The 259,379-nt window shown below is 44.0% G+C and overlaps 2 protein-coding genes across 9 annotated transcripts; one reads left to right on the top strand and one right to left on the bottom strand.

Moving 5' to 3' along the window:
- The first annotated feature begins 19,015 nt into the window (after nt 1–19,015).
- Nucleotides 19,016–146,854, top strand: SMOC1 (SPARC related modular calcium binding 1). Of its 2 annotated transcripts, none has more exons than XM_058806822.1 (13): nt 19,016–19,186; nt 59,314–59,485; nt 67,279–67,391; nt 77,308–77,407; nt 79,832–79,879; nt 98,992–99,048; nt 103,960–104,040; nt 119,434–119,626; nt 120,694–120,776; nt 124,527–124,632; nt 133,774–134,021; nt 141,615–141,665; nt 143,357–146,854. In XM_058806822.1, exons 1-13 carry the CDS (start codon nt 19,082–19,084, stop codon nt 143,368–143,370), a joined length of 1,371 nt encoding a protein of 456 aa, XP_058662805.1. In that variant the 5' UTR covers nt 19,016–19,081; the 3' UTR covers nt 143,371–146,854. The 2 variants fall into 2 exon arrangements, with proteins under 2 accessions (XP_058662805.1, XP_058662804.1); XM_058806821.1 differs by having other exon boundaries at nt 143,354–146,854.
- Nucleotides 146,855–157,382: 10,528 nt separating this feature from the next.
- On the bottom strand, nt 157,383–248,998 carry SLC8A3 (solute carrier family 8 member A3). 7 transcript variants are annotated; one of them, XM_058807103.1, is made up of 7 exons: nt 247,218–248,998; nt 179,612–179,718; nt 168,835–168,852; nt 160,062–160,186; nt 159,433–159,532; nt 158,080–158,355; nt 157,383–157,759 (listed from the first exon to the last, which is right to left on the bottom strand). In XM_058807103.1, exons 1-7 carry the CDS (start codon nt 248,981–248,983, stop codon nt 157,383–157,385), a joined length of 2,769 nt encoding a protein of 922 aa, XP_058663086.1. In that variant the 5' UTR covers nt 248,984–248,998. The 7 variants fall into 7 exon arrangements, with proteins under 7 accessions (XP_058663086.1, XP_058663084.1, XP_058663085.1 ...); XM_058807101.1 differs by lacking the exon at nt 168,835–168,852 and adding an exon at nt 165,120–165,134 and having other exon boundaries at nt 160,062–160,175; nt 179,607–179,718; nt 247,218–248,983; XM_058807102.1 differs by lacking the exons at nt 168,835–168,852; nt 179,612–179,718 and adding exons at nt 165,120–165,137; nt 178,132–178,237 and having other exon boundaries at nt 160,062–160,175; nt 247,218–248,983.
- Nucleotides 248,999–259,379: the final 10,381 nt, after the last annotated feature.

Raw genomic sequence — 259,379 nt, 5'->3', positions numbered from 1 at the left:
AGGATGGGGCAAGGAGCATGGTGCTGGTGTTGTGCTGTACTGCTGTGTTCCCACATCCAGCTGGGGCTGCCAGCTAGACCAGTATCTGTGCCCATGCTGCTTGTAAATCCTGAGCTCTACCCAGCCTGACCCAGGTAACCTGCTGAAGCCAGCCTGCCTCTGCTCTCTCCAGCCCCCGGGGCCTTCTTCAGCTCTGACTTTCTCTGATGCCTGATTTCTCTCTGGCTTCTTCCCTCTCCTGTTAACAGCACAGAGGGACACAAGGTAAATGTAGACTGAAGAGCTCTGTGTCACTCAGCATGGGAGAGTCTGGGACACGCAACACACACTGCCATGCATGCTTGAGAACTAAGACTCACAGTCAGCATGATTTTGGTGTGCGCTGTCGTGCACCTTGGAGACCTGTAGGGCTGGTACACCCCTGGTGTCAGGCCTGATGGTCCTTGTGGGTGAGGCAGGAGGTGAGACACGATAAAGCAATAGAATTCAGGTAGCTGGTGAAAGCTGGTGCTCCCTGCCTGACTCAGCCAGGCTCCTTACCTGAATAAGGACTGCAAGACCATGGCTGCTGTGGTGGAAGATGACTGGGAGGGTCAAAATTCTAGGTGGTGCTCATAGAGGGGCTGTTTTGTCTAGGTGCTTGGTGAAGCTCTGAAGACCTGTGATGCCATGGGATAGGTGTTGATCAGGTGTGTGATGTGTACAGCTCCCTAGTTTTTAAAAGGAAGTACAGAATGACTAAGGAGACTTGCCAAAAGAAACAAATTTGTCCTGAATTCACAATGGTATTTAGGAGGTATTAAAATCTTGTTAATTTTAAGGACTCTTGGACTTCTCAGCCCCTGTGAATCCATCTTCTGTAGAGCAATCACCCCATAAAGTGCCTTTCACATGTGGCAGCTGTCCTTCAGGTTTTTTATGGAGTTTAATTACGGATTGTTGCAGAAAGGTCTCTGCTCCACCTGAAGAAAGCAGTAGCAGCATTAGGTTGTTATTCTGTAGTAGTTCAGCACTAGAGGGGGATGTAGCACGTGCTTTATATCCAGCAGGTTTCCTATGTACATGCAACAGTATTTTATAGTGGTGTTTAGGAGGAGGTTGTTTCTTTAATTACCAACATAAAGATTTTTGTCTTGCAGGGGCAATTTTCTTGCATAGGATAAAAATCAGAGAGGCTGCTATTTGCCAAGCCTTAAAAGACTGTGCTTGTAGTCAATTAATTTTGTTATGTTTCATGTGTGTCTTGGATATTGGGGGCTCAGAACTTTCCTCCAGGTGATTTTCAGGTGTTTTTCTTTTTTTGGGTTTGTTTTTTGTTGTTTGGTGGGGTTTTTTTGGTGTATGGTTGACATGAGCAAACAGAAGCTGCTCTTTAGTTTGGCAATAGCTCTAATGCAGGCTGCTGGCTGGAAGAGTCTGAGCCCTGCCCTTCTTACCAAGGGGACACTTTGTGTGCTATGCTGTGGGACTGCGGTCTGTTATGGTAGCGAGTCCTGCAAGTAGCTGAACAAAGATGTAAAGCCAAATCCACCCAGCTCCACTTGCTTGGAAAGCTGCACATTTCTGTTTTCAGCAAAAATGGCTCTTCAACTTTGAAGAGGTCCCAGTAATAAAAACCAGTTGTCCACTTCATGCATGAGCAAAATACTTGGCAAAAAAAGCTGCTGCCTTGAGGTTTTGCAGAAGCTGGTCAAATTCCTGTCCTCTTGTTTTCCTTCTCCTCTCCAGTGAGCAATTATTATTCCTTGTTTTACGCAACAGTGCAGGAGTGTGCCAGTGTGAGGAGGTGACTTGCTAGCCTGTTAGCCAGGGAATTTCTCCCCGTGCCTTTGGGTATGACACTTTGTGAGAAGAGCAACTGGGCTGGTGTATGCCATGTATATGCACAAATATAGCTGTAGTAGAAGGTGAGAATGTGAATTGCTGAAGAAAACCTATATTCGGGCCAGTGGCTAAAGACACTCACACAACCAAATTTTGGCAGTTTGCTCTATGGGAAATCATCATGTGTGCCCCCATGCCCTCCTCTCCTTTCTCCTGCTTGTATCCTGGAATTGCATGCGGCTGTGGTTCCCACCTCGCGCTGAGAGAAATGTCGGCTAGCCAGAAAAGATGTCCCCATTCACATTTCCACACAGAAACTTTTCTTTCCCTACTTTTAGTGCCTGTAATTACTTCTTTACTCCAGTGCCAGCAATCTTCCATCAGGCATCGTTATTAATGGAGAGAAAAGAGAAGGCAAGGGAGGGAGAGAAAGAGAGAGAGTGCCACAAAACTTAATTTAATCGCAGCACCGCATGCTCAATTTAACAGACACAACAGCTCAGAATGGGGTCCCTGTGCAACGGGAGGGCAGGCAGTGGAGCGTCCCTGGAAAGAATTAATTGTGGATGACAATGTGTAAACAGTGCAGATGAATAGGGCATGCAGGTGTGAGGCACCGGGGCCATCCCAGGGACTTTTTCACACGAATTTCAGCTCCTTCACTGCTGACCTGCTCCCGAAAACGTGATTAGTGTCGGCGTTGGGAAACCATTCAGGGTGTCAGGATTTGGCACATATTAACTAGCCCTGGGGAAGAGGGGAGGGAGCACATGGGGGCTATGAAAGGAGGAAGTCTGGTGGGCAAGGGGATTGTTAAAGGGCCAGAAAATCCTCATTGCTCTGAGGTGCCCTTGCTGCTTGGAGGAAAATGGAAGGGACCCAAAGCAGAATAGAGCTCTAGGGCACTCTAGCCCTTACTGAGCTATGTGGAAAACAAGATAATGCATTGTGGAATACTTTTCTTTGACTGTCCATTATAAGTATTAGTTATGTTTGTATTAATGACTTTTCTTGGCTGTGTCGTTCCCAGTTCTAGACACTTCAGCTTGAGAGACAAACAGTCAAAACAAGCAGGAAAGTTAATGACACGACAGTGCTGAGAATGGGAAATATCTCCTGGGTATCATATGGAGGTTGTTCAGAGGGCAAAAATGCAGCTTCATAATTATGTACTCTGTATGTACAGTGATACAGACAGGGGGTTGTACAATGGGCCCAATTTACCAAGCCTGAGATCAGATGCTCTTAAATTATGTTCCTTGTGCCCAGCCTGGCTTTCTGCATCCAAGCAGGGGAGTTACATGCAGAAAGTAGACAAGGTTACTGGTATCTTTTCCTACTCATAAGAGTGCTGCAAGGGGAAGGATGGAACCTGATGAGGATTACCATAAATACCAATATCCAGCCTCTGCTGCATTCTTTTATGCTCTTTCTTTCTTGCTGGATATCCTTTCCTTGCCTGTCTTGTGACTTGGGCAGCACAGCAGAAGTGCTCTGTAGGTGCCTCCTGAGATTCACAGCTTTGAGCTCCCTAGACCACTGCAGCCCAAAGACTTGGGTCTCACATAATGAAAATAAAAATTACTCTAATTGCAAACATACCTGTGGATGTGAAGGTGAGGTTGGATTCTTGCTGGCCTGGTGATAAAAAAGGGCATAGCCGTTGGTGCTGGTTTGGCAGTGCAGACATCTCTGTGGGTGGCAAAGGGGTATCAGCCCCTTCCTAGGCTGTTTTGGCTTGGAAAGATGGAATAGGGGGTGAGGGGAGACATGAAATATCATTACAGAAACCATGAAGGTGAATGTAGAAATCCCACCGCAAATTCAGAATTGCACTTAGTCACTGTTGGAAAATTACCTGCTTACTTTGCTTAGTAGCTCACAACTATATGACAGACTAGCTCATAATCCTTTTGAGAAAAGGCTGGTGGTGGCCATTGCTGTCTCCAAGGCATATCGTGGGGCTGAGGGAACAGAGAACTTTTGTGCCTAGGTCATGGAAGTTGTGCCTTTAGTCCTGATTGTGGCAGTTGGAGATGATTTCTGTGGTAAATCTATGGAAAATAGTAATGGCTGTGTGGGAAAGACACTCCTTAAGCACTAAAGTAACCTAGCAATGCCTATATGCTCAGTTAAATTGTTAGCGGGCAAGAAAGGGGATGTGACATGGAAAGCTGAATGTGAGAGGGAATTGTGAGAAGCTGGCAAAACTGGATTGCCATTAAGCTCAGTGATATCTAGATTAATAAGAAATAATGGCACAGGCTTTATGCAGTACAAGCCCACAGAAAGGCCAGGTTGAGTTGTGTTACTTCAGGCGTGGAGGAGATGGAGCTAAGGGAAGGTCAGTAATTTGCAAGCAGTGAAAATGGGACAGCTGAAAAAAGTAATGATGTGTGTCCCCAGTCAGTGGTGTTAAACTTAAGATCATAGCTCTAGCTTGAAATTTTACAGAATCCTCACACCAGGTGTTTAATATGGTGCTGCATGTGAAATATGCTCCTGTGGTAAAAAATTGCCCTTTCTTGTGAGGCTGTCCAATTAGTGCAGAGGTTCTCAGGCTTCATGAGAAATCAGAGCAAGAAGGGAAGTTTAGAAGCCATAGAGGGATGGATGTACCCCTTCTCAAGGTAGTTCTGCTGTTGTCAGTGGTACCAAACACAGGGTCTGGGCCTGGCCAGGGTGATGATGAAGGGGCTGGGCTCCAGGGCACTGTGATTTTTGTAAAGGTGCTGGTTGGGTTGTGGTGCAGGTGGGAAGATCTGCTGCCCTTCTAGGCTGCAGAAACTCTTGAATATAAGCTCGTTCTGACTGTGAGTGGAGTGAAGTGGAATTACCCACAAGAATTGGAACTGTTTACATTAGAATTCCTGATGCTAGTCCCAAGTTATTGTTTAGTTCATGTTGCTCTTCTTCTTAGTGCATTTTCCTCACATCAGGTGCCCTTTTTCAGACCTATTAACTTATTGATAAAGGCCCCCAAGCATCCTGGGCCATGACTACTGATCCATCCCACTGGTTAACCAAGATAACAGCTCTGATCTAAAAGCAGATGTAGCTGAAAATCAGCTTGGTTGCCTGACTTTTCTTTTCAATGTGAGAATGTGGCTTGATGTGACAAAAGGAGATATACTCTTCTCCCAAATCAAGGCAACAATATTGAAAAATCCTAATAACCATGGGGAAAAAATCTCTGAGGAGGCAAAAGGGATGTTGCTTAAAATGAAATAAAGACTCAACTGGATAAATAGTTCAAATTGTATAGAATTCTTAATGGTGGCTCATTTGCCCAGCTCTGCTAAAAGTCCCCAGCTTTCTCTTGCTTTCTCACAAACACTTCTACAATTGATACTGGTTATCATAAGTGATGAATTTGACAATATACTAAGTCCAGCTTTGCACATGTTTCTGTGCTGTGACAGAGCAGTCAGCAAAAAAAATTGTCTGCTTTCAGCCCTCTGCCAGTGCCTTGGCAACACTGGAGTTTTCCAAAGTGCTGGTAGAAACAGAATCTAAGTAACTTATTTTCCTTGTAGTGAGGCTGGAGCAAAAGGTGCCTTCAGAAGAGGTTACAGCAGGGGGCAAGGAATCAGGAGCTCTAGAGTGAGATGTCCAGTCTGCCCTAGGAAAGAAGACCTGAAGCTCTGGGTGCAGAGGGCTGGGACCAGGCAAGGACAAACTCTGGATCTGCCAGGGGATGGAGACTTGGGAACATCAAGAAAAGGCTGCAAGGGTGAATCCACTGCTTAATATTTGGGCCATGAGAGATATCTCACCGCTTAATCTCTGTGGGGTCATTCATCACCTTTTCTTAGCTGGTACTTGCAAGTAGTGCTGGTCTGGCTGCAGCACAGAAATACAGTGATATGGCAACACTGATACAGAGAAATTCTGAAAAACACAGCCTCTGCTGATTTGTGGGTGATCTGAGGTACAATTAAATGTTGTAGAGGTTAAAGACAAGATGTATTTCTCTCAAGCTGTAGATGGGTTGACTGATTTCAGTAAAGTAAGTCTGTATGAAGCATTCGGTAAATGTTCAGATGAAGTACATTCTGAGTAACTTGCTTTTTTCTGACAAGTTTTTGAAGTGTGCATTTATAACTTCTGCTGGGAGTGCTTGCAGAACTTTTAAGCATCACTTCACAGAAAGGCTTGTTGCAGATTTTCTATTTCCTAATCAGTGCCTACACTAAGGCAGAGGACATGCAATACTGATTTCTCAGTGCAAATGGTTTTCCTGGAAAATATTTTTTCTTGGGTGTAGACCATGAGTTTGAAGGTAAACAAGGCACCTTATTTAGTTCCAATAGTTTAACTGTATTAATTGGATTGAAAACCAAAATCTCAGCTGTTACACAGTGGTGAATGGCAGCTAATGCCATCTGCTCTGGAACAGGCACCAAACTGGGATGCTCAATCTGTCTGTCCAGCTAGCAAAAGCTAATCCCCTGCCCTGCTAAACCCTGTCCTCTGGCTGGGGTGGTCTGACTCTGGTGGCATAAACAGAAACAAAGGGTTTGGTTCATTGCTGGCTCCAGCTGCAGTGGTCAAGCATAGGGCTGCTTGACAAACTCTCCCAACACATGAATCGTGTGTCTTATTATCCATTTCTGTGTTCCTTGAACTCTTTCTTTACCACCCCTGCATCTCCATTTCTGTTCCTCAATTCAGAGAGACAACCTGCACCTATCTAGTTTTCCCTTGTAGTCCTGGTTTTGCCATATATCCATTTTTGAGTTTGCTACTTCTAATACTGCTAACCAGGCTATCTCAGACTTATATGCTGTTGCAGGTATGGCTACCAGGCATGCAGGCATGCTGGCCTGGCAAGGCCCCATTTCCCAGAATGTCCCTAGTGCTCCACTCCAACTATCTTGTGGTTCGGCTGTTGCTCACACACGTTCCCCGTAACCACACAAGGGATCCAGCCAGCACCACCTGCACCCTTTGCCAGCTCCTCATAATATTCCCTCTCACATTCAGCTTTCCACGTCACATGCACTTTCTTGCTTGTTAGCTTCCAGGCTCTTTCCAGGTAGCAGAACCTCAGGCCATGGCCCAGCTGGCAGTTTGGTTCCTATGGTGTTAGCCCCATCCTCCCACCTGCAGAGTTATTATTTGCTTGTAAATGACCCATACAAAGACTATTAATATATTTATTGGTTGACATAAATCAACTTGTTACTGAAAAGTCTTGCCCTTTTGAGGATATATGACAAGAAAGCCAAGGCAGGGGTCCTGTCTGAGCAGTTGTGCGTTGTGCTTTCCAGCTAATGCCAAAAGCCAGGAGTGTTTAATAACAAAGCAGACTCAAAGAATGTGGTCGTGAAATGTTTGTGGATGTCCTTGCGTTTTCCTTGGCAAGTCTATGGTATCACCTCTAGTACCCTGAGGGTGGTGAAGCGATTCAGCTTGGTTGTTTCTTTCACACCTTCAAGAATGTGTGAGGTGTCATTTTGGATCTGCTAAGCAATGTTGGATACCTGCCCAAACAAAATTGCTGGCCATGGGAACAGTTGAAGTCCTTATGAAGGAGGCTAGGGGGAGAGGGTGAGAAAGCAGCCAATGGCAAAAGCATCCATGAGGTGTTTGCCTGTGTCTCTGCCCTTCCCTCAGCACTCCAATTTTGCACCTCTGCTGAGCCCCAGTGGAACCAGTTCCTTCTGCCCAGCCAAGGGCAGGGAGAAGTGTTCTCCATTCTGGGGTGATGGGTGAGCTGAAGCACCTGCAGCCACACTGCTTGCTCCCAAGAGAGACAATTGCTGCAGCTCTGCTCTCACCCTCCTGCCATCTACCTGCTCACCTCCAGTTGGCAGCCATAGACCTCTGCTGGGCACTGCTGGGCTCTTTATGCCCTGGAGGTTGGCACACCTGGGGAAAGATCCTTTATGAGATAGACTCCCATGTGTCTTGGACACGAGGACTACAAAATTTGTAATAAGGTAAAGAACTTGTTGTGAGCCACAAATGAGTAGGTAACCCACACTAGAGGGGAATGGGTCTACCTTAGTTTTCTGTCTTGAAAACTAAGTGAGATTATCCTAGCTGTGAGTGCCCATTAGATTTGTATCCATCCATAGGCTTCAAATGGATTGCAGCAGCATCACTGCTTAAATCTTCATATTGCAGACTAAATTCCTACTGGATTAAGCCTATCAGTGAATATGAGCTCTTTATGCACAAACAGTCTGTTTGACCTCTGTTTGCATGGCAAGAGTTTGGCCTGTAATTATTTTCCAAATATGTTGGGCAACTGTGTATCCTAGGTAATAATAACATAATTTATATTACCTACTTTGAAAAGCCAGAGAAATTGGATTTTTTTGAAGAGAAGGTAATGTTTAGAGAGAGAGTAATACACTAAAAGATTTGAGAATATCTCATAATAGAAATGCACAGAAAGCTCTTTTAACCACACCAAAGAGTCTCATTCTCTCCATATTTTGAGCACCTTTGTTTTCCTTTGCATGTATAAAAGGTGAAGTATTTGGCTAGTTCCCAGCCAAGACTGCACACCCAGGATTCCACCCAGCTTCTCCACTCCAGTCATGCACACAGTTTTACCTGTTTTGCCAATGAAGGAGCTGGTGGGCTGTGCAGCCTTGGCTGGTGCCAGTGCTCTGCCTCAAAAATTTTAGTGGTTAGGTGTTGGTGGCTGCACTCTGGGATGGCTGCAAAAAGTTTGGCTGAAAATGTTTTCTGAAAAATGTATGAGGATCAGTCCTCTGACAGCATATACATTTCTGCTCTACCAACTAAACTTCCTGAAGAATTAACCTTTTCCTTGATGCTGGTGCCTGGCAATTTATTTCCATCTTTGGGTCACATTCAGGAGACATTATTACTGCAGGCAATGCGACAGGACATTTTACAGCAGGCCTGATGGTTTGCATTGGTATTTAGGGCCAGACCAGAGATCAGTGCCAGTATCTGGCTCAGCTGGTACTGCCAGACCTGAGACAGCCCCATGGGTGCCCCTACCAGGGATGTCCTGTCTGGGCTTTTTGGATCCCAGAAGGGACTTAGAGGTTGATCAGGTATCAGAGGGTCAATCCACCATTAGTAAAAACAGATATTTTGCACATATAAGTGGGGAGTGGCTGTCTCTCTGGGGGAGGGAAGCTCCACCACTGGGGAGCTGGCACATGAACAAACCCTTTCTGTACCTTGAAGGCAAAGCAAGGCCTGTGGTTCTAATATAATGCCTGACCAAAGGCTTATTTTAATAAATGGAGAATACTCTGAAAGCTTTGTTGTAGGCCTGAGGCAAAAATAGCACATGCTTTGGGGAGGACATGCACAGACCAGAAGCAATGGAGGTTCTTCACAAGAGTGGGGCAGGTTCTGTGCTGCCAGCAAGTCCCTGCACCCACATGGGTATTGTCACTAAGTAGGTTTGTGGAAGAGAAGTCTCTTTGGCTATGCTGGAATGACGTAGGAGTGTATTCCTCCTGCAACCTGGGAGCATTTCTGAAGAGTTTCACAGACTGTGTGGATCAGGAAGAGACTCTGTAATGAACACATTAGATATCTACAAGTTCTGAGGAGACCATAGGTATGCCCCCCAGGAGGTCTGTTCTTTCAGTCAAGTGGCACATTCTGTGAGGACTCTGTTTTCTAAGGAGCAGCCTTTGGCAGAGGTGCCATATGCATGGGGCTCTGGCATCCACCTGCTGTGCTGCAAAAGCAGGTGTGTGTATTTGGGAGGCATTTCTACACACACAGAGCAGGGTCTTTGTACACAAATGTATATGTCTGTCTCTTATGTGGCTGTGTTCCTTTGAACTGATCCAGTATCACACTGAAGTGAATGGGAGGTGGGTAAACCCTACAAGCCTACTCATGGGAGTACCAATTTGCATGAGCACATCCTTGATTTGAAGCAGACTACTGTTCTCAGCAAACTGCAGTCTTTTCCCCTTCTCCTTTTGTATTTTTCAGTATGAAAGTACTGAATGTACTTTGCCTTTCTGAGGTGTTCCCTGCGATACAAAAACACATCTTTGTCAGTGCTTTATGCAGCCCTAACACCTGAGGAAGCAAATGACAAGCACTGGAGACTGATGGTGCTCAGTACACTCCTGAGAAGTCTTCTTGATCAGCCCCATAAGCTGTGTTCTCTCTTCCTGCTCTCCACTTTATCCCCAGTGTGTATTACACTTGCCCCAGCTTTGCAGAGATAATTTGCACTCTCCTAGTTCATTAGCTGCTACCCCCTCCTGTCCATGGGCAAAAAAAAGCCCTTACTGTTCAAAAGAACACATGCAGCAATCATTAATGCTGACCCTAATTGTGCCAATTCAAACCACTCAATAGCTCTAATTAAAACCTCTCTGGTGCAGGGCACTGAACAGTAACAAAACTGTCACCCTGAACAATCAAATCATGGAGCTAAGAAATTTTTTTTGCCCCTGTTGTTCAAATGTTGTTGCTGCTGTCGGAAGGGTCATCTGAAGGGATTAAGTATGGGGCTTTTGTAGCCTGCAAAGTTGATGGGAGTAGGCGGGGGAATATCTAAACCCAACCAATATCTTTTGGTCACAGTTTGAAATCAGAAGACGCCAACTTTTTTCCAGGTCTCCTTTCATCCACTTTACCCACCCCCATACAGCAAGCAACACCTGCAAACTAGACAGGCTGTTGGTTATGAGACACATGGACACCACAAGTCAACTTAAACATCTGCAAAGGAGGGGGTGAGGGGGAAACCCAGGCGTTCCTATCCCTACAACCTTGTTTCTCAGGGTCCCTGACTACACTTTCCTGTGCGCCATAAATAACTCTGCAATTACATTAATTGGTTGCATATTTGTTGACACAGGGGTGGACAAGGGTAGGTTATGGTGGGAGGATTTTTTGCTTTCAGTGCAATTTTATACTACTTTCTTCAGATGTGCTTTAATCCCCACTTTCCCTCCCCCCATTATTTAGAGTTCTCATGTCTTTCAGAATAACTTTATAAGCATGTGGGTGGGAAGGGGGAGCAGGAAAAAAAGAGCGTTAAAATTAATTTGATGGCACCCATGCACACACATCTGTTCTGCTGCGTTTCCTAGCAAAGTCTATCAATCAAAAGGAAAAGGTTGATATGTATCACAGTGGGATATTTCAAAAAGCTGGATGCAAGCAATTGTGTGCTGGAAGATTTTATTCTGCACTGAGTTTCTGACAGGAATCAAAAGATCAAAATGGTGTGCACGTATGCCTATATTTTATTTTATATTTCTCATTTTTTAGGAAGGTGGTGAAATGAATGGAGCAATAGAGTTGACTACCAAAATTCCAGTCTTGGTATCTTTCTGTTTATTGTTGTGTGTGTTCTGAAGCCCAAACCTGGGATCACAGGTAGGAGCCTGACAGTGCTGCAAGCACTTTTGTATCTGTGCTTCTATTTTAGATCATTACAGGAACCCATGCTAGCTACGCTGTGCGGTTCTGGGTTCAAACCACCATCTCAGAGTACTTGGTATGGGGTACTTCACTGAGTCTTTCCTTCCAGTGCCTCCTTGGCTTGCTTTCTTTTGCTAGTAGTAATCAGAGCTGCAGTGAGAAAGTTCATGGCATGTTGTGTTTCATCTTTCCTCCTTTTTTCTCTTCTTAGCTGCTGTCCCAGCTGAGAAGTAGGGAGCAGGATGACACCATAGAGCGCTGGCAGTCTGCCTCTTCAAACACGCTGAGCACTTTGTTAGAAACCACCTTGGTTGTTTCTTGTTCTGACTGCTGAGCTGTGCTGTTACAACATTGTCTCATCTCAGCAATGAGGCTGTTTCATTTAGTTATGGATTAAACAGCCCATACTTAGAGTACAGCTTGACTCAGTCGTTAAGCATTTAGCCTTGGTTAGTGACGAGGCACAAAATCTTGATGTATGATGACATATTCTATATGTATAGAAACAACAGGACAAAACCCAAGAATGTTTATAAAACATTTTGAGGTGAACAGTCCCTTCTTGTGCAAAACTCTTTGCAAACTTGGCCATATGAGCAGATAGGTTCAGAATATGGTCTATTTTCACCAGTTTGCCTCAGACCCTGTGAGTACTAGCCTGTAGTCGCTAGGAGAACCACACTCTTCTAGAAAGGGCTGTGTTGAACTGTGATGTGTGATGGTGCTGACCCACTTCTGCCTTTGTGCCACCACTGAGTGGTAATGCAACACTGGAATTTTCAATAGCAATGTGCTCTTACAACGGGGTGAAGAGAAATGGGTGGCACTACTATATGGCATTCAAATGAGTGCATTTCAGAGCAAGGTCCCTTCATCAGCAGCACTGGAGAGAGGAAACCAGAGCTCTTTGACAGTTTTGCTGCATGTTGGGGGGCAACAGAGCATAGCAAACATGTCTTACACTTCTTTACACTTGCTCAAGAAGGGGAAATAAGGCACAGAGAGGGTTTTTGACCAGCTCTATGTGCTTTCAGACAAGCTGAGAACAAATCCTGAGACCCTAGTATCTTGTCTAGCTTCTGGAAAGCAGCAGCTCTTTTTCTGAGCTGATTCTTGCCTGTGTTCATATAGGAAGATCTGTGTGTCCCTGTTATCTGTTGAGCTGAGGATAGGGGATTTCTGCAAATAGACTCCAGTGTAGATTCCCACCGCTTTCTGTACGGATCTCTCACGGTTGTGTCTGCCCTTCTGTCTCATTCCTTGCCCCCATTTTCTAGGCAGCAATGCTGGAGTCTATCCTCTTGACTAAGCTGTTGCACTTTAATTTTCAACAGGCCCCTATTGCTCTTGCACCTTGTGTGTGGTCTTTGAACGTTATGTGGCTCGGCAGCTGGGAATAGTGAGTGGGTGGGCAATTTAAAACAGAAAAGACTCTGTATCAGCACAGGGCTGAGGTTTGAACTCTGCTCAGCTTTGGATATGTGTAGCTGGTTCTCAGGGCTGTGATTTAAGTGCCGTTTTGCTGGTGTCAGTGTGAAACTTAAATCAGTGCTAAGAAACTGGTAGGGAAGAAAAAACAAACTTTGCTTGTCTGATAACAAGCGTTACTCTTGGCCCTGATGAAAAACTGTGGGATCAAGACATCTTAGAATGAACATAATTCTGCTGTTTTGTCACCATTTTGCCTCACCAACTGAGAAGACAAAGAGTGCCTAATTTGATGTCAGGACTTCTTTGCTGGAGTATATTTCCAAGCTGTCTCATGCCATTTAGAACATAAATCTGATTCTGAGGTTCCTGAAGATACGGACTGCTAATGGAGAGAGGCAGATGGGGGGGGTGCTAGCCCGTGAGACAAAATACTTCACTGCATTCATCTGAGCATTTCTGTGAGGAAAGGTAAATGTGCTCAAGCAAAAAAATATAGTCCCAATATCATAAGTTGTTGAACTCACAGGCCCTGGTCCTCAGTTGCTTCCTTCTCCTTTTTGTTGTTGTCTGTGCTGGTGGAGGATCACATGGAAGGGAGGTCAGGCAAGAGACCTTGCCTTCCATGAGCCCTGGCCTGATTCCCACACACACTTCTTTTGCACTTTTGATGGTGAGCCCACTTGGCATGGGCAGAGAGTTCTCATGTATGGGGGATTCACCAGCTGCTCTCCTTTGCATTTGCAGCCCAGAGTACCAAGTCCTCAAAAATTTCAGTGCAGAGGTTGTTTTTTCCCCACCCACTTTCCATCTATCCCACCCAGGTAGACAGGATGAGCAGAAGGAATCCTTGACTTGATAAGATTGATAAATGAAGTTGGAACAGATCTCTTTTCTGGAGTCCATATGGAATCCAACCCAACTTCAAACTCATAGCTGACAAAATAAAAAAAAAATTGGCAGGTTGTTAAGTACTTCTAAAGATTCTAAAGGTTAAAGATATGGTTGATTGGCATTCTGCTTAGAGCCTGGAGTGATGTTATATTTGCTTTACAGAATTCAAAGGAGTGCACAGTTTACGTTAGAAATCTATTAGATAGATATTGGGAAGAGTCATTCAATTTTCCAGTGCCATATATATATATATCCATCATTTACCACCACTGCAGTGGGCCCCATATTGATTTTTAGCATTATATCTTATAATTTGCAAAACATAAGTAAGAGTAAAAAGGCCAAACAATGAGAATATCCTCGTTTTCAAAGAGCTGTCAGATTACAGACTAACTTCAGTTATGTCATTGTAGTGGTTCCACCCTTAAAATTAGGTATGTGCTGAAGTACCATGAAAAAAAATACCGAAGATCAAATGAGCATTACTGCCTCTTTACTACATTTTGGACTTTACAGCATCCCTTTCTTTTTGGTTTCATTTTGTTCTGTTTTCATAGTAATACTGGGCTATGGCCAACAGTCTCTTCCCATGATGGAAAAATATAGGTGCATGAAGGTATGACTGGGTTATTAGGATGGGCACTAGTGAGAGCTGAGGGTCTGGCAGTGGTGGGAACTAATCAGGACTACTGGCAACTCTTTGGGAAACCAAAGTCGTGCAGCCAGGACCAATACAATTTAATATACTTTCTAAAGAAAAAGTCTGAACAGAATTTCTGTATGAAGTACAATGAATGAAGTGGCAGACTCTAAATGGATTTAATGGGAAAAGGTTTGAAATCCTGTAATATTTTTGACAAAGATTTTCATTCAAGTATAAGTGAATGTTCTGCAAAGAACTTCCAGGATGAAAAGCCCAATAAGACGCTTATTTTTTACTAACAGGTTTTCTGTTTCATTCAAGCATATATATACATACATATAATTGGCTTCCATAAAAAGCTGAGCCTCTCTTTTTTTGACATAATCCAGCAAATACACCCCAGAACACACTGAACACCCCAAAGCAATGTATCTCTGCTTCTTAACAAGTGTGAATACTTTGCAGTTAGCAGCAACTGACTGTTATTCCATCATGGGAAGAAGGAGTTTGCCATACACTAGTATTATTATGAAAACAAAAAAGAAAGGAATGCAGTAAAGTGCCAGATGTAGTAAAAAGCTGTGCTGATTGTGGAATGACACTGTAAAATTGTTGTATGCTGTGATTTGAAACTTTTTGAACCCAATGATGTCTGATTTCCACCCTCATAATCAGTGAGTCAAACTTAGCCCCTCCCCACATTCCCCTAACTCTACCTATGTCTGGGAAGCTGGAAAAAGGGTATTTCACCTCATTTTAGGGTGACTGAACAGTGATTGCTATTCTTCATAGGGTCATGAATGTGCTCAGCTGTGGCTTTTCAGTCTTTACTCTGGACTGCCCAAACTTGCCTCTAGATGGAGATTTGCAGGTGTCAGCATAGTAGAAAAGGTTCTGCTGCTGCAGGTTCTCCATAATTAAGACCTGGCAGCAATGGATAATTCTCTGATTAAATGGTCCAAAGTTAAAAAAACAAACAAACAACCCCCAAACAAACAAACAAACAAACAGCTCTAAATTCTGCATTGTTACAAAAAAACGCACAAAAACAAATCTTACAGCAAATTTCTCATGTTCTTCTCTGCCTCTTTTTAAATTGTGACAAGAAGTGACATCTAAACCTCTTGCAGGAGTGATTGTAGCAGCTACTGACTTAAAAAAGAACCTCTAACAGTAAATTAGTCCCTAAAAGCAATTACTTCATATTTGGAGGCTGCAGATTATTTTCTATTGAAAGTTGAATAATCGTTTCTACTAAACATGTCAAGAGGGGATTCGTGCCCTGATGAAAACTGTGGCAGATAAATCCCATGATGGTTCTGAGTGCCAATACTGTTTAAAAGAGGACAGTGATCTTCTGAAACTTGTTTGAGGACAAGGCAAGTAGAAGCAGAGGCAAATAATCAAAGCAATCAAACAGTTCTCCCTGAACAGCTGTCAAGACCACCAATATACACGTCCTGTGCCATGAGTTTGTGGTGATGCACGTGATATGCGAGTGCCATGGCAACAAGATATGAATCATCAACACAGACGGGCACAGGTTGGGGTAAGTCTTCAGAGGTGCAAGTCGTAGGCTGGATCTCATGCACACAGCAAGCCCCAACGGTACCAGTTTCAGTGCTACCTTACCATCACTGCATAGCTGAATTCATTATGGCTCAACTTACATCTTCCTGTGAAGGATCCATGTGTTGGGCCTGGTATACAAATGCCTGGATGTGAAGAACAACTTCCCTCCCAGTTCTGTGTCCCTCTCTCTTTGTGGTTTTCAGTTACAGACTCTGGGCAAGTTTGCTAGGGAGACATCACTGATGGAAGTGGCACTGTGTCAGCGTATTTGGCACTCTGAGTGATGGCAGGGTTTTTCAGAAGAATTCAAGTGACAAGATTAGGTGCCCAATTCCTCTTATGTTTGGTGAGTAGCCTTCTCTTGGCTCCTCAACATCTCTGCGATGCCACTGACGCCCAGTGCAGGCACTTCCTACTTGCCAGCAACTCGAGACAAACAACAGACAATTTAATGGCCCAAAACTTTCTCTTTCTGTAGTTTATTCTATTTACCTAGATTTTTATTTGATGACACACCAATAAAGTGCACCTATACAAACTAGAGTACCAGGCACAGTGTGCCAAAGAGTTAGACACACATTTTCAGCTGTGAAAGTGACCACTGGAAAAGACCCATGTATTTTCTCTCTTAATCGTGTCTTTAAACAGGGCTTGGATATCCCTCCAGCCTCCTGAAGGGTGACTTGCTGAGATTTTTGGGCTTGGAACAGCTCAGTAAAATTTAGTGGTGATACATAAGCCAGGCTATGAACTGTCTTCTGCACTAAGGCAGTTACTATCCACAAGGGAAATATTTCTCACTACAGAGAAATGCCCGGCCATGGCTGGGAGTATGTGTGGCAAGGTTATGAACAGCTTTGACCATGAAGGGGTCAAAGGTTTCTGTAATTGGGAATTTCTGACCCTCTCTGGAACTTTTACTTGGTGTAAAGGTGCTGCTGGTGTCAGAGCCTCATAGGCACTGGTGGAGATGTTTCCAGTGTAGCTGGTATTCTCTCTTAGGGATTAAGAAAACAATTACTTTTTCATGGTGGTAACAAACCTCTAGTATAGAGATCCTGACATCCTTGTGTTTGTATGTGAAAAATACACCAAAGAAAGGCATTAAGGTAAAAGTACAAGTGATAATGAACACATGAAGGCAAAACACGAAATAGGTCAGATGCAAAAATCACCCTACGAAGTTGGAGAGGAGAATGTAGGCAAGTGTAATATTGTTATCTGGACTGGAATTTAATCAAAACTTAAGTATGAGGTGATGTGGTACTTGAGTGGTAGGATCACTGCCTCAACAAAACCATACTAGATTCGGCCTGTCTTTTCAGAGATTCAGGCATGCACAGGTATAACTTGCCCAACCTCAACCAAGCTGATCCTGACATCCACAAGGACACTCATATTCAGATTTCCCAGCTCTTCCCCTCCTCTTCCTTTCAAGGTCTCTCTGGTTGTGTCATGTGGAATGGCATGTGTTCAGGTGTGGATCAGAGAGACTTTGAAATGGAAAATCAGAGGATACCACAGGCCATACTGGCAAAGCTTAGAACTGGCTGGCAGAGTGGTGAGGGTTAGGAGGTAGGCTTGTATGGGGCGCTGTGTTTGGAGTCCCAGAGAAATCTGTAAGCCAAGAATAATGAATACTGGCAGAGCTCCATGTGAGTAACAAACGGCTTATCCTGTCTAGGCTAATGACAAAATGTTATATATTGGCATTTTTTATTTTTTATTTTTTTTATTTTTTATTTTTTATTTTTTTAGGAAAAGAAAGATTAAAGCAACCGCTATACCTACCCACTCTGCTTTGCTCTGATAAGATGCCAGAATTACATGACTTCTACTGTGTAACAAGGTTCTTGGTGTGGGTGTAGCAGCCCCTCCCCATACCTAGCGGATACACTCCAGGGAATTTTTGCAAGTGTGAGTATTGCCTCTTCTAAGGTCACTGAGTAAAGAAAGGTAATACATTGTGTGAAAAAATGTCATGTTTTGTGTGTTTCTATAAAAGCAGCACAAAACAGTCCTACCTAAAGGTTATTATCACTATTACATGCACAGCAATGGCCTCCCATGCATATTACTCTGCAATATGTTGGGCCTCAGCCCTGCCCTACATCAAACTCAAGCTGGTAATTTGAAAATTAAGAATTTGATGTAAATGCGAGCCAGTCTAGTTCACAAGATATCTCCACTGCTCAGTCCCTCTCTCAGGTAGAGGGCTTGGCATTACTTGCTGCCTCCAATGCTCAGGCCAACAGCTTGCTGCCATTGCAGTGCCATGGCACTGCACCCTCTTTAGACATGCCTGTAGATACTGAGCCTTGCCAGCAGATGTATCTCCATTTTCCCCTCTTCTCTTCCTTCTGCTCCACAGCTGCACTAACTTGCCTGTTGTATGACGATGCTCACTTTCTACCCAAACTTCCTATTACTAGGAGTGCCTGGTGCTTGGACGAACTAGGACCCACATGCAGTCTCTATGAGGTTGTCACCTCAAGAGGTACCAAACTTGGACTTGGGATATTTTCCCAGGTGTAAGGCATGTATTACCAAAGATCCCAAACACATCACCTGCATGAGATCTGAAGGATTTGCTGGGCAATACAAAGCAATGGGCTCTGGGGCCACTTGTGCAGCTGGGAACCCAGAGGAAGATCTTCAGGGAGAGGTAGACCCTGTAGCTATGGCTCGGCCATGCCTCAGCTCGGAGGTGACATGAGGATCTGCTCTCGCTGAGACGCGAGCTTGCTCCTATAGCAGCCTTGGCCCCAGGACCAAATGAACACGGTTTGTGACCATGCGGTGGTTTCCTATGCCCAATTTACTTGCTCGCTAGGCCGGCCCGCCTGCAAGGCTCAGCTGTCACTGCCCCCGCCCGGGGCTGGCGCCGGCTATGCCCTGCACGGCTTTGGGGCGGGGGGCGCAGCCCGGCAGCCCCGCGGGGAGTGCTCGTCGCGCTGGCCGGCCGTATCCCGCGGCCCGCCGGGGCTGCCCGGCACCCGCACACACGCCCGGCCGCCGCGGGCTCCAGGTGCCGCCGGGATCTCCAGGTGCCACCGCGGGCACTGGGACGCCGCCCGCCCCGCGCCCTCCGCCGCCCGCCCGGTGGCGAGGGGCCGGGCGAGAGGCGGTGCGGCCCCGCCATTGGCGGCGGCCGCACGGCGATAGGCGCACGGCGCGGTCAGTGCCGGCCGGCCCCGCCCCGCCGCGGCTTTATAACGGGCATCCCCATGGCTGAGGCGGGGAACCTGCTGCTGCGGGACCGGCGCCGCCGCACCGCCCCGGACAGCCGCCTCTGGTGGCCGCAGAGCCGCGCCGCCCCGAGGGACGATGATGCCGCGGGCCTGGCGCAGCGCGGGGGCTCGCCCGTTCCTGCTGGCGCTGCTGCTGGTGCATCTGCCGCCGGCTCGCAGCCACCGAGCCACGGGGCCCCGGGTAAGTGAGCTGGCCCGGGTAAGTGAGCTGGCGCGGCAGGTTGCAGCGCCCTGCCCCGGCCCGCCGCCCCCGCGCCCTGTCAGCGCCGCAGGTGGAGCCCCGGCCGCCGGGCAGCGCCCCCGGCCCCGCGACCCCCGGGCGCAGACCCTCGCCAGGGCCTGCCTCCCTCGCTTATTGAAAGCCGGGTATCGGCTGCATGCGAGAAGTTCATACACCGGTTATTAACTTGTTGGTATTTATTGCAGAAAAACACGGGAGGGGGGAGGTTGGCAGGCTGTGTTTTTATATTGCTTGACTTGCATTTAATATAGCCCCTGTTTCCAGCACATAGCTTTAGGACTTTTCTTTTTTTATGTTCTCAAGCAGGGATTAAATGAATCCTTCCAATAAAGCTAGATCCCTTCAGCCCAGGTTTCTCCCTGTAGGAGTCTAGCTCTGTTTTTTTTTAATCTGACAATGCCTGATTCTTGCTGGGGCTGTTCATTTCACTTACCAAACTATTACATTGCTCTGGGGGAGAACCCAACATTTTTCTAAATATGGTTCTCCCAGTGAGTGAGTGTTGCCACTGCAGCATCACTACGGAGTAGCGTGAGAGTTTTCAGTTATAAAGCTGTAAAACAGTAGCTGTTCTTCAGCCAATGCTGCTGCATAGCTCTGGGTAAGTGTAATAAACTTGCCACTCTGCAGGCTTGTTGGATGCAGTGGCCATGTACATTTTTGCACATCTAAATGCTATCTAAAATGCTTGAAGTGTAGTACCTAATTAACTTAGACCATAGTTAGGCAAGACCAGGAGTCTTTGAAATCCCTACTTGGCCAAAGTATAACAACAAGGGACTTGAGTGAAATGTTATTTTTTTTTACTAATGGGAGTGTTTGACCATGAAGGCTATTAAATGCTTCTCAGAGCTATGGAAAGCACACTACTGGCTGCGCTGATGTTGTTGTGTTCAGCTGTGCAGTCTCTTTTATGGCCAGATGTGTAACAGCAACTGTTGGTTCTGATCTCACTAGTTCTAAGTCAGAACTGGTGTGTGCTGTAAATTACTGAGACCTGCTTTAAAAGATCAGGAAACACAGGGGGGTTATGCATATATCTTTATTACCTGATATCAAGCAGAAACCTCAAGATCAGAGTGATTTCAAATAGAGAGAAATTTAAAGGTGATAAGTAAGAGTCTGGCTGGGTGACTAGGGTCTTCATCAGCACAAGTATCTAACCGCTTTAATGAAGCGCAACTGAAACAAAATAAAAAAATCCTGATGGTAGTGCATGTTGTGCAATGAGTCTGTATACCAAACAGTTTTCATATGTACCATTTTTTGTACTGTACTTTACAAGGCAGTTTAATTGCTCCCTGTGCTATGTTATCTTGGAGTGGGAGCTACTTCAGGGAAGTGGGAAACCAAATACAAAGGACTACTGATTTACTTTTTGCTTGAAGTAAGTACACTGACTTTGAGATTTCTTCCTTCATGACTGGGGAGAATATCAGCTCTGAACACTAACATCTGTACTTCTCTTGGAAGATGTGCCTTAAAGTTTTAACCTAGTGTTTTAATTTACAAGCTCTTAAATGGAAAGCTGTATATTTCCAGGATGTCTTACTCATGAAATCTCTATTTTTGCCCCTCAAAGTGTCATGTGAAGGTGAGGAGTTTGGTTTGCTTGCTTGCAACCAGATTAATTGATATAAGCTCCTGACCTTCATCTCTTGCAGCGATTCGACATTGCCAGTAAAGCTGTCATTAGTATAAATGTGGCATGCTTTAGGTTCCAATAAAACCAAAAATACTTTATTATTAATTTCATAAATAACGACCACCAGGTTACACCAATATGTATTTCTTGTGTGGACTTGCGATCAAGAGTGTATTCTTGTCAGGAAGTCTCCCTGGCCAGGTGTCAGTGCTGCAGGTCTGGGGAACTGCTCTTGTTCAAGTGCTAAGTGTGATACCTGCTCTTTTGCACTCTTTTCTGTATGGTAAGTGCTAGAACTATATTTGCAAGCTGAAACTCTTTTGAAGGTGAACAATAGTTTTTAGTCCTACTCAGTGAATTCAAATGACCAGCAATAATGCTTGAATCAAGTTCTAGATCTTCCTCCTTGCATTTCTCTTGCTACTGTAGTGTTGTAAGATAGGCAGCCAGTACTGTTACTAAATACATAAACAAAAGAGAATGGTTGCTACTATTTGCAGAAAATTTTGAAAAACTTGAGGTATCGAAGAGAAATAGGTATATCTACATCTTTTGTGCCAATAAGGGATGAAACTTTCAGATTAAGTGAGTTCAGGATAATTACTTGAATACCAAGGTAAATTAAAAATGCAGCTAGTACCTACAGGTCTGTTGGGGAACTTCTGGCTCTCAAAAGATGTATGAAGCTTGCTGTTTCTTGTTATAGTGAAACTATGAGCAGTGATGTGAATTCCTTAGGCTTGGTGTCAGTGACTTGTAGGAAACATCTGGCTCTTGCAGGTATGGTGTTGCCCAATGAGAGTTACTGACAATTGTCCCAAGTGAAGCCCCATAGGAAGTCTAATATCATGTCCTAGAAATAGGACAAGGCAGCTATGTGACTTGTTTCCTTACTTGACAGACTCTAGTAAAGCTTCTGCTGTGTTACACAATCACCTGGTCACTTCTACTTTTGTGGCTCAAAAGAGCATTGTGGGACTATACTTGAAAAATGTCTGTTTGAAGGATGCTACCTTCTGGAAAAAGATAATCAGGCTTTATTTGCTATTCATTTTATCTTCCTGTGTGCCTCTTTCTCTCTGCTGGCTTGAGATCTGGGGTGTGGGACAAAGCAGGTCTTGCTTCTTCCCCTCTCCTTGAACCCAAAGTGATAGGATCGGGAGCTTGACCAGGCTGGCTCTTCCATGTGGTGCCTTTAAGCAGTATTTTTTCATAGCAGATTAAATAGATTGTGCCACAAAGCTTTGTTTTCCTCCATCTGGACAATTAAGTGTGACCTTTGTTTTTTCTAGCTCAGGGAAAGATCTGTATTGGCTCTCTGCTTTCTGATTATAACTCCTGACCATTCTGAACTTCATGTATGGCAGAGAACTGTTGGTGGCAGTAATGACAAATACTAGCACAGAGAAATGGTGGATGCTTGCAGAAGGCACACAATGAGACTGCAGCAGTCAAAAGATGTGCTACATCTTGGATGGGCTTGGACTGGGGACCTGCACCCCTCCAGTGACTTCAGAGGACAAAAAGATGAGGGGACAGGGTAGTCACTCTAACGTTCTTCCTATTTCATGCATGGAAATGTGTCATATCCTCCCCTGAAAGGCATGCTGATTGGAGACCAGGGAGGACCTTACAGTTCAGTGCCCGTAAAAAGGAAGGTAGTAAATAGCAAAATTGTGATGCTACCAACAGATTCCAGTGCATAAATTGGAGTGCCACAGACACTGGGAATTTCCTGCTGCAGTTGACTACTAGCTAGAACACCAAATAAGAATCTTGGTAACAGGTGCTGAAAAGGCTCCTGCAGCTTTGTTGTCCCCTCTGGGAGGAGGCAGCAGCATTGCAGCTTATGCGGGAGTGACACAAGGAGCATGTTCTGCTCTCTGTTCACTGCAGCCTCACAGGAAGGATTCCACAAAGCGGGTGTCTTTATGCATACCAAAATTAGGGAGTTTGTGTTCTTTATGGTGGGAAGAAATTATGCAAGCATGTGTAATAAGAATATAAGGCAGAGAGCTTCATACATAGGAGGTCTAGAACAGAAAAATGAATGTTAGGTTTTCAATGACTGAATTTTGTTTCTTGTTTGAGATTAATTGCCATTCTACACTGCAAAGGTCTACACTAGTAACTAGTGACTGAAGCACTTTAATGCTTTTAGATTTCTTTACCATTGGAGAGATTAATTTAATGACAAAACAAGTACCCAAATGCAAGTCTTTAGAAAAGAGATGGAACAGATTTGTTGCTCTATGGCAAACAGCTTGTTTTGGTTGGATGAGGGATGTTTTTTACCCAGGTGAAAACTCTAATTATATATGGAGCTATGTTGCTTATTTCTCCTTCTCCTTGCTCCTTTGAGACCTTTATTGTCAGCTGAATTCATTTATGTGTACTAAAGAAACTGCTCTAACTTGTGTTTTTTAAACAGTATGCAACTCTGTTGAAGAACAGGATTAATTCTTGTGTAGAGAAGTATTAAAACATTATGTTCCTATTGGAACAGAAGGCCCTGTTTTAAACAGAAAAATATTGTAGGATTTTACTTGCTTTTTGTAGTCTTAGAGTTGGTGTTTTAACTGCCTGAGCTTCATAAGCTACAAGAATATTCCCACTCATGTTAATGAGCTGTGCTGTTAATGAAAGATTTCTGGCCAGCAAAAGATTGGGTACAGAAAAAGAAGCTGCTCATGTATTTTTGCTGGTGGTGGCAGCAAGCTCTGTAGCTGGTGGAACACCTACAATGATAACTTCTTAGACTAGTTTTCTAGTTTCTAGCTCTAGTGTGCTAAGGTAATCTTCACAGTGCAGAGCAGATGCTCTCTTGGCTTCTTTCATTTCCAGATGGCCTGAAGCAATTGGTAAGATGACTGTAAACTCATTTCAGTAGTGTAGTAGCTCTAAAATATTAATACTGCTATTTAAATATCTTAGATGTTCTTATCCTGCCATCTCAAACTAATTGTGACATTACTATGTCAAAAAAACCCCAAACAAACAAAACCCCATTTGTCTCTCACTTGGCTGGTGAATCCCAGTTCTTCTGGTGCTGGCACATCTGACAGTGCAGTTAAGTGTTACACAATAAGCTTTATGCTAACGTTAAAAGCTAAACATGGAAGCAATACAGGTGGAACTAAAGCTGATCCCTGAAGGCTGCTGTGCTGACTGTCATACTTAAGCATCCTTTGTGACAGTGTGGTGGCTTCCTGTCAGAGTCCCCTGGCAGCTGCCACGATCTCTCTGGTACTGATACACCGTCCAGGGACTTGGTGGCACAGCAGACCTTAAGCTGAGCTTGGCATGCCGTGAGAGTAGTTTACTGCTTTGGTACTCAGGTGATACTCTGGCAGAGTAGCAGCTGTTCTGACTTGAACTATGAAGCTTACAAACTTCACTGCTGTCATTGCATTGGTGGCACTCTAAGATTCCTGTGCTCAACTGTGAGAAGCTCTTGTTTGTGTAGTTCTTGCTCTAACAGGGAAGGCTGCCATTGATGTGGGTGAATCTATTCCATGCAGGAGCTTTCTGGATAAGGTGGGAGGTCAATTTGATATGTTTGCTTATGCAGAGAAACTACCAGGATGTGATCGAAGTAGTATGTAGCTGGCTGTCTCTTCTGACTGGCTCACATGAGCAGTCACAACTTGTGTTCAGCAGCTTATCTGTGAACCATGTGAAGCTTTCTGTGTGTGATGACTTTACTGCTTGTAGGTATGAGGAAGAAGTATTCTGGCACCAAAACCCTGACTAAGAATGCAACTCTGTGCTCTTTTTTTTTTTTTTTTTTTTTTGTGTTGAGGGGAGGAGGCATTGTAGCTTTAGGAGAGTAACAACAGGAAAGCATAGCTAGTCACACCAGGGTGTAAAGTTTTATTCAGGAGAGTGAAAACCACCCACCATACAAAAGAGTTCTTTGTATATGGCCTCATACAGGCTATCAGCAGCTGTTCAGCCTGAGATTAGCTTTCCCAGGATAAGGCCTTACCTTGAAACCAGCCTCATGCCTCATATCCTGGATGCTTTTTCTCTTTATTAAAGTAGGTTCTTGATGCAACTTGGGCTCCTGTGGGATGCTGCAGTAACAATATTGATAATGTTAGCAATATTCATGGGTTTTAGAAAAGAGTCATCTGCTTGTTTGGTGAGGAAAACATTCCCTCATATAGTGGGCCTGCCCTCTGACCAATGCTATTTCTTAAAAAATTGAGGTGACAAATATGGTTATTATGGTTTTCTACAAGAGCTGCTCCAAGGGAAATCTGTGCTGTCTGAGTAGAAGGCCTTCATGCTGAAAGTGCAGTCCTGCGGTGTCGTGGGTGATGATGGAGCAAAGCCGCTTTGGTTTATGGAGGGATTCACTCTTTAGTCTTTAGTGTGGCACTTCCAGGGTACCCTGGAGACTGGCCTGAGCCTGACTGGATGATGCCAAGGCATCAGAAGCAGCTTAGAACAACACCCTTGGTGGAAGGACCACCCTTGGTGGAAGGATGTCCTGTGTGTCTCACTGGAGATATTCAAGAACCGCGTGGATGCAATCCTGTGTCACGTGCTCTAAGATGACCCTGCTTGAGCAGGGAGGTGGGACCAGATGAGCCACTGTGGTCCTTCCCAACCTGACCCACTCTGTGACTCTCAGATGTTTCTGTTCTGAGTGTGTCCTTAGAGCAGTGGCCTGGAAGGCCTCGTAAGCCTCCAGCTGCCTGGGCTGTCAGACTCTTTACTGGTGGTCTCCCAGCTGTAGCCTGCTCAGAAGGATGTGCCTGCATGTTGGTTTTGTGCATTTTTGCCTCCCACTGGCTTGTGGCTGGGCCAGCTGCTTTTGAGGGCCCGCTGACAGAGGTTTTCATTTGGAGTGGCACGTACCTATGCAGCAGGCAAGTGAGTGGTAGGTGTGAAATGAGAACAAACTTAAGTACTTCCCCCCAAGGTCTGAGCCTAGAGATAGGAGAATAACACCAGTTACTATAGTAACAGAGACTGCATCATTAAGGGTTGGCTCAGGATTTTGGCAAGTATAGTCTGGCAGCAAAGCCTAGACAAGCAACCCACCAGTGCTGCTGGCAGAGTCTTCATGCAGGTGGAGGAAGTCATACAGAAACTGGTGTGTGTAGGCAGATAACTTGCTCTGCCATGGGCACCTGGACTCGCCTCCTGGGCTGGCACTGGAGTTCTGTTACCTCTGGATGAAGTAAACGAATGAATGTGAGCAGGGCTCTGTACCTGAGTAACTGCTGCAGAGGACCATACTGCTCACTGCTTTAGTATAGGCCCAGAGCATGTGCCAGGGCTCTGTAAACTGGGTTGTTTTGCCCCATACACTGGAAGTGGCTAAGGGGAAGGAAGCTAACTGTTTGTGTGCAACATTCTTTCTGTGCAAGGCATAGACTATTGAGATTCTGTTCAATGAATCTGTTGACATTGGCTCTGTAGGCTATGTGGCAGCCCTTGTCAGTCTGAAGTTAAATTTGATTCACTGCTATAAGAGCCTTTGCCTAATAGAGTTTTTCTCTATTCTGAGTCTTGTGACAAACTAAAATAATGTAATTTTGCCTAATAGAATTTTTCTCTATTCGGAGTCTTGTGACAAACTAAAATAATGTAATTTTACCCTATTCAGAGTGGAAGAAGTGTGCTCTTTCTGTGCCACTGAGATATTGATTAAAGATGGGGTTGAGAGACTGAAAAAAGTGAGGGCTTTCTCATGGGAGAGCCTCTGATCGAGTTGTAGTAAGGGGAAGGGAAGGTGTGTTGGGATAAGAAAGGTGGAGAAGTAGGGCAGATGAAATAACTTATTTTTCTAAGGTTTTTCTTGGCCACTGGTCCAGTTAATGATAGTTGGAATCATATCGAGAGGGAACTGCTGATCCTCAAATAGGGAGGAGAGGTTCCAAACACTTAGTGGGCAGATTCTGTTTCAGAGTTTCTCTTGGCCATCAGTCCTCTGTTACCACTGCTTGGGTCACAGACTAGAAGGAATGTGGAAAATGTTGTCCATCGCTTTCTCTTCCCTGTTTCATGACTGAGAATTATCATTTGAATTGCACAGGGATGCCATATTCTGCCTTTTGATGAGCAACTTCCACTAACTTAGCTGCTATATGTAGGCTTGTGATGCATGGAATAGAGCTTGTTCTATTATTCCATGGAGTCCAGAATAGTTGATTAACAACTTTTTCTTTGATTATATAGAGAACCCAAAATATAAGATCACATGATCCTTCAGTTGTAAAGCTAATACTTTAGGGTTTGATGCTCCAACAAATTAAAACAATCCAATACGGCCTTAATGTAAAGGTAACTGTCTCAGATTCTCTGGCTGTTGTGGGTTGCACAAGAAGCAGTGTGACCACATATGGTATGGAGGGGGAATGAACCAGGAATCAAATAGATAAGGAAACATCCTTAGGTGAAAGCACCTGGTAGAGGTAGTGGTATCCTTTAATGTCCAGATGTACATTATCTCTAGATCTTGCTTCTGTGTATACCATATACATGCTAGTAAGAAACATGTAGTATGGTAATCTTTTGTTGCAGCATAGACTACCTTGAGTAGTGTGAAGATTAAAGAACCTACTCCAGCTAGTACATCAAACCACTTCCCTTCCAATTTCTTTGAAGCAGATTTATATGCATTCTACACTTGGGCTTAAACAAATACGTGGTGGAACTAGGTGCAAGTTAAGAACTAAAAAGCCAGAAGCTCTTGGGTGTAATTTCCAAGTGGAGGATATTAAATGAGTTGGAGTTTGTGGATACTAGCCATATAAAGAGGTTTCTGTCTGAGCCAAGAAGCTGCTTCTGATTTGGGTTTAGTTACCATACAGAATGGCGGTAACTGTTGTTGGCTTCTGCCTGGAGTTTTGCATTTGGCTTATTCCTTTGCCCTTAAAAGTAAGCAGACAAGTGTTGCAAAAGTAGATAAGCTGTGCGCAAAAGTAGTTTTAAAAAATGTGTATGCATCCAGAACACTAGAGTATTATCAACTCCAAACTTGTAGGGAAATGTGAGCTTTAATGTGTATGCATCTCAGGCTTAGTAGAAGCAAATTACTTTTAACATAGAAATCTGTGAGACTGGTATGTGTAAAATGATCAGTGGTGTTAATGCAATAGTTTTTTTGCTTGACAGTTCTGGAGATTAGCTTGACTTCTTTCCCTTTCTACGTCTTAACCTCAAAGTATGTAAATCTAGAAGAACTTGATCCACCTTTTAAAATTAAAAACAATACCAGTATCTGCAGCCAAGTCTTTGGAGTCCTGTCAGGTAAGGGATTGAGTGTAAGTGCTGCCATATCTTCCTGCTGTTGTAGTAAACTCTAGCCACTTGGATTCTCAGTGCTTCAGCTGGTGGTGGTACCTGACATGTCTCATGCTTTCCATAAAGCGGGTGAACATGGAAGAATTTTGCAATGATTTTTTTTTCAGGGTTGCTATACTACCATTCCCCTGACTTTGTCAGTGTCTATGGGCTGTATTTCCTTCTTTATTATTGCTTAGGTGCAGAGGGAATTTTTACGAGCAGGGATTGTACCCCTACATTTGGAAGTCAAAGCTATCTGCTGTGGGCTTTATTTTGTTAGGTACTCTGTAGAGCCAGGGATGTTCTGCTTCATGGAGTCAGGGCATTCTTTCAATGGCAGTAGCTGCTCTTGGGCTCCCTTTATTTTCCCAGTTTAAGCTTGAACTGTAGAAGGAGTAGTAGTTTCAATTTCTACAGACTTTTACAAAATTGGACATAATTTGCTGGTGGTAGGGTATTAATGATTGTTCAATCCATTGTCTAGAAGTACAGGGAAGTATGTCAGCCCAAATTTTTTGTTTTGTGTGCTTATCTTCAGGAGTTTGCAGGGAGCTGAGTGTTCTTTTCACAGTGAACTAAGAAGCTGCTTTATTCTCCAACTTAGTGGTGCTTTTCTTTTTCTAAATTAAGGGCTCATACATCGAGGTAGTCTAGTTGTCTTTGAAGTAAGCTGGATGTTACTAGTTGTAGCTGTTGAAGACTTAAGTTTTCCAAGGCTGTCAGGTTTTGTTCTCTCCTCAGTTCCCCCGAAGTAACAAATGTATTAGTACAAAAAAATTGTGCTCTGCTGGATTTGACCTAAGTTACTACCCTTCTTAAAATGTGAAGTTGTTAAAATCTAACTGTTGGAGCTCTCTTGAGCTTCCCAGCTCACCTATTAGTCATGTATATCCTGAAAAATCAGGATTAAATTTAAGGTGGCTGATAGAGCTATAAATAACTGGAAAAGGTAAACTTTTGCCATTTTGTTACTAAAATAGGGTGTCTCTTAAGGGTGAATAGGACAGGGAGTGGAAAGCAATCGGTGTGAAACTTCAGCTTTTCTTCTCTTTCTCTTCAGTTGTCAGTGAGGCTGTATAAATTTCAGGATTTTTGTTGTGAACAATAGATACCTAAAGGAGCTCCAAACTAGCTAGGTTGTGAAGAGAAGTTGATCTTTTCTTTACCACAAAAGTGCTTCTTCACCTGAAGCGGTTTGGCAGCAGTATTGGAGCTGAAACTAGCTGTTGATCATTAGCATACTGCAGTGTATGTTTTGCAGATTTCTAATCTGGATTTGATCACACCCATAGGATGAAGCATCCTAACTCATTTGCACTGTTTTGTAAAATCTCTTGGTGTGTAAACAAATATGATGTGTAGATGTTAGCTTTTATCCTAGGAAGATGAAGCTATCCTGGTTTGTGTGTATGTGGTTCTTGCATGAAAGTAATTAAAAAAAAGTCAGTTCCAACTTCCAAATTGAGTTTTGCCTGTGTAATTAACTTAAGAAGAACACAGCATATCTTCTAGAACACTAGGAGCTTTTTTGGTGCTGAAACTGGAACTGAGTGGGAGGAAAAAATTTACCACACTTGAATAAATTTAAGCATTCCTAAAAACTGTCCCTCAACGTTTCTGGATTTTGCCCAATTGTATGAGAAGTACATTTTGAGCCCAAAGATTTGAGAATCAGATCCAGCTTGAATAGCTGATGTCATAAGCAAACTAAGTTTCTAAGTTTCCTGTTGGAACACTAAGAATTTACCTGAAAGTCCTCAAGTTTTGGTTCTAGTTCTGTTGGCAAACAAAACCAAACTTGTTTCCACAGTTGCTTCACTTAATCGAGGAATTTTTTCCCTGGCCCCTGCTTAAGTCCCAGAACTGGGGAGGAGTTCAGCAGTAGAACCTCATGCAATATGAAGACAAAGATTTGATTAAAAAAAATCAAGCGATAGTGTGCTCTTAAGTGAGTGACAGTCCGAAATAAAAAGCTTAACTTCAACTCTAGGCAAGTTTTTCTCTGTAGCAAAGAATCATGAACTACAGAGGCGTAGCTCTTTCTTCCCCCCATGTTTAAAAAAGGTAGGTATTTTCCCATAGAAACTGTTCTTGCTGTTAAACTTCAAAACCTCAGGTATCCCCTGCAACTCTTAGCTCTTTATTGCTTTTGTTAAGGAAATTTCCACGTCTGACCTTAAGTGGAAAGCTTCTACTGTAACTACTTCCAAGTTAGCCTGCCCATTAATAGTGTTACCTACAGAATAGCTTCTGACTAGCTTTTCCTTTGTCTAGACTCCTGTCAAATCTGCTTCATTCCCTCTTAAGATATGTACTCCCTGGGTGTGCCTCTGTTCAGGCAGGACAACAGGAGTGGGAGAACAATTCTGAACTTGGTAGTTTTTGCTGAATTGTGCCTGAAGCCTTCCTCCTGGTAAAGGTGTGTCCAATTTCAGGAATTCATGCTTTTCTTTGGAATCACTGGGGCAAGTAAATCAAGTTAAACTGCACATATATTCCACTTGACATGTTTTCCTTCAGGTTGTTCAGCATTGATAAACTCACTTATAAAGCTATAACCAACCTTTCAGGGCAATGATTAAGTGTGGCATGTCAGAGCAAAAGCTAAAAATTACTTTCACTTCTTTCTTTGTCTTTACCTTTCATGAAACTGTGGAGAATATAAGCACTTGTATTCAGGAAGTGCCAGAAGGCTGATTATAGACATGATGAGGTCACCTCAGATTAAGAGGACAAAATAGGGTGTTATCTTTGGCTTGTCTCTGGTTAGTATTTATTAGAAAGCAAACCTAGGGGTTACCACAAACAGCCTAAGCCAAGCATGTCAGTTCTTCACTGTATGGCAGACTGATGTTCACGCATATCCATGCATTTCCTAAGGCAACCAATTAGGATCAAATGAGAAGAGATAATCTTGTTAAATCTCATGCCAGTGTTCAGATGGGTAGAATTGTACTTATCTGAAATTGCTTTAGTGGGACTTGCTAGTGGCTTTTGTTTCACTAGCAGATGTTGATTTAAAAATACAAGACTCTCTTGGCATCTGTTTTATTGTGAAGTGATTGACACCAGTGCTAGGCATTGTTTACACAAAACATCTGAATGTAGTCACAACTGGATTCAACAAGATACTAAGTGATGACAGCATTTATAAATGCTGACACTGATGAAGCCTATTTAGTTGATGACCTATTGCACTAAATTGCAATCAAGATTTGATGGATTTGAATAGAGGAAACCTCTTAAAATAGGAAAGGGACAGAGTTTGAGGAAGCGTTTCTTATGCAAAGTGCAGGGAGTACTTCCTCTTACTTTCCCCAGCTCTGACCTTGTTTTTTCTGATGAAGCAGCTGCTGCAGTATCCACTCTTTAACTGAAACTCTTACCAAGCTGCTGCCCTGGCTTCTTGTTCATCTTGAATACTTGGCTTAGAGCTTCACATCCCTGAAGTGAAGGAAAAGCACTATGAAGTTTCCCCTTACTTTAGGGAGTGACATGCCCCTGTCTTAGGTATTCATTGGGGAGGAAGTTGATGGTAGCCTGTGACGTCTTGTTCTCAGCTGGGGATTATTAGAATGTACAGCTGACTCTTGGGAAGTACTTCTAGATGTACTCTAGGGTAACATCTATGTTCTATCTAGTGCTGTATGCAGAGTCTGCTCAGCTTGAACAATTTTAGTTGGGTTTACTGGTTTCAGACAGTGAGCTTGATTTTGTTGGAGGCTTCTCTTCAAATGTGATTCCTGTTTGGGGAAAGTTTTTGTGGAAATTGAGTGAGATTACAAAGTCGCCCCACTTTAAATCTCAAATGGCACTGATTCAACAAATGCTACAAGATACTAAGGAGACAATTGTGAAGGGCTGAATTACTATCTGGCAAATGTCTATCTCAGTTGAAGCTTGTAATCCGCTTTGGTTATTGCAATATAAGCTCTTGGGCTAGAAAAGTTCAACAGTTCCGGAAAGACGGGAGAGCTCAAAATCTGAGTTGGTGTCAGAAAGCGACAAAATGAAACAGAATTGTAATTAATCACTTGCATTCACTTAATTTCCTCTTCTTCACTTGGTTGATTTATTTACTGGTTTATTCACTTACGCCAGGGAAAGCTGCCTTTCTAGATTTCAGACCATCCCTGTATTTCTTAAGCCTCACTGATACTACAGTACCTCTAATGACTAGCAAGCACCAAGTTATCTACAGGACCAAACAGCATGGATTGTTCTTGGCTGGAGTATGAGGAATGTTCCTAGAATCTGCAAACTGGAAATGTTTCTGCTTTTGTCATTGCTTGTGTGGTTGGTTGACCTTGCCCAGCTGCCAGACCCCTCCTCACTTCTTCCTATGCTCCAGCATGAGTTTTACTTAGTGACTTCAATCTTCTAGAAAGCATCTGCTCCATCATGGCCTCTCCATGGGGTGCAGCTTTCTTTCAGAAAATACTGACCTGCTGTGCTGTGGCATCTTTCCCAGGGGCTGCAGGGCAATACCTGCTCCTCCGTGTTTTTTCTGTGGGCTGCAGGGGAATCTCTACTTTGGTATCAAAGACTCCTTCACTGATCTTGGTTGGGCTGTGGCTTCTCACTTCCCGCCTGCTTCCCATGCCATGTGACATTTTGCCCTTTAGGTTTGCTCTCGGAGGCACTGTCAGCCTGGCTAATGGACTGCTCTTTGGCCTGTGGTGGGTGTGGTATGGAACCAGCTCTGTCCAGCACAGGGCACCCCCTGTCTTCTCAGGGAGACCACCTCTGCAGCTGCTACCAAAACTTTGCCATGTAAACCCAATACAGGTGGTCAGACAAGGCTTTACACTGTGAGTCAACATTGCTGCTTCTGCAATGCTGCCTTGGATTGCAAAGCTCCCAGCAGAGTTAGCAATAGTTTTGCTTCTGAAAGTACCACCAACTTGGAGTTCACACATCAGTCAAACTGGTTATGTCTTAAAGTCACCTGCTTCAGTCCTTATCAGGACAGTGTGTCTAGGAGAGGCTCCATGTGGTTTTTCTGTGACAGGTGACAGTACACCTAAGCCATATCAGAGAAGATGTTGTCTAGTCTAAGTTCTAGTCTGTGCTTTTAATTTTTTAGGATGTAGCCTCAAATTGACTGAGTACTTTCAAGTTCTGTTCCCATATGAATGTAGATTTCAGGCTAATTGTGTTAATCTGTGTTTTTCCATATGAATGCCTTTACCTGCAGAGCAGTGCAGTTCTGTACAATTGGTAAACAGCTGCTTTGCAGGCATGGGGGTGACTTTCATAGTAAGGAAAGGGAAAGCCTGATCACCTTGAAGTTCTAGCTTCTACACATTATAGATGTTTCAGATCATGGCATATAGATGCAGGTTCTCTGGCAGTGAGTTGAGTGCTAAATCCTACATGAATTCAAGTACCTGCATGCTATTCATTTCTGGCTCCATGAAGAGCCTCTGAACATTTTGATATGGCAGGGCTGTCACATCCAAAGGTAGGGACTGGCTTTGCATCTTAGCCATTTGAAGGGGGAAGAGATCACACTGTTAATGTAAGTGCTATAACTGGTCCTGGTAGTCAATAATTCTGAAAAAGGACTGCCAAATATTGTATCTCCTGACACACTTTGACCTGGGAAACTTATAGAAGCTAGTAATTTTGGTCACCAACAATCTCCAAACAGGATAGGAATAAATGTTTATAAGTTTCTGGAATCTGACAACTTCTAGCATTTTAATCTGAGGGTTTAAGCCTTTACCAAATAGTTTCTCAAAGTCCCATGAAGACTAAACCACTGTAGTAATTCACAAACACTGACCTTACACTTTAAAGCACTAATGAAACTATTACTTTACTTGCATTATGTGAGTCCTTTTAGCAGGATGTAGTGAAAAGTACAAACTTTAAGTAAAATGTAGTAATAAAAAAAAATTATCCTAGATATTGAGGTGCCACTATTTGAGTTAAGATTGTTAGCATTTAAGTGCAACAGGCAACAAGTTTAGTTGGGTACTCTCAAGCTGTAACAGCCTCCTGCTTCCAAGCTGGTTTTCTGTTCATAAACCATCATTTATGCTGCATCCGTTCTGTGGTCTGTGTTTCCAAGCTCATGTCCAGGCATGTTTTCTGATCCCTGGCCATGTGTTGAATATGTTGCTTTGGCCTGCTGTGAGATACAGTCAGACAACAGCTGTGGCTGGACTGACCAACTTTGTCTTCCGGTTGTGAGGCTGGAGTTTGATTTAGTCACTTGCCTTGGTGGTCAAGTCTGGATGAAGAACAGCTACTGAAGGTGGTCTAGGCAGCTCTGGCCTCCTGGTTGAAGTGTTGACATATTGTGGAAGTGGAGCAGCTTTTAGAGTGCAGCGCTCTCATTATGATACTGCAGTTGCTGACAGGTAGCCTGTGCTGGCTTTAGGGATGGACCATGCTGAAAATGGGCTCTTTGTTTCTGCTGGCTTAGTTAGCACCTCTAGATATCAGGCAATTTAAAACACTTGGAAGGTGCTTCAGGTGTTCCTTCTGTGCCACATACTAGTGAATTAAGTAAAGTTAACCTTTGAAATAGCTTCTAAAAGCACAATAATTAAAAATTCCATGGCTGCTTGCAGCTGTTATCTTTGGGAGACTGGACTCTCAGCTTAGTGACAGTAGGTGCATTTCTCCTGTTTCAGAAACCCAATGTTTCCTCGTTGTTCTCAAAGACTAGCTTATTAACTTATCCCACCATCCATATGCTTGTACATCACTGGATTAGAGGTGTTGGTTCAGTGATAGTACCTGGTATTTGGCTCTAAGCAAGAGGCAGTGGTCACTTAGGAGCTGTTAAGTGCGCCGGCTGAAGCCTGGAAGTGCTATTTATGAACTTTAATGTTGTCCTGTTATATAACTCCTGGGAAAAAAGAATTTACAGCTCTGATGTTCTGCTGCAAGTTAAAGATAAAGCATTGCTTTCCTTTCCTGTGCTCTTAGGGGCTATACTGCTATAGCTATGCTTCTTACCCTCCGTACAGAGTAATGAGTTCCAACTTTTTTTTTTGTTGTTCGTAATACAATGTTCTTCATGCTGGCTCCTTTGAGAAAGAAGAACTTGTGTGCACTCACCATGAGTTGACAGCTAAGGAAAGGAACAAATGTTAATATCTACTAAAATCACAGTAGACCCCTAGTCTGCCTAGGTTTGTTAAAAGTTGCAGTGTTCTGTTATGATGTTCCAGCCAAATGTTACATGCATGAGAAGTAACTTTACCTCCAACGAAGTGTAAGACAAACTATTTATTTAATCTTTTGGAGTAGGCTAAGGCTCTGTGTGGAACTTTTTGAATAGAGAGGATTTATCCCCCCTTCCCCATGAATAGGGTCTATGTCTCAAAGCAAGAGCAGATTTCTTTGCTAACGTGCAGTGATGAAGACCAGTGCAATGTGAGACTAGTTAAGGGTGTCTTGGCTGACTTTAGTTGGAGACTCTACTTTCATCACAGCCACACTTTGCTGGTGTCCTGTGCTGGCAGAACTTCTTATCTGTGCTGCACCTAGTGTAGGTCTAATTGAACACAGGGCTACCTACAAGAGTTTATCTTCTAGAAGAAAACTCTCCATCTCTCCAGCAGAGATCTGGGATGGCTCTTATGTCCCAACCTTGGCATTATAATTAGTTTTATCCTGCCACTTGTTTGGAAGTTTTCCCTGCAAACCTAGTATAGTGGTTGGTGGATAGATCCAGATTGTTTACATGTACTTTTGAACTCTGCAAGGATGCCCACCTTTGCCAGCAGCTGTACAAGACATATCTATGATCTGATAAGGCTATTGCCTGGACTTAATGAAGCTGGTTATGACCTGGAGATGCTTTGAACTGGCATACCTGGTCATATTGTATTTCCACCTAATGAACTGCGCCTGGGATTGTATCACACTGGTTATGAAATGGCTGTGTGCTGCCCTGGGCAAGCTGGTTTCAAATTGAATGTGGAGCAGCACTTGAGGGGATGATGTGGCTCCTCAGAACATGGAAGAATTATCCACAGTGCACTAGGATCTGAATTTTCAAGAGGTGTTGGTGGATGGCTTTGGCCCTATATGTATTCTGAAAAGTCTTTGTCTGAATAGGGAAAGGAAACCAAGCCCTCAGGTGTGATGAACTAGATCTAGCCTAGCTAGGGCATGCTATTAATTTAGGCTCTTAACATCTACATTCTCTCTGCTATTAAGTCCTATGAGCAACCTGTGCAAAGATTTTGACAGCTGCTTTTTATTTTCCATTGTCAAGTATTTAAGTACTTCTGTAAAGTAGAATATTGAGATGATTCTGGTGAGTGCAGGACATCTCTGTTCACCTGTTGCTTGTTAAATATGAATGCCGGATTGTCAATTGCCTTCAGTTCTTCTTGTTTAGGTTTGCAGCATGGGAAAGTGGAAATCTGTCGTGGGTGTCTGTAAACATAGTATGTTAAAATATTGTCTGCAAGCGTGAACAAGGCCCTTGATGGAAACGAGGGAAGTAGATCTGGAATTTGTAGCAAAGTTGAATTTAGCCCGGAAGGAAACAAGAGATTGTTGCTCTCTGCATATGAGGCAGAGAATGCTCAGAAATCCTTTCTGCTGTGTAAATTACCAAGGGACTTGAAATGTGATGGCAAAAACTTGACCAATGTACACAGCAGTGTGTCAGGGTGGGAATAGGTAGGTTGATGTGATTTCTGGCTTGATTAGGTGAATTGGCTGATGTAAGCTAAAGGCTGAAATCTTGCATGGGGGCAGTTATGATAACCATAAGATGTTTTTCATGTGGTTGTAGGCACGAGCATCCAATGATGACGTGATCCCTGCGGAGAGGGAGCTGATAGGGAAGTGTGAGTTCCCTAAGAAGCAAAGGGCCAGGTGTGTCCCTTGCCCAGCATCCTGCCCTCTCGTGGCCCTGGCTGGGCAGGGAATGGCTGCCTTGTGACCCAGCCTCGGGCCTGCTGCTGGGCACCACGAGGGAGCTGGAGGGATGTGCTGAGCACACAGCTGTGCTCCGGTGTGTGAGAGAGATGGGAGGAGGAGCAATGGAAATCATCCAGGAAGCACTTCCCAAGCTGAATTAATAAATATTATGGGATGCCATCCACAAGCAAGATCTGGGGGTACTCACACCTTTTTAGTCTGAGAATAAAGCCTTTCTGAGAGGAGCCCACTGTGGAAGTGTGGCAGCATTCCCTTCTCTAAGAGTCTGGAGGTTTGAGCAAAGAATCAGATGGTAAACTTAGATGGTAAAATGGAAAGCCAGCCAAGACAGAATTCCAGAATCACAGAGTGTGGGACTGCATCAGTGGTGTGGTAAAACCTGTTTTACCTCAAACCATGTAGATAAAATGCACATCACTGTATTTACAGTACCATGGAATACTGTGCAGACTCAGGAACTTGGTCTGTATGTTCAAGTTAGCTACAGGTGTACTCTTCTAACCTTTAGGTTAATCTCCTAAAGGAACTGTTTAGCTTTGAATACTGTTGCCTGTGTGCTCTCTAACACTTTCTTGGTCTTTTGAAGAACAAAACTTAGGATATTCAGTGTTTGTGTGGCTATAGAAGGTTAAAACGTGTTTGGTTGCATAATTGGCTGTCTCTACTTGCTTACTACCAAGAAGAAAAACTGGTATGTGCCATGACTTTCCAAGATCAGAACTGCTTGTGAGACTCTGCTTTTAAATCTAATCTTTAAATTTTCTGTGGCTTCTAGTAATGATGTATTAGTTCAACATTCATTCAGCATGCTGTTGGTGAAAGTTAATTAGATGCTTTAATTCCACTTGAATAGTCCGCCTGACCAATAATATAATTAATTGACCATTTGTGCCATTTAGAGGTGTAGGCATTGGTGTGCATACTGATAGGGTAACTCAGTGATGGCCTTCTTGCATGCTTAGTTATAAAGTGCTTTGAACTGGATATTGAAAAATTACCTCTGGAAGTAACTCAAAAAAGCTAGTGGAAGATAGTACTCAATGAACAAAGATTGGGTTATGCATCTGATTTGAAGACAGTCTCAAGTCCCATCTGAGCGTGCTTTTGGAATTGAGGATCGCTGTTCTGGTAATTTGCTCAGGTTGTTTTAAGTTGGACAACTTGTGAGTAGCTTCAACATGGTCAAAAATGGAGCCTAAAATGCAGTAAGACTTGTATTTTCTCTTTAGGCTGTGTTCTTTGGAGTGGTGCTCCCCCAGTGTGTTAAGAGGCTTTGAACCGTAGGAATTGAAGGATTTAAATTCACTAGGCTTAGGATCTTTACTCTTCAACAAAGTAAATCACGGGCTTTGTAAGGACTTTGTTTTAAAGGTACCTTGTCTTATACTAATACAGTGGGTGTATAATTGCCAAAATACACACCTGATGCTTATTTTTTCTGTTCAGTGATTTGTTTACTTCAAAATGCAGTTGTTGAACAAACTCAGTGTGGTGTCTGTTTTTCCTTCCATGCCTACTGCAGCTTTGCATTTCCTAGTTATTACAAAGTATCTAAACGTAACTTGCTGTGCTGTACTTCTGCACCCACGGGGCTGGACGACTGAGGAGTTATAGCGGATGCTGACTACTGCATCAGTCTCTTCGAGGTGGACTTGTCCAAATAAGAAAGAGGTGAAGATAGAAACTAGGCAGACTTCTGCTCAAGTCTAGTAACTGAATTTAGCAGGTGAGAAAATCCTTTAAGGCTCTCAATCACTCTTTCAGCAGATCTTTGCTCCAGTAATTAAGTGTTGAGTCTGAGCTGTTCAGCTTCTGTTTTTATCATGGATACTGCACTTGATTATTGTTGTGTGGATGCATTTATCCAGCCAGACCTGTTTGATACTGAGCTTGGTGGACATTGCTGTGCTGGATGGGGAAGAGCAACACTGAGGTGGCAAAACAGTTTCTAAAGCAGCATGCAACTTCTGTAGCCTCTTTGAGCAGTTGGCTTGGGTTCATCTGCCAAAGCCTGTAACTGCTGGTCTCCCACAAAGGTGCATGCCTGATGTGATATTTTTAACTCTGAGCCTGTCAGCAGCTGAGTGGATTTCTTTGTGAAAGGGAATGATGTCAACAGTACTCCTACTTGATCTTCTCTTCCTGCATAAGTATACTAAGTTGGATTGCCAAAGGTGTGCATATTGTGCCACAAATTTGTAGAGTGGGAACAATCCAAAGGAATTGCCGTGAAAGTTTTCAGGAAGAAACAATGCAAATTGTAAGCCATCTTGAGAATTGAATGCCACATCAGACTGGGTACTTTCTCTATTCTTGTCTGCCCCTTTTAGATTGAGAATTTGAAGGAGGTCTTTGCCTTTTTGAATGTGCTTCCCCATTGCTTATTTTGGGATGCCTTACTCTGTTTCTGTTACTAGTTAAGTGGATAACTGTTTATTTTTTCTTTTGCAGAGGAGCTACCATGTGTTTCTAGCCTTAGGGCTGAGAGGAAGTGCCATCACTGGAAGCAAAACCAAACTCATCCTTTACTGCCTCTCCCAGTGCTTTCTATCCCACAGGCTAGGTGATAGCAAAGGACAGTGTCTCAATCTTCTGTGTTGTGCTAACCTCAAAGGGTACTCTTTTGAGATCCTAAATGCTACTTGGCCCTGCTGTAGTTGTGTTGGTGCCCTGTTTACACTTAGTTTTCCCCAGAGGTGGGAAAGAGAAGGCAGGAATGTCAAGTATCTTCAACTTGCCAGAGAATGTGATTCAGTAACTTGAGAGGATTTTCAAGTTTTTCAAACAATGAGTAAACATGTCAAGTATGATGGAAAGCTCCAGAGTCTTACATGGATGCTCTAGGTCTCTTTGTCAAACTTGGAGCATCAGGAGAGTGTTAAATTTTTAGTTTTGAGCACTCTCCTTTGATGGGGAAGGTACCAGCTGTTGTCAGAAGGATAAGCAGGCTGTTGCAGCTCAGTAGAGGAATAACTTGCCTCTCTAGTGGGGCAAATGCTAGTGAGGGTTAGCATTTTATGGTTTTTGGGTAAGCTACTAATGAAATTATTAGTTAGTTTTATAACAAAAACTGGCATGTTACTCTTACGTGGAATTTGAGACTTGGATCCATGCAGTTTAATTCTTGTATTTAGATTATTACATGTGTAACCTCTTTAAAAAGCCCAAACAAGTTAAGTAACTCCACAATAAACGTGCCACTTAGCCACTCAACTGGACTGACTCTAGCTTTGGTACCTTTGGTTCCTTTTTGCATATTTCTACCCAACCTTTCCTTGACAGATAAAAAATTGAGGGCAGTACATAGTGGTAATCTGTCTTGTCCACAGTGCAACACTCATGCAGTAGTATAAGAGAACAGTGACAGGTTTTTGGTTAACCCTCCCTCTTGAAAGGTGTTGGCTGTACTGGTTAAGTTAAAGCAATAGCACTGTTTCATTCCCTGCTGTCCAGTGTTATCTTCTTATTTCCTAAGTTAGACACTTGGGCTGAATCAGCAAGTGCTTCCCTGTAGTTCAAACGTTGCATGAAAATGAAGCCACAGCTGTAATTGCTCAGAGGTAGGAGGAAAGAGCTCTGAGGTGTAAGGAGTTAACCAAGTGCTACACCTGACCACAGTGCTGCATTATCTGCTCTTTTCTTGGATGTGCTTTTGGTTGGTAACTACGAACATGACTAGAGGCTGAGGGAGAGTACCTTACCAGGCATTAAATGCCTGAAGAATGGTGGTAGATTGTGCTCTCTTTTATCTTTTCTACTAGCTTGTTTTGTGAATTTGAGCGAGTTACCATCTCTAAAGCTTTTCACCTAGAGTGGGACATTGCCTGCCTTACAGGTATGTGTCAGAGCCCTTTTCCTAGTAAATGTGCTGTAGTCCACAGATAAAAGAAGTCTTAGAAGTGCAAAACCTCTGAAGCTGCATAGCATGGGTATAATATATCCCCATTAAACAGTTATTTGGCAGTGTCTAATGCAATTTCCAGTTAATGAGGGATGTTTTAAACTGTTTTTTTTACCAGTCTTCTTTATTCCATAAGAAGCAGCCAACTATGTATCCTGTTGCATTTGATGGGATCTTAGTCGTTCCTGTTCCTAAGTAGGACCTCAAATTATTCTTGTTCAAGTGATGCACAGCACGTAAGAGAATTCCTGCCTGAAAGCTCATACAAGAGCAAAAATGTTTAGGGTGTTTTTGTATCTGTGTTGGCTTGGGAGCTGCAGAGTTGAAGCTCCTTGCTGTTGTAGGCTTGGGTACCATGTTGGTGCCACATATTATGACCATGTAAAACAGTTCTTAAGTTAGTAAAAAGTTACAGGATTTCTCTGGTGTTTCTGATTTATCAACAGTTTAATTTCATTAAGAATACATAACTTATTTTTCTCAGGCAACACTTCTTCACTCTTCTTGGGAAGAACTTAAGCTTAGCAAGCTGAAGAGGTCAGTGGATTTGAGAATCCCAATTCCATGTGGTTAGGACACAGATATTCTTCCAGCACCTTAAGCCAGTGCAGACAGTTTAGATGGTGGAATTCTAGAGGTTAGTGAATAGTTCTGCTCATGATGACTGTAAAAATAAGTTCTCTGACAAATAAGCTGTAGAAAAAAATCTCAAGCTGATTCCTTTATTAAAAAGACACACAGCAACAAGAAATTTAAGGAATTGTCCCATCCAACTGCCTACTGTTTTCTGACTACTAGTTTAATTCTTTGATATCTGACTCTACAAAAATGAAAGTAACTCCTGCATTTGGAGAAATATCCTTTGCATACATGGACATTGCATAAAGGTAGTAGAAATGCCTAGTGGAGTAGTCAGAACATGTGTGAAGAAAGTTATTGTGGGAGCTTATCAAGTGTTTGTTAGGTGCCTCAAAACAGACCTTAAATGGTATTTCTGCAATGGAAGTGTGGTATATATTTGTGGGGGACAGTTTGCTGTGGCTCTAGCATCCTGTATTCCAGTTAGTGAAACCATGCTGTGTGAATGCAAAAAGCAGTGTGTTCAGGATTGTGGGGCTGCTGCTTTTGATGGGCTGGTGCAGGTCAAAGGGGTGGAAGAAAGCTGATTTTTGGTGCTTGTGCAAAGAAGAATGATTGGTGTGAGCCTGAAAGGGGTAAACTTTATCAGAAAAGACTGTTATGCTGGGGAAATGATTTTAAGTAGAAAGTGGAATGAAGGGACAAGGTGATAAGTCTTAAGTCAACAAGCTAGCTACAGTGAGCCTGCCAGGCAGGTCCCTAATTATAGATTGCCTGAATTAATCCATTATGGCACAAGTCCATTTGAGTAGCCATTGCTATGGATGTTGACTCCCTGTTTTGAGGAATCCTGGCTAAGTACTGAGAAGAAGATGAGCAGTTCCAGTATCTACTTCTGAATCTATCACGTGGCACCACTCTGAAGAATAGTGCTACTCCAAACCAGTAACAATCTTTTTCTGCCTGAACTATTTAATACTAGTGGGAAGAATTTTATTTGAAAATAATGCCTCTGCTGCTAAGGATGGCTTATGCTTGTAGAAAAAAGATGAGGAAAGAATAGGATGGGGTTGTCTTTCCTATGTACTTACCATGTGCCTAATGAATTTGACCAATAATTCAGGATAATTGCTACCCAAATTATGCTAATTGTAAAATTTTGCAAATTCCAGGTGATTTATGCATCCTCCTATAAGAGCAATCTCCTGGTTTTGAGCTAAAAAGGAGTCTTTTTACGCTTTTTCCTTGCAGAGCACTGTTTTGGGGAAAGTACACTTTTTTCCCCTTTGACACTAATGCTGGACAAAAGCTCTTTTCTGTATAAAAATACTAAAATAAGAGCTGCTGCCATTTCACAGAATTGCCAGGTCCTTGAACTTTCCTAGGAAAACAACACTAATCATCTTCTAACAAAAATCTCATCTCTAAATTCTCATTCTACTGAGTTTCTCTGAGGATGCTGTTTTCATTCCTTGGTTTGATCTCTTCCCAGTTCAACCTAAGCCTCTTTTTATTAGTACTTAGTCACCTGAAGCATTACATACCTTCAGAGCATGCCAGTTCAGATAACTGACTTGAAGAAAAATGTTTGGGCAAGTGTTATTATCACAAGGTGACCTGTGTTTTGGGGAGACCAGGCACTCCAGCTTTGCTTTGTGCTCTTTAGCAATTTATTCAGTAACAGGCTTTTAAGGATTCATACTTACATCCTGGCACTTCTGTAAAAGCTTCTTTCTATGCTCAAGGATATATGCAGGTCCTGCTTCAGGCTTTCTCATGCAAGTTAACTCACAGAAACAGTCCATTTGTTGAGTGCAAACCCATGGTTTGTCTATTTTAGAGAACTTTAAGTGATCTCATTTTAAGAAGACTTCTCAGATGTAGGTACCACTGTGATACAGGCCTCACACTTTGTAATGGAATCTACTTCTGGGTATGAGCATGGAGAATGGTGAGAAAAGCAAGGGATATAAATCTGTATTATAGCCAAAAACTGCTGTCAGTCTATTTGCATGTAAACTTCAGACCTTCCTCCCTTGCACCTTGCTTACAGGTATTTAAAATCTGGCTCTGGTTTTACCTCCTAAGTGTTCCCTCCCTTTTACCTCGTGGTTATTTATGACTAAATTTTCTTGCAAATGTTTTTCTAAGAAGTTTGTGTTTCTAAGAAGTTTCTAAGTTTCTAAGAAGTATGTGCTTACTAATGAGGGAATTCCAGTGAGGGAGGGAGAGGGAAGAAGGAAGTTCCTTGGCTGAGCCTTAACAGACAGACTTGGAAATTGCAATAAATCCTAGTCCTGTGTGAGCCCTAATGTACTTGTGCTCTTAGCAGGCTCTGGTGACACTGGATGAAGCTAGCTGAATCCAGAGAGTGGAGTCTCTGCAGGACAGCTAGATATTGCTTTCTGATGGTTTGTATTTTCTTAAGAATAATTCAAGTTTGCATTTTTTTTCATATTCTTTTCCATTCTGCTTTTATTTTGGGTAATACTAATGCTTTCTTGATGCTGTCTTGATATCCAGGTGTAACTGTTGTGGGGTGCTTCTAAAAATCTTTGCAAGAAACTAGGCTACTGATTCACTGCCCTGTGCCAACAAGTCTGTGCTAGGCTACACTTACCTTTCCCTCTTACTGAAAATGAATAGGAATAAAATCTCAGATTTCAAGATGTAAAATTTGTCATCTGGCTTGATGATCAAAACCACACCAACGTTGAACTAACTTATTTCTCTGTAGTCTGGAGTCAGAAGTCCTGGAAAACAAAGGAATATGGTGTTACTTGAGCTGTAACCAGTAGCAGAGGGTTTGGGGATCGAATATGGTGTTACTTGAGCTGTAACCAGTAGCAGAGGGTTTGGGGATCAAAATAATATCCAGTGATAGAGCTGAATTACTGAGTATAATTAAGGTTTTTGAGGAGCTTCCTCAAAAACTTAATGACTTCCTTCTTTACTTGAATTCTAAATGAGAAGCTGGCTAGTGAAATTATTTGGGTTTGTAACTAAGTGGGAGGAGAGAAAGGCCCAGGAAGCTGCAGAAGTTCAGATGAAGGTGGAGGACCTAGAATAGTGAGGAGGGGTAGAAATCAACTGGCAGCCTGGCATGCAGATAAACCTGGGGAGAAGGTGCAGGAGCTGGTAACAATATTTGTATATGTAAGATTGTAATGTAATTGCTAGGGGGACAATGTCTTTCCAGAGTCGGGTACAGAGTGGTATTTCTGTGTGAGAGCTGGTAGACTTGAGGTGGGAGGACCAGAGATGACTCTTCATGATTTTAATAGTTTCCTCGAAGGTTTCAGTGTTTTGCAGTTAGGCACTGAAAGGGGGCAGATTAAATGTGTAAAACCTGTCTGAAACTTAAAAGGAGCAAAGACCAAGTGTCAGCAAGTCAGAGTGAGGAAAGGGGAGTGTCTAGTTGAGTGGAGAAACATATGGAGCAAACAGTCATGGCAACATCAGGATTGACAAGGATAAGCAACTTGATTCAGTCTGGAATCTTTCTGGTACCTATATCTTTAAGGTTCAGGAAACCTTATAGCAAGGCCAGACACACATCCATTTTTCATGCACCCATTAAACCAATTTTAATGAAACTGTCACTCCAAGTTCTTAAACCCAGGTATTTCTTTTCTTGGGTAACAGTTGACCTAAACTGACCTAGTATCTGCCTGGAGTCCTGGCAAACAATATAAATTAATTTTTTCTTAACTCTTCCCTTCCTGTTTTTACAGCTGGATTTCCTTAAATTTCTTCAAGTTGCTTACCCCTCCAGTTATCTCTTGCCTCATGGCCAAAAAGCTTGTAAAAAGTGGAATGATATTTGATTCAGCATGTCAAGATTTTTTTCAGGTGAAACTAGGATTTAGCAATGTTTCGTAAGACAACTAGTGCCTGGGATGACTCTTCATCTTGAAGAGGTTCCCAAGCTCAAGGGAGAGGAGAAGAGAGAGGTCTTTTGCACCAGAACAGGCTCCTCCTCAGCCAGAAGCCTGCTGACAACAGTCTTTCTAACATTTATACACTTCTGAGCTGCTTTTTGGGCAGTGTGTTCCAGTCACCACAATCTAGGCCTTCATTATTGCCATCTATCTACCTGTTTTTAAATGAACCTCAACTGGGGCATGCAGCACTTTGTAGCTATGATGTCTAGTTCTCTCCTGAGGCTTACATCTGAGCAGAGTGAGGGCGTGTAATTTGTTGTTGTTGTGTTATTTGAATGAGGAAAAATACATGGTGTAATTCTTGCATGGGTGGCTGCAGGTGAATGGGGAGAAGTGATTAGTAATATTTCACTTTCCCTGTTCCCTGCCAATGCTTGCCTGCTATCCCCTCAAGCAGTATAGTATTGCATGAGCATTCGGCAGCCTACCCTTCAGTTGTGCTGTTCAGTGATAAAGCAAGTCCTGCTGTTTCCGATCCTTTCTGCTGGTGTCACTTCTTCCTGGGATCATCTTCTGATTGGCCACGGTCCAGGCTGCTGTGAAGGTGGGCAATTTTCTCCAGTCAGAAGAGGAACCTAAATTATTTGGGTCAGAAAAGCACATTTCTTCAGATGAAATTGGCCCAGTAGCCTCTTAAGCTATAGAATGCACAAAGAAAGAAAGCAAGCTGCTTAACCCTTTACAGAAGCTCACTGTATTCTTCTAGATGTGGTGATGGTGTGAGTACTCTCCATAGTCTGAAGCAGTCACAAAGCTGTATGAAGTTGGTATCACAGCCTGCTTTAAGTCTGTCAGCTAAGAATGTCAGTTTGGTCTCTGTCCGCTGTGAGAAGCCTGACCAGTGAGCCTGAGTATGTGTTTGTACTGAGGCCAGGTCTTAGACCAGACAGAAAGAGATCCAGAAAATCTGAGGAATCCAGATAAAACCACAGATGTTTTCCCATAGCTTTTTCAATAACATGCCCTGAAAAGGAAGATGAGAGACTGCAATAATCTTGCCAATTATCTGTGTCAAAGATTTATTGTGCAAAGGTCTCATATTTGCTTATATTAAGACTGATATCCTGCTCCCTTTGGGGAGGCAGACAGCAAAAACAGACTGATATGTATATGAGAATTTTTTTTAGCCTCCACTAGAGAGATGCACAGATTGCAGCACAAAGTTGGTTGAGCACTTCCAAAACCCCAGTGAAGGGCAACTGGAGGAAAATTACCCTGACGAGTGCTGTGTGAATTGCTGTAGAGATGGCTGCTTGTATGGAATGCTGTCAGTCCTAGACAGAACAGCTCATGTATGACAATACTGGAAAAGATACCAAAGATATCCAAGCCCACTGGCTTGGATAGTTTTTGACTGCAAGGGGCTTGGTGACAATGAAAGTTAACTTCATTTGTGTTTAAAATGAAATGCTGTAGAACTGGAAATACTCAAAACTTACTTCCTCAGAAAATAAGGAAAGTATGTCTGCTTTCAGCAATAAGGAAGCAGTATGAGTATTCTGCAGCTCCTCACAAAATCGTGAAAGATTCAGTGTGGCTAGAATTTCCCTTTCTGTAGCTTGAAAGTAAACACACTAAAATAACCAGTTCTATAGTACAAAATGTTGTGAAAAAGCTGTCACCCTGAGAGTGAACAGCCTGTATTAAGATCAGTCACTAACACCTTTCTTCTTGGGAGTGGGGGTTTAAATGTATCTATAAGACAGTGGGAGGAAGGGAAGTACTGTGGTGGAAAATGGATTTTGTATTTTGCTGGGGAAGCTCATGTCAACAGTCTGGGGCAGCATCAAGATACCTGTAAATATTTCGTCTTTTGAAGATACTACTGTCCTTGCTTCCCATTCTGCATAATAAAACTGCAGACCTCATAGCAGCAACCTGACAGCTTAGAGATGTATTCCCCTTTGCTCTAAGAAAGACACTGAAAGGGCCGAAGTGTGCCCAGAGAAGGACAATGAAGCTGGGGAAGGGTCTTGAGCACAAGTCTGAGAAGCAGCTGCGGGAGCTGGGGTTATTCAGTCTGGAGAAAAGGAGGCTCAGGGTGACCCTATTGCTCTCTATAACTGCCTGAAAGGAGGCTGTAGCCAGGTGGTGGTTGGTCTCTTCTTTGAGGTAACAAGTGACAGCACAAAAGGAAATGGCCTAAAGTTGCACCAGGGGAGGCTTAGACTGGATATTAGGAAATGTTTTTTCACTGAAATTGATGCCAACTATTGGAACAGGCTGCCCAGGAAAGTGATTGAGTCACCATCCCTGGAGGCATTTCAAAGATGTGTAGATATGGTGTTTAGGGACATGGTTTAGTGGAGAACTTGGCAGTGCTGGGTTAATGGTTGGACTTGATTATAGAGGTCTTTTCCAAACTAAATGATTCTGTTCTGTGATTCCTTGTAGAGCTCAGCAGGAGAGGTTCTGCTGGGAACATCATACAAACCACATCTGTATGGAAAATATGCCTGACCTGTGTAAACAGATTCTCATGCAAAAGCAGGTTTTCATGCTAGCGTGGAGTAATATTGCTGGGTAGTTCAGCAGTAGTGCTAAAATACAATATCTTACTTCCAAGCTCTATTGGAAGGCATGTGAACTGTGCTTGAACAGTCTGGAAAACTTTGCACACTAACAACTTACTAGTTTGAAATGGTGTTGCCTAGGTTGGCTCTTCAGTGAATGGCAGTGCTGTAGAGATGCTTGACCTGTTTTTCTTTCCTCTCAAAGTTCACAGTCAGCACCTAGGTTACTGCTACAATTTTTAAGAAAGGCACAAGTAATTACTGTAAACAAGTCCTGTCTGCAGGAATCAGGAAGTGTACTTAGTCTTCTGAATGTTGTCTGACAGAAGATGATGGCATTGGAGCTAACCATGGTGCCCCTGACAAGGGTCCTTCCTTCTTGCCTCACTCAAGCACATCATTTAGAAGTGTTTCTCGGTAGCACTTCAAATTCCTGAAGCAACCAGTTTATGCATCTTGTCTGATATGGAAAGGTTTTTATCGTATATTTAGACTGTCATAATAACTGACTATTTTTTTGAGGCAGGAGTGGAGAGCAGAGAATGAGTTTAATGCCAGAAGAATGGAAGTTCCTATCCTGAGGCTTTTCTGCACAGCAGCTTCTTCAATTTGTGATGCAGAAAGATCTTGGTAGTGGGAAAAGCTTTTCTGCTACTGCTTGTGCTGTCCTAAAAGGCTGTTACTGCCTGACAGTCTAAGAAAGCATTGTCCAGCATTTTCTTCCCATGGCAAAACTCTGGATGGTTAAGGCTACAAAACGGAGAGAAGCATTTAATTTAAATATAAGTAGAAGGATGAGAATTACTGGTAAACACTGTAAAATACAATGCAAACAGAACTACAGAATGAAGTAATGAAACAATGAATCTTTCCCTTAGTGAGTTGGAAGGAAAAGTTAATTTTTTCTGACTTTTTACAGAGCTTTCATTTCGCTTTTGTACTTCCTTTCCTGATTCTTTCCCTCTTGTTCTCAATTCCTGGCTGGCACACTTTTTTCTTGGTTATCAGGGTTGGGTTATTTCACTCTGAATTTAAAAGTTGCCTTGTGTTTAATGTGTCTGTCTGGATTGCTGTAGAATACACCAAGGTGGGTTTGGCCCTTGAAGCAGTGAGTATTAAGCCAAGCCTGTGATACTTATGATGTTGACAGCATCCTACTGAAGGGCTATTCAGAAGACTCTCTGCTGGCCTGCTGAAGCAAGAGTTAAGATATCTAAATGGTCTTTTTAAAAGTTGTCATCTGACTTGTGGAAAGCCGAGTCTCTGAAACTACTTGTCTGTAGATCAGATGCATATGATCTTAAAGTTAAATAACTGCATGTGTTGGTAGGTGGACATCACTACTGCAGTGAGATGTAGGGGGAGTCAATAGTACCTCATGGCAATTAACTGAAGAGTTAATTTATCTATTAACCAACCAGTTCTCTTCTGGTAAGGAGAATGTCTTTATTGTTGCCAATTAATCTATAAACCAGAAGTCCAGGGATAACACATCCTCTATGCTGTTAGGAAAAACCCTTTCTTTTTTAACAGTACTGGAATAATGTTAGTAATAAATGTAAGAAAGCTGCTGCTGCTTTCACAAGCTACTCTGTATTTAATAAGAGTACATGTTATTATGTATGAACAAAGTGAAATTCCAGTCTTTTCTTCAGTTCTGCTGTCTCTGACACTTCAGAGGAGTAATACAGCAATGGGGGCAACTTCCTTTATTGCTCTGTACAGCTTTGAGACCTGTGGGTGGTGAAGGCTGTTACTCTGTATAGAAGATCAGGCCAGAACCCAGCTCTGAACAGCTCTCTGGAGATGGTAAGGTCAGCCCATAGAAGGAGATGTGTCAGTTCTGTCCCCAGACAGTCCTTCAGAAGCTTTGGCACTGGAGTGCTGATGATAGCAAATGTAAAGCTGCATGAAGTGGGGAGAAGCTCCTGATGCAACCATCTTCAGTTAAGCATTGTATTTGGACTGTAAAGGGGTAAGAATATAGTTAAGAAAAGTGAACCCTTTAGTGTTCTCAGTATCTCCTTTTTTAATGTTCCTTCTGTGCAATGGAATGTCAGACTTGGCATTCATTTGGTATGCATCTCCTGATGGGCAGCCAGCCCTTGGTAGGTTTTGAACTAATGAGATCAACTATTTCTAGTATCTACTTCTTGGTTCTGCTGTTGGCAGCAGTTGCACCAAACATAATGAAGGCTGGATGCCAGCTTCAATTTCAATGCCTCTTTCAGCATTTTTGAGGAATTGATTTAGGGACCAAAGTTTGTAGAGCTATCAAGTTATAATGGGTGGCATTCTCCATCCTGGAAGATCTACAAGGACAAATAATTTGTGATGGAAGAAGTGCCCTTGTATAGTTTTATTTCCATTGGAGCTCAACCCTGAAGATGTGGCTGCCAAATGAGTTTGTAAACTATGTTCAGTCATCATGTCTCCCTACGAGATTATCTTCTAGCAGAACAGAGCAGTTCCAGAGGTGGTGGTGGTGTTCATACACCTGCTTTGTCTACAGTAATAGTGTCTAATACATGTGGCTGTGACTGAAGGGTGACAGTGGTTGTGGTGTAGACTAGAAAGTGGGGAAAGGGTGTCTGGCTTGAAGTAAACTCAGTTGTATGTCTGGCTGTGAGTACTTACATAATGTGCCTTTTGTGCATGCCGAAGGTATTGGTGCTTATGTAGGAGACTGTTCAGGAGGTTAAGAGGCCATCTTTATTAAGACTTGCTATCTGCTTTTTGCAGTGGGCAATCTCTGGCGTGGCTAGATACTTTTGTTTTATTGGGAAAAAGGGGTTATGGGAGGAGAATATGTAATTTTTATCTTGCTAGTTTGGGGTATTTAGGAAGCTTATCAACCAGCTTGGAGACTCTGCTTAGACTAGGTGCCCACTCTTCAGCAATAACACTGTGCAAGTAAAGGGCAAAGTACTTGGAATTGTTGAGGGAAAGACAGCATGATAAGATGCTTAAGAGAAGGGGATCCAGGTGAATTGATGTCAGGTGATGTTGACAAACTTTAGGGGCTTTGGGTTTAGAAGGAAGCCCTTTATACTTATCAGGATACTGATGAAAAATCAACAGAATTCATAAAACAGCTTATTCATTTAAGAATGCTTCAGCAAAACTTAGTTGTCATCAGACATGCTTGCATTTTATGTGTAACCCCACAGAACATACCAACGACTCACATGGAAGGCTTATATCAAGACTATTCCAGTACTCCAAGCTCTTGCAAATGGGGATTTGGGAAGGATTCCTAGGCTGACTGCATAGCCAGTCCTGCTAAAAGTAGTGCAAGAGGGAAAATAGACTCAAGAAAGTATTATTTCACAGCCACTTTCTGTAAGTGGCTAGACTTCCCACAGAAGTCTACAAATCCTGGAACTGACTTTTAGTGGTTTATACAGTGGAGGGTAAGAAAGTACTTCAGTCTCCATGATTTGAGAGACCTGGGGCTGAGGAGGAAGAGTCTGTGCAATGGTTTGAAGCATTCAGTATGCTAATGTTTGGGAAGCTTGGGGATCACTCTTCATGGAAATCTTGCTTGAATTACTGTCCTTTGTTGAAGTATACACCTGGTATTTCTTCAGTCCTTCTGCTTTTCTGGGAGCTTCTTTTGAGAAAAACATATCCCATTACAATGGAATCACTGACTTCTCACCTAGTGACAGCACAAAGTTGTAATCCTGCTACATTTGCTAGTGGAGATCAACAGCTTCAGCTATGATTTTGACAGACTAAAGTAGGGGATATGGTTTCTGAGAGATTAACTTGGCATAATGTATACAGTACGGTGTTTTGAGTTTGTTTTCTGAGTTATGCTGAATAAGCACAGGACTCCTTAAACTGGAAAGACTGGATTGTGTTATTAAACAATACAATTTAGTGAAGACAAGATTCCACGTTTTATATTAATGGAAGTTTTGCTGTTATTGTCTTGGGACAAGAAGTTCATTGCTTGACTGTTCAAACATTTGGATTTTCTATCTGGTTCAACATGTATAGTAGCAAAGGTAAAGAGAAGAAATAGTCCAAGTTAAACATACCTTTTCTTGTCAATGTGTTTGACAAATTATATTTAATCTCAAATTTGTTCTAGGCTTACATGTTAGCTTGGCTGCAGGAATACTTTGAGTAGGAGAGTGAGTTTTAACAGAAACTGAAGTAATTACTTCAAATAAATTAAATCATTCTCTACCTTAATACTGCCAGACTTACTAGAAAGATTTAAAAGTTGTGTGTTAGAAATGTGAGACTTCAGATGAAGTTTCTGTTTTGTGTTTAAGTTTGGGTTTCCTCCACTGTTCAGATGATTGGTGTACTGAACTTAAGAGATGCTTAAACTTGTGACTTACAAAACTGAAGTTGGATTTTATGAAGGCGATACAGCCATGTGGATATAACAATTGTGTGGGAGAAGGGATTATTTTAAAATATGAAATTATTTCTTGTCCCTGGTGTCTCTGGCATTTTCTTTCCCACAAGTAAATGTAGTTAGGCACTTCCACAAACTTGCATGTCAAAAACAAAAATAGAGAATTTTAAATGTTCACTTTCTGACTGCAATGACTTTTTTTCTTATAAACAATGAAATCACAACAATAAAAATCCCAGAGAGCTGCTCTGAGATGAAGTGCAATTCTAAGGGTTTCTCCCAAACCCTTGGTGGGCTCTTCTACCAAACCTGTGGTGGGCACCTCAAATCCTCCATTAGGCAGCTTCTCTGGATCTAGTACCTTGTCTTCTAAAAACAGAACACAGCTGCTGCATCATGTTTGGGGATCAGATTGCAAAGAAAACCAAAGTATTATTTCCTAGCTAAAAGTAATCTAACAGATGAAGCATAATCCTTAAGTGCTGCCTTTCATTGCTGCCTTTAGCTTACACAAAGCAAAGCTTGAGGAAAGAAAAATCACTGTAGAAAAATGAAGTTTCTAGCCTGTAAGAGCAAAAAACTGTCTTGAATTCAACTCATGCAAATAAATCTAGAGTTTGCTGGCTTTGCAGTGTACTCCCATGCATTTGCTCAGCCTTTACCATCTTCAAGCACAGGCTCTGTGCTTTGAACCCATTCTTGTTTGCACAGCTGGAGGCTTGGGATTGAAACGTAAGTGGTGCTTTAACTTAGGCTAGACTCTTCACTTTTCAGGGGGGGTGACTCAAGGAATAAAAGTATTACAATATCTTTCTTGTAAGTACCTTCTACCTGGGGGAAGTGCCCTTCTGAAATTTGTTGGGAAAGCCTTAAGTCTTAAAAACTGTATAAAACAGTAGGATGCTAAAAATCTCCACCCAAGGAGTGGAACTTCTTAAGATGGAGCACTTTGAGAACCTTTGTCTTAATAAGTTATCCAGGTGCCAGTGAAGTACAAACTTGTGAGTGTTTCCAGAAAGGGTATATTAAAATAAATAAATCTATTCCTTCCCCTGCCCCAAAACACATTACAAACTTCCCAGGAAGTTCACTTCAAAAGCCTTTTTTCACTTGCTAGATTCTGAGGCTGCGTGGGCACTTTCAGGACAGAGGCTGGACAGCCCAGTCAGCTGTTGATAGTTTGGTGGCTCTGGTTGGTTTCTTTCTGCATGTGTAAGACTGCAGACCCTGAGAGAGTTTTTAAGACCTCCTCTTTGTATTCCTAGAAGCGAGGCATTTTGGGTCTCCGGCTCAGAACAGGATCTCTGACCCCTGTGAAACCTGCTAGGATTTTGGTTCCATGGCAGGAAACTTGGCTGAAGTCCAAAACCAGTGGTTGAAATTAAAGTCCTTGTGCCCTGTAGGCAACCTGCCATAGGGCTGAGAGTCTTGCCATGATTAAAACTGTAACTTGGCTCCAGTTCTGCCTCCAGAATGGCTGGTTGCACCAGTTTGGAGCCTGAAACTGAAGCATAAAAATGTGAAATGATTCTTTCCAACAGCAACAAAAATGTCGAGAAGTTTATAGTCTCCCTTAATGTGTAAAATGGTATGGTTTTCCTGAGGAGTTCTCTCTGGGAAGGAGAGAACTCATTGCTCATTTGTACTTAAGTCAGGCCAGTCTGAGTACTTTGACTAATGAGAGGGTGATCTGTGCCATATGAATATACACCTTTGCTAGATGAATCACCTTTCCCAAGACATGTTCAAAGGGTCTTCAAACTTGAAATCTGCCAAAACAGGAGTAAAGTATTGCATGTGCTGTTTTGTCTATCTCAGTTTTGTTAGGCAGCAGCACTCTGCAGTACTAATCTGAACTGAAGCTGCTAAGTAGCAGAGGCACCTCTGTTTTGATCTGTAGTGAACGCTAGATTTGTTTCTCAATAGATTTCCACTTTCTCACGTTCATGTCATTTGTGTCCCTTGCTCTCTCTTTTCCCTGAAGCCTTGCTAAGGCATGTTACTGTGGTACTACAATGCCTTGGCCATTTCTCGTTACCTCCATCACAAAAGGCTCTGCTGTTCTGTTTGTGCTTATAATGTACCCAGATGGTGAATAGAATGAGTGACCACCAAGCTCATTTTCACTTGTGGGGTCAGACCTTTTTCTGCTAAATAACACAAGTGTTCCCAGCTGCTGTGCAGCTGCAGGGAGTCTGCTTTCCTTCACAGGCATTAAAAACCCTTTAATCAGTGTTTGTTGTTTGTCAGCAGTGGTGTTGAGGTGTGGAGAAAAAGAACAGATATGCTTTGTTGGCAAAGTTAACTTATTTCTGACCTCTTATCTTCCCTTTTTCTTTTCAAGTCTGAAGAAGTAGAAAGCAGTTTGGGAAGTGGTTTCTGCAAGCACCTGTGTAAATGTATTTGCTAAAGGAGGAGGTTTGTGTCCTTATACAGATAGAACATTTGACATAAAAAGATGCTCTGAGAGCTGTATTGAACTGGAAACTCTTTTGGGCAGGGACTCAAACTGGCTGGAATAGGCACTGTGCAGACTCCCTAAGTGTAAATAAATGTTACATAAATACAAATACTGTTGCCTAATACTAGTGTTACTTATCTTAGTATTGAGTCTATATTCAATGGATCCCATTTGCAGTCTGGTCAATTTTAACTTTTTCCTGTTAAATAGATTATTCCTTCTAGTTTTGGAAGGGGGTTTGTTAATTTTGTTGTTTTTGTTTTTGGTTTTTTTTTTTTTTTTTTTTTTTTTTTTTTTTTTTTTTTAGCTGAGGTTTTGTGTTTGTGGTGGTTTGTTTGTTTTCCTTTTAGTTGTACTTGTAATAGCTTTCTTCTCATGAAGGAAAAGGGAGGAGTTAAGAGCTGATAAGCTGTCTCCAATCCCATTTGCTTTGGTTGTAGTCTGTTCTGAAACAAATGGGAACACAGAAATCAAGAAGAAGCTTTGAAAAATTTCAGAGCTAAGATAATTATTTTCCTCTTCTTTCTAGATGAAGCTTGGAAACCTGCTGGTGCTGCACATGTTTGCAGGTTTGCTTTTTCCCTGAGTCCAGGTTTGCTCACATTGTGTGTCTGTGTGTAGAGAACCAAGCACTGCTCTGTGAGTAGTGATTTAGTTGTTTGCAAAGTCTGTCTGTGTGTGCATCGTGGAGCTGTTGGGACATCAGGCTTTGATTTGAGCTTTGAAAGTCATCGTAGGACATTTAGCATTAAAGGCAGAATATTTAACTTGCTGCTCTTCCCCTGGAAAGACCAGAAGATCACATTCCTGTCTCCTGTGTTTGGGGAGGATGGGTACCAGGCATTAGGGCACATTGCTCACAGCCCTCAGCCCAGCTCGGCAGTATCTCCAGCAGTGACCAAGCAGCTCTTCTGGAGCAGGGCTGTGTCCTTGGGAAAACAGTGCCTGTAGAATTTTTAAAATAAAAGTAGGATTTATAAAATAAAAATCAAACTGACTGTATATGGATTGTGGTCCTAGCTGTTTAAATTACAGAACCAAGGGATCTCCCCATGGTAGACAAGTTTTAGCATTCATCCATTCTTTTTCTTCATGCAGCTGAAGTTGCTTACAGTAGAGGCCATGCTCTTAGACCAGCAAAATGCTCAAGGAAGACTTTTTCTGCTGGGCAGGAGGAGATGTACACTCAAAGCATTTAGTATATTAAATGTCGGTGTGTGGTCTGTATTGACCATCACTTCTGCAGCCTGAATGCTTACCTGCTAGAAGGGGACAAAGAACCACCATTTTATACCTGACTGCTATCAGGGTTGTTGACCAAAGATAAGGGCTGTGAGTTACAGTGGAGCAGGTACCCTACTCTTAAGGGGAGTTTTTGAAGCCCTTCAGATCTCCTGGAGATATTGCTGGCCTTTCTGGCAGCATGGTTTGCTTGCGTGAGAAGAACTCTGATCAGACAGGTGTGATCCTGGATCCTTCTTGAATTTAATGCAGACTCACAGTTACAATCTACCTGAACAAAACAAGCACCATCTTGTGCAACTACGTAAACCATAAACTTTTTTGGGCAAGGCAGGTGTGGCATCTTCAGTGTCTGGAAAGCACCGAACATGCTGTGTGGGCGCCCTACTGTAATCCAAATTACAAATGCTAAAAAGGCTTTTGATTTTTTAATTTTTTTTTTCTAATAACGTGAATCTTGGCTTAATTTGGGTAGGCAAGAACTTCACAGACTGCATTGGGGTGCTCTGCATGTTTCCTCAGGCCCTCATAATTAATCAATGTCGAGTTGTTTCTCTGTCTGCAAGGAGGCACCTGAGGAAAGCTCTTCCACAGCCTTAGGTTTAACTTGTCAGCCCTCAGAACAACTTTCTGTTCTTTAGAATGACAAAGGGGTGTTCTTGATGTATTAATCCCCTCTATACTAAATATTTTGGTACAGGCTGCAGAAGGCTTGAGTTTTCATGATACAAGAAGACTTTCAAAAAGCTGGTAATAGTGTTTGATGCTGAGAACCAGTATTCCAGATTTTCTTGTTGAACCTCTGGCTAACTCATACCTGTAGAACTCAGCTTCTGCCAAGGAATTTACAAAAAGTTTCATGTCTGTAACTCAAGTCTCCAGTTGTGATAAATAGGAGATCTGTGTGTTCCTTCTAAACCAGAATGGCTCCTGTGTTGAATTGAATACTTAATTGCTGCATGTGCACTATACTGTCCTATCAGGCAGCTCTGCTTTGCGAGTCTGTTTATACAGTGTCTGACATCCCATGCTGAGAGGAGGCTTCAGCATCTTCAGTCTGTTGCTCTTTGCTGAATGTTTACAGTCACTACCAATATTTGCATTTTGGGGGCAACAGAAAGACATTACTGTAGCCAGAGCAGTTCCAAGTTAAGTTGTGATAGTCCAACCATTGAAAAGAAAAAAATCTGGTCCAGCTTTACAGTGTTTTTATAGTCTAGTCCAGGTCTCTATAAACAATTTAAAATTGCTTTCAGGATGAAATTTTCCAATTTCCCATTTGGAGCAGGTGTTGCCAGGTTATAGAATGTGTTGCAGGAAAGGAACAAAAACATTTCAAAAACACCGTACTGTAACAAATATGTCAAGTCTGTGACAGAGGAGATCTTAAAAAATGTTTGCCCCACCAAAAGTAAAATGAATGCAAACCTTGCTTACTTTTCCCAGCTGTCATGTTTAAATAGGGGGTTTAGTAATGTACTGGTCTTTAAAAGATCCTGCAGTACAGTATGAAAATATGAAACTTCTCAATTGTTTTTCATTTAACTGGGGAGAAAAATTTTTTGTAATGAAAAAACCTACCAGCAACTAAATTTCAGAGATGCATGTTCTCGGAGTGGTTAGAAACCAACCCAAACTAGGCTTCAGGCAATGTTTTTTCAACAGTTTTAACCTCAAAGCATAGAGTAGACAGCTTTGTAGGAAACTGTAACACCAAGGTGATTATGGCAGTGACTCACACTTCCCTGTAAGGCATCCAGCTATCAACACACTTGGAGAGCTGTGGCTTTGTGCATGCAGGCAGGGTGTCAGTCAGTGCCCATTTGCCAGCCAGCTCTGAACTGCTGAGCTCAGAACTGCTTTGACAGTGGGCTGGGAAATCAGTGTGTTAGAGAGCAGCTCTGGTGCCCCCAGGCTTGCAAGGGGCTGTAGAAATGGGAGGTAGGGATGGGGAAGTGCAAGGCAGGTTTGACTTGCCTTTTATTTGCTTAATCTGCATGGAACTTGTTTGAAGAATCCTCTGAAATCTTCCTGTGAGTAAGTGATTGGGTTTGGGCAATAATTAAAGGTCTGACAAACCACTAAGTGGGGTAGTATGGAAAGAGAAAAAGGCTGCTACTATCATGACTTGCCAAAAATTTCTGCAAGCAAGTAGTTATGGAAAGATCACTGTCAGTTTGGATCTTCAGGAAAACAATATGAACTTGGGAAAGAGACCTGGGTGTCCCTATAGGCAGTTCAGAGTAGAGTTGAGGGTACAGCAGTAAACTCCTTCCAGATGTTGGGATTTGCAGGGAACAAGTAGACATAAGGTGGGGACTCATGTGCATTGTGGGTTTCCCCATCACCAAAAATAAGGCAGAATGCCAAGGAAAACAGTAGTGATCATGATATGGAGAGAAGTGGTCTGGGTAAGAAGTAGGAAGGTTGGGATTATTCCAACTATGCAAGACTGGCAAAGGATGCCATTTGTACAAAATGGGTTGCATCATGATGAAATGCCCAGGAAGAAGAGGTATGCAGAAAGATGATATAAGTTCAAACTTCTGAAAGGAAATAGATTTTCACATAGTGTGCAATTAGATTGTGGGATGCATGGAGTGCAATTGTCAGCTGTGCTGGGTGTCATCAGGAAGGAACAAAAGGGGACTTAGGGAGTGTGCAGGTATGCTCTGGTAGGTGGTATTCACAGATGATATCAACAATGCTTTCAAAAACATCACTGATATAAAACTGGTTAATGCATGGTTCAACTACCAAGGCCAATCTTGATAGTTTATTTGTATTCCTCTGTCTTTGGTGATAAATTTTTTATGTGTCTGACTAAAATTGTCTAGTACCCGATATTGTTTGTGGCACAGCACTGGACAAGCTAGGCTGTTGTGACTCAGTATTGCCCTTCCCGTGTGGGTTGTGTTTGGCTTTGCACATCTTACTTTTTTAGAGGTGAGGCAGAGTGAGTAATGTTTCCATTTTATTAAAAAGAATGGACTAGACCGTTAATATTTTTTAAAGATGTACGTGTTTCATTTAAAGTTCCCTTCAGGCAAGGTCAGCTTTGTGAGGCAGCTTAAAATGCATTATAGTCGTATTGTTATTGTCATAAAGAAAAAAATACACCATGCTCAGTTTTGGGAAACCAAACAAAACCTCTCTTTTTTCTCTCCCTCCTTTTTCCACGTCCTTCAGTTTTTAATAAGCGACCGTGACAGAGACCCGCAGTGTAACCTGCATTGCTCGCGGTCGCAGTCCAAGCCGCTGTGCGCGTCCGACGGCAGAACGTACGAGTCCATGTGCGACTACCAGAGAGCCAAGTGCCGCGAGCCCGGTCTGAGCGTCGCGCACCGCGGCCGCTGCAAAGGTAGGTGCATTCCAAATGCCTCTGGGAGGAGAAGGGGGCAACCTTGTGAGAAACTGAGTTCTTAGACCTTTGAGTTTAGTGCCATGCTCTGAGAGTAATCTGATCTGGAATTGTGCATTCCTGCAAGCATGGGTGTCTGAGTCTCGGTTTGGGCAATAGAGTATGAGCTGACTGAATTATCAGTGAAAGAAAGCAAAGGAGCCACAGGCATCACTGGAAAAGGGCTGAAATATATTTCTGCAGACAGAAACAGCTGGACCCATGGAAGTACAAAACCAAATCCTGAAAGCAGACTTCTTCCTTGCTACCTGTGCTGATGAGGAATCAAGACACCTTTGACCCTTTGACTGGCAGGAATTTGGAGTGGGGAAGAATCTGATGCACACTAGGTGTCTAGTCCCTTTTCAGACATACACAGCCTTTCTGTGCTGAGCTCTTTAAGAAGGCAGTGCATGCAAGATTTTACATGGATTTTTTTTTTAACATTTGCTGTTACACATCTACTTGGAAGTATGAATACTGCCCCTCAATTCAGCTCTTAGTATAAAGATGAAGTTGACACCAATAACTCTTTATAAAAGTTTCTTGTCACACAAGGGATTTGCATTTACAATGAAGTGAAAAATAAAGTGGAGTCCATTTTCTGAGAGCACGATTGGCTCAGAGGGCAGATGGCACAGGTGTTTTTGGCAGTGGATTAATGTGACAGGAGAGAATCATTAAAATCCATGTGACAGGATAAAAAGAATTCATTTAAGCCTGGAATTTATTTATAAAGGCTTTCTTTACTATTGTAAAAATGTATCTTTGTTAGAATTACTTGATATAAAAGGGAAATCTCTTTTCAATGTATTGACAGACTTTATAGTTCGGGTGAATTATGAGCCTGACTTCAAATATTGCTCTCTTTTAAACAGTTTCTCATTGGAAAAAACTTACTCATATTTTTTTTTTGTTTGTTATTCCACCACTGCTGCATTGGTTTATGGCAGCTTCTCCCATAGTATGGATTGAGGCCTTTGAATCAGGCTTCTTTCTAAATACTAGAAACCCAGAACCTTTCTTCACAGAACTTGAGGAACACTTGGATTGTTCTTGCAAGTGATGCATTTTTGAGTATCACAATAAGAGGCAGTATAGTGAGAGTCCTGTTTTTTCTTTCATTCCTCGAGCAGAGTGTTTTAAATAAGCAGCTCCATAGCTGATATTGGCATATAAACAGGCACTGTTCAATTGCTTAAAACATGACATCTGAAATGCAGTACATCTATATACTAAGGAAGTAGACAAAATTTGCTTCCCAGACTACATGGCCTACTGCATATTGTGATTCCAGAGTCCCAAAGAAGTAACTGAGACTTTTTTTTGTCTTGGGCACAGGTAAGGTATATTTTCTTTCTGCTTTCTGATGCAACTGTAATGTTTAGTTGAAGCTAAATTGCATTCTCCTTTCCTTTTTCCTCTTACCCTATGGTACTATACAGTACCTAACAGCCTGGGAGTGTTTGTAAATTGCAAATCTTGCTTTTAACCCACTGGTGCTCCTGCCAATCTCTGTGAAGCAGGAATATTCTTTCAACTATATCACATGCAAATTTAACCTAGCTGGTAATTTCCGTATGTGCAGCTCTTGAAAGGTATTTTGTTTTTCTAGCTGCATTAGGAACATGACCTCTAGTGCATAAAGATCACAGTTGTTGGCAAATCTGGGCAGTTGTGAGACAGCTGTGCTGAACTACAGGCTGTTGGCCACGTCTGTATTGTGTACTTGCAAAAAGGAAGGTATTTCCAGCAGTGTTTGAGCACCCTATACTGCAGCAGGACATTGGGTATACCCTGAACAGCCTTTGCTCCTCCTGCATGACACATGCTCTACAGGGGTGCTCTCGTGGAAGTGTAAGGGATCCCATGGGCCTTCAAGCTCAGTCATGTACAGTTGTGAGAGATACTGCACCCAAGAGCTTATCCTTATGGAATGAGAAGTTTTAACTTGCACTTCACTCTCTGAAAGGGGAAAAACAGCAGGTGACTAAACTAAGTAGAAGAGAAAGTATCCTGTGGACAGCAAAGCATAGTTCTGCAGCCCAGATTATCATAGGCTTCCAGTGTATATGCTGATGGCTTGAACTGTGCTTGTGCCAAGGAAAACAGAATGGTTTCCATAGTGAGAACAGAACCTTTTTGATTCAAGTTAATGCTCTGTTCTCTCTCAAGAATCTAAGGACCTTTAAAGATGAAATCTTGCCAGCCATTTGGGAGCTATAACCCTTATTCAGCTCTTATTTGTTGCTAGCTTCCTCACGTGCTTTTCAGTGAAATTCCTTCAGTGCTAAATTATCTGAACTCCCTCGAAACCCTTATGCATCACAAAGGGTTAACAGTCAGGAGTAGTTTAAGGTGATCAAATTAGGGCATCCCTGAAAAATGGAGCCTCGCTGATGGGATTCTAGAGAATAATTCTAGATGCTATAGCTGTGTCTAAAATACACAGCCAAGCAATGCTACCTGAATCTTTTCTCAAGAGGCGTTGTAATATCTGGTGTTCAATAAGAGTTACACCTCAAAACTTTGTGGGGGTGAAGGACAAATACTTGTTAATCTTGACAGCTTGCCAAGAGGCATTTATGCAGTGATTGTTTTACTGGTATGTATCTGTGTCTGTGGCTTAGAGTACATTTAAGTTCTGTGTGAACTGGTTGATTTCTAGGAGCTTCTTTGGTTTATTTAATTACTATGCTGGAGTGTTCTAAAAGTTCTCTTTAGATTTATTAATTGGATTAATCAGTCTGCTGGTACAGAGTTTGCTCTTATCACGAGTCACTGTGTAGAATGAACCCATCTGTAAGTTACTGGTGGAGATTGTAGCAGGACCTTCAGCCTTTCTCCTGGGAGACAGTAAATGAACACAGCTTTTGGCTAATGTGCTAGAAAGGCAGGTCTTCTGACTAGTGCATTATTTGAAGATAATCTTTTCTACCTACTATTTTTGTTGGACGGAGATGATGTTTTGAAACCAATTTGTCTGCTCACTAGATCCATGTGTTTTGTCTTCAAATTTGCTTCATTCTCCCTTGATTGTGAGTAAGAATGTCCTTCCTTGGCAGCAGTTAGTAAAATCTAAAATAGCTCTTGTGATCACTTTGCAAATTTAGGCATGTTCTGAATAAATTAGGGAACTCTGGAGTAGGAATGCAATATGGATATCAAAAAAGGAACAAAGTGCATTGATGTGAACGGAAGACAAGAAGGTGACCAGGAGTAGTCAGTGTGGATGGGGAAGTCATGCTTAACCAACCAGATTGCCTTCTATGGTGGGACAGCTGGCTGGATAGATGAGGGAAGAGTAGTGGGTGTTGTCCACCTGGACTTCAGGAAGGCTTTTGACACCCTCTCCTATGATATCCTCACAGGAAAGCTTAAGGAGTGCACACTGGACATGTGGACAGTGAAGTGGTTTGAGAGCTGCATGAACAGCTGCCCAAAGAGGTTGTACAGTCTCTTCCACTGGAGATATCTGTAGCTATCTCTAATCAGTCCTGAGTAGCATGCTCCAAGGGACCCTACGTTAGCAGGAAGTTTGGACAAGATGACCTCCAGTGGTCCCTACCAACATGAACCATTCTCTGTGGGTGACCAAGTTTCAGATTCCTGGTGTAGGACTTGGCCCAAATGAAGTGGAAAACAGTGAGGAGAGTGACTAATGATTGATATCCTGTACAATAGACAGGCATGTTTTTGTAGTTTGCTGAGATCCATTTTTGCCTGTTTTCTGCAAATACACAGACAATTGAGTAGATGGGTATGAACGTGCTGACTTTAGTGTAGCTGAACTGCTTCATGTCTGGTGGAGACCTGGCCTGTATGAGACCGTTACCTAATGGAACTGAAAATAGTTGGATCAATTTTTGCTATTTGAACTTTGGATACAAACATAAGAGAATTAAAAGTAAGTAGCTTTAATAGATTTTAGTGGTTGCATTGTATTGATTTGCTGCTAGTGTTATGTGAATCCTGGAGATGTTTTACTTTGTGTTTTTAGGAGAGCTTGGGTCTTTATCCTGTGATGTTGTATGGTGTCAATACTGCCTCTGCCTGTTGAAGAGAGGTTGCTGGAATTCTTGGAGCCTGTTCAGGAGTGCAGTGTGTATATTATGAGGGACACGGTGGTCTTATTTGAATAAACTATTCATGGATAAGATCAGCCATGGTAACTAGCCAATATCATTGCAAAATCCAAATTATGTGCACCTGCATTGCTGATTAGGCCAGGGATGTCAAAAATATCACTTGTAGTTAACAATCTCCTCGTTGCCAGCTCCCAGCTTGAGAATTAATTTTCTTTAAAAGGCAGCTTTCTGAGCTACAGTGAATGTGTCCCAAGTTTGAAGATATTTAAAGTAAAATTCAGCAGGTCTGCTTTCAAAAGCAGTTATGCTGTTTTGGTTTTTCACCTAATGTAATGGTGGGAAAAGTGTCCAATTTAGTCTGCTTGAACCATGAAACTGGAATGCATTAATGCCATTCTGGTTTATAAACATGGTGTTTGATATTCCAGATAACATTTCTAAAAACAGTCAAGAAAGTGCTGAAACACTTGGGTAAGCAGTCAAAATGCAGAATAGGGTATATGAACCTACAATCATAAGATCAGGCTTTAGTAAAATTTGTAATGCATCTTATTTGGGGTGAGCTATTTGACAGTTACTTTTTAAACACTTGGCACTTATGTAATACTTTACATTTTCTAATTAACAAAGCAAAAATAGCAAGGTGAAGTCATCTCACTGAAATCACATGTTGATGCAAACATTATAAAAATACCAGCCTGTGGAGTGAGGAAGAGAAGGATTGACAGTCCTTTTAAAAACAAACTGGTAAATGTTGATCTTAAAGGCACTGTTTTTACTGGAACTGATCTGTGGAAGACTGACAAAAAAGATAGCAGTATGCATGCACCTCTCCACCCAGCGTGGTATAAAGGTGTTCCAAATCAAGGCTGTAAAAGGACTGGCATGCCCTTTGGAAATCAGTGAAGGAGGATGGGAGAGGTAATCAGTCCTGAGTGTTCATGAACAGGAGAAAAACTCTCTCTTCTCTGTACTTCAGCAGCAATTTGGGAAGAGTCACTGCTTGAGCCAGTGATTGAAGTGCAGAAGGGGCTGCAACAACGATGAGCTCTTCAACACTGTGGTGTGGTGGTAGTGTGCTCTGAAGTATGCTCTGCTGGGTGGGAGTAGAGAGTTCAATCTATAAAGGCCTGTTAAAATTGCCAGGAGAGACATGGTAGCCTTAGCAATGATGTGTTTATATTATCTTCTGAAAGTAAGGGCTTGATCTTGTGCATGTTTCTTTGTTGATTAGACAAATTGGACAAGAAATAGGTTAGCTTCCCTTCTGCCTGGACTTCTAATGTATTTGTACTGTGGGGGATCTCACAAAATGTTTGTTTCTACCAGCTCAGTGCTGATGCATTCAGTTTCAGTGGCGTAGTTGTGAGTGTGCCAACACAAAAGCAGATGGTATATGGAAGTGCTTTATGCTTCTGTTTTATGTTCGGGAGAGGAACCAGAAATGCCTGTCTGCAGTCTTGTATCCTGATATATAGAGACTACAAAACACTTTCATTTGGGAATTTGTGGTTTGATTGTCGTGTAAGAAATTCAGACCTATTTTTTTCCTTGCAAGTGCACATCTCCATAATCTATGCTGATTTTTTTTTTCCGCTACTTGGTTGTCTCCTGTGAAGCAGAAGTTGAAAGTGATTTCAGTCAGGCAGATATGAGACAAAGTGCAGGCACACCATCTGGTTTTGTAGTAATGTCCTCTATCCTGCCAAGCAAGATTAGATTCTTAAGCTTGAACAGGAGATCTGCAGGTGATAGGTGTTCCAGTTAAAAGCATTGCAAGTTCTTCCTTTTCAGCTGAAAGAGTGAGCATATGTTTGGAAGATCAGTTGGCAGGACTATCCTCCACTGGAGATGTGCAAACAAGGTCTGATCATCTGGTCACATTGGCAAGCAGGCAAAAAGGAAATTCCATGTCAAAGCTGATGGATAACCAGAAAAAAAAATACAGTATAAATTTTATTCAAGTATTTTTTATTCTGTAACAATTTCACACTTTATAGAGGTGCATAGTGGGCCCACCTGAGATCAAAGTTCCATATGCTTTGGTATTTTGCAAACACCCAACAAACAAATTAGTCTAAAGATAAGTGACATAGGATCAGAAGTGACATAAGGTCACACAGGGGTGAGGTGAGCAACTTGTAATCACTCAGTGGTCATTGGCAGAATTCTTACAGGTACTGTTGCTTCCTAATGCAGAGCCTAAGCAGCGGCATCTTTACTGTATACTATTGCCCTGAATCATTCTTTTTCCAAAGAGAACAGTTTGATTTTCATAACTTCAGAAGACTTGTGAAATCCTTCTTGGGAAGTAATGTGATCTGTTTAAAATGAAACTGTGTTGACAAAAACTTAATCTCTTGAGTCATCAGATGTATAAATAAAGTGCTCAGCCTGAAAGCTGTGGTCTGTCTTTATCAAAACTGGTTACAGCATTGTCATTGATTTCTGTGTCTAGAGATGCTTGGATGGAAGTTACTTCTGTTGCCACACAATGTGAACTCAGTTGCTCTAAGAACCCAGACTGACTTTCTAATTTTATGCTGGTATTAGTGATTTTGTTGTCAAAGTTCATGTGATTGATGAAACAGAACGGGATCTTCAGAGATCCAGTGGAATTTTTTGTTAACCAATATGATTTCCATGCCTGGTACAAGGAGGATTGAAACTTGTTCACTCTGTATGGTGCTGCTAAAAGATTTTGAAGTTTGCGCACTAAAAATCTTTGGTCAGTGGATTCATGGGAGAAGAAAGAAGGTGCTAGTTCTGGTGTCAGAATGTCATGGAAACAGATGTTCACTGTTTTCCTTCTCTTTCTAGACTGAACAGCAGTATTGTTAGACCTGATGTTTTAAAATGTAAACACTGAGTCAATCTGGTTCTCTGCAGGGCAGAACTTCCCTCTTTTTACCCATCAGTCATTAGAGTTAGACTTATCTGGGTATACCCTGTAACCATGAGCTCCACCTGGAATGGGTTAAGGTCGTGCTACACTTTGCCATCATCTGAAGTAAGAACTGAGATCTTAACCCCTTCAAACTCTGCTTGCAGAGCAATTTTTTTTCTTTTCTCTAAAGTGAGTAACTGATATGAGAAAGTTTTAATGCACACCTGGCTGTAAGCACTGGGACTAGAGGTAAAAGCTGGGTTTCAGGAAAGCACAGAAAATGGTGTATCTGCCTCATCTGGACCATACAGAGGGGGAAGTTCATATGGATGGCTGGCTATTTTAGTATCTTCCTGGGAGAGTTACTCAGAGAAGAGGGGATCATCACTTCTTTTCCACACTGCTTGCTGCTTGGCCTGAATTATTTGGTGATACTCAGCCATCCAGTTTCAGGCTGCTAATGGCATTTCATTGTGTGGGCATTGTGCTCCAGTGCTGGTTGAAAGAAGCTTCTAGGGTCCTTAGATGACCATAAAAACTATTGGCTTGGAAATTAGGCAGTTCTTAATTAACTGAGTTGTAATTTCATTATCTGGGTTCATATTTGTCTTTAGGATTATGAGTGGTAACTCCATATCTACCTTGTGAATGTGCAGGTAATGGTCTTTTATACTTCATATTTATTTGTTTTGGGGTTTTTTCCCTCGCAGCTGCGTGGGTCATCTGGTAGCTTTTGAAGAGGCCAAATTGCAATGTGAGTTTTGCTTTTCTCTTGGTAGATGCTGGCCAAAGCAAGTGTCGATTAGAGAGAGCTCAAGCACTGGAACAGGCAAAGAAGCCTCAGGAAGCAGTCTTCATCCCAGAATGCAATGAGGATGGATCTTTCATGCAGGTAAAATTTCTGTTTGCTTCATTCAGCCAGGCTTTGGGTGTCTGTGGGAGATTCAGTGTTAAGAGGTGAACCAGGTGATGATAGCAGAGTGGGTGCACACTCTGACCCAGTTACTTGGGTAAAAATTGGAAAGCTGGGAACTTTGTTAGGAACAGTTTTGATTCTGTCACAATACCTTAAAAGACATACACATATGCAATAGCACCCAGCTCCAGTGTAGTACAGAAAAATTGGCAATAATTTTCAGCATTGCATAGAAAAAAAAAACAGTTGCAGGGGAGGTCATTTTTTCCATGAAGAGGGGCTGCAAAGAGAGGTGTGGCTTACACACACAGAGCAGGGTGGATGCAGCTGATTCTGCTCTTACCTCTGCTTCATCTATCCCAGGAAAAAAAGCAGTCTGTTCAGCCTCTTCCTTCTGCTGGTTACTTTTTGTGCTATATATCCTGTAGTGATTTGGAGGACTGGCAGAGAGGAGATGAGGCTGTTTTGTTTGGGTTTTTGATTCCTCACTGTTCAGTCGCTGAAGTTTGCCAGAGCAGGGTAGAAATGAGGAGTGATACCTGGTTCTGTTACCTCTTGCATATTGGGCGGTGCCCTAGTGCTGACTGAACTGGCTGTTAAAAATGGCTCATGCACAGTTTCCTGACACAGTTTCATGCTGTCTGCTCAGTTTTGCATGCATCTAAAAAGTTAAAAACCTGCAACCTACAAAACCTGGGACCTCTACTTTGTGGGTTTAGGTAAATCACAGAATGTTTTTTGCCTAACTTTTCATATATCTCATACTGTTCTAGATACCTTCTTTCTTGGAGAAATTTTAGGATATATTGGTTGTTTGCAGGGTCTTCTGAAGTTAAAAGAAAGTCCAAGACAGAATCAATATTTGCTTAAAAAAGATGAGAAAGGCAGAGAACTTTGGATTTGGTTCAAACATTTTGTGATGCCTGGGGGGATAGGAGAGGAAAGATTTTTTTTTTGTGATAACCCACCAAAAATTTTATTCCCCTCCTCAGCCTTACCCTCCCATTATCTGGTGTGTGGGAGTGTTTTTGTTTTGTTTTTGTTTTTTGATGATGATGTGGAAAAAGTTGTATTCATCCTGCAAACTCTGCATGGTTCTTTAGAGCAGCATTCTGTTTCTGTACTGTGTGGACCATCATGGTAAGGTTGGGATAAGAGAAGATGGCTGCAGTTTCTTGCAGTTTAAGTGCACTTTCAACTGTTGCAATTTGATTTTGTGTAGAGCTTCTCATATTCTGTTGGTACTTGAGGCTAATATTTATAAAAGCTATCACAGTGGGCCAACATGGAACAAAGTGTTCCATGTTAAATTTCATAGTTCAAGAAAAAAAGGGTAAGGAAAGCAAATTTTGAAATGTCTATTGTCTGTCCATCAACCTCTTGGAGAGGAAAGTAGGTGAAATTTTTATCTTTATTAAGGCTGGACTGATAGTATAGTTGATAAAGCTTTGTTTCAGACAGGTTTATTTTGAAGGTTGGTACCAGTGTTTGGATTGTGGAGAAGTTGCTGGACTTTTCCTTGGCACATTCCTTAGCCAGTGCTGGTTGCCAGTTGAGGGACAGCATGAAACTGCTTACAAAAATTGTGTGGTGTCAGTTGGCAGCCAAGTGGTATTTCGCATTCTTCCTCCATTCAGTTCTATCTGTGAACACTAAAATGCTTTTGTTTTACCTGGCATGATGAAGAAAAGCCTCTGATCTCTTTGTATCTGGAATTAACTGAATTCATATAATTCCTTGGTTCATAAAAATACCCTGTGTTCCACATACCTTATGAACCAGCTTCATCAGTTATATTGTAGCATTTAAGGTAATTGTCCCTGCATAAGATTTAAATGAAAAATAATGTCCAAGAAAGCTAACTAGTTTCAGCCTGCTTTTGAGACAAATATTTCCTTTAGCTTCTGGTCAAAACAAATCAAATTTTGATTTAAAAAAAGATGTATAAAGACTAGAATTTTAGTGAACAGTCTAAACAGTTTTGCTTCCAGCAACTCATAAATAGATCTCATCTGGTGGAGGTACTTTTTGATACTGCATCTCTTCTGCAGGGAATTGAAGCTCTTGGGTTCTGCTTTACAGGGAGGCTGTGTTCTTGTGAAGTCCCTGAGGCTTTGCTGAAGTCAGCTCTGGACTGTTGTTAGTTTAATACCTGAATGTTGCTCCATCTAGACTCCAAAATCTCAGATAGGAAGTCTACAACAGAACAGCATCTCTTAATGAAGTTTCTAGGAAGAATACCCATTGTGCTCTTCAACATGGAATCCCCATCCCAATAAGAGTCTTAAGCAGATGCACATGTTTCAAGATAAATAAAGTTGGCTAAGGAGACTTCTTCAACAACTTCCCTCTTTCTGTGTAACTGTTATTGAAAGGGAGTTTTATGTAGAAGAAAAATTCTGATCAAACATGCATGCATATATTTAGAATATCAAATGTCTGAAGTGTTACAGCACTCATTCAAGACATAGCTTACTTGCTTTTAGGTCATCTTGCTGAGCCAACTGAACACAGTAGTATTCAGACCCACATCATTGTCCTTGCCACCAGACTTCGAGAGTCTGATTTTTAATTTAACTAATTAATTGTTGGGAATTCTTGAAATTTTTGTAGGACTGAAAAACAAGAGCGGTACAGATGTGGGAGAATTAGGTAGTAGTATCTGTGTTCAGAGAACCTGCTTGGCCTTAACTAGATTGAGCTGTTGCTTTTGTAGTTCATTATAATTATCTTGATTAAAACTAAACTGCAGTCACTCTGGGTAAACACTGAAAGTGGGGCTGTTCCTCTGAAAGCAGCTCAAGTTTGCCCTTTGCAGCTGCTGGAGCTGTAGCCAGTTCAGTGCTGGATTTGGAGCTGGAGGTGCTGCAGACTGGCTGGGGCTGCAGGGGGTGATGAGAACGCAGCTCCTCTGCCAGAGCATGTGCCATGTGGGCAGCAGCTGCGGGAGGAAGACCATGCTCAGCTTACTTCCTCCTACTTCCCCGCAGGGCTGCGTCTACCATAGTTAGATGTGGCAACAAGGGTGAAAGGGAGAAGGGCCTAAAGGCAAAGGCCTTCGTTTGGCTTGCATTTAAACCCTTTTGTAGAGAGACATCACACATGTCTTAAAACACTTGTATGACCTGTCTGGTTTTGATTGCCTGTGAAATTTAGCCTGAAATCAGTGTTGCCACTAATTCTGTTGCTCAGCTGATCAGTTTTCCAGTTTTCGTATGCATGACTAGGTATAATAGGGTTTGTGTACTGCATCAAGAGGAGCTAGCACTTGTCAGTTCACTGGCTGTCGTAACTGTTTCTATGCAACATGTGTGCTGCTTCCCTTGTTGAGTTCGTGTATTGCAAAGATCTTATCAAGTCCCCTTTTAGTGCTATTTAGGCATCTACAGATGTGGCATGCATTTGCAGGATGGAGAAGTGATGCCACTTGCAGGCATGATGGGATGACTGTAAATGGGGAAGCAGATCTGATTAACTCCTCTGGAATTGCTATGTCTTTATATTTCAGTCTGTGTGGGGAATATTGCTTCCTATAACAAAATCTCTACACTTATCCCACAGTAATATAAGCAGGCAGATAAAATTTGAGTTATTCACAACATAAGAATGTTTGTTAGATACGAGTAATTTGATTAATTGTAGAAAACTGAGGTCACTTTTGTGCAGAATTAACCATGACTAAAACCAGTTTGTGTTCCCAAGACTTTTGCCTTTTTTTGCTGGTATGCTGTATTTTCCATAAATGCCATTCCTTTTCTATGCTGCACTTAACCTGCTGTGATCTGTTCTTCATAAACAACAGGCGCTAGTGGGTAATCTGCACACTTTCTTTTGCTGCCTAGTGCCATTGGGCTTGTTGCCATGGGCTGAGGGAGACTTGCATTCTTCATACTTTTTCCCCAAGCAGTTTTTCAGAAAAGGTTGCTGAGATTTTAAATGGGATCTGTTTCAGAGAGATTAATATGAACATGAACAATGTTAATCCTGCCTTGGGGGTGTAGTTTTGTGGGACTTTGTGGTATGTCTTACTGTTTGCTGCCACCTTCCACTGTCTAGTTGTGGTTTCTTTTCCTTACAAGTCTGCATAAAACTGAGGACAAATCTCCTTGGAAAGTTTCTTTGAGTTTAGGGTTCTTAAAATCTCCCTCCTGGTGCAGCTATGATGTAGCACTGAGATTTCTGTTAAAATGAGTGCATCAGTCAAACCTGTGGGTCTTATGACAGGTCTGACAGTCAGCCCCTCTAATGAGGGGCTGGCTATCAGAGCAGTTCTGCATTATTAGATACCACATCTTGTAATATAAGTCTGCTTGGAAAGAGAGATCAGTATTATGGTCCATACCAGTAGTTTCACTCTACACTATGCTAATGCACATAAAAAGTTTTATTTTCTCCCAGGTTCCCCAAACAGCCCTTTCTAAAGATGTGGGGACCCCTTTCAGCTTTCAGTGTGATTTCATGATCCAAGTCTGCTCCTCTGTATTGGCTAGTGTAGTGTGGTGCTGGGCAGAATTACAAACGTCTTAGTGCAGCAAGGTACTGCGTAGACATCCTTCATTGCTGGGATGCTGTCTGTTATTCCATTATTCAGTGCTCAGATTCCAGCAATACTAAGCTCTCAAAGAATTCACCTCTCATTTCAGAAGAACACAGTCTGTCTTGCTAGATTAAAAAAAACTTTTTAAAAAGCATTTGGTTTTTAAATGGTAGGTAGTTTTGGCTTTTTTTTTTATTAAAAGATATCCCTTCTATAAATGATGGTAGCTGTAGCTGTCTGTGAATACTGCTCTGCAGGTTTGCTACTTAAACACTTGCCTTCTTCCTGTGGCTTTCATTGTATCTCTCATTTGTATGTTGTGCTAAAGATAAACCATGAGTGGGTAAGGAGGTAAGAACTTTGGTTATTTATGGTGTTTCTTCAAAGAAGTACCAGTTGAGATAGCAAAGGAACAGGTTCTTAAAGCAAGAGTAGACATACTTAGGGTAAGTGACAATGTAAGGTCATTCTTGGCTTCAAAGTGTCACATTCTGTGTCAGAAGCAGAAAGCCTCTCTTGAGGACCCTTTTCCTGAACTAAAAATAACCTATGTACCAGCATGTGTGATGGGAATGCCCTTGATCACGATTAAGATTGTTTTACTTCAGGTCATTTTTTCCCCTGGTGGTATGAACAGTGAAATTCCCATGGAGGAAGCATTTCTTGAGTGGTGCATAGACTTGAGGGAGGTGGGTGCTGCATAAAGCCCTCGTGGGAACATTTGCACAGCACCATTTGTGAATAATTAAATAGGAGTGGAGAACAGAAAAAGTGACAAGAATTGTTTAAGGGGCTGCAGTCCCAAAGAGGCTTAAATACAAGATGCAGACTAATTCATAGCTCCCCTAAAATTGCCTATAAAGGTAAGGCAGGTTTCAGACAATAATCAGCTGACTCTTAATGTAGCAAAAAGTATTACAAGATGCAGAGTCTAAGCATTATAGCAAGACATGTGCACCAGAACAGAGGATCACCATGCAGATTTAAGATATATAGCCATCAGGCCAGTGTGCAGTTGTGTGCCACTAATGTGGGTTCAGAGGACTTTCTAGCTGAGTCTCAGAGGCTTGACCAAAGGAAAGACTTGATTAAAGAATTGCTGCATCACACTGGCTTCTGCTCCCTGGGTCAGACTGGATGACCTGCTGACTTGGAGCTATTTATTTAGCTGTTTTCACATTGTTTACAAGGAGCACCTGGATGCAGCCAGGGTTTGGAGCCTTGCCTGGTGCTGTGAATGCAGTCAGTAGCTCTGCTTCCTGCCCTTAGCCTCGGCAGTGCCATTCAAAAACTGAATGTGTTTTTTCTTTTCTCAAATAAGTATAGCTTTCAATACAGAATGAATGTTCTTCCTTCTCGTCTCTGCCCTCCATTGTGGAAGGAGCCAGGAAGTGTTTGTTTGATCTGTGATGGGATAGGAATGGGTTGCTAAACATTTCATCTGAACAGCAGTGAGAGGCTAGTCTGAGTGTTCCTGTTGTCAGCCCAGTGCTTGTCCAAGGTTCCTTCAAGCCTATTACAGGCAACTACCTCTTCCTGTAACTCCATGGAAGCTGGTTTCAGCCATCACAGAATTGCTGCTTTGCCTCTGTTCTCTCCATCATATGTGTATATGATTTCTCTCTCACTTCCGATTTCTGTCTGAGCAACATCCCCTTGATCCTTATTTGTTAAATAGTTATAAAGGGATGCTGCTTGCTTGTCTGGAAGCTTTACTTGGGAATCAGATCCTGGCATTGTCAGTGAGATACTGAAGAAACCCAAAGAATGGCTTCTTTTCCCCCTGAGGAACTTAAGAGGCAGAGTTATCACCCACTGACTACTCTTTTAGTGCTTACATATTGTAAGGAATTTCATGAGAGCAGGTATTTGGCCAGTGTATTGGCTACTGTTTGATTTCGCACGTTGTAATGGCAGGGTGGAATAGAGAAACTGCTGCTACACTTTTAATTTGGGGAGTGGTGATCTGGAGCAATTTTTCTTGGGTTTGCCCCTCATGCTTTTCATCCTTTAGTTGAGACACAGGTAAGATGACCTATCTCTCCATGAAAAATGGGAGCAGTGTCCTTCTGCATGATCAGGGATTTGGCTGCTTATAGTGCTTTAAAATGCAATTGGATTTTTTTTTTTAATGTAGATGTTAGTGGGGTATCTGTTGAAGACCTCAAATGATTTACAGGTTTTATTTGTCTGATTTCCTATTATGTAACTTACAATACAGCTGTTGTGTGTTAATCTGAGATACCAAATTCTGTCGTGTGCCTTTCCAGCCCTAACAGGCGCATTCTGTAACTGCAGCTTGGTTAACAATCAAGTCTATTAAGTATATAAGTTTGTATTTAATATATAAGATTGTATTTCCTCTGCCTCAATGCTTAGCTTTAGAAGACTGAGTGCCAAAAAAGTCAAACACGTTTTTTCTAACTTGTATTTTGATAGAGTCAAAATTAACTCATTAGCTGAAGATTAGATCTGTGCAGTAAACATCTGTCATGCTTGCAAACTTACTTACCTGAAGATAAGTGTTTAAAAATCTCACTACTTTGGGAATAGGATGACAATGAGGTTGAATTTTGGGTTGACAGTTGAAATTTTGTTCAGAAATAAAAGCTCAAATGTAAGGTCAGGGGAAAATTTTAAAGTAAACCCCCGAATTTTGGATATTCATTGCTGGAGGTGCTCTGAAATAGTCAACATTTTATGCTTGCTTACACACAGTGCTTAGACAGTGTACTGGATCAGCTGTTGCCTTTACGCTTTTTTCAGTGGCATACCAGTACTATGTAAGTGATGAAGAGTTTACTTTCCCTCCCAGCCTTTAAGATGCAAACTCTAGGCTGTAGGCCACTGTTGTTATCACTCTAAATTGTACTGAGACCTGGTCAGGTATCACGGTGAAAGGTGTCTCAGTGTGAAGACATTCAGGAAAAATTGCACTGGAGATTTCTGCAGTGCCCATTCTTCATGGCTAACTGTCTGGCCTTTAGGATAATGGCTGAACTTTAATTGCAGCTGTTATCTGTAGAAGGGAAACCCTTTGGTACTGCAGTAAAACTTGTGGTTGTGGTGAAAGTGCTGAGTGCTGTCAGTCTCAGATTTTTTTTTTCCCCCTTCCTTTTTCTAATGGCAATTTCTTTCTTTTGTTAATGGCAGCATGGGGAAGAAAAGGTCATGGGATACCAGTCCAAGGAAGACTAGCATTTCTTAGCCTAGTTATTTACAAAATTACTTCACTTTTTTATGGGTGTAATGTGCTTGGCTTCCATAAATGAGTGTATGTAATTTGTAGCTCTCCACTGAGGTGTGTTATGTAACATACTCTTAATGCATCTGTCCTGAATTTGTGTCAATACATTTTTTTTGACTCCTCTGCCGTGTACTTTGTTATTTTTCCGAAAGTTTGGCTAAAGGACTATCAAGTGACTAGTACTTGAGTTTTTTAAATGCTGAGTACGCTGGGTTTTTTTATATAACGTAACATGGAATAATCTTGCCCTACAATTCAAGACCCTATCCTGGCATTTAGCTCTATCCCTTGGTAGGATTTTTACAATTAATGCAGCTTCTTGTGCTGTTGGGAATGCAGTCTTGTGTGTGTGTGTGATCAGCAAAGATAAACTCTAAACATAAACCCAAACAGATCCATCACATTTGTTTTGAGTATTCAATTGATAACATTGAGCAATAACAAATATTTTCTAACTTGATTATTGTTTATTATAGTCAAAGTACTCTTGAGTAATTTGCCATCAGTATTGTGATATATTGAGAGAAGAAAAATGAATCTGCAAATAGCAGTGACAGTGACTGCAGTAACATGGGTACATGAGATAGCTGTTGATTTTGGCTACTAAAAGTAAATGCTTGAGGCAAAATGATTGATTTGCACTTTAGTAAAACCCAAGATAAACACGACGTACTGTGTTATAATTGCTCTTAGATCATGTTTTATGTGGTATTCAAAGCCTTTAAAAAAAACTGTCATTAAGTCTCTGTACAAACTTTGCTACCTTAGGGCATTGAAGCCAGCTGTCAGCGAGGGGGAATGACTGGTTTTGCTCTGAAGGATCCCTAATGAGGGGACCAGCACAAACACCCCATCACTCTTCTCTTCTGTGTGAAGAGGACTGGAATTGGAAATTGGTTTCAGTGAACTTGTTTGGAAAAAGAGAGAATGAACAGAATTAATTTTACAAGTAAAATAAAAAGGCAACTTCTGAAATGGTCTCATTTAATGGCTTTTTTCAGAAATGTATCAAAGGAGCCATCTTGAGTTTATAATAACAGGATGCGCTTCTATACCATTTCAAGGTACTGATGTGCACATTTAACTCCAGCTGAAAGTATGCTTGTTAGAAAGAATTTTGAGACCTGTTAGTGTTTGCACAGATGCCTGTACAATGGCAGTTTACTTTTATCTCAAAGATGTCAAAGGCATCCTGAATTTCATCCAGTTGCTGGCTACTCTGGAAGCTGAGGCAAAGGCTATAATTAGATTTGTTAGGCTGAATGAAATTTTAGTGGTGCTGAATTAATGTCTCCATAGGTGTTACTAAGATCAGTCTGCAAGATTAGAACTTACCGTTATTTGAGAGGTTCTGTATCTGAATTCATAATTCTGGTGTCTTTCTGTGGTGAAGGAAGGAACTGGGCAGTTCTAGATGTTCAGTTCAGAAGTAGAGCTTTAAAGTCAATCAAGATGAATTTTATACTGTGTACCTTTTGACTCACTAGAACATTCATCAAATGTTCTTAAGTCCATGTCAATATATGAGGAGCTGGCATGTTGGATCTTGCTCCTGCTGTGTAGTCTGACATAGTAACACAACAGAGCTTAAATCTGTCTGGAGAAGGTTTGTTAAGCAAGTCGGTATTGCCCTTTTCCAGCCATTACTGAACAAAATGCTTCTAAAATGCCTACAGATTGTGCTCTCAAGCAGTGGCTATGGAATTTGGGATAGGGTGGCCTCTACATAACCCAGTTGGGATGCAGCGGGACAGGTTTTTAATAGTAAACAGTAAGTGGAATGTAGCAGAGGGTGGAACGAGCTGAGATACAACTGCTGCATATCCCAACTAAAGTGTTCTCAGATGATTACTTGTAACTTCTTTTGCCTTCTGAGTTTCAGCTGCAGGAGTTGGAGTAGGAGAAATCACCTTTCTTGGGGTGTAGGGGGGGTGGTGAGGGAAGAAAAGATAATCATATCAAAGGTACTCTTCTGTAAGACCTTCTTGCTCTGAAGCATGTGTTTGTGATACCTCTGGGTTGGGACTTTCAATAAGATGCTGAATGATAATAAAGTGGTTGGTGATAGAGCGAGAAATGAAATGCCTGCTCTTTGTTTTATTAAACAGGTGCAGTGCCATACCTACACTGGATACTGCTGGTGTGTGACACCTGATGGCAAACCTATTAGCGGCTCTTCTGTACAGAACAAAACTCCTGTATGTTCAGGTACTGTGGGACTGGCTTCAGCAAATACTAACTTGATAACCAGAGGGTTGGGGTGAATGCATCCTTCTGAGAGCCCAATCTTGCAGGTGACTTGGCCAGTTTACCCCACTTAATGCTGCACTTTGGACTCTGGCATGTCCACCCTGCAATTAGGATACAGACATTTCTGCAAGGCTCAGTAAGAAAAACCACTAAGGTGACAACCTGTGGCAGCCAAGGCAAGAGTCAGTGTTGCTGTGTACACCAACACCAAAGATTTGCTGAACGGATGGGATAACTTTTTTCCATGAGCTGTATTGTAATGAAATGGTTCTTGGGCTGTATTTTGTGGAATGTGGAGTAATTTTTTGTACAGAGTGATTTCTGTTAATTCATGAAGGTGGTTCTGTGCAAAACTGTCAGTTTCTGGGGTCCTGCTGTTATAATGAATTTGGGTCTTTTGGCCATATTGCTTAGTTTAGGATCCCTGTGTTTGTGTCACGTGGTGGATAACACTGGGCTCGTGCCACAGCTCACAAGAGGGAGGTCCAGACCCAGGCTGTTACTCATGTTTATTAAGTGATGTGTTTCTGGGCACTCAGCCTGACATTACTTTGTTGCTCAGCAGTTTATTGACACCAAATCCACAAGTTTCTTTAAAAAAGAGTAATGTTGTTTTTCATTCTTCTCCACACCATTGGATTTGGTACTCCATGGCTTGAGTGGAATGAGATTGGGCTCCAGATTTTCATATGGCCCTGATCAATAGTGGTCTTGTTTTGTGAGCTGTTGTGAACAGTCCTGCTGTGACAACCACAGTAAACACAGGCAGGGTTGTTCTGTACTCTGGACAGAATTGAAGGGCAACACTGGAATTATGCTGCCTTCTCACTTTCCTGTCTCCTCCCCAAAAAATTAAAGAAGGAAAAGGCAGTAAGCATAGGAGTGTGTTTCTAACATGTTTAGTGATGCCACATGTCTTCATGCTCTACAGTCTGCACCTCAAGGGTTTTTAGTATAGTTCTCTCACACCTTGCAGTGTTTGCCCTTTAAATAGGAGCATGACAGCAGTCAAACCTTTAGGACTTTGATTTTTTCTCAGCTTATACGGTGTCCTCTTGGCTGTAGGGTGTTCTGTGGTAATAAGCAAACTTGCACTTATTACTTGTGGTAATAAGTGACTTGCATAAGGGTTTGAGTTGAGTGGGAGAGCTGTGACCCAATGTACCTTGAGGAGATGCTTGGTTTATCACAGGCATGTGGAAAGAAAAAAAAATAATATCCTATTTTAGTCTAAGGTACAATCCTACAATAATTTGGCTTAAACCTTTAGAATGTGACTTTATGACACCATTTACAGTATATCATTTTGGTAGGGCATGTTTTAGACTTTTACTAATCTATTCAGTTAGTCTTGTGCTGTTTATGAAATCATGTTGCAGAAAAGGAAAGTCATGTTGTACTGTAGGACACAGATGTTAGACATATGATGACTAATACAGAGTTTGTGCTTACCACTTGTAATTCAGCAGTAGATCTGTGATGAACTGATCTGCAAGTGAAAGTGTCCAGGCAATAGTTTACCTTCAGAGGTTGTCTTGATCAGATTCTTGGGGCTGTCAGAGATACCTTCTTTAAAGCTGACTTTTGATCCATGTTTCCTGAATGTTCAGTAATCATTAGAATTGTTCAGTAATGGTACATAGAAGAATCAGTTTCCTGTGAATAAAGCTATTAAAAAAATGCTTGTCAGATTTTTATACACATTGGTAATGGATTTATTTGACTAGCTTTTATTACCTGGTCAAGTTTTTGTAGAAAACTGTGATGAAGCACTAAAGTAGAGTGCAGTACCAAGCAGAGAATCATACATACTATGTAAAGATCCAAGTTAAAGTCAACAACCCGAGATGTGTTCTGTTCAAGTACATGCTGGATCTTATTCAGTGTCCCATTTCAAACAGCTGGGGATGTTCTGGGGTTGGTTGAAATCCATTTTCTGAAAATTGTCCCACTTAATCCCTTTCCTCTGGAATACTGTGCTTGCATTCCCTGCACACTCTCCCCATCTGCTTTTGATTTGTTCTTCCTGACATTTGCAAATGAAAGTGACTCTTACTGATCTTTCATTCTTGCCCTTGGATTTATTCCAGGTTTCTTACTAGCATGATGCTCTGTTGAGGTCTTTCAAATCACTAGATCCAGCTACTAAAGATTTCTTGTTTACCCTTATCCCAATTTAATGTCTTAATGCATAAAACTTCCTTATACTTTTCAATTTGGTTGAAGCCACAGGCTCTCTGAGTCTTAAATAGAACTGTTGACAAGTTAAATAGATGCTTTATGGGTTGAGATATAGACTGTATTATTGAGACGTCATATACTTTGTGTGACCGTACAGCATCTAAATGGGTGTCTTTTCTTCTTTTTCTTTCTCCCCTCTAGGTTCTGTAACTGATAAACCATCAAGCCAGGGTAATTCGGGAAGGAAAGGTGAGTGGAGTCCTGTGCTTCACCAACTTTTGTAACAGCAGCTGCCTAGCCAAGTCCCTTAAGGTAGCTCAGAACATGGGTTCCTAACCAGCTCCAGGGTACAAGGGTGGATGTGCCACTAGAGCTCCCCTTCAGGAGGAGGAGTAAGATGACTGTTCTGCTCCCTGTGGAGTAGAAAAGGGTGTTCTCTGCTCTGTGCTTCTCAGTTGAGTTAAAGTACAAGAAAGCTGAGCTTCCTGAAGGAATGGCTGGTCCAGAATAAGTTCTGCTTGCTCACCTTGAAGTCACATATTGAGCATTGCTCAGTAAAATCCCTAGAGATTAGGAAGGCTGTCAGTATGATCTGTATTCTGGGAAACAGGAGTGCCAATGTCATGGCTGTGGCTTTGTATGCATTGAAAGTTGGGGATTTTTAACAGTGCATAAAACCCTCTGGCCAGCTGGAGCAGTGCTGGTTTAAACCTTAGCAGTGCTTGGACACCTCGCAGGCACTGATTTTTCTTCTTTACACTCCTATCTTCAGCCCTTGCCCTTCCTGAGCAAAGCATTAGATGGGTCATTGTTCTTCCGTTGTGAATATTCAGAGCTCTTCCCTGTGTCCTCTGGTTTGCATTCGCTGCAATAGCTTTGGGAGGGTTCACCACTGAGGTATACATTGAGGAGCATCAAATATGTCTTTAGGCCTTTTTCACACCCTAATTTTCAGCCTTTTTCCCCTCTAGCCCCAGTGGAGAGTCAAGTTTTGAGTTTGTGTCTGTACTCCAGGAAAACTGTGCTGAATGCATCCTCACTTCTGCTGATGAGGATGAATGCTCTGTCCTGGGACAAGTTCCTCTTTTGATAAGCAAAGCAGGATTTTTAGTGCTAACTCTCTAAACCAGTTATTCCTGACACTTCAGAATGAAGGAAAACACTGACAGGGACACCTTCCATGCTGGGAATGTCAATCAGGTCTGAAAGCACTTAATGGGGATTTGATTGCTCTGTTCAGAGTAGAGATGTATTTTGAGCATATCTGCTCTGCAGCCTATTGCTTGTATATAATAGCTTAAGGTAAGGAGAAGAAATATGCAAGGAAAACTACTTAGCTGAGACTGAATACTGAAGCCTGTTTCTTATTTTAGGTAAGGATATGTCTCTTTAAACATGTAATTATGCATTAATGTGTAATTGGCACCTGAACACATGGTTATAATTCTGTTAATGCAATCATTGCCAGTCTAGCCTGAAGTACAAGCAAATCAAATAGCTCTTGAAATCTGCATTATTTTGGAGTTATTTGTAGACTTTTTACCTGGGTAGTCCTGGTCTAGAATTGAAAGCAGCTGACATTGGATTTCATGAGAAACAGGAGCAAAATGGGAAAACATCTGAACTTGTTTTTTTCTTCCACACTCCCTTTATTAACTCAAGGGTTGGAACAAGCAAAAAGAAAACTGTAAATGGTATGAACTAATTTAAAATTTGTAATATAAATTGATTCTCCTTGGTGCTGCCTGTGGCATCCTGTTTCAATGATGGTATGCTTGGTCATGTGGCTGCAGAAACGTGCAGTAGCTGTCAAAGGGGAAACATTTCCCTTTGGGCCAGAATGCTTCAAGCAGTCTTGTAAACTTTCTGTCTCCTGCAGTTCTGAATCTGTTCATATCTGCTAGAAACCCACACATAAGCAAGTCTGGCCCTATTCCATCATGTTAGAAAAATACTTATGAAAAGCTATTTAATGGGCCTTTTAAAATCAAGAGGGCTGTTAGAAGCTGTAATAATTTGGTTTAAAGTTTGATGGACATAGCATTACTTTTTCATCTTGTGGTGAAAATGACTAATCTAAAAATGAATTCGTCCTTCTTATCAGTTTTTTTTTCCTTGCCTTAAGTTACCCTGATTCAAAGTTCCAGTATCGAGTCCTTTTGGAAGGAAGCTGGAATCAAGAACAGCCTGGCTTTCTTGAAGCAAGGTGGTTGCTGCAGGTCTGGCTTCTCTGATGGCAAGCCAGCATGAACATAACCATTTGTTCTAGCTGAGTGTTCAGACACTTGATACAAAGATTGCCTTTTGAAAGGTGACAAAAAGGGCAGGAGGAAGAGAGGTCCAGCAGGAACTGGGTCAGTGATGACTCTTCTATTGTAGAGGCACAGCCTGGAAACTTCTGATACCTCTTTGGGCAACTGCCATCTGATTTGGGAGCTTTTGGAATTTTCCCATTGCACAGCAGACTCCTCCCTCTCTCCATCCCTGAGTGAGGATCTTGTAGTCAAAGAGCATATCTGGCTCAGAATAGGTACTCTGAGGAAGACAAAGAATAGCTAAGACTTTCAAAAGTGATTTCTTTTTTCTCATTCATACAGGAATGTAAAATATGAGCTAATAAACTTCGTGCCTTTCAAGTCTTCAGGGCAAAAGGGTGGAGGCTGCTCTGCCTTAGAAACAGTGTGGATGGGTAGGCTTATGCTGCTGGGTAATAAATGAAGACTTTACTAGCATACTAGCTCGCCTTTAGAAGAAGCAAATTAATGTTGGAAGGAGAAAAAGGCTGGTTACTGGTAATAAATCTTTCTCCAGATCTTTTCCCCTCTTTTCCTTCGTGTTAAGCTCCAATTTCTGGGGCTCAGTAGGTATGTTCGAGTACCAGAAGATACGAGGTAACACATGATTCCACTCACAGGCTCTCTCATTACTGATGAGAAGAAAACAAAATGGCTTCATGTTCATGTGACTTGGCATGTAGTTCCAGAAAGTGGTTCTGTGGAGCTTTCTGCAGAGAACAAGCAAGCATGCTGGCAAGAGATACTTCTTCTTTCAAAATTCCGTGCTCTGGTTATCCATATTTACATTGCTGCTATTGCTGTGTGATGCAATGCCAGTTAGTCATACAATTTGCCCCATAAGGTAATTTAAATAAAATTAAATTGGCACCAAACCTAAAACTTTAAAATAGGCCATATTGATTTGTTCTGAGAAGTGTTCAGTTGCTGGAAGGCAGAGCAGACCTGGGCCTGGGGAGATGGAGGTATGTTTGCATGAGGTGGAATGGAAACCCAGGCCCTCCAGGGCATGCTTGCTGTGTGACTTTGCGGCTCAGACACTTACCCATATCCTTTTAGTGCTGAATTTTTCCCATAAGCAAAGAACAAGTTCCCAAGAAATGTAATTGCTCTTCAGTGAGATTAGGATATCCAGAACCTGCTTTTGCTCTTTGTACTGTCCTTTCCCATAAGGAACTTCTTGCATTAATTTGCTCCAGTTGCTGCTTAGTTTGATGGTCCTGAGACACTAGGAAAATGCATGCTGTCCTCTAGAGGTCTGGATCTCCCCAGTCTCTCCCTCTAGGATGTTGTTAATGTTTTAAAAAGCAGTGAAATGCATCCTTGGAGCCAACCTTACTGGATTTCTTCCTGCCTAAAGAATGCAGAGCATTCCTTTCCAGCCACAGGGACATTGTGCCATACTTTGAGACAAAAGAAGTAAACATGGAACAAAATAAAGTTTTCTTTTCTTTATCTGGAAAGTGTTGGGGCTTTAGCTCGGATTCAGCATGTTGCAATCAGGAGTAGTGCCTTTACAGTCACCAAGAAGGTTTTAAACGTAGTCTGGTTAGGAATCAGAGGGATGTAAAAAACAGCCATGTAACTGCTTATCTCTGTAAATTCACCTGGTCTTCCTTCTAAAACTGGAAACAGTGAATTAAAAGTGAGTGAAGAGGAAATATATTGAAGTGGGGATACTGGTTCATTAATGGTAGTTTACAGTTCTGGACCCTGTATGATACCATTTTCAAACCAACTAAATGAAGGAAGTGGGAAAGGATGGATCCCAGTAATCTGGGATTTAAAAGTGATGCAACTGCAGGGTAAATTTGGGCAGGCGTACCTTTCAGTGTCAGTCATGAAGAGTCTTGAGTAGTATGAACTCCCTTTTTTTTTTTTATAAAGTCTTTTGCAGTGCAAAACGTTCCAGGCCTGTTTTGACTTGTCTTGTTTCCCTATTGCAAAAGCTGACAATAGCATCTGCAATTGCCTGAACAGTTGTTGGTGAGATGTAAGCTCTGATGGACCTGCAGAAAGCAAAGCCCAGGCTGAGCTTGTTGTACACTTACTATCTTATGTGTAGACATGACTCTTGTATGGAGCTGCAAAAAGTTATTTCTCAGTGAGTTTTGCAGCGTACAAGATAACACTGAAATGGTTTGAGAAACTTAAGATGAGCAACTTGAAATTCCTGCTGAGAAACCTAAGATGAGCAACTTGAAATTCCTGCCAATTAAACATGTAGAATTGGGTTCCTTTTTGTGTGTTTAACTGTCAGAAATTAGTTTAAAGGCAGGCTTTGTTGGCAGGAAAATCCTGGGCTGCAATTGTGGGCAAGTTGGCCCATTCTGTGGCTTTTTTCGTGCTTTTTTCCAAGAGTCTTACCTCTAGAAAATGCTAATGGCCCAGTTATGCAGCCAAGAGACTGAACAATTTGAATCAGTAATGAGCCATTAGTGTGAGTCAGTAATTAGGCTGAGCGGTAAAGGGCGAACACTCTCCTCAGGCAAACCCAAGCAAAGGAGGCTTGTGCTGATGAAAATAAATGGAGCTGCTTGTAGCTGGGGTCCTGGAAGCTTTATCTGCTGGTGGTAAGAAGTCAGGTGCAGCTGGCCCTAATTCACCTGCCCTCAGCTTGGAGGTAGAAGAGCACATGGCCTCCACAGGGGCTTGAATGGCTCACAGAAGACAGACAATACCTTGACATAAACCATCAAATTGAAATGTGACTAAAACATCAGACTGGGTCTTTGGTCTTCACCTTCTCCAGATCTTTCTGGATTCAACCCAGTGCTGTGTATTGAAACACAACTGTGCTGTTACACAAATCGAGCTTCAACTGCGTCTCCAGCCTCATGAACACAGAAAATGCTTTGGTGTCTTTAGCAGTTAGTGGAGAATACAGCAGAAGAATATTGTGTGGCTTTCATTAGTAAGATGAAGTAAATACAAGTTTATCGAGGCAATATGAAGTCAAGTGATGATTCTAGTTGGTGAACACCATCTTATGTTTAATTTCTTGCAGAACGTTAGCAAGCAGCAAGTCTGCAGAGCTACCGAAACAATTCATCTGGATCCCTTATGTTTAATGCATATATTTAAATAAAAAATATATACTAATTTAGAAATCCAGATGGAGAATTTTAATGCAATTATCATTTTCTGAACTGTTTAACTTCATCGTGTAATGTTCCTAGACCAGGACTGATGTGTTTTTCAGGTATTTTATAGGTAAAAGATACACATGTGGTGAAAATGTGCACAAACAATTTGATGCTTGTCAATATAGCTGGGTGTGTAGTGTAGCTCAGTGGAAAGTCAGATTGTACTATACGTATGTATTAAGTCTGCTTCCTGAAAGCAACCAATTTGCTATATGTGTGTGCTACAAGAGTACTGCAAGTCCTTCAGATGAGCAAAAGCTTGATTTGTTCTACCACACATTGATGGTGACAGTTTCTCAGTCTACCCTGTTAAAATCAGGGAGTTAAGAAAGAATCTATGGGAGAAACATGAATATGTGCTGCTTTTTCTGAAACTAGGATAAAAGCTCAGTTGACTGAGGAGTTATGGGGTTAGTGTAAAAAAAAAGCAGTCCTGCAATAGCTCAAGTGAGCTGTGAGCAAAATTTCTGTAGATGGAATTTGTAGCACATAAGATTTTGCTTAGCTCATATTTATATTTCCAAGCAAGCTTAGCAATGGAATTGAAGTTTGCTTCCCTATTATAAGAATAGTTCTGTAAAAAATGCTCTTAACTTAATCAGTAGGTTTGCCAGCTTGTAAATAGTCAGAATTCTCCCTGGTTCCTATTGCTGTCTCTATACTGTGTATCATCTACAAAATTATTTATTAAGTTCCAGTTAAATGTAACTGTAGAAAGCAAGTCAATTTCACAGGTATGGTAGAGTATAGTTTGCCAACATAACAGATTTTATTAAATAGCAAGAACCCAGCCTTTAAATGGGAATTGTGATCAATTTTTTGAGAACAGAGGAATGTAATTTTACAATACTGTGTATATTGGATAACTTTTCCAGAGCAGAGCAATGTTCTAAAAAGCACTTAGATATATCACATGAAGCAAACAGATTTTTGAAATACTAAAGTCTAGAAGTAAAACTTCAAATTTGTTACATAAACAGTAGAACTGAAAACAATTCTTTCGGTTCCCCACATTGCTGCCTTGTCTGAAATTGTTTATTTTCATCAAGACTTTTTTTGTGGGCCTCAGAACATATGTATCAAATTTGAGACTGAAGAAAGTTTCATTGGCAAGTATAAAAGAAGGCAAATTCTGTTTTAAAGTGTATTTTGTTTGATACAATGCAAGAATTCTGCTTTCATCTAAAAAGTAGCAGTTCCAATCAGTAGCTTAGTCTATATAATATGACTTAATAAAATTGTAGTTTACAAGTGTTATTATAGCAATCTACAGACAAGTCCTGTCTGTAATGTCTTAAGAACAGCTGTAAATGTTTTTAAATTATGAAGTCATAGTATTGAGCAGCCTGGTGAGTAGATCTAACAAGTAGACTAGCAATTGATTAAACAACATCTGTTAAGGTATTATTAACTGTTTATGTGCTATACATGGATTTCTGGTGTCTGATCATTGCAGCTTGCAGAGAAATGGAATAAATTTGGCATCTGTCACTTGGTTTTGTTGTTAAAATACTTTATGTAGGCTCAAAACCTTTTCTCTTTTTAAAGAGTTGACATTATTCTTCTCATGCTTTATACAGTCTAGACATCTGAATGTTAGTGTTGTTTTCTTTCAAATCAGAGTAATGCACCAGGAAATGTGTTTTGTCGTGGTGCAGGTGTTTGGTCAAGGGGCTGGAAATACTTTTCTTTCAACTCCTTTGCCCCCTGAGCTCTGTCAAAGTTTCTCTATAAGAGAAATAAACTATGAAATTGTGATGGGTAATCTTGAATGCATGCAGACCATGTGTGCCCTTAAATAAGGTAGGGAGAAGCTGGAGAGACAACCCCAATGTTTGTTTAAGTTCCTGGGATGGCACCTAGGGAAATTAAAGCTTCTTTACAACAGATCTATCTGGAATAATAGCTTTCCTCTGTGTGCTCATCTGGACTTTTCTTCTATGTTGACTGCAAGGGAGCTGTACTGCAAAATGCTTTGATAAAGGCTAAGGATGGGAGAAGTCTTCCCCACAGACTGAATTTTCTAGGCAGTGTCCGTGTCTTTTATTACATGTTCCTGTGCTCAGCTCAGTGCTCAAGTTTCTGATGGGACCTTCGGGTGCTGCAGCAAAGCAATTTGTGTAAGGACTTGACAGGTTTCATCTGAACTGTTCAGCTTCTCACAAATATGCCATTAAATTAGATGATTCTTAAAATCAGCTGTCTCTGGTTCATTTTGAACAATGCATCTGTAGATGTCTGGCAGTCTGTAACTTGAGGATTGACCTTCACCTTTAAAATAAAAATATTTCAGTGTTGAGAAGGTGTTGTCACTTATACCCTGTGTACACTGAGATGCTTTATTCTGTACATACACATTTCCTTCTGAAGCAGGAACCTCCTTTGGAGGTCCTTCCAGCAGTATTGTTACTGTATCTGATTCCCTCTGTTCTCCATTCCTTCCCTCACAGAGAACAACTGTTCCTTTGGTGTCATAATCAAATAGAAAACCTCCTTTAGACAATACTCAGATTCTGGGGTGAAAAAACTGGGGCTGTGTAGTTAGAGAACAAAGTTGTACTCACTCACTAAAGCTCTGACACTCCTCTTTAATGATTCAGGGAGGAAAAAAACCTGTGGAAACGAGCAGTGGAAAAACATATATTCCCCCTCCCCTCCTTTTTCTTCATTTTCACACATGCAATACAGATATAACAGTGAGGTATCCATTCTTTTTGCCTGCAAGGAAATGAAAAGGCGTATTGTAAGCCCAAGGCTAGTCTGGTTGTCAGCCAGGAATGAGTCCTCTAAAGGAGAAAGGGAGAGGGGCTGGCGAGAGAAGAGGCTGGAAATGAGGAGCTGGAAGGGGGAAAGCACACTCTGAGATAGGTTGGCTGCACATGGCTAGAGGTGGCAGGGGTCTTGTGCTTCCTCAGTATGCAGGTGTTGGGAGAAAGGAAGGCAGCATATACACAGGCATGTGTCTGGGGGAGCAGGGTCAAAATTTAGACTATTTACTTAATCCCTTGGAAAGGCTTTTTTTCTCTTCTGTTTTCTTTTTGTGTTTAACAGACTGCTTTACAGGGGACACGTGTGGTAATTAACACATGCAGCTGTAGGGCTTCAGCCATATGTCTGAATTTCAAATGGCCATTGATCTGGCAAATTTGCTGCTGCTGTCTCCAACCCCCCACTTACAGGCCTTGAAGATGTGGGAGAATTTATAGAGTCTTTACCTTGAAGAGACCAGAGCTAGAAGGAGAGCAGTAAAGGGGAATGTGAGTGATAGTGGGGAGAGAAAGAAGAAAGAGTGGTACTGCAACCACACCATTCTATGCCCCTTGCCCCAGCTCACTGTATATTACCAGGTAGCTTCAGAAATGTTTCCAAAGCTAGGGATCTTGTTTTTAGTATATAAAGCTTGCATAACAATTGTTAATTTTTTTGACTTGATCAGAATCACAGTTCCTTTAGGCATTTCAGATGTGCTCCCTTTTCCACAGCTGCAGCTATCTGGGCTCGTGCACAGCCTAGAAATGAAAGGGTGGAAGTTGATTGTGGATTTTGAGCAGCCTTTCAGGGGAGGTAGTTGAGGAGGGGAGTGTCTGTTGGGCTGTATGGAAACAGAGAATACTTCACATCAGAGCAGTGGCTCCTGGAAAAAAAGGGAAAAAAAATGATATATTGTAGGTAGAATAAAACCAGAGAGGCTAAACTAAACAATCATAAGGTGGTTGTTGCTTTTGCCAGCAGTGATCAGGCAGCTGTTGACAGTGCTATAGAGCTTTTTGCAAACTTTGCTCAAAGTTTGGGGCAATGTCAAGTGCTAAAAATCTTGCTATGAGATATGGTGCCTTAAGCAAAATATTTCTTTGTGTGGAAACTTTTTTGCTCACTGTTTTATTTCAAATGGCACTCAAGGCAGTGAGCCAAATGGAAGATGGTTCAAAATTAAGATACTGCAGCTTAAAATTCTGCAGTATCTATAATACTTCTAGTGTTTACAGGGTGAGATATAAAAGAGTTCTTCTACCAAGTACGAAGCTATAAAAATGTTAAGCATCTCTTCCTCTACTTCCTGTCCTTCAATCTAGTTGTAAACATTCTCAGTGCTAGCTATTGCTGATTTCTTGATCTCATCACTCACTCTACAGTGTAAGTAATGCTGGCACTTTAGAGGTGTTTCTGCTTTGGATTTAAAAAAAAAAAAGCCACCAACAAACACTCCAAACTAGTCCAGCTCTTGCTGACTGTGATTTACGCAGCCTGTATAATATTGGTAGTCTGTTTCTCTGTGTTTTGCCTATTCTCTCCAGTTTCCCTGTGAAGCTTAGTGCCAGGACTGTGGAGCAGCCATGTATTACGTTGCCTGCTCTAACTCACCTCTCTCTTCTCAGTTCATTAATACAGACAGTACTCCTTCTTGGAACAAGATGGCCTAGCATCCCTTCTATGGATTGGCAATAGCTTTTCCAAGTAGTTTTGTTGTAGCCTATATTGATATGCATTTGGATGCCGTTTTTATTACACAGATATAGAGCCGAATTCTTCTTTATTCAGTGTTTATTACAGCTTATTTCCCTTCAATTGTTAATCTTCCTGAAGAATAAGGTTATTTCAGTTCTTCCTCTCATCTTCATTACCTTGATCCTTTTCTGTAGGAAAAAAAAAAAAAGGAAGTGCTGGATTTACAGCTGTGTAATTGCTGGGTTGTATTTACCACACAAAGCTTTTCTGTGCCATTTGACTTATGAAGGTGTCTCCTGGTCAAAATGAGCTTTGGAGACTCTGCTTTGAAACTGCCTGCCATCCCTACAGCCAGCTGCTATTGGTACTTGGTAAAAATGTGATCATTCTTCAGCAAATGTATTAAGTAGTCATGTTTTTTGGTAATAGGTAGTTTTTGGTGCTATGTGTTATGACCATACCAAGAAACCATGTATTTCCCCTGATTCTTTTAGGTGTGTCTCCATTTCCCCTCAGGTATGTGTCTCAGTAGGGGACGGCATTAGACTCTTGAAGGACAGCTTAAGTACACAGCTGAATGAAAAATATTCTTTGCTCCCATTGGGAGCCTCTTTCTGCAGGCTGTATGTGGTTTCTAGTTTTGAAGGCATTCCAATAGCCTTCCCAGGTGTTGTCCTAGCTGATTTTTTACATACTGAAATTGCTGCTGGTTCATAAGGAGAAGAGCCACTTTCCATGGTGGTCGAGATTCATTTCTTTAGCAGTGCAGAACATTGCTAGCAGCTGTGAAACATCAGTCTGCAATGACAGGCAGGCTGAGATCCTGTTTGAAAACTTACCAGATGACAGAAGCAGAGCCTGGAAGCTGAGCTGGGACTCTGAGCTTTGTTCTCCTTCTCCTTTCTCAACAAGCAGTTGATCCAGAGTGTTTTAAACATTCTTAGATTGCTGGTGGGGATGGGCTCATAGCTTGTCTGCTGCTAGATGCTATGTCCTGAAATCTTCTTATTCATTTTTCTTTATTATTGTGAAATAAACATACAAGTCAATATGTGGCACTTACATGTAGCATTTCTAGGTAAGCTGTTCAGTAGGGCTAATGGACTCTAGTCCAAGGAGGGATTTTAGTGTTGTCCCTGCTGCTGCATAGCTTATTTCAGAAGATATATGAATGAAATAAAAGAATGAATTTTGAAATCATGGGATTGGGAATATGGTTATCTTTCAAGGTAAAAGTGTTGTATAGCTTATACAGTAATTGAAAAAAAAAAAGAGAACATTTTGGTTTTTAACTCAGTAAAGTAGCCAGAATAGCAGTTGGGTAGAAAAATGCAGCAATACCAGGGAAATAGTCCCTTCTTCCAAAGAATTGCAGTACTTTAACTATGATGGAAGGGAGGGACTAAGCTCAAAGGAAGAAGGGCTTGAATCTGATAGAGTGGAAATGGTAGATTAAGAAAATTACTTGTATCTTAGCAGCTCCCTCAAGAGCCTTTGAATGGATATGCAGGTCCTTTTTTTTCCTTTGGTTTTTTTTCTGCTTTTCCTGGCAATTTGAGCCACTCTGGAAGTGAACTTAAGGTTTTTTACTTAAATCAAGACAATTAAAATCACTGACAACCTACCTGTCACTCTTTGAGACAGTGACATAACTGGAGGCTTGGTTCTGTAGGTCAGAGCTGATGACAAGAGCATGTATTTCTAAGTCACAGGATGATTTCTGTTTGCTTAAGGAATAAAACTGCTGCTGGGATTGTTACAGAAGAGTGAGAATAATAAGCCTCTGAAAAGTGGGGGAGGGCACAGTGGGGACAATGTCTTCACAGCTTGACACTGATTCCACATTGGTCAAAAAGAAAGCTTTTTGTGCAGATCTAAACTGAAGATGGTCTCAGAAGTAACCTGACCTTTATTACGTATTTCACCTTTTTAACAGATAAGGTTCAAATCTGGCCTTGGGCATTTATTTTTCCTATTACTTCCAAATTTTTGAAGAGACCTCTTTTGCCTTTTGGGAAGGAGTTTGGCTGTGAATTCTGAAAACTGCAGTAAGGTAAATCTATGCACACTGACAGGTCTTCTCCATTTAAGCTTCCTTGCATTTGACCTCAGAAATGCTCTGATAACCAAACTAAAATCCGATCATATGCTTCTTTATCCCATATCTTATGTGTAAATTGCTTTTATAGAGAAGATCATCTCTGTGTTGGAGTTTGGCCCAGAAATGAACTGAGAGTTCTGGCTCTAAATAACAGGACTATGTACAGGTTCCTTATTCTGAGTTACATCTGTACTCAGACTACCTGTGGAGTACTGCTGCTTCTTGTCCAAAAGTCCAAGCCTGCAAAATTGGTTAAGACTGTGGTTTACTGTTTACAATTTGGAGAGAAACTGGTGGCTAGCCAAGAAATCTTATTTCACAGGTTTTGAGGTTTTGAATCCCTCACTTATTACTCAGTAGAACAAAAGAGAGATCACACAAACTTTTGGCTCCCTCCTGTCCTCCTAAATTAGTTGATTGCACTATATTGGGGATTTTAGCTTGAGAAAGGGGAGAGCAGAGGGTGAGTCTCAAGTTTGAATTAGGTGAATGCTCTTAAATAATGGCTTCAATAATCTTCAGATAGTTTGTCTTCTGCTTGGAAGCATGCCCATACACTTGAGAAAAATGTTCTTTGGAATGCTACATTTCTGTAAGTGTGTTAAAACAACAACTTTTCACGAGTAGTGAAGCAAATGTACATGACAAGAAAGTTCACTAACAGCTCAGCTTAATTCTCTGATCGTTATATCTTTATTTGCTGGTTCAAATAACATGTAGTATCTCTGCATTGACACCAAAATCCCTAGGAGTTTTGCCATCAAAATGGTGAAGTGTAATGGCTCAATTTTCAACTGCCTTGTCTTCCATGCTGCAGTACTAGGAAGATGTTTTTCTCCCCAGAAAGGTTTGCACAGCTTACAGAAGGGAGTTGGGTGTTTTAAGTGGTAATTACCTTAAGGGTTTGGTTCAACCTGCAAAGTTCAAATCTGAATCTGGATCTGAACTTTCCCAGAGGCAGAGGGTGGTTTTGGACATTGTATTGATTTGACCTATTATAGTGCAAGCTCTGAAATGCAGGTTCAAATGTGGGCTGGGACTTTGTATCTTTCCAAGTATGAGACATTAAGGGTCACTTTTATGTGACACATAATTGAAATAATATAAAACTGGATCTCATGTTGGGGAAGGTGTCTACAGCATTATGTTTGAAGGGTAATACCTTAATTTTTCAAAAGATGCTGTTTAAAGACTGTAAAGAATGAGAGGTTAGAGGGGAGGTTTCTTTTGGCTAATTACTGTAGAACTGCCTTTAGAACTTAGACAGTAAATAAGGACTTTGGATTTTAGGGAGATTCTGTCTGAATCTCAAGATTCAATAGTTTTAAGGCCACTGAACCCCAGAGACTAGAGCATTGCTATTAATGAGTGCTCCTCCAGACTGCTTTTGACACGTTTGCTTTTGAAGGACCAGACCCAGGAAGAGGGAGCTCTTTGTTTGTGGTCAGAATAAACTCATTGTACACCCAGACAATTAACTCTTCAGTCGACTTGCCAGCCTCTGTAAAGCACTCCGCTCCCCTCTCTGTCTACCTCCAGTTCTATTCAGACACTTAAGCACACCAGTGTTTTTTGTTTATTATTCTGAAAAAGTCCTTCACAAGAATAGTCAAGCAGATCAACATTGTCCTCCCAGCAGCATTTATCTCCGCCTGGCAGTGAGTGTGTCAATCAGGAATCAAAAAGCCAAACAGAGGAGGCTTTGAATTGTGTCACAGGGGTCAGAGTTACTTCCAGCTGTCTGTGCATGGGATAGGCTTTCTTGCAGGGCAAAGAATTGTGCTGCCAAACAAACACTGAGTACATTGGACCACAAAGTCCTTGGGGCTTCAGTGGCTTTTTTCATGTTGATGCACCTGCAAGGGAGATGTGAGAAGGAAGTGGGGGGAACTAATGCCTTCCAGAAGGCACAGGGAAAGGCTCCTTATCCTATCTGGTTGATATCTGGAATGCAGTGCTGAAGTAAAGGCTGCCCACATCCATATGGCATACAGAATAGTTGATGTAGGAAGAGAAAAATTACTGCAGTGACAGTGCAAGTCAACCTTTGCACTCAGGAGCCCATTAAGCCCCACAGAGCCCTTGAATGTTTGGCACTTAGGCATATTTTCCCCTTTCTAAGCAAAATTTTGCTTCAGTTGTCCATGTTCAAGTGTTTGGAGGTTGTTATATCCAAAGGCAGCTCATTGCTGCTGTTTCTTAAAATTAAAGCAATAAAGAGTGAGAATGTGGCTTTTGCTGATTTGGTTTAAAAAGCTGTTTTTTTTTTTTTTTAACAGCTGTGGGATCTCCATGCATAGAAGTGGTTGGACTTGATGATCTTAGAGGTCTTTTTCAACTTAAATAATTCCATGGACAGGAGTGTGAAAACTTGGCAGGGAGGTCTATCTGCACTGGTGTGTTTCTATTTCAGCTGCTTGCAAAAACTTACCTTGATTGGCCAGATTGAAAGAATTTTCTTTGCATGAATGCTAACTTTCTGCACTTATGTTGGCAATATATGTCTACACAGAAGTTGCATAGACTATTAAATTAATTATGACTTGCTGAAATTGTTTCATTTAATGTAGGGAAGGATTGTGGTTAAGGCAACAATTTGCACCTCCCCTGCAATACTAGAAAGGACATGTATTTTTGTCTAAGACCCCATGCAGTGCAAACACAGCACACAAGTTTTGTTGTATTTTTTCTTTTTTTTTTTTTAATACTTTAAAATACTCTGGATCTGGGGGTAATACATAAAAATGTCAGAGTCAAAACTGCATCTTCAAGATTCAGGAACTGCATGGATACATGGAACCTAATTGACCTGGCAGCTCTTTGTTTGTCTGCCCGGAGTTACTAAAGCTGCAGGAATGAGTATGTATGACTTGAGTCCCTCAGGAGTACTGGAGCCTGGGAAAGAGCTTCTCTCTTGCTGTAGACTTGACAGGTTTGCTGAAGGTGGACTTTGCTGCATCGAACAGGACCTGCTAAGAGTTCACTCATTGTCCTGGCTCTCTGTGCTCTAAGTTGCCTATTTAGCTCCAGCTGTGCTCTCTAATGACTCAGCCAAAACCAGATGATGGTAAGTGAAGGAGCCACTTGACACTAGAAGAAGGCTGCCTCCTCCCAGAGCAGAGCTATACACTTAAAATTGTCATCTGCTTATTCTGTCAGTCTGACTCAAGTCTGGAAACCATTGATGTTCAAGCTATAGACTTTAAAAAAAGATTAGACTTTGTATACAGCTTAGATGATTGACTCCATAAACACCTGTGCTCTTCAAAATGGAAGTAATGTTTACAGATTGCCTCATGGATTCCAGTCAGAACATAGCATTAGCCTCCCACATCACATCTCCTACCCAGGAAAAATATACTCACTGGGCAAGTCATCTGAGTACCTGCATCATCACATTAGCAGACCAAGACCTATGTGCTTCCCCAGCAACATCAACCTTCAGTACATCACTTTTATCTCCTAACTTTTCTCCTTTCTACAGCTTCTATTAGGTAGCTTGAGTTGAGAATGGTGATTCACAGCAGCAGGCAGTTATTTCACATTTTTCCATAGTAATAATGCTTTTTTATGTCAAGGAGTTTACTTTTCTCCTGATGTAATCTAAGTTGCTCATGGCCTTAGTGCTTGTCACTCAGAGTAAAATGGTCACTTTAACAGGTGTCGTCCTTCTCCCTCAACCCCAGTGTACGCTACAGTCATTGCAGATGTGGATGCTTGCTGGATGTTTTGCAAGGATAAGACATGGGGAAAGGTCTTCTAGTGAGAGCATAAAGACTTCTTGCCCAGCACTAGCAGTAGATCAGGATGTGCAGTAATTGTCCCTGTTTCAAGTCAATGTCAGTCAAGCGCAATAAAAACTGTTCTTGCTTATGAGCTTCTGACAGTAGTAGAGGAAGTGGAATTCTGGTTTGTATCCGAGACACCTTAATGTGAAAATGCCTTAGGGAATCTTATTTAGACCTGCCTGTTTCACTCTTGTCCTGTGGAAAGATAAAAATACCATTTTAAAGTTGACAGCAATTGAGCAAGAAAAATCTGCTTAACTTTTGCAAGTGTACCCTAGGAAAAGGACACTTACTGGAGGAGTTTTATAGCTTTAAAATATCCCATGAGGAGGTATTCCGGTGAGTGATACTGTCTGTAGACAGTGGTCTTGGAAAAAGAAAGTGGGTATTCATGCTGGGTTGTAAAACTTGGAAGAGAAGTATGCAGTGAACTCCTCCTCAAGGCTCGGAAAATATTCTGCAACCAAGGGATGTGGTTCTGAATTACATGAGTTCTGATTTGGAGCATTGCTATCTAGAGGGATTAGGAAGTAACACTTGATCTCTTTAATCTCTGTGACATGCTGTGCATAAGGAACTATTGCAGTGGCATGCCTGTTTTGAAAGTGTGGAATTTAACAGCTCTTTGAAGAAAGGAAGATACTGTACCCAGTGAACATACTTCATTGCCTTTGTACCCAAAGTAACAGTATTATGTACTTCTCACATAGTATCACAGGAGACCTTATGCCTCTGGAATAGTGAGGGGGTTTGTTCTTTGTTGAAATTTTTATTTAAGGAATACAAAATGTTTTTTCAGAACTTTCAGCTATGTAAAATAGAACTTATGCCTTGTTTGTGAGGAGCAAACAGGCCAGTGGAACAAATGTTGTGTGACAAATGGAGTATTGAGCGAGAGGAAAAATCAGATAAGAGCAGGCAAGTATTAGGGTGGTTTTTCTGCCGAGAGGGAACAGCATTGGAACTTGGTGTAAGCTAATTTGGAACACTGAGAGTTACTGAGAATTCTCCAGTTTAAGAAAAAAAATTGGTAGTTTCAGAGTAAGAAACTGGCAGCTGGGAAGTGAGCATGGTGTTTTTAATGAAGTGCAATTTTTGTCTTTTATGTGACTATTTCATGACCTTTAAAAAACAATCAGAAATATCTCTGGCTTTTGATTTTTGAAATATGGTGAATGTAATTACAGGGCTCTTGTCTATTGCATTTTTTTCTTCTATGTGTGATGAAAGAACTGTACTTCATTGAACAACAGGGGAGTAATTATACTTCTCTCTATTTGCAAAGCCCTTAATACTGTGCTGGGTGCTGCTACAATGAGGACTTAGTGACAATTTGGCTTTAGTAATCCAGTAAGGAAATGATTGTGTAATCCATTGAGCCATTTTACTGAGATTATCTTAAACAATAGCTTTTAACTGAAGGGTTTGTTTAGTACTCTCCAGTAGCTTAATGGCTAACTTCATACAAAAGCTGCTGCAGAATTCTCTTTAAGAAAAATGTATTTGACAAATTGTAATTGCTGCTGTGTTCCTTGCACATACATGAATGTGAAAGAATCCCCCTGAACCTGAAACAACCCGTGTTCTGCCAAATTTCAAGTAATGATTTGGATCAAATGCTGTGGCTCAGATCCACTTCTAATTTTCCCCCATTGTTGGCTTTTAGGTTGCTGCTTTAAATCTGAAAAGCAATTCTGTAATTACTTGGTGCAGAAGCATTCATGAGAGCAATAAGAAACTTATTATTGCACTGGTCTTTTTTAAAAACCAGGTCTCTTCCTGTTTTGTATAACTTGAGAATTATTCACCTTTCTATGAGTGTCTTCAGCAGTTTGGGGTTGGTTTCTCAATCTTTAAAGCCAGTCATGCTAATTACATTCTGTTGACTGCTTCATTTCAGTGTAAAGTGCCATCCTAAATAAATAGCAAGCCATAGCTGTGGCTCCTGGAGTCTTGCAAAAGCAGAGCAACCTATTCTAACATAAAAAGGGAAGATCAGCTATTTACTTTTATCCAAAGAGCCTTTAAAGGGCAAAACCTTCCTCCTTGTAATTTAAGAAGTATTCAGGATTTTTTTTCAAATCAGTTGCTCAAACTTTAAAAAAAATAAGTACTGCTTATCCAGGTTACTGGTAAAGCCCAATAACAGAAAAGCTCAGAACAAGAGCTGACTGAAGAATGGTGAGTATTTTATCTTCCACGTATTTTTTGTTACACTTGTAGTTTAGCATAAAACCAAATGCAGTGATGAAGAGGAACATGACAACGAGGTGTCTCTCTCATTTCTCTCAATGTCCTTTACTTAAGTGGATCTCTGAGGTTGAAATGGAATTATCAGCATGTTTTTGCTTTCTGTGAACTAGACTACTTTGTGTGGAAATGCATAAAATAAATTAACTGTGGAAGAGGTATTTGAGCTTTTCCTAAAAAAACTGCAAATACAGGTATGGGTGGAAAAAGTCTACAGGCTTCTGTTTTCCATCTCTGCCCTTCCCTTCCTCTTCCAATGGTCTCTTACTTTTGTGAATGGAGCTGATATAAGAGAAGGCTAAGGGCAGTTACTGCTTCCTCTAGGAAGGACTGTCCCATATACGTTTCCTCCAAAGAGTGTTTGCCCTGTGCATCTGATGGTCATGGAGATAGAAAGCCTGGCTTTCCTGGCGTGGACTCCTCCCTCCAACAGATTTTCACTGTGCTACTTTGCATTTGAGGGTACTGCCCACTTTGCTGCTTAGTGTCATTCTTGCCAATAACATATGCAAAGAATAGTTACTAGAAACTGAAGGTTTTAAGCCACTGTATTTCCAACAGGAAAAAAGCCCAATTCTAGATGTAGTAGGCTGACCCTGGCTAGGCACCCGCCAGAGCTGCTCTGACACTCTGCTCTGCAACTGGATAGGGGAGAAAATGTATCAAAATTTGTGAGTTAAGGTCCAGGAGAGATCACTAACCAAATACTGTCATGGGCAAAACAGACTCAACTAAACCTGAACCTAATGTAAGAGAAATTATTGTTCCACAATTTTCCATTGGAAGACACTGCCACCACATTGCAATTAGAGAACATCTTGATGCAGAGATTGTGAATAAAAAAGATTTGCTATTGACCATCCCATTCTAACACCTCTGCAGTAAATACTGGTGCCAGTTCTACACAGGTAAGTTTCAGAAGAATTTTTCTTTTGAGTAAAAGGAGTGAGGAAAAAGACACAATAGGACAGCAATCTCCAGAACCTTTGCTGTCTCGGGAAGTGGCCTGAGTAGCGTAAAGCTTAGTGTAAAACTAAACTGACCTGAAACTAAAAAGGCAATTAATTGCTTTCTGGGGACACTCCCAGGTGATAAACACCAGTGGTTTGAGGAGGGAGGGGGGAGGCTTTTTAAGTGTACCTAAAGGGCTTGGTGCATATTTAATGTAAAATGTTATTGCTTTCAGCAAAAATGATTTTGTTCTGTCTGTCTTCTCTCTTTTCCGGACTTGGCCGGGCCATGTACAAATCCCAATCATTCAACAGTACTGGAGAGTAGATAGTATTTACCTCAATAATGGTAGTTTCTTTTCGATTCTTTCTAACCCTCAATTCAGATGATGGTTCGAAGCCAACGCCTACGATGGAAACCCAGCCTATTTTCGATGGAGAAGGTAAGAACATCCCTTAAATTAACAACAAAAAAAGCTACTCCCCTCTCCCTTTTCTCTAGGATTTATGGTTCAAATGCTTTCTATATCCTGCAAAGCAGACAAGCCAGTGAATCTCATAAATTATCAAAATTTTAGAGTGCCCTTGGGACCTCAGGCATTTTCTCTAATCCTTTTACATTCTCCCCAGTTTTCTGGAATCTAGCAATACACTAGTTGATCAGACTCCAGGTGTAATTTTGGAGGAAAAAGTGTGTCCCAGCAAGTAAAAAAAAGGTGCATCCAATCAGAAGTGGCCACTTCCTTTAGGCTGTCCTTACCCCCTTGCTATCTCCATTCAGATGATGCTAATACTGGGAGTTTCATAACCTCTGCAGTGTGTTAGAGCTTCACAAAAGGAAGGATAATGCTAAACCACAGCTTGTGAATGTTGACTTGGAAGAAAATTGCTGGGAGGTTTCTTTATTTAGCAAATGCTTTCATTGACGCACATACTATTTAAGCAAATGAAGTCATTGTCTTGAGCCCACTTTAATTCATGGCCCACCCAGGCAGTTTCCTTCTCAAATAGGCAATCTTGCAATTGTATTATTTTGGAGAGGGAATATCAGACCTTAGTCTATTGGAAGCCTTTAAACAAGGATAAAATGGCTGTCATCACAGAGGGTTCAAGCCTTTTATACATACAAACATAAATACCAGTGGGAATAGTGCTCCTTTGGTAGTGAATAGGCCTTACAGAAGCTGCTTTTATCTTGAATATTGCTTGGAAGCAGTGCCTGTTTTCTACAGGTTTAAACCCACAACCATTATAGTGAAGCTATGGGCTAAAGTACGGAGCACTCTGTGACCCATCTGAAACTGTAGACCATAAGGCAGTGAGGGAAAGCCTATACATTTTCATAGGGCACTGCTGTACTTTATTCCTTTTTTCAACTGGATCAAAGGCAGAAATGGAGACTACTGAGCAAGAGCTACTTTTCTATTGATATTTCCTGCTTTCTTGTAGAAATGGGTGCTGTGGTGGGGTTTTATTGTTGCTAAAATAAACATTTAATGGCAAGATGCTGTAGTCCTATCACTTTGCATTTAGTGATCATACATTTGTAGCAATCTTCTTGTGAGCTTTAAGAAACAGTAAAGCTCTCAGAGAAAAAACACTCTCAAATAAACAAAGGAGACTGAAGCCATGCTGGCTCTCTCTTGTTTATATCAAAAGAGGGTTCCTTCTGGCAGTAAGCTGATATTGTATTAAATTACTGTTGGCAATCACAAACTTCTGACCTTAGAAGTTTTCCCCTGAGAGGGTACCCATAGATATTTAAAGGAAGGAATGTGCTAGTAGAATGCAGGAGTGAGGTGATGTGGTTAATACAGCCTGGTCAGAAGCTCCTTCTAGGACAGTTTAAACATTTTGGTCATTCAAATAGAAGTGGACAAAGTTCTTGAAGTGGTGTAGTGAACACACCTTTTCTGGTTCTTCTGGTGATGGCAGAATCTGAAAAAAAGTGTTATTCTACTTTCCATGAAAAACATTTTCAATCAAAACCCTTCACATTGATTTATAGGTGAACTCCAGTCTGGTAAATGGGCTTGGACTGAATGATGAAAGATTGGCTCTCAAAAACATTGCAATATATTTTTCAAGACCTTATCTCCTAGACTTTCAGAGAGTATGACTAGTGCCATGGCCTCCTATTGTATTAGCAGTGTCCCTTATGACTCTGGAGAACAGATGGACAGGCAGGTAATCAGACTATGCATTGATGAATAATCTCTTCTAAATTTGTCATTCTATATTTTGTCATCTCTATTAGTAAAATAGGACTGAGTAGATTTTGGTGGTGGCTGTAAGAATAAACAATTAATGGTGTTATTCTTGGGGTGTCTTGTGCAACACTAGGAGTTGGACTCTAATGGTTCTTGTGGGTCCCTTCCAGCTCAGGATATTTTAATGGTTTTAAAGTCCTGAGCAACCTGCTCTGTTCTTGGAGCTGACCCTGTCTGGAGCAGAAGGTTGGACCAGACACCTCAGGATGTCATCCTGAACAATCCCTTGATCCTGTCTGAGCAAACATGTTGTGATACTTCACTAGAAGACTCTCCCAGTGGCTTGGGTAGGTCTTCCTGAGGAATGGCTTGTACTTGACGTCTGACACAAATGACAGAAAAGAGCGAAACAGTTATCCATTCATTCACCTGTCAGGTCTGAAATCTTCATAGATGTTCAAAGGCATTAAAGTTCAGATCCCATTCCACTTCAGTGAATTTGAGAACTGATGGGTTCCTGTAAACCTATATATTCAAGGCCAGGCAGCCAGGGTGGAGCTGGTACCAACATGAATGAACAATAACCATGTTGGGTTTTTTTCATGTTTTGCCTTTGGTACCTTCCATACACAAGGGGCTGACTTTTTTCAAAGGGCATTACATCCACTGACCTGCCCCTGAAATGTGTGATAACTCTTGGACTTCAGCAACTCTAAGATGAAGATTCACCTTTCCCATGTTTTCATCTACATTACAGGATAATGAAAATTCGCATTTCATGCATAAGTTCCCCGCCCACTCCCTACCATCTGCCCTGAGGGCATAACAGAGCAGTGCCAGAGATAATGTCAATCAGATAACTTAAACTCTCCCATCCAAAGTTGGAATCATAACACGGCCATCTCTCTAAAAATTATTTCATATTATTATAATGCAGATCTTAGAGATGTTTATAGTGAATCTTTTTTTAGGACAAGATTCTCCTCTGCTGAAGAGTGTTTTATTAATGTCCTTGGTATAGTTTTAAAATGTAATATTCTGTCCTGCACTTCTAGGCTATCTTATTTTGTTTTCACCATCTCTTTAGTTTCCATGTGCAAGGAGTAGTAATTTCCTTAAGATATATTCTTTACACATCTCTTCTTTTTGGTAAACTTTGCCTCTTAATTCAAAGTGGGAATCTACTCTTTCCGCAGATCTGTTGCTCAGAGGTGCCTGTAATCCAAAAAGATAGCCAGGTTACTTGGTTTAAAAATACATATTTATGGTAGATTCCAAGGAATTAATTTTCTTTTCTTTATATTTCTCTTTTTTCACAGAATTGCTTTTTGTAGACCTTTCAGCCTCACTGAAAGATGTACACCATTGTATTTCTAAAGGCCTTCATCATTCTTCAGCATCTATTAACTTTGATTGTCCCTCATTTTTCAGCTGTAAACATACCTGCTCCATATAATGCAGAGTCAGAGCTAAATTTCATCCCAGATATGGGAGTTTAGGCCCCTTTTGGGGAGAACTACCTCAAGTTAAACATTGGGTAAGAGCTAGGAAGGGGAGAAGCACACAAGTAGAAATAGTCATTAAACCAAAGCATGTAGGTGTATGTATTTATAGAAGCATATGATGGCTGAATGTTGATAAAATAGTGTAGTGAAACTAGCAGATAAGGCAGTTTTTTGTATTCCAGCAGCAGTAAAACTTTGTTTAACAGTGTTCAATCGATACGTCCTTGTGAAAAAAATGCCCTAAACACAATTACTATGATGGCTTCAATCAATGTGGCTGAAAATATTTAGGAAGGAGAAATTAATTTTCTTTTTTTTTTCCATGCTCTTTTAATTTGTAATCAGTTTTTCTTTACTCAGCCAGCTTCTCCCTTTGCTGAGCAGATCCCTGTATATGTGAAAAAGGAAGCAAGAAAACTCCTGTGAAAAGTTCTTAGAGGAACTTAAGAAGAACCTCAGGAACTTGAATTTTGTGGAAATTGAATTTTTTTTCAGAAAGTATCAGTCCTGAAAATGTCACATGAGGTGCTCTAGCCCATGATAGCAAGTGCTGCTTTGCTCAGTTCTAATCAAATGCTGAGGTTATGTCATTTCTGTGGCTTAAGGCAGGTTCAGATATGTTTTGAAGTTGATTATAACACCTCAGAGGAGGTGCTCTAAGCACTTTTTTCCCACAAATTTATGTTTGGATGTCTTGGTTAATGCATCAGACATGCTTTTCTAACCAAAACCTATTTCTTTAACAGACTTCCTTTCAAGTCTTTCCAGAAATATCTTCATGTCTCTGCCTATTTATTTCAGATTTTGTTGTTGCTTGTTTTAGGGAACTGACTGGGGCCAGACCTTCTTGGGCTGTTAAAACAATATTTAAGGTCTGGATTGACTGTTTAAAATCTAGATTTCTGGGGGAAATAGCATATACTATAGCACCCAATGCAATGTTTGTGATCTCTGAGTCTTGAGGAAAAAGGCTTTTTGAGAATTTAGGAAGTGGGGATTAGAGGGAGGAAAGAAAGAGTTTTGCCAGCAGAGATATACTTTCTGAAACAGGAAGATAATGAGAGAACCTTGTGGAAGATTTACAAATGATGGTTCACAGAGTTGGAAGACCTCACCAGGGGATCAACCTGTCTGTACAAAGATGATAGATTAGTTATGGCATGATTGTGGCTGACATCTTGTTTTCTATGAAGAGAGACTGAGAGAGTTGGGGTTGTTCAGAAGACACCTTCTAGCGCCTTGCGGTCCCTGAAGCCAGCCTACAAGAGAGCTGGAGGGGACTGCTACTACAAGAGCATGTAGTGACAGGATAAGGGGGAACAGCTTTGAACTGAAAGAGAGTTGGTTTGGATTAGGTATGAGGGAAAAAACTCTTTACTGTGGGGTGGTGGGGCACTGGAACAGGTTGCCCTGAGAAGCTGTGGCTGCCTCATCATTGGAAGTATTCAAGACCCAGTTGGATGGGGCTTGGAGCAACCTGGTCTAGTGGAAGCTGTCCCTACCCATGGCAGGGGGGTTAGAATAAGATGTTCTTTAAGGTCCCTTCCAGCCCAAACCATTCAGTGATTCTGAGTAACTAGCATATGTAATTTTAATAGTTGCTGCAGTTTACTTAAGGCTGTTATTTTTATTCTTTCAGAAATCACAGCACCCACCCTTTGGATTAAGCACTTGGTCATCAAAGATTCCAAAATGAACAGCTCTAATGTAAGGAATTCAGGTAAGGTTACATCTAAAAAAATTATTATTTTAACTAGTCTGCAGCTCCTCACATCTGTTCTTGTTTCATTCTTTCTTCATGGAGCTATCAAGCTTCTAGGGTTACTTGCAGCCCAGGCTACAAAGTAATTTCAGATAAGGTCATTTTTTTGTGGCCAAAGGGCCATAATCAATGTGTGATGAAGGATGTTTATTTCCACAACACATAACTGGGGAATCTCTTAATTTCTTAATCTGTTAATTCATTTCAGTCATCTGTCATCTTTATTCTGTTTGCTGTTCAGCATGGGTATATGAACTGAGGCATTTGGCTAAAAGATCGGGGCAGTTGTTTTGGTCTAAGCAGTTGCAAAAAATACAAAAAGGGGCTTCTTTGCTAGTAAATTCAAGATTCTTCTCTGCAGGGGATATTTTTTGATAGAGAAATGAGCAGATTATTTCACAGCTAAAGGTGGTTTAATTGTGTGTGAGCCTACAAAAATGTTGAGATTGTTTTGTGGGTAGTGGAGTGGATGGAGGAAGACCAAAGCCTAAAAAACAGCAAAGAAGAGATCATGAACATGAGTGGGAAAAGGAGAAGCAGGAAGACATGAAGTCAGAGCGTAAAATTTGAGATTGGAGATTATTGTGTGAGTATCAGCATCCTTCTTTAAGGATGTCTTTCAGGGGAGAGCAAACACAGCTTCTGGTTTTTGTCAGCTGCTGGGACAACCAGCAACTGGCAGTATAATTTAAGGTGACAGTGTAATATTAAAATCCTTTATAATGGGTCCTGCCTATCTTGAAGACCAACTTTCCTTCTAATACGGAAAACCTCGTAGCTGTAATGGAAAGAAAAGTGAATGCTAAGGGGTTGCAAAGGGACTTGGGAGCAGGAGGGTCTGTCTTCCACCCTTTCTTGGCCTGACAGAGAAAAGTAGGCTGGCTTTCGTGTTGTAAAGGCAATCACTTTGATTGTTTAGTCAAGAAGCTGCCTGATGTGAACTGGAATTTTGTCCACAGAAGGGTTCCTTGCGTGACTTTGCTTTTGCTCACTTTTTTCAGTTGTTTCTGATGTCAGTTCTGTTACTTAAACAAAATTATTGTGAGTGCATGCTACAAATGAAAAATAAATGATCATGTGGAAAATTCAAGAGCTGTGTAAAAGGTGGTTTATACAGCAAGCTAAAAAAAGACGTGGTTCATCTGACTCAGCCTTACTGATTGCTCTGATGCTCACTTACTGTAGGGTCTCATTAAAAGACTGGGTTGCCAACTTTTATCCCCAAATTTCCCCACTGGGCCATACAGATACACATCCATTTCAGTTTCTTACAAATTATTAAGAAATACTGCCTAGAGCTATGGTTTAGGTGTTATAAAGTGTGGGCTACTTCAGCCTTTTTCTTTCAAAAAGTGAAGCCTAGTCACCTTGTTTGGTATCTTTCATTCTTTCATCCCTTGTAATATATGTTAAAGGCAATGTACAGTAGGTAGATCAAACTGCAGAGAACTGGGGGGGATAATTATCATTTAGAATCATGTTTCTTCAAGTGTCTTTGAGTCTGTCTTGGCTGTAGATGATGAAACAGCTGTCATGAAATGGGCATGCAAAACTGGGGGATGTTTTTAATTGCCTTTGGCCCAACTTGAAATGCTAATGCTTAGCACATTTCCATTTTTAAAATTTATTTTAAAGGGTTAGGATAACTTTTGCTAGCACAAGATTTAGATTCTTCAGTTTGTTGTTTCCTCAGCTGTATTGTCTATCCAAGCTTACACTTACAGTCTTGGAGCAGATGCTTTTGTATGCTTTTGCAGTAGTTTAATCACTGAAATTGGAAGTGAGAAAAGAGTAAAGACCTGGTAGGTTATCTAATCTACTGCCTTAGGGCTAGTGAATGTTTATACTGTAAGGAGAGCAGCATTTTCTACTGTACCATAAATGCCTTAGATAATAAAGATTTTCTTTCTCCCCTGCGGAAATTGCTCTGCTCTCTGAATTCAATCTCAGACTTTTTTCTTTTGTAATATCCAGCCTAACTCTTTACTTCCTATTCCTTGGAGCTCGTATAGTGAAACACAGCTCTGATCTCTCTTCTCCCTGTGGTGATTATATGGCCCTGTCCTTTTCAGATACTGCTGTCAGAGGATGTGTGCTGTTCTCTAATCAGCACTGACACTGGACATCTTGGAAAGCAAAGCACCATTGCTATGTCAACCATGAGGAGAATTTCAGAATTGCTATATGGAGTCAAATAGACTCTTTAACTTGCTGTCATTGTCTCTGGTCAGTGTTAGGTGAGCCACCCACTAGGCAGCTGAGCATTGCAGAGCTGGTTGCACCCCATGTAATACATGCTGCCTGTATCCTGTGAGGGCTGCATTTGAAATCTGAGAATTCCGTCTTCTGTTTAGTGATTACAAACAGAAGAGGTTCTTCTGAAACTGACCTCTTTTTTTGGAGCACTTACATTTTGTTTGGCATGTGTAAATCCTAATTAAGCTAGGCATCAGGAAAAGCAGAGTGACTCCAGCCTGGTGATTAGAGCACTTGACTGAGAATCTATATGTCTCTAGGCATTTTGCCAGTGAGTTTTTCTATGCTCAGTAAAAGAGCATTGCTAGGAGGGATTGCTAGTGCTGTTACCCCAGCCCACCTTAAAGAATTAAATGGCACCCTTTTCTCAAGAGTGTGAGATGCAGGTTCAAGCCTTCTCAGTCAGAGGCAGGAACCAAAATATGAACATCTGTACTGTTGCACAGCAGAAAAGTTGGTTTTTCTGCACTTAAAAACTACATTTTCTATTTGTATGAATCCTGCAAGTACCAAATTTTTCTTTCTGGGGCAAGTGAAAAGTCTAGATCAACACAATATTGTTGTGGCAAGATGACAAAAATATTTTTTGCTGCTTCTCCCCTTTCCCAAACACGCACATCCACATATGCATGCACATGGATACCTTAAGCTAACCAAGACAGTTACCTGGCACTGCTCTCTGTAATGTGTATTTTTTAACACTGCCAGGGCAGGAGGTGATTCAGGTGGGGTTCTTGCAATGGCTGTTCTCTAATCAGCGTGGCGGGCAACTTTTTCATTCTACTTTTACTGTTTCAGCCTCTTCCCCTTACCCCTAACCTATTTCACCCTGAAACAATCCAAGTGATTATTTTTTCTTAAGTTCTTAATCTAGGGAAGCATTTGATAATGTTATCCACTTCCAGGAAATCTAATGGCTGCTTGGTTAGGAGCACCCCATCTCCACTGAGGAATCCAGGGATTTTCCTCACTTCCAGAGTTGGGTTATCTCCAAATTCATTTGTGCTACTTAGTGATTTGGTTTTAGTTAGCAAGAGTTTCCAGCCTGTATCCAGCTTACCGTGACAACCTTTAAGAAAACCACAGAATGATGTAATGAGCCCCTGCATGGAAAAATAAACAGCTCTGGAGAAACCAGCAGTAGCAGCCTCAAGTAAATATTCTTCAGTCACTGGGGTTTTGAAAATGACGTTATTTGAAAGGAAGAATGAGTAATATATTAAGGTTAGCAGCTGAAGACAGGTTTCTCTGTGCTGTGCCTAGTTCAAAAAAAAAAAAAAAAAAAGAAAAAAAAAAAACAAAAAAGCCCATAGCTGTTTGTTTCAAGATCTTGCTTGGTGAATGGGGACCAATTCCATGTGGCCTGTTCTGTTCAGCTCTGGCACCCAGGCATTGTGCTGGCACGTCCTGATAGCCTTCCAGTGATAGATCTTTCTCCTGTCAGGAGCTCTTAGTGGACAGAGTATAACTGAATGAGCTTTGAAAACAAGAATGGTGGCATTCACATTTCTTTCTCTTAATTGAGTCAACTTGAAGCCCAAACTTTAGGGCTTTTCAAAGGGGGAAACAACTTGAAAACTTCACATCTATATATATTCTTCCCTCCACCTGAAACGGAGTCTCTTAAATCTTAGGTGCAGTTTGTCTCCAGAGATCTGCACAGTGAAGTGGAATGTGATTATATCAAGTGTTATTACCAGGCCCTGAGTTCTTTGGTTTGTCTGTGGTCCTTAAGGGGTCTTTTTTCCCACTTGCAGGAAAAAAAACATAAGAAAACATCCATGGCACCCCCAAAAACATTCTCTCTAGTGCTCAGTTAGGAAGTTACACCATTTTCCTGCATGCCTTTCTTATTAACCAGGGGTAGTAACTGCCCCAGGGGCTAATGTACTCATGGGGCAGTTGTCTTATCCATATGGAGGCTTTCTGCAATCACATACATGAAAAAGGAGTCTGCTTGAGACCATATTGCAAATCCGTGTAGTTCCTCTTGATCAGGAGAGATGAACACGTAAAGAGACAGAGCTTGAGAAGGAAGCTCTTTTCAAGTTTTAGTGGGATACACCAAAAATAGCTAAGGTTAGACAAGAGTTTAATTTGTTATTAGAACTTTCCTTTTCAGAAGTGAGGATAAAGAGAAAAAGCTTGAGTGCCTATATTATTTTCTAGAGTGGGGAGACCTTGAACCTATCTGTTGAATGTACAGTTATCTGGAGTTGGAGCAAATTGCTTCATGCCTTGGAAATGTGGAATACTGCAGAGAACAGAGAGCCAGGTAGATTCAGATGAGGTTCTGGAAAAACAAAACAATGTTATTAATGGGGGTAATTCCACACTTGTCTTTATCGTGGCTTCTCAGCCTTATTCCTTAGGTGTCTTGTCCTACTCTTGGTGCACAGCACTTTCCACCTTGTTATTTAACAACATGAGACCATGGACTTCTGCTGCTTTTTTCCTATTTTCCACTATTACTAAACTAGTTGTGTTAGTTTGAGACTGGCTGTCTCTCTCTCAATGCCAGTTCTGTTAATGTTACTGTCCAAATGTGTAATACAGGACTGTAGGCTCTTCCCCAAAATCTGTGGCTGGTTAGTGTTAGTCAGGATACTGAGCAAAGGAGATAGCTATTTGTGAGGAGAGTAGGTTGGTTTTAAAGGGGCTGTAGTCAGGAATAATTGTGCTTTAGAGACATCTGAATAAGATGTTTTGGTGGCATTTGAATTGGAAAATTTTGTTGTCTATGGATGACATTCTAATGCTGACTGCAGTCCTCCTTGTTAGATGTTTTTGTGCTTCTGTCTCCTCTGGGAATCACACCTGGGAATAGGTAAAGACTTTTGAATTTCTCCCTAGCTGAAAAGGAAAAAAGTGTCATTGATGGTGTCAGGAACAAGAGTTCATGGGAGGGAACCAGTGTGTCAGAAAGCTTTTGTCTTTTCTACTGTCCTCTTTTAATGTATCCTTCTTGGTTCTTTTCTTGCATCTTGAGCCAATGTCTCCCAACAAAGTGCTCCTCTAACCTGTCAAAACTATTGGGCTAAAACTCTGTGACTGTTGTCCCATCTGCCACAACTATTTATTTTCAGACTTTTGCATTAGTCCTCCCAGCCCTTCTTTTGGTGAGGATTTGTTTTGGTTTTGTTTTGAATTAATTTTAGTTTAGATTCCAAATAAAGTAATTTCAAGAGAAGCTCCTGTTGAGTATGAAATAAAAGCTTACTAATTCAATTACATTTTTGCAACACATATATATGCTTTTATTTGCTGAGTTCCTGTTTCTTTGCAAGCTAAAATGTGATGTTTCTTCCTTACTTATTATCCCTCCCTTCCCTCTGACTCCATCTGTGGTGCAGGCATCCTTCCCTGTCTTGGCTGCTGCTTGGGAGGCCTCTGTCTCTTGTTCCCTTCTGGAAGTTCTGAGAAGGATGGTATGTGTGATGCCCAAGGGTGATTCTCCTGCAGTCTCAGTGTGACAGGTGTGTGTGGTGAAGAAGGGAGTATGTAGGAGAGAGCAGAAGCAGGGGGATTGGAAGAATCTAGGATCAGGACCCTTCCCAGACAGCCAGCAAACAAAGTCATAAATAACATGCCATTGGGGACCAGTTAATCTGCTCTATGAAAAGGTGCAAAGTATACAAGTGGGAAAAATAACATTGTATAATAATCAGCATGCAACCATAGGTGTTAAACCATATGCAGCTAGGCAAATAAATGAAGCTCCCCCTGAGAGCTGTGCGATAAATCATTCCTAAAGAATTCAGTCACTCCCCCCTCCTTATCCCCCAAAGAAAGAAAATAAATTACTTTAGATGTGGAGTCATAACTACTACTCTGCAGCTGCCAGTTTAAGGCAAGTGGACAAGGAGCAGTAGGAGAAGGGGCAAAGATATAAGAAGCTGGGGTAAAAGGGGAAATAGAAAACAGCGCCGCTTTTAAAACCACTGGGGATTTGGTGGGGAAGGGAAAGGAAATCAGCTCCAGCAGCAGGCATTACCTGAACATACAGACACAAACTGAGATTGGTCAACTTTTGTGGAGTTTGTTTTGTTTTTTAGCAGAAGCTGGTTCAGATTGAAGGGTCTACACTGATTTGCTGAAGTAATTCCTTAGCAGCACAGTCTCCTTGCTGCTTGTAATAGCAGCATTCAGCACAGGCTCCTTTGTGCATCTGCACTTCAGACAGCCATTTCAATGTATGCTGATGCCTGCGGAAAGGCTGCACATAGTGACTCACCTTCCCACCTTCTTGACATGTTCCTGTCAAATTCACCACATTTCTGAGGTACCACAATTAAGGAGGAGCTGTTTCAAGGTAACTGTCATTGCTAGTTCCTAGATAACCTCTGGAAAATGTTTAGGCCTAGGTAGGCTTATCCTGAAACCAAAAACCCTAGTGGGGTTTGCAAGTGACAAGTGAAGAAAAAGAGGCAAGTGAAGAAAAAAAAGGGTTCAAAGCACAGGTCAGTGTGTCCCTATGAGCATCTACTGCCCACAGAGTTGTCCAAGAAGGCCATGAATATTGCCTAGTACAGCATAAGGCTGTGAAGGAGAAGACCTGCATTCCAAAACTCTGGAAAAGCCTACCCCTCTATGGGGATGTCTGTTGGACATCCATCTCATGACACTGATGAAGTGGGAGCAGTTTCTCTATGCCATGGCTGATGTCTGAATCCTGTGTTACATCACTGAACTTCCAAAGCCTGGATATTCTATGCAGAGAGTTCTACAGCTGACTCTAGGTAAATATCCAAAAGTGACTGCTAGCTTCCTGTCAGAGGCAATTCCCTCTGCCTCCTTGTAAAGTGCAAAATACTACAGGAAAAAGCTGCTCTGTCACTGCATGAAAAGGCTCATCACACTATAAACCTGTCTTTCTTGCCTTTTGTTCCTCACCAGCAGTGGCATTAAATATAATGTTGCTGTAGGTAGGAAGACCAGTCTGAACCACTTTTTACCTGCCTGTGACAGTTTTCAAAGACCTTCTGTTTGGTGTCCTATAATTGCAGAGTAACAATACTGTAAAAATAGTGTGCTTGTATACTCTAGCTAGAAGAGTTAGGCAAGTTTTTCAATAATTGCTGTACTAGTTGTTCCAAGGACTATTAAAAACAGGTGTGGAAGTGAAAAAAGTTTCCCAGTAATGCTAAGGCTCCAGTGGAAACATCTACTTTTTTTGTTTTATTGAACAGAATTCCTCAGTGTGGAAAGAGTGCAGTGAAAAAGGAGTATAGGGAAAACGAATGTGTTCAGAGACAGGTGGCTTGTGTCAAAGCTAGGTACTCCACAAGCTCACAGTGCTTAGAAACTACATGAAATGGAAAAGAGGCATTAGGGAAGAAAAAACACAGACCGTGTCGCTTTGTCTCAAAATGACAAGGGCAGTGTCTAAGGTTGAGTTTTTTCTACTGCTGAGGAACCATTCTGATGTCAAGAAGTGAAGAGGCTGCATTTTGATGCCAAACTTTCTCTGCTCGGATTATGGAAGCTGCTGTCATTGTGAAGGTACTGCACAAATACAGCTGTCATAAAGGATATGGAGGCCAGGTGCATTAGAGGGGATCAGACCCCAAAATCTGGAAATTTAAACTAGATCAAATATCTTCAGGATTTTAGTCTGTGTTAGTAAAAAGGTTGCCTCAACCATTGAGGATCTGCTGGAGCTTCTCAGCCTGTAAGAGGAGAGAAAAAAAGGACCTGAGGACTTTGTGTGCTTTTCTTTCCCTGTTTTAACCCAGGGTCATATCCAAATAATAGCAGCTCTGACGCATGTAACCTTTTCCTAATCTGGCAACAGAGATCCCACTGCCTCTTCCAATGAATGAACAGTTAATCATCAGGGCTTTTTTATATCAAACCTAAATAGTCTTTCTCCAAGTAAGCTCTCTGCTACTTGAACTACCCATGGGGAATGAAAAAAAAATATCAATGGTATCCTTTTTTTTCCTTATAGAACAGCTTTTATGTCTCAGAAGACTGAATGTCATCCCTAGACTAAACAAATTGAATTCTTTTAGCCTTTTCTCATAGATCAAGTTTTGTAGACCTTTGCCTGTTCCCCTTGCTCTCCCATGCCCTCTTGCCAAACAGTCCTCCTGTCCCTCAGAGTGCCCAGGGCTTGTACACAGAGCTGATATAAGGATCACCAGTACTTAGAGCCCATTCCTTATGTGAAGCCCCCATCATTACATTCCATGGCTGGACTTACCTGTTTTGATTCTTTTTGTTGTTGTTTGCAATGTCATGACTTTTTTTGTGGTCTAAGCTGCTGACCATTTTTTCCAAGTCTGACTGTCTCGCCAGTAATTTCCTCCCCATGTGCTGGATTTCTTCTTGCTGGTTGTTATGATTTGTACTAGTAAGTTGTGATCACACTGATTTAAAACCATTTATCAATGTGACTTTGAATTCCTTCCTGAAGTTCAATCTGTTGCATTGGAGTGGTCATTTAATTTGATACAAGTCTCATTGTAGCTTTCAGAACTTCTGAGACCTCTTGTCTTGAAGAGCATCTTTTTCTTAACCTGCTGTGTTAGGTAGCTATCTCGTAGTAATTGTATGTAGCTTACATTTTCCTCATTTGGTTATGAGAATGATGCAACTTAAAACATGCTCTAATGAACCAGAATTTAGTCAGACCTCTAATGCATTGTATATGAACATGATTAATTCTCAGGTCTTTTTGCAGGATGTATTGTTCTTTTTCTGCCATCCTTCAGCCAGTCTGGCTATAGCTCTGGGAGGGCTAGGACTGTGTGACTGATTGCTTGTGAGATGGGATGGTATAAAGAGTAAAAGGCCTGCTTGAAAAGCAGTTCAGTTAGAATTGCAAGGACAGGTAGCTTTCAACTGACAGGCTTCAAGATGTGCAAGTGTGTATCTTTATTCCTGTGTGAGTTGGGAACCCTGTGGAGTGCCCACTTTTCTTTGCTGGGCAGGGCACAATGTCCACAGGTTCTGAAAAAGGAGCATAAGTTGTGCATGAGAAAGTCCCTCACTAAGTTTCCTCTAATCTGTGAGATGGTGCTTCCTTCAGCCAGTCCCCCTTTTTGCAAGCTAGAGGGTAGATACTGAATAGACTTCTCATATAACACTGGTGGGACTGCAGTGCAGCCTTATCTCCTAGAGCAGAAGGAAAATGGCAGGGGAAGCATGTCAGCCTGGATAGCTGAAGTTTAATGAGCCACTTGGAATAATGCATTTTTGAAAATTATAACCCACCTGTTAAACCTTTGCATTGTTCAGCACTGGAACATGAACCTCTGTAGCCTGTGCCTTGAGAAATGAAATTGAGTGAGTACCAAGGTAAAGCAAAGGCTGCTCAACTGGTACAGTATGGGAACACCTGCAAGGTTTGTTTTCTTTTTACCTTCATGTTAGCCAGAAAACTCTGGAGGGACCATGATCCCAGACAGAACAGGGTGGAGTGGCTATCAGTACTGATGACTAACAGAGGTGTGGAGAGATTTATGCTATCCCCATGGGCCGTATTTGCTCAGCTGTTATTGTGCTCCCAGTAAACACAGAAGGGGTTGTTTCTCTCCCTCCACCCACAGCCCTGCTCAGGGGACAGGCAATAAGGGCCTATTTACTGCATTGCTTTGCTACTCCTGCCAGCACTTGTGCATGTCTGTACTTAAGGCTTTTCAATTGCTCTTTCCCCTCTGAGGAGGGAAGGATGCAGGTTTGGGCTGCTGAGGTAACCTGTGCTGAACTTGCTTTCTGCCCACAGCTTTTGTAAGCTTCCTACTGGCGTGAGGTACCTGTTCTCCTGGAGTGGACCTGGGTCCTGTTCACATTAGAGCTTCCTTAAACAATGTAAAAGCAACTTTAAGCTGATGTACATGCTATGGTAAAATAACCGGTTCAAAGCTCTTGCTCTCTGCCACAGCAGTGTAAAGACACATAAGAATTTGACCCTGTCTGAATTAAGCTCTTCTGGGAGACAGGCAAACACTTTTCCTCACTGAAAGGAAAACTGAGGCACAAAGACACTTAGACCTCGTGTTGGGGTTGGCACAGGAGGTCAATAGAAACTTGGCACTAGATATCCATGCTGCTTCCCTTTGTTCTATGCTGCACTAATGTCTCACTGAGAGGAAAGTTGGGAGTTGAACAAAAAAATTTGGGAGAGATGTGTTTGAGAGTTTTTTTTTAATAGTTTTTTGAAATGAGGTCCCTAAATGAGGTTGCAGCACTAACAATGGGGATTGGTCAAGAATTCTTCTTCTAAAAGACCTTTTCCTCGCCTTGTGATGAATGCTTGTTCATTAAAACTAAAGCTTTTTGTGGGAATTCCATGGGAAAAGTTTTGCTGGTCCAGACAGAATTTCTGGTCAAAAGAAATGAGGGAGAGAGAGAGAAAGAGAAGGAAATCTGCCCTGCCTGGTACAGCCTGTAGCTCTGGGGTTAGGCTGTTCACATGGCTTCACTGGGGCCAGGCAGAAGCATAGAGGGAGGTTAGACCCTCTCTTTTGCCTGATTTGGAAGACAGAATCCTGTCTCTTAAGGGTGTAGGAATCTCTCCAAGGTGGTTGGTTTTGGTGCCACAGTCTCCCTCTTCTTTTAAGGAGAAAAGGTTTGGGTGCAGAAGACCAAAGTCCAAAAAATAATCTTTTGTGGTTGGATGGCAAATGGTCACTATGTCCCACCATAGTTATCCACAGCATCTTCACAGCCATGGTGAATGATGCTTGGTGCCTTGGCTTTGGTGGCAGTGAGGGTTGTTCCATGTCAGGAGAGCAGCTGGGGGGGGGCTGCCTCATCCCAAGTGGCTGCACCCAGCCCTGCAAGGTGAGCATGAGAACTGTTAAGCACAAGCCTTTGGCTAGGTGCCACCACACACCCTCTCTTCTCAGTTTTGTGAGGTAAACAAGCACCCCATCTCTTTAATAACCATACAGTTTATTACACAGTCAGATAAGTCCCTTACTTTGTCCATAATTTTTATTTTTATTGTGCAGACATTAAATGCATGTGTGAATGTGTGTACTTAAGAGACCAGGAATGAGAGACCTTTTAATGAATTTGACCAGATATTCCTCAGAAGGCCATTACTAGGGCAAAATTGTTGCATAAATAATGTGCAACTGCAGATGTCCAAGCCTTGTTTTCCTGCCATAGCTCATGGCTTCAGAAACAGTACTTTAAAAATATGTTTTAATTAGTGGTAGAAGCAGTCAAGAATAAGACGAAACAGTTAGCATTTTAGAGCTGAACAGTTGAGGTAAAATGGATATTTCTGCCAATGACTCTTCTCTTTGTGTATGAATACACTCCCTATTGGGTTTTTTTCTGTAATTTGGATTTGTAATCTAGATTTGCTGTCTCACAAAGGTTTCACTCCCCAGCAGCAGCAAGCTGGCAAGTGTTACTTCGTTTCTTTGCGGATGGTCAAGTCAAAGCAAGGATGGCAGCAAATGGCAGTGGAATGTGACAGTGCCTTTAAAATAAATAAATAAATGGGCATAATATTATTATTTGCTTTAGGAAGACTCTGTTCCACTTACTTGCTGTCTTAAATGTTCTTTCTCTAAGAAAAGTTTAGTTTAGGCAACGAAGGAAAAGCTTTCTTACTCTGCCTGCAACTCCCATTAACAGGAATAGGCTTTTAAGTACCCTGCATGTATAATAAATATATTTCTGGTTTCTAAGATGACAGCTTAATTTCATAACTGGCATTAAACTTTCTAGCTTTGCCATAGGTTTTCTCTATTCTCCATTAACCTGGCCTTGGCAACAACAGCAAAGTTTCCAGTAAGCAGTTTGACTGGAACAGGAGAACTTCAGTGTCTTGGAGCTGGGATAGCATTTGATGATCCCTTTGTTACCCATCAGCCAGTCTTTCAGGGTGACGCTGCATGCAGTTCATGCCAAGTCCCACACTAGGGAAGCTGATGGTGCGGATTTCCCAGCTGATTTTGCTGGCTTTTGAATACCCAAATGTTAATATGAATGTTTATTTTTTGAGGGAATTAAGTGCTGTTGGAGTGGTAGCCTGGAGGAGTCTCTTCGGGAACTAGTGCTAGTTAATACATTCTGCTTAGCAGACAGATGTCACTGAAGGAAATTTCCACAGGGCTGTTGTCAGAGTCAATGTGTTTGCTATTCTGATCTCCTCCAGCTCAGGGAAGGCTTGGTGGATCTGGAAGGGGTTCAGAGAAGAATTGTGCCATGTGGGACTCTCCATCATGTAAATGAGATGAAGTAGAAATCTGTAAAGCAGGGAGGAACTTCCATAGCAGCTACTTCTAGATGTACATTAGAACTGAGTAAAGTATGATCTCCTTGACACTTCAGCTGTGCCACTGTCATTGCTAATGGGGGGCTACTCAATGCTGGTGACAGACTTTGCATCATTACATCTGTCTGATATCAACTGAGCAAAGCCTCTAAGATTTGTTTCACTCAGCCTTTAAACAGCCTGCAAACAGAAACAACTACCAGTTACTTATGTATTCTGGTAGTAAATGTGACCGTTCAATTCCCACAAATTTCTGTTAATATGTGCAGAGAATTTTTCTGATTTTTTATGCCATAGCACAAATGTGTAAATATGTAGATTTATTCTGTGTAATTTGCATACCTAACTGCAAATGCATGTAAAATAACATACTAATTTATTAAAGGAATTTATTATTTTTTTCTCTTGATTTCAACAACAATAGCTTATTTCTTTGTTCTAGCACATACTGTATTTTTTTCAGAGTAATTTTACTGAGAGTTTTGCAAGACTCAAAGGACTTGAGAAATCTTGGTTTGACATTGTGCACTCAGGAAGCTTTTGGGATTTAGATAGAAAAATTCCTGGAATGTAGTTCTCTTTAGCAGAAGTTTTTCTTCCTTTTGCTTGCAATATAACGATGACAGAAAATTTTGCCCCTGCTTTTTTGCTTCCCCCAAGCTGCCTGAGTGATTTGCCTCACCTGATGGCCGAGGTGAATTGCTGTCAGCAGACTGTGGGTCAGTGGGGCCTTTGATGTCAGTGGTTTGTTAGTGAACCAGCAGGCCTCTGGCTCAGTGACTTCTCTGTCCATGAACATCTTGGGAACAGTCTTCTTTTTATTTTTTCTTTTTTTTTTCTTTTTTTCTTTTTTCCTGTTTTCTTGCTCCTTTTCAGCCTTCTTCTTCCTCTTCTTCTTCCTCTTCTTCTTTGTCTTCTCAGATGTGAAATCTGTCAGCAAAGTGAAGTGAGCTTAAATATCAGCTGTGGCTTGAGTTCCCTTTCAGTTTTTGTTGACTTTATCCCCTCCTGCTCCTTCCCAGTAAAGTTTCTCTTTGCTTGAGTCAGACTTACTGACACTTAATTCTGTGTTTCTGTTATATGGGTTTGTATGTGGCAAAATTCAGGTGCCTTCACATTCCCAGCCTTGGCAGTGGTCTGAAATGCTGAGGAGAGTGAGACCTTTTGGGGTCTCTGAGACTCTTTCAGCTGCTACAGTTCAATTAGAAACCAGTAAAAATGCTTCTGGTACCCAGGCATGCTTAACTCAGGTGATGATGTGCAGAACTGCTGGAGTTTCTTGTTGTATCTGCTGCTACCAAGCTGTAAATTGGCAACCCTTCTGTTCCCCAAATATGGAACAAAACTTACTCTCTCTACAGCATAATTTATCACCAAAATACAAGGTGTACCAACAGGCAGGCAAAATAGAGGGAACCTGAGCCTTGTGTGTGCTGAGTTGTGTGCAGTCCAGTCCCGGGAGCAGGATGCTGAGGTTATGCTGTGTCCACTGGCTGATGATGCAAACATCTTCAGATTTGGGATGAACCTAGGGTGTCATTGCTGGTCAGTGGAAGAGTTTTATGTATTGAAGTCTTGAGGTAGCTCTTGGCTGTCGCAAGGAATTACAGGTCTTGTGGCCTATTTATAAAAATAAAATTAAAACCACAGTAAACTGCAGGGGAGAGGAAGGCTAGGGAAGAAGAGGACAGCTGTTTTTCCTACTTCTGTTTTTCATCACTCTCCTAAGGATAAAAGTTAGGAGTTAGATTGTTGTCTTTTGTTACCCTAGACTTAGATGTGTTTTCAGCTGTCTTGATTGCTTTCTTTTCTTCACTGTCATACTTTCAGTAGTTTACAAAGTTGAAATCATTTTTCTGCTTGTCAAAAGGCCAGAATACCCGAAGAATTATAATTGAAAATTTCTGGCTGTTGAGCCAAATAAGTCTTATCATCGTGCAGGTACTCTGTGCTTCTCTTGCCCCTTGATGGCTGGTCCATGTGAGAGGCAGCAGCCTGGCAGTGTCCATGCACCCTACACCCCTTTGTGGGCAGTGCTTGGGCTCTGTGTGCCAGGCTGGCTGCAGAAGCCACTTCTGGGCTTCTTCCTGTTCTTTGGTGCATGCACAGAACTACTGTTCTCTTTGACAATACCTTTGGAAACTGCCTTTCCTGTATTCCTAAGGCACAAGGCCTGACCTGCCGCTCAGTAGAAAGCAGTGTTGGGTGCCCTTTGTTTTCTAGGTGAGGACAACAGTGGAGAGTTGATGGCAATGGGGATTGAGTGAGATATCCCCTTCTGTTCCCTGCTGAGGTGTGTGCAGATGCTGTCTGCACTGGGTAAATCTGTGTTAAAACACAACCTGCTTCTCTTGGTATCATGTTGGAGAGGTGATATTACGAGGGGGGAGTGTTTTGCAGTCTGGAGAAAGAGACAGAGGGGCAGGGCAGGGTGTTTGCATCCTTTGTTTAACTGGAAAATACAAGTCACAGTTTAGAATCTCTCAGCTTGCAAAAACAATCTGGGAAATGCTTACCTTATGGCTGCATTAATAGTGAATTATTTTTACTGACAGTTCATTTCCAAAACCTAAGTGATCAAGAAGAGTTTTTTCTGCTGTTTCTGGCATCCTGAGCACCCAGCCATCAATGTCTTCAGTCCATAATCTTGTTGTGTCACAGCTAAATGTAGGAGAAAGTTCTCAACGCAGCAGTTCCTCAGTCCCTGAAGATGTAGACATACTGATGTTTGATGAGAAGGAAACAGACACAAAGGGCTCCTGATGTGAAGGATACCCATATCCCACTGACCTGAGCAAAGTGATCTTGATTTGATTCCTTTTTCTACCCCTTCCAACCTCCCTTCTGTCTTCCAGAAAAAGTTCACTCCTGTGACCAGGAGAGGCAGAGCGCCTTGGAGGAGGCCAGGCAGAATCCCCGGGAGGGCATCGTCATCCCCGAGTGCGCCCCTGGAGGACTTTACAAGCCAGTGCAGTGCCACCAGTCCACTGGGTACTGCTGGTGTGTCCTGGTGGACACGGGACGTCCCCTGCCTGGTACTTCCACACGGTGAGAGCTGTAGGCAGGCCTGGGCAGGTGCCTGGCTGAAGAAGATGAGATATAAAAAATACTGCTGCAATATGAAACTGGTTCCTCACCCTAGAGCAGTCAGCTCTACACTGCTTTCCCTAGAGCAAGCAATGCTGTATGTGGTGTTCCCTGTTGAGTGTTACTGTGTAGCTCCCTCTCTATCCTCTCCATAGGAGTTGGTGAATGTTAACTTCTGTCCTTACTTTTCTCTGTGTTAAAGTATTCATACAAAGCAGCCTTTTTTATTCTTCTGGCTTGCTTTTGTGAGGTAGAAGGAATGGGGGCTTTGCTTAAGAGTATAGATTATGGGCATGAGCAGTGAAAAGACAAGTGTCTTTGTTGCATTATCATCTGCTTTATACTTCCATGTTGCAGCCACTTGAATCCTGATCAGTAGGGAATTAGAAGACTGCTTTTTGTGCATGCCTAGATTTTAAAACAGAGAGAGAGATTTTTTTTTTTCAGTCACTCCCTGTCTTGAAACTACCTGAAACTACATTTTCTCACTTGGAGTTTGGAAACAAATTGCAGGGGTGTCAAGTTGCAAAAACAGGCCAGTAAGAGCTGGGACTTAAATTTGGCTAGATGTAGTGATTCTGCAAAGTATGGACAGCTTTGAAAAGAAATTTCAGCCTAAACCTACAAGAATTGGAAGAGGGTCCTGTGCTGTTTGTGGGTTTCAGTTGACAGCTGGTACTGGACTTCAAAGTATGTTCTTCTTTCTCTTTCCACTTCTGCTGCTGTTGCTGACTGTCCATAAACAGTCAGATGCTTGAGAGTGGTATTTCTTCTGGAGGTTTATTGGTTTTCCCTGCAATGAGCAGACAAGGCAAAAGCCATTGATCCTGAGATTAGTTCAGCTGATCAAAGCATAGTGCTAATAATGGCTTGGTTGTGGATTTGATCCCTGTATGGGCCACTCACTTCAGAGTTGGACTCGATGATCCTCGCTGGTCCCTTCCAGCTCAGAATAGTCTGTGATTAGTGACTATGTGATGACTAAAGCTATGTTACATAGCTTAGCTTCTGCTTTTCTCCTTTTTCAGGTATGAGACCCCAGTGTGTGAAAGCGATGCCAGATCGAAGAGCACAGAGATTGATGATCCCTTCAAGGACAGAGAACTTCCAGGTTAGAGGAACAAGAGCCTTTCTCTGCCTTCTTACCTTGTCCCACCTTGGGACTCTTAAGAGGCCAAGAATATTGTTGAGGAGACAGGGGATTTTCCTCACAGTGCATGCTTTACCGTGGGATTTATTCTGTGGGGGTTTTTTAAGATCACCTTCAGTTTCAGCAGTGAACTGGAAAAGGCTGGGTCTGTCCTGGGTGTGTTTATTGCCTGTCTGCCCTTTGAAAACATTTCTGGGATTAGAATTTTCTGGAGAGAAACCAGGATGCCTGGAGATACCCTGGGGGAAGAATGGGCTCAACACTGAATGTTCCTTAAAGCCTGACCAGGACAAGATCCTTTCTGTTTAGCAGGGCTTTTCAGCAGCTTGATGCTCCCTGAGTCACAGAAGAGGATGCAACTACCAATTAGTGCTCTTATTTGCTCCCTTTCACTGACTGCATGGAGCAGGCAGAACAACCCTCACAGTGTACTGAGGTTCCTTATCTAATGGTGGCTTCTCATTTAGCTGGACTTTATTCCTCCTTTTCTGCCTGGAATATGTTTTATTTCCCACTGCTCCTTGTTTTATATTCTGTTTTTCCCTCTTAACAGAGTGGCAAGCATAATTTGCTGTTTGCCTACCTCTTTTCTGCTAGGAACACGTGCTGGGCATTGGTGTCAGTGCAGCTCTTAAAAATGCTATCCCACCTGCCTGTGCTGTTTTTTCCTTCTGGCTCCCTTCTAAGGAGCAGAGTGAAGGGCCTTCACTGACAGGTCAACCCCCAGCACTCTCCTGGATGAGAACTGCTTGAAAACACAAGCTACAGTGGATCCCTCTGCACCATGAGGGGGTGATGGACACCACTAATCCTGCAGAAGTAGCTGGTGACTCTGGATCAACTTAATGTTCTAAGGGTACCATAAAGTGAGTTGTTCCTGAGCAGGTTAGCAAAGGAAATGAGATTTGTTCCAGATCTGCCTCATGTGTCTCCTAATTGTTGTCCTGCTGGCTCCTGGCTTCAGACCCCAGACCCTTCTGCTTAGAAACTCTGCCCTCAGCAGGGTTGTCTTCTGTGCAGCTCCTCATTTCACAAGTCGTGTAAAAATTTCCTATTGCCTCCCTTTCACATTCAAAGGAAATCAACCAATTGGTTCAAATAGTATGTTGTGGGGTATGGGGGGAGCCAGCTAAATGGATTACATTAAAGCTCATTTCCCTAGGAAATCACAGTAAAATGGAATAACCTTACATCCTTGATTCCCCATCCCCCACTCCCATTGCTTTACCACCTATCCTTGCACTTCTTCCCCGCCTCTTCAGAAATCCTCTGCAAAAATTCTTTGTACTTTGGCTTTTTCTTTGAGACTCTATTTCTGATCTCAAGAAGACAGACTGGTTTTGTTTCCCTTCTCCTTTTCCTTCTCCACTGAAGCCAGAGAAGGGGACAGGAGCTGCTTGGTGCAGAAGAGTACATGGGATGCTCTGTAGCTTAGCAGTCTGGTCCCAATAACAAACTCCAGGAGAGCTGCCCTCTCAGCTCAAGCCAGTTTTCTGTGCCTTTGTAAACTTCAAGCTCTGTTTGGCTGCACTAGTTGGTATGATTGTTGCCCAGAGAAGTTTTGAATGCCCCATCCCTGGAAGTGCTCAAGGGCAGGCTGGATGGGATCCTGAGCAACCTGATCTAGTGAATGGCAACCCTGCCCCTAGCAGGAGGGTTGAAACTAGATGATCTTTAAGGTCCCTTTTAACCCTAGCCATATTCTGTGATTCTGTGATTCCTATTACTGAAAATATCCCTGTCTATGGAGAGATGGGGAGACAGAGGATCTGATCCTGGTTTGTCTGCCTGAGAAATGCTGTGCTGCATGAACTTCTTATGCAATCTTGAGGTTTGTTTGATTAGCTGCTCTTGTATGCAAAAATTTACTGATGAGCCAGAACTCAGGGGATGAGAGAGAATGTTTCTTTTTTTTTTCCCTGCTCTCATTTCTTAGCAGAACTGAATGTCAAGAAAAATTCTTGCTTTAATTTGAGACTGATTGCATCATTTGCACTCGGTTCTGTCAGGGAGACCCCTTACTTTATTCCTCTTGTAGAGGTTTGCCCATTTTTTAGACTCCCAGTGTTGCAGCAGTGCACTTCTTGGCCTGTATGAAGAGACCCTGCAGAGGCCCAGGTGGGAAAGACATAAGTTCAGATCCTTGCACACCTACACATACTCTCTTCACAACCTGTCATGACTGTGGCCAAAAGTAAAAAAGAAAGAAGGAAGGAAAATGTTGCTTATACATAGCAAATGGCAAACTGCTAATTCCTGCAGATGGTGAGATGCTGGGAGCCCAGGGAGATGACTTGTAGCAAATAGTTCTTCAGCCTTTTCATTACCTCAACAAAAAGCTCCTTTAAGTGAGTGGTCTACTCTGGCTGCAATAGCAGCTTACCCATTACAATGCTGACATTTTCTGGATCATATGCCAAGTGACTGCTGAGGGGTGTGCATGTGTGTAGTGTACAGAATATGGAGACAGGCTAGGGACTGTTGGTTAGCTATTGCAGTGGACAGAGCCTGTACTACTGCAAAGGAGGGATTTTGTCAGATCAGTCTGCAAGCTGCTTTCAGCTGTCAAGGGATTACAGTAAGTTTCCGGTGCTCTGTTTGTGGTACATGTTCTTCTTTGCTTGTTCAAGAAGAGCACAAAGTGTTGGCGTTGCTCTGTGTTGCTGTGGGAGGCTGTGTGCTGACATCTACTGCCGTAATCAACTGAATAATTGGTAGTGCATGGTGGTTTGGGGAAAGAGGTGAGGGATGTGGTGATGGCTTCTCTGTCACATCAAGAGGAGACAGTTGGATGGCAGGTGATGGGTTTTGGACAAGTTTTGACAATAGTGTGTTGAAATTAGGCACGCCTGTTCTTGGTTCCTTGTTGCTTAGTCTGTTCCAGGCTAGAACAGTTGTCACAGTGTTCATGGGGTAGTAAATAAAGCTTACTTTAAGTAGCAAGTAAACAGCATAGATTGCCTTTTAAAGGTGAGGAGATGGAGAGTTTAATTGTAACAGGCTGGCACTGTTGAGGATAGAAGGTTCTGTCAGTCCATGGTTATGATAGTGGGGAACTAGACAGCCTCAGCACTAAGTAATGGAAATGGTTACCAAGCTCATCTTCAACCCACTTTGTCCTGCTTAAGCCAGCAGTGACTGGAGGTGACAACCACATACCAACTCAGTTTGACATATTTCCTATGTAGAGTGATCATGTGAAGAATGAGTTATTGTGGTAGGCGCTGGCAGGCAATGCTTTCTGTGCCTGAAGAGGAGAGCAGCAGCAGACCTTGCCTTGTGCTCTGGGATTCTTTAATCTGTCAATTAGGGCTTCAGAACAGCCACATTTGCCTCAGAAGGTGATCCAGGAGGTAATGAATTGTTTTGTAAACTTCTCTGCAAGTGTCACCATGGGAACTCCCGTCTGCCAGGCACTTCCTGCGCATCCCTGCGGTTTTGCTGGTGGAGAGCTGGGTGAGACCATAAAGCTAACCACACAGTCTTCCTGCCAGATATTGTTGATTACCCTGCATGTGCCTGGACAAAAGCGGCAGGACAAATTGCCACACAGAGAAACCCACTGAGGGATTCTTCTGCCTTTCCTTAGGGACTGTGTTGATGGTTGTTGCTGTCTTAAAAACAAAAGAGGTTCTGACTGATCCTTGCTGATTTGGGGTAGGGGACTAGTCTGTGTGTTCTTGCATTAAACCTTCTCTTTTCTTTCTGCAGGCTGCCCAGAAGGGAAGAAAGTTGAATTTATTACCAGCTTACTTGACGCTCTGACTACGGACATGGTACAGGCTATTAACTCAGCAGCACCTACTGGGGGTGGGAGGTGAGTCCAGAAAGCACGGCTGAATGCGACCCAGGTGACTGCAGAGCTCTGGGTGCCCCTGAGGTGGAGGCAGGTGAGAAAGGTGTTGCTCTGACTGATTTGGGTTCCTCTGGGTTGCTGAGAGACGATCTGAGGTGCTGAGAGAGGATCTGAGGCTGCTTTGTCCTGTCATCCTAGCTCTGCTTGCCTCCTCCCGCTCCTCCTCCCTGGCAGCTGCTCCACCATAAAGGTTAGTATAGCCCATTTGAAGTGTGAAATGAGAGCACAGTGGGAGGAAATGGCTTGTTCTTTTGTCCCTTGGTGCATGAAAAGACCTAATAAAATGCAAATGGATTGAAGTGTGGCCTAGTGGCTACCACAGGGAGTGAAGAATGTGAACCCAATTCTTGGCAGGACCAGCGCTGTGGCTTTGCTGTGAGGCTGCAGCCAGCCTGCCGATGAGGAGAGGAGCTGTTTTTCATGGCCCTCCCCTCTGACCAGCTGCGTGTCCACCCCTTTTGGAAGGAGCAACAGGTCAAGCCTGTTGCAAGAGGTGGGCAGCAGTCTGTGTTCCTGGGGAACTGGAGGAGAGTTGAGGCTGTGTCTCCCCCTCCTGCCTGGTAACAGCAGATCCCCGCAGCGCTGCCTCGGGCCAGGCCATTGCGAACGAACCGGGATGGATTTAAAAAGTGCTGTTCTGCCTCAGCTAGGCAAGGCTCCCCTGGATTTGCCTGACTATAAAAGGAGTCGGTGCTGGGGCAGCTTGCAGGGATGGCACAATGACTGATGTGCCCGGGTCTGGAGATGGAAGTGCCTCTGCACAAATGTTACTTGTATGGGTATTCCTCCAATGTGTTGACAGTAATGTTGATCCCCTGCTTTCCTCTTTCATAATGGAGAAGGAATCAGTGCCATCTTTTAACTGCTCAAGACTATTCAAGGTCCTGGGTGGCATGGCTGTGTCCCTTGGCTTCAGTATGGACTACTAGTGAACTCATATGGTTTTAACTTCACATTTAGACCTTACAAATCAGTCCAGTGACTTGTGTGTGTGCTTACATGCTGAATATTCTGTAACCCGTTGAATTAGTGCTATGTGCCTAACATGTCTGTATTCATATAAACAGGATGAAAAATGCCCCAAGGATGGGAAATACATCCTTCTCTCCCAGACTTAAGCATTCCAATGTCAATTCTGTCGAATTTGCATGGTTCAAATGCAGCGGGTAGGGGTGGTGGGAAGCCCTGGAGAGTATTTGATATTTATTTGGCATCTTTGGCACTGGGATTGAAACACAGCCAATGTAATCATCACTCTTAAAATAAAGCTTAATATAAACCAATGTTGCAGAGACCGGGGATGTATGCCCCCACTGCGCTTCTATAAACCAGCAGGCTCGCTTCCTAATGTTCCCCAAGCTTTGTGTATTTCCCAGCTTTCAATAGAGGCCTTTCTGGTGGAATTTTTCACTGCCCAGCTCTTCACACAGTCATCACATTGATTTATTTTCCACTCCAATGTCAGCAGCCCAGTTGTAAGGGGGGAAAATTAAATCTTTTAGCAGGCTGTCCTTGGTAAGGCAAAAGACTGCTACCACCCAAATACTCTGCCGGCCCACAGCCATGATTAAATTCAGATAACTGCTCTGGTTTAATTTTCCATGTGCCTCAGCTAGACTAATCATGTACCCCAAATAACGTGTCAAGCTTTTCCAACCCAACAGGCCATGATGAGACCTTTTTTATTTTTTAAAAAAAGTAATTTCAGGGAATTTTTGATATTTATATAAAAATTTTATCAGTATATATTTCATACGTGTTTGTGGAGTTGGGAAGCTGTCTCTGTGCAGTGAGTCTGGCTTCCCAAGAGTCCCAAGGTGAGGAATATCCTGAGTTCTCTCTTTAAGAATTGGCTTCTGATGGTGTGAACAGGTGTATTCTTTGCTGGGTAAAAAATGGCTGGACCCAGAGAGTGGCTGGTGGCCAGTCACAAGTGGTGTTCCCCAGGGCTCAGTATTGGAGCCAGCCCTGTTTAATATCACCTTCAACAACCTGGACAAGGGGATTGAGTGTCCCCTTATCCCACCATGTTGTGTGGGAGTGTTGACCTGTGGAAGGGTGAGAGGGATCTGGACAGGTTGGATCAATGGGGCAAGGCCATTGTATGAGGTTCTGCAAAGGGAAGTGCCAGATCCTGCACTTGGCTCACAACAGCCCCAGGCAGTGCTACAGGCTGGGGGATGAGTGACTGCAAAGCTGCCCAGCAGAAAAGGACCTGAGAGCTGGTCTGCAGCAGCTGAACATGAGCCAGAGTGTGCCCAGGTAGCCAGTACATACAGACATACAGAATGCATCTTTAGTATCAATATTAAAATTAAGGACCAAAGGAAGAGAAGAGCCTTTCCAAAGTGTCCAGTACTAAAAAAGCTTAACAGTGAGAGTCTTAAGGAGCTCAGACATCCTTAGGGTATTGAAAGAAAAAAAAAGGTTGGAAGTTGATTTTGTAAAATCTGAGTATCCCTATAGGGACAAAGGCTCTGCAGGCTCCTAAGTCTAGCAGGGAAGAACGTGATTAACCGAATATAAACAAACTTGTGATCAAAATTTCTTTAAAGCGAGGGCAGTTCCGAGCCAGAGTGAAGCCATGAGGGACGGGACTGATTCCCTCTGTCTAATGCTTACATCTTAGGCCTGATATGTTTCAGAAGGACTTGCTTTAGTCAAACCTGAGTTGTGGTCCCAAGAATAATTTGACTCACATTCTGTGACTGTGATACAAAGGAAATCAGATTAGATTACCCTGCTACCTTTGGTCTGAATCCGGATATGTGAGTGAAAACTTCTGTGTTTGCTGAGTGTCTGTGCAATTAATATCCATATTAGCTTTTTATTTTTTTGTGAGGGGGGTGGGGGGAGGAAGAGAGAGTGGGATGATGAGGGAGAAGCATGGGAAAAAATTAGAGATTGGCATTTGAAATACTACATGGAGCTGTGCTAAGTTGCCCTCAAAAACAATGTAGTAGCAGGAAAGTGAGGCAGTAGCTTGGATTCTTTCAGGCCATGTAAACAAAACCTGATAACACTCTTTTTTTTAAACTGGGCATGCTTAAAACAACCTTGTATTCCCTTATAGGTCTTGTCTTGTTTAAGGAAGTTCAAAGCTATTGACTTTAATTGAGTTACTCTTGCTTTACAATAATGTAAATAATGTAAATGAGATGAGAACTTCCCTTCCTCATGGCCCTGGTTTATATTACAGCATAATAGCCAAATAGACTTCATTTATAGTTTTGAAGCAGAAAATCTCTGGTAAAATTCATTCTTAATTTTAAGTTTATGTTATAACTCCAAGACACATCTTGTTACTGTATGTTTTCAAAGTAATTAAGGGAGCAATTGTAGAGAATTGGTTTATTAGCCAGTACATTGTATCCTTACTGAAAAAAAAAATTGTTGAAATTTTTCACAAGTGAGTACTATATAATAAGAACAGCACTTAAAAATTTAGACTTAGCTTTAGTACATTTTAGTCTCTTTTCTAATTCTGATATAGTCATATTACAGAGGACCTAAATTAAACTAGATCATAGGGAATCTCAGCTTGGGTTTCCATTATCTGAGAAATTCTCTTTGGTCCCTGCCAATTCAGAAATGAGTTTTAGTTGCCAAAATGTGTGCATTATGGGTTGCTACATTATCAGCAAACATATTACTGCCTGTGGAATTTGAGGTAAATGGACAGCTTACAACAGCCACCCTTACTTATCATGTAACACAGAAGCTATCAGTCCCTTAATTTACAGTTGCCACTTACTCCCATGTAATAGCCCCCAAAAGTACTCCAGAAAATGCCTCTGAGGTTCCATTTCATGCTCTAGTTGAGCAGTTTGAAGCAGGCAAGCACAGCTCAGCACATCTCTAGGGTGTTCTGAAGCCAATCCATGTTTTAATAAAGATGGACACTTCTAAACAGTGCAGGGAAGTTGATGCTCAACTCCTATTGCATTTCAATTGAAGTTGGATACCAACTTCCCTTTGTCCTCTTATGGAAATTCTAGCCTAATTAAAGATACAGGAGAGTTCATATAAGAGGAGGGTCTTTGAACAGTCAGTGAGGAATGAAAGGATGCGATTTTTTAACCCTCTAAATTATTTATCCTGCAATCTTCAGAAAAATGGTGTTCAGAATAATGTTTCATATACAACTTAGCCTGAAGAGAGAAAGAAACTGGCCTGTAATAGGGGAGATAACTTTTAACTGTAAAGGAACTATGCATTTCCCATAATTAATTTGGACTGGGTAATACCCTTTTGTTTAATCTGAACACAGTTTAGTTTTTTGTTGGCTTCTTGATTCCTTGGCTACAGGAAAGGAGGAATAATGAAACAAATACAGGATCCTTTTGCAATTCCGTTGTAGTAATCCTCTCTGATTCAAACCATGTTCCACTGTTACAGACTAACTTTAGGCAACTGCAAAGGACAAAAAAATGGGAGTAAGAAATGGAAGCAGAGCAAAAACAATTTTGAATTTTACCTCAGTTTATTAAACTCATTGCTTTCCATGCGTAGTGCTGGCACTTTGGTGGTCATCATCAATGCTGTCATGGGCTTTGACTGGAGGGGTCAGTCACACTCCATCCATTGTTCATTCAGCAACAGCACCAAGCAGGGTGTATATATCCTTGCAAAATGCTTACAAGTCATGCAAACTTACAGCTCTAACTCCTTTAGACATCCTGACCACAAACATACCTTGTGTGTGTTGGGAATGAAAGCTGGACTAATTAATTTTCTCTTTACTCTGTAGCATTTGATACCAGCTTCTTGTCCATCAGTGTTCTTTCATCCTGGAATAGGTCCCTCTGGTTTATAGGCTCTGCAGTCCAGCTAGATGATGGGCTGATCTTACTGCCCTTATGTCCTTCTGCCTCAGCTGCTAATGTTGCTACATAAAGTTTGCAGTACAAAAGAACAGATTTTCTAAGTCTTCAAAACAGGTGCCTGATGGATACTTCAGAGATTGCAGCCTGTGCAGTGGGGCTGAAAGTGTTCAGGGAGCAAAAGACAGCTTTGGTAGGAATGGACTTCAGTTTATTTAGTAAAATGTAGTGGCACATAGTATACTTTGCACAGTTCTGTGGAGCATAATGTGATGGCACACTGTACATGGCTCTTTAGGGCAGTCATGTCTCACATTAGCTGCTCTTGTATACTTTAGCCTCTATTCCTCCCCTGCTTCCCTGCTCCTTCACACTGAGCTAACTGCTCCTTTTGCAAGGGGTCTTGAGGGCTGAAAAGCATTACAGATTGCATGCACAGTGCAGATTCAAGCTGCCTGTTTGATATTTTGGCAGTCATTCTCCAGCATTCAGTGCAGCTTAAAAAGTGTATGTCCATGGTTTTGCACAGCCTCTTTGTGTTCTTCAGTGACACCAGATGATGTGAAGGCATTCTGTGGAGGTGTGCCTCATCTGGAAGATAGCATTGTTAGAAGTTGCTGTACCTTAACACACATATCTCTGAGTGACCTAAGAAATAAATATTCTGCTATAAGGGAGCTCTTAGAATATTATACAGAAGGAGGAGCAAGAGCCTACTTGGAGAAGACTTTATACTTGATGCCAACAAACTTTTTAGAAAGCTGTTTTGCTGTCTTAAGTCTGTTAATGACAGACCATGCTTTTCTTCACTGTTGGAATATTGGTGGGCTTATGCTGCACAACTGAGCTAAACTTCCTGGCTTTTGTACAAAAGCAGTCCAGCAACAGCAGGTTACATTTGGAAAATCAGTTTACACAGACCTCCTTTCTTCATTAGTGCTCATTCTTTAGGACTGACTGTTTTGCCACAGAGTGCTAAAGAGGAACAATTAGGCAGAAAAGTAAGTACAGCTGTAATGCAGTCAACATGAGAAGGCTGTCTTCATTTTGGTAGTTCCTACTGTGTTTTACAAAGCTGCTACAGCACTGAAGCAAGGTGCTGGAATTCAGTGACTTTTAGTGTGATTGGAGTTAGAGCAAGAGATGTTGGAAATTGAGAATGTACAGGACAGCTTTGTTCTGTCTTGATTTTTCTGATTCCTTTATGGTCTGAATGAGAGGTGGACCAATAAATGAAGTTTATATCTGAGGGCTGATTTTCTTCCCTTGGAATAGTATGGGGAGGAAGTGGAGGGACAGTCCCCTGGAATACTGCCAAGTGTGTGCTCACAGGGCAGTCAGAGCCCCGACTTGTCTGCGCGGAGCCGGCAGGCATGGCTGGTGTCATGGCACATCAGCAAAGCTAGGTGGCCCAGCAGTGCTGTGTAGCTGCATTAATTCATGTTTCATGGGTGGTGTCTGAGTGCCTTGCACGGGCAGTGGTCTAAGTCAAGGTAGTTAAATACAGTACTGCAACTTCATCCTTCTGTAGTGTATCATGGAATTTCATGAGCCAGGGATATATGGCCACCCTGAGATGATGGGGATGCTTCCTGTGCTGGCAGTCTGGGTGATAACTAGAGATGGCAGGCAACCAGCCATCTCAGGAACTGCAGTTCTGTTAACCAGCCAACAGAAAGTGGTAAAAACACAGAAATGGCTGTATCTTCCTTTTTCCTAAAGTCATAGCCATTAAACTAATTCCTTTTAGCTTTATAAACATGCTGCAGTTTTCAGCTTGAGCTCTCAGCATGTTTGTAATGGCAAAGATTGATTTAGTGTCACCTCATGAGTCAATGTATTTGTGTTAGCCTGTGAATGTCCCTCATTTTCTTTGTGAAAGTGCTGAAGAGAGCCATGTTGCCTTTCTTGATAACTCATAAAAGCTCCTCCTTGGTGTGCCCCTGGAAAAGAGGCACTTTAAAATCCTGCTTCTGAGTGCCTCTTCAGTAGTGAAAAGCTCTTGTCTGTTGTCTTTCTGCTGTTGGTTCTAAGATGCTCTGCTATTTTCTCCATTTCTGCCTCTCCAGTTGTGGGCCTTCAGTAAATGAGGGCAAGCCAAGGTGTGAACAAGGGCAGTCTCACATGCAAGAGCTCAGGTTTTATCCTTCTGTTTCAGCAAAGGCAGAGTATTGCCCCTGGCAATATAGAACTCCTCTGAGCCTGTTGGAAACATGCTCGTCTTCAAATGATAGCCAGCTTCTTTCCGAAAGGGAGAGAGACCAATAGCTATGGCAATAAATGTCATAAATACAAGACACAAGATGTGTTTCTGTTCTCTCCTGTCATCCTGGTCAATGCATGCAGTTTAGAAAATCAGGACAATTCCTTAACTTTGGGTGGACGGGGGGAATTTTGCAATTTTTGCTTGTCTATAGGTGATTCCTGGTGCTTGCCTGGTATTTTGGTTCCTCAACTAAGGCAGGCTTATTCCTAACCCCTTCTTCCTCCTGCACAGTGTTTATCCCATTGTACATTCACCAGATGCTGTGACTGAATGCCAGCCTGCCTCTCAGTTAAGAATTAAATGAAGAAAACAGTTTTAAGTAAAACCCTGGGAAAAAATGTTATACAGTTTATCTGCCTCTCTGTACTGTGTGTTTACTTGTTACAAGGATCTCTGGATAGGGGCTACCTTTCTGATTTCTATCCTTATTTGTAAAAGCCAGAAAAGGTTAATGAAGATCTCAGTTCTTCACTTAAACTCCATTTCTTGCTTTCTGCATGCTGCAGAGTCCTCCTCACAAATGATTTAATTTACCATAGGGGTACCATGTGTGAGGGGGTATTTTTCAGCTGTGTAGCTGCATTTTAAAGGCAAAACTCATCACACCAACAAGTCAAAAGAATTTTCTCTCGCCTAGTTGCCAACAAAAAAAACCCCAAACTTCAGTGACTCTATAAGTATAGATTCTACTAGTTTCTGAAACAAGGTCAACAGCAGTCTTGGAGAACATTTTATAGGGTATTTGGGTTCATGTTTCTCCATCAGCTAGAATGCTCCAAACTCACACCAGAATCTGGCTGCCTGCAGTAGGCAACTGTTCCTCTCTCCTTCCTGGGGAAGGAATTTATGCCGCAGCTGGATATGTTTACTGGAGTAAGTCAGAGCAAACAGTGCCAGTGTAGCATGTCTGACTACCTATCCACTAATTTCCATGCACTAAAATGCCTTATTCTTGGAGGAAAAAAAGGTTCAGGCCTCAGCCTCATTTCAGCATCTTTTCACCTTTCTCTGTTGGCATGCTCATCATACGGAGAAAAGACAGACTGGCTTAGAAAGAGTTTCTTCCCTGGTTCTCAGTATCCCTGAGGAATAACCCCCTTTCCCACTGCTGCTGCAGAGCACCAAACACTGCTTAAATGGTATGACATAACAGTACCTGTTCAGTGATGGCATGAGGTTGACATGCAGCATTCTGTATTTGTGTCTATAGCTGTTGCTCTTCCTTGTTTTTTTCTCCTTTTTTTCTCCTTTTTTTCTCCTTTTCCTCTCTGATATTACTGTTGTCTACAGAAGGAAAATATGAGTCAAATAGCATCAAACTTGTAACACCACAATGATTAAGAAATGAAACAAACTGAAGTTGCCAGCTCTGTAGTACTGCTTTTAATGGATTTATGGTTTTTATCTTCTGTGGAACTCTTATGTGTATATCAGGTATGTGAAAAGCATGAAAAATGCAGAAAATACAGTAGATGAGTTCAGATTATGTAAACAGATCCAGGGAGAAGAATATTGTATCTTGCCAAGGACATTTTCAAATAATGAGTGTGTCTTGCATGAAATTAATTTGTTCCCTTTCTGAAGCTAGATGTTACTGTCACAGAAACTACCACAACAGCTGACACTCATGGGTCTCTTGCTGGTAATTTGAATGGAAGCCCAAAGGCCAAAAGGACCAAGGAAATTGTCTCTTGCCCTCTAATGAGGATCATTCTGGGATTAGACAGAGTTTCAGCAACTGGTATGAGGAGAACCACAGCTACTGATGGTATCAGACTCCAAGATTTTCTTGGCAATTCACTTGTTAATGCTAAAGGACATTTTTAGAAAAAATTCATCTATCTCAAAAGAGTCCAGCTAAAAGGAGGAGATTGGAAGGCCTGTGTTTTTTGCTTACTTTGAACACAGCATAGCACTTGCCTGATTCACTGAGCAGCTCTTGCTCCTCAGCATGTGCTTGACAGTGTTGGTGTGAGCACCCCTTGTTGGGGGCCTGTGCTTCCTCTGTTCCAGGTTCTCTGAGCCAGACCCCAGCCACACGCTAGAGGAGCGAGTGGTGCACTGGTATTTCAGCCAGCTGGACAACAACAGCAGCAATGACATCAACAAGCGGGAGCTAAAGCCTTTCAAACGTTATGTGAAGAAGAAAGCCAAGCCCAAGAAATGTGCCCGGCGTTTCACTGACTACTGTGACCTCAACAAGGACAAGTCCATCTCGCTTCAGGAGCTGAAAGGGTGTTTGGGAGTCAGCAAGGAAGGAGGTGAGTACCTTTTCTTCCTCATTGCATGGCAGTAAAAACTGAAAAACTTGACAAATAAAAACTGAGTTACAGCAAATTCAGAACTACATTTTCTCCCAGCTATTTCAGAAGTGCCACAGTTTGTGTGAGCAAATGAGTGGGATTAAAATACTGCCATGCAAATGTAGTTTGTTACTTGTGTTATGGCTCCATCTTCTATGTCCTATCGCAGACCTCTGTGCTAAGCACTATACAGAAACAAGGCAATAGATAAGAGTTCTTGGCCAGACTTATTCCGAACTTTTTCTGTTTGTACTGTTGATGTCCTTGGAAACTGTAGTTAAGATCAGGTCCCTTCTGAGTAATACCATGCTAACAAGATTCTGTTGTCTCAGCCATGCAGGTTGGATGATGTATGAGCCAGCAGACCCAGGCCTTCTCTGGAGACCCTGTTTACTAACAGAAAATAATATTTATTTTCATTGCTAAATTCAGCATGCAGGAGAGTGGATGATGCAAAGAGAACAACTCAGAAAACAAGCACAGGGCTGTACTATTGCCCTTTTTCAAACTTAAATTGTACTTTGAGATTGGTAGAGAAATAAGGCATGTGAATAACCTATTTTCCTTCTGTTTAGTGTCTGAGCAATCAACCCACCCTCCTGCCTTTTCTTCCTTTTTTCATCTTCACCTCATCATCTGTTGAGACCCAAACCAAACTGATATTTTTGGAAATTTTAGGAATTGAAACAGTTCAACCCAAATTCAATAATTATCAGTCATTCTTGACTGTGGGCAGACTTGCTTGGCAGGAGAAGGCAAACAGGGAGATTCCAGGGGACTAATTTCCTGTGCAGGTGTTTTGGCTTTGCAGCTGTTGTTATATGTGTCACGGTAGTTGGGAAGGGTGGATAGCTTTTTTTTCTGCCATCTTAAGCTTTCCTTAGTCCTTTTCTCAGATTTAGCACGAGTGGGAAGGGAGTCAGTACATTTGGGTGTTAGGAAGCTGCATTTTCTAGGTGCTTTGCAAACATCTTAGTTACCATAATAAGCATATAGCATTACTTGTCCGCTGTGAGAAGCATTCAGCTTCCCTAGCCCTGTGGAGGTGTTTTTTAGTCATCAGCACCTTACTGAGGAATGACATACCAAAATAGCAATCCTTAATTTTATTACCTTCCCAATAAGACGAATATGCCAAATGAGTTTTATTGCTATTTGGCCTGCAATAAGACTCTCTGGAATCTGCTGCCCTGGCCAACTGGATGTTCAAAATTTAGTTTATGGAAGGGGAAAATAATCAAAGAGAGAGAAGAAAGAAAATGTGAAACTTTGAGCCCATATGAAGGGGAGAGAAGGCAGTGTGACATTGTTGTGTGTGCCTGATTGTCCAGCTGTTTGCTGAAACACATCCTTGACCTTTCATGGTTTCTTCTGTTGTATGAGGACAGGACTGTGGTCAAAAAGGGGCTCTGATCTTATTCTGTCATGCAGCTCCACGTACCTACTACAAACCTGATGAGCCTTGAGGATCAAAGATAAAAGGATAAGTTAAAGGATGGTGAGGACTAAAAAGCAGGGCAGGGGGCAGTGCAGACAGAAGGTACTAACATTGAAGAAAGAAGTGAGTGAGAGTGCTCCAGAGGTGCAGTAAACAAGTTTGTAATGCATCTTTTTTAAGAAGTTGTGAAGTTGTGAGGTGGTAGATGATATATTTTCTATGCTTCCTATTCATAAGAACTGCTAAATTTAGAAACAGTGAGTATCTTTGCCTTTGACATGGTCCTCCACAAATCCTCTCTAGACTGGAGAGAGATGGTTGGTTTATTAGGTGGATAAGGAATTGGTTGAATGGTCACATCCAGAGGGTGGAGGTCAACAGCTCAGAGTCCTGATGGACATCAGGAACAAGTGGTGCCCCTTGGGATTTATACTGGACCAGTGTTATTTAATATCTTCATTAATGACACAGTGGCATTGAGTGCATCCTCAGCAAATTAGCAGATGACACCAAGCTGAGTGGTGCAGTTGCCATGCCTGAATAATGGGATCCAGAGGGACATGGACAAGCTCAAGAAGTGGCCCCATGGGAATCTCATATGGTTTAAGACAACCAAGGGCAAGGTCCTGCATATGGTTAAGGGCAATCCCCAATATCAACACAGGCTATGGATGAACAGATCCAAGCAGCTCTGCCCAGAGGGACTTGGGGGTGCTGCTGGCTGAGAGGCTGCACATGCCCCAGCCATGGGCACTGCCAGCCCAGAGAGCCAAACGTGTCCTGGGCTGCATCCAGAGCAGCGTGGGCAGCAGGGCCAGGGAGGGGATTCTGCCCCTCTGCTCTGCTCTGCTGAGAGCCACTGCAGGGCTGCACCAGCTCTGCGTGCCAGCACAGGAGGGACAAGGGCCTGTTGGAATGAGTCCAGAGGAGGCCACCAAGATGATTAGAGGGACAGAGCATCTCTACTGTGAGGAAAGGCCGAGAGTACTGGGATTGTTCACCCTGTAAGAGAAGGCTTGGGTGACCTGATTGTGGCCTTCCAGTACCTGAAGGGAGCCTGTAAGAAAGAGGGAGAGGGACTTTTTACAAGAGCACAGAGTGACAGGAAAAGGGGAAATAACTAAAAACTGAAAGAGAGCAGGTTTAGAGTAGGTATTGAGAGGATGTTCTTTGCTGTGAGGGTAGTGAGAGCTGGAACAGGTTGCCCAGAGAAGCTGTGGATGCCTCATTACTGAAGTATTCAAGGCCAGGTTAGATGGGACTCTGAGTAGCCTGGTTTAGTGAAAAGTGTCCTTGCCCATGTCAGGGAGGTTGGAACAAGATTAACTTTAAGATGCCTTCCAACCCAAACCATTCTATGATTCTGCCATCTTACCCGTTCTCTAACTTTCCTTTTCTGGATCATAGGTGCATGTAGTCAGTCCCTGTATTTTGCTGTTTGTTTCTTCCTCTGTCCCGTGGCCTCCAAAGATCTGCTGGGGCTGAGGACACTGTGGATTCAAGCCAAGAGCTAGATGGAAATCTTTTTCATTATGTACTTTCAGTTGTAAACTGCTAGTCAGATGAAGACAGGACTTTTCATGGAAGTGTTTCTGTTTCAACAAAAGCTTTGTTTGAAAGGTTCTTCTGGTCTAGCTTGGATGAGGAGGGGTTGGAGGGAGGCAAGGAAGGTTATAATTTCCCCTTGATATACTATTGGAATTAAATACCAATATAGCTGGATGGAACGTGCCTGGGCTCGTCCGGCCTTGCTGCTTGACCAGAGGCGGCAGCTGTGGTGGTTTCACCTCAGAGACACCTTTGGCTGGCTGGATGCTGCAGCTGGCTGCTTGGGATAAGTCCAGGCATGCAGGAGCTCAGGTTTACCTCTGGTGGAGAAACTTTAAGGCAAGGTGAAGGAAAAGGAGTCGGGTTCTGCTGGAGGGTTTTGATCCAGAGCTTTATTCCTGGCACACAGGCCTCTGAATGCAGCAACAGCTCCAACAGAATTACGGAACCGCGTGGTTGCAGTGGCTTTTAACCCCAGAGAGAGAGGGAGGGAAGGGGTAGGGATCCCACCAACCAGGTAAGGGGGGGAGAAGTCTCAGGGGACAAATTACACTGGATGGCCCACTGTCCCCAGGGCTGAGAGGCATCTTTTGAACTTCACCAATCACACAATGCCCTTTCTGGAATGCCAAGACTGACTGGACAGCAGTCAGCAGGGAGCAAGGGAGGGGAAGGGAGAGGTTATTGGCACACCTGACTGAGACAGGCTATTACATCACACCACAACATCATACTTCATTACAATTGAACGTAGCTCAGATGTTCCAAATCCTGTTTGGGTGTCCAATAGCAAAAGGACTAAACTGAAGTGGGTCATCATTCCAGGTGAGTATGCCTCTTGCCAGGCAAATTAAACATTTATAATAGTTTTGAAAATAAAACATAATACAAATTTATAGTATTTGGGATTCTGAAGAAAACAGATATTAAGCATTCTGCATTTTTGTCAGTGTTTTGCTCTTTTTTTGGTGGCCAGTTCCATCCAAACTTGGAAATAGAGCTGTTTTAAAGAAGCATAGAGCATAGATAACACACTACTGTTATGTGCTTCTCAGGACCTTGAGAGTCCAAATAAGATTTATATGTGAGGATTCAGCTAGGATATTTGTAAGGACAAACCTGAATCTGACCCCTTTCCAGCTTAGAATTAAATCTGCTCGAGATGCATAGTTGTGTCTGTCTTCCCTTCCTCAGCAATCTCTTCATGCCTGTGGCTACCTAATATGTGGGTACTGCCAACAAGTGGTTTTCCAGTGAAGAAGTGAGCTGCCCAGTCTATCAGAAACCCTTTCCTTTTCCATCCTTATGGTGACTCAAAAAGTTGCTGGCAAGTCTGCTAGGTCTGGTGGCCGCTTTGCACAGCTCTTGTCCCTCTCTTTAAACCAGACTTGTTTTTATCAGGGGCTATGTACATGGAAAAATGCCATTTTTGGATCTTAGAATGGTGTGGCCACATGAAAGAGTCAGCCTTTGAGGGTTTGCAGAAGCCTGCAATGGCTTCTTCAACTGGGGCAGAACAAGCAGGCAGGGCTTTTATCTCGGAGTATGCCAGAAACAGTCTTTGCCATCACTTGATCTAAGATTGTCCGTTTGAGGAATTGTGGAAGGAAAGCAGACTGATTTACAGCCTGTTAAAAGTTAGCATTCCTCAGCATAGTCTGCACAGCCTGAGTTAAGGGGGGAACCATCTGTGATCAAAAAACAAATGTGTCTCTCTGCATTAGTCAAAAGGCAGGATCCTTGAGCGGAGATTGACACATATTATAAAGCTTTGCTGGAATGTTACTGGACTCAAGATTAATTGGAGTTCAATTAATCAGGGCTGTAGATCCGAGTGAGGCTTATGCTGGTTGTGCTGGCTGCAAAATGTTGGAGTTGAGTTTTACCTCTATATTCTTCCAAGTTCAGGAGACAAAGTCAGCATTTTGTGCCTGCCCAAAGAGGAGCTAAGGGAATAAGCAGCAAAGAAATGTCCCTCTGCCAGCTGACGGGAAGTTCCCTTCTGCCAGCTCAGATCCTGTGATTGCTTTGCTGTCCAAGAGCTTGTCAGATGGTAGGTGTTGGGCATGCTTCACAGGACATGAGGACATCTGAGGTGGAACCCAGCCACCAAGAGCCAGTCCAGAAGCAGGATTGAAATGTCTTAATTAAAAAGTGTATGTGTGTGTAATTAAACAGAATGTCACTTTCTACTGAATCTGAGGAAATGTTACAGAAAGAAGGAAAAGTAGACAGACAATCTGAACAGCAGATTTCATTCAGTGATGTTTTGGACCTTTCTTATTGCTGTCTTGAGAAGTGACTGCATGCCTGGGAGGCTGGGAATGAGTTGCTCTATATCATTACTGTACAAGTGGTTGTGTGAGAGAAGGTAGCAAAGAGCAATCACCTGGGAAAGGCCTCTGGACCAGTGATGATAGAAAATAACAATTGTGAGTGGCCATGAGAAAACTTTAACCAGGTAATGACTGAATTAAAAAGGAATTTTGAAGTACATTTATGTGCTATTAGATTAGAATCAAAGGAGCTGTACTCGTTCAGTGCTTGGTTTTGTTTGTCTTGTTAAGATACTCCCCTCTGGAGCTTTGTAGAGGTGCTATAATTTGCCTTTAATCTTGACAAAAGTAAGTGATAGTAGAATCAGGACATCAGTATTGTGTTGAGAACACAAGATAAGGCTGTTTCTCTCCCCAGAAGGTGAAAGGTTTGCTCAGTATGTCTGAAGAATAATAATTTCCTATGAAAAGCTGCTGGGGTTTCCTTGGGGCTTTTTCTTTGAAAGACACCTAGCCTAATCCAGTGTGACTAGAACTGTTATCCAAGAGAGCGTACTTGTGAGGATGAGCAAATACTCAGCTTTATGAAACTTGCCACATGATGGGATGTTACCCCATAATGCCCAAGGCCTTCCCAGGTATATGTTAGTAACCCACGGTCACCACCTGCCATATTCCTCCCTCTCCTGTGTGTCAGCAGTGCAGAGTTACTGAGGCAGGGTTCTGCCTTCGACAGTACACGTGGCTGGCGTGGTTGGTGTGGCAGGCAGGCAGCCGAGGGCCGTGCTCTCTGCCCCCAGCGCAGCGGGGAATGAGCCCCAGCGCGGTTTCCCACGTGGCTGCACGGGGCCATGTGCAGCACTGGCTCAGTTCTTACCAGCCATGGCAGGGAGGGATGCTCCTGCCTTCTGTGTACACCGGCCTGGAGATCCCCACCTCTTTCCAAAGACAAGGCAGTGCTCCCTCAGCTCTTTCCAAAGATGGGTTGTGCTCCTGCATAGCACTGTGCTGCAGGCTTACCTGCACTGTGCAGTAAAGGTGAGAGGGTTCTCTTGGATGCCCTCTGGCTTCCCCAGGCTGCCAGCCAGGGCAGTGATGCACAGCCTGGCAGTGCCCTCCGGGGCCCTGGCAGCCACCCATGAAGGGCCCAGGCTGTGAGTGCCAGTCAGCCCAGGCAGATGCTCTGGCCCTGGCAGTGGAGCCTCTGCCCACGGCAGCAGAGCCGCGTTTGACACCGGCCATCAGCGAGCCGCGGTTCTGCTGATCCCAGCAGGATGGGTGGCTGTGCCGGGCCGGTGCTCAGGGTCTTGGAATAACTTCCTGTGCTTACACAGTTTCTTATTAATGTTCTCTAAAGCCAACAGGCTGTGCTTTGTGACCTATTTCAGCCTTGGCCACTGACACCTTTTCTCCCTCTGGCTTTTTCTTCTCCGCAGCTCCATTCCTATCTTACAGTCCAGCCTCCTGGCCCTTGGGGCTTCCTGCACCTCACCCCTGCCCTCTGAGCTTCTGCCCATCTTGTTCCTGCACAGAGCAGCATGTGCAGAGCGAGCTGTGCAGTCAGGTCATGTGCATGCACAAATCAAAGTCACCAAGTGGAGGGTGGCAACAGGCTTACTGCTGCTGGCTGGGAGCAGGAGCTCCCATTTTCAGCTTGCCCCTCCTCTGACATCAGACGAAGCAGCTCACAGGAAGTGTGACATGCTTTCAACAGTTCCTGTAATCCCTGAGCTGTCTGTACCCAGTGCAGAGGCCCTTGCCATGAGCTCCATCTGGTGTAGGGCACGTGTACCTGTTATAACACAGTCACAGCTCTGCCCTTCTGCCAGGTATAAGTTCAGGTCTTTGATTTTAGGCACTTGTTGGTTTGATTCAAGTGAAAGATTTAATAAACCTGGGCTGTCTGTATTGCCTGTACCTTCACTCTCTTCTGTTTGCCCCCTTTCTACATGGCATTATTTTGCTTGCTTGGGGAAAGTTCAGGATACTACTTGCATCCTTCTTTTCTTCTTTCTCCTTCTACTGCTCAGTTTAACCTTGTAATTTTTGTTTCTTGCCCACCCAAAACCTTTGGATTTCACTATACTCAGCTACTGCAAAACCAGATATTTAACATCTCTCATCTCAGGCACACTGGTTAGGCTCTTGCATGGACTCCTGTTGGCAGGACTTGCTGTGAGCATGCTCAGAGTAGGTGCTTTGAACCTGCTCTCTGGCAACAGACAAGGGAAGGCTCCTTTGTCATGCCATGGCATTTGCTTCCTTTAATGTGGTTCTTGGATTTTACAGGTAGCCTGAGCAGTTTGCCCAATGGAAAAAGACAAGGCCTTAACCCTTTCAGTGAGTATCTTGTTAACGTGTCTCTTTTTTCCTGTGAGCATGTATTGCAGAATTCATTCTCCCCTGTTCTCCTATGTTCATGAACAGCAATATAGAAACAGCTGGAAGCCAAAGTTGTTCTTAAGAGGTATAAATACACCAATGTGCAGCTCCATTGCATCATTTCAAAGTCCAGCTCTGTGTCTTTTGCTGAAACAGACTATATGTTGCCAAGGAATTAGAATAGGATAAAGCAGCTATGGGATTACTCCTATCCTACTCTTCCTTCTTCTGTCAAGCAGTAATTTAGGTGATTTGTTGTGTTTACATTCCATCACTCCATGGACAAGTTCCCATGAAGACTGTTCTCTATCATGGTAAAGGTCTGCTCTCCCAGTATTTTGGGCACTGAATCACATAGACCAGCCCTTTCATCAGCCATGAACAATAACATCATTTGCTTTGCTTTTAGACTTGCAGCCTCATGGTTTTGCTGGGTACTTCTCATTTTGGATTGTAAGAAGCAGTGAGAAGTTCTCCCCTGCCTGTATCTTCTGCTACTTGTTCTATAGCTGTCCTACAAATGTCCGGCTAGACTCCTTTTTGTGTTGAGGAGACCTAGGCAGTGTATCTGTTTAGTGCCAGAAGCCTTCCTATACCTCTTGCTGTCCTCCTTGTCTTCCTGGGGAATGTATCTGGTCCTGGTGAGATGGGCTGAACAGAGAGCTGAAGATAAAGATCAACTACACCTTGTGCATTGATGATGTGATGTTTCCTGGTGTGTCCTTCATTCTGAGTGGTTTTCACCTGCTGCTAAAAGCTGAGCAGAGGCATTTGAACAATTGCTGTAGCTTCAGGCCCCTCCTTGTCACTCAAAGCGTAGGACAGGTCATCTGCACTCCCACACTACACTGCACTTACACACATGGAAAACAATCTGTTGTTTTTATGAGCTGGTCATTGAGCACTGCAGGCACCTTTTGCAGAGCTGTGCAATTGATTGCAAATATGGCTGCCTGAAATAGTTTTGCATTTGACAATATTTGCCCCCCTGTGACAGGGCATGTTGATCAGCACTGATCTCACTGAGGCCTTTCCTTCCTTTTTCCCTCAAATCCCTACTTTTGCTGTCTCTTTAGCATGTTTTCATCTGTAATTAATCCACAGAGCTCTAGCTCTGATCCCATAAGAGCTTTGGTTCTTTAAGAACCTTTGGTGAGGGGCTTAATAGAAGCTTTCTTTTGAAGAGAGGCCTCCAAGACCTGCTTGTCTGCTAGAGAAGGAGGCAGCTGGCTGTGGCTGATGGGGAGATGGTGGCAGGGCAGCCTGGCAGCAGTGGGTTTCTGCATCAGCTGTGCCAGGCACAGAGCAGAGCAAGAGATGTTGGACCAGTTGTTTCCCTAGACTGCATGCCCATTGCCAAGGAGGGGGAGGAAAGTGGTGTTTTGTGTTTAAAAATATGCCAGTCCCTAAGGCTCCATGTGACTCATTCAGTGCTTTTTCCAGCAAGGCTGTCTCATTAGCCCCTGGTTGTTTTCAGCCTCACAGCTTATTCTGGGATCTCAGCTTTCTGAGGCCATGGATTCAGCAGAGGCTGTACTGGATCTTTGTCAGTCAGGTTTCTTTTTGTTTTAATTTGCCTTTTTCTCTTACCTGTTCTGCTTCTGTTCTGTTTTTCCCTCCTTGCTCACCCCACCCCACTCTTTCAGTAGGTCGCCTGGTGTAGCAGTAGAAGACAAGAAGGGAAGGCAGGAGCTGACCCAAAGGAAGAAAACATCCAGTGACAGACGGACAGACACCTTGCTGCTTGTGAACAAGCACGCAGCATCAGCAACATCCAGCATAGCAAAAGTGGCACCCAGAACATTTGCACTTTTAAAAAATTGGTTTGGATTTTTTTTTAAATTGCTTTTCAATGCCATTATCTAATACTTTGGAAAGTGGAGGGAAGCAGGATCATGACTTTTTAAAATTGGAACAGCTACTGATGATGTAAAATTGAGTTCACTGGGAAAGAATTTTATATACTGTATATAAATATATATGTAAATTGTACAGTTGTCTTGTACAGGGGTTGGAGTCACTCTTCTGTTGCTCCCTTTGCTTTTGAAGGCTGTTAGGGTTAGAGGGACACTTTGCATATAATGGATTATAGTAATGCATTCATTTCTACCACCAAACCATCATTCAGTGGTGAACCTTAACAGCACCTCCATGCAGAAAGGAGCCAGTGTGTCAGCATGAATTGTTCTTGTAGATGTGCACACAGTGCCCCAGATACCAAATGCTTCTTGAGAGCAGCTGAACCCCTTTTTTTTTACCATAAAGCTCTCTGCAACTCAGGCAATTGGGCTTTTGAGAGCACAGATTTCATGTAAGTATTGGTGCACTGCAAAGCTGCTTGAAGTAGGAATAGAAAAGGGTTCTAATAGGGATGTACAACAGTAGTGTGTGCACCTGTTGCAAGTTGGGCAGAAATTAAATACAAAGACATTGCTATTCATGCTCAGATAACATGCTTAGCAAAGCTGCTCTGTGCCTCTGGAATCTAAAGCTGTAAGAAGGATGTGGGAGCCGTAGGCCTAGCAGAGTCAGTGGAGTGAAGTCTTGCATCTTCTGCTCTGACAGAGTATTCATCTATATGTTGTACAGCAATAAACATTTTGAGAAGCCTGCTAAAAGCAGCATTAGCCTGCCTTGTGCTTTGCTGAAGAGCAAAGGACATACTTGTCAGTGCAGACAGACACAGTTGCTGCTGTCCCCCAAAGTCTGCTTTCCTTATGTTGCAGCAGTACAGCTTGGGCCATGCTCACTGCTGAAGGTCTGTCAGCAGTGACTTTCTTGTCCTTGGTGGTTGTGAATCCAAGCTCTCCTCCAGCACACTGATGTGCCTGCCCACTTTGCCTGATTTGCTGTTGCCAGTACCTCCTGGGTACTGTGACACTGGGGTGTCATCAGCAGTAACAGTGAAGGCTTGGAGAGAGGAGTCTGGTGTTCTTGGAGGCCACAGGGGCTGTGTCAACCACTAGCAGTTTTGGTAGAGTTGTTTCTTTGGCAGGGGTGCCCATATCAACAGTCCTAGATTTGGGCAGAGTGTGATGGGACATGCAGTTTTGCTTTGTGTATTTCCAACCACTGGCAGCACTCGCCTGTTCTGAGCAGCCTCCCACTTCTGACCTGGGGATCCTTCTGCCACTTATCTCTGGACCAAGAACCTGTTAGAAGAAACTGTTGTGAAGATGATGAAATTACATGCTAATATGAGATCACACCAACAATTACTTGTAACAGCAATAGATAATAATAGTGGAGACTGGACTCATCTTTCAAGGCTCTGTTGCTTTGGTAAAAGATAATACAGCACAGCATCTTCTCTCTGTCATGTCATTGTGACAATAGCATGAGAGAAATACATCACCAAAATGAAGTGTCCTGATGCAGAAAGTTAGTGCTTGTTGACAAAATGGAAAGTAAAATAAAATAAAAACTAACAAGCTTTTGTATAAATACCTGATTAAGAGTAGTAATAACTCTTCCTCTGGGAAGTATATTGGAGCTAATTAAAATGTACAGCATGGTTAAAAACACTTCTGGTAGTATCTGAAATGTACATCATACCATCATAATATAAAGAAGTCATCTCTTTAGCAAGAGCAGATCCTGCAGCTGGATCTTCATGGTTTCTCACATACAATGTATGTGCTTTTTTTGGCCTGCAAGCTCCCACCTTCTTGATTGCTTCTTCTCCTGTTGTTCTTTGGGGTTGGGGTTTTTTTTTTGTTTGCTTGGTTGGGTTTTTTGGGGTTGTGGTTTTTGTTTTGGTTGTTTGTTTTGGTTTTTTTTAATGCCCTGGGCGCATCTTTTGTGTGTTGAAATAATTTGGTTTAGTGTATAGTTAGAAATGTCCATGCCACACTCACTAATCCTATTGTAGGGAGTAAAGAATGAAACCAACTGTATAAAAAAATTCCTCTCCATTTTAATATTCTAGTTTTAGGAATTAAAAGTTCTGACTGCTGTGTTGGATGGTGTTTGGTGGTTTGGAGTTTTTGGGGTTTTTTGGAGGTAGGGTTTTTCTTTGTTTGGTCAGGGTTTTTTTTTAATGTATAGTTCTATCCAGCAGAAACAGACAATTGGATGTCTCTAGGAATTCTATCAGCCAAACACTGGGGCTGGGAAATGCCCCACAAGATTGTGGGGGGACTGCAGAGCTGCTAAAACTCACAGCATCTTCTGGAAATAAAGCAGCCAGTCACCACTCCTGCTTGTTATATAACTCCTTCTGCTGACCTCCTTTTTCTCATCCTTGCGCCCTTCCCCTCCAAGAGGCCTGCACTCACATGTTGTTTGCAACTGAAATTGGGTCAGTTCTGCAAGGAAGGCAAACAAGGGGTGGCTGTTGGTTAACTTTGATATTTGTGGATATTCCTGTTGCTAGGCCAGGGCTGACTTTATGAATGGATTGGGGACCAGGCATAACATTGCTTTCCTTTGTCACAAGAGAATCCCAAGTCCCTGCATCCTGACTTGCTGAAATTGCATGGGTCTCTGAGCAGCTTCTGGCAACACTTGTACACTGCCATGGAAGGCCCAACCAGCATGATTGTGTAATGTCCAGGTAGAGATCAGGTTACTTGTTCTGGGTTTGTGTTGGAGGATTGTGCAGACCATTCTGGTCCTGACTGACATAGCCCATGCTATGAACTGTCCGAGAACCTGTACTCACAGATGAGAGCAGTGCCTCAGCTGCCCGTTTTCCCTCTTGGTTTTATTGCCAGTCCACCTGGCTGCTGGGCCAGATCATCCTTATCCAGAGCTTGTAAGCAATCTTTTGCTCTGCCTTCCATCAGTAGCATCTTCCTGAAGCTGGGACACAGGGAGTGTCAGTGTTGTGTCTGAAAGCAGACCCTGGGCATGTGTCTCCTCATTCCTCAAGTCCTGCTGGGCCTCTCCAGCTCTGCTTTGAATGATGGCCGAAAACGGCTGGGACAGAGAAGAGAAGCAGGACTCGACAGTGCAAGTCATCTATTTGTCCTGCCAGAAGTAAAAAATCTTTCTTTTTTGCTGATCTTCCAAGGGCATAGTGTGTTGTAGGAAATTGCATTACAGTGGGATTCATTTGTGGGAAGGCACTGCTTTCCATGGCCTGACTTTATATTGAACTTACCTGCCCCAGCACATTTCTGCCTATGGTAAATTTGTTAAACTGAAAGGCATCTGTTTGGTTTTGGTTTTGTAATAAAATAGATAACTTTTGCACCAGTGTCTTGTGGTGGTTACTTGTTGAATCTTGATTTCCAGTTATTCCTACAGTGCTGTAGGAGAGGGAAGGGGACTTTGCTCCTTGCAGAGTCAAGTGTCAGTCAGTGGTTGGGTTTGGAGGTCTGTGATGTTTCTGCCGTGTGTGTAAGCCTCGAGGCTGAGTTAAAAGAAGCTCCAGAGTGCATCTCTGGGGTTTGATGACAGCTGTCTGAATCTGCCCAGCCTGCTTAGAAAGGCTGTGAAGCTTCAGCAGGAGCGTAGAGATGATTGTAGAAGGTGGGATGTGGGATCTTGTAGCACAGTCTCCCCACACCACAGGTAGGAGACAGGCTCTGAACCTTGCATGTTCTCACAGCTCCCTTTCACATGGGAGCCTCATACTTTACTTTGCAGGTCATGCCTTGCTACATGGGAGCCTGAAATAGTATCTTCTAGCTGTTGTCCAAAACCTTTTAATCCTCAAAGATGGCAAGTAACATGCCATGCTGGAAAGCTGCTGCTATTGTAAAACATAGGTTTTTCTAGGCTACAAGGGAGTGCAGTTCATCAGAGGCTGCAGCACCAGGTCCATGGCAGAGGAGGCCACACACTGATCCTTTCAAGTGCATTTGACCAGCTTTGTCATCACTGTCATTTCACTTGATCACATGTAAATCTTTGCAATGAATAAGGAGCCAACTCATTTATTGCACATGGAAGGCAAGGCAGTTGCAGTCCCAGGGGAGGATTTCTGCTTGTATGGTAGTCACAGGCTGGATTGCTTGTAGGTCGTCAGAGCTCTGCTAAGTCTTTCAGTGCAGATTCAACAATAAAAGAAGTAAATGCAGAGGTGTGACAGCTAGTGTGCCTCTGTCAAGAATGGACTGGCCAGCCCACTTAATTTCCTTGTATTACCAAGGGTAACAAATTCTGGGGCAAAGGGAAGAGCAGTAGATGTTATTATCTGGGTTCCTTCAGGACTTAACTAAAAGGAAAAGGATATTTTGGAAAAGACCAATTCCTTAGCCATGCTTCCTGCTTCTGGAGTTGATGTAAGGTACCTCAAGAGGCCTTCACCCTTTCCCTGGCAGTGCTGCCATTCTGTGGGCAGGCCAAAAGGACTGAAAATGGCTTGCTTCTGCCTCTGCTTCCAACAGTGATACTGCCATTCTCTTCCTTCTCCCCCAGCCTTTTTTTCTCTTATCTGTAACAGTATAACTAACATAACCAACATGCAGAATGTTGACCTTGTAAATTCTCAGTAGCCTGCCCTTACAAGCCATTTCAGGCAAAATAAATGGAAACTTTTCAAAAGCTGATATTAAATTGGATAGAACATCTGCAAAATTATGCTCCTTAGTTTGGAAAACACCTTGAATAGGAAATGGGTTAAAAAAATGCCAGCTTAGGAACCAGGAGTCTTAACAGCGAGTGTTTTGTATGGAGTGTTTGCCAGAAAATCAAAGACTGGCTTTGGGAAGCAATTGTGCTTTTTGTAGTTCTGCTGAGGGCTTTTTTTACTGATGTTAATGGTGGGTTTTGTTTTTCAAAGGGACCTTCCCTGTGCACTCCAGGAGTTGTCTAGCTTTGGTTCAGAAAACACCACAAATTCTATGCTGTGTGTTGTAGCACAAACCTATATGCCCATCTCCTGCAAAAGTATAAATGAAGATTTATTCCACATTATGTTTTCTTTCAGCACATTGGCACTGGGCCAGGGAGAGGGGCCATGGCCCCACTGTGCTCATTCAGCCCACACCAGCCCAGGCAGTGGTGGTGGGTGGTTCTCTGCCCCAGCTGAGCCAGACCGGTGCTGTGCTGCAGGCACAGGTGCGCCCTGGGCAATGAGGGAGGCAGCTGCTTGTGGTTCCAGTGGAGATTGAGGTTTCCACACCTTGTCTCCTCTCTGGTGCCAGCAGGAATAGCTCAGGTCGCCTGCATACGATTCACAACTAGGCCCTAATTTGGACCTCAGAGAAGTTTCTTGGTGCAAGATCTGGGAGTCTGAAGTACAGATGAATACAGCTCACCCTATTAAAATAAAGAAATTCAATCCCATTATAAAACAGATCCTTAACTCATTGCTTTATGGTGTGTTAACAAAGGACTCTGGTGGAACAAATTCTGTTTGTAGCATCTCTGTGCCATGCTTCAAGCACTTAAAAACTGCAGTTTGAGTGTCCAGTGTCCCATTGCACAGCACAGCCCTGGCCTTGCATAGCACTAAATGCCACTGCTATCTCCCTCGGTCATGATTTTGGCTGGGACCACTGAAGGGATTCCTGCTGGCTTCACCATGTCAGAAAAGAGCTGACACAGCATCTGGCTGAATAGAGAGCTATTTCTGAAGTGACTTGGATGCTCCCACTCTGAGCTGGCAGGTTGTCTCAGAGAAAGCTGCATGAAGGTGGCTGAGGCTGGATTTGTTCATCTGCAGCCCAACATGAAAGTGAATTTTTGCATCTCTGGAGCTGTTAAAATTGTTTCAAGTTAATGGCTTAAACACTGCAAAAATTATCAGAGGACTTTTGCCCGCTCTGGGAGACTGCAAAGAAACCTTGTCCATCTGCAATCACAGAAGTCCCTCCCCCCCCAAATATGCCTGCTAACTGGAATTTGGACAATGACAGGAACTTAAGATAAAGGGGATACTGCTGTCCAGTCATCCCAGGTCTGGGGAGAAAATGTATTCACTAGTGACACTGGAAGAGAGACTGGAATGCTGATGGCTCCAACAATCATGGGGCAGGCTGCAGGTGAACAATCCAGCCTCAGCCACCTTCATGCAGCTCCCTCTGAGACAACCTGCCAGCTCGGAGTGGGAGCATCCAAGTCACTTCAGAAATAGCTCTCTCTTCAGGCAGATGCTGTGTCAGCTCTTTTCTGATAAGGAAAGAGGCAAACTGTGAGGAGAGTACTGTCTATTTTTCCTTACTCAAGTGAACTCAGCTGAGATAACTCCCCAGCTGGGGAAGCACTGGGACATTCATACATAGCCTGAAGGTTTTCATCTCTGCTGATGGGCCCTAATGGACTCAACTTCCTGATGCTATGGGTGGGTGTATTGTCTTAGAAGGTGTCAAAGACTCCTGAACTGATCCACAACATTACATCATCCAGTTGAAACTCCCTGCCCCAGGGGAGGTACCTGGGTGTTCCAACCTGAACTGGAGTGAATATAAACCCAGCAGATGTTGTGTTTTAGGGATTTCTCCCCACCACTTGTTTGGGAGTTCCCCCCACCACACGATGGAGCCAGTCTGCAGCTACCACTTTGACCAAGAAACATGAAAATTGCAACAACCAAGTCTCATTGTGAGGTCTACAGGTGACATTTCAACTCTTATCCTTCCCTTCTCTTTCTTACCCATTTTCTTAAGCAGTATTATTGCCATATTACTATACATAACAATAACAAAAATGGCTGTTTTGCAATGCAACCAAATGGTTCTACAATAAACTCTACATGTGTATATTAACAAACACCACTCATTCAGTGTCATTTCACTCCAGTTTGCCCCAAGAGATCTATTAGCAAGAACCTGGGCTACCCTTGCCTTCTGTAGTGGGTTCTAACACAAGTGTTGAGATGTCTGCTGCAAGCTTTTTCTCCTCAAAATGCACTTAGATTCCAGACCCTGGTAATCTAAAGTACTTAGACTCCAAAAAAACCAAAACATCAAATACAAATTAATTCAGAAAACTCATAGGCAGGATCTGTGAAGAGATGTCCTAAATGATAAAAGAGATCTGGGGACTGATAAAAAGAGTCATAGTCCAAATAAGAAACTATCTTGCTGCAAGAGAAATGAAGGAAGTGTAAGTAGAGATCAATAAAGTGGATCAAGAGCTCTTCAACATCCTGAAGCATAAGAAGAAAAAATATGAAATGTGGGATGGCTGCTGGAGCATTGCAGACTACACGTGAGCTGCCAGGGGACTTGAAGAGAGCATGGCAACATCACCTAACTGGTGACAAAGAAAATCCTCGAGAATTACAGACCTGATACCTCTCTGTGAAAACCTTAAGGACCAAGCTACCAACCACTTACTCTCTAATCCTCTAAAGATTAATAAATTTGTAAATAGATGGCAGGAATGGGTTTGTTGAGGTTTCACTAAGGACAAATCATTTCAAACTGATTTGATTCCATTCTCTGACAGGATAACTCGCCTCGTGGCTAGGGGGGAACAGCACTGGACGTGATATGTCTTGACTTTGGAGAGGCTTCTGGCACTGTCCCAGAAGACATTCTCATAAGTGAACCAAGGAACTGCAGCCTATTTAGATTCACAATACATTGAATTCAGTGTCAAAGTCAGAGAGCTTTCTGAGGAGATCTTCCCAGTTGTGGTCCAGAGTCCAGATCTATTCTGTATTTTCAGCAGTAACTTTTAGAAATTGCTTTGCTATAAATTTTCCTGGTGATAGCCAGTGTGGGGTGGGGTCCTGGGGGGCCTGGGGGAGGTGTCTGTCACCACCTATGGAGGGTAGAATATGAGTGGTTGATAATTTGAAGAAACAATCCCAGTCAACAGGATGAGTTTCAGCAGAGGCATGGGATAACCCTGCCATGAGGCAGCTGTGAGAATGTGCAAACAAAGTGAAACCCACTGGGCAGCAATCCTGTAGAAGTGACTTCTCAGAGGCTGGGAAAAGAAAAAGTGGAGAACCTGAAGGACTGTGACACATACAAAATCCTGTTACCATAAGGATAATAGTGAGCTGTTTTCTACGCCCTTGTTAATGAAACAAGAAAAAAAAAATTAGCAATGCCAACAGAACCCTGCATTTGGCTTTGCTTTTAGTTTCTGCCCAAGATGTTCCATAAGAAGACGAGGCAATCAAATCTCTTTTGGTAGCTTGAAGAGCTTATTTGGACACCCCTTGTGTTAATAGAGACACAAAGGTGCTCTCTACAATATGAACATCCTTAGTGCCAAGGATGTGCCATTAGGACTTTCTGAGAATATCTTTGAAGCTTTTGTCTTGAGATTTTATTCCCCCTACAGCTTTTTCATGCATACAGGTTGTACTCATAATTCCCACAGGATGGAACCAGTGTTTTTGTAATGGAAGCTTATTTTCTTCAATATCAGAGGCATCTTCCTGAGAAGGTATTCATAACTTCACAACTTATACCCTAAAAAAATCTGTTTGAAGGGTTTATTTCTTTAATTCACCCAAATTTCACATGTGTTTCAAAGTACTTCCTAGACCTGTGAAGTTTTTTATTGTGTTCTTGAAACTGGCCCAGTTTCTGAGTGCATGCCCAGCACTGAGTACTAGGTAGGTCACGATTACTGTTTTAGCCACAGCTCCCACTGAGCTTGCCACGTACATGGCAACAGCAATGGTGCAACCTGGGGCATGGGTGAGTGCTTACATTTAAGTGCAGTGGGAGCATCTGCTGAGCTCATCCATCTCACATCATGCCTTTAGACTCCATGTCTGAGCCCAAACAACACCCCAGGGCACATGTAGGTAAGTGCAGTGTGGAAAAGGCACCAAGGGCATCTGCTGTTGGCAGTGGGGCAAAAATATGAGCAAACCCCACCAGCCACCTGCAGGGATGCCCTGAGGCCCTTGGGTCTGCTCTGCCCCTGCCACCTACTTTTGGGCAAAGTCCAGACCTCCTGGGTGAAGGAAAGGCAGGGAGGAGGGATAAATTCACTCATGGTGTTAATTATCTATGTATTTTAAATTACTCATTTAAATACCAGGAGGAGCTTAATCCCCTCCTGTGACAGAGGCAGTTTGGGAGCACAGTGTGCTCTGCTGGGCGCCGGCACACACAGCTCTGTCATTAGCAAGCTGGCTGCTGCTGGCACATGCACACGGATGACAATGTCATTAAAAACATTTTTTCTATCTAACGCTCCAAAGGTTATTCTTGGTGACAAGTGCTTTCCAGCTTGTGGCCGGGGCTGAGCAACTGCTGCTCCCATTTGTGCAGACCGGCTCCCGCACTGAATCCATATTCAAGCATGACCAGGTCTCTTGGATGCCTTTCTGTTATCTCATCTACATCTACACCTATGTCCTATTGTGCTGTCAGGTGGATGAGACCAACTGAGGTCTTGCTGACTCTATTTATCTCACCAGTGTCCAGGTACAACAGAACTGGGTGTCCTCCGAAATGTTTTCCCAAAGCAAAGGGCTGTGCTGGTGGAGACAGGCAGGTGGGCACCATCCCACACCAGCAGCTGAAGCCTGAGGAGGCACATGCAGCTGATGGGGACTTCTCCTGGCAGATGGGGCTGTGAAGAGGCATCCTGTTGGTACTTAGGGATGGAGAGAAGCGGAGGGGTCCTTCCATGCCAGGGACCACAAGTGACCTGCAAAGCAGTCCAGCAGCCCCAGACATGGAATCAGAAGATACATGCATCATGATTTGTCTGAGCTTGTCCAGAAGAGTCCTGATCACACCAACACCACAGTAATTGCCAGAAAGGTAACAAAGTCCAATTCACATGCTGCAAATGCCTCCTTCCTAACTTAAAACTTTTGGTCAGTGTGTCTAACAAACACTTCCATTTCTCACTGTACTGTACCATAACAGATTCCTGATGCTTGCACACACTCCTCTTACTAATTCCAGCTTTCTTTGGCTTGGCCCCCTTTGGTCCTGGATCTAAACCTCCGAAGCTGTGGGAACCAGGATACTTCTGTGCAGCAGTGGCAGCAAACCAGCCCCAATGAGCCTCAACACCCTCAAAAAATCCTCTTGGTCCCATCACTGGAGTCAAACATGAGCCAGAGACAGAGTTGGAACTTGTGTGTTTGCCCTTAGGTCAGGAGCAGGTGTGCTCTCTTTGGGCAGGAGCTGTCCAGCAGGGCAAGAGGTGGGAAGTGACCCCACAGGCCTGTGGAAGGGGGTGGGAGTGTGCAGGACACAATAGGGCAGTGGTCTCTTCTGCTTTGCCAAGTTCTGGTTGCCGAAGAAAGTGACATCCAGGGCTGCCTTTCCTATGGGTGCCCAACTGGGAATTCTTCCACCCCACTCAGTTATTTTGCATTGCACTGTGAGGTGCCCAAGCCCCAGTCTCCCCTGGAACCCCAGAAGTGGAGTTAACATAGCACCCATGCTGTCAGGCAAAGCCGGAGGATTGGGGTTATGGGCTGCAGCAGCTGCCCCTATGCTTCAGAGGGCAGGCAGGAACAGTTCTAGCTCAAGGGCCACTGTAAAGGGCATTTCAGGGTCCAAATGCAAGTGGAAAAATCAGTCAGTGATGACACTGGATGAGGAGGCAGCATGGTACTGGCCAAAACGGGGACACAGTTCCTAGAGAATTTTTGGGGGACAGGTGTGAATATCTCTTTGCCAAACTCTTCTTTATCCAAAGGCTGATTTTTGACCAGCACCCATGTAGGACAGCAAAGCCTTTGGGGTGCTGTGGGTGCCCTTTGTGGCAACAGTGATGGGAAGCAGCCAGAGGTACCACTGGCCCCACACCATCCATGGCCCTTGGACTACGTCCCCATACCATAGTAGGCCCCAGGGACAAAGCAGCTCCTTCAATCCCCTTGGCTTTTCCCTCCTGACGTCAGGACGTGTTATTTACTCTCAATCACAGCAGTGATGCAGGGGAAGAGGCAGAAAGGGAAGATGTGCAGCACAAGGGCTGTTGGGAGGGACCAGCAGCTGTTATTGCAGGCTGCCATGGGAAGCTGATGGGAGAAACAAAGGGGAAAGATCAGCAGCAACCAAAACAGCAGCAGAACCTCCTCTCTGCCAGCTAGACAGGGCCAAGGCTGCAGGGTCCTCCCAGCAGCACCAAACCAGAGGGCTGGGGTGGTGGGGTGGGGGGACAACCAGCCAAAGCCATTGCAACCAAGTCCAGGCAGCTGCCCCAAGGAAAAGAGAAGCGAGCAGAGAGCAAGACCTGAAATGAAACAACAGCTTCAGAAAAAAAAAAAAAATCCCCAAAGGCACCAAACCTGTTGTCTTTTTTTTAGCTTGCATATTTTTTAATGGAGTAAAAAAAAAATAAAATAAAAGGAACATGCCACAGATGTCAGCCTGGTGCAGACCACCCTTCTGCATGGAGGGCACCAGGGGCCCCATACAGTTTCCTCATGGCAAGCCAGTCCTACCCCACACCCCTTCCCTGCAGTCAGCTGGAGAAGGAAGTGGATAAAAAGCACACGGTGGATACACCACAAGCACAGAAGAAGAGCACAGCAGCACCCCAGGCTGGGCTTTAGCCAGGGATGGCTACGCTGGCACGGGCAAAACAAAAGTTCAACAGACTCTATATGTCCCAGTTAAAAACAGCAACAACACCAATCTCCCCTTGAGAGCTGCACGTTGAACCCCCACAAAAAACATTTGGGGACTCTTGTAATTTTCCTTTAGTGTCACACATATGAGCTCTGGGGCTGATGGGCCACGTGGCAGTGGCAGCAGCTGCTCTTGGTGGCTGCTGGCACTACTGGAGCCAGAAGGACCAGTGAGCTCAATGGGAGCCTGGCCTTGGGGTCTCTTGCCCATCTTTTTTAGGTCCTTTCCCAGAGGCATGGCAAAGGGAGGGTAAGGAGGCAGGGTTGGATACTTGGTAGCTTCAAACCCAGTGGCTTTCACTCATTGTGGGCTCCCACCAACAAAGCTCAGGCTGCTCATCTGAGAAGGATCCCTCTTCTCTGCCTCATGTATACACATTTATACATAGATATCTGATCAACATTTTGTATGAAAATAAATACTTCATCTGCGTTTTAAGAACCATCATTGCCTCCATCTAGTGACCTGCTATAATGTTACATCTTTTTGTCCATGACAACTTGTTCCCATTGCTTTTTCCCTAATCCATGGGCACCTCCTCCCTGCCTCCTGGGGCAGCCAAAAGCACAGCAGCAGGCAGAACTTTACCCTTTGGCAGCCCCTCTCTTACTTGCTGCCTCCCAAAGTTTGGCTTATTTTAGGGAACTTGATGAAAATGGTTCCCTTTTACAGCACCTGTTTCATGACAGAAGAAATTATCTTCATCTCAAAAACACTTTACAAAGAGTAGGATTTTAACATTCTATTACAGCGCTCTCAATTAAGAAATATGTTTCTAGATAGCACTGTTTATATAGATATAGGTATAGTTTTTATTTATTTTATTACCAACCCAACATTTCAATTTGCAGCTGTTGATGTAACTCATGACATACTCTCATGGTGGTGGGTTTTTTTCTTCTTTATCCTTAAAAAGAAATGCATTTCAAATTAAAATGATACTTTTTTGTCTGTCTGGTGTTCCTAAAAGGTATTTGAGATGATGTAGGAGTCCTGATGTGGGTGGCAGTTTTTGAGCCTGTACCTGTCAATGGCCTGGAGACCACCACCGAGGTGCAGGTGCTGTGAAAAATGGAGTAGCAACAGAATGGAAGGGCAGCCACGGCACAGCTCTGGGTGGGATGGTGCTGGGAACATATGGGCACACTATCCAGGTTCTCCTGAATTCATTTCCACCTCTGAGCAGGAGGCCCACGCAGCCAACCTGCCACCACCACCATCCCAAGGAGCCGCTGCTGTTTTCCCTGTCCCACTTGCTCCCCCCAGGGCAGGATGTTTTATTTCTTTAACAGTTGTAAATTAACATAATTTTCTCTCCCTGCAGAGCCACGAGCTCAAAGTTAATTATACAAAGAGAAATGCCATAGTCAAAATATACATGACATATATTGTATTAGAGGGTTGGGGTTTTTTCTCCTTCCTTTTTTCTTAGCCCAGGCAGGTGATTGAGATGCTACATGCTCCAGCTTTTGTCACTAAATGTGTGTGACTGTGTGTCTGTGTTTGTATTAAAAATATATCAGTCTTGTGATGTTCTTAAAAAAGAAAGAAATGGAAGGCGGCAGGGGAGGAAACGGGTATCAGTGAAAAAGTTTTTTGACTGTGTCACAGTCTTTTGTGGCTTCAGAAATACACATGTTCAGTTCCAGCACTGACGGCAGCTTGAAGCTTTAACTTTTTAACATTTTTCGGATTAAGTAGTAAAAAAGAAAAGAAAAAAAGAATCAGCGTGCTCCCCCAGAACCAAAAAGCAACGAGCAAACAGAAAATAAAAAGAAAAAAACCCCCACAAATTCCTGAACCAGACTTCTGCAATTCTCAACTAGTAAAAATGAGGAAACATCTCCTTACAGTGGAGGGGTACTCAGCAGGAAAGGAGATGACCCCCTGTGGGAGAGGTGGCCTTTGGAGATAGTTGAAACTTCATAATTTCATTGAATAGGGTCAGTGCCTGGGTTTATTGTGTTTTATTTCAACACTTGCCATTGTTGCTTTCTTTTGTACCATTTTTGGATGGGTTTTGTCTCTTTGTTTTTGTCACTCTGTGATGGTTTTGCCCTTCTTGGCACGCAGCTGTCCGACGGTGTGGGCAGCGGCAGCCCTGACAGACGGCCGTCCGTCCCTCCAGTGAAACCGCGCTCCCAGGACTGGTGTGCGGTGAGTTAACAGAGCAGGGGTCCCTCCCCCGGCAGCACCGTCCCTCCGCCGCCGCCTAAAACCCCTTGATGTAGCAGTAGGCCTCCAGGGTGGCGAAGAGGATGTAGAGCAGCCAGAGGCTGACAAAGAGCAATGTCGTGGCCACTTTGCACCCCCGGGGGCCGCCCAGCTCCCCCCCAAGGTGGGGCCGCCGGCGGTAGAGGAGGACGCTGATGCAGATGAAGGCGAAGATGGTGAAGAGGGTGACGGAGAAGGCCAGGGTGCCTGCTGACACCTGGAACTCCTGCCCCTGCGACGCCCAGTAGATCGCTGCCACTGACCACGCCAGCCCGATGCCCAGGAAGACGTTGACAGCGTTGCTGCCCGTGACATTGGTGATGGAGGCATCAGCGTACATGTCCTGGACGGCTGCGGCTTTGCTGGCAAAGGTGTCTGGGGTTGAGGGAGGAGGGAAGGAGAAATCACTGGGGGTCCAATAGCAGAAACAGACAACCCTTCATGCCTGGGGGACAAGGGAGGCTCAGGTGTGTCACCAACCAGGTTAGGACACAGACCAAGGGGCGCACAGTCCCCTCCTAAGTTCAGAGATCCCATGTTGCCAAAAAGCAAGGTGCACACCTTGCCTGGAGACAGGGCTTTGAGGAAACCCTTCCCAGACTAATCCCATCCCATGACAGAGCTTCTCTCCTGAAATCAGGAGCATCTCCAGAGGATTTACCTCCCACCCCATCCCCTCCCCACAGCCACCCTACCTGGTACAGAGGTGCCGAAGGCGACGAAGACGACAGCAGTCACCGAGTCCTTGAGGCCAATGGTGCAGCCAAAGTGGGAGGCGAGGTCGCCGATGACGGCCGTGAGCATGCCAATGATGAGGATGGAGACGATGAAGCAGGCCCAGCCATTGCAGTACTCAGTGGGGGGCACGCAGGCAAACAGCACCTTCCAGAAGACTGTCAGAAAGTGCATCACGTAGTCAAAGCAGGATGGCAGGCGCTCCTCACCAGACTCATCCTCGTCCTCATCACCTGCTGCAAACAACATGGAAGGAGAGGTCCAGCATTCATTCCACTGGGGCAGCTTATGCTTGTCTCCTCCACCCCAAGGCTCCAGGGATTCTGCTCTACTGGGACAAGGTGGAGTGGTGCTGGCCATGACAGTGAATTCAAGGCACACCAGGTCCTTCAGTGATGGGTGAGGCTTGGCAAAAAGTCTCTCCCAGGAATCCCAGAGCCCTCAGGGATGGGGAACAGTGTAATGGGATGTTGTACCCACAGAGGAGCAGACCTGTCCCTGTCCATAGGCAGTCACACAGGAGGTAGTCAACCTGTGGTGATCACTATTGAGTGGCATGAAGAAATTACACAGGCAAGTGATGTTTTGGACCAAAACTAGTGGAAAGTAATAAAATTGGGAAACTGGAGAGATCTTTTGATCCTCCTGCTCCAGAGCACAGGCTGGGCTATCCACTGCCTCCTATACAGCTGGGTGAAAAACACCCCTTTGAGGCAGATGTGAAACCAACCATCAAGGAAAGGTTCAAAAAGATGCCAAACTGCCATTAATGGCACAGATGTGCCTAAAACACCTTCCCCACAGCTGCCTGGCTCTGAAAGCAGTGAGCTCTCTCATCAGACAACAGCTGGCAAGTCTCTGGGCCTCTTCCTTTACCAGCAAGCTGCCTCATGAGGCAACATCTCCAGTCTTCATGTGGTAACTCTCCCTACTCCCAGGAACTCTACTGGCTATGACAGGACATCTCAGGACATCTCCCAGTAGGAGCTATCTGCACTGGCCAGGATCCCAGCCAGTATGGGATTTTGCTGCCTGCACACTGCTCATCAGATCATTGAAGCAGCAGGAGCACCACCATCTCACACAGCCTTTGAAAACTGGCCTTCTGGAGGGCTCTGCACCAGAAGATGGATCTCCTTGCCTCCTCACTAACGTACCTGCAAAAGCCCACTATATTTGGAGCAGAGGAGCTCTTTGGACTGGCTTTGCTGATGGGTGACCACAGCTGAGCATCAGTGACCAGGGAGATGCTGTCATTCCAGGATGCATGAATCCTGTGGATGTTTGTATGGATTTTCTGATGTCCCACTCACCTGCGCTCACAGTAATGGCCTCCATGAACTGGTCCCTCCAGGAATGTGTCCCTACAACCAAAGCCAGGTTTGTCTTCCTAATCAGCTTGTCCACGGTGCTCTGTTGTGGGAATAAAGATGCACAGCAGTTAAACCAGCTGCTAGTGGGCAAGGATGATCTTGCAGTACACTGTGGTCTCACAGACCCTTTCCAAAGTACAGAAGTGTCACAAGCACTCTCCTACCAGCTAGATTAGGCCATGACTAGGGTTGAGCCCACCTTCTCACTGGACTGGCTGATCCAGACCTCACCAGAGCCTGCTTGTTTGCCACATCTCAATCCTGATTAGGTTCCTTCTTCCCTCAACCCTGCCTCACCAGAGACAGCTTTGCTCCTGCATCCTCCTGCCCACTGGCTTCTTCTGCACCCATCAGGGCCTTCTTGCCTTTCTCTGTCCACCCCCACCAACCAGCAGCTGCTACTTTTGACATTTCTTGTAGACTTCATCCATCCTTAGCTGCATTACATACTTCTTTCCTCTCTCAACAACCTTTTCCAGCACATGCTGCCTCCTCAGTCCTGCTCTCTAAGGCTGCGACAGTGCCACATGGCTTTCCCCTGCTGGAGGACCCCTGGGACACCTACTGACCTTGAACTCATAGGACTCCTCAATGATGACTTCCAGTTTGGGGTGCTCGCCGAGTATTGGTTTGCCCATCTCTGCTATTCTCTTGGCTTCCTCCTCTTCTACTGTCATCTTCCTCTCAGCCACCTCTGTGAAAGCAAGGCCAACACCAAGCTGTGGGCAGCAGCCCTCCAGGGCACCATGGGGGCTTGTCTGCAGGGCCTGAGCATGGGCTGCTGCAGCCCCCTCACAGCAGTTTGGGGGGCAGTGGTGGGGTGTTGGACCACAGAAACAAAGGACCGAGATTTCTGAATACCAGTCACCAAGAGCATAAGCAACGTGGTTTTAATTTATTAACAAAAAAAAACCTTAAATGTTTCTTTAGTCTGCACTGATGCTCTCAGTTGACATCCACTCTCCCATCATCCCTGCAGCAGCCACAGTTTTGGGGAGAGCAAGGTAAAAAATCATTCTGCCCTTTAAGACCCTTGTAACACCCTGACATGCTCCCTCATTTGAATTAACAAGAGACAGAGCCTTTTTTCCCCCTTTGAGTAAAAAATCATGGTTGGCTCCTTGTGCCACTCAGTGCTTGATCTAACACTCACACAGTCACAACCACATGTAAACCACACATGAATTGGAAAAATGAACAAGTAATGAAACAAGTAGTTTTTTCCATTCATAATATGCAAAGGTGCTGAGGCACTGGAACAGGTTGTCCAGAGAAGGCATGAATACCCTGTCCCTGGAATTCCAAGACCAGGTTGGATGTGGTGTTTGAGCAGCCTAGGGAAAGGTGTCCCATGGGGAGTGGGGTTGAAACCAGATGATCTTTAAGATTTCTTCCAACATATTCCATTCTGTAATTCCATATTCAGTTTCTGCCGAAGGAAACTAAACCAGGACGCTGGGTCAGCAGCATGCTGAGATGACCCTGTGTCAGGCTCAATCTTGCTGATGACCCAGCTAACCCAGCGAGGTGCCTCAAGAGGGTTCTGCTTGCCCAGATGGGAAGGAGCATCCCAACCAGCTGAAAGGGTGCCTAGGCCTGGCCCAGGTCTTGTCTTCCACCCACATGCCTTAGTGCAGGAAGATGCTGATGGGCTCTCTGTAAAACTGACACCTCAAGAAAGGGGCTGGCTCTCCCCTGGCTTTCCCATGCCTGAGCAGTCAGGGTGTACAAGCTGCAATACAGGGCCCAGCTGAGCTTGTCAGTGCAAGCTGGAGCTCTTTAGAACCTGGGAGGGCATATCACCAAGGCAGAGCATCTTGTTCTGGCTAAGCAGTGGGTCAGATGTTACCTGAGGTTTCCTGCAGAGCTTACAAATGCCCAGGTAATGCCTCGGATGTGACTGATCCCATGTGGACTCCAGCAGATCTCATACTACACACTAAAAGTCACATAGAAATTATGGAGTCACAGGGAAATCTATTTATAAACTCTGACTTCTCTCTTCATCTGCCTGGCTAGATTGACTGCAAAGGCTGTAAGCCTTGCCAGACCTCCTGTGGCAGGTGACATTATTATAATCCATCACAGAAACAGAAAAGTTGCATCCATCATTTAAGATCAATGATGTGCATCAAAACCATCACTGCCTAGCTCCAAGACAGCATCATCTGGATTTAGGAATCCCCGTAAGTTTAGAAAAAAATTGCACAGACAGAGGAGCACAGCACCTGGAGAAGAAGAAAGGGGGATGCAGGGGGCACACCTTTTCACTGAAAAGGTAGTTAAGCATCAGAATGGGCTGCCCAGGAAAGTGGTGGAGTCACCATCCCTGGAAGAGATCAAGAAAGAACTTGATGTGGTACTTAGTGCTATGGTTTAGTTGACATGGTGCTGTTTGGTCAAAAGTTAGACAATGATCTTGGAGGTCTTTTCCAACCTTAATGATTCTATAATTCTATGATTCTTTGAAAATGTTCTGCTTTACACTACACTTGGAGGCATGAACTGATGATTATCAAGAACAAGATGCAAGATACTTGTATTCAGTGGAACAAGGAGTCTCATATCATGTACATCTCTTTTTCTAAGACACAGAACAAGAAAGTCCAGTGTCTTGCTCTACCTGGGAGTGGGAGTGTGTGAAGATAAGCTGTGTCCATCAATGAAAATGCAGGTGCTCACACATCATTTGCCATAGCACTTATGACATGGATTTGCTTCCGTCTGAGCTCCTCATAACCTGAAGGTCGGGGCAAAGGCACCCTCAGCTCCACAAAACCCAGCTTGGCAGATGAGCTTGAGCACGTGCTGACATGTGCTGACAATAAAGAACTGAGCAAAAGCACTACGGCCATCCCAGAAGGGTTGCAAAGCCCAGACTTGGTTGACAGTGTGACTCAGTACAACCTTCCCTGGAACAAACACATCTGAAAAGCTGCAGTCACAGTTGGCGGCACAGTCCCTTAGGCTCCTGCCCGCTAGCTGCAGTTGCAGAGCGCAGAAAGCAAATGCCTGGAATCTGAGGAAATGCTCTGAAAATAGGGAATATCAGGCAGCATTTCCTTAGCTTAACAACTTCCAGAGAAATGATGCAATGAAACCTCAATCCCCAATCTAACTGATTACAAAAGCCTTTGGCATGGTAAGAGAACACAGAGTCTCACGCAAACGTTATGCCTCTAGGCAAGGCTGAACTGCAGGCAGGTCTGGAGGCACATGCAATGCAGCAAGTTTTCTTATCTCCATAGGAAATGGTATCCAACACAGCTTTATCCCAGAACCTGGCATCTTGCTTATGCTAGTTTATGTACTTGCACCAGGCAGGACAGTGGAAGATGTGAATCCCTCCCTGAGGAGGAAGATCTCCTGCATCTTCTCCCTGTGTATGCCACGTCCCGGGCGGGTGGGCAGGCTGCATGGGAATGCCTGTGTTCACAAGACCTTCCCCTTCTAACATGTGGCTTTGATGTCTCTGCAAGCCACCTGTGGATCACCTACTAATGCCACAACCAAGGCAATCACTTGCTAGGCAGCTCTTAGAGTAAATCAAGCAACACAAGCATGTCCAAGAGTGTCTGTCAGCCTAGGGGCTAGATGCTATCATGAGCACAGGACCAGAGACTCCACAAAGTGAAGGTGGTAGGAGTCCTGCTATTCCAGAAGGCACCTGGCCAGCAGACTAAGTGCTACCAGAGGCACCTTCAAGCCCTCAGTAAGCCACTTGGAGTGAAGAGACAAGCTGACTGGCAAAGGAGACCTTCAGCCTATTGACAGCACACCCAGAGAAACATGAATAAGTGAGGCACTGATGTCACCTCCTCTTCCATGTGTACAGTGAATAGGGAGCAGACAAAAGAACATGGGCACCCAAGATGGCACATCAAAGGGCATCTTGTGGGGACAAGTGATTGAACATGACTGCCCAGCTAGGTCTTTCAATGTCAGCTGCAAGCAAACCACAGGAGACCAGGCACAGGGAGCATGTCCAAATGGATACCTCATAGAAATGTTAATAGTGGAAGCTTTTGGATAAGGAAGAAAAAAGGTAATTCCTTAATGTCTCATTAAAATTCAGTCAATTTGCGAACGTGCAACAGGAAAGCAAAGCACAGAAACCTGACCTAAACCTAAATTTCAAAGCTGCATTTGAAAATATTTAAGCTGCCATTGTATTTTCACTGAGGCTCCATCCTAATGCAGGAGAAAAACACAAGACTCCCATGTCAGTACTGTACTGGATCTTGCTCAATGTACTTGTGCAAGTGACCCATAGGTGCTAAATACGAGGCTGCTGATGTTCTCTAAATTAAGGCAGTGGCAGGAAGGACAAATTTAGGAGCCCAGCTGGTATTTTTTCTCCAGAACCTATAGTTGCCGTACAGTTAAGGTGGGCTGAGCACCTTCAAAGAGCAATATGAAGCACCTACATGATTCCACCAATTCTGCCCACCTATTGTTTAGGACGCACAAGCATCTTGGGGTGGGAATCAGTGCCAACCTCTGCAAAACACCATATCCCATCCTAAGCCTGCTCCAGGCCTGTTGGGTCTGCCTGTTTCAATGGGATGCTGAGGGCTGAGTTGAGCCTGTGTGTACTGACCCAACAGCTGAGAAGGAATAAACTCTTGCACAAAACCCAGTGGCAGAGGACAATACCAACACTCTGGCATTTCAGGGAGGCACTTCACCCAGCACAGGGTGCACCAGCCTGCCTACAGAGCCACAGGAGGTTGCTATCCTCGCTTGCTTCCAACAATCCTTGCAATCCATCAGGCTGCTCACTTGCTGCAAGTGTGGAATACGCTCCCACACTGTCTGGTGTAGGGCTGGGGTCTTGGAGGGCTCCTGAAGGAAGCGGAGACAGGACATCTGTGATGTGTGTCACACATCACCCCAGTATGGCAGCCTGCAAAGAAGACTACCAAGGGCTGAGATAAATAGAACACAAGGTAGGGGGAGCGAGGATGGGGGGGATTGTATATTGGGAGAGAGATTTTAATTTGGAAGGTCAAGTCTGTCAAGGTGAATGCTGCCAAGCTGCAGCTTAATTATTAACTAGCCTGATTTCTGTTTATATCTGCATCAGTACCTACTTTTCAATGCGGATTGCACCCTGGACTCCCTGCTGTCAAGTCCAATTAAGCCTGATAAGGTCTGGCTGTGCCTGTCGAGAACAGAGCTTGCCAGGACCTTCTGGGTTGCCTCTACCTCCTCCCTGGGAAGGAGAAGGTTGCCAGAGAGGGGTCCCCTAGACCCTGTCTGCTCTGGCACCTAGGTATGTGCTACCATTGAGTGTTAGGAACCTCTCTGGGCAGCAGGAACACACACAGGCTGCTGAGGCCAGGCAAGCTGGGGCTGCTGTGCCAGCTGCTGCACCAAGGTACCCTGCTCCTGGTGCCAGGGAGCCAGTGAGGTAGAGAGAATAAGCTACAAGCAAGTGAGACAACAGGTGCAGTAAAATCAAAGGCTGGGTGGGAGGAATGAGGATCAAGTACGCTTTTGCTTGGGGTGTAGCAACAGCCACAGCTGATACCCACTAGGTGCTGCTGGACTGTGCGGGAAGCAAGAGGATAAACCACTCCATGCTCTCATTCTGCCTTGTTCAGACCCTTAAAGCTATGACAGACAAGGGGGCTGAGCAGCTCCTGGTTATGGTCCTGCCACTGCTGTGCTCTATAGCCCTGGGCATGTCTCTGCCATGCTCACTGCCCAGCTTTCACCCCACATCCCTCTCAGTCTGTCTCTCTCAACTTATGTCTGCAGGGCCATCCCAGGACTTGAGCTGCAGTGATCTGCAAAGCATTTCAGACCTGCATATGACAGGCCAATTCTTGGGGTCAAAATACTGTAAGCATATCCCCATCTCATTGTATTTCTTCCAGGGAAAAGGGAGCACTGAGCTATGTTCCCATATCATGCACTGCTTGCCCACTCAACCTCCTTCAGAGTTGGGAGGGAATCAAACAGGAACTAGACATTGCCTGTGGCCTCCTGGCCACATTATAAATCAAAGTTTGACAAAATCCATTTCTATGGTGTAATCTGCCCACTGCATCTTTTGAGCTGAAGCAGGCAATGGGAAGGCCCTGTAACACCATCAGAGAGGTAGATACCCATCACCTAGGCAATGCTGCAAAACTACCAAACCATGGACAAGTTTGGGTTCCCTGATGCTTGCTGAATAAATTGGACTAAAACCAGCAATGTATTCATGAAAGATTGCTTTGAAGGCCATTTCACACTCTTCAAGCTATCTTGTCTCCATCCATTTCTGGAGTGGGCATGTATCTGCATGAAGGTCACCCCTTTTGGACACTAGGCTGCTAAGAAAAAATTAAAACAATTAAAATGGGATCTTTTTTGTTCTGGCTTAATAAGATATAACCCTGGCTAAACAGAGTAAATAGAGAGCATGAATGAGTTCCTCTCTCCAGTGCACTGTCAAGCTGTCAGTCACAAGTGGAGAAGACTTCTGGCTAAAAGACACTCTGGCTTTGGAGATTAGCATATGGATATGCCCTTTACAGAAGCACATGTCCACATACAAGCACTGGCAGCCCAGGCTGCCTTCTAAAATGTAAGGAATCTGCTGACTTAGCCCTGAAAGCTATTCTTGAGACATGATACATCCCATGTACATGCCCAGCATTCCTTAATGGTAACTGGGAAATGATGCACATTCATGAGAGGGAGGCAAAGGCACAGGGCTGGGAACTGAGCATTATTCCACTCCTGGCTCTGCCTTGAGATTGCTGCTGACATGACCATCCCTGACTGGCCAGACAACTGGCATCTCTGCTCCTCAGTCTTGCCCACTGCTAAGTGGACATGGGAGTTTTAATGCATAAACAAAGAAATATATTTAGACATATTTTCTTGGAACTGGATGAGTATATATAAATAATGATATAGAACTATATACCATAAAGATAATTCCATAGCCCTTTAAAGATCTAGATCTTTAGAGCCCAAGAACTTCCAAGCAAAGGCTGTGCCCAGGCTTTCAGTGACTTTTGCAAAGGCTGGAAAGACCTTGAGAGCAGCTCTTCTACTGCTGGCAAAGGCAGGGACAACTGGAGTACCTTTGCACTTTGGTATCAAGTATTTCCCTGTATAAGCAATATACAGAGAGATCATTGCCAGTGTCAAAAGAGAAGGTTAAGAAACCCCCAGACTCTCAAGTCTCTCCACAGCTATGCCACGCTACTCTGAAGCCTGAACAGTTGGTGTTGGACACATGACCAAGTGCTGCATGGACTTGCAAGTCAGGCTCAGAGAGAGAAGAAATTTGGAAGAAATAAATGCTGAGCAGAACCAGTGCCCTGCCCAATTACTTCACCTTGTGTAAAATTCACATCCCTGTTTTCCTTGGGAGAGCCCTGCCAGGCCGGGGGGGCCAAAGGCAGGATCCCTCATTTCTTCCCAGGTAAGGGCTCTTGGGACAAGAGAGGCATTGTCACTTGGGCTCATCCATCAGGGTACCCACACTTTCTGTGAAGAGAAGGGATCCCTCTTGTGAGCAGGGGCTGCGAGCTGCTGGCCCTGCAGGGGCTGCCAAAGTGGTGCCATGGGAAGAGGAATGCCCCAGGGCTGCAGAGGAGAGCCAGGGCACCCAGCAGTCCAGGGACACATCCCCAGGAATGGGATGCTGCCCAGGAAGAGCTGTGCAAGCTGCTCCAGGAGGCAAGGGACGAGGTGTGGGACTGACAGATTCCACTGGAACATTCAATAATGCAGTTTTTAAACAAAGATTCCCGTGCGCCAGTGTAACCTAAATCTAACATGACATGGACTAAATGAGGACGTCGCTTCTCTCCCCACTGATTAGCCCTGATTGCTGCTGAGTGACACTCCAGCACGTGCCTGCTTGCTGGCCTGCTGCTGGATTGAAGCACATGTGGGGGCCAAGCACCACGAGACAAACACGTCACATGCACAGAGAGCACCCTGAGGCAGCTCGGCAAGGGGGGCACCCCAGGGACCCCTCACCAGACAGAGAGGAGGCTCTCCCTTACAAAAAGTAACTTTTCATAGCTGGTGACCAAGTTCTCCAGTAACAGCTGCCAAAAGCAATCAGGCTGGATCAAAACAGAGGGAGGAAAGTTATGTTATTTTAATAGGAATTATTTAGTTCCCAGGGTTCTGATCAAATTAGGCAGCTACTGAATTAAAGCAATGAAATTACTGGGAAGGAGGCTGCGCTCAACTTATTTCCAGTCCTCCCCGATCTGAAGAGGTAACAAAGGAAACTGTCCAAACCATTCCAAGGAGTTTTCCATAAGCACCCTTAGCTGGTATTTGGGGAACTGGGGATTTCTGCCTGCCACTAGCAATTTTCTAATTAGTCCAATAGAGGGCTCAGGACATCCCCTGTGCAGCAGATTTGGCATCCTCTGAAAAGGGGCCAGACTGAAGCTTGCGTGGCAGATGCTGCTCCTTGGATTTGCAGCACAGCTCAGGCATCATGAATGCTTTGGTTTTCAGGCCTGCTCGCAAGCCTGTGGGATTTCAAGCTCCTCTCTTCACCCTCCACGCCCACCCTTATCCTTCAAGAAGTGCTTCTTTAGTGGAAATTGAACAGTAATCACATCTGGAATTGAAGGAATAACCACAATACAGGAGGCACACGCTGCATCACAGTGGGATAAAGACAGACCAGTGTAATGGGGATTTCAGGCAAGGAAAAGGGGCTCTGTATTAATACACATGAAATCCTGAAACAGGGACAGGAGATGCAGAGTGCAGAACCAGAGCTGAGGGTGAGGAGGAAAATGGTGCTGATCGTATCCTGGTAGTACTGCTCTGGTGCTGGGCACACCCTGGGGAACCCCATAGGATGGGAGGTGGAGAGCACAGGGGTGAAGGGACTGAGGGGTGACATGTGACTCTCCATGGGAAGGGGACACCTGCACAACCTTGTACCCTTACCCACCCCAGGCAACACTGTCCCACACTGCAGAAATGCCACCTCCCTGCACAAATCCCTGTCTTCCCCTGTGCATCAGCACAACCCAAGCACCAGAGCTGCCTAAAAAGAGTCTCGAGTCACAGCTTCAGACCAGGTATAGCTGCCTGTGTTGCTTTGCAACTCTGTCTGGATCATTTCCCCCAAACTGCCAGGAAAAATCTGGAATATGGGAAATGCTCTTAGATGTCAGTCAATCAATCAATCAATCAATCAATCACTATTATTTTCTTAATTGTACTGCTCTTAACTAGACTAGACACAAACATCACGAGCTGAGGTTGTCTACAACACAGCAAACACAAGCAGGGAGGCTCTGACCAAAAGGGACAAAAAGAGAGCCAGAGCAGCCAGAGGAAAGGAGAAAAAGCACTTACCTTGTGTGAGCAGTAGGGCTGTGGTGAAAGAACATGAGAAAGACAGAGAGAGAAAAGAAAAAGAGGGAAGAAGTTATTATCCACCGGGAAAAGCAGTTTTGCAGATGAAGGCTGTCAGTGAGCAATGGACATGGTGCAAGGCAGCGTGCAAGCTCACCAGGGCTGCATGTTGGGCACAGGCTGGGGAGCAGACACCACAGCAGCAAGATGGAGAGGAAACTGGGGTGCTTCAGTGAGCACCACGGCACTGGCTCCCCAAAGTCACCCCTTCCCCCCAACAAAGGCAAAGGGATGGGATGCAGCAGGGGGAAGTGGCAAGGAAGGAAAGGGGGGAAGGAGGGCAGCTACACTTGCCACTGGGGCCTGACACAAGCCAAACTGACCCAAAGGCGTGGGAGGTGCCCCTGCCTAAGCTGGGTATGTGTGGTTGTGGCAGGGCTTGGCACAACTGAGGAGCCCCAATAAACCTGTAGGTACTGAGAAGTGAAGGTGATGGGCAGCTCATTGAGAAGAGCAGCATCAGAGAGAGGCATTGATTAAACAGATGGCCTCCAATGTCAAAAGGGGCAGGGGTAACACAGCCATGCATCATCCCTCAGGATGATGTCCTGGATCACCTACACCTATCCCACACCCCACAGGTACCACTTTCAGAGGCTCAGGGTACCTAGAGGAGCTTAGCCACATGTAGAGCATCACTGTTTGTGTCCTCCTGGATCTCTTTGTTCCAAATTGCTGATCTGCCTGACAGTGCTGCATGGACACAGGCCATGCAACATCACCATAGTGGGATGCAACTGCCTGTCATGAAATGTGACTTCATGGTCTCAGGAAATGTGACTGCATGGTCCTCTGAGATTTGAGGTGGGAGGAAAAGAGGAGAAAGGAGAGAAGGTCCTTGCAAGGGATGACCTTACCCTGGCTCTCCATAAAGACACAGTCCAGCCCCTTTGGAAGTGACCCCCTGACCCTCTCCTCTCTTGATTTCTCCACTCCCCAGAGCTGTCACAAAGAAACATCTGGCTGGATCCCTCTGAAGTATAACCCACAGACAGCCACAGCTTACATCCAGGTATCAAACCAGCTGCAGCTGAATCCATATAGCTAAAAATCTCAAACACTCTTTGAGAGGGGCCAAGCACCAAGTCTGTGCCATAGCTTTAACTTCTACTTGTTTTTCAAACAGCAAACCAATCCCTGAAGACTTGGTTGCATGTGATGACAGTATTGTAATTACTAACACTTATTATCAGGCACTTTTAGTCTCAGAAGCTTAAAACTCTGTACAGAGTCAGTATTAACAGCCCTATTTGACAGATGGTGAAGCAAGCAAAAAGAAGCTAAAGGGAACATTTTGCAAACTCAGAAGTGGGCTGGAGTCCAAAAGTGCTAATTTTCCCAGCCTTGCCGGTTCAGACTTCTGAAAAGCAGGCACTTTTATATAGATGCACCCAATTGTATCTGTGCCATTTGAAAGTGATTTCCTAAGCAATTTATCAAAGGTCACACAGCACATCCATGGCAGAGCCAGGGAAACTAATCCTGAGTCCTGACACCCAGTAACTTCCTTGCTCTGTCGAGCAGCAACCATGGGCACAGCTTTCCCAACACAGAAATTGGAGAGTCTGCAGAGAGACACTGACCCAGCCAAGATCTTCATCCACTGATCCATCTCCTCAGCTGGAAGGACTGTGGCCAACCCAAGACATCTCCCTTGTCCATGTGGGCAGGTAGAGGCACAGTGAAAGGTGAAATGAAGAGGCTCCTTGCTGAGCAACCCTTCCGTTTCAGGGTCAATTCCTTTTGAGAGTCAAAAACTTTTGGGAAACTATTCGTGAGTACGTTCTGCATTATGTTCCACTGAGCCACAAGATGCAAAGGGATGTTTGCTCTGCCTGCACCTCCTGACCTCTCCTTGACGTCTTCAACAGGCTCACCAGTACCCCTGGTAGCATGACTCTGGAGATTCCTTATAGCTCTGTCCTGCTGCAGTTCATGCTGTCATGGGACCTTCTTACTGTTCCACGGTCTTTTGGCTCTCCAGACAATGTACAGAAATTTAATTTGCCTTTTGCAATTACAAGCATTAGTACAATGGGTCAGTGTGGTGTTCAAATGTAATATAATGAAATATTACTGGGACCCTAAGCTACTGTGGCTATTAAAAAAACCATTGGTTCCTCATGTTTGTTAAAACTGTTATTATACTGCTCTGGGATTTGAGTTTATTTTTTTCCCCATTTCCTTGTGAGCCTGAAAAAGAACAATTTTTCTCCCTTTCACTTATGATATAATACATGAATATTTGAAGAAGCCTATAAAGCTATGAATGAAACATCAAGAATACAGTATGCAGAAAGCCAAGGGATTCTTCTGTCTTTATATTTCTGAGTGAATGCTGTGCATGCAAGCAAGAAAATGATTTCACGGACTAAAGCTTTCTTCCTGCACACACATCTGCTAATGTGCCCTTAGCCCTGACCTGTAATGTTTCCTGACAGCCCATCTGGGGATGCTGTACCTGTACCAGCTTCACTGATGGCCTCCGTGCTGCTCCCATCCCACAAGCCTCCCTCCACTCTCCCCAGCCTGGGCTGCATCCCTCCAGCCCTCCCCAGGGCACCTCTCCCTCTGCTGCACTGCTGCTCTGCACATCACGCTCCTTATGGGGCCAAGCCAGGCCACCTCACTGCTCCTGGCATTTCAGGTAGTCTCAGAGGCTTAACATGTGTACTCTTATGGGGAACTGCTAAAATTAGCTCCGCAGCCAACTCCAAAATAGCAGTCCCAAGTATCCCTTACCTAACCCTTGCATGATGTGCTGTGGACAAACACGTGTGCCTGCAGATAAGGGGGCTGTAACGCTGACTCACCCAGGAGGACCCACAGCCTTTAGCTGTGGATCCCTGCTCCTCCTTCACTGGGGTTTCTCTTCCCTGAAGGCTTGGTTTTGACTAGGTGAAGTCAAAATTGCATGCATGAACTCTGCTTCCCTTGCCACCCCTGAAAATGGACAATTTTAACCTGAATTTTAAAAAGCTGCTAAAAATCTGTGTACTAATGAGCCATTTATTCTGCATGTTTTTGGCATACTTTAAGGTCAAATTCTGCTGTGACATGCATGTTGGTGTGGGTTACAGATCAGGAATTTCATCACCTCCTGTGTTAACTCCAAAAAGCTTATAGCAAGAGGAACCAGGCTTGGGATTGAAGCAGACCAGCAATCCAGCAATCCTGTGTTTACAGCAACCTGATGTGCCAAATGTGTATCCCAGCCCTTTTCTAAACACTTTTCTCTGCTGTTTACTTCACTGAGAGATTTGACTATGCTGCATGCTTTATTCTGGACTCATTCTTCATTAACATAAATTTCTTCAAATCAGTATCCCTAAAGACTCAGAGAAGGCACTGTGTAGATAAGAGGATCGTTGTTAAAGGCCTGGGATTTAGAGAGGGAGTTGCAATGAGAGAGAGGAGGATGAATTTTGAGGAAATTCTCAGTCCTACAGCAGGGCAGTCAGAGGATGCCACAGGCAAAGAGAACACACTGCCTCCACCCCCTGCACACTCAAAGGTGGCCAAGAAGTGCCCATGTGAAACACAGGCTTCCTTCCCAAGGAGATAATGGTCCCCCATCTCCCAGATGTAACTGTCCGCAGGCTCTGCCTCCAGATTTGCTCACTGAAGTGAGTAAAATGTTTCCCTAACAGATTGTGAAGAGACGTAACAGGTTTTTTACAGGCAAAACAAGGCAGAGATTTTGCAGCATTAGCCTGAATGCTATTATTATTGAAGTCAATAGCAAAGCTCTTGCAGACTCCAAGAAACTCCTCTCCATCAGGAGAATCAGCAGCATTCAGCCTAATTACAGAGCTGTGAGCAAATTATTAAACCTTGAGGGAATGAGGTAACAACAATCTAACATTTTTTTGCTACTCTCATCAGCAGCTGATGGAGTTGATAAAGGAGTTTCTTAGCATCTGTTCACACTTCAGAAAACTGCAGCACACGTATCAATACAGCTTACCTTAAACAGGTATGGATCTTGGTAACAAGTCAAATAATTTCATCAATATTTTGATATAGATAACTTGATGGATCAATCCAATCTGGGAATCCTTCCTTCTTTGCAATTCAATCCTTTCTCTGTGACTCCCAGTCACATCCTCCCTCTGGGCACAAAGCTTCCCCATCAGAGGTGCTGACACTTGATTAGAAGGAGATGTGCTATGAGATTTGTCTGCACCAGTTGATTCTGTGCTGGGAGGGCTGAGAAGACAAAATCCTCCCAAGCCAGGGCATGCCACCCAGCTGATAACAGTGTTTGCCAGCCATCTGCACAGCCATTTCCAGCAAAGTCATATCTTGTGGGAAACATGCTTTCTGAAGCAAAACTTCACATGAAGGTTGTCAGTCCCTTTCACAAAACATAACCCTCAGAGTCAGCCTTCAGGTATCAGCCCTGAGGTTGAATCTTCCACCACTGTGCCATGAATTCTCACAAGCTGATTCCCAGTAATCCTCATGTAACATATTTTTCCAAATGCCATTTGCACCATTATCTGCAATCAAGTGAAATCTTCCAAAGTAGCCTCACTTGCCATTCAGGCTGTATCAACACTAAGATTAGCCACAATTTAAGCAGACGAGCAACTTCATCCAGGGAATGCAAAGCAAGTTCTTCCCCTGTAATCCAGGGCTGAGGAAAAACTGTAAAAGCTGATGTGTGAAGAAAGTATTACACCAAAATCTTGCTGGGACAGCAGCAAAATCTGCATTCTGAGTTGTGAGCTGACACGATAGCAGAGATGCTATGAGAGCAAGAGTCAAACCAACAGACAGCATCTCTTCATAGAGGAAGACACTCATTTCCCTGCAGGAACCCTTTAAAAAGGTGCTGACAAAAGGATGCCCAGAAATATGGTGCAGGGAAGTTTCAAAACCCTTCAGCATTCAGTAAACAGGGATTCAGGTTACATGACTTTGCATATGGAGGAAAGGTGAGATAAGAAGGATTTGAAGATTAATTTCTTAGAAATGGAAAAGACAAAAAAAGTCAGGAAACCTGGAAAATGGCCAGGAGGATAGAGAAAAGCAACATTTACCATCCTGGCCAAGCAAAGAATATGAGTCTCTCTGATTTCTTTTTACTCATTCACTTAGATGCAACAAGCTTGCAGCAAGCACCATCTTTGCCAGTGCTCTGTGCATCTGATATGCCACTACTGAGTCAGCACTGGTCGTCACCACAGGCCAGGCTGGCAAGATACCAATCTCAGATCTGTTCTTACCTCTTTGAATTATTAGAGCACATCAACAAAAAGAGCTGCTATAGTAAAACTACTTGATATGATTTGTTTGGATGATCAGAAAGACTTTGAAAAACTCCAGCTGCAGAAAGTGATTGATGAAAAAGAACAGATGACCTGTGAGACAAAGTAGATGTAGCATTTATGTAGCAGAAGTAAGTGGTCAGCTCTCCTTACAGCAAGGGTTAACAGCTGAGTGTCCCAAGGCTCAAAGCAGCATGACTCATGTAACTGGGGATGAACAGTGAGGAGCAGCATCCGCAGATGATGCAAAATGTTCCAGTTCAAAGGCTGTATCAGTGGCTGGTCTGCATTCTGCAAGCCCTGGTCAACCTGAAGACAGGCATTTGTGTTTGCATCACCACAGGAACACTTCTACGTAGAGATAATTTTTCCTCCAGTAAGGTGCTAGCAGATGCAGAGAGCAAGAGCAATAGGATGAATGTCATGCTGAGTTCTGGCCCTCACAGAGACTATCCTGGAGACCCCTGTGGCCCACAGCTCTGATCAGGGCCAAGAAGAAGTTCCCTTGACTGGAGGTGACTGCTTTGTATTTGCAGGTGTACAGGACAGCACAGACAGTAATGCAAATCAACCGTGTGGTAGTAAGCTCTGCTCCCACCTGCCATCCTCCTCCACTGCATGTCTGTCAGGAGCCACTGCCACCAGAGCCTGCAGCAGTGTGGGTATCCTCAGGGACAGCACACTGGGTCTGAATAGCACCAGGCTCTGGACCAAGTTCTGCATCCCAAAATAAACCACTCAAACTCTGCCCCAGGCTGCTTTGAAAAGCACATACTACTTCTCCCTGTCATCAGCTCTGCCATCACTTCAGGGAACATTTCACCCCTGATTTCATCACTGCCACCTTGTTCGTATCCCCGAGGTAAGCTTGGAGCTGCCCTCTGCATGGAGAAGTCCTGAGCAGGCCCTCAGCACAAAGCTGTGGTAGTGCAGGCACAACTAGCTGTGTCTGCGTGACCTGGACTGCAGATTACTTCCAAACACGACTGCCATTCATCTGAGGTGCCCAACACCACCCTGCTTTCAGAGGAGCCAGGAGAGGTTTTGAAATGCTGCAAATAGCTGAGAGCATCAATCCTCCTACAGCACCAAGGCACAGGTTCAGTGTGACAGAGCTAAATGCGGAGTAACAACAAAATAAGGACACACTGTCAAAAACACCACATCTTTTGCAGCACTGGGAACAAATGCATGAGTAGCCAAAACCCAGGGAGAGTCTACCTCAAAAGCTACCGGGCCTGGGTCCCCAAGGAGAGGCAACAGCTGTGCTTTGCACTTGCTGTGTGAGTCACGTGGGGGTACATCCATCACCACAACAAAACCCAGCAAAGCCCCCGCCAGGGGACTGTGGTGTGGGATTTTCCCCGTCTGTGGGCACAAGGCAATGGCAGCACCCACACGATGCCAGCAGGAACGCGTGTGCTGGAGCCAGCACGAGCACCCCCTCCCAACGCTGCACGGCACATGATGCCCCAGCACATGCGAGCCCGAGCGTGGCCCGGGCTGCCTCCTCTCTGCCGGGAGCCAGCTGGTCATGCATGAATTCTGTGAAGCTGCTGGCCACAGCATCTGCTCTGGATCACTCACAATGCTCTCTATGGGAAAGCCTCTCGTAGCTCCTTATTCTTCATGCCAGGCGCAAGGTAGGCTCATCGGAGGTGCCGCAAAGTGCACAAAGATCCCCAGTACAGAGCTGGGGATCTTTCCAGATGCCCTGGATTTAGTGTAGCGACTGTGCCACCTTGTGCCAGCAACATTTACAAATGCAGTTTAATCTCCTGCCTCTCATATTTTAAAACCATGGTGCTCTCACTCTCTGACTTTTCTCTAATGAGGCCATGTGGGGCCCTGCATCTCCTCCCTGGCATGGTCCTTTACTTACTCCAGGCAAAAGAGGGTCTGTCCAAGGGTGTGCCCTCACCTCCTGGCCTGCAGGCTCTGCGCTGCACATCAATTTAGTCCAGCTCTGACCTCTTCTCTGCCTCTTGCAAATCAGACAATCACACTGACTAGAGCTGATATAGATGTAAATAAGAGATATATGATACATCAAACTGGCTCTGTAGTCCTAGCAATAATGAGGACGTTTTACAACTGGTCCACTTCTGGGGCCACTTGGGTTCTTTCCAAACACTTGTTCTTATTCAACCAGGTGCAATGTGACCTGTGTAGGAAAAAGAAATATGGGACTTCATAAAAACAGCCCATTTATGACTCTGTATTCTGATTCTGCTCATTGTTTAGAAAAGGCTGCAGGATTAATGGAGAACAGACAGCTGAGGAAAAAATTAATTGTGTTGCTCCAAGCTACCAAGCAGGAGAAAGCCAGGGGCCTGTGATTTTCCTCCTGGACCTGCTGAGATGGAGGTGGGAGACCCATGGATAGGAAGACATCTCCACACATGTGGAGAGGAGACCCCAGTGTGATTCTAGGACTGAAGACTTTGATCCAGGATTTGGCCTTCACAATGCCCAAGAAGAAATCTGAGCATACTGTGGGTGTAGAGAACAGACAGCTACATGGAAGCTGTGGCATTATATAGTTCTTTTATATGATGGAAAAAAAGTAGTAAAATAACTAGTGGCTACAAGCTGATGCCAGACAACTCCTACCTAGAAGCCATGTTCACATCTTTACCCTGGCAGGCAACTGATTGCTGGGACATACTCCCACGGGATATGGCAAGGTTGATCACTGCTTCTGCTCAAGGGCAGTTGGACTTCAGAGAAAACTGAGGGCTTGTGCTTGACAAAGTGAAACCTGATATCCCTCATTGCCTGTGGGCTGCAGGAGGCCATCTAACAGTATTAAAATATGGGTTTACATTTCACAAGTCCATGGATGCTATATGATACTGAAATGCTAATGTAACCGTGTCTATCCTGAACATCCTATGGAGCAGTCTATGGGCGCTTGGACTGGCCAGAGGGCAGCTGCTGTGCTGATGAGGTAAGAAACAGAAGACATTTCAGCAAGGGAGAGCTGGGCTGTGCAGTGCATGGGCAGCAGCCAGGTGTCCCACCACCAAGAGCAGCACCTGAGAACAGAAATAAGCCTGTGAGCACACATATTTGGCTCTACACTGTAACAGGCATCCAGAAGGATTTGAATTCCTTTATGTAAAGTGCTTCTGTTTAAATCTTGGCCCTCCTAGGCCACCCCAAAGCTAGTGAAGCCAGTGGCAAGACTCAGTGAGAAAGGAGTCAAACACATGTAGGACAAGAACAAAGGGAGATGTAGGCAAGACACAGCTGTAAATCTGGGTTTATTCCAGCAATGAATCCTGGCCTCCTGGGAGATCCTGGGTCTCACTTCAGATGAAGCAGGACCTCAGTAGAGCTTCACACCCTTCACCCTCACAGACTGTGATTGTTTGTGAAACATTTAAAGGGGTTTTCAAATGAAAGACATGAAGAACCATTTCAAAAAAAAGTAAGCCAAGTTACTTCACACCTTCTCTCTTCTCCTATGGACTTTTCATCACACTTCATAGGGACCCAAGAGCACCAAAGCAGTGCCACTGGAGGCAACAACAGAGGGAAGGACGGGGGAGTACAGGAGGAGTTGAAGGGGGCAGCCATGCATTACACCCTTCTCTTGCCTTTTGCATTCCCCAAGGTCCTGGCAAAGAAGCAGGAGCAGGGAGAACAGCAAAGGTGTGCTCAGAACAAAAAACAGATCAAGACAAGGAAACCCAATCAAAATAACACAGCCTCCGAGACTCAAGCATTGCACAAAAGGAGGATCAGAAGTAAGCTAGGCTCTTAAAGGCACAGAGATGACACTGAAACAGAGTAAGAGCAGAATACAGGAGGGCAAAGAGTAAAAGTCGATCCCTCTACAGGAGGAGGAGAAAAGGAGGAAGGGTAAGGAGGAGAAAGAAGGTTATATTTTCTGGATTTGGGGTTTGGATACTTGATTCTGATTTTTTCTTTTTTGCATTTTTTTCATAAAGGATCTCACACCTGATATTCCTCGTTCCATCCATTGCGGTTCACCAAGGGCAATGAAGAAATTCTCCTGCCTTTCGTATTCCTCCTCATCTACTATCTTAACCCTTATGGTCTTCCTGTAGGGACAACAAGAGAGACAACCGTGTACAGCGGGTCAGCTGGCTGGAGCGCGGCAGCGGCGGCGGTGGCAGCGGGGGCTCCTGGCACACAGCCCGTCCCGCTGGGGTGGCGTGCGCTGGCCTGCCTTCGGACACAGCATCCTCGCAGCGGCTCCTTGGGAGCGGGCTGTTAGGGGCGGGGGGGGCTGGCAAGGGAGTGAGGAGGCAGGGAAAAGTGGAAGGAGGACCTTGCTGATGGTTAGTGGAAGGTGACATCTGCAGCGCATTTTTTTTCAGTGTCAGATGGTAATGGAAAGGGTATAAGTTGCCTGAAAAGCATCAGGGACCACCACCCTGAGCTACCCACTGCATTTTAGCTGGAAGACCAATTTCTTCTTACCATTAATAATAAATACAGTAATAATACCCTCATGATTAATAATAAGTCTGCAAGGACTCTGGGCCGGGAACCTGAGGAGAAGAGAGAGACACATTCCCCAGTGTGGTGAGGCAGGTCTCTGCCAGTGGCTACAGCTCCACCAGCTGCTAAGGAGGCTGATGGTTCTAACTGCCATTTTTAAAATGGTACATCTTACTGCTTTCTCTTCTTGATAGTATCTACCCATCCTCCTGTCCTGTTCCTCAAATGAGGATGCAGTCTTCCCAGGGGATGGACAGCTTTGCTCACAGGAGACACAATGGGACAATGCCTCCAAGGCTCAAAAACAAATGCCCTGGGCATGGAGCAGGTCTAGCCTCTTTCCCTTGAGGCCAGCTTATCTGGCCCCCTCCACTACCCCTGCAATGTACACAGCTGCTGTGAGACCCCAGGCAAAGCAAAGCAGGCCCTGGCTCTTCCTTGCCCTCAGCTCCTGCTCCCAGAGTTGCTCTGTGACAACCAGACCAGGGGTTGCACAGCCTTTGCCCACTGCTTCTCAGAAGTCACAGAGCTGCTTCTCTGCCAGGCCTCAATTCCTGTGTTTTTCTAACAGGGTCTGACTGGAACAACCCATAGGACCAGGGCTGGGGAATGATCTCCTGAGATGCTGGATGTGTTTCTAGCCAACATCTTCCTACTGACACTACAAAATTTTCTTGGGCCCTCCAGTGGGGGTGGCAGAAGGTTCCTCTCAAGTCACCACAGAAATATGGACAAGCAGGACTGCTCTCCATCCTTCTCTCTCTCCTCCCCTTGCCACTTTGCCTCTCAGCAGCCCCAGCACCACTCCCCATGCCACCCCATGGGTACCATGTGACACAGTGTGCGTGCACAGCAGTGTTTAGGGCAGAGCAGTCAGAGACAGAGAGACATCAGAGGAAGAGAAGAGGAGGAAGGAGATGGAAGAGAGGAGGAAAGAACGTTAATGTTAGTCTGCAGGGCCAGTACTACACCTTTCTGTAAACTCATATCCACCATGCGGGGGCTCATCAGCTCAATGAAGAAATTCTTGGTTTTTTCATACTCCTCATCATCAATTACCTTGATGTGAACTGTTTTGCTGTGGATGGAAAAATAATAAGGGTCAAAAGGGGAGAGGGGAACAGAGAAGCAAAAGTCAAGGAAGGACAGAGTTAAATGGGTACATTAGAGAGTCAAAGTTTTCTCACCCACTGAACAAACTCAACATGGCCCTTTGAGAAAGGCTAAAGCCCCCCTTCTGCAAGCAACACGGGCCAATTTTCTGTTTAACCCAAAGGCAGAATGGTAGGCTAAACTATAAAGTGAAGTTAAACAAAAACAATCCCCCAGCAAACTGACTCAGGGCTCAGCCTGTGGGCAGTGAGGTCTGATGGCCAGCAGAGAAGCAGGCTTCCCTCACCCTGTTACCCCTGTGCGCACACACACATACACACACACAAACACACACACCCTGCTGGCACCCTGCTGCTGCCTCAGCTTCATTGGCCTGCTCTGAGAAGTGCTAGCTGCTGGAGCTGCTGAGCAGCTGGGCAGCAGATCCCATGTTTCTCCTTCAGAAAATTTCTTGCAAGTTCTTGTACCATTTTGTAGGAAAAGAAGAGCTCACTCTGTCATGGCTTCCTTCACAGCAAATACATGCCTTATGCAGAGTACTGTCCCACAACTTTCGCACCCAAAGAGAACAAGAGAAACAACTCAAAGACTGCCAAGCCACTGTCTCCTTACAGACAGGCTGCACTGACTGTTGCAAGCTCAAAACGACCCCTGCACTCCCCTTATTCTGCCAGTGGCTGCAAACGTTCGTGCAGTCACGTCCCTCACTTGTGACTGAAGACATCGATGCTTTCATTCCAAGCTGGCATAAGCCCCTCTTAAATACAACACTGTTTGCACATGTAACTCCTCTGAATGGGTACTTACTTGCCATCTTGGGGCTCCTGGAACCCTACTCCAAGCTGGAACTGCATTTTTTAAACCAGAAGTCAGTTCCACATAAAAAGTATTTTCCTTACCTCAAAACAATTGCCCTCCTGCAAGTGAAAGATCCCCTGCTTCCTACTGCTCTGGTCCCACACACGGCCCTGACACAACAAGCTCCTCCTCTTCTTCCTGCCCATCCTTAGCAATCAGATCAGGCCCAGGTGCATGTTGTGCACAATCAGTCTTGACTGGCAATGGGAAGGAAGAAAAAAGCAGGACTGGCAATCACAATCACTGGCAATCTGGACAGATGTGACCAAATTCACATCTCTATGTGCCTCAGACTGTAGCCTTTGCAATTAAATCCTGTATCTCTGATCTCACAGTGCCTCAGAGAACAAGCAGTCCAGCCCTGCATCCTGGGGGTGCTGTGATCCCCACCCTGGGGATGCTGCCACAGCCATCAGCCTCTGGAAAATCATCACTTCAGCACAGAACAGGAGAATCTTCACTGCAGCTTGCATTCCTACTGATATCAATAATGACCATAAAATTATTTGGTCATCCTACAATTTGACCCTCAAGTCAATTCCTCCTGCATTCCAGCTGTGGAAATCCTGTTCCCTGTGCTGACTCTGGTCTTGATCTTGGTCCCAACCCTTCTCTTTCAAATGATGGCACAGGGGTGGGAGCAGAATTTGGACAATGTTGGCCTATCCATCAGTGCAGGAATATGCAGGAAAAATCACCTCCAATTCTTCTTTCTGAACTAAATCAGCTTTATTTTTGCCAGTGCTTGCTCTACCCATACCCTGCACCAATGCCAGCAAGCCTCCTTTCCCTTCTCTAGGCTCCTTCAATCTCTGCTAATCCAGCCTGAAAGATTTTAAAAGGTATTTCTCTGGTGTAAATGTTGCTGCTCTGCCAAGACTTCATCATGATGATTTTTTGTTTCATTTTTGTTGGAGATGTTGAATTTGGCTTTTGAACCAGATTTTATCTGGGCCCCTGATACTTTGCAAAGCTTGTTCAATTTGCTGAGTTAAACCTACAGCTGATTCATAGCTCTGATCTTTTCCTTGCTCGTTACTACAAAACAGAAGGTGGGATTTTCCAAAGCAGCCAGTGCTTCCTGGACGTGGGTTGCTTTTAATAATCCCTTTCATAAGTACCATTGCTTATGGTTTTTCTATTCTAGGAGCTTTGAAATAATCAGTATTGCTTGTCTGCAAAAATTTGGAAAAAACACCACAGACCCTGTTTCCTGGGGTCAGTTTATGTACTGCAACAAAGCTATTCTAAGGCTTTGTACAGTTAATATTCTGCATGCAAACCCTTCCTTCCTTCCTTCCCTCCTTCCTTCCTTCCTTCCTTCCTTCCTTCCTTCCTTCCTTCCTTCCTTCCTTCCTTCCTTCCTTCCTTCCTTCCTTCCTTCCTTCCTTCCTTCCTTCCTTCCTTCCTTCCTTCCTTCCTTCCTTCCTTCCTTCCTTCCTTCCTTCCTTCCTTCCTTCCTTCCTTCCTCCCTTCCTCCCTTCCTCCCTTCCTCCCTCCCTCCCTCCACCCCACCAAGTAGTTCCACAGTGCTGACTGACACTTCCTTAGAATAGCCTTTGTTTTAATGTTAAAAAAAAACAGTTATAAAGAAAGAGAAAGAAGGGTTGCTGGGGATCCCTAGAAGCTAGCATGGCAAAGTGCTGGCTTTGCAAAAGCAGGTCCCCTTAAGTCTGGAACACAAACCTTCTAGGTTCCAAAACCAACTCAGCTCTGCTGCAAACTGGACCACTACCACACACTCAAACATCAGGTGGCTTTTCCAAAACGAGAGTCTGAATTTGGTTACCAAGCCAGCAACTTCCTGGTTTCCTCCTTTATTACAAGCTTTTAAGGAGAAAAGAACCTTTTACCCAGCTCTGAAACAACAGGTGAACGACAGATCAAAGCAACAGGCCAAAGCCACAGGTGCCCTGCATGGACACAGGCTGAGCCTTGCACCCCCTCTCCCCATCTGACTGAATCCCAAAGGAGGTGGTGCCTGACCTCTCCAGCTTTGCTGAGAGGTGGTGAGTGCTGAGAAGGTCCTCCACCCCATGAAAGCCTTGGGGATACAGCAGGAGCCTGGAGGTGATGCTTGGGGCCAGGTGTGGTAGGATGAGGGTGATGGCAGCCAAACTGCAGCCACTGCCAGCTCTTGCTCCAGAGTCAGGGTGTTGACAGACCTCCCTGTGCAAGGGGGAAAGGAGCAGGGAAGAACTTGGCAAGGACTGTGCAGTTAGATGGGGAGGTGGGCCAGGGCTCACAGACCCAAGTGCCACACAGTGGGGAGCAGTTAACCTTTCCCTGGGATTTTGTGGCAGAGGGAAGAGCAGCATCCCTGCTCCCAGGCCGCTCTGCACCCTGCACAGATGGGGGCACAGTGCTGGGTTTGCTCCCTTAAGGGGAAGTGCCCTTCTTTAGGCTGGCTGCTCCCGCGACTGTCACCACAGAAAGGTGTCAGTGCTGACAGAGGGGGGTGTGGTGGCCCATCAAGCCACCCCTCCCAGCCTACTGTGGCTGGTGAGGGCTGCCCTTTCCCCTGCTGTGCAGCTTCCCTACCTCTGTGAGCATCTCACTCATCTCCAGGCCTATGAAAGCAACCATAAATACAGCTGCGTCCTGAGCTGTCATAAATTGTCTGGAGGCCAAAACACAGATTGCTCCCACACAATCTCATCTCTCACCTACAGCCACACTGAGGGCTGAGTCCTCGGAAGGCAGGAAGAGTGGAGGAGATGGATGGAGAGGGGCTGGAGTGTAACGCTGCCCTGGGAGGACATCACGTTAATGTGAGAGATGTGACAGAAGGACACCGAGAGGCAGAGAGCGTGTGGGAGCGGGAGGCTTGGGAACATTTTGCTGCAAGAACATCATGACAGCTTCTTGAAATTAATGGAGGCAGAGGCGGGCACGAGAGGGGCTGGCCGTGCAGCAGCCCTGATGGGCATGCTAACCACCATGGGAAGCAAGGAACCTTGCTCAGCTGAGCAGCTTTCATTCTCCAGCCTCCGGCCACTTCACATGGGCAAAGGAGGACACTTTCCAGCTTTCCCCATTCTCTCTGACAGTTTGACTGGGGCCAAGACACACCTCAGACAGCTCAAAAGCAGAGAACAACAGAGACCATCCAAAAGCCTCTCCTGGCAGCAAGGAGCCACTCTGCAAAACACAAAGCCCCACTGCCAGCACCAAGCCACAGCATAGTCCAATCTCAGCACCTGCATGACTACAGTGATGGGAAGGGCTCTTTAATTCAGGGCTTGGTGCAGCTTTCAGCAGACTGAGCAATGCTTTCAATCTGGCCTGTGACACAGCAGGGCAAACCAAAAGCCAGCACTCTCAGGGAACACCTGGTCATATAGAAGTGAGGATAGCTGCTCACTTGCTTCTTTTTCTCTGAGGTCATTGCAAGCTGCCACCCAACAGCCTTCAGATGAGGTTCTGCTTAGAACATACACTTAGAAACAACCACTGGTTTTAAATGTCAGGGATGGAAAAGCTCCTCTGGGGAGCAACATTAAGAATGAGATTTCCCTGAGTAAGCAACAGAAGATGAAATGAATAGACATCGATCTTCTCCTAAAGGACTTTGTGCACATGATGTTGCTAAATTCCCCATCTGGGAAGTACAGAGGATAATCTATAAAATCATTTTATTTGACAACACGTCCACTTCCAACACATAAGGCAACAACTGAATGGTTATTTGATTAATGTGCTAGAAAATACTGAGTATCACTTTGTGTGGACACTCTCATTTTCAGGAATTATTGCTGAGAAGGTTAGAAGGATGTGTCTGTGTGGGTCTGTGTGATTTTGGAATGTGAAGCAACTCTAAAAAGAATGCAAGTCAGGAGATGTCACATAGTGTATGCCACTGAAACAGGCAGGGCTGTGCAAGGGCACAGTTTAGAGTCCCTGGTGGGACGCTATTAGCCAGGATGAAAAGCAGCCAAGACAGCAAGGTAAACGTCCCTCTTTAGCAGTGAGATGTACCAGGAGATGTTCAGTAACTCATTAATGCAAATCATTAGCACAAACACTTTGGGTCAAGCCATTCTGTTCTTGACACATATCCTGATGAACCCAAATCTTCATCTGATTTGCTGTGGGTGGAAGTTCCTGCAGCGTGAAGTTCAAAGCCTGTGGTACCAGACTGACTCTTCCCCAGAGCTCTGAGCTGGTTTGGGATTTCACTGTGAAACTGCAGATAGGGCCCAGTTACTATGCTAGAAGACTTCATAGAGCAGCCACAGTATCATAAAATATGCTGAGTTGGAAGGGACCCATCAGGCTCATAGAGTCCAATTCCTGGCCCTGGGCAGGATACCCCAACAATCATACCATGTGCCTGAGAGCACTGTCCAAATGCTTGAATTCTGTCAGGCTTAGTGCTGTGACCACTTCCCTGGGGAGCCTTTCCAGTGCTCAATCACCCTCTGAGTGAAAAACTTTTTCCTGATATCCAACCTAAACCTTCCCTGACTCAACTTCATGTTTTTTCCTCAAGTCCTGCCACTGGTCACAAGAGTGAAGAGATCAGTACCTGACACTTCTCCTCATGAGGATGCTAAAGACCACAATGAGGTCTCCCCTCAGCCTCCTCCAGGCTGAACAGACCAAGTGATCTCAGCTACTCCTCACATGGCTTCCCCTCCAGACCCTTCACCATCCTCATGGCCCTTCTTCAGACACTGTAATTCCTCAATGCTTTTTTTATATTGTGGTGCCCAGAACTGCACACAAGACTCGAGGTGATGCCACCCAGTGAGGAGCAGAGCAGGAAAATCACCTGCTTTGACTGGCTGGCAATGCTGTGTGCTTGAGGCAAACCAGAAGGGATTAAATAAGGTTATAAATAGTGGCGATCTGTCTTTGCCCAGTTCACTGGGAGGTGGATATCAAACACAATAATGTGACACTGCTCACAGGAAAGGTGAAGAAGACAGCAAAAGAAGCCTGATTTGATGCCCATTCATATGAAGTTGTGCATCAATAACCCAGAGTAACAAACTGAGCAATTCTGAAGCAAAGAATTATGCTGTCACATGGCACAGAAAAAGAAAAAAGTGTTTGAAGGGCAGAATCATTAGATCCAAAACCAGATTCACTAAACTCACCAAGGAGATGCTGAGTGATCTTAATTTCAAGAGAAAATCATCGTAACTTAAGAATCAATCCAGATTATCACCAAGACAGGCAAGTTGCACTTTGGTCTTAAGATCATGTTTATGAAAGAAGATTTTTTGATTACCATGGAGATTATGGAGTGGGGGGACAAGCCGTCAAGCATTCAGCTGCAGCCACTGGCAATGGTCACCGTTTATTCTAGCAGAAAGGTAAGAACTGAAGGTGCCTCTAAGGTCAGATTAGATGTTGATACCAATTGACTAAACAGGTGCCAACAGGATAGATGAACTGTCAGAACACAGTTTCAAGCAGATCACTGATTTGCACTGATGTGCACGTTGCTGATGTTTGAGTTGCAGAAAAACTGGTGCTGGTGCAGAAGTTGGAGACAAGCCATGGCAGGCCAGTTTCCAAGAACTGGCTGCATTGTTCATGAGGACCTTGGAAGAGCAGCTGTGCAAGAGTTATCATACTTCGTGTAGCAAGCACATGGGGGAAAGCCCCAACAGCTTCACTACCAGCCAGCCGGCTATAAAGTAACATAGTCAGAAGCCATCCCCAGAAAATGAGATTTTTCCCTTCTGTGTTTTCTCTTTTGTTGTCAAATTGTTTTATGGGATAACCAGATGGTAACTAATTGTCTTTTAATCAAAATCACCTGATAAATTATTGTAAGAAACTACCATCTTATCATTAAAACAAGGTTCTTTGCAGTGCTAATCACTATATGACCTATGTATTTCTGCTGTCAAGCCTGAAGCCTTACAAGTAAGTCAGTTGATACCTCCATACTTTAGTTTCTATATCCATGCAGGGTCCATGGTCCTTATTTTTCACAGGGACTTGATAGGGGACAGTCCCTACTTGCTTTGAACTCCCAATGTGGAAGGTGCTACAGTGATGCAACCAGAAAGAAAGTGAGGGAAGAGAGCAGAGACAGCTTGAAGTGGTGGTGGAAGTATCATTTAGAGTATCAACTTATTCTGGCTTCATCTGACATGGTTCCCATTTGAACGAGCTGTGCACTTCTGTAGGGCACCTCCTCTTCCTTGCTAAAGTCTAGTGACATCATGGGGGAACTAAAAGGCCTCAGAAAATATGTCTGCAAACAACTATCATCCTGCCTCTGGGCAGAGGCATTTCCACCAAGCCATTCCTGACTAGTAGGTGTTGCCCAACTGCTTTCTAATAGCCTCATTACAAAGATGGTTCTCTGGATGATCTTTCCCTGTATTTCAACTCTTTACCCCTAGAAAGTCCTTTGTAATGTCCACCCAGACTGACAAGGCAGGAGGGAGAAGTGCCTTTGGCACTGCCCCCTGGAGCGGCTCCCTGCATCCCTGCTGTTCCTCCCACACAGGCAGATCTGAGACTGGCCCAGGAGACCCAGAGCCCTTCTGCAAGCCTCTACTCCTGCCATACATGCAGCACACGAGAGACCTCTGCTCCACTCCCACAAGAGCCAGGGCCAGAAACATCCAGCTCTGCTATGGCAGCTCACAGGCAGGGGGAAAAGGTTCACTGGAGATGACACCACGCAAGAAGTGGCTGTACCCCGAGGTTGGGACAGTGACCCCAGTCCAAAGCCTTGGGTGATCCCTCATGCCTACCCCTGTGTGGGACTGTGTGGGACAAATGTGCAGGAACACCAGGAGCCCAGGGGCTCTGCCTGGCAGACTGTTAGCAGTGTAGCTTGTTCACATCACACCAGATCTCCTAAGGCATAAAGGAGGAAATATTGACACAGAAAGGCATCTTCCCTTTGTGTATTCCTCATGTAATCTTGGCTAATTAGTAAATTGGCTCATGCTTCAATTAGAACTATTGAAAATGCTTTAGTAGCTGACACATGATAATTAAAAGGACATAGCCAAGACTAAGAGCTGTATTTTTTAGTCTTTATGTGTATAAGAAAACTTTAAAGCATTACAAGTAAAACATTTATAGTGATAGCCATTAAAAAAAATAAATCCAAAGTAAAAAAGAAATTTAAAATTGCTTGTTATGGTTGCTCTATCCTAGATGACAACATCGAAGGGGTTTTTTTGTCTTTCTGGTCATCTTCATTTTTCAATTTGTGCCTGTTTTGTGCACAGCAGCCCAGCCGTCGATTCCCACTGCCATCCAAGACTGCCAAGAGACAAGAAATGCTACCAAATTCACATGACAATGTTTCACACCTTTGTACCAGTACAAATAACTGTACCAGCAATGAGAAATCAGAGATGCTAAGTTGCAAGTAAGTCCATTAAGCACATCCATGCCATAAAAAAAAAAATCCATAAGTGCCTAATAAATTCAGAGCAACTCAACAGATGTGGTATATCCATGTATAAGCCATGGGAATCACCACTGGAGCTAGTAAATGGCAAATTCACTCCACTCTCAAGTCTCACACTCAACTTGGAAACCCTGAAGCAGCAAAAAATGCTCCATGAACGTCCATAATGCAGTCAGTCCTGCCAGACAAGATATCCAAAGCACTCTGTATTTCACTTTGTTCAAACATTACAAAATGCTAGAGCATATACAGGGTTCTTCAAGAAAAGATGTCACACTTTGTTTTTAAGAATTTCTGCAAAAAAAGGGAAAATCAGAGTTTGTTAAACCCCCTTCTCTCAGCTGAGTCCATGCTGCTGACCAGCTAAGCTATTTAAGTTAGGCTGTACAAGCATAGCAGCCCAGCTCCACAGGTTTTCTTTTCCTTATTCAGTTTCATGAAGCTACTTGGGTTCGAATATTGAAGCTGTGTGTACAGAAACAAGCGGGCCCTTGTCTGGCCTGCTCCAAGTCAGCTTCTTCTTGCTTACCCTATGAGACTTGATGCTTCAGGGCCAGGGGAGAACAGACAAAATTTCAGCAGCCTGTGGAGCTATTTGTTGAGGTCTGTACAGTAAGTACATGTCTTGTACAAGCAATAATTCAACCTGGCAGCCCATGAAACCAGACAGCTGAGATGGGTATCAGCCTGGTGTAGGCGCAAAGCAGAGCCAGGGCCCTGGGCATAGACATTTTACCCCTCCCTACCTTGGGCAGATTCCCAGGGGAGCAGCTTCACTGAGACTCTGTGCCTTTTTTTCTCTTAGAAGGGAATTTCAGAGGGAGCAAGACTTCAACAACAGCCATATTGTGGGCAGGGAGGAAGGGAGGAATGGAGGGACGGACGGAGGGAATGATAGAAGGAGGAAGGGAGGAAGAGCAGGAAGGAAGGACATTTATTCCTTACTAAAGGTCTTTGAATTTTACTGCTTCCATCTGAGTCTGATGTACCAAAATAAACACTTATGATATCAAAATGCATCATGGGTATCAATGGCCAAAAAAAAAAAGTACTAGAGATCTTTTGTTTGCTCTAGAGAACGGCTCCAAAGCTTGACAGGGTGCAGGATGGGGAGTGCCCTGGACAGGACCAGGTAGGCTGGACTACCTCAAAGCCTCTTGAGATATTCTGAGCAAACACAAAATGGGGATTCAGCTGGAAGTGACCCCCTGTCCCACCACAGTGTTCCTGAATTCCACCTGCAAGACAGATGCTCGTCATTGGCTGGTACTGGCAGATCAGTGCTTCAAGCTGTCGCCCCTAGTTTTAGACTTTTTGCTGAAGGCATGTAGATTTGGAAGCTATATTTAGATGTCTTTCCTATTCTTCAGCAACAGGGTTGCCATGGCGATGCTGGTGAGGATGAGAAGGTGGGGACGGAAGGGGGAGGAAGTTGAGGAATGAGACATACTAGATTCAAAACAATCCTCACCAGCCTGGGAAGGCTTTAAATTCCTCCTAGGGCAAAAACTGCTGGAGCTTGTAAGCCAAAAGGAGCCCCTGGCATTGCCTGACGGTGTGACCCTGCCATGCTTTGCTCAATGCTTTGTCATGGCAGGTTTGAAGAGACACAAGGGGCTGGCCTTCAACACTGCTCCTTTGGAAGAGTGCGGCCCCCTTGACCTGAGCTTGCCAAAAACAGAATTCTGGGAACTTCATGAATGTCTTGCTGCTGCCATGCTGCTTCACAAGTTCATACTGACCCCATACTTGGTCAGCTCCTGCCATAGCTGGGGTGGCTTTGTCTCTGCTGTCAACAGTAGAGGTAGACAGGGTGCTGCAGCTGAGGGCAGAACTGCTCAAGTCTACCCAGAAGCATGGGCAGGGACATGCTAGCACACTAGGGACAAACAACCCAGCACAGGAGCCAGGCTGCGGTGAGAGTAAAGTGGACCACAGGCAGGAATTACAGGTCCTTGATCTCTGTCTGCCATCCACATTCCCTGGGATCACACTAGCTGCAGGCACAGATAGATGTGCAGATTCATACCTACAACATTGCTCTTCCCAGTAGAGACAACATAGGTGAGACTACGGGCTCCTCCCAACATGGCTGTTCAAGACTCACTGTACTATGATTACTACACTGCTTTTGTACAGGCATTAGAAAGATAAATTACTTGTTGATAGAATTTCCTTGCTAAAAGTTTAGGGCTTGACATGCTTCAGTGATCTCAGACCAAGGGGGAGGTTGACAACGCTTGGGGAGAAGCATGTACTACTGATAGTGGACACAAAGAATGCAGGATTTCCTGGCCACAAGGACATTTGGCAGAAATCCCAAGATAAGGAAGAAACTAATAAAGCCAACTCAGCAACTGTGTTGAAATCAGCTCTGACTGGGTAAAAGGTCATTTCGACAGGAGGAGATTGCGACCATCACTCATGAAGTACCGACTCAGGAAACTGATGGACTCAAAAGAAGAGAAAGACTGAGCATGTGGACTAATTATCATGAGAAGGAATGAAAAGCTGGTAGAGCAGAGAACTGAAATAATTTAACCAAAAGATGACAGAAAACTAATTAATAAGAGCACTAATATACAATTAATTAATTAGTTAATAAGAGCATTAATAGGGAACTTGTAGCCAATGAACATCAATGCCTTTGCTTGCTAAAATGTATAAATAGTGAAAAGTTTTGATAGTCCTTGTGCTAACTTTGTGGATTTGTCACCCAGCACGCCTTTCTGCCCAGAACTGTAAATCAGACAAACACCTCGATTCTCTGTGTGTACCAGCCTCTTGCTTACCAAATGAAAGAACCTGTTTTGGGACAATAATGACAATGAAATTTGGCTTTTCAAGAAAGGTCAGGACAGTCCCCCCCGTTCCCAGCATGGAAGCTGGAATATCTCAACACCCCACTCTTTTCTGGCACCTGCATGTGACAGCATCCACAGATTTCAGTGCTCAAAGCGCATCAAAAAGGGTAGAGAGCAAAGCCAATTTTCCTATCACAAATGTCTCTGGATACCAGGCCCGCAGGTCCCTCTGTCCCCTCCCTCATCCTGCTCTTGCCACACACCCACGCAGACGGTGCTTTCAGCTCTGCAGGACAGCACTCAGCCCAGCCACTGGAGTTGCACTACATCCAAAGCAGCAAGGCAGCAATCTGTAGGAAATTAATGAGCTGCAAACAACACTGTGCAGCTGCCAGCCTGAAACAAGCCCGCTCTGCACACTGCAGATACAATTATTGTATATGAACAAAAGGAGCTGGAGACGGAGTTGAGGTGCTTTGGCTCCGGTCACAGGCTTCTTGTGACCAAGATAAGGGGCAGCACAATGAATTGACACAGCCAAATCTAAGTTGCATATCCAATCACTTACACAGAGCCAAGATACTGCATCTTTATCCAAGGCTCTGTGCATTTGATGGGACTCACAGTTCTCTTCTGTAACACTGAAAATAGGGCAAAGGATGCTCAATTACACCATTTCATTTTGCTCTTTGGGGCTGTTTTATTTCTGTTTCTTACAGAATAAAAACACACTGGGAAAACCAAACAGGGCGCCATTTTCTGAATTTCCAGGAACTCATGCCTTGGGAGAAGCTGCAGTTCCCAGAAGGAGGCCAGCCCTGCTGGGCTTTTACTTTCAGAATCCAGAGCTTTGCACCATTAAAAAACCACCTCCTTATTCATAAACTGAACAGAAATCACGTCATCAGCCAGCTTTGCAGTGAACCTGAATGATTCAGAAGGGGTAAATCTAGGAGCAGTGCAACCCTCAAGCCTCAATTGATGACCCAGCTTCAGTTCACAGAGAGATGGGCTGCTGCACTGCCTCTCTGCCTTGCCACAGCCCAGCCCTGTGCAGGACAGCCTGGCTCAGCCAGACAGAGGAGTGCTGCACACTGGCAGGACCCCATCACACAGACCAGGCACACCACAGCCTGCACAGCATTCTCCCATCCACGCAGGTCTCCTATAGATTCATGGAATCACATCCATGGCTTGGAAGGGACCTTAAGGATCATCTAGTTCCAACCTTCCTGCCATGGACAGGGATGCCTTTCACTAGACTTGGTTGCTCAGAGCTCCAGTCTGGCCTTGAACACCTCCAGGGATGGGGCACCCACAACTTCTCTGGGAAACCTGTTCCAGTGCCTCATAACGAAGAACTTCCTCCTAATATCTAATCTGAACCTACTTTCTCTCACTTTGAATCCTTTTACCCTTGTCCTGACTCTACATGCTCTTGTAAAAAGTCTCCCATCTTTCTCATAGGTTCCCTTCAGGTACTGGTAGGCCACCATTAGGTCACCTCAAAGCCTTTTCCAGGATGAACAATCTCAGTTCTCTCAGCCTTTACTCACACCAAAGGTGTTCAATTCCTCTAGGCATCTTGGTGGCCTCCTCTGGACTCACTCCAACAGGTCCTTGTCCTTCCTGTGCTGAGACCTCAGAGCTGGATGCAGCTCTGCAGGTGGGGTCTCAGCAGAGCAGAGCAGAGCAGAGCAGAGCAGAGCAGAGCAGAGCAGAGGGGCAGAATCCCCTCCCTGGCCCTGCTGCCCACGCTGCTCTGGATGCAGCCCAGGATACAATAGGCTCTCTGGGCTGGGAGTGCCCATTGCCTCTCATGCAGTCCTCAGCAGGGCTTCTCTCAATCTGGTTTTGGCTAAGCTGCTAAATGACCCATATGAGAGACAGCTTAAGCTCCTCCTGGGGTCCCTGGCTGACAAACAAGAATCTTCTCCTATCTTCTCTACCTTGTGGCAAAAGGCCCTTTACCGATCCTAAAAATTTAGCCTACTCTCATTCCAACATGTCCCTCAGCTCTTGTTCCCGTTCTTGCTGTCTAAACCCTCCTACTACAACCATTTAAACATCTCAGACCTTAACAGATGATGCTCTGTCTTCTCCCTTGCAAGTTTTGATTACACCACTGAACAACTGTATGTCTTGACTGGCCCTGTCAAAGACCAGCCACAATCCTGATGGCCTCTGGCATATATCAAACACAACTAAATGCTGGGTTTGTAGGCTGGTGTCACATACTTGTCTCCATCTGCAGTTGGAACTGCAACTAATAAGAAAAAATCACTATCAGCCCTGGTCTGATCCCTAGATTGGTGGCAGGTGCAGCACCCTTCACCCCAGAATCAGTAAACGTCCTCAGGGGTTTAGCAACGTGACATAACTGCTGCAAAGGTTAAAACCTCACAAGGAACTCCAGGATGAACCCCTTGTGGTGTCAGAGAAAGGGCTGTTGTATAATGGGCTCCCTCTTTGCCCTCCCAGCCTGTTTATTTAAAAAAAGTAATGCCATGTCTCAATCAGAAGTTTTGCCCATTATGGGACAAAACTATTTAGGACTTGAAATCCTAAGATAAAGATCTTCTGAAGAGAAAGGAAAAGGTGCACCTGAGGTTTTTTGAGCTGATTTTAATTTTTTTCTGAAAGGAAGTCCCATCCCAGCTCTCTGCCCAGCCAGAACATAATTGAGTTGCAATGCCATTGGTGCCTGAGCATCGTTTCCTCCCTGCTCCAGCCTCTGCTTTCTTCCAGCTCATTTCACATGTGCTCTGCAGTGAGTGTCAGTGCTCTTACAAGGAAACTGCTACATGCCAGGGAGACTGTCAGGAGCAGGAGCCTTCTGCTCTGTCTGTCTGTTTACCAGGGTGTCTGTCTGTGTTTATCAATGGCTTATTCTATTTTTCAGAGGCTGTCCCTTGCTCCTTTCCATCACATTGCTCCATGCTTCCTTTGCCACCCTAGAAAGGCAGTGGAGTAAAATATATGCTGAGAAATAAATTGTTAAAAGCCCTTCAAACTGATGCCAATCAGCCACAAACCAGACCTGGATGTGCACCTCATTCATCTGAGATTCTCCCCTGGCTTCTCACCTGTGGACACACTGCACTTATCTTTGCTCTCCAGAAGCAGAGCTGAAGCAGAGAGGATATCAAAGACTTGCTTGGCTTCGCAGGCAGCAATCAGCTGGACCAGATGGGAATGAACACACAAAAGAGATTCCCCCCCCCTGCTGGCTCCCCAGGCACTTGCCTGGCCTTCCTGCCACCAGGGAACACCCAGGGCCGCTGCTGGAGTGGCACTGGCTCCGGGCTGCAGCACAGCAGCTCAGTCTGCCCATCTGCAGAATCACTGCTGCCAGGGCCCAGCAAGGAGTGCCCTGGGCTCTCCCAGTACCCATGTGTGCCCTCCTGGGTTGGTGGGTGCTGCCAAGCAGGAGCTTATGCCAGGCTGGGTCTTTGCAACCAGAGCCAGGCTCTGAGCAAGGGCAAAGGAAATAATTTAGGGCTTTCTGAAGTAGTCTGAAAAGTCCACTTTCACTAGAGCTGTGCAAGACTCACAATCATGATACTGACTCAGGAGGAATGAGGCTGCCTGGGCAAAACAACACTTGGCCTAATCTCATGGCAAGACTGAAGGTGAGCTGCATCTCCTGCAACTGTAAAGGAGTCCCTGCAAACCCGTGCAAACCTTTTTCAGGTCCTAATGTTGAGAAAGGTCTATGGAGCCAGCCTTGAAGCTGGAAATATCTCCCCATGAAGGACTCAGAGATGGTCTACAGCCAGAGACAGCTTGCAGCAGCAAAAGCTGGCTCTGTCAGGCACACTTGCCTACAGATAACCAGGTCACATTCCACTTCCAGCAAATTAGAAATAATGCTGGGTTTGGTGGTTTGGTTTTTTGGAGGTTGTTGTTGTTTTCTTTTTTGGTTTTGTTATTAAACATTTATTTACTGGTTGGTGCCTCCTGCAAAGACAAGCGTTTGGAGACCTGCAACTAGAAAAAGGACAAAAAAAGGCTACTAATGATATTGGCATTTATTTAAAAAGCAATGATAGTAACAGTCCCTACTAGCCCTTGGAGCTTCACATATGACTCCGCTCTGACAGAGTGTGACTGTACAGGATAGCAGCACTGGGCTCTGTTTAATTTTAGCCCAACTGCTCCAGATCAAATTTTCACAGCCTCCAACGAAAGACATAGCTTTTATTAGAGGCAAGAGTCATTAGTTTACAGTCAAACTGGACTCCTTCCTTCTCATGCCTCAGCACAAATAATAACAGTTTTGCAGGCTAAACAAGGCTCTCCTGGCCATCTGTGAGACCCACTGAAGACTGAAAGATTGCCCAGGTGTAATTCAGGATAAAAAAACTGATTTTTGGAACATTCAGCACTGCTGGGATTCAGTGCTGAGAGAGAGAGGGAGAGGGGGCCTAGCTCCATGCTTTGAGCCAAGAAAGTCTGATAGTGCAGAGATGCTAAAACCTCTTTTTTTGTCTTCTACTTCCAGCAACTCTGATTTGAAATTATGAAGAATGAACATGTGGGGCAGTTGGGAGGTTTTCTTTGATTTTTTTTGTAGTGGGTTTTTTTGGTTTGGTTTGTTTTTTTGGTGTAAGAGTCTTACAGTAAGAGCAGATTTCAGATTGTTCAGTGTCATCTATTTGTCAAACAGGGAGATGGGTTCAAATCCCATCCTTCCAAAAACGGATTTAGGGAACACTGCACCCAAGATTAGATTCACCCTGAGCATCTCTGACACCATCTAGCTCTATTTTCTTCTTTTGGGGCAATGTGCTTAGATGTGGCATTGTTTTCCCCAAAATGTACATGGCTAGGAGTGCAGTGTGTTCGGCAGCTGTGCTCTGATGAGTTTCTTCCTACCCCTCCAGGTGTTAAGGTTTTGCTCAAGTCAAGAGAGATTTATTATCTTTAGTCTAATCTAAAGAGAGCCTCATTCTCTGGAGCCCCTGGCAGAGCTATGCCACCACCCTAGAGCTTGCTTGGCCATTAAGCCAAACTCTGCATGCTGCATCTTCCCGGTGCTCACCTCTAGCAACACTGGGGGCTGCCAGAGGCTGCCTGGCCTGAGAGAGCTTTCCTGAGCAGGACATGTCTTTTGGCTGGCGGTGCTTCCTGGCAGACTTCCATCAAGGCAAGATACAAGGCACATCCCAGCCCCATCCCGCCCCCCTTATGCAACCACCGCCGGCTAAAAATACAGCCGCAGCCCCTGCAGCCCCGGCCAGGCGAGATGCACATTTAATGAGGCTTCCATGGCAACGGGCTCCACTTCAGCAGGGACAGGGATGCAGGGGACAGGGATGCTTGGGGGGAGAGGTGCTCCTTGGCTGGGGGAAAGCTGCACAGTTAGAAGCTTGTGGTGGTGGGATTTGAGGGTTTTTTTCCTTGCTGATATTAATAAAACTGTGGAGTGTTTGGTTCAGTTAACTGCAGTCAAAGAGGCAAGCTGTGTAGTATTTTTAACAGACAAACCTGGACCTATTTCTGCCAAGAGAATAAATATTTACTAGTCAGCCTTAATTAAACTCCATCACCCACAGGCAAAAATGTTAAAACAGGGATAAATCAAGGAGGCTGTTTGAGTCTACCTATATGGTAAACAACATTCTCAGTAAAAAGGGGGTTTCTCACAGAGTTGACAAAATGTAGCTGGATAACTGGCTGGCAGAGACAGGAGACCTGGAGACAGCTAAGGTCACTGAGGAAGTGGTACTAGTTTATGTTTCATGGGTGGCATCTTCTGTGCCAGTGCAGGGAGAGGGGTGGGAAAACCCAGTAAAAAAATCAACACTTGATGAAAAATATGGGATAAAAAACCATTGCAAGCATAGCTTTTCAAAGAAGAATAAAACAAAGATTATTGCCTCCTGTCCTCCATACTGATCCTCCTACACTGTGTGCAAGAGTAAGAATGTATGCCAGCCAAAAAAACCCACTTTGATGTGCATAGCTCTAAGTAATAGACTAGCAGCTGGTGTCCTGTGGCTCACAGGTGTTTATGGACCCATAGATTATTTTTGTGAAATGTGGAAAATACCTTGGACAAGCTAGCCTATTACTAGTCAGATTAAATTTGCTATTCAGAAGGTGACACCTTTGCTGGAGTGTCACAGACCAAAGTCTCTATTCCCATTATAAAGACACAATATTTTTCCAAAATGAAGAATTTTTTCCCCAGGTATTTCCTTCACACAGTGATATTCTTCCTTGTCCTGTGACACAACTTTCTATCTAAGGACTAATAAGAATAAAAGCAATTCAAAAAAATAAAGGTAAATAGTAACATCTTTACTTCAGTCATGAGAAACTGAAGCCTGATAAAATATCTGGGGAAAAAAGAATGCCCAACCTCTGCTCAAATCTACATATTTGTCACAAGGAACTCATAAATCAAGGACCTCAGAATTGCTCCATATTAATGACAATTCTGGCAAAACCAGGTGCCTTTAAACAAAGGCAGCCCTAAATCAAACAACCCAGCCAGGCACTGAAACATGGTTTGAACCCAGTATATCTGGATGTTAAAATCAAAGATCCCTGTTTTCCACTTCTTTCTGCTCAGGTCCTTGTATTCAGGCATCCTTCAACTCAAAGCAATCTACCCAGTACCCTTCTCTTTAGAATGAGCCATTCCTGTTGACATGAAAAGTCATCACTTGGAGGCACTGAACCCTTATATAAGCTGATTTTGTATACATTAGCTCCCATCTGTTATGTCTCTCCTGCTAAACCAGGTTCATGTCCTGCTATAAGCCCACCAAAACTCAACAAGAGGCATTTCCCAAATGTAATAGAAAATCATCTCTCTGCCCCATGGAAAGGGTTTGCTGCTAGGATGAAACATGGTTCATGTTAAACTACACACAGCACTAAAACTGTTGCCCACAAATTAAGATGTCAACAGCACCAGGAAAATTTAAGGGACCCACGCAGAAAACTGTCCACAGCTGCTTGCTTAGGCAGAGACACCTCCAGCACTGCAGCAGCCCCAGCTCTGACCACATGTGGTCATAAAAGCTGGAACAAAAGTACTGCCTGTTCAGGTATCCTCCTTTCTTCCTTCCTGCTCCTCATGACACAAGGCTGCTAGGCTGACACCTCTGCCTCAGTCTCCCCCCAGGCTGCACACAGAGGGTTTGGCAAGATCTCTCCTGTGTGGCACCACGGCTCATGCCAATTCAGTACAGCTGGTCACTGGAGCTCATTCTGATCTCTGTGACATCTCCTCTTTGCAAAGATGATGGATGCACAGCTTAGACCATACAAACCTGCTTTCTCAGGATATTGTAGCCTGAACCTTAGTGGTCGCATGTCAAAATTTTCTCCTTTTCCTTGAGACCTCTATTTAAAATAACTTTTGACATTAAATAGGCCTGGACAGTCATTTTGCCTCGTGCAGCGATGCAGTTCAAAACCCAATCTCATTACCCCACTGAGTTCTGAAATAAATGAGCAGATATCAAAGCTGTACACTCCCTTGCATTGACAGATGCAAAGAAGGAGCTAGTACAGCATCTTCTTGATCAAAGGAGGTGCCTGCAATGCAGGAGCGCAGCACTAGTGGGGCAAAAGGAAGTCAGCCATATCCGTACCTTTACTTACACAAACGCCAATTTTCATTTAAAATTACAGCATGATCCACTGTCATGCCCCATAACATGGAGTTAAATTATAAATGGTACATAGGGAGAGCAGAGGCCTTTTCCTTAGCTAATCTAGATTTCCTAACCAAAAGAACCAGAGAACTGGGGATGCCACCATATAGTCCTTGCTCTGCTTCTGACAGTGTTCTCTGTTGTGACTCTAAGAAAGCCACTTCTGTCCCCACTTGTAAAATGGAAAGAAGTGCTTCTTTGTCTCTGAAGCCTGCCATAAGCATGAGCGCATTAATATTTCAGAACACTTCAATATATAGAGAAGAGAATACTTGAAATGCCTAAATAAATAGAAGCAAAGTTTTTAAGGAGAGGTGCTGTGCTTTACTAGCTCAGCTGATGTTGCTCTCTGAGCTTCTTAAAACACAGGATTTGGGCTCAAAATGTACTCAGTTTCAAAACTGGGGCTTCTGTTTGAGCCTGTATAAAAAGGTTTGTATTGCCTTAAATTGTCTCTTCTGTGGAACTCATACAAATCAGCTGGGCTCAAGTTTCCTCTCCCTGGAGACTTATATCCTTAGGCCATCACAGTTTGCAACAGCATCAATAGCTAATTAAGGTCTTACTTAAAAGTAAGAAAGCAATAAGAAGGCATCCTCAATTTCTTCTGGAAATACTTGAGCTCTCCACCACAGCTCTGGTTTCAGACAACCTAAGACGAAACCTACAGTATTTGCTGCAACAATATATTCCACCATTATCACACTGTATTTGCTGCTCCAGTCATGGGGAAGGCGGCACACATAGACATGATTTGTCCTATAACCACCCACCTTGCTAAACAAGATCACACAACCTGGTGAAACAAATGCTAACTCTCATAAATGGCAAGACATGGAACTTAACAGGCCAAGCCCTTAGGAAGGCTCTTGAATGTCTGTTCAGTCCCCACCAGGACTGAGAAGAGCCTGCCTGAGACAAGCTCCTGTAAGACTGACCTCAGTCTCACAGCAAGGGCAGCTACGAGCTTTTAAGAAATACAAAGGTGCTCCTGGTCTCTTGTAAAGAGTAAGAGCTCTACCAAGGACATCTGAAAAGCACAGTATGTTTGGAGATAAGCAGTCATGCTGCAGGAACTGGAACCATGTAAGCTGTCCCAGAGACTCCCCTTCAGAGCCCGGGGCCCTGCCTTGGAGCATGGGAGCAGAGAAGATAACCCAGAGGGGACATCCGAAAGCACCACCTCTCCTGCCTGCCTTCCTCCAGTCATGCTGTCATTCCCAGACAGACTGGAAATCTTGCTGTACTACACATACAAAATGAGATAACACCTTTTTTGGCCCCAAATCAACTCTCACAGGCTTTGCACATGGGTTGTTTTCACACCTCACTGTGAGGCAGAGAACTCTGGCAGGTTTCCACCTCACCAGGCAGCTCAGCCACCTGGCCTCAGATATCCTCCATGCTTTTTGCGTTCTCTCCCTTTCCAGGATTTTTCTTTATGGATACTCTTAGCAGAGCAGTCTTCCTGGACTGGCCCCATTTTTCTTCTCTTCTCACCCTTTTTGGCTCCACTCCCAGGAGTTCCTGTGCAAGATTCTCTGGATCCCCAGGAGGACCAGCATGGGACTAGGCAATGGTGCAGAGAGAGTCAGGGAGCTGCCTGTAAGGGAGATGAAGCTGTCAAGATGGGACAAGCTTGGCTTCCATGGACCTCCTGTCTGCTGGTAGGAGGGTGTCCAGCAGCATGACACTGAGACAGGGACATGTGGCACATGACCCGAATGAAGGCTGCGGCCGGCTCAGCTCCTTAGTCCATTTCAGGAGCCCTGCTGTGTCCTCGGCTCTCACAAACCAAGAAGTCAGCAGATCTGTCAAGAATTATAAAACCTAGCCATGGACCCTTAGACCTCTGCTTGTTATCAATTATGAGGCTTGCTGGCAGCACTTAAGGGCTTGCTGTGAATAGGAAGGCCACAGTCATTTCTAGCAATCTGGTCTCTCACAGGACCCCTCACATCTTAATGTCTCACACACTTTCACGCATTTACCCCTGCAGCATGCCAATGAGATGGGAACCAAAGGAAGAATTAAGGTAGGAGTTGTGACTCCCATCTAGTGTCCAGCTGGCACCACAGAACTCCTGGCTACTGGCTCCTGTCTGGGGAAAAGACCCTTCGTTAGAAAAGGGTTGCTATAGATGGCAGCTAGGGATCGGAAAAGATGCCTGAACACTGGTAGGGTCTTCAACCAGATGCCCAGAGGGATTCTGGTGCCTGAAGCTATCACCCCGTAAATCAGAAGCATGTGTAGCTCCCCATGGCTGCTCCAGGAATGAACTCCTCTCAGCCAGGCCAAGCTGGCTCCTGGGCAGAAACCTGGTATAGCCAGGACCACCTGAGTTAGAGCTGAACTTATTGAACATCTTTTTACACCTAGCAGCTGAGAACTGGGCAGCTTGGTTCTTGTGTGGAACACTCAGACCTGGACCCAAGGCTTGGAGAATGTGCTACAGTTTTGAACCCCTTGCAAAAGCATCTCTTCTACTTCACTGCTTTTCAAACATTAGCAACATATGGGCAAGGAGGAGTTAAAGTTTGCCTTTTACTTTGCTTGTTTGCAAGAGCTACTAAGACAAGACTCCACGCAAATAAAGGGGGTTTTTGGGTTTTTTGATTTTTTTTTTTTTTGTATTTTGTCTTAAGAATAGGTACACAATCTGGTATGCTGGCTGTAAAGGGAAGTCTGTAGTAGATTATACCCTCCTTGCAGGCTGTTGTTGCATTTGGGTCAGGCAACAGGAGAAGAAAGAGAATAAAATCATCACGCTTCTTTTTTCCCCTTTCCCATACTCTCAATTTTAGGCAACGAGCTAGAGATGAAGCTCCTGTTAAAGCACGTTTAACAAGCAGCTCTGGTCTGCAGCTCATGCATAAGTGATTCTCTGAATCTGAGTCTTGATCACCTCTGGGGAACAGCCTGCCAGAAGCACCAAAGGTGACAGATGTGCAGTGTGTGTTTTGGATAAAAGCCTATCGTCTGCATAAGGTAGCTAAGAGATGATGCCTAAACTGAGCCATGCCTTATTACCCAAAATGAAGACATTTATAGGCAGCTATTGTTTTGTGATAGGGAAGGAAAAATAACCTCTGCAATGGAAGAGGAAGGACTATAAGACAAAGACTAAAGCAGCAACAGCAAAAAAACCTACAGTCTGAGTGAGAAACAGGATTTAGTCTATGCAAATATCTGGTTCTCACCATGCTCTCTTAGCCAGCTTAGTCCTGGGGCTAGGGACCAGGGGAGGGTTTGCTTTTGTCCTTTTGGGTTTTGTTATTCAATATAACTGCTCAAGTTAAAAGGGGCTCCATGAATCTATATTGTCAAAAGGAAAATCATTAGCTTGAAGCCCTAAAGAAGACACGTCTGAGGGCTTCTACCAGCTCCCATGACTGCCAGCACGCCACACTTACTTCTCACCTCTTAAGCTCAATGGGAGGGAAGAAAACACCACATAAAATGCAGTGAAGATGAGTCAACTCCTCCATACACACAAGGAGCCTGCCATGCTGCCACCTTGTTTGATGCAAGGTGGATCTGCAGTCTCTTTACTCCTAAGACCCAACAAAACAGGCTGCAAGGCTGAGTTTATTGCTCTATCTAGTATCTTCTCATTTGGCTCTAATCCTCACCAATATATATGCAGTATTTCAAACGCTGTTCTGAAGATGGGGCTTTTCTGAAGACCTGACATGTTTATAGCCCTGGCAAACCATCCATTTCCATTTAATTTAGTTCTTGACAGAAATAAATATATGCACTGAGATTTACATAGGGGTAGACAGGCCAATATTTTCAGGCTTACATGCTGAGGGCTGCATCTGTACTGCAATCACTGCTGTAGCTATAGGTGGTGTCAAGCTCCTTGTGTTGGCGATCACCAGCTGCTAGCGACATAGCCACAGCAGTGCAGGGCTCCTCACACGCTAAAGCTACCTGCAACTCTGGGGGAAAATTAATTTACACTATTGATCTCCAGGTTACTGCAACTGTTTAAAACTGTTTAAGAACACTTAGGTCTCCTTCTAAAAACTGCAGTCACTGTACAAATGTCACCAGAATCAGAGGGCTAAAAGAGAGGTTTTATCCTTTCTGCACCACAACCACTCCCCAAGATGCTATATGGACACAGGTCCCACTTCCTCTTCACACTCAGAGCAGTCTTGTTACCTCTGCTTGAGAGCCTTGACTTTAGCTTCTCCAGACTGCTCACTAGAGTATACAAAGCTCCTGCCAACCCTAGACAGAGGACCTCTGTGATGTCAGGACATAGCTGCTGCCTACACCACGATGGCTGCCTCTGCTACCCTCGTGGCAGGGGAAGTGAGGGCGAAAGCAGGCAGCACTTGATCTTGTCCTGCTAAGGGACTGGAGCATCTCTCCTTATGTGGAAAAGCTAAGTGAGCCAGGACCATTCAGCCTAGAGAAGAAAAGGCTTTTATCAATGTATATAAATACCTAGAGTGAAGTTGCAAAGAGGACGAAGCCAGGCTCTTACTGACACCCAGTAAGTGCATCTGAAGCGATGAGCACAAACCAAAACAGAGAAGATTCCCTGCAAATATCAGGAAACACTTTTTACAAGGGTAGCAGGGAAAGTTGTGTACTTTACATTCTTAGAGACATTCAAAATACACCTGGACAAGTTCCTGTGTAACAAGCTCTAGATAGCCCTGCTTGAGCAGGGGGATTGGAACAGATGACCTCTGTGGGTCTCTTCCAGCCTCAGCACTCTGTGATTCTGTGAAAACTGAATAACCAGGATGACAAAATGCAAAATGATCCATGTGAGATCCTCCCTCCAATGGAATAAACATTCTTCAAAAAGCACAACAAACCAGAAATGCCCCAAATATGCTACCTTGTGCTGGGAGTAGTGTGAGAAAACTATTACAGGCAGAGTAGGCTCAAGCTGGTGTTCTGTCTGGGACTTGTGCAAGGGCTGGTAAGACTCAAGCTGATGGTAGCAATAATTTCTGCTGCTCCACTGCACTGGTCTGCATGTTTTAATTAACACACTGGTACCTAGTTCTTTCCATCCTGAAAATGCTTGCTATCCCACTGGATTAACACAGGGAACAATTTCCTCTCTGCTCCCCTGATTCAGTGACATGTCCACAGAGAAAAGAGGATTGGTGACTCTTGTTCTGAGACGGATTAAACCACTGGCTGGACTTCCACAAGCAGATTAAGGGAAATGACTGCCTATCCCTCTGTTCTGAATGGAAAATTCACCCTGATCATTAAGAAGGCTGAAAATTGTTGAGAAAAAAGTCAAACCTTGCACTCTTGGGATCTTGAACTAGAGCAGCCAACACAAAGTGGTAAAAGGATGTTAAATGTTTCAGTGACTGAAAGACACTGACTGAAAGACAGAAGCCAACTTATTAAAAACCTATGTGGTAGCCAGTGGTGCTTAGACCACGGTCTGTGGGGCACCAGTGGCCTGGAGAGTGTCCCTACATGGTCACCAGGCCTGCTGCTCTTGCAATTAGAAAGTATTTGTCACTTTTTAAACAGGGACCTGCCCTGCTCTTTCTACTCCTGTCCAAGATTCACAGACCTTCTGAAGACTATTTTTGACCAGCTGGGCTAAAAGAGAACCTTAGCCTGTCTCTGCACCAGGCTGTCCTGAGGCTCCTTTTGATGGCAGATTTGAATGTAGAGGGAGCCACAAATATGCCAGGGTGAGAACTACAAACCATCTCAGGAGCACTGCTATGTGTTCATCAAAGGGTCTTTTAAGAAAGCAAGCAAACAGTGTGTCATGTTGGGCAGGGTACACTAACCAGCCAGCTGGGCTCACTTCTCTGAGATTTTCAGCTTATACTCCACCTATGATTTTCACTAATGTTTCCCTTTTGGATAATTAGCTGGGGCATTGTGCTTACCTCAGGGAAGAATTGGGGTCAAGAACTGAGATTCTGGAAGAGGAGAGAAAGATGATGGGGAAGCTAAAAATGTCAAGAGGATCAACAAAAGGAAATCCTCAGTTGCCATCCTAGTAGATGATTTTCAAAAGCCAAAGAGGAGGAATTCCCAAACTCCCTTCATTTTCAGCTCACTCTAAGAGTTCTCTTACAGGGTTATCTTGCATAGATGCAACTCTGATAGAAAAAGCTGACCTGAAATCCTGTAAAAACAAGGTCTCTTATGTTTAACTTCAGGGCCAGAAAATCCACACAGCAGTCATCATCTATTCAGGGTCTGCAGTGCCTTCTACCCTTCATTAAGCAACGTGACTAATGCTTGTCACGTGTGCTTTATTAACACTCCCTTCCTCCCCGCAGGCTCTGGGTGCAGAAGGCTCTGAGTACAGCACAGAGTTTTGGGTACAGCACAGAGATTTGCCTTTATGGGGTTTAGTGGTTTTCGTTTTTCAGGGTACTTGCTGCTGTGTGGTCCTGTTGGCCACAGGAGGGTGCCCCACAAATAAAGAGGGAGGGGGCAATGTCTGGGGAGGTCCCTTGCTCCAGTGAAAAGTGACTCTACTGCCTGGCATGGCATATGCCTGGCAGAGCAAGCCGCCCAATACCATGGCAGGTACAGCTCCAGCCTGAATTTAACCACAAACATCACAATTATTGATCCTGAGCATGGGATTAGAGGGGGATATACCTCTTGCTGGAGGAGAGGACACCTACACCTGACAACATTGCAGATGCTGTGCAAAACACCTCACACACCTGAGCAAAAGCAGCAGGGGGCTGATCTCACCTGGCACACCAAAACAGGCCAGATCAACACTAATCAATTCTTGAATCTCCTTCATGACTCAAGTAGTTTTAAATCAGGCATCTGAATGAAGTTAGGGCTGTTACAAAGGGAATCTTTCCGTTCTTTCCTCTCGGTGTGGGCAAACAACATCATGAAAATCCCAGCTATTCCTCTTGGGTGACCTGAGGCAGTAGGTGACCTTATCTCCCAACCAATCTTTGCAGTGCCTCCATCTCCCTCCCCCTCCATTCTGGGGAAGGCAGAGCAGTGCCGCTGGCACGCTCAGTGAGTCAGCAGCCCTGCAACTCCCCGATCATGGAAATGTTCCCATTCCCATGGCTTGCTCACAGCTTTGAAACAAAGATGGGACACCCAGTTTGTGACCAAAAATTGTCTTTGAAAGAAGGCAGGTCCTCCAGTGCAGTCAACACACCCATCAAAAATGCTCTGTCTGGGCCAGAGTATATGCAGAGAGTTGATCCTGACCACAAGCAGCCAGTAGAGCCTTGCTGCGCACTCTACTTTACAGAGAGAGGAGCCACCTCCTCCTGTTCTCAGGGCTTGCGGGGCATTCCAGCTGACAGTGGGATGGGATGGTCATGATGCATTTCTGAGAAGTCAAAACAACCAGTGAATGAATGGTGTGTTTTGAGTTTCTCAGCCAATGGTCTTGTGAGTAAAATGTTATTATAGTTAGGAAAAAAATACTCTCTGAATTTTTGTTGCTAGCATCTGACCTGAAGCCCACCCCTGAGACTTCAAAGGAGTTTCTTTAGCTTTTTAACTTTCCTCTGCTCTTCGCATTTCCATGCCTGGACAGTGAAAAGGCCAAGTAGATTAATGCTGTTTTCACAGTGTGTGGATTGTGTTCAGCATCATACTGGCAATGCCAGGCCTCTTGAAGTTCTAGCATCAGCTTCTGTGAAGAGGCCTGAACTCATTTAAACACTCTAACTCTGCCTGTGCTTTTAATCAAATCCTTTGAGATCACCTTTCGGGCTCACTGTCTTTGTTCTGCAGCCAAGTCCACGTCCCACACCTTTATGCTGGTCTGACTTCAGCCAGAGTCAGTGGCTCTTTTCAGACTGAGCAGCCCTAGCCAGTAAGGACCAAACCCAAGGCTTCTGTGTTTGCTTTGTATGGTACAGCCTGTCCTGCAATAATGAGGTCCACCGCATTTCCATCACAGCTCAGTCACTGGACATCACGGGTCCTCTAATGAGGATATTTCATAGGTAAGAGGGGCTGAACTCTGAACCAGTGATGACAAAGGTGGTCTGCCTTTTTGCCTGCCTCTCAGGAGGTCTGGATGTCCTCTATGAGGTCTGCATGTCTCCTAAAAGGTTAACTCCTCCCACTGAACTTCTATCATGGGGTGCCACTCTATGGGCTGGCACCCAGACAGTGTCCTTTACTGGCCACTCACCTTCTCACCAACAGAGATATCAGATATCAGCAGGAAAGCACACTCCTTTGTATCTTGCATAGGAAGTTTTGACAGCCTTGTAATGTTGATTTAAGGAAATATTCACCACAGAATTCCACTTACTAAGTCCAAGTAGTTTGAACTCATTCTTACTGACTTTGACCACATAAGAAATTGTAGTGGTTTCATTAAAATCTGGTGCAAACCACAGTAGAGACATCAAGTAGGTCTCTAGCTTACATATATTTTTAAAGAAATAACATGATTTGTTCCTTGGTTTTCAAGCTACAAGGTTCATCTAGTATTAGCATTCAGATTTGCAAAAAGCAATAACCTGTTAAAGGGTTATCTGTGCTAGATCTGAGTGTTGATCACCCTTTCACATTTAAACAACAGCATATTATGATAGGCTGTGAAAGCTGGGGTTGTTCAGTCTGGAGAAGAGAAGGCTCTGGGGAGACCTTATTGCTGCCTTGCAGTACTTAGATGAGGCTTTGAAAAAAGAGGAAGAGTGACTTTTTACACAGGCAGATAGCAATAGCACAATGGGGAATGGTTTTGAACTAAAAGAGAAGAGATTTATATTAGATGTTAGGAAGAAATTCTGTTGTGATGGTGGCAAGACACTGGAACAGGTTGCCCAGAGAAGCAGTGGATGTCCCATCCCTAGAAGTGTTCAAGGCCACACTGCATGGGGCTTTGAGCATCAGGAATGATACTTAAGGACCTTTCCAACCCAAATCATTCTACAATTTGATGATCACTATTACTGGAAAAGGCAATGTAAAACTTAAAAATATTAAAATATTCCCACCAGTCTTTAAATATCACAATTATATTTTTGAAATTCATCTTGGTCTTAGAATTTGGCTTGACATATCCAGCCCCTGCTGCAAATTCACCCCTGAAATCAAATCTGTCAGCGGCATGGAGTTTAATTTGATCTTGTGACTTTCTCCTGTACTTGCTACTAAGCTAACCCATTACATTCTGGACAACATATTAAGCTGTGACATAACAGCAGGGTCACAGAGACATGAGTAAGAAGCAATATGAGAGCCCATAAGCACCCTGATCCTTCACTGCTGCCTGTGCTCTTAGTTACTCATATTCTGCAAGGGCAGAAAGATGATATGGATTTCTGCTCAGAAGCCTGAATCACGGTGCAATAATCAGAAGCCAAAGGTCAGCTTTAGTCCATCACAGAGGTGACTGTTAAAAATCACCAAGAAAACTCTGACCCTGAGGGTTAGGATGGAAAAGAGAGAGAGTCACACTTGGTTTTCAACTACAAGTGGCTCAGCAGGTTGCACGTACAAACCTTTGGCAGCTCATAAAAAGCAGTCATCTACACACACGCCTACTCGTCCCTGTAGTGCAGACATTCAGACAAGAGGTAGTGCTTCTCTACAGTACAAATGATAGGTGTGGAGATACACACAGTAATGCACGCTAGCAGAGTGTACCAACACTGATACCTACATGCTTAAACATCATCCTCACCGGCAGACACGGGATCTCCTGCCTGCCCACACTGTTTCCTCCAGGAGAGGATGTGCTGCTGTGCCAGATTGCAGTGCCTTTGGCAGCAGCATCACCTACTGATGGGTGAAGGATAGCAACCATCCTGGAGTGGGGAAATGCACATTAGGCAGAGCATCTTCCTTCCTCCTTCTTGTTGCCCATGAGGCGAGAGTGAGGAGGAAAGAGGGAGGAGGAGGCAGAAGGACCATGGATCCATCAAACCAAGTAGTCTCCAGAGACCTGGCCTTGGACAGGGTAACAGGAAACCTGCATATTCAGAAAACTATCCATTTGGCTAAATCCTATGAAAAGAATCAACAGCAGGAGAGAGAACTTAAGGACTCTGAGGTCTTTATGGTTTAGACCCATCCATGATAGAGTTACACTCAGATGGAAAGGCTGAGAGACAACAGCATGGTACCACCACACAGATGAAGCTTCACTGCCACTTCACCCTTCTGACTATGAAGGAGATGGATAGGTCTGAGTGACAGAAAAGGAACTCTACTTCTTTGCTGGTTTGGAGGTAAGAGTTCACTTTCTTCACAGTAGCTAGGATGGGGCTGTTTTGGATTTGTGCTGAAAAGAAGGCCTTTTCTATGTCTTGTATCACTTCATCGGCCAGTAGGCTGGGGAGAGGCCCAAAAGCTTGTGAGGGGACACAGCTGGGACAGGCATAAGTGACCACAGGCATATCGCACCTTGGTCAGCAAGTAAAACTGGGGGAAGAAGGAAGGAAGGAAGGAAGGGGGTACATTCATGGGCATGGTGTTTGTCCTCCCAAGTAACCCTAATGTGTGATGGAGCCCTGCCCTGATGGCCAAACACCTGCCTGCCCACTGGAAGTGGTGAATTAATTGTTTGTTCTGCTTTGTTTGTACACACGGCTTTCACATTTCCTATTAAACTGTCTTTATCTCAACCCATCAGTTTTCTAATTTTTACCCTTCTGATTCTCTCCCAAGTCTCACTGAGGGGAAAGAGAACAGTTGGGTGATGCTTAGTTGCTGGCTAGGGCTTAAACATGACAACATTACAAGGGGAACACCATTCAATTTCCACAAATAAGAAAGAGAGGAGGAAGCTGTCCCCTCAGAATCTACAGCAGGAAAGAGTTTGGGCAAAAACAGATTATTAACTCAAATAAAAGCCATACAGAGGGCTCTTTCCACCAACTTCTATATTGGATGCCTGTCCAGGAACAGACAGCACTCATGCCGGTTCTTCTCTCCTACAGTCATGTATTTCAGACTCCTCTTTGAACAACAAAGAGTAGTGATCTCATAGAGGTCACCACAATGCATCTTCCAGATGCAGAGCCAAACCTACTGGAGTCTCAGAGACTACAGATCTCAAGTTTTGATTCCTGATTTCAGAGCAAGGATACTCAGATCTATATCTAGAGTAGGCAGAAATGTAGGGCTGTTGCTCTGGACCAGCATGTGACAATACTGGGCATTCACCACAATGAAGCAACCAATGCTTCTGTCGCACTGGACAAAGCAACTGCTGGAAATCTGGCCAGGCACTAAGGGACAGACCTGAGAACACTCTTTGGAGCATTTGGCACCTGGAAGTCTGAGAAAAAGACCTCTTAACAAGCTTCTTGTTAGCTTCTTCCTCATGGACATTTTTGGCTCTCATGAATGTAAAATAAGCCTTTTCTATAAAGATGCTGATGACACAGCTAGCAAAATCCTTCCTTGAACATGGTCAGGGAAAACTAAAGAAAGGCAAGAAAAGACATTTCTGTGGATTGCTTTGGTTCTCTTTGCTTCTCCCACAGCAGGATCTGGAGTGAGCTGCCCCACTTCCCCCAGCTCCAGCCAAGGAGACCTGCTGAGCAGAAGCAAACCAGAAGAAGCCTCAGAAGACTGCTCAAACCAGTTCTCCCCCACAGCATCACCCAGGACCTTCATGCTCTCCTTCAGAGGGGAGCTACTTTTCAGCTCTTGCCCACAGTCCCTGCCCGAGCTGCGCCTGTCATGGCTGTGCCTGGCTGCACGCACCCTGCCAACGCCGTTCAGACCCTGACCCACTCATCATCCCTGTCCCATCACCACAGACCTCTCCTCCTGCACATCCCAGCTTTTCCAACACCAGGCTGTGCTCAACCCATGCAGCTGCTCTTTACCGCTGACACCCCATACCTCTGAGCCCTCTGGCTCCAGGCACATGCAGGCAGCTTGTTCTGTCTTCTGGGCACCAGAAAGCAGGACACTAAAGCACATACAGACACATGTGCTTTCTGCTGCATTCTCCCACATGCCCTGCCAGATGACCACCTGCAGCGGTGAGGGAGTCCTTGCAACTCAGACTTGATATACTCATCCCTTATTTCCAAAGGTGATGTCCAGTCGGGGAGTGGGAGAGTCTAACAGGTCAGTAAGGTATCCCAAGGTGCCTTACAGAAAACAGGAAACTTGTAAAACAGAACTGTGTGGAATATCAGCTGTATTGAACATCATTGCACTAACTGCTACTTGCTCACACCTAGGTAAACAAAGAAGCCAAGAGTGTGCAGCCATTTCATTTTATTAATTAAAGTGACTGGCATTTATACAGCACCAAAGCACTTTGCAAATCTTAATTATGCTTCACAGCAGCTCTGTGAGGTGAAACGTGTTCCCATTTACAAACAGCAAAAACGAGACATAGTGAACTAAGAGACTTGCCAGTGCACTCAGGAGCTCAGTGGAAAAATTAGGACAGAATTCTAGATCCCAGTGCCTCCCAATCAGATTCCCTAGCTACTGCTCTGCATGCTATCCCACAGCTCTAACCTTGATCAGATACTACCACAGGGACCTCTAAGATCAAGCAGCTACGTGTGGGTGTGAGTAACATTGGCACAGAAAGCTGAAATGCTCTATTCTGCCTAAGAGATGCCTCAGGAATCTATAAAACTTTTTTTTATTTTTCATATATTGAAACAGGTGGAGAATCTACAGCCAAGGCTTCAGAAAGCCTCCAAAGCTCATTTCATACCACTCAAGGCCACTGATTTTTATTGTGCTCACATTGGAGAAGACTAATACTGGGCGTCTTGGCACAGAGTTATTCCTACTGAGAAACATCCCCAGCAGCCAGAGGGGAAGAAGGGAGATCCAGCCTGGTCTCCCCAGCCTGTCTGCCCTGTCCCCAGAAGAGCTCCCACACGTGCTCCCCATGGTCCTGCCGGTGCAAGGGTGGCACCAGACCTGGGGAGGCTGTTGGCAGTGACCCTGCCCAGCCATCAGGATTGAGGAACAGACAGCAAGGGGATGGCTGAGGGGCAGAGGGGAAAGGGGGAAGGCCACTGCTTGACACAGCATCAGGGGCAGAGTCTGGTTTGTGGGGAGGAGGAGGAGAGGGGAACAAGCAGCTTGAGACTCCACAGCCGTGGCAGGGATCTGCTCCCATCTCTCTTCGGGTGGGACCTTGCTCTGCAAGAGCACGGCTCTGGAAGCGAGTGCCTGCCTGAGGGAAACAAGCCTGACAGATATTTTGCACAAATAATTGAATTATTTTTAGATGCTCAACACATCCACTTGCAAGACATCTAGCCACACAGAGATGAACAGATCTCACAGCCCCTTGCTAATCCACTGAAATAGCTAATCTCCTTAACCCTTGTAGCTCATGAATAGTGGCAGGCACATGACTTCCCTAGAAAAGGCACTGCACCTTGTTACTTCTACCCCAGACACTGGGCCCAAATGAAGGAGATCTGCACAAAAAAAAGATGGGCTTTTTTTTTTTTTAAGCTTTATTTTACCAGGAGAAAGGTGCATCCAGATAGAATGCCAGCAGAAAGGGACCAGGACAATATCAGTGGGGAAGTGCCCTACAGCAGACAAGACCTGTCCTCTCTTCCTTCATTCCCTCCTTTGCTGTTTCTTGCAGCTGGACATATGCACAGGCATGATTCATCCCTGCCAAAGTGAAACAGGGTCATCAGCAACCATCCCAAAAGCATGATAGCTGGGTCAAGGGAGAAGAGGTTATATAGCCCCAAGCTTAAAAGTCAAAGGCCTGGTTTGGTTGAGCATGGAAAAGAAACCCCTGGAGTGATCTTCTGTTTTTCTTTGACTTTTCATTACTTTCACTAGAACAATCTGAAGCATCTTATTTTGAAAGGCAGCTCAGCCTCAGTGCTCTGTGGATAGCATTGTGCTCAGTTCTGCCCTCACACCTCACAAGATCAAGGGTAGAGTCTGATCCCCATAGGCTGTATCATCACCTTTTTGTCTACAATGAATGCTGTAAACAGCAGGTCTGTAAAATCTTATCAGCTGAAGTAAACCTGTGAGATAAACAGCATACAGAAAAAAGATCCCTAAATCCACGCATACATTCAGACAAGGCTCAGGGGAGCCAAGGGCTGCATCTCCAGATTTGTTTTCTCCACATAGCCAGGACATAAAGATAATACCCTGATATTTCAATGCTGCTCAGGAAATATCCCAACAAATATGAGATTGCTTGTATTTCAACTATATCAGCAAATCTGCAAAATTCATGGAATTGGGACAAAAAGGCTCACACAATATATTCACAGTGCCAAGCAGATATTTCTGCACCCAGGAGAGAAGCGGGAACTGCCCAGTCACGCATGCTGGTATGGCTGTATCAGTTCTGCTTGCTGCTAACTGCTCTCAAGAAACTCTCAACAGCTACAAGACAGAGAGGGGTGCTGTTCTAAAGCCAAGGCTGCATAACACTGTGACATAATACTTACCTGGATGAATTTCCAGCACAGTTAGGATGCAGAGGAAAGGGGTTGGGGAGAGTGGTATTTCTGCATCTCATGAAATTTACCTAATGGAGCCACAAAGGGTAATGATTTCTTTTAACAGCATGCTCCAACCTGAGCAGATCCTTGCTCTGCTGCTGGGAGAACCTGTGATGGGTTCGGTCAACCAGCTCTGCAGTGTCTCAGCAAAACCAGTAATGAGTGTTGTATAGTGTGTATGAGTGCAGAGGAAAAGGCCTGGTGCTTCCCAAGATCTGGCCACAGCACTGCAATCCTGCTTTATCAACCAACATCCACCAAAAAGTCCCAAAGTTATCAGAGTCCAAGCTCAGCCCAAGGTGCACTGAAAGGAATGCTGAAGTTAGCCCAAAGTTCTGCAGACACAGCACAAGTCCCATCATTGGCAGTGGGTTTGCAGCAACAAATCTAATTTACAGACCACTTTTCCAAATTCAGCAATATTTTCAACATAATTACAGCAGTACAAGACTCATTGTTCACATCTTAGAAGATCTTTAGGCATCCTAGTATCCATTTATATCTCCTGTTATCTGTGCTGCTGTGCAAACAACTATTTATGGAGACCCTGTGTGCCAACAAGTGGTTTTGCCTACTCTGGAAACATAAACCTGCAAAAAACCCCCTGAGATGCTGTAGCAACAAATTAAACTATTACCTCTTGAATGATTACACCTTTTTTTCCTAGACTGAAAAAAAATAAAAAAAGCCACCACTAGAAGAAAGTGGTGGGTGGGGTTTCTTTCAAAAGCTTTTCTATTAGCTATTCAAAGAATCACCAAAGTAGATGAATAGTCAACTGAACAGCAGATTTTCCATGAGTTTGCAGAAGAGCACAGCAAAGCTGCATTCTGTCCTTCCCCTCACAGTTTTGTAACTAAGAAGATTTTGTTTTGTTAGGAGTGTCACAGCAGTACCTCCCACCAGTAACAAAGTCAAAATTAATGTTAGATTAGCATTAGTATTTAAAGTAAGTTATTCTATTCCATGCCTCAGTGTTTATGAGGAGATCACGATAATCTCTCTGAGGATTTCCAGTGGGCTTCCCTGCCAGGGCATCTGCTAGATGACAACTGATGCTTGCCAGTATTTGATCTTGTTCAATACTACCCCATCAGGAACATGGCTGAGATGCATGGCTTCTTCAAACAAGTCCTTGCCTCAGATTTCTGAGTGGGGAACATAGTTGGATTACAGGTAAAAAATTACAGATTTTTGAGCAAAGAAAGGCTCTCTTCCTGCTTGTCCTATCCAGCAGCATGCTTGGGGTATTCCAATGTGAATCCTGCTTTCCCATCTGACAGCACACCCTGGCTTTCCTATCCTCTCTCTCCCATTCCTCCCAAGCTATGTGACAAAAACAAAGTCTCCCCCTGCACTGCCCTGCTCCCTGTACAGGGCTGCTTCTTCCCACAGCTCCCACTGACCAGGGCACCACTCACATTTTCTGACCTTGCCCACAGCCAAAAGAAATTGAAATTTAGAAGTAGCAACTCAAGGGGAGAGCAACCTGTGATGCTGTCTGCAGCTCACTGCTGCTCTGGCCTTGATGCACAGCTGGGATCACTGGGAACCAACAAGCTGGATGGATGTTTCCATCCAGAAACCCTACCTCTTCCATAGCCATATGTCTCCCCTGTGAGACCCCCATGTTTCCCACTGGACATATTGCCCCTTGCAATGTAAGTGCCGCTGCAGCAAGGGGAAATAGTGCCAGGACACATCAGCCATTCTAAAAAAATACTCTGAGGATTGCCTGGCAAAGGGACAAACAGTCCCAGGCAAAACTGATGACTGGCTGCAACCATGCAAACACCCATTTAGTATAACTGCTCAGCAGGATATCTAAAATCAAACCTCCAGTGCATATCAGGCCCCCTCAGAGGGTGTCCCAAAGACAAGCTCACATCCTCTCCACCCCAGTCTTGTTAGCATCCTATAGACACCATGCATGCTTGGCCTCTTTCCGGAAGGACTTCTGCCAGTGTCAGGTGAAGACCCCCTGCCTGGGACAGATGGATCCTACATCTCCAGGCACCAGAGTGGGGCACCATGTGTCCCCTTGTGAAAAACTCCAACATGTGAAGTCCTCAGGGTTAAACAGCACCAGGCTAGCAAAGAGTAAAGCCAGAGAGGCTACTGCAAAGGCAATGAGAAGGAACACAGCTCAGCTTTAATATATTGGAGGGCAAAGGCCTCAGGGGGGCTTTTGCTGATAATCTTAATAGGATCAGCCTACAGGATTCATTCCCACAGAAAGGTCAGTGCCTGTGTGTCAGCTAGCAAACAGGCAGGATGCCCTCCCTGCACCAAGCTGTCCCCTCTCATCCTTGGGCAGTGCTGCTCCTTCTCAGCAGCACTCAGGTAGCTGCTCCCAGGCTCCTGGTTTTGCCTGCTCCACAGGCTGGCTGAACCCAGATCTTGCCTTCACACTGCCCAGCCTACCAGCTGGCCCTAGGATGGGGCACAAGTGAAATTTCCTTCATTGCAATGGCTGTTAAACAAAATCCAACAAAGAAGCTGCACTCAAACTTCTTTCTTTCTCATATTCAGCCTTATTTTGCTTCATGGAAATAAGCCTGCAGGGATAATTTCATTTATGCTGCTCACTACTACCAACTCCAATAATGTGTTTCCTCATTTGCATCACCAAGGGATGTAAATTTGCCCCAAAGAGCCCATGATCCACCCACAAAACTCTCCCCTGAGCCAGACAGAAGAGGAGCACAGGGAAGAAAATAATGGCCAGGACAAGCTAGAGAAAAAGGGGGAAATCCATGAGGAGAAAAATCGTGAAGAAAGGAAGCAGGAAAAATCTTCCATGCTGTCTTATGGATTCTTCAAGTAAAACTGAAAAATAATGTATTTCAAAAATGCCCCCTGTACTGGGCAGACCTCTAGTCACTGCATTTTGCCCTCAGACGCTTGCTGCATTCACAGTGAAACATTAACAAAAGCATAGAGAAGGGGCCTGTGGAGCTGGGATACAGGAGTGTCACAGCTCATCACAGGGTGGAGAGAAAAACACCCCCAAGCTCTGACAGCTCAGCTCTGCATGTCACATCAGTGTCCATTGAGGAAAGCAGGCACAGGAGATGTCTCAGAACAAAAAACACTCTACACGACAAAAGCCATGTCTATGGAAAGAGGAAGGAGCTCAAGGGGCCAGTGGAGATATGGCAGAATGAAGAGGAATGAAAGGTTCAATTTCAAGCTACCTAGAAAATTAAAGTTAAAAAAACCACATCTAGATGTATAGCTTCTTACCAAGGACTAAAATTTCTTTTCCGTCACGTTTTCCATAGTGTTGATAGCTGAAGTATCATGCATTATATTTGTGTTGTGGTTAACACCCTTCCAGGAGGCGAGGAAGCACACAGATTTGGAGCAGCAGGCTCAGGTCAATGAGTACATCTGGATGGTAACATGAAATTTTTGTGACCCAATTCTGCCTTCCTGAGGGAGAAGAGGAAACCCTCTGGGCTCAAGATCACATAGAGCTTGCTCCTGGCTAGGAGGCACTAAGGTGGATGGGATCAGCATTCCTCTTTTGCACAAACAGCTGAAAGTGGATCAACCCAAAACACAGAAATATATGGTCCAAGCAGGATCTGTTGAGGGAATGAATGACAGAAAAGCTGAGATAATTATCCACCATTTGCAATTTGGGGATCAAATAGTTAGAGTTCCATTAAAGCATCTCTCCTCCTATGTGCAGTTCCTGGTCTGACCAGAGCCATCATGACCTCATGACATGACCCACACAACATTGTCTCCTCTGGACTTCAGGCACAGACCACGTGAGAACCCACCATGAGAACTGAGACAAGAATGTTTTCAGGACAGTTTCCAGGGCCTGAGTAATTTAGGGCATTGCCAGCAGATCTGCAGGACTTTAATCTTGAAGTGGCTGGTTCCTACACAGCCTCCCTAGGAAGGCAGATTAATAGCAACCTGGGGTTCATCTCACATAAAATAAACAACTGTGACATCCCAGAAAAAAGAGCAAACTTCAAACCCACTGAGTGTTTCAAAGATATGCAGTTAAAAATAACTAATGCTAGAAATGCTGTGTAAAGCAAACATTTCACCAAAATACAAGAGTTACGTTTTAGAAGATAATCAAGGAAGAAATCTTGTATATACAGCCACAGTGAAGTTTTGTGCAGTGCCTTGTGTCTCAGAGGGGTAGGAACAACACTGAGTTCTCTGCCTGGTATTTGCTGTTCAGGCAGTCTCCTAGAAGCACCTCCTGAGATCTTCAAAAAGGCAGAAAGTAAAGGCATCCCAGGCAATCCCTCTACCTCTTCATCTGCAGTTGTCACCAACAGCTGTGCCTGCTTTTCCAAGAGCAAAAGCCAGCTGGAATTCCTTACTTCCCAGAGAGTGCTAGACAGATCCTGTCCTTACCCTACCTCCCATAACAGAATAGCAGACGTCTGTCACATCAAGCAAGTGACCTGTTTGATCCACCTCAACATCCTGGCAGTGCCCAGCTCCAGCTGGTTTGGGCATGGTGCCTGCGGCACACCAACCTGTGTCAGAAGTCTCTAAACAGTCTTTGCTTTCTCCTGGCCCCAGCAAGCATTCAGTTCCTGTCTCAAAGCTTGAGGACTCCTTTCATCCTAATTTGTACAACTGGTGATGCTATTCTTACTCAGAGAAATGTCTAATTCATAGCAACATTGTTCACAAATGGGAGCAAAAAGCCTTGTGCACTGGAGGAAGAGCTCTTACCAAATACAGGTTGTAGCAGAGCTCGTGCTGTCTCTTCCTGCTGCAGTCCCATCTGTCACAGCTTTGCTACCCTGACAGCAATGTCTGACAGACCATATCCACCTATTCCTTCCTCCCCGTCCTTTTTCACTAGTCTTTTTCCTTGGGCTACCTCCAGTCCTCAACCAGACCAGATCCACCAGATCCACAGACAAATCTTAGATGTTTGGTTTGTGAAAGAAATATCTTCTCCCTACCCTCCTCTCCCCCCAAGGCCCCAGTGCTCTCTTCAGTCTCTTTCCAGTTGCCTCAGTGGCTCTTCAACTGACTGCTTACTGGTGTTGTACAATACTGAATTCAGATCTGGCAACAAAAGGCTCCTCCAAGAAATACCCAGTGCCACCACCTCACTCAGGTGACCACAGGAGAAAACAAGAGACTCTTGCTCCTTTCTTAGTAAGATTTTGGCAGCTCTTGACAGTGGAGAGGATTTTTGGAACAGATCAGTCATATCTGCTGCTCCACCTATTCTTCCTGCACACAGCTTTTTGGGGATGGAGGATGTTGCTAAGGGACGGCATCCCTGTCTGAATTATCAGAAAGTCTACACATCTAAGTCCAAGCTGTGTCAGTAGCTCAGCTAATTCAGAGGTGAGAATTCAGCTGTCTTCTCTAAGCTTCGTCTTCTCCAAAACCTTCAAGGACACAAACATGGACAAGCAAGGGTGAGACATAATGAAAGGAAAAGTAGTAGGAGGCAGCAATAATGAGGGATGAGAGCCAGGAGAATGTAGGGATTTGCCTTGTGCTGTTCACTGAAGGAACATTTGTCCAGGCCTATGTTACACTGGGAGGAAAGACACAGAAAAAGAAGAGAAGAGATGCTGGCCTGGCCTCACAGACACTCACCTCCAAGGAGCAGTGCTGGCATGGGAACAAACTCCTCTGATTCCATGAGCTGTGGGCTCAGGCATGAACCTGTCTTACATGAATGGACAAGATCCCGCAGCAAAGGGAGGCACTAGGAAGGGATGGACTCTGCCAACCCCTGTGAGCAGGGCTGAGTGATGTACCAGCATTACCCCTGCGTGGGAAGACACCAACAGCTCTGCAAACACACAGGGCACCACAGTGCCTCCCATCCCCCTGCCATTTGCAGCTTGGGAGAAGCTCATTGTGAATGTGCAAATCCCACTCTGAGGTCTCCTGGGTCTGTAAGAAGTGCCAAGACAGTACATGTGACAGCAATGGAGGGCACATCCTGTCTGATAACCTCCCACTTGTCCTCTGTCCAGGGAAGAGCATACCTCCATCCCTGCTTCATCTTCAAACTAAGGCTTGGAAGGAGTGTCACCTCATACACACCAGGAGGGTTCCTAATTAGCCAAATGACCTTCAAAAAATAGGATCAAGATGTCTGCCCCAGACCAGTAGAATATTTCAAATATTATCTAGGTATGAAAAAGGATATTTTTAGAATGCACAGTGTTGATAACACAGGAATGTCTTCATTACTTCCAAGCAGAGCTTGCATAGCATCAAGGCCTTTTCTCCTTCTCACCCCACCCCACATGGACAGAGGTTTATAAAAATAGATGGGACTCCAGCAGCTTCATAATAGATCATGGATTATAAAGTATGACAAACAGCCACCATCTCATAGGCAAGGTGTGAAGTGAATAGCCCCTAGGCTCAATGGTTTGTGCTTGGCAGCCAGTGCAACTCAGCAGAGTCAGGAAAGCAGATATCCTGGAGGGCATTAAAAGAGGAAGAGGAGGAATTACAGTGGCACAAAGCTGAGAGGGAGTGATGAGAGCAGGAGGAGCAGCCACAGCAGGTATGCCTTCAGCCTCATCAAACAGGGCAAGTTTTGCTGACCACAGAACTAATTACAGAAACAGATGAGACCCACTTTTAATTGCCAAGGACAGGAGACAAAAATAAGGGTTGGAAAGAATGATTTACCAGCATGAGCTGGCAGGACCTACAGAAGGCAGCAGAGATAGACATGGACCAGCTTTCCTGGGACTAAATCCATCTCTCCATGCTACCTAGAACTTAAAAGCCTCCACTGGAGTACAGATCCAGTCCAGGGTGCTGTACTTCCAGAGAAATGTGGACCAAGTCCATGGAAAAACAAGGAGAACAATTGGATGGTAAGTGGTTTACTTGAAGAAAGGTTAAGGGAACTGGGATTATCATACTGAGGAGAAAAACATGAGAGGAAATGCAACTTTCAAAGATGTGAAAGACTTATCCAGGAAGAAATAAAGAAAGGAAGGATCTGGCAAAAATGTATTTTCCATGTCCCTGATGGAGAGAATGAACAATAAGAGGCTGGATTTGGAGCAAGGCCAACTTAGCTCAAAAATCAGAAACCTCTTTCTAATGTGTTAGGATAGTGAGGGTGTCTTTCTTAGAGGGTATTGTACATGCCTCTGCATCAAAGATTTTCAAGAACAGACTGAGAAAATATCTGTCAGAAAATACAAAGGTGCAAGTGGCTCTGCCCTAAGCTGAGATGATGTTGCACCTTTTTTAGTTGGCTGTTTTATGCCCATGCTTCTCAGCTGACCAACCAACCAACAGTCATTGTGCTTAACTGGGACAGCAAAGGAGGGATAACCCTCTCCTCAGAGGGATCATCCCTTGAATTCTGTAAACTGCTGGCCATCCTTGTAACACTCCGCAAACTGAGCTGCTTTGTCCAGAGGGATTTCACCAAGAGCTGTCTCCTTGCCTGTCCACTCCCTCCATAAGACAGGCACTGCATTGACTGCCATTTCTGGGAAGGGGACTGGCAGCAGGGAAGCCAGAATTCTCTTCCAAGTTAAAGCAGGCATTAATGGTGACTGTTGATGGCCAACTACAAGAGCAGAGTAGTGGCATTTTCTACAAATACAGAGCCAATAAAGGATGAGCAACAAGGCTAATTTGAGAGCTGGCTAGCTGGGAGACAAAAAACCCCTTTGCTTACCCAGTTTGACCTCAGAATGCCAGAGCACTACACTGCATGCACTGTGGTAGAGATGTTATCCATCATCTGTCCTGCCAAGACATTTGGCTCCACTGTTCAGGTGAGACAGACTATGAATTAAGGATGTGAGAATTGGTTTTACAGAGTTAAGATTCACATCCATTTTTGTAGCATCACCGGTTTTAGAAACATCATTAAGAATATGGCATTTTTTAAACTTTCCCCCTATTTCTTTCCATGTTCTCTTGCCAACAAAATGACAGATCCTGGCTAGAAATTCAGTCAGTGTGCTGAAATTTAATTTGAAAAGATAGTCTTGCTTCTAGCTGAATTGCTATAAGAAGTATCCAAATTTCACAAGAAAGACAGGAACATCCCTTCTAGGTGTGGAGCCTGCGTACAGGCTTCGTAGTCCAGCATTTATCTGTAGGGGAGAAGAAATGAGAGCAGCATAGGGAGGACACAGACCTCTGTGTGCATCTTCCCTGTCCAGGGATGGAGATGCCAGAGTGGATGCTTCCTAATGGGTGCAGAGCCACATTCTGAAGAGCTCCTTAGGGTGGTAATTAAAGGACATAAAGCCAGAAGGATGAGCTACAAGCCACATCAATACCTTTCATGTCATGACTTATAAAAGCTGGGTTTTCTAGCTTTACAGTCCCTTTGCTAGAGTAACATTTTGCCTCTAATGCTCATTTGAATGACATCAGAGGAAGAAGTGATTGTCATTGCTAGAGGGGCCACAATCACTTCTGTCATCACACTGAGCTGTGATTCTTCTGCCTTTGAAAGAGAGCAGCAAAGAGATCACAGAAGGAGAGATGGAAATTCTCATCTAACCTGCTGGAATTAACGGGGGGTGGTGTGGGTGGAAAATGACATCCATTGAGAAATCCAAGCAAAGGATCTCTTACAGGCAGGCCTCTCTATTACTTGTCTGACCTGGACTGCAGACTAGAGGTTTTGTGATTTACCAGCAACCAAGGACATCACTCTAGCCCTACCCAAACAGCAGTATGTTGCTAGCTGTAGGAATCTCTGGACCTGCAGGGACCTGCTTGACACAGTTCTAATGGGCCATGGCAAAAATGAGAGATGAGACACTGTCATTCTTCCCAGCCTAGAGGAATCCAGGTGACACACATCCTCCATTCTGTCCTTATCAACCTGACAAAGTGGGAAGATCTACACAGAGAACCCTGCTAGATTTAGCTTAATAGCTTCTTCTCAAAAAAGCTATCCATGATTATTTAAAATACTAGTTACAATATTTTGGTGGGTATTAAAGAATTATTTACTACAGAATAGTTTTCTCTCTGCAGCCTGCTGGGAAGGACTGTTGACACCTACACATGGAGCTCACATCCATGTGATGACCCCAAGGTTTGACTGCATTAATAGTTTCTGAAAATGTATCTGGGGCCTTTGCTCCAGGCATAGTGCAGGAGGAGACGCAGGGTGCAGACCTACACATAACTCAACATTCCCTATTTCCCATCCCTCCAACTGCCCAGCCTGGAATCCTGCCATGCTCTCAGAGTTACAGCTTGCACCCTTCCAGGACACACGACCACTGATGCTGCTAACTTTGCTCCAGCCAAAACAATCCCCTCTCCATGTTGCAAGAAGTCCTGGTTCCTAATGGCAGGAATCTCACTGGGGAAATTTGGAAGACCCCCTTAGCAGTGCTGGCAGACACCTCCCAAAGGCAACACAAATTTTACCAGTGCCAGTCCTTCACACTGCTTTTGAGAAATACATAGAAAAAAAATAACAGGAAAAAAGTCAGTAATCCTAAAAACAAAGATATCTGGGCTTTGGGGCTATAGGTTTTAGAAAAAATATGACTGGCTAAAATGACACAGCTAGCTGCTAACCTTCTGGAAGCCAGGTGGCCAAGTATTTTACCAGTACCAGTCAGGACACTTCAGGGTAGGGGGTTTTTGATCAGATTTGTATCGCACCCAGATTGCTGAAGACATGCAAAGACACGCTGACCCGAGCCCTGGAGAAGTGGATGACCTGTCTCACCCAGCTGCACCACAGCTGTGAGCCCAGCTCCATCCTGAAGCTGAGCTCTGTCTGCTGGTGGGGACTGTGGAGCAGCAGTGATCCCATGGGGACTGGGCTGGATCCCCACTGGGGACTCAGTGCTCAGCTCATCGATGCCATACCACCTCCCACTTCAGATTTACTGCTACTTCTGGCAGTCAATAAAAGCTTGCAATGCACTAAGCAGGAAACCTCCCCTCTTCAACCCTCCCACCCTTCCAGCTAGAGAAATCTGGGAAGATTTATTACTGCAATAAAAACAAAAGAGACGGAAAGCTCTGGGGGAGTCTCCAAGTCAGGCAGTGCTTCATTAAAGCCCAAGCAGGCTCTTGGGGGGATGTTGATCTCTGGGAGAGACCACACCAAACGGCAGTAAGCAATTCATCCACTGGAAAGGGAAATGTCAGCCCACGCTCATGTGATACCCCAGCAGAAGGCTAAGAGAGATAATTCAAACAGAAGGGAATATTGGGCTCTGGCTTTTCAAGTCCCTGAGTGGAAGAGAAACCAGATGGAAAGGGAGATGCTCATGCAGGGGAGCCAAGAAGCAGCCACATGAGAGCACTCCCATCCTCCTACTCCCATCACTGCATCTCAGGCTCAGGACATGATGACAATCATTATTCTGGTCCCAAAACTTCACACACTCCTACCAAGGCACTGCACCCATGGCATGGCACTGTCTGCCCTCCTGGTGCAGGGTGGCTCAGAGGGTCTGAATGGTTCCCGCACCACCACGTGCCTTGTACTACTGCAGACAGATATGTGAAGCAGATCCTCTGCAGGAGCCTTTTGCTCACCTCTGCTCCTACAAAGTGTAGTCCCTCCTTCCCAGCTCCCAGGTTTCCTTACTAAGGCCTCCAGATACATAGAGCATGAGATTATGTCTCCCTGGATTGTGGCAGGCAACATGCAGGGCTTGCAACTCATTGCCTTCCTTCACACTGTCCCTACAGGTCCACATGCTCCCACACAGGAACCTACACACTGGCAGTCTGAAATTCCCTGAGAAACACTCCCCACACATCTCCATCACCCTCAACACTCAGACTGACTCCTTATAGCCAGTCTGGCACCCACCAATCTTTTCCCTGGACAGATGTCATGCATGGTGTAATGCACGTTAAGCACTGTGCTTTTACATCTAAGAAGGGAGAGAGAAACTGTTTAGGCCTGAGAAGAAGGAAAGAGAAAATGCATTCCTTTAGGAGGAAGAAGGGAAAGCAGTGTAGCAGAGAAAAGCCCTTGTGGTCCTAGAGACTATAGTCCTATTCTTCCCCTCTGCAGAGCTTTATGGTTTAACTTCACAAAACTGCCTTTCTGCCTTAGTTTTGTCTGCAAAACAGGATGCAAGATCTGTAAGAAATGCTAGAAGGTGCCACTGAAGAGCAAAGTTGTTGCTCTTATGGAGGCTGTAAGGCAGATTCCTTCCCTTCCTTCAGATCTTCCTGTCTGCAGCAGGGTCCCTGCCCTGTTGCCTCCTGACCCAGGGCAGGTAGCTCCACAGTGGGGCATCACACTGGGACTGGGATAATTCAAGAATCCTTTTACTTTTTGAGATTTTCACGTTCACAGAAACAGATGTTCCCTGAGGTTAACCACTCTTAACTCAAGCCTGGATTTCCACACAGTAAGGCGACACACAAGTCTTGGTTAAAAGCACTTCTGCACCCCAAATCCTGTCTCAGGTGCAGATATGCATTCAAATCTGCATTTTCTGACAACACAGAAACATGTAACCAACATGTACACCCTGAAGGACTCTAGATGAAATGTATCTAAGAGTACACACTGAGGTTGTGCTGATCCGCCACCCCATCCCATCTCACAGATTTCAAGATACAAGAGCAACTTCATTCCAGGAGCACTGCATTTCAAGAGAACAAGAGGGAACAGGCAGTACCTTGGAAAGTCCATCACAGTTATACCCTAACCTCTTCCAACACTGACTTACTTGGTGGTATTAACTAGACAAAAGCAACAACCAAAAAGCAAAGAATAAATAAAGGAGAAGGTGATTTTCAGTCCTTATTTTCAATAAGTAAGTGCTCTTAAAACTTTCTGTGCTCTCTTTCCATGCTCTCTGGCTCTAGTTGGCTAGCTCTTTCCTCCATGCAAAACTCTTCACCTTTAAAAAAGGAGATGGATGACTTAGAGTCCAACATTCCAAAAGCAAATCTCTCCTCCCCACACGATAGGCAATAATTCAGCACAGCTATGCTGCCACCAGTAATGCTTCTCATCTTCCCAGTGCACCTTCCCTGTCACTCTCTGTCAGGGGGAAATGGATGGTAGATGCTCCCTGCTATGTCAGGTTTCAGGGTGGCAAAGATAGGAAATGGGGGACCTTGCAAGCAGTGCCAGCAAGTCACAGGCGTCAGGCTCAGAGATGACTGGTGGTCTCCTTCGTAATTGCATGGCTTTGCTAATTTGATGCTTTAAATACCAGAGTGTTAGAGGGGGACACATTAAGCTACCCAGAGCATGGTCAGTGTTAGAGGGACTCTGTAATTTTTTTGTTGCTGCTGCTGTTGCTGGTATTATTTGCACGTTTGGGTTTCCCCCTGCAATGGCTCCCATATGAAACAAGACTGAATGAATTGTAAAAATATTTCAATTTTTATTTATTTATTTTTAACTGTCTCTTCTGCAAATCCAGCCTAGGATCTGAGAGTCAGACATGACCTTGTCTGCTTCCCCTGGTAATAAAGACATTGTAATTACAGAGCAAAGTCTGGTGCTGACAGACAAGCCAGAAGCCATCGCAGTCTGTTTTTCCACAGCTATCCTGTTTGTGGAGGACCATGAATAGTTTACCCATGCTGCCCGCACAAACAGAAGCAATTCACACAGAGAAGACCAGGCCTTGGAAAACTTCAAAGCTGAGAAATTGGTAAAAGAAGGGAACAGATACTATTAAGTCTGGTATCCATCATGTTGCCTGTTTCCCTGTGTGCAGCACAGCTCAGGAAGCACACCACAGCATGCAGTCAACATCAATGCCACCCATTCTGCCACAGGAAGGGAGCCCATGTCCAGTGGGAAAAGCCCACTGCCACAGCATGAGTGTAGCTACCAAGCCTGGAGGAGCCAGTGTACCATTCTCCAGCAGTTTCCCAGCATCTTATGGGGAAGGGGCAGATCTCAGGAACCATCCTTTCTCCAGCAGGCTGGAGCAGAACACCTCTCTACCACAAGGGAATTCATATCAAACCTTTCAGGGTCTTTCCCAAGGCTTCAAGTTGCCACCCTGCTGCCATTCAACCCAAAGTCAGGTGAATAGTTTTCTCTCCATTACCAATAAAAGATGCTAAGCTGTAAGCTAATGTGCAGTTCAAGGAACTTACTTGAAAACCTTATTAGTTCCTCAGAAAGAAGAGATGCTCAGTCCAGTGGGGGCCATGACACTGAAGATGCGCTGTCTGACACTAATTTAGTTCTGCATTCCCCTGACTGCAGTCCATGCCACTGGATAGATGTAAGGACTTAACCCTACACAGAGCTCTGCTGAATCCAGCATCCTGCCATACCAGCACCCAGTGCAGGACAGATGCCTTTAGCTTTATCCCTACCCATGGGTCTTCTGAGTCAGTTCCAGTCTTCCTCAAAATCACTCTGACGGTTCTTACATGTCCGCTCTTAGGGCAGAGATGCTCAGTCCCAGGCATCCCTGAACAGAGCAGAGAAGGAAGCACTGACCAGGGACAAGAGACCTTCCATGATACGGCAGCATTAGAAAATGTAATGTCTGCTACACTATCCCCATTTTTCATGTGGGGGAAGTGAGGCACAGAGCAGTTATGCAGCTTGCCCACAGCTGCACAGCAAATCACAGGCATGTCCAGGAGACCACAGTTTCCTCCATCTTATGTTACACAGCAGTAGCTGAAAGAGGGAATCAGCCATACAGACCTAAAGTAGCCACAGGCATTTTAGCAACAGATTGAAACAGACTTTCCTGCTTGCAGCTGCCTTAGCTGCCCTGCAAGAGCTCCCAGCTCCCCAAGTCTGGTCAGTCAAACCACCACTGCAGTCTTTAAGTTAATTGCAAACCTTATTCTTGGGCTGGACTGGATACACCCCTTTACCATTCTGCTGCTAGGGCTTACTAGTAAGTGAGAAGAGATTCTTCCTCAATTACTCTCCTTGGAGGTGTATCATATAAGACTATTAAACATGGCAAGAATGAGAAAAGATGCTCAGCTGCATCACCACTGGGAAAAAATCCCAACAGAAATTAGGTCTAATCTAATCCTAGTCTACTCAGTTATGGTAAATGAAGCCATAACAAAGGTGATTTCTTTTTGGCCGCAAGGGATGGGTGTTGGGAGTACAGTGCAACAGACCTGGGTCAGCCTGAAATCCAAAATCCAAGCTGTACTTGTGCTGGCTGCTCCACAGCCAGCACAGTCATGCAGCTCCACTGTTGCCAGAGCCTGGGGGTGCTACTGTGTGCTCCAGCATAATGGAACAGTCCTAGACAGCAGTTCCAAGTGGTCTTTGCTGCTTTCTTTGAGAAATCGGGACCTACCACAGCCTGTCTTCTATCCCCATCTTCTATGTTTAGCATGAGGAGATACACATGCTTCCAACACCATGTAAGAAAAATATAATCTAGCAACATTGGGAAGGCCTCATCCATCTGGGGATGCTTAGTAAAATTAAGCTGAATTAATTAGGAATGGGAAGTTAAGGCATTAGAAAACCTTTTGTTGATGCTCATGCTCTGAAGTAGCATGACCTCAGTTTAGTTTAACTTAATCTTCTTGTAAAGGCAATTAAGCTAGAGTAAGGTCCTGGGAATGAGCTCACCCACACATGGAGTTAACAGACTTCAACTAATGTCTTCAGACAAAGCCTCAGTCGATAAAACTAGAACTGGTTCAGCCTGATTTTGGCAGACTTGAGTCTGATCGTGCTCATGGTACAGCCACCAGTCCAGACAACAGAACCATCACACTCTGGTTTCATTCCTTTTTAAAATTTTCCACCATTTCTGGTCATATCACCACCTCTACAGAGCTACCACATGCTTCCTGAAGAGCAGCATCACCATAGCCTGTGGTCTACCATTCCAAATACACAGTTGGTACCAACACAGCTAGAGGGTGTTTAAATAGCTATTAACCACTACTGTGATGCTCTACCTCACCAGCTCTGGTCAGCACAGAATGTTTCTAAATGCCAGCCTATTGCTATCATTTGAATGTTATTTTATTATTTTGTAGTGACAGGATAAGCACTTGTTTCTTGATTGCAACAGTAAATCAAGAGAAAGATGTCTGTACTCAACCATTTGGAAAAAAAATCTCCATTTAGAGGTATGATTTGGTTTTGCCATGGAAAATGAAGCTTGAGCCTGCGGCCTTAGCACAGCAGCGTTCTGGCACACCTAAGTACATCAACAAAATTAAGGGGCAATATCAAGAAGAACACTGTGATGGCAGAATTATTTTTTTTGTCCCATGGCATGAGAGTTACTTTCCCAAAAGCAATTCTTACTCTACACACACAGTACAGACATCAACAATGCAGCCACGTCTCATTATTTAAATCCCATGAAGCCATAATCTATCAGTCAGTGCAATACTGCTCAGTACAGCACATCTCTATGTTCTACAGAACAAACTTCCCAGAGTCCCTAATGAGAAAAGAGCTTAGTACACTCCTCTTACACAACATACAAGAAATTAAATATAACAGCACATAATGAGAGAACTGCTGCAGGCTTATTTAGGCCACCAAAGTTTTGCAGCTAAAATAGCTCTGAAGTTAACTGTTTCACCCTCCACAGTGAAGTGCTAATGGACAGTGAATGGTATAATACACAGCCATTGACTTGGAAGGGAATTTTTGCCTAAAAGGCTTCGAGCAGTGGCTTTCAGCCTGCCATTTTGATGGCAGACTGTGGACTGCTCCTGAGGGATTCACAAAAGGTTACTGGATAAAACAAGATTGCTGTACTCTATAAGACAAAGTAAGATGTTTCTGAAGGGGCTCGTATATTCCCCTAGAATATTTTGAAGGCAGCGAAAATGGAGAGAGGCTGACAACCCCTATATGAGGGAAAAACTCCTTATTTTATTTTGCCTGATTTACACCGGTGTAACTCTCTTAATGTGAAAGGAGCCTCTTTTGATGTACACACATTGGCTCAGTAAAAATTAAGAGATAATTAGGCACAGGTCAATTCAGCTGCACATGGCAGAATCAGGATAATTAATTTAGTGAGAGTACAGCAGATTGCAAAAATCCTGCAAGATGTTTCACATATAAACCTCTGCGCGTAGAAGACACAGAGTACATTTCATTATCAGAAAAACAGTTTATAATTGTGTCATTAAATATCATTTTATAATGACACACACTGGGGGCAGTATTAATGTTCTGCTTGGCATTATTGACTTCTAGGACTTACTAAAGCAAATGGGATACTCTCTTAACTAGATTTTTTTTAAACCGCCCCTCTTGAGTTTAAATCGAGACTGAGCAAGACAAAGGGTACTCCTTTCCATCCCAGGGAATGCTTTCACACAAAAGCACTTTTCTTTGGACATACCACATCCTCCTACCTGGACAACTGCACTCAGGAGGCCATCGGACTGCAGATCGCCTTAGCAAGCCTCCTGCTCCAGCTCCCACTTAAGGCAGCCTGCCAAGGTGGGTCACTGAGGCACAGCATAGCCATGCTCAGCTCCATGCTGTTTACTACAGAACAAGTCATGCTAACAGTGCAGAGGCAGACTGAGGAGAAGCAAAGCAGGAGTGGCTGCAACAACAGCGCGTTCATGAACATCTGTGTCAGAAATAAGCTGTGTCCAAAGTCTGTGTTTCACGCTGAACTAAGTTACAATCCCTGTGTGATTCCAGAAGTTCCATCGAATGTCCATCCTGCTTACATGAACATTAAAAACCATTGATCTGGGCCTGGCAATGTCCCTGTTTGCAGCGGTCCTGTGTCAGGGCGCAGCACTCCATGGTCTGTACAGATAATAGCAATTGCATGAGGTACCTTGGCCCTGTCCAGCATCAAGTCTAATTCAGGAATGAGCAGAAGGGAATGAGATGGTTTCCCCTCTGTATTTTGGCTCACAGTCATCAGGAGCTAGGACCACCTGCGGCCCAGTCTGTATCCACCACAGCGTGCTGAACACACGGGGCTCAGTCATAGTCTGTCCTTTGTAAAACCTTAAAGCGCGCTTATTGGAGGTGACACCACCATTACGTAGGATGTTCCTCACCTTTTCTAATATTTGCATTACTTGCCAATCCAGACTTCTTTCTCCAAGGACATTTAAAAACATATGAAGCAGAGGTGCACTTGAAGGTAAAACACACACAGGTTGAGAAATAGAGGTTTAGAGAGGAAGAGATAAAAGATGGATATAGATGCATACACAGAGAAAAAGAAAGAGGAAAAGGATTATGAAACTTCATCTGGCTTCTATCAAGAAAAATGGAGGCTTGGTCCTATTCCCAACAGCAAAAGCCCCCTATTGTTTAATGAAGAATCAGTATTCAAGCAATAATCACAGTCAGCCCCATTGTACAATATCCAGTTGTTCTGCATCCTCTCGGGGCATGTTTGATGAATTCAGTCAATACTCCTAACCTTAGGCTGAAGCGTGGGTGGCTCTGTCACTGGATGGCACAGCTTACACAGGCACGGTGCCAAAAAGTACTGATTTCAAGACTGATCCCTTAAAGCATTGGTCTGGTAGTACAACATGCTGCAATGCCATGCCAGAGCACGCCCCCTGGGATTTGCAGGCTGCAATTAGTAGGTGAATGTGCCACCTTCCCTGGGACTGATGAAAGCACCTCAGTTCCTATTGATTGCCAATCAATAGCCACTTCCCCTTTCTCCTTCTCAGTTTCTGCAGTAGCAAGTGTTAGTAATCAAATAAGAGTGGCAAGCTGATAAGATCCTGTTATCAGTGCACCAGCAAAATGGGATTCTAGATCTAATCTCTTATGTCACATTTTCAACACAAATCACTGAGATTTAACCCTCTCAATAACAAGTGTGTAACCACAGCTGCTTGACAGAAAATTTCCCAACCTTCATACAGGTCAAGAAAGCCAATGGAAAAGCCAAATTCCTGTTCTGACTTAAATCCAGAGAGAACAGGAACAATTGTAGAAAAACCCCTTATAGTAGGAATTACTGCATTTTCTCATGGTTTCCTATTGTGCTTCCAAGTCACCAAAAGGAATAAAAATGCTATGCAGCCAAAAGAATATGAACTGCCCTTTTATTCCATTTTTCACAAAGAAACACTTCTAAAAACTGAGGTTCTCAAAGAATATTTCACAGACTGGTCTTCTAGGCCTGTGAAATTTCCATACCCTTTCAGCTAGGAAAATAAAGTCCTTCCACTCCATAGGGGACTTAAATATTTCAGTTCCTACTTGCACTCCAGTCCTGGCAGACCTTGGTTAAAATCTCATGTAAATAGTCCAATTTCATGGCTATTTACTGACATGTCCTCATGGCACACAGCCATCCAGAGACACCTGGACTGCCTGAGAAAGGAAGATTTAAATAAGCTGTCATGACTGCATGGTTTGTGCTCTTCCAACCGATCAAGTCCAAATGACATGGAAGTAACTTGCCAACAAAACAGCAAATACCAGCAAAGAGATGGTTAATGCAACTCCTTCCACCTGCTCTAACTGTGGGAGTCTTTCTGCTACATTTGAGATGCTTGAGCTTGGGCCCTCAGAGGACTACTCTATTTAAAATTGAATGTTAACAGGAAAAAAAAAATCTACCAGACATCAGGGTTCAAAGACAGCCAGGCTGGCTGTTGTGTACTTCACATGAAATACATATTATCTGAGATACCAAGAAGATGTGCTTCTTACCTCCTTGTCTTTAGCCCTTTTTTCGTCTATTATTTCTGGAAAGCTTCTCCTGCTTTTTATCCCTTTCTGCCAAATCTGCTACTCCACCAGTGTCAGGAAGAGAAACTCGCTCTGGGGTTGCTGCTACTGGTCTCCACCCAGTATCACACAGGACATGGACCAGGGGAACTAATTTCTGCCCCACAATTTCAATGTGTGATAGACACTCGAAATTTAGACCTGGAGGTCAAAGCAACAGATGACCTGGAGAGGATGTTGCTGCATGTCCTCAGCTAGTTCCAGCAGCCAACAATGGCTGTGTACAGCTGGGCAGATGGAAAATGAATACCGCATGATGAGTACATAATACATGTATATCATGCAAAAGGACATTATCCAACACTTCCCAGAGGTTCAGCAAGAAGCACACTTGCCAGACTGGGATAGTAGCTCTACTGCAGAGGTGTGCTCTCCCCAGCTCTGCTACATGTCTAGTAAGCAGCACTTCAGCTGGTCAACATTGAAGAGCACTCACCTACTTCAGATGGGAGAAAAATCACAGAATAGGCATTGGGTGGGAAATTCAAGTTCACCAGCTTTGCCTGAACATTCCCTAGACAAGGGGAGAAGGTGGGCAGCCCAGGGAGACCTTCCCTTGACATCCCAATGAGGGCCAGAGCTGCTTCCATCTTTTACAGGGAATAAACCTCTGCCACTGCCTGCAAAATCCCAAGTCAGTAGCAGTGACAACTCTGGCTAATATTTAAGACATACTGTGGTGCTGACTGATGTCCACAGGGACCACCAGCGTCTCACAGAGCTCACCCCAGGCACCAACTGCCATTGAGACAGGAAAGCCAGGGAGGCACATAACTGTGTGTGAGCCCAACTTCTGGAAGTCAGTTACAGAAGGACTCTTGGAAATTTGTAGCTGAACATCAGCACAGCATAGGTGACTGGCACTGTGGTTTCTTCCCTGAGTTGCTGGTATTGATCCTTATATAGTTCACTGATTGCTGGTTAATTATATGTTGCTGATAAATCAATGTGCTGCTTCAATCTTGATTTGTTTTAAACTGCATGAACCAAGCAGTTTCTCCCTGCAGCACAGCTCCTTCCCTGCAGAGCCATTCCCAGCCAGCCAGCCCACAGCCTGCACCAGGGCAATGGCTGACCCCATCCCAGGTACAAGATCTGCATTTCTCTCTCCTGACTTCCCAAGGCCCATTGGTCCCTTTCTGCTGCACACCAAGGTCCCTTTGGCCAGCAACCCACACTCCAGCATACCAACCTTCCCCCTGGACCACAGTGCATATGGGCACACCAGGACAGGGCTGCATGTTACCCTATCATCCCTGGCACGGATTACGATGCTGAACTGTCCAGTTCTTACATTGGCTTCTTAAGGCTGTGATTAGGAACTGGCTACCCATTCAGCCTCAGAGCACTGACCACTACCTTTTCAGTCTGATAGACCAGACAGCTTGTAAATTCATCTTGTATCACCTATCAAGGCTGTATCTTCCCAGTCTGGCTAAACGATGCTGTAGAACACATCAAAAACCAGAAGCCAAGATAAATGTCACCCACTGCTCCCTCCATAACCACCATCTCTGGCATATCACCACAGAAAGTCATCAGGTTAGTCAGGCATGATCTGCTATAGTAAACTCATGCTGACCGTTCCCAGTCACCTTCTGCAGCTAGAAAGAGCCCAATCTAGCATATATCCACTCCCAGCTGGTTTTCACTGTAAAAAAGCTTTTCCTTGTAGGTTCTCAGTTTAGTCAAGGCTAAAGGCAATTTAAAGTTGCCAAAGTACCCAAGCAGTCTCTGGTGAAAGGACTGAGTGAATAAGGGCTTATAGCACAAGCTGAGATGGGCACGTACCCACATCACACACCCTGACATCAGCTAACAAATAGGCTGGCAGACCCTGCCACCTTTATGGATGGGACTTCAGTCTTCACACTTCTCAGAGGTGCTCACCAGAGTCTGGCAACAGGTTCCTATTGGGTCAGTACAGGCAGCATGAGCAGAGGAAACAGTGGCATCACGTTCTGTGCACAAAAACCGTGACGTGCATGTGAGAGGAGGGAACGGTGTACCCAGATGCTGCAAAAAGGCAGAAACAGATCAACAGTTCCACAGCTGCTAAGGGGTTAGCAAGAGGTTGGTGCTTTAAATGGCAGGGCTCTGGTGAGACACTACATCCCTGCAGGAGCCTTGCAGCAATAGCTGACATTCAGACCTATGCGGGCTGCTTGGAGAGGGCTGTGGGAGCCAAGGTCAGCAATACCACAGCATGCCACAAAGCCCACCAACCCATCACTGTTCCCAAAGAGGATCAATGTGCCCCATCTGGGCATGGCAACAGAAGCATCTCAGGGGCGACCCTAGGCAGGCTTCTCCAGGGAGGCCTTTGCCCCAGCACCTGGTGCCCATGTAGAAATGAAGCCTGTGATTTTTGTTGCAGATCTGTATTCCTTATGAAGAAACTGTCTGGTTTCTAGTCCCTGCATCCCAGCTGTGTCAACCACTCTGCTCTCCAGAGCCTGTGTTTTCAAGTGAGCACCACACAAACACTCCAGTCACCCATCCAGCACTGAAGGGTGCTCGGGACCCAGGCACTCACTCCTGGCTCACTGCATGCTCCCCAAGAGCAGCACACCCCTCCTCGTGGAACAGACACCCTACTGCTGACTGTGCCAGCCCCCAAACCTGTCCAGCACAGGCCCCTCCTGGTCATGACAACCCTTTGCCCTATGCTACCTCACAGGACCACTGGCCACCAAACACAGCATGCCTATGGGCACTCACTTTTTCTCAGTACATAAAATGATTCTGCTGCTCAATTTGTTGAGTAATTTTGGATTCCCTCCATACAAAAAGAGAAATAAAACCACAAAATAGCTTTAATTGTTATGAGAAACTGCCCAGGGTAACCAAATAATGTTTCCTCAATATTCCTCAGGGTCTTTCAGTACTCTGCCTACAGGAGGTCAGATAACCTTGACTGTGCCACTGTCCCACCTCCTTGTTACAGAAAAAGCATGCAACTGCTCCTAGGGCCAAGTGAAGCATGAGCCAGCTGGTAAAAGGAGCTTCCCCAGGAACAGAAAGCCAACAAATGCACATGAGCAGTGAGCATTACTCCAGAGCTGTGGTGAAAACACAAGTCAAATGCAGCCAGTGGGAGCCTGTCTCAAGTGTTTGTCTAAGTCTCCTGTTCTGGATAAGGATATGGTGCTCAAGAGCCACCAGGATTTACACAATGATTCAGCATTTTCTTTCATACCAAAACTCTTGCTTTGCTGCACTGCTTGGAGTTGGGGATCATCATTACAGATACCTAGATGCCAAGAAGAAGGTAAATATGGGGAAGAATCTTGGTTTTCCCTTCACTTCAAGCCATGCTCAAGACCAGTGCTGCCTGAAGAACAGACGCCCTCCCAGTTTGCTGAAGCATTCACTGGCAGTAGGTAGTGGAAGTAGGTAGGCTCCACAGTGCTAGATTTTTTTCTGGGGTGGGGGAATAGAGACAGCAGAAAGAGCAGAGATCAGTTCCTCCTTCCCTTCTCTTGCCTCAGCAAGACTGAAATTTCCTTTCCTACCAGTTAGTGGAGAAGAAAATAGGAGATGAATTCCTCTCCAAGCCATTCCCACTGACCGAGGAGCCCTTGCAGAAGGAAACCCAGCCCCACACTAGAGGAGAAGACCAAGGCCCCATGGTTCTTAGCAAGGAACTCTCATCCATTTCGCATTCCAACCATGATGCTCTCTATCTGCCTTTTACCAGATTACTCAGCAATTCTCAGCAGAACTCAGCTGAGCCCTGGACACACCCCCACCAGGGCCCTGATGGCCAGTGATTCCTCATGGAACTGTCCCCAAGGAGAGAATCACAGAGATCACAGAATCAGTTAGGTTGGAAGTGACCTCTGTGATGCACTGAGTTCATCCTATGACCAAACATCGCCTTGTCACCCAGACCAGACACTAAGCTCCACTGGCCTTTCCTTAAACACCTCCAGGGATGGTGACTACACCAACACCTCCTTGCCCTTTCCACTATCCAATCACCATTTCTGTGAAGAATTCCTTCCTAAAAAAGATGTTGCACCCTAGTGCCATCTAAAAAAACTCAGCTCCCCCTGTGGAGATTCACCCCCAAAATGGCAGTCAAGGACACACGTTGGGACTCAGATCCATTGTCTTCAAGTTCAGCATGATGTTCTTCTTCCTAATGCGAGGAAACCTCGCTCATCCACTGTCTCTATCATCTCTCAAAGGTCCTTGTCTCATATTCCAGAGGTGTCCAACTCCCTTAGAGCTCTGGGATCTGAGGGCAAAAAGACACTTGGAGGCTGACAGACAGCAACTCAACAGTACCTACAGCAACTACAATCCTGTGACAGGTAGATGAGTTTACTCATGCGGGTGGATGAGCTTTCTGTGAGAGCCATCTGAGGCTGCTGAACTTACTACAGCAGGATTGGGGCAGCCCAATCTTGGCAGAGCATCGTCAGTCCTCTCTGGACTAGGGCTACTCTTCAATCACAAGGCAGACAATGCTGTTTCCCAGCTGACTTCTACTGTGGGTCAGGAAATTCCCCCACAGGATTTCCTTGGGTACTTGAAAGTCACACCAACACCCCACCCTGTTCTCCCTCTACAGTCTTCTGCAGATTGACTGAAGCTGATGCCTCTTGTGAGAATTAATTGGAAATACAGTATCCCACAGAAGTCCTCTACGTGGTGGTCAGTGTTCCTCACTTCTAGTCTAAAACCTTTTGAGATGCTGCAATGCTGTGGTTCACACCAGGGAAACTCATTTCAACTGGTGGTACAATTGCTCTTCCTCCCACAACATCCTAACTTGTACTGAAATCTTACAAACTACCAGCAGAATGGTAGCACATTGCCTATTATGGACCTCAATCCCTGCAGCGCACACTGTATCACTGGCTATAACTACACAATAAGGGGCAAAAAGACAAGTTTAAAGGCATAAAGAAAACCTCCCAGTCTTTAAAATTCCCAAGCAGCTTTAGAGAAGATGACAAAGGTGCAGGTGAACTGCCCTGGTTGGAATGGCCTGAAGGCTGGGGAGAGAAATGCGGGTGCAGTGATGCTCACATGCTGCTAACAGGTTTATTCTGCTGGCAGGGATTCCCTTCAGAAGCATTTGGGTAAGCACTGTACACCACCGAGTTCAATCTGTGCTAAGCAGATTAGTTCCTTACCGGTGAAAGGTTCTGGGCAGCAGCAGACAGTTGCTCACCATGTGATATGAGGGGGCTGTCATTATGTTTCATAGATATGATATAATTATATGCTCCCTGGAGGGTACTTCTAATTGAATTATAGGGTGTCTCACAAGTATTCTGGGCAGCAGTTCGAGGAAGCTCTCACCGCCCAAAACAAGACAGAGATACCCTTTCATTCCATTAGATGTTCTCTCCAGGGAGCAGGCCATTACCTTATACAGCAATTCATTTTAAAAAATCATCTCCCCCCATCAAATTGAAAGAAAGGTACCCTTAGCAGAAGTTTGTTGATGCTGCATACTTGTTCCTCTCCTCCACAACCTCACAGCCCTGAGAAACTCCTTTGCTTGCCACCAGGACAGCCCTACACCACAAGGGAGAAATCCCTTGCCAACAGCAGTCACCATTCCCTGCCCAGGCAACTGCCGGGCTCCATTCTCAGAGTGGGGACAGGAAACACGGCGCCACATGAGGTATGACACGTCAGGCTACGTGCACGAGGGAATCTCAGTCTTCTTTAGAAAGACTCCAAGAAGCTGTCTCCAAAGGCATTTGGAGGGCATTGAATGCCCTTGTCTCAGGCTAGGGCATTCATGGACTCCAGTCAATACAGCATATGCTGGGAAAGGTCTTCCCTCAGCCTGCTCCTCCATTTGTCCTGCCTTCAAATGCCCCAGAGCTGTGAAAGACCACCCTGGCCCCTCAGAGCCAGACAGAGTGACCCCAGCACAAAGCAGCTTCTTCCCCTGAGGCTGGCCATGCTTCCATTGCCTGGGCACCCAAAGCCAGTGGCCTATTTCATCCTTGGACTTTGCTCTTCATTTTAGTCTGGACTCACTGAGTTTTTCTGTCATCAACCAGATCTTCCCAGGAGAGCTGCAGCACCAGGCTAGCAAAGACAGCTGCCCTGCTGCCTCTGCACCATGGCACCTCACCTCCTTCAGGTGATGCTTTTGGCCTTCTGGATGGCCAAAAGCACTGCACAGGAACACAGAGGGGTTCTACTACTCCACACAGAGCTTAGAGAAGAAAAAACCCACCTGTCACTTACTGATGTTCTCCCAGCACTTCAAGCAGCAGATCCTTTGCTCTTTACCCTCTCTCCTGGGCACTGTGCTCCAAGAAAACCACTCTGCACTTCTCTCCTGCTCGGCCTCTGCTGTCTACAGCTTACTGTCAAGCCAGGGGGGATGTCACACTGTTATGCTGGTTTTTGCTGCCCCATACCATATAAAGGATGGGTTAATGAGGCCTCTGACTTTTTTTTTTGTCAGTACCTCAAGGGAAAGCCAGCACCAGCTGCCCACCACAAAGTCTAATGACCTACTGAAGCTGCCATCAGCCCTGACTCCCACAGACCATGTCTAGCACTGCTCCACTTCTCAGGCCACAAAAAGAGCAAGAAAGACAATTATGTCAAGAATTTGCTAATCACAGAAAATTAGGACTTTGCAATAGGACAGGCACCATGCCACTGAGACAGTGTGCTCAACTCCTCATGCTTTCCCAGTGCTACAGCCTCTCACACCAGCAGTAGCCAGGCTCCTCCCTGGCTTTCAGGACCCTGTCACAGCTTTCAGGTACGGGTCTGAAGGATCCAGCTGATGAAACCCTGGGAGCCCAGCTACTAGGCAAGCAGTTATTGCTCATACATGGTCAGCTTACCGTGCTCCTGCATTATTCAGAGTTCTGCCCACCTCTGGTGGTGTTAGCTAACAGGACACATCTGGGAAAAACTGCCAATTCACATGTTCCCTCTTCCCAGTTACAACACAGAATGAGAAAACTACTGTGAGCTACCAAAGCCCGCCACAACACACCCCAAAAGTAACCATTTCTGATGTCTTAGAAAACAGAGCATTTGATATCTTGCAAAGCCAATGCACTGGTCCCAGCACATCCTTTCTAAACAGCATTGTGATCTAGTTGTCTTTACTGAGGGAAACGGGAATAGCAGTATTAAACCAAAACTCTCAAGCAGATGACGCAAAGGAGAGACCAACCCAGGAGGGAAAACAGATAAAGCACAGGTAAGTGGAGCAAAATTTCTATGTTAAACATTGATCATTTTATCACCCTTTTCTCTTTAAATGATAAAAATCAAGCAGCACAGTGCTCAGGTAGGTAATTTTCTGAGAGCAGGACACATTTGGCTTGCTGATCTCATGGAAAGAAAAATAGATGCACAAAAGGTAATTCCTAACCCATTTCACTTTAACAACATACTTTTACATATATCACTAAAGAGGTGCAGCAGGAGATAAAACATCAACGACACACTCAGCCAAACAGCCACAGCACAGGCAGGAGCAACCACTCCTGGAATCTCTTTAGAGAGGTGAACAGGGAAGAAAGAAGAAGTCTCTTTCTTGCCCAGCACAGGAAACACCAAAGGAGATTTTCCACCATCTAACAAAAGGAGCAGGAGAACAGAGCCATGGCTTTTGCTCACATGGAGTAGAGCATCAAGTCCTGGTCTGCTTTTAACACCCAGAAGGTCTCCACATGAGGATGTGGAAGGAGAGAGGCAGGATAAGCAGGAGCTGTTAGGAATGTGCTGTTCAGAGGAATGTTTCCAGTTACTGCAGTCCACATCTGGGGCTGCACCATGCTCCACATGAAGCTGCTCAGGCTTTGCGGCACCTCAGCAGATGTCTCCACCGGCCTCCTAAGGACAGTTCCTGTAAAGCCTGGCAGGAAGAACTGGTGCTATCTGACATTCAGACTTCTATCTCACTGCCCTTCCAGCACAATTCACCTAAAGGGTCCGATCCAGGAAGCAGCCAGTGCCTGCTCAACGCCAGGACTGACTTCAGCTACAATGCTCTCAGCAATACATGCTGGCACCCAGCACCCAGGCAGAGACTTGAGGGGCCTCATCTGTCAACAGCCCATCTGCTAAGACAGCTGTAAATATGTATGAGTCCACATTCCTCCCAGCTTTAATCTCCTGTTTTCACTGAAGCTAAATGGAAGATGAACTTGGTCCCTGGTGCTTCAATCAGCCAGCATAGCAAATTCTTTTATCACCTTTTTTCCTGACATGAAGTAAATAAAAACCAAATCACACTGCTAGCAACAGGTAAATCAGCTCTTATTTGAAACCACTGCCATCTTGCACCACGAGCAGCTCCTCTTTAATCACATCAAAAACATGCTGAAGGACCTCTGGGTGGGGATACTTTAGACACTGTTGTTCTCTTCATCTCATTTACAGAAGGATAAGCCCATACTTAACACAAATTCTACTGACACTCTGATTTGTTAGAAGTCAGAGTCACAGACACTTTATAATGATGCCATAAATAGCATTCCCACTGTTGGCTTTCCAAAAAACTCCCAGCACATATGATGGGATGTCCATCAAGCTTGCCACCAGCATCTCTTCTTAATCCCCTGAAGCTTCATCATTCAAACTGTGCTTTCTCCTTCTTCTTTACATGTGGGAAACAAATACTGCCTGTGCCTCTAACCCTCTGTGTAGACAGCATGACCTCTAAGTTACTCGTTTTGCAAAGGTGCTCCACTCAGTAAGGCATGAGTCAGTGTGAGTTAAGCAGGCAAAACCACAGTAAACTTGTTTTATCTTGGACCAGTTCTGGTCCTTTGTTTGTTTTTAAATCCAAAACTTGGTTGTGTCATTTGTCAAGGTGAATTTCCCTGTGTTTGCCCTAAACTAGGAATTTCACTGCCCTCTCCTATACATTGCAGAATGTCCATTTGAAGGGCCTTCTTGAAGAATCCATAAGCTTCCCAGGAGCTGCTGAAGAGCTGATCTCTGCCACGTGCCTCAGTTTTGAGCTGGAGTCCCAGGCCTCCCCCATTTAACACTGTCACATAATGCCTCTGGGCAAGAAGTCACAGTCCCTGAGACAGGATGTTGCTTGTCCTTCATGGACAGAGGGCAAGTATATCCCCTGACACCTGCCAACAGGACTATCTGGGAAGGTAAAGGTCAGCTCAGGGCTTCTCTTCCCAGTGCGGTGTCAAGGTCTCACATTTCTGCAGGCTGGTTTTACAGACATTCCAGAAACAGTCCCCTGACACCTTACACTAATCCCCTGCAGGTCACATCACCTAGACTTCACAGTGGGACAGACTGTAGCAGAAATTAAAGCATCTGTGCATGTATGTAAAGGAATTCAGTTAAATTAAATACTGCTGAGATACTGCTAAGAAAACTGACAGGAGAATTTCACAGCAAAAAGCAAATACAACAGCCTTTATCAATGGCAAAATAGTGGGGCGCAAGTTTGCTTAACTTGAGGGCGTCTGCTACTGTTTTGCTTTAATGTGAATTAAAATAGAGATCAAGAACTTCTAATTTAACTGTAGAAGCAGGAAAAGAAAGCCAGAGGGTGCCTACCTACTAATAGAGACAAACTAGAGAAAAGTTTAGAGGATTCAATCTCAGTAGGCTGTAATGGGAAGGAAGCATTCCCTCCTGAGAGAAGGAAACCATCAGCCTCACACAACAAATTCTCATTGCCTGGAGTCCCACTAATAAGTCTTATTTTTTTGAAGGCTGTCTTCTCAGAACCAGAGCCTTAGGGTCAATGTATGGTGTATGACAGCTATTGAATAAGATTTCAGATTCAAGTACCAAAATAATTTTGTTATTACCTTGGTCATTAATTGGCGTAATCACAGCTGATATAAATAAAGCAAAGTCTGCTGATGCAGCAGACCTCCATGTCATGTAGCCAAAATTTAATTTAGGAAAATGAACATCCAAAACTGCAGCTCCTGTTGTCAGCTTGGGGGAATAGTGAGATATTCCAGTTACTGCCTACACCTGTACCATCCTGACTCTCAACAGCTGAAGAGAGGTCAGTGAATCTGCAAAAATTCAATGTGGTCCTGAGTAATGCAAAACTATAAGCTTGATGCACACAGACCTTCTCTGGATAGAGCACAGGTCAGCAGTTCAGGGAGATCAGTTTTTATTCGTGTCTTTGCTTTTCATCTGGTCGGTAATCCAGAAGGAAGACAAGTCACTTTCTCTGTATTTTTTCCACATCTGCAAAATGGGAATACTGTCTCTCAATCTCCTTTGCAAAGTGCTAGGAGATCTACTGAAGAAATACCAAACAAAAGAGCTAAGTATCAATAATAGCATTCCCCTCAAAATGACACAACCATAACTGTGTAGGTGATCAAATTAAAAAATTAGGTTGACGGTTTCCTCAAGTGCTGCATGGCAAAAAGGAAGGCCAACTAAGGGTGCTAAACCTCAGCGTGACATCCTTCAAGCAGAAAACCAACACTCCCTTTTCTCCCCCATCACCATGACCAGATCTGCTGGAAGAAGCCAAGAGCCATCATGGCAGGCAAGAGAGCAAGGGGTTAAGGCCCAGGGTCTCTGTGTCCAACCCCTGTTAGACAGGAGGGGGAAAGGAGGGGAAAGGGATACTGACCTTCCTACCAAACAAGGGTGGCACAACACACAGGAGAGAGGGCAGCAGCACCAGCATGTGCTGTCTGCCCTGGGGCAACTGTTAACCAACAGCCTTGGGGCACAGCACCAAGGTGACCTTGATGCAGACAGGACCACCTCCAGCCACCACATGCACACAAAGACATGCATTTCATGAGCCCCCTGCCAGAAAGTGCCTGAAGCCCCCAACATGAGGATGATTTTTCACTGCACAGTGCCATGGCAGCCCTTTGGAAGACCAGCATTACCAAACTAAGCACATCCTGGGAGACAGCCCAAGGCTCACAGTGATTCATGGTGCAGACACAGCCATGCACACAGCAGCCTGTGGGATTCTCTGGGGAGAAGCAGACAAGGAGAGGCAACATGCAACTTGCACGACATCCTACCCAAATCCTGAAGGGAAGGAACAGTATCTCACTGCCTATCAAGGCAGTGTCCCCATATGTTTGTCTCCAGCAGTCTCTGTATAAAAGGAGTAGACAGCCCTTCTGATACCAAGCACTCTGCCGAACACACACATAGATAAGGGACTCTAGGTTCCCATATGCTACCAAAGTTTAGCCAAGCTGACTTGGAAAGAGGCTGTGCAGCCCATTGAATACCAGTTCAACACCACAGCATCTCTCAATAGCCTTCCTGAGCCACAGGCAACACTCTGCAAAGGCTACAGGCAAATAGCTGTAATTCTAGTAGCCTGCAAGTCCTGCAAGCAACTTAGCAAGCAACAAAGGCATCTAGTAAGCCTTAAGTCAGTACAGCTGCTGCAAGTGACAGGGCCACAGCAGATCCTCATTATTGTCTAACATATCAGCTAGCCATTGGTAACTTGTGTATCTTTCCAAACATTCTAAAACAAGACACAGACAAATTTCCATATGAATTTCAACAGTTTTAAACAGACGAAACAATTTAAACAGAGAAAATTTAAATTAAATTTAATGACTTGATAGGAGCTCTCTTTCTAATGTAAAAAAAAAAACATCCTTTAAAACTCAATGCATTTTTTTGCTTCTGGCTCTTAATGATTTCTTTATTGCTGAGACATGATAAAGCAGCAGGGTCAATCATTCTTCTACATTTTCATACCTTCAAGAACCTAACATTTATTTCCATACAAAATAATTTAAAATAAAACTATTCAGTAATTTTGCCAAAAAAAAAAAAAGAAGCTTTTGGGTTGATTGATCCTTTTGGTCAACAAGAGAGCTAGGATTCCACTTTAGCTGCTTAGTTTATATCTGGCCCTCATTGGAACAGGAATTCAGAAATAAAAAATGTATTGAAAAGGAGGCAGCATAATCAAATATTTGAGATTTGAACAACTCCCTTCTCAACAGACAACAGCATTCAAGATTATATGGCTTGATTCACAGCTATCCAACACTCAAACACACCCATGCATACATACAAACACACACACTCTGCATAGAACCATATTTCAGTAATAGTGGCATTGTTTCAATACCCCTCGTCTCAGCCTGCATTCTCAGCATCTTCTCTTGTGCTCCCACCCAAAAGTGAGTAAGGAAACTTTGACTGCGTTAGTCTAGAAAGAATCACAGAGGCAATAAGCAAGACCCGCTGGCAGGACCCATTTCCCTCTTGTTCTGTAAAGCTCAAATCAACTCAGCTTTTTTTTGGTCCCATATATTTTAGGGAAAGCCTCTCAAAACCACTCGCGAGACTGTTTGTTTTGTCCTGTTATATCTAAGTGAAGGCCTGTTCCCCCTTTAGTTTAGTTTCCAGAGAAAGTCCTTATCCTTGGCCCTCGGGATCTGGTAGGTGGCAGCACTTCTCCTACAGTTTGATATCAGGGGTGCTGTGTAATCCAATCCCCCCCCCCAAATTAATTTAGCCATTGCTACACTTCAGGAGGCCGACCTACAAACTGCTTACAGATTGCCTGCTGCTGCACAATGTGAGTTTTTAAGTTCATGTGATAGAGAACAAGCTGAGAGCATGAACTGAAGCTTTGCTCTCCTTTAGTTTACACAGATCAGTGCTTCTCTGTGCCTGCAGTTCTGCAGATCCTTAGCATATGTGCATAGCCACGGCAAAGCTCAGCACTGTCTTACGTGTTTGCAAGATGCTGTTAAATAATTTGTCTCCTCCACAAGTCAAAAAATCTTATCAAAGTGACTCCATGAGAAGACTGTGAAGGTTAAGGCAGTGAGGTGGACATGCTGGTGTAGGAGTTTTACACCAGCATGGAAACTAGAGCCCAAATTCCATTTTTCTTAGGCAAGGATCTAAACAGTAGGCTGAAGTGGGGAGCACGTTAACTTCTCGCTGCTTTCTGCCTCCCACTGTATTGCCTGCTGACTGTCTTAGTCTCCCTGCTGTCCTCTCTGTTCTGTACTGAGCTTGGTGGACTCCTGGTTCCCCCTTCAGTGTGCAGGGGATGTCAATACCTCGTGGTGAATCCCCTCAGTGGCAAGGCATCTAAGAGGCAGACTCAAATATTTAGCCAGGCATAGCTCTGGCTATTTGGTGACCCAGTGTCTTCAGACAGCCTTGTACCAAGCAATTCTGTGACTCATGCACTGCCCTCTGGGTCAGTGAAACTGTACCAAACACCCTATCCACCCATCTTCCCAAACTGGGCTAAGCAAACTGTTTGTTGGAATAGCAGCATTATGGGTCTGAAGTCCAAAATTCAGATTTAAATCACTTCAAATTTATTTGTAGCCTAAATAATAGGTATAATATCAAAATTATTTTTCTGCATTCAGATTTAGAAAGCAGAGAAGGAAGAAAATATTAAACCCACCTACTACTGCTTCCAGGTTTCCACAGCTGCTACAACCTGGACTTCAAAGAGGAGCTGGCAAAATGCAGCAACTGACCTGTGTTCGCTGAATTTAAAGGCCAAAGACTGATTACTGAAAATTACCTCCATGCTTCCAGACTAAAATTCCATTCCTATAATTCCTGGAGGTATGAATAAAGGAGTAAATAGGGAGTGAATAAAGATATGCGCTGGCTGATATCATCTCCCTCCCTGTTAGGCATATTAGCTTGATTAAATGCAATGTTGAGCCACTACACTAATTCCAGCTTCAAAATAAATTAAAATCTGCTAGCCACATGATCTTCACGGCCACTGAGGCTAGTGGGCTTTGTTCTCAGTAGGCTTCTGATGCAGAAGTGAAAGTCTCATTAATGCATCAGGTGTGGCCACCATTTTAAATACACTACAAATGTCCTGTCTATGCTCTACGCCACTGCTGGGTCAAAAACTACAGTGTTAAGCAACTTACACATACTTGTTTTCTGGACTGCCTTTTTTTTATTGGAGTCTGTGCCACAAGGTTCTGCTGAAAACAATTTGTTTTAACCCAAGTGAAGCAACTCTGTAGGTATGCTCTGACCTTCTGTCACACTTTTCAAAGACAAAAAGAAGTCTTCCATTAGCCAGCACATGAGAGAAAGGGAGTACAGCTCTGAGTACTCTCTGTTACCCCAGATCTGCTGGCCTTTCAGTGATGGTCTTCTTCAAGCAAGGAAAGTCTCTGCTTCAAGACCTGGCTAAAGCAAAGTAGTACCCATCATATTTTAGGTAGCCTGCTCACAAGAGACTGTAACCACAAACCTAACATTCTTCTTTGCTTTCTCCACAGAAATTAGCTTGTGGTTCAGCTAAGCAGACTGACCTGCATGGTCCATCTTCTCAAAAAGGCCAGATTAGGACAGCTGACCCCCTTCCAGCTCTGACACTGGCTGAATCCAGCCAACAGGAGCTTCTCTTCCTCTAACAGGAAGAACATATACTTATAATCAAGCATCAAGACTGTGGATATTAGCTGGATTAAACGGTTTAGTGGGCTAAAACAGAAGGGCCTATCAAATTAGGACATACCTACTTTGCAGAATTTAATATATTAACATCCTTCTGGGCACATCCTTGGGAGGTTTGGTACAAATATTTCCTTTCTCTGATGTCAGATGCAAGCCACACAATTCTTCCTGTGATAGATCAAGTGATTAGATTTTAACAAAAGGAACTAGGCACTTAGGACTTTTAGCATCAGGCTCACACCTTTGTCCTTCTCCCTGCTCAACTAAGGGACTTTTCTCATTCCTCACTTTTGTTAACAACAGGTACTTAGAGCAATTAGACATTATCGCCTCTCTGATCTTTATTACTTCCTAGCTTAGCATCAGCTACTTAGTATGCAATAAAAAAAGCTGAATTAATAGGATGGGTGCTGCTTCCCTTCTTTATTCTGTATGAAAACACTGGGTCATGGAGCCACATGGGCAGGCTGTGATCTGTAATGCTTTAGACCATACTTGCCATTTGCCACAGTATTTTATAAGGGGGAAAAAACCACAGGTAGCAAATGAACAGACATACAGCGATCATAGAGAAGGTGATGTAGGAAATATAGGTAGACTATAGAGTCATAAAAGCTGCAGGGATTTCAGGTTCAGCAGAATAGCTTTGCAGCTGTGCCTGTGCTGGGAATTAGCTGCCACAAAGACCTGCCAGTTGCACAGGCAAGCCTAGGGACACAGGTATGAAGTATCGCTCATGTGAAAATAAAATCCAAGGACTACTGAGCAGCTCTTGCATGCCTGGGAATAATTGTTATGAACCTTTAATCTAGGGATTGCAACAAAGTTCTGTGTTCCCTATGTTTGGTGCTCAAAAAGAGGCTTTCCCGTATTTGCCCAGCCAAGTAAAACCTCATCTTTTTCCTTCTCTCTCTACCTTAACTCTCCATTAACCCTTAGCTTTATTACAGGATCTCAGAGAATTATATATTTCCTTCCTATCCCTGATCCCCAGTATTTCTAAGCCTCAGTTTGTCATTCCCAAGAGGGAAGGGACAAGAGCTTTGAGCTCTTAAATCCTGCTGTCGGCTCTTGCCTGATAGAGGTAAGTAGGGAAACTGATAGAAAGCTGAAGAAAAGGAGCCTGTCCCTTGTCAGCATTCACCTGTAATGGACTCAAAATGTGGGGTTAAATACCATAACTAGACCCGAGAACAGAAATGAATGGGGTACTTACACAGTTTCATCATTCTTGAACTCCAACTCCCCATAAGTGTCTTCAAAGTCTTCGCCACCTCCTTTTGCTGTCCCTTCTACTGTCCTAAATGGCACTATGACTGTACCCCGCGCACCTGATGTCCTTAGGACTTTGACTTCCATCACACCAATGCTCTCACTGACGTGTATAATGTCACACTCAAATGTGAAGATGCCAGCGTGGTCATCATCCAGGATAGTCACTGTGGCCACACAAGGAGAAGCCAACATGGCCTTTGGGTATGGGGAGTTACTGAGCTCTGGAGGCTCCTCACTCTCCACCACACGGAGATTACTGAGCCGCACAAAGAAATGCTCATCTTCCTCAAAGATGTCATCATCAATAATTCCCACAGAGAACTCCTTCTGGGTCTCCCCGGATTTCAAGACAACAGTTCCCTCTGTGAACTCATAGTCAGCACCAGCATTGGCAGAGCCATCCTCTGTTTTATAGTCCACATAGATGGTCTTGGACATGTCCCCTCCTTTCCGCACCACTGTCAGGAGAACAGCACCACAGTTCTCAAGACACTGGTAGGAGCATGGGTCAAAATAAATTTTGGAGATGAATTCCTCGGGTTCTTCTGGCCGTACCTCATGCAAGCTAGTGGTTCTCTTGGCTTGCTCAGCTGCATGCTTTTTCAGAATATTGCCAGCTCCTGTCATCATCCTGGTTGCTTGAATGCGATAAAAGGCTCTGCTCTTCTGCTGATGAGACAAGGCATAGTAGTTGGCCATCTCCACCAGCTGGTCCAAGTCCTTTTCTGGGTGCTTTTGCTTCAGGTCCTTTAGGATCCGGATCATCTCTTTGCGAGATTCATCTACCTCCTTCCCCTCCACAGTCACTAAGTTCCCATCTAGAAAGTGAGAGTTCATCATCTTGCCATCCATCTCAATTCCCTTAGGGTGATCACCTTCTGATTCTATGATAATGCCCCTGTGCTTATCAGTACGGTACTTTTTGTGCATATACTTGTAGAAAAGCAGACGTCTATCTGCTATCCAAGCCAGAACGACACAAAGTGGAAAGAAAAACAGCGTGAGCAGGCCTTCCCAAACCTGAACCACACCTGGAGAGAAGACAGCAAGGATCATGTATAACCAGATGTAAGCAAAGATGCTCCATGCAGCTGTGACAAAGAAAACCCTCAGGTGTTTTATCTTCCTGGTTTCCCCATCAGGGATCACATAGACACAGATGGCAATGATGATAAACATATTGAAAGCAGCGCTGCCAACAATTGTAGATGGCCCCAGGTCTCCAGCCATGAATCCATGCCCACACACTTCTATCAGAGACAAGAGGATCTCGGGAGCAGAGGAGCCCAGAGCCATGAGGGTCAAGTTCGAAACAGTTTCATTCCAAATCCGAATCGTGGTTGTTGTGGTCTCTCCATTGGGTTTCTTAATTGTTATTTCTTTCTCCTGTGATGTAATGACCTCTATAGATGCCATGAAACGATCTGCAATGATGGAGACTCCAAGGAACATGTAGATCAGCGCTACAAAGTATACAATAACACGGGCAATTTTGTCCCCAAGGGATGGGTTTTCTGGGTACCATATTGGCAGGATAACACCCTCCTTGCAGTCAAAAGATCCTGAACACGAGCTGTTTTGTACTGTACTGGTTGAGTCTCCCGTCAGGCCAGCATCCACCTGCAAACCATGCAAAAACAGCACAAAAGTAACCAGCCCAAAATGGAGGAAGGCCGAGGTGACAGGCTGCAAGCTTAACCACGCCATACACAAGATGCAACTTCCACTGTGTAGATCCAAAAAGGCCGAGAACCTGAAACAAACAAAACAGAGAGGGGGGAGGGAAGCATGAGAGAGAAGGAAGATGCAACATTTACCCAAACGCACTTCAGTATCTCACCACTGAAGAGTACTGGTAGAGATGTATGGGCTGTCTCTCTGCCACTTTGAAGAAGGTATTTAGCAGGGACTCTAACAAACTGCAGCATTTACATGCTCTGCAGATCAACTGCTAGAAAAGTAATTCAGAGGAAAAGTATGTGTGTGTGTATATATATATATAAGCTCATTCCTGACCTACATCATGTGCAACAGAACCTAACGCTCAGCTACCACTCACCTAGTGATGCCATGGTGATCCTCAGTGCACAGCACTTCAACTCAGCACAAGCTGTCAAACCTAAGGACCCCCTGACTCAAAACGCAGAGAATAAAACAATTCAAGCAGTCTCTAGCAACACAAAAAGTACCACTTAAGACCAGTGACCAATCTTCAAATGAAGTCCATTTGTATGATGTGATTCAGTCATAAATCATGGAGTACCTTTGTGACCAAATCATCCCCACAAACAGCCCCTCCTAACAGTCTGCAGAAGAGTCCTACAGCTCCCCCAAGCTCTGATGCACAGGTGGTCCATGTTAGAAGGTAAAGGTATCAACTCAGGGCAGAAGACTCATGCTCGGCAAAGTGCCAAAGGCCATTTATCACTAGCCTCTCCTTTGCCATCTGGACAGTCACATTTTACATCAATAATCATGCTTTTAAATGGTCACAGAAGCCTACAAAAATACCACATTTCAGCAAAGTTGTGCTCATAAAACTCAGAAGACAGAGCAAAATGCATATTCCCACTAACATTCCCTCTGCATCCCTAAGAAATTGATGTATTTTCAAATATCTTCTAAAATGAAAGTAATCTCTAACCTAAAATACCATACAAAAACAATGGAGCTGATCGATGTAGCACACAGATTTGGCATATCACTGCCCAACAATACCTTCTATTACTTACAGACTACATTGCTGTAGGGCTTGCACCATTTAAAATTGGATTCTGAACCCTTCACATTATCATGGATCACACTATTCTCCTTCCTTCATAACGGGCCTCTGGAAGAATTTGATCTCAAGCTTAACTGACGAATCACATTTGTGAATCCAGACACAGGCAAGTATCTCACAGGAAACATCAACCTTAATAGTGGCATTATCTACAGCATTTGGAAAGTTCAAAAGCCTTAACTCCCACTAACTTTCATTGAGGTTTGTACTGCCAAATGAGCAGGCCTGGGATTCATTTCCCCTACTGTAACTACCAAATCTTGGGCAGCAAGTCAAACCAAGTCTCTCAGGCTCCCTTTGTAGTCAGAGGAGAGACTCATTTCCAGGGAGCGATCCTTCCCGTCCCACCCCGTGCTGACACAAAAGATGTATTTAAGATCTACATCTCCAGAACGGATTATGTCCCTTCACACCTTTCTCTGCTGTCTCATGAGAGTGCCCAGTCAGGCAGTTTAGAGCAAGATGCCTGAACTTCAGATGACAGTAGTTCAAAGAGATTAACTAACTCCTGAACACTTGAGGAGATCCACCCTCCTCTCTGAACTGTGAATATTCCAGACAACATTATTGTGTTATCAGCAGTAATAAATGCATCTCAAATGGCTATTTCATCATCATATTGTGTTGCTTGCCTATTTCCAAAAGCGGGTGCAATCTTCCCAATATCAACAAAAAAACATTTTCGACTTTCAGATAAAAATCTATAAAGACAGCAAAGCAGGAGGGAAAGCGTGAACACAGACTGCAAATGAACAAAACTGTTCCTGACAAAGCACAGCAGAGGGAAGAGAATTGATTATGCAGTATTAGGATCACAAATCCATATCTGACACCCTTGATATTAAAAAACAATACAGTTCTTCATGCTGGGCCGACTAATTCAAATGAGTGAAATTCTCCCATGTTCGCCTACATACCTTCCCACTCCAATGCCTACTTACCTATCCCCCTGTATCCCACAGCCCTGGTGCCTGATTGAGCTCCCAGGGATGCGAAGGACCTCAGTCCCAGTGAGGACTGCTAGACAGCCTTGAAATCTCACTAAAACACCCCACTGCCTGCATATCTCAGGGTCACAGCGAGGACTGAACTGCCCAGCAAATACAACTCAGATTCAGTTTGATGCTCCATTTTCTCCTCCTTCGCTCTCTGCACAGTATTTGCCTAGATTTCGGGGTGCAGGGTGTTAGGAAACTCCTGAGAAAGGGCCAGTGAACATGTGCAGGCCAGTGACTGGGAGCAAGCCCAAGATCTCTGGGCTGTCAGGTAGATGTGTGCACACAACAGCAAAGATGACGCATTCCAGGTGCCTCTGACGCAAGGTGCACACAGAGACCAGCTGCACGAGCACAGCAGCTCCAGAAACACCCCAGGCACATCAGATCATCCTTTTCCATACTGCAGCTGCTGGCAGGTATCCACCAACCTCTTGAGACTTTCAGCTCCCAGCTCCTATTTAACTGTACCACATCCAGTAGGTGCTGTGTCTTCCAAGATCAGCCATGTAGAAATGGCTGACAGAAAGACAGGAGTACTTTCAAAAACATATACATGACTCAACCACCTAAATTTGGTTTTAAACATTATTTAGGAGTCTAAGCATCACTTAAATTCAGAGCCTCGTCTAGGAATAGTGCAATGACTAAATGCCCTCTGAAATAAATCACTGCTACCACCAACCTCCTTCTCTGTGGGACAAACAACTTCTGTAATTAACACTGTCTACCTTCTGTAATACCATGATGGTTTCTATTGCTTGGCACTCAACGACACACTCCAGGACCTTGCCAGTTCCACTTAAATTTTTTATTTGATTTTAAGCAGAGGCTAATTTTACTATTATTTATCAAACTAATAGTATGTTATCTCAAAGACAATCTCTGCCATGGTAGCCTCTGTTTATGTGTTAGGATCTCCAAACTCAGGCTATGTGTTGCAGACTAAAATCTCAGAAATTGGGAACATTTTTCTTCACTGATTTTCATTTGCTTTGACATCGAGTAGAGGTCACAATCATTTTTCTAAAATGAAACGATAATGACCTGATCCTGCAATTCTTTGCCACAGATGAAACTTCCCAGTGGGACCAACAGGAACTTTGCTTACAGCCATGCTGTCTAATAAGATCTTAATATATGTTCATTAACATGAAAAACAGCAACCTAACCAAACTGAAAAATACAGTGAAGCATTCTTATGGTCATCCCCCTATTGAGAACTGCTACAAAAATTCTTTATAACAGAATAAAAGCATTAAATTTTAAAACTGGTCTTAAGAAAACATTGAGGTAATGCTTTGACATTCAGGTGACAGAGGACAGAAGAGTTAAAATTCACTCTCTAGCTCCAGGTCAACAAGGTTGCTTACACAAGGTGCAAGTTCTCCCTAATGTATAGCTACTAAACTCAGTCTAAAAACCAGAGGAGGGAATTCCTGGCCTGCCTGGAGCGAAGCAGACACTCCCCACTCCTCCTCTAAGCAGCGGCATTGATCTCAGCAGGGCTGACTATGACAGGAGCCAACCTTTAGCATGAGACTTGCTCTGAGCACCAGGCCTCCAGGTGGCCTTACAGCACAATCCTGAGACACTCCTAGGCACTCAGGAGGCGACATGGTGTCACCCCTCTGACACCAGTGCAACAAAACACATCCACGTCTGGCACAGAGAGGTGTCATTCCAGCACTGTCACTGCCCTGGCCCTACAAGATGCGAACAGCAGGAGGCTGCAGCAACAGTACAAAGTTAGTTGGTACTGGGTGATCACAAGGATCATAATTTCCACCATCTCTTTGCTATCAGACATAATTTTCTCCCACAAGTCTCCGCCCTGCTCCTGCTTCCAAACTGAATACACGCAAATGAGGGCACCGGCAGTGAAGGGACCAGAAAGTGCCCCCTGTATGGCAGGGTAAGTTCAAAGCAATCAATCAATGCAAAAGAGAGACAAAGTGCTGTGAGCATCACTGCACCAGGATGAGCAAGCGTTCAACAGGAAGGCTCTGGGAAGACACATAATAGTTATTTTAGTGGAAGGAACTCCTTCTACAAGGGTTGACAATGGCCACATCATCTATAAATGCATAAATAGAACCCATAAGTAAAAAGATGAGTCTTGAAATCCTTCTGAAGACAGTCTAGAGGGTAGTATGGACCACGCTTGTCACAATTAAGGTATCTTCCAACCCAAACCACTTTATGGTTCTATGAGATAAATTTTATGATATTTTATAATAGCTGAGTTTCAGAAGACTAATGGTTTGTCTCCTGTGGATTTGTATTTGGCATAAAGCTGGCAAGGCTATACTGATACCTTATAATTTAGCTTTTTGTGTACAACTTCTTTCATTAATCTAAAGGTAAGGATATTTTCAAAAGGAAGCATTTACAAGAAATAAAATCAAGAGGCAATGTAACACAGTGATGGTTGATACATAACCTCTACATACCAAGTTCCTATATCACTGCTCATTAAATACAAAACCAAAGGCAACCCCCTAAGTCCCTATTCATTTCTTATTTAGGCAAAATACCCCTTAAACCATCAAAAAAGCCTTTGGATTTGACCTGGAAATAAGATTAAGTCTTCTGGCACCTCCCTCTCCTTCCCCTCTTCCTCCCACCTCCCAGATAAATGAGACATGGGAGTACATCTGTGACTAGCCAGGAAAGGCAGCTGATTAGATCTCAGCATGGGGTGAGCCCCACTCAGGCGTGGGTGCTGCACCGGAGCCAGGCAGAGATGGCTCAAGGTGCACTTAGCAGATACAGCACTGCTATCAGCATCATCTCACAGCCCCGCTCCAAAGCTGAGTGAGACAGAAATAAGGCTCAGCTTAATAACATGACTTCACATTCCTCAGTTCCAAAGCACATAAAAGCTTTTTGATTGAACACACAGGGGTTTTCACAACCATGAACTAAAATTGAAATTATAGCCTTTTTGCCAAAGAACACAAATGACTGACTTTTTGCAGAGGAGGTATTATACCTCCTGCACAGTCCTCCCTCCCTCAGCATAAAAGCATGGCAAAATATTTAATACGAAACAAAGCCTATTTTTCAATTTTCTCCATTGAAATGCTATTGAGCTCCTTGCTCATCACTACAAGAATAGTATCCAGAATGCAAGTTAAGATTTACCTGCAAGCCAAAGGCCACAGCAGTGTAATCAGATTCATTTTGCCTGACAAGTACAAATTTCCAACACAGACCAGGCCTTAAACTGTCAGACTAATGGCACATGCCTGCCTACCTGAAATAAGCACAACCAAGGAGCCCAAGCTGACTTTACACAGATTATGATACAGCAAAGAGCTAGTTTACCTCTGTACTACTGCACCAGCTAGGTTTTATGAGGGAAACAGCACAATAACTCATGTCTAGACCATGACAGATCCCCACAGTTCAGCTCCATGGAAAAGTTACGGCAGAGAGCTGTAGGTGCTTGTTACTTTGCACTTCACAGTAAACATGCCAAAGCCCAGAATTAGCTGCCTAAGGATTAATCCCCTTGGTATGTGTCAAAAGCAGCCTTTCTTTTTGCTCAAGATGGTGCAAAAAAAAAGCTACCATAAAAAAAAACTACCACATCTCTTAGCAAGTCTTTAATATTTGCAAGCTGGCGTCTCTATTAATTTGAGCAATACCCACCATTCTAGCATGGTAAATGGGTGTTAATTGACATAACAACTCAAGTCTACTAATTCCTTATAGAAATGCTGCAGTGATGAGATCCAGTTCATTTGGTGATCCCAGGGGCTGGTCCAAGCAGAGCACAATTCTGTGTACAGCTAGGAGCAACCTCCAAACACTCAACTTGCCCTGGGGAACCAGTCCACACTGTTTTTTCTGTATTTTAGTATCCATGATGCTCCTGGAAAAGCAGGGGCATAAATAGCTAACCCATAAAGATGCCTTTACTTAATTGTCCCTTTCCAATACCCCACTGACTGCACTTGACTGGCCAGGCATTTTATTTCCTTGCTCACACCTGACCTAAAGAATATCTGTATAGGACAGACAGATAATGGGTAGCAGAGCTGCAGCACAGCTCTGTACACAGACATGCACAGGAGGTGGCAGACACTGCAGAAAGCCTCCAGTGGGCAGCCAAAGCCACACTTTAAAAGCCATCCTTATTGATGGTGCGTGGTACTGCAGCCTCCTTTGAGGCCACGGTGGGTTCGCTCTTCTGCTCCCCGTCCACATCCACGTCTGAGACTCCTCAGCCTGGGAAACAGCAAGAGTTGCTCTTTTTTCCCCCAGAACCATAGCCTCTTTTACATTCAAACCCCAAAACCTAGTATTTAGGCTGACATACAGATTAGTAGTGGGCATGCTCCTGCTTAAAAGGCAGTATTATCTGCTCAGATATAGATGAGGGCTTTTTCTTTTCATGAACATTACACAAATTTCACTGTTGTTTTTCCAGGACTTTCAAGCAGGCAGTTCTCACAGGAGGTGGCAGGGATCTCTGGAGACCATCTACTTCAACTCCCTGGCTCAAACAGGGCCACCTAGACCAATTGCCCAGGACCACATACAGATAGCTTTTGAATACATTCAAAACATACTAAAAAATACATTTGAGGATATTCAAACACAACCTCTCTGGTCAGCCTGTGCCCATGCTCAGTCACCCACATAGTAAGAGACTAAGAAGCACAGCTATGGGGTCCAGGCCTGCTTGTGACCACCAATCCTGCTGTTAGTGCACAGTGACCCAGAGCAAACTGCACCTGGAACTCACTGCAGTGCCTTGGTGACAACCACATGTGCACTTGGCAAAAAGTCAGTGCTGTGGCTCTTCAGAAGTCACTGGGAAGCCTCCATTGCACATTTAGAGGCTGACCCTCAAGGATCAGTCTTTTCAACATTTCTAAATGCAGTTGAAGTCTTTAGGTGCTTGTATCCCCTTATAGGTGAACTCCCTGTTCTTCCCAGTGACTGAATGGCCCCAAAATGAGAGGGAAGGTTCAGCCACATTCTCCAGACTCTTATGCTCATGATGTGAAAGGCCCAGTGAAGATGCTGAAAATCTTCCCTTTTAAGTTTGGGAGGCTGAGGGAAATAAAGAAGTGGAGTTACTTGGTCACCCACTTGGTGGTCCCCCTGCCTCTTCCATGGACTGCAGCTTAAGGAGACAAAACATGGAGCACCTGACAACACATGGGGTTGCACCAGGCACTGGTTCCTCTGCTGCAGCCTTCAAGGCACTGGTTTCCATCACACTGTCTTGCTGGTTTATAAAGAGTAGTGAAGACCATTTGGGGAGCAGTAGGGGAAGGGGAAAAACATTTCAGCAGTGTGAGGAAAACTTCTTGTCAGTGAAAGACATTTTATGTACTGCCCATGGCAGCACACAGGATGTGTTATTTACTGCTCCTGCTTCATAGAAATATTATACTGCTGGTTCAGGTGCCACCATCAGAGTGCAACTTATCACCTAGTGACTCACAGCATCCTACAGATGACAGCAGCAATTCTGACATTTCTTCAGCATTCTGGTGACAGATCTGCAACTGTTACAATTAAAGACTCTAGGATTTGTTGTCAACAGTGCACTTGTGCCTCAAAGCCCACAGTTATTTGCACAGAGAGGCAGGCTAAATGGTACATAAGGAGAGAAGAGGTGTTGTAGTCACATCTCATGTTTAGATCCAGACTTCGTTAAGAAAAACACAAGTTTTCTGACAGAAAACCTATTTGAGACAAACAAAAACCACATGATGTGCTGGATTTGGTGCAACAAGTAGGCAGGTAGGGAGCCCTTAGCCACCAGCAAGCCATGCTGAGTGCTAATCCCAGGAACTGGGGCACTCACTGTTCCCATCCTCTGGAAGAGCCTGTTTATTTCTTAACTTATTAAAGGAAAAATAAAAACAAAATTTATTACTTTTTTGGTCTATATGCAGCAAAAAAAAAAGTTTTTGCCAAAAATGCCACATCACACAGAAGAGAAATTATAAGCCCTCCACAAGTCTGTTCAGAATTCAGAAGGACCTGTTCCTGGCTCAGCAAGAAAGAAAATATTAAAAAGGTGAATGGAGACAGAAGCAGCAAATGGTGAAGTGAGAAACTAGGCAGAAAACTGGGAGGGGAGAAGAAGGTTACACTTTAGAAAGCATCTTTACTACTGCAGCAAAAACAAGTGGTTGCTGTCATATAAGAAAAGCCCTCAGCCTAATTAGCACAGATTTCATTTATTTTAGAGTTAGCTAGACCAGAGACAGAAGAGTTGCCTGGTCCATACCTCAGGGACTTCCACTGCCTTCCTCCCCTTGTGACCATTATCTCCTAGTACTTTGTCCAGCTGAGTTTTAAATAATCCACGTGATGGCATCTCCACAACTTCCCATAGAGACTCTGCCATGATGTAATTTATCTTGGAGGCTTTAGCCATCTTCCTTATATTTAGGATGAAATTAAGAAAATTTATGCTGCTAGTTCTCATTATCATGTCCTTGGAGCACTCTCAACCATTCTCCTCCCTGTCTGAGATTTACATGCTTCAGATACTTGTAAATAGCTCTTCTCCTCCACAGCTTTTCTTTAGCCAAAGCACACAAATTTATTTTAATCTTTATAAATTAGCCCAGGCTGCCCTTTAATCATTTATCTTCATCTCTTCTTGATTCTCCATCTTCGAGGCAGTCAGAAGCAGACGGGTGTCTGGGAGAGCCATAGTTCAGTGCCTGCTCCCACCAAAAACAACAGCAGATCTGCCCTCTTTGGAGCAGGAAAGACATGCCTGGGCAGTGAACGCTTTCCTCTCAGCTCTGCTGAGATACTGTATCCAGTCCAGTATCACAAGATACTGGACTGTTAGGAAGGTTAAATCAAGACCGATGGACAGAGACCCACTGTGTTGTTCACTTTTTAAGACCTCTCCACCTGTCTGCTGTGCACCCCCAACACGGTGGGGCTGGCACAAGGAGCACAGTGCTGACTGCCATGTGCAGAATGAAAGCAGAGATTTCCAGAGTTTCAACCAGAAAGTCAAGGTCTCCAGCTGAGATGTGGAAAATACACTGTAACACGCCCACTGCTTCTGCAGATCTGAGCACAGCAGGAGGCATGAAAAATGCACTGAGCTATGGGTTATCCTCAAAATACCTCCCACTTCACTTGGGAGGTGCCAAAACCTGTAAATTCACCCAGTTTGAATACAGTTATCAAATAAGATTCCACACAGCACCTTCACCCTTTACTGCCATATATCCCCACGTCTCTCTTATCGACAATTTAGATATCTTAATCCCTTGGTGTTTTTTCAGCTGCTAATTCTGCAACTGCTTTAAAAAAATAAGCCTCGCATCCACGATGATTAATTCATTCTTCATAAGTCCAGGCTGTTTATTGCTCTTTGTTCATTTCTGCACTAGCTGTTTACAGATTCTCTTTTAATACTAGCTCTGTTATTTGCTAGAGACTCAAGTCATATTTACCATATGGTAATTGCAGAGATGACATGGACAACAAACAGTGGAAGCTGAGCCGCTACAGCAATTACAGTAAGTGGCAGCAGTCTCCAGGCTATCCGCTGCCCCACCTCCATTTCTTCCCTCCCCACCCTCTGATGGCTTTCCCTGTGGGCTGTATAAAGCCATATGCCACTCTGATCTCTACAGCAAAGACAGGCAGAAATTTGTTCTTCACTACAGAATTACCAGACAGGTTGATTCACCTTTTTCCTTTCAGTTTGTGTTCCAACTGCAGGTCTGCCCTTGCTGGCTGGCTGCCCCGCTCTGTCCTGCCAAGGGCAGGTAATCTGAAATACTGTCTGGAGCTAGACACCCTCAATACCCACATCCTTCTTTCTCACTATTACAGCCTCACTACCTTCCTCCTCTGCCTCCTCCATGGTCTGAATGTGCCTTAGGTATTCCCCCAAAGGAGTTGCAAAGGACCACATTTCAAAGGGTGATTAGAAGCTTAACCAGCAGCTCCTTTTAACCCACTTGGATACCTGGAACCCACTGAAATCACAGATTTTCCACTGGACACCTAGGCATGATTTAGAATTCCTGCAGAAAATCAAACAGATGACTATGAGAGACTACTGCAGTTTTCTCCAAAGAAAGACATGAGTTATTTCTTGATTCCTACCAAGAGCATCAGGCAGATTCCATATCCAGATGTCATAGGGCTAAGCCAGGTAAATACATGACTCGATCCATTAAGAAGATTCAAAAAAAATCAAGATTACCTATATTGCCAGCTTGGGGGCAGTGCATACAACAAAGCACTTTGTTTGTAAAGGATGAGGCTTCTCCCCTGTGGTTTCCAACACGCCTGCAATGATACTCTCCCATTCCCA

This window comes from Ammospiza caudacuta, chromosome 6 (genome assembly GCF_027887145.1).
Source record: "Ammospiza caudacuta isolate bAmmCau1 chromosome 6, bAmmCau1.pri, whole genome shotgun sequence".
NCBI classification, from domain to species: domain Eukaryota; kingdom Metazoa; phylum Chordata; class Aves; order Passeriformes; family Passerellidae; genus Ammospiza; species Ammospiza caudacuta.
This window is presented reverse-complemented; position numbering and strand designations above follow the sequence as displayed.

Excerpts from the sequence above, each read along its gene's own strand:
- SMOC1 (XM_058806821.1), top strand. The coding sequence starts at position 19,082 with ATGATGCCGCGGGCCTGGCGCAGCGCGGGGGCTCGCCCGTTCCTGCTG. Across the intron at positions 104,041-119,433 it reads CTCTAATGTAAGGAATTCAG|AAAAAGTTCACTCCTGTGAC; the intron begins GTAAGGTTACAT and ends TCTGTCTTCCAG. Across the intron at positions 119,627-120,693 it reads CTGCCTGGTACTTCCACACG|GTATGAGACCCCAGTGTGTG; the intron begins GTGAGAGCTGTA and ends CTCCTTTTTCAG.
- SLC8A3 (XM_058807097.1), bottom strand. The coding sequence starts at position 248,983 with ATGGCGTGGTTAAGCTTGCAGCCTGTCACCTCGGCCTTCCTCCATTTT. Across the intron at positions 179,719-247,217 it reads TTCAAGAATGATGAAACTGT|CAAAACAGTTCACATCAAGG; the intron begins GTAAGTACCCCA and ends TTCCATCCACAG. Across the intron at positions 159,533-160,061 it reads AGGAGTCCTATGAGTTCAAG|AGCACCGTGGACAAGCTGAT; the intron begins GTCAGTAGGTGT and ends TTCCCACAACAG.